Source organism: Papilio machaon, chromosome 4 (assembly GCF_912999745.1).
Source record: "Papilio machaon chromosome 4, ilPapMach1.1, whole genome shotgun sequence".
Classification (NCBI taxonomy): domain Eukaryota; kingdom Metazoa; phylum Arthropoda; class Insecta; order Lepidoptera; family Papilionidae; genus Papilio; species Papilio machaon.
The window spans coordinates 8,486,169-8,774,526 of NC_059989.1; the positions used below are offsets into that span (position 1 = coordinate 8,486,169).

At 34.7% G+C, this 288,358-nt stretch overlaps 25 protein-coding genes across 40 annotated transcripts; 12 read left to right on the plus strand and 13 right to left on the minus strand.

Moving 5' to 3' along the window:
* Window positions 1-11,250: 11,250 nt before the first annotated feature.
* LOC106720633 (guanine nucleotide-binding protein subunit alpha homolog) lies at window positions 11,251-33,855 on the minus strand. The gene is made up of 3 exons (XM_014515354.2): window positions 33,083-33,855; window positions 16,253-16,521; window positions 11,251-12,580 (listed from the first exon to the last, which is right to left on the minus strand). The coding sequence occupies exons 1-3, from the start codon at window positions 33,581-33,583 to the stop codon at window positions 12,223-12,225; spliced, it is 1,128 nt and encodes a 375-aa protein (XP_014370840.1). The 5' UTR covers window positions 33,584-33,855; the 3' UTR covers window positions 11,251-12,222.
* A 226-nt stretch (window positions 33,856-34,081) lies between these two features.
* On the plus strand, window positions 34,082-39,414 carry LOC106720629 (RNA polymerase I-specific transcription initiation factor RRN3). The gene is made up of 7 exons (XM_014515347.2): window positions 34,082-34,964; window positions 35,192-35,291; window positions 35,781-35,933; window positions 36,896-37,114; window positions 37,553-37,917; window positions 38,196-38,424; window positions 39,138-39,414. The coding sequence occupies exons 1-7, from the start codon at window positions 34,556-34,558 to the stop codon at window positions 39,343-39,345; spliced, it is 1,683 nt and encodes a 560-aa protein (XP_014370833.1). The 5' UTR covers window positions 34,082-34,555; the 3' UTR covers window positions 39,346-39,414.
* Window positions 39,415-40,982: 1,568 nt separating this feature from the next.
* On the minus strand, window positions 40,983-42,896 carry LOC106720707 (probable RNA-binding protein 18). The gene is made up of 4 exons (XM_045677813.1): window positions 42,695-42,896; window positions 42,162-42,247; window positions 41,666-41,876; window positions 40,983-41,382 (listed from the first exon to the last, which is right to left on the minus strand). Exons 1-4 carry the CDS (start codon window positions 42,707-42,709, stop codon window positions 41,110-41,112), a joined length of 585 nt encoding a protein of 194 aa, XP_045533769.1. The 5' UTR covers window positions 42,710-42,896; the 3' UTR covers window positions 40,983-41,109.
* A 306-nt stretch (window positions 42,897-43,202) lies between these two features.
* LOC106720680 (DNA-directed RNA polymerase II subunit GRINL1A) lies at window positions 43,203-44,264 on the plus strand. Its single transcript, XM_014515425.2, has one exon. It carries the CDS (start codon window positions 43,292-43,294, stop codon window positions 44,222-44,224), a length of 933 nt encoding a protein of 310 aa, XP_014370911.2. The 5' UTR covers window positions 43,203-43,291; the 3' UTR covers window positions 44,225-44,264.
* Window positions 44,265-44,833: 569 nt separating this feature from the next.
* On the plus strand, window positions 44,834-59,609 carry LOC106720776 (SEC14-like protein 2). The gene is made up of 10 exons (XM_014515562.2): window positions 44,834-45,028; window positions 55,015-55,084; window positions 56,803-56,846; window positions 57,102-57,222; window positions 57,399-57,550; window positions 57,855-57,993; window positions 58,132-58,331; window positions 58,631-58,776; window positions 58,965-59,113; window positions 59,399-59,609. Exons 1-10 carry the CDS (start codon window positions 44,966-44,968, stop codon window positions 59,560-59,562), a joined length of 1,248 nt encoding a protein of 415 aa, XP_014371048.2. The 5' UTR covers window positions 44,834-44,965; the 3' UTR covers window positions 59,563-59,609.
* LOC106720775 (armadillo repeat-containing protein gudu) lies at window positions 50,229-54,450 on the minus strand. The gene is made up of 6 exons (XM_014515561.2): window positions 53,760-54,450; window positions 53,358-53,664; window positions 52,945-53,290; window positions 52,494-52,877; window positions 51,438-51,652; window positions 50,229-50,360 (listed from the first exon to the last, which is right to left on the minus strand). Exons 1-6 carry the CDS (start codon window positions 54,356-54,358, stop codon window positions 50,229-50,231), a joined length of 1,983 nt encoding a protein of 660 aa, XP_014371047.1. The 5' UTR covers window positions 54,359-54,450.
* Window positions 59,610-61,398: 1,789 nt separating the features above from the next.
* Window positions 61,399-63,343, minus strand: LOC106720778 (thioredoxin domain-containing protein 17). Its single transcript, XM_014515563.2, has 3 exons — window positions 63,097-63,343; window positions 62,503-62,584; window positions 61,399-61,552 (listed from the first exon to the last, which is right to left on the minus strand). Exons 1-3 carry the CDS (start codon window positions 63,239-63,241, stop codon window positions 61,399-61,401), a joined length of 381 nt encoding a protein of 126 aa, XP_014371049.1. The 5' UTR covers window positions 63,242-63,343.
* Window positions 63,344-64,398: 1,055 nt separating this feature from the next.
* LOC106720611 lies at window positions 64,399-66,769 on the minus strand. Its single transcript, XM_045686854.1, has 5 exons — window positions 66,591-66,769; window positions 66,389-66,496; window positions 65,875-66,035; window positions 65,701-65,770; window positions 64,399-65,354 (listed from the first exon to the last, which is right to left on the minus strand). Exons 1-5 carry the CDS (start codon window positions 66,652-66,654, stop codon window positions 64,399-64,401), a joined length of 1,359 nt encoding a protein of 452 aa, XP_045542810.1. The 5' UTR covers window positions 66,655-66,769.
* A 505-nt stretch (window positions 66,770-67,274) lies between these two features.
* On the plus strand, window positions 67,275-69,670 carry LOC106720682 (peroxisomal membrane protein 2). Its single transcript, XM_014515427.2, has 4 exons — window positions 67,275-67,603; window positions 67,963-68,055; window positions 68,157-68,442; window positions 69,440-69,670. The coding sequence occupies exons 1-4, from the start codon at window positions 67,515-67,517 to the stop codon at window positions 69,536-69,538; spliced, it is 567 nt and encodes a 188-aa protein (XP_014370913.2). The 5' UTR covers window positions 67,275-67,514; the 3' UTR covers window positions 69,539-69,670.
* Window positions 69,671-74,588: 4,918 nt separating this feature from the next.
* On the minus strand, window positions 74,589-92,191 carry LOC106720738 (NK-tumor recognition protein). 9 transcript variants are annotated; one of them, XM_045677790.1, is made up of 11 exons: window positions 92,092-92,191; window positions 91,663-91,918; window positions 89,241-89,348; window positions 83,416-83,631; window positions 83,066-83,125; window positions 82,051-82,180; window positions 80,182-80,234; window positions 77,584-80,070; window positions 77,368-77,457; window positions 76,930-77,061; window positions 74,617-74,897 (listed from the first exon to the last, which is right to left on the minus strand). In XM_045677790.1, exons 2-11 carry the CDS (start codon window positions 91,899-91,901, stop codon window positions 74,774-74,776), a joined length of 3,639 nt encoding a protein of 1,212 aa, XP_045533746.1. In that variant the 5' UTR covers window positions 91,902-91,918; window positions 92,092-92,191; the 3' UTR covers window positions 74,617-74,773. The 9 variants fall into 9 exon arrangements, with proteins under 9 accessions (XP_045533747.1, XP_045533754.1, XP_045533753.1 ...); XM_045677792.1 differs by having other exon boundaries at window positions 74,618-74,897; window positions 76,930-77,028; XM_045677793.1 differs by lacking the exon at window positions 74,617-74,897 and adding an exon at window positions 75,406-75,578.
* Window positions 92,192-92,769: 578 nt separating this feature from the next.
* Window positions 92,770-94,550, plus strand: LOC106720694 (THO complex subunit 6). Its single transcript, XM_014515440.2, has 4 exons — window positions 92,770-92,945; window positions 93,016-93,405; window positions 93,600-93,762; window positions 94,230-94,550. Exons 1-4 carry the CDS (start codon window positions 92,842-92,844, stop codon window positions 94,548-94,550), a joined length of 978 nt encoding a protein of 325 aa, XP_014370926.2. The 5' UTR covers window positions 92,770-92,841.
* A 188-nt stretch (window positions 94,551-94,738) lies between these two features.
* On the minus strand, window positions 94,739-111,893 carry LOC106720674. 3 transcript variants are annotated; one of them, XM_014515416.2, is made up of 6 exons: window positions 111,706-111,893; window positions 111,203-111,310; window positions 102,353-102,441; window positions 100,416-100,928; window positions 95,600-95,820; window positions 94,739-95,213 (listed from the first exon to the last, which is right to left on the minus strand). In XM_014515416.2, exons 2-6 carry the CDS (start codon window positions 111,228-111,230, stop codon window positions 94,739-94,741), a joined length of 1,326 nt encoding a protein of 441 aa, XP_014370902.2. In that variant the 5' UTR covers window positions 111,231-111,310; window positions 111,706-111,893. The 3 variants fall into 3 exon arrangements, with proteins under 3 accessions (XP_014370902.2, XP_014370903.2, XP_014370901.2); XM_014515417.2 differs by lacking the exon at window positions 111,706-111,893 and having other exon boundaries at window positions 111,203-111,419; XM_014515415.2 differs by lacking the exons at window positions 111,203-111,310; window positions 111,706-111,893 and adding an exon at window positions 105,995-106,058.
* Window positions 111,894-112,803: 910 nt separating this feature from the next.
* LOC106720612 (dynein axonemal intermediate chain 4) lies at window positions 112,804-115,004 on the plus strand. Its single transcript, XM_014515330.2, has one exon. The coding sequence runs from the start codon at window positions 112,809-112,811 to the stop codon at window positions 115,002-115,004; it is 2,196 nt and encodes a 731-aa protein (XP_014370816.2). The 5' UTR covers window positions 112,804-112,808.
* A 317-nt stretch (window positions 115,005-115,321) lies between these two features.
* Window positions 115,322-119,308, minus strand: LOC106720671 (rabenosyn-5). Its single transcript, XM_014515412.2, has 6 exons — window positions 118,789-119,308; window positions 118,305-118,452; window positions 117,314-117,534; window positions 116,635-116,829; window positions 115,905-116,165; window positions 115,322-115,431 (listed from the first exon to the last, which is right to left on the minus strand). The coding sequence occupies exons 1-6, from the start codon at window positions 119,209-119,211 to the stop codon at window positions 115,357-115,359; spliced, it is 1,323 nt and encodes a 440-aa protein (XP_014370898.2). The 5' UTR covers window positions 119,212-119,308; the 3' UTR covers window positions 115,322-115,356.
* Window positions 119,309-125,098: 5,790 nt separating this feature from the next.
* LOC106720613 (tetratricopeptide repeat protein 27) lies at window positions 125,099-130,134 on the minus strand. The gene is made up of 12 exons (XM_045686879.1): window positions 130,061-130,134; window positions 129,573-129,955; window positions 129,075-129,333; window positions 128,498-128,732; window positions 127,980-128,204; window positions 127,518-127,689; window positions 127,331-127,406; window positions 127,076-127,250; window positions 126,641-126,827; window positions 125,829-126,007; window positions 125,450-125,597; window positions 125,099-125,370 (listed from the first exon to the last, which is right to left on the minus strand). Exons 1-12 carry the CDS (start codon window positions 130,119-130,121, stop codon window positions 125,104-125,106), a joined length of 2,367 nt encoding a protein of 788 aa, XP_045542835.1. The 5' UTR covers window positions 130,122-130,134; the 3' UTR covers window positions 125,099-125,103.
* A 558-nt stretch (window positions 130,135-130,692) lies between these two features.
* On the plus strand, window positions 130,693-134,256 carry LOC106720630. 2 transcript variants are annotated; one of them, XM_014515349.2, is made up of 5 exons: window positions 130,693-130,725; window positions 130,953-131,070; window positions 131,275-131,468; window positions 132,207-132,831; window positions 132,919-134,256. In XM_014515349.2, exons 3-5 carry the CDS (start codon window positions 131,335-131,337, stop codon window positions 133,945-133,947), a joined length of 1,788 nt encoding a protein of 595 aa, XP_014370835.2. In that variant the 5' UTR covers window positions 130,693-130,725; window positions 130,953-131,070; window positions 131,275-131,334; the 3' UTR covers window positions 133,948-134,256. The 2 variants fall into 2 exon arrangements, with proteins under 2 accessions (XP_014370835.2, XP_014370834.2); XM_014515348.2 differs by lacking the exon at window positions 130,693-130,725 and adding an exon at window positions 130,739-130,871 and having other exon boundaries at window positions 132,919-134,255.
* Window positions 134,257-134,275: 19 nt separating this feature from the next.
* Window positions 134,276-137,797, minus strand: LOC106720631. Its single transcript, XM_014515350.2, has 5 exons — window positions 137,698-137,797; window positions 135,313-135,452; window positions 134,901-135,074; window positions 134,568-134,722; window positions 134,276-134,355 (listed from the first exon to the last, which is right to left on the minus strand). The coding sequence occupies exons 1-5, from the start codon at window positions 137,795-137,797 to the stop codon at window positions 134,298-134,300; spliced, it is 627 nt and encodes a 208-aa protein (XP_014370836.2). The 3' UTR covers window positions 134,276-134,297.
* Window positions 137,798-138,251: 454 nt separating this feature from the next.
* On the minus strand, window positions 138,252-138,943 carry LOC123720953. Its single transcript, XM_045677786.1, has 2 exons — window positions 138,777-138,943; window positions 138,252-138,401 (listed from the first exon to the last, which is right to left on the minus strand). Exons 1-2 carry the CDS (start codon window positions 138,873-138,875, stop codon window positions 138,252-138,254), a joined length of 249 nt encoding a protein of 82 aa, XP_045533742.1. The 5' UTR covers window positions 138,876-138,943.
* A 516-nt stretch (window positions 138,944-139,459) lies between these two features.
* Window positions 139,460-225,810, plus strand: LOC106720732 (E3 ubiquitin-protein ligase HECW2). Of its 3 annotated transcripts, XM_045677787.1 has the most exons (16): window positions 139,460-139,519; window positions 140,694-141,148; window positions 178,495-178,596; window positions 178,675-180,786; window positions 180,874-181,018; window positions 181,232-181,451; window positions 181,665-181,850; window positions 182,534-182,674; window positions 184,011-184,103; window positions 184,610-184,767; window positions 219,561-219,773; window positions 220,057-220,323; window positions 222,260-222,425; window positions 222,698-222,910; window positions 224,066-224,232; window positions 225,337-225,810. In XM_045677787.1, exons 2-16 carry the CDS (start codon window positions 140,827-140,829, stop codon window positions 225,593-225,595), a joined length of 4,764 nt encoding a protein of 1,587 aa, XP_045533743.1. In that variant the 5' UTR covers window positions 139,460-139,519; window positions 140,694-140,826; the 3' UTR covers window positions 225,596-225,810. The 3 variants fall into 3 exon arrangements, with proteins under 3 accessions (XP_045533743.1, XP_045533744.1, XP_045533745.1); XM_045677788.1 differs by lacking the exons at window positions 139,460-139,519; window positions 140,694-141,148; window positions 178,495-178,596; ... (1 more) ...; window positions 180,874-181,018; window positions 182,534-182,674 and having other exon boundaries at window positions 181,379-181,451; XM_045677789.1 differs by lacking the exons at window positions 139,460-139,519; window positions 140,694-141,148; window positions 178,495-178,596; ... (5 more) ...; window positions 184,011-184,103; window positions 184,610-184,767 and adding an exon at window positions 204,064-204,257.
* LOC106720735 lies at window positions 170,587-172,434 on the minus strand. Its single transcript, XM_014515488.2, has 2 exons — window positions 172,264-172,434; window positions 170,587-171,814 (listed from the first exon to the last, which is right to left on the minus strand). Exons 1-2 carry the CDS (start codon window positions 172,394-172,396, stop codon window positions 171,222-171,224), a joined length of 726 nt encoding a protein of 241 aa, XP_014370974.2. The 5' UTR covers window positions 172,397-172,434; the 3' UTR covers window positions 170,587-171,221.
* A 1,317-nt stretch (window positions 225,811-227,127) lies between the features above and the next one.
* LOC106720734 (plasminogen activator inhibitor 1 RNA-binding protein) lies at window positions 227,128-229,210 on the minus strand. The gene has a single exon (XM_014515487.2). The coding sequence runs from the start codon at window positions 229,008-229,010 to the stop codon at window positions 227,856-227,858; it is 1,155 nt and encodes a 384-aa protein (XP_014370973.1). The 5' UTR covers window positions 229,011-229,210; the 3' UTR covers window positions 227,128-227,855.
* Window positions 229,211-229,743: 533 nt separating this feature from the next.
* LOC106720614 (glutamine synthetase nodule isozyme) lies at window positions 229,744-231,012 on the plus strand. Its single transcript, XM_014515332.2, has one exon. The coding sequence runs from the start codon at window positions 229,744-229,746 to the stop codon at window positions 230,935-230,937; it is 1,194 nt and encodes a 397-aa protein (XP_014370818.2). The 3' UTR covers window positions 230,938-231,012.
* A 163-nt stretch (window positions 231,013-231,175) lies between these two features.
* On the plus strand, window positions 231,176-232,466 carry LOC106720692 (glutamine synthetase 1, mitochondrial-like). Its single transcript, XM_014515438.2, has one exon. It carries the CDS (start codon window positions 231,199-231,201, stop codon window positions 232,390-232,392), a length of 1,194 nt encoding a protein of 397 aa, XP_014370924.1. The 5' UTR covers window positions 231,176-231,198; the 3' UTR covers window positions 232,393-232,466.
* A 452-nt stretch (window positions 232,467-232,918) lies between these two features.
* Window positions 232,919-235,837, plus strand: LOC106720653 (DNA-directed RNA polymerase III subunit RPC9). Its single transcript, XM_014515381.2, has 4 exons — window positions 232,919-233,202; window positions 233,905-234,025; window positions 234,327-234,479; window positions 235,689-235,837. The coding sequence occupies exons 1-4, from the start codon at window positions 233,195-233,197 to the stop codon at window positions 235,779-235,781; spliced, it is 375 nt and encodes a 124-aa protein (XP_014370867.2). The 5' UTR covers window positions 232,919-233,194; the 3' UTR covers window positions 235,782-235,837.
* A 401-nt stretch (window positions 235,838-236,238) lies between these two features.
* Window positions 236,239-240,481, plus strand: LOC106720615 (glutathione S-transferase 1-like). Of its 3 annotated transcripts, none has more exons than XM_045686825.1 (7): window positions 236,239-236,393; window positions 237,145-237,213; window positions 237,595-237,746; window positions 238,024-238,082; window positions 238,900-239,047; window positions 239,831-240,021; window positions 240,321-240,481. In XM_045686825.1, exons 2-7 carry the CDS (start codon window positions 237,204-237,206, stop codon window positions 240,442-240,444), a joined length of 684 nt encoding a protein of 227 aa, XP_045542781.1. In that variant the 5' UTR covers window positions 236,239-236,393; window positions 237,145-237,203; the 3' UTR covers window positions 240,445-240,481. The 3 variants fall into 3 exon arrangements, with proteins under 3 accessions (XP_045542781.1, XP_045542779.1, XP_045542780.1); XM_045686823.1 differs by lacking the exon at window positions 236,239-236,393 and adding an exon at window positions 236,599-236,704; XM_045686824.1 differs by lacking the exon at window positions 236,239-236,393 and adding an exon at window positions 237,038-237,056.
* The last annotated feature ends 47,877 nt before the right edge of the window (window positions 240,482-288,358 follow it).

Sequence of the window (288,358 nt, forward strand, 5' to 3'; positions counted from 1 at the left end):
TGTGTTTCTCACTTACGTATGAACTATACTATTTTCATTCCATTGTCTTCCACGAATGGTTTTGGCCGTGTTATTAAATTCTCGATTTTCCCGAAGAGTTAGAGAAATATAATTGAAAAATGAAAAATGAAAAAAAGTTATGTAATCTAATTTATATTAAGTTGTGTTTAGATAAGATTTAAATGAAACATATAATTTTTCTATTTATGTATTATTATTACAGTAGTGCGTACTACGTAAGAAAGCTTAGTACTTAACCCTTACGAGTACCTACGAGAAACGGAAATTAAATGTACGTGAGAGTTCTGGCCAATTCACATCGGATAAGCGCTATCAATAAAAAGATCAAGCAAATACTACACGCCGATACTTAGAAAGAAAAAAGGAGTAATATTTACTTTTATCTGCGGCTCGAAATTAAAAAGAACATATTATATATCATTATCTGCTGTGAACAGCAGTCACTTCGACATTTCGAGTATTACTGGTGGCCGCTTGCTCGTTTGACACCTTATAAGATAAAAAAAGAAAATCTTCTTATAATATAAAAATCGAAACGCGATTATTTTTTTAAAGCAAAAGGAACGCACTGAAAGAAAATATTTCTCTTTCCTATTAACACAACCTCTATTACCACCTCCTCTATTATCACATTATTTTCGCGTTAGCATTCGCGTACGAAAGATATGTTTAATTTTTGGCTATTCTTTTAAAGGTATGACTATAGTTAGTAAGAAATATCAATAAGGAAGATTTGATCTGTTTAGATATGCCGATATACGTAATAGATGGATGTTGCGAAAGCGTTAACGTCCCGTAAAGCGTGACATACGAGGACGTGCAAAGAGCTTGTAACTTAGCTGCTACGACACGAATTTATTATCAGTACTAGTACTTTACGACATAATTTATGTTGTCAAGATACATTTGTCAAATATAAGTGTTGTGACATTTCTATTTTTATTGATTCCTTGCTGTTGCCCGCGACTCCGTCCGCGCGGAATCAAAAAAGATGTAATAAGTAGTCTATGTGTTCTTTCAGACTATGTTCTACATCTTTGTCAAATTTCATCAAGATCCAATGAGCCGTTCTGGAGATATCTTCAAACGAACATCCATACATCCACCTAAACTTTCGCATTTATAATATAAGTAAGATATTTATTGTTTTATTACATGGTACAGAAAGTTACTTAAGTATTCGTAAATGATTCTTTTAGATATTGATTTTAAATCGTAATAATATAAATTCGGCACACACGCTGGCTCCTTGAAGTAGAAAGAATTTAAGTAGTAAGAAGAATTACTCTTTACTCAAAATACATAGAAATATTTACTCTAAAAATGCTCCGTGTAACATAATTGTTTAACGTTCAAAACTACGTACAACGATTTCCAAATGTTTACTGCACAAGGTAGCGCGATAGGCTGCCACAGAAGAACAATAAATTACTGCAAATTGTGAAATAAATGCAATACTACCTTTATCAATGGCCGGCAGCGGGTGATTTAAAGCTTTTTACGACTTGATCCTGTGCGCCACTGTCGCTTTGATGTTAATAAAATATTCAGAAATAAGAACACTATTAATATTCTAAAACATCGATGAAAAATTCTGTTTTTATCCAAAATTCAAACAAAATTACTTATCCAATCTACATTTTCCATTTTTTATATAGTTTTAGTATACATTATATATAACCACTTACAATATCATGTAGTAAGTGGATTATTTGGTTCATTGAACAATTCTAAATCGATTCTCGCATTCGTAACGCCTTTTCAACCTCTTAGAACGTAGTCTCTGGTGTGGAAAGTATCTGACAAGAATAAAATGCTCATTGTTATAAGATTTAAATAGTAAACCAACTAACCAGCAAACCAACATAGTAACTTCTTGTATTTTAATAAGTACCTTTAATATATGAATACAGTCGAACCTGGACAAGCGATAATTCAAAGGACTAGGACATTGTTCTCGTTTATAGAGGTTCCTCTGTTACCGGAGTTTCTTGCTTATCCAGGTTCGACTGTACACGTATTAGAATGAGTAAACGGACAATCTAAAGAATGTAAGAAAAATAGAAGGCAATGAAAACATTATGAAAATATTAACTTAATTTATAATACTTGTTATTCCTTATAATTATCACAGCTTATAATCTGAGGACAATCTTATTACAACCTTTTATTACGCTTCGGTGCGTAATTTTCAACATAATTAGCTTAAAGAAGTTTTAATTGAAGTAAAACTAGTTTCCGTTCGCATTACACAAAAAGTCTTTAATTGGTTACCAAGTTACACAAGTAGAGCAAGAAATTGGCAGTAGCACAGGCCGGCGTTAAAGTTTTGTGATTACACAGCGCTGCCGCTAATTTTAGAGGAGACATTTTTTGACTTGCTTCAACGAGGTTAGAATTTAAAATTCCTTCTAATGAAATTAAAATTAACTTTCTTGTTTTCCTGTTTAGAAAAGTACAAGAGGAACCTAGATCCTAAATACAATAAGTAGGTATGTACTACTCATGTACCTCAACCACTTCGTTGAGTTATGTTACTTGAGATCATGGTTTTTTTTTTAATCAAGTGGTTTTTAATTTTATTCTATCAAGTGGGAAACAAAATTTTATTATAATGTTATTTAAACGTATATAAATTTCTAAACTCTAATAGTTTTAGATCACAACTAAATTAACAGGCCTGAACACAAAAAATATTTCGTCGAAAAAAAAAAATCAGTCGAATTGATAACCTCCTTCTTTTTGAAGTCGGCTAAAAAGAGACATCATTGATTACAAACCAAGGGCATCTGACCCCGTATAGAAACGAGGTTTTGTTACATTTTACAAAAGAGAAGTTGGAATAGAGTTTCCTTCTGTTATAAGTTTTCTCCGTGTTAATCGAATTGAGACAGTCGTGTGCAGTATAGTATCTTGCTAGACAAAACGTAAGAAGTTTTATAAACTGTAGAATAAGCGAACTTTCTTTGTACTTCAATTTTCTTTTAAATTTATTTTATAACATAGTATTTCATTTATGATTCGAAGTAGTTTTTTTCTTGAGAAATAAAAAAAGAAAAAGTATTGGTTCGTGGAAAATTTAAATTTACTAAACCACAGCCTACCCAAATCAAAACCCAAAAAATAGGATTAACTAGGCAGTAGTCAAACTGGTTGAATTCACGCTTATATTTGAATTTCTTCGAAAAATGTGCAACCTACATCACGATTTATTACTTCACCGTAAGATCGTAAAATAGACATAAAATATCAAATTACAAAAATCGAAAAACACATTGGTACATGACAAGGATCGTACCTGGACGTGTAGATTATTATCGATTCAGTCAAGCGCTTAAAAACTGTACCGTCGATGTTTGTTTGAAATTATGTCTGAAACGGGTCAACGGATATTGATGAAATTTGGCACAGATGTAGAGCATAGTCTGGAAGAACATATAGGCTACTTATTACGTTTTTTTTAATTCCGCGATGAAGTCGCGGTCGACAGCTAGTGTTTATATAAATATAACATAAATTACACCGTGTATTGAATTCTGAAAACAAATTGATGAAAAAACATTGAATCAAAACCTTTCCCCACATTTGGCAGATAAACAAAATTCTTACCTATTTTCCCGAAAGTCTAAATAAATAAAATATCAATTTAGATATGAATTCTATTTAATTTGGCTTGTAATGAGCAAGTTGATTGTCTGTTCCGACAATTCAAATTCTACCAATTTATTTTCCCTTCTTGATGAAGCAGTAAATTTATTGTATACAAAATTAATTGTACGCTTCACTGAAAATCACAATTGCGAATTGAATTTCGTATATTTTTTTGCACTAAAAATAGACATAAATAAATAATTTAATCATAGAAAATTTCTTTGTTATGTTCTATATTTTTTTACAAATTGAGAAAGTTACCAATTTATTGCTAAGTTTGAAAAGAACGGGTTGGTTTCTTTAGCTTCGTATGTTTTCATACTTTGAAAATTTCGGTGGTCACAATCGGACGTAAATTAGAAAAGAAAGTAGCGTTCCTATTTAGCTAACAGCTTTATAATATTGCTAATCAAAATTTAACTTGTATTCAAAGTTATTTACCATGTCATTAAGAGTCGTTCAGTTCCAAAAGCGCCCTCTAGTAATCCAACAACAAAGTAGAAGTGTTTTATCGCCTCTGAGAATACAAACACAATACAGCTGCGTAGAGTAACTAACTGCAGAGATGTCAGAGATGTGGGCGGATGATAAATTCACTGGTTTGTTGCAAATATCCCATCTTGTTTGCGGTTTAATTATCTACATGTTATGTTATAGTGAGATTTAAAATCATAAGATCTTAATTTCCTTCTGTCCTAGTTTCTTTCGTATCCTGCATTTGTAGCCTTATGTCCCTGATATTAGCTTAATACAATTTTTTTAATTCAAAATGTTCTTAAGTCATACTTTATACTGTGCTAGTTGAAGTAGATTTTACCTAAGATTAAATAAACTATTGAACAAAGAGAGTCAACAATTTATTGGAATTTTATTCATTGGACAGAATAAACAATTCTAGTTGGAACTATCACGCGACTTGGTATGATAAGGTAAATTTTATAACTGTAATAAATTGTTGTAAGTTAAGTTTTATAAAATCTCTTAAACAATACATTTTGAACTCTTTATTGTACGGAGTGAAGTTGCAATAGAGCACTCTAGTATTACTCGTTTATGTAAAAATCAGAACTCAGATTTTTAATAAAACTGTTTTTAAATGGCTACCATTAATCAATAGACCTTTTATATTCTAAGAATTAGAAAATATCTGTTTGCCTTAACAGGTCTCCTGCAATCTGTGATGATACGCTTCCTTAAGTTACGATATGTCAAACACTTAAACAAGTTTTTCTTTATCTATTTTCAAATTGTTGTGTTTATAAAAACTAATGATACTTGTTATTTTGATGAAGAATCGATTGTTGGAACAACGAAAATATCTTACCTTCGTATCTCTGGAACGACTGAACGGATCTTTATGAAATTTGGTACCGATGTAGAACATAGTCTGGTTAATTTTTTAAAATTCCGTGAGGACGGAGACGCAGGACATCTAGTTAAATAATACACTTAGAAGCGAATAGTCCAACTTTTTGTCTAAAGTGATAATCGTTTAACGTCTATTAAAATTAGTAAAATTCTTGTAAGATTGTTCGTAACATTGAGGTCACATCCCTTTGTCTGCGAAACTCATGAAGATGATAACTTTGCCCGAATTGTGATTTATGATCTAACTTTGTACAATACAGCTATCATTAATCAGGGCCCCTTTAATTCTCACAGAGTATAAATTAATGTATCCCACGTTACGCTACTTACTAACATATCTTGAACTAACAAATGTCTGTGACATCGCTTTGTTATTGTCGCCGACCAATGCCTCCTGTTTGCAATTTGCCTATACAAATTGTTAATAGGCAAACTGCTTATAGAACGGAATAATTAACAAAGTGACGTGTGATATTTTGACTCTTTGTAATGTCAACTCTATATTTACCTAGGCAAATTATAAACTGGCGGCATTCTCGATAAGTCTTTGACGATAAAGTCTTCACAAAACAATTTCGATGAAATCACGAAATATTAAAATCAATGTGATTTCTTTTTACCTCTAAAAATAAAGTTGCTAAGCACATTGTTAAGGCCTTTATTGTCACTCGACACGGTATCGGTTTTAGATAACCACTTACTCAAGATCTCTGGGTGCTTTTTATTCTATTCAGTTAAACCTTCTCTACCAAAAAGGTAAATTAAATTGAAGGATCAATATAAATTGGTCATTTTTTGAGGGTACGTGATTTTGGTAATTCTAGACAGGTGGTAACAATGTCTGAAACATAGGGTACTTAAATATAATTTTATTTAAGAAAGCGATTCATTTTATAAATTAAAAATTCATAAACTTACTTCTTTTGTTAGTAATTCAGTATTCTTTTCTCGGTTTCGCCGCTGTTGACGACATAGAGCCAAAATCGTAGTAGGTGCAAATATTTTTCCTTAGGTCGTTCTTTTTCACACTGTGTGTTCCAACATGAAATTAAATTTGTACTTTGATGCTGACCCGATGCAGACTTAACATTAGTTTGGTTGCTGTAACATTCAAACATAACACGACAAGACTCTCACAGTGGTAGATCCCGCAACAACAATTTTTGTTGGGTGCACGAATGGGCCGAGTCGACCGGTGCACCACGACCACACAGAAGACAGGCGTGAAGTGGAAGCAATTCGGCGTTTCGTCTGAGTGTGGTGCCGGAGGCCTAATTTTAGTGCACGTTCCCTTCCCACTTTTTTCTTATAAGAAAAGGATGAGACGGGGAAGTGGACTTGACAGAGAAGGGGATATATGGGATGGGAAGAGGATGTATCCTCTCAGTGCGTCCCCTCCTCTTTCGATTAAAGGCATCTGCAATTGCGGATAGACATCCGGGCATCATGGGCAGCGGTCGCTTCGCTATTTAGGCGGATTCAGGTGACCGCTTGCTCTTTTGCCACTTTACGATATAAAAAAACACTAATAAAGACTTGTTGGAAAGACATGCTGTCAAGAGACTTATCCATGCACGAGACAAAGATGTAATCTATTCATTATCACTTATAAAATTAATTTGAAATAGTCAAGGTTCCTCTTTCGGATTGTTTTCTTAAAAATCTGTTGCATATTGCTTAGTTAAAAAAAACTTTTGAATCGCGCGTTCTGAATACAAACACGGAGCATCTGCAAACTGTTTTGCGAACTGAACGTTAATAAACCGGCGCCGACTGTGATAACGAATTGCCGTGAATTCTCCTCGGCTCAAGGACTTCTCGAGAATTAAGACATTATTTCACTTGTCTTCGCGAATATAATTGTTCTATAAATCTCGCGTCATGAAAAATCGGCTCTTGAAATAAAACCCTTCTCGATGGTTCATTAAATTTACTTGAAACTTGGCGTATTTATTTAGGTCCACAAAAATGAAAATTTAGCTTTTACTGACATTTGTATAATTTGAGACGATGAAAAATGTTAAAAGTAACAAGTGTAGCTATCCATTCATATATAATATATTTATAAAATGGGCATATTAGCAATGTACGAAAAAAAATTATAGTTCAGTAGAAATTGTGTATCAATTATGTTTATTATTAGCAGTTGAACGTAACTTCGTTTGGGCGGAATTAAAAAAAATCTAGTAATAAATATAGCCTATGTCACCAACAGTGAAATAATATTTCGAAACGGTTTAGTAATTTCGAAATATTTAATGCAAACAATCAATTTTTTCCTTTTTATAAAATTAGTTTAGTTAAACAACGTTTTAGCGTTTGGACAGAACAAGATATCGCTGGTTTCCTGCACGTCGTTTGAAAAAGTTTACCCGTAATATAGTCAGTAACCTAATCCTAATATTTCTCCCATTTGTATAGACTACAGAATGCTATAGAATACTTTTGGTTTTAACATATTTTACTATAATATAAAGTCAGAATTAATGGGAGAAAGTTCACTTAGCCTTGTTGTAATTGTATGACATTGTCTTATAAATATTAATTGTAATTATTCTCGCCATTTCTCTAGACGCTTCACGGATAATTCAAAATCTGTGGATAATTCGGATAGGTAAATAAAACAAGACACATGCATGACGTTTTATTACACTGTACAATAAATATAGAGCTGTATATAAAATATAGAGGAATTTCAAAAGATATTATCGACACTCTGGCATACAACATGAGTGTGCGACTAACGTACCTATTTTTCTAATTACAAATAAAAATAATCCACCTTACAAGTTTTGACATAGAAAACTTGTGCTATATTGCTGAGAAATCCACACATTCATTCTAGTAAGTGATCAAACCTCGACAATTTATCAACATACAAAAAAATCAAGCGTTTGTACATACTATGTACATTGGCACTCTAAAGCTTTACAATTACCTCGGTTCCATGGAATATGCTCATATATTTTAAATCACATTTTATAATCTTAATTATACTATATATATATATATACCTTAACATGGCAAAATTACCAAAGGTTTACTACAGGGAATAACACGAAAATTTATAACAAACATTCGTAACGTTCAAGATAAAGTGTAACGAAAAATCGTTAATAACGTTACGAAAACGTATGTTACAAAAATTCGTATAGACCCCATGAATGTGTCAAAATACATATTCTGAATGTGTGTGTATGTATGATATTCAATGTTATGACCTGTAAAAAGATTTCATTTTACGTGTCTTCCGTATGTTATATTATAATTATAAAAAATGTATAAAATGTTAATCAATTCCAATTCAAAAATCAGGCACATTTAAGGCACATGAATTAAAAAAAGTTCAGATATATCAATTTAAATGCATCATTTATCCAATTTCACAATCTGTCATAAAAGCGCTTATAATCAAATATTTTTTTATTGATCAACAATTTGACATTTAAACGTTGGTATTGCCAATGCCAACAAAAATTACCAAATCGTGACAGGTGTCAAATAAATACGAAATTTCAGACTTTAACACCATTTATTGGAATGTAGCTGCCGATCAAACGTACAAAAAGGCTATATAAATATGCAAAAAAAATATTTTTTAGTATATTCCACGTAACCGACGCATAACAGCGGTCTATCACATTGCCCGACTTAGTCGCTACGTTGAGACCAATATTGCTCACTATATCCTAAACTACTCACTCCTGCTGTTCCACGTTCCTACATCACATCGCCCAACAATTCATCCTACACAATTGAGATAATATTGATAATCGCTCATTTTTTATATAATATTATTTTTTCATATTTTGTATGGGATTTTATGGAAACAAATTAGAAATACGAATAAATGCAGATCATTTTTTTTTATTAAAGAGGCTGTGTCGCAATGCGACCACACCCCATAAGTCTTCTAATTACAGATCAATTTTAATGCTTATTGTCAAAAGTAGTTCTTTTATAAAAAATAACCTCAAAATGTAGTATTGTCTGAAATCAATTTTTATTTATCTGCCGACTATATTACATTTACATTTGTCGAAAAATGAAAACCGTAAACGAACCAGTCTCAAGATGGTAATGGTAGATTTCGGTAGATTTAAGATGTTATAAATGTTTACATAAAATCTCATATAAAATTAAACAAGGTACAGATCTACAGACGAAGAATATTAAATAATAATTATACTTTACATATAACAAAAAAAAATGTACAACAAAAATTAAAATCAATTTTATTGCATTATAGAGTATTACAATTTTTTTGCTTGAGTTTATTATTGCATAACATTTAATTCTTGCAAATTACAGCAATGAAATATATGAAAATAAACTTCAAACAACGCTTTTTAATTCCTAGAACCATAGACAAAGTAGTAAAAAGTTTAAAACGCCGGCTTTTGTTTATTCGTAAATTTAATTAAAATTTTCTATCGGGAATTCAGATAAATAATATATAATAAAACAGTAAAAATTAAGATGCATAAAAAGTTTTCAATAAACATTTCATTTTTATTATAATTTGTACTAAAAATTACACAGATAATTAATAAATGTTATTTATAATGGACAAGCATTTTAGAGCCAGACCATAAAAAAACTTAAGACAGTGTTCCAATTTAACTTAAACATACATCAACCCTTTTATCGCAAGCTGATATTAGACATTATCTGAAATCATAAATATTTGAAATGATTATACGTTTTGGTTCAAAAATATTGACAAATAAATAACAAAGTACTTAGACCAGAAACAATTTTTTCAATTTTTAATTTCTTTTTTTTTTTAAACTGTTGACGTACATAATATCAGTCAACAGTCAAAGGGTTAAAACATATGTTTAAATGAAGTGTCTTACTTAATTTTTGGAGTAATACAATAATACTTTTTGTCCATTATACAGTTAAAAAGATAAACATGAAATATTGACCAGTAAATTTTAAATCTAAAAAAAATGCTACCGACTGTACAAATCCTTTTTCACACTCTAATACATTAGAGAGAGACCACAAACAAAATCATTCAACGCACTCACCAGAAAAATTATACAAACTTTATGACAATGGAAATATAAAGTAATGTAAAACAGTAAGAATATTTATTTTAAAATCAATAAAAAGTTCAAAATCCTCATTTATGAAATTTATAAAATATATTACATAAAATAGTGTTGAGCATAGTACATGAAATTAGCGAATCTAGTGCAAAATAAAGACAGTATTGCTATTAATGAGCGAAAATATATTTTTGAGTCCAAATTTTTTTTGTTGGCAACATCGTTTCATAATGTACCATTATTTGATGGCACTACTAAATGCAATAAATATATCACTGTTCCAGAATAAACAAAATCAAAAACGTCACCGTACTCAATCTTACTCCCTACAGGAGAAGTAAAAAAAGAAAAAAATCAAAATATAGTGGGGGATGGTGTTAAAATGTTCAATCATACCAAAATTGATACTTTCATGTCACACTTAAACAATAAACTATACACAGATAATAAAAAAATCTAAAAAAAAAACACCATGAAATTATATTTTCTTTTAAATTAAGAGGTATTTACAAATGATAGCCTCTAATAAACCCTTTATAAAATGTACAAATAATAAATAGAATAATCTATCTTAAAAAACTTATTCATAAAAAGATTCTAACCATTTCATATTTTTTTTTATAAATAAATATACTAAAGCTTATTCCACTTATAATTCTAAATGAGTATAATTATTATTATGAAAATTATGCACTATTTAAATTAAAAAAAAATACATTTTTTTATTTCAGACCGTTGCATTATAGATCTGAGTTATAGGAAAAATACAGTAATACAAAAATTTTGATCGTAAAGAAAAAATTTGTGCCCAATTTATAAAGAGAAAAAATTAAAAAAACTTTATATCCAACAGATGAAGTCGTGTGAACATGCCTTAAACATTGTCGTACAAAATGACGCATTACTTTCAAGTGAACGGGTACTTTTTTATTTTTATTAAATACTAATGAGTGGTTTACTGAGAAGTATGCCAAGGGACGGAATTCCGCAGATACAAACATGATATGTTTGACAACGGAAATTATTTTATAATTACAATTTAGCACATCGAGTGTTTGGTTGCGAGTTACCTAAGAAAAAATTTAAAGCTCTTAAGAAAAATATTTCAATTTTTTAAACTGGCAGTGGAGAAAAATGGTAGTATTTTTTTTTTTGTATATTTGTTAAACCACGATATTTTTGTCATAGAATTGGTGACATTTCTAACAAATTTTTGCATCTTTTTCGTATAATTCACGATATGTCATAAAGTGACTTTAATGCAAATTATCGTTATTAATAATTTTAAAAAATCACAGTATACGATATCAATATGTACACTTTTACTCCCTAAAGGGATTACTTTAATCTGTACTTATTTTTGAGTATCTGAGCAAGTCCATATATTCACTATGAACGGTTCCTTGTTAACATCAGATCAAACTTGGCACTTTAAGTCAAACAAGCAAAAATCAACACTGAGCTCAACAGATTAGAGCTTAATTTTGAGAGCTAAATCAAATATTCGTTGGTACTGAATTCCCTCTAAACAAACTACGATTATAAATCGATTACATGACAACTTATATTCCTACAAGAGTATGTACTGCATCACCGAATTACTCCAATTCCTTGTCCATATCAAACGCGATCAAACATCGTCCGTACACAAATAAAACTATCAAAAAGAAAGTGATTTCTAATTATATAATTTAAGTGCAAAATCTACATTTTTTTGGTCATAAATATACTGATATATAAAAATGTTCTCATTACAATATGACTACGTATACGTCTCCGAACGCAACGTTCGGCGGACGAATGCAATTCCCCACGTAATAGGCCGCATTGAAGGCCATACAAACATCACATTACTGTCTTTTAATACGCACCCCTTTGTCCATACAAAGATTTAAATATAACAATCCTTGGAAGGCTTCAAATTCATAAACAAACGTTTTGTGTAAACGGCCATTTAACTCTAATGGGTGGGGATGACATAAATTGTACTTTCATTGAAAATGTGCCATAGATCCGTTGGATCGTTGTATTTAAATCGCTGTGCATATAATATCAATATTGCGAACTTACAACTCAATATTGCCCAAGACGTATCACAATCAATGTATCGAGTCCATGTATACCGTCACTGCAACATCAGGGATTCAAGATTACGGTTGAGGATCGTGTCCTTGACAGAGTTGAAGACGACCTCGATGTTGTGCGTATCGATGGCGGTGGTGAAGTGGTGGTAAAGGGTTGTCTTCGGTTCGCGTCTGACATTGGCGAACATGTTGAGTATGAACATCTGAACATCCTGTAGATTGTGAGGGTCGCCGGTGAATTGGGGATAGTACCAGCGTATATCCGTCTCCTTACTGGCGACTTTCTTCGCGAGTAGATCAGACTTGTTCAAAAAGAGAATGATCGATATCCCTTTGAAGTTGACGTTGTTGACGATTGTGTCAAATATGTTGAGGGCCTCGGCGAGCCGGTTCGTCTTCCTGGAATAACAACGATTTAGTTTGTTAGCGCAACGCTAATAAGCTCGTACCGGTTTTAGCTTCGTGACTCACATTTCGGTGTAGGTAAAGGTATTGAGAATTAATTTAGTTTAACTCGACGATTTATAAACTAGAAATATCCAAAAAAAAGTATCTATAGATTTTCAATAAGGAAAATTAAGTAAAAATCGGTTACATTTAATGCGAATAATTCGAGTTGTTGATGTTATTACAGGTTGAAAGAATTAAAAAAATGTTTAATCATTTTTACGTAAACAGGGGGGGGGGGGAAGTGCTCGGCTTCGGCTTCGGTCACATATTTATAACTAGATTACTAACTATAGCTAAAAAAATAAGTGTGTCGAATCCAAACTTCGTATCGGTAATATTAAACCGGCTAAATAATTAGCTCTCCTTTTTGAAGTTAACAACATCATAACTTAATCATAAAATATATCGTAACCTCATTTCAATTAACTAAGCATTTCTCATCTACGATTAAAAATTTATGACAGTAATAATTTTTTGATTGAAAATTACTTATAATGTGACATGGATATGAGATATAATGTGGGCGACCATTACTGCATTTGATGCGTGTACGTGGGTGACGGAAATGTGTGTAAATGACTCTCATTATAAAATTTCGTGAGTGAATGACTCAATGAGTGAGTGACAAGTGACTGAAAGATCGGATCTGATCTGTGTACACATTGTGTGTTTTTGTGTAAACAAATAGGAATAGTTACAACTGATTCATTGTGATATCGTTTGTTTCATACGAGTGCTTTATCACGCTTATACATATCTTGGCGGTGATAAAACCCGAGATAAAATAATGGAAATAATCAAGTGTTTCTAATTACACAATTTTAAATTACATCACTTTTAATTTTGCGCAAACGGTAATTTTTAATGTACATTGTAAAATGAATAAGTAGAACGACGAATGATTACCAGAATTACATGTAACTTTTTGGTGGTGTTTTGTTCGTATAAATTCACTTATTGCAATTTTTTTTAAAACAATCAAAAGCTATTTGTCGATACGAGTATGCAAGGAAGAGGCTGTAGTAGACTACTTTTTTCTTCATCATCAGCTCACTATACGTCCCCACAGAGGGGTTCGGAGCCTACCCTCAAATGCTGGTTGGTTGATTTCACACATATCATTAAATTTCTTCCCAGATATGTGCAGCATCACGATGTTTTCCTTCACCGTAAGAACGTCGCATAAATGTACATATGTAAATCGAAAATCAAATCAGTACATGGCGGGATTCGAATCCAGTACCTGCAGATTGTAAGTCAAATGCTTAACCCCTGAGCCACCGATGCTCGACTTTTTCCTTACGATGTTAACATTTGTATAAGTTATATGATGATCTTATTTAATCAAGCACATAGAGCTATGTAGCAACAGCTTTATGTATTAATGAGAGTTGAAATAAAAAGCCAATTGATTAATAACATTTACGTAAACTTTATCTATATTAACTTGTATATATAACTTGTAACATGTTAATTATTTATGTATAAACATACGACAAACGTAAACATTATAATAAACGATTAATTGCATTTGTTTATAAAGATTCCACATTAACAATAACGTATTATACTAATATTACCACTTAACTGTATCGACCTCTAACCGCGACGTATCTTTTGTCTTAACACCGCTTTGTAAGCAAACTGTTCCTGAATTTAAATTACAATTTCGTGACTTTATAATTACGAAGAATAATTTAATAAAGCGACTCCGGACTTATCAAGGCAAATGAATAGATTTTTTTTAAGTTTGTACGTGCAAGAATTTCCTTAATACAGTAAACAGGAAAAGTGTAAATTACAGGCCACAAGAATAAAAAATAAAAACTAATCTTATTTAATTGACGTAAAACCGATGAAATCCTAGGGTATACTTGTAGGACGTAAGGTAAGGATTTATACAAGTCTAAATTATCTTGTTTAGTAGAATAATAAACAGACCTTTGGATATGTTTTTAATATTTTCACTGAACATACTATTTTTTATTAACTACAGTCAAAATCTGTTATAACGACATCGAAGGGACTACTCATATTGAGTCGTAAAAACCGATAGTTGTAACAACCGGTGACAGGTATTAATAGGAAAGATATGTATATAACATTCAGCCAGGACCTTTGATTTTGGTCAATTTAACCGGTATCTTGTTCTAAACGATGTCGCCATAAACGGTTTTGACTGTAATACATTTTATGAAAAAAAAAAAAAGTTAGAACTTACATTGCTTCTTATATTCTTGTATATTACAAAAACCTTCGTGTTATTCAACCAGTAAATAACTAGGATATCAAAACGTCATTTGAATTTTTTCTAATTAAAAATGTTGTAGTTACATCGGGTATAATTATAACTGTGTAGATTTATATAAACTGCTCTTTATACTATCAAATGTAGAGCAACATGTCTGAGGCGTCTGACTCGCTGATGGGCCCTTTACAGCTCTCTCGAGTTAAATAGCCTGCGGGAATTGATTGCCCCTTTGTCCTTGAATTATCTTAAGTGTTTTGTAATAACACTTTTAAATATGATGAGATTTATGAACGTTTAATTTACCATTTACGAAAAATGCTAAACGATCATAAACATAGTAATCACGAGTTAAAATTGTCGATGCAAATGCATTCTTTTCTTAAAAAAAAATCTGTCGAATCTTGTAAAATATCAGTTTCGTAATTAATTAATTTTTTTTTTCTTTGATAATGTTTTTCAATATTTTTAATTATCTACATTCGTATTTAAATAGGATAAGTGATCTATATATATGAAGATTTCTTTACACATCGGCCTCGAAAATCGTAAGTTGGAGGACAATGACAAAGATGCAAGTTTCGGGATTGTTTATCTCGATTACATTTCGATGAAAATTCTAGGTCTTAAGACCCTTAGTGTAAAAAACGTTTGTTTTTTGTCATTCGTCCAAAAAAAATGTATCAAACCACGTCATATAAACGGGAACATACTTCGTATCTGATGAAGCGGATCTATCGTGTTATCGTTTTACGACGCCATAACGTATTCGAATAGTGACCCAATAAAATCATATTTACATCTGCGGCTTACTTTTACAACTTTAGTGTGCGTGTGTAAACTTAATATAGACTGAGATTCAATGTTTACGCTTAGTTTTTTATGGTAACACCTTTAAGGTGTTGCCATACATCGTTCTACTCATCATTCATATATTCTGTTGCCAAAGTTGTGTGTTTATGTATTGATTCGATTACGACTTTATAACCCTTTTCTTATAACTGGCTGTTAAGATTAAGACAGATATCATTTTATTAAACGAGTAAAAAAACTACGAAATAAAAAACAAAACCGGAAATGGTCCTTGACAAGTCTTCGCAATCGTGTGTTGAAATTCTTTCTATTATTCCGAAGTCAGTCTAAGTCCTTCATATAATTTCAAAATTATTTTCCTTTGATAACAGCAACTGATGAAAAATGTCGTACATTAACTTCAGATACAAGTCTCTCATACTAAAGCGAACACATACTAAGGGGACCACTCAGCGAGGTAAGTGTAGCAATAAGTTACTTGAGGAAAATGAGCCGCTACCCAATATGCATAGCAATAGAAGTTATAGCGGTGTACTTTAACCATAACATATAGGTCTCACCTGTCTTCCGACAGCACCTGATCGAACTCCGACGATGACACGAGGAAGAGTATGGAGGTGACGGAGTCGAAACACTGCGTCCATTTCTGGCGCTGCGTCCTCTGCCCTCCCACGTCGACGAACACGAAAGGCACATTGTTGATGTTGATGGTGCACTCCGTGATGCCTTTGGTGGCCTTCCGACAGTGCAGGATGTCCTGATGCGAGGGCACATAGTCAGGCCGTGCGATACGCTCCAACTCACCGAAGAAATAACTCACAGAGTCACTCTGGAACATTAAATGAAGTACAATTAATATGCAAATCAATGTATTGGATATTTTTTTTCATAGTAAGAAGATGGCAAACGAGCGAGCGGACACCTGAAGTCACTAAAATAGCCAAGACTGTTCTTATACATCTGTATTCCATTCACAAAAGTTTATTGTTTGGGATAAATGTACCAAATAAATTGTTTATTACACAGAAAGACCCAAACCATTGAATTATTGCAAGTATATTGCAATATATTTCATTTTACAGACACAAGCACAAGTGTTAATATTAGGTCCTTACATATGAAATTGGCGTTTTGTATGGGAGGAACAAAAAGTCGAATATTTTTTAATATAATATATTTAATTAATCAAAGTATGAACCATTATTTTCTATGCACTTTTGCCATCTCATAGGTAGTTCATTGATCCCTTTACTAAAAAAACCAGTCGGACGGGAATCAATAAAATCTTTGAAGGCGATTTGGACTGCCCCATCGGAGTTGAATTTTTTCCCTTGTAAGAAGTTATCCAAATTTCGAAAAAAATGGTAATCTGTTGGAGCAAGGTCCGGGCAGTACGGAGGATGTCTTAGACTTTCCAATTGAAGCTCTTCTAATTTAGTAGCCGTCTGTTGCGCAGTGTGTGGTCTAGCGTTGTCGTGAAGCAGCAGTGGCGTGGAGCGATTGACCAGCCTAGGTTGTTTAGCCGCTAGCTTTTCCATCATGGTTTGCAATTGCTGACAATAGACATCAGCCGTAATAGTCTGGCCAGATTTGAGAAAACTGTAATGAACAATACCGGCACTAGTCCACCAAACGCTTACAAGTAACTTTTTTGGGGTTAATTTTCGCTTGGGGCAGGATTTGGCTGGCTGGCCAGGATCCAACCATTGCGCTGAGCGCTTCCGATTATCGTAAAGAACCCATTTTTCATCACAGGTAATGATTCGGTTTAAAATACCTTCATTATTGTGCCGGTTTAGAATTGTAACGCAACAGTCGACGCGCGTTTGCCGGCTTGCTTCAGTCAATTCGTGAGGTACCCACCTTTCAAGCTTTTTAATCTTCCCAATTTGCTTCAAGTGAATTAAAACAGTTTTATTACTAACATCGCAGCCTGCAGCTAACTCGGACGTGGTTTGCGATGGATCCGCTTCGACAATAGCCTTCAACTCTTCATTATCAACTTGAGTCTCAGGCCGTCCACGGAGCTTGTTCTACAGATCGATATTTCCAGAACGAAAACGTTGGAACCAAAAACGAACTGTGTTTTCTTTTGCAACACGACCGCCATACACATCATTCACCCTTCGAGTCGTTTCCGCAGCACTATTGCCACGGCGGAACTCGTACTCGTAAATAATGCGATATTTTAAGTTTTCCATTTTGTAAAATGAGTGACGCAAACAGAAAAAAACAGAAGAAAAAAAACAAATGAATGACGGTCATCGAACCACAAATACATGAGTCTATAGCTGTACAAATTTGAATTTGGAATTCCTTACCAAAGAGGAGAAATTCGTGATTAAAGTGGCCAGTACGAAAAACGCCAATTTCATATGTAAGGACCTAATATCTCAGTTCTTTGTTCAACTGTTACACTTGGAAACTAAGCCTTCCTACATTAAAAACGCGTCTGAAGTCAATTTATCATTTTTAATGTAAATTAGGCAATAGTTAATTTGCCTTCACAGCGCAAGTAAAAAACGTCATTATATTATTACGAATGCATATCCAAAATTACGTGCAAGGCCTCCTCTATAAAAACAAACTCGGACGACTATTTTACATTTAACATTACATATAAATTTACATAAAGAAGTACATATTTGGTTCCTGATTTCTGACTTTATGTATCTGTTTGTACAGATCTGCAAGTTCACTCCTGTGTATCCAACGTTGCATACGTTTGCACTTAACATGTTTACAAGTAAGATCCGTCTTACGATTGCTCAGTAAATAACCAATTTGAAGCGCACCAAGCAGTAATTCCATATAGTTACTCATTATTACCCAACGTAAAATCACATGATACCTACGTATAATTAAGTGTTTGTGAATGTCCCTAAGAATATTAGAAACCATATAGGAAATAGTAAAAGATTAGAAGAATATTCATTTTCAATTTGATCAAATTACATCATATTATAATTTAGAATATCAGGTTTTTCAATCGCTGATTTTTTTTCATCTCATAAAATTACAGTGTAAACTCTTTATAACGAAACTCAGGGGCTGAGCATTTTTGTCGTTATAGAGAGTTATCGTTATATGGAGTGAACAAAAAACAATCAAATTAACAAGATAACATAACATAAACAATAATACCGATAATAAATATTTACTGTCATAATAGAGAAAGGCGTATCGCTATAAAGAGTTTTTCAATATGTGGGTTTTAACGCAAACCAACCAAGTTGGGCTCACTTCAACGTTACAGGGAATTTATTGTTATAAAGGATAACGTTATAAAGAGTTTACACTGTATTACTAGAGGGTATTATATGTGGTACAAGAGCTTTCTATATCATACATGTACGTTGTAAAGTCGCGCGGAAGCGGCCGGCGCCGACTTCACTTAGCGCTAATGCTGGCACGTGCACTTGTGTCCGCACTATATCATTGCTTTATAATTTACCAACTTTATACTAGTAAAATAAGGATCGTATAAACGATGTACTAAATCTGGAAGCCAGGATCATCATAATGTGAACCCAATGTGTGTGCTAATATAACAGCAATAGAGTTAATTTTAAGATCTAGTAAACAAAGTTTATTTATTTAATTTCATATGACTCATTATTAATGATTCAATTGTTTAAGTCAATTACTAACTTATCAAACTGCACTACCTAAATTAAAAATATAATATACTAGCATCTTTATAATCTAATATATAAAATTCTCGTGTCACAGTTTTCGTCACCGTACTCCTCCGAAACGGCTTGACCGATTCTCATGACATTTTGTGAGCATATTCAGTAGGTCTGAGAATCGGCCATCATCTATTTTTCATTTTTTTTAACTGCGCACGGACGGAGTCGCGGGCGACAGCTAGTATCATTATAGATAACTAGATTATAATCTTATACCGCTATAGGTAGAAAAAAATACCTATAAATGATCATAAACTAATAACTAATTCAAAATCACTTTATCCTTATCAGTTAGCAGCCAGTTCCTTGTACAGAGATTTGCCATTCTGGATATTATTTATTTTGACATACGATAAATAATAATTGCAAATTGATTTTTGTATTATAACTTACATTATTAATTTTATTATAGCCGCAGAAAACTAGACTTTCAAAAAACTTTGGTAACTAACACAAAATATTTTTTTAATAAATATAGAACGACGGAAAAGGCCTAATTTAAAATTACATTTTAACATCCTACAGCATAAACGACTGAACTCATTTATTATGTGTCATGTCAATTCGTATATCCCTTTGTGTCACACAATCCGTTGGGGTTTTGTTTTTTTGACAGTTTGAACCGTTACTGTTACCTTTTAATTGAGGCCTTCAAAATCACGACATCTGACCACATTAACCAATCACGAAGGTCCTCGGTCTAATCAGAAAAGCAAAGCGAACATGGATCAATCGACCTAGATATTCAACTGCCGACCAATTGTTCACGTGCGTCAAACATACCTACTCTGTACTTTATTCTTTTGTCAAAAAAAGATACCGTTGTACAATACATAAAGACAAAAAAAAAACATTTTATAAACATAAAATACACTACATTTCGGCATATACTGAAAATGTCGTTTGTCGTCTATTTTATAAAAAAAGGTAATTAATTAATTAAATCATATCGCCAGCACAGCGAAACGGATCTCAATTAAATTTGGTATTGATGTGGAACACAGGTTGGAAGAACACATAGGCTTCCTATGATACCGGAAATCCACTGTATACTGTTCCCGTGATATACGTTTGATTAACATAATATTATTTACTAGATAACTCTACAATGGTTCAACTTATTCAAATTTGGAACATATTTAGAAATAGCCTTAAATAACACTATTATTTATCCTGTTTTTTATTATATTTCCACGCGAACGAAATCGCAGTCAAAAGCGTTATTTATGAGGTTCAGTGTTACAGCAGAAAACAAGTCAGTGACTGGGGCATAGTGAGTCCGTTACTCGCCTTACATATTAAATATACATTTAAGACATTAAGTTCGCTTTTTCAATGATAAATTTCATTTGCAAAGTATACAGCTCTTGTTCACATTACAGTAAAGCAACTGAGAACTCTTCGAATTCTAGCAGGCAAATTTAAACGATTTGTGCGAATTGAACTCATTAATTCGACCAACATAATTTGCAAAGAAAAAAACTTGAGAGGTGTCAAGGGACACCCGGATGGAACGAAGTTCCTTTCAATTAATTAGTGAAGGAACCAATGTTTATTCTATGCATAAAAAACTTAAGTCTTCACAAGAAGTACATTTTATTTCTATGAATTTTCGTTATATATTGTCGCGTCGTTGCCATGGTGACATAGCAAAAAGTGTCGTGACAACTTTTCGTAAGAATTTTTTCCGTCTAGCCCCCTTTCACAACGCGCGATAAGGAACTTCGTTCCAAAAAATTGACATTTTCATGCTTCTCTATTTTACGATTCTGTCACGTCGCAGAACGGGACACAATATATTTGGAGTTGAAGCATTATGTATAACATAGAGATGGCGTATTGCTGTGAGATTACACACATACACACATAGAGTGCTAAATACATAGATACACAGGTAACCGCAGCGTGCACAATCATACGGTTGTAGTACCGACACCATTTGTAAGGCGCTGTTCACACCTGTGCCTCAAGAGTACACTCTACTCGCAATGAAAGCATACTTGTAACTCAGCTTCAATAGAATGTACTGAGTATTTTTAATCATGTAGATCCTTTTTATTGAACAAAGATGGGCCTTGTATTAGTGCACTTATAATTTTAATAAACGTGACTTTGCTCTACAATTATAAGATTGCGAATCATACTAATATCTTCTAATATATAAAATTCTCATGTCACAGTTTTCGTTCCCGTACTCCTCCGAAACGGCTTGACCGATTCTCATGAAATTTTGTGAGCATATTCAGTAGGTCTGAGAATCGGCCAACATCTATTTTTCATTTTTTTTTTTATCTTTTTTTATCTCCAGGATGTCTCAATGGATCTTGCTGAAATTTGAAATAGATGTATAACACATAGGCAACTAATTAAGTTTTTTTTTTTAATTCAGCGTGGACGTAGTCGCTGGCGACAGCTAGTAAAATAAACAGAAATGTTTATCTTTGTTTTAGCTATATATCGATAAAATTAAAAACAGTTTCAGTAAAAAAAAAGGATAGTAATTGCTCTAACATAGTATGAATATACAAGACTAATTTAGAATGTCGATTTTCTCTCACCATAATATAATTACTAACAAGTAAGGTAGAGAAGAAATCAATCAGGAGTACCCACATACGTCAACAGCATAGTAATATAAATATATACAGGATCAACGCCGGTGGCGAGTTCCTTCACCCCGCCTTACAAATATGGTGTAAGAACTACGTACAGTGCACCTGCTATCCTCTCGCCTCTTCAACTATAAAAGACAAGGTTTGAACCGCTTTAAAATCGTATTTGGATGTCTTATTTAATCATACCATATGAGTGTGTAGTCGCAAGTTGATCCCGAATTACATTTTTTTTTATTTATACAAAGACGCAAACTGTTTCCTTATAAATATGATACGATATAAACACGTTGTTTTGTTTTTGTATTGAACTTGTTCAATTATTTTTCGTACCTGATATAAAACAAAAAAAGATCGGTAGACAGGATTTCGATTTTTACTGCATGCTGATTGTGTACTGTCGTAATCTAAAGGTGAATATACACTAGAGTCTAGAGCATTTTCTCACGTATTTCGATACAAATGGGTTAAAATAGGTGAAAGCACAGTTTTAAAAACACGTCTGGTTCGTGAAAAGGTGATACTAGAACATATCATAGAGAGGCTCGTTGTTCTGTTATAAGTAAATGCTCTATTCTATACTCAACAATATTGCGCTTTTATTATTCACCTTTTTTTTAATATCATAATACTTGGTCTATTAAATAATCTTTAATCTTCGAATCACAATGATATATGAGTCATAGTTCTTTCTAGTTTCTAGTTGTATTTCAAATATTCAACAGCGAAAACATTAAGAATTGAATTATATACAATAAAGCCCATTGACGCCATAAATATATTTTATCGCGAAAGCATTCTCAATGAGGCATTGTCTTCCCTACGATATATAGGATTATAAACAATGGGCCAGCTGATGGGGTCAGCAGAGAACAGTAGCTCTGTCTGCATGAAAGATGCCGGTATAACCTTATGTATTTAAGTAGAAAGAGATAACGTACGTCCTGAGTTGAATATTGATTATTACCAAACTGACAAGAGGGTAATTTTCACGGGTTTGTAAGTTTTTATGTATGTAAGTTTGCACGTATGTTTTAATTCCATTGCGAACGCCTATAGCCTACGAACGGCTGATCCGATTTCAACGAGGGTAACGTTCAATTTGCACAGTCATACAGTTTTAATTAAAAAATATGGTTTTATTATTACACTAGCGTATGCTTTCGAATTTGTCCTCGCGGATTAAAAAAACTTAATAAGAAGCTTCTGCACTATTTTAACCTGCAATAAATACGTTAGGCGTTTTGGAGTTTGCTAACAAACATCTATACTTCCATCCCATCCATCTAAACTTTCGCATTTATTGCATTAGTAAAAAAATAAGAAGTAACAAGTGCACGACATGTGTACAGAAAAAGTTGGCAAAGAGTGACGCGGATATTCAACATATTACCGCGAATAAGTAAATTACAGAAATTTCCACATTCCGACTATATTACTGTCACCTTGTGATAACGTACGCACAACGTGTTAATTTAATGCAACCTGTCACAAAGCGGAAATGTCTTATTTACTATATTTACCACAAAGATAAAGTAGAAACCTCTCTTTTTATATAACCGGGAAGGTTATATTACGTAGATTTTAATTATTACATCACAAAAAAAGAATATTCTGCCGTATTCTGTGATTTCAATGTGATTATTTAGAATTTTAAAATCGTACTATCTTATTTTTTCGGGTATTTCTTTGCACCTATTTCTATCTAGACCAGTACATCTCATTACAAGCTCTATCATCTCTATAAAGTCATTTTTTTATACTTCAAAAGACAAGCTTATTACGACGGGTAGCAGAATTCCGAGTGCAGTGCAAATTAAAGCGGGCGTTGTTAACATCTGTTCGTGATGAACATCGGGTGTAGGTGTCGATGACGTCACGCTACATCTAAATCCACCAAAGATCTAAGTGGAGCACCGTTCTAAAATCTTAATTACTGTCTAACGACCTATCCTAACAAATTACTCGTCTGGCGTATTTAAGGTTAATCCACTTTGTTTTTGCAGGCATTTTCTTTATAAAATTAGCAACGGGAATAATTAAATCCGCAGGACATTAAATGGGATAGACAGAAGCACTAAACAACTTACAATCAACAGTGTACGCGGCAACTTTGAATGTCACAAATTATTCACATAAAGCCGAAAACCACTCACTTATTTTTGGCTGATTAAAATTTAATACTTATGCTTTGATCATCTATGTATTAAAAAGACAAAACACATGCAATACCTCACTATCCTCGCCTAGCCCTAGTACTCTGTTAGATGTATCTCTGTACATAATTGGACTATTTCCAGACGCAACACATTAACAACTCAATCAGTACGGAAATAAACAAAGCGATAAATAAATAACTGACTTTAAATAGTAATAGACACTGGCAATCGCTCACAATCACTATGAGCCAAGTTTAATTTATTTTTTTCTAATACAAAAAGCTAGATCATCTAGTCCACACCATAACATTTACCTATTGGTAGACCACCGCATGGAAATATAAAAACAAAAAAAGATTATCTCTGTTTTGGATCTTACTACCCCGATTCTCTATGGTGTGTATGCCTAAGACAGTCAGCAATCGACTGCAAAATAAATAAAATTTTAGGTAAACAACAATACTGCGAGATAAACAGTCAGCATTCGCTATGTAGTACCGTAAATCGGTGTGCGTAAACTCACGCAAATACAGAAGTGATAAACATCTACAATGCCATTGTTAGGAAATGGGAACGCTCCAGTTTGCACCAGCAGTGCCACGCCACCTCTCCGCACACCGCGCCCAGCCCGCTGAGTGTTAATAGCCCGCTCTAATTGAACCCTAACAACGGCTAAGGTTTCGGATCGCTTCGAACACAATATCCACTTAACCAACCAATATTGGATACGTTAATGAGTAAAGTTGGTAATACACTAAGCAATACAACGTAAAGTTAAGCTGGTTGTAGTTAAACTAGAAATTTATAACGATAGCGAAATCTAAGACAATATCATCCCAGTAGAGTTTAGTTTTAACTTTACATTGTCTGTCTGCCCAGCATAAAAGAATATCATAACTACGGAAGGTTTATCAGTACTACAGTTATGCATGTGACCTCGCAAACATCGTAAAAAAGCTATATTACTACGTTTCACAGTAGTAAATGCAAACGGAGACATTAAACAAAAAGAAAAATACCAAAAATACTTTTACAATTACAAAAGAATCCGTCATTCGTTGACATTGATCGCTTAATTTTATCGCCTTTAACAACCCTTATCCCTATCACGTATTATCCCGTATAAAGTTGGATTAGAGTGTTATCGGGTAGAATTAAGTGCATTATAACACCATGGCAGACGTACCGGGGCAAGGCGTGCACTAATTCAATCAACATCCCAGAGAGAACACTCAAACAGGACCGTCGGTCGGACCGTATCGTTAGCACCATCGTCTTCTATATGACTCACACATGGATTTACGCCGGATTAAGATATTTTCTAAGTTCAACAATCGTAATATTTTTAGTTATTTAAAAAAAAAAAGAATAATCTATCGCTTGACCTCAATATCACCACATATACATCTTTTACCGTGGGTTTCTGAGACTTAAATCTCCGTTAATGTTACACAATATAAGAGATAGTAATTGTGTGTATGTATGTATATCTTAACATTAAAATAATTGAACTGTTTCTCAAGGACAAGCAAGGTCGAAAATCCTTTGATGAATTTAAACGAAAGAGATCGTCGATTGTAACTGCCAATCAGACAGATACGAAGTCACGCGAGTGCTTCGAGGAAGGCACGAACAAATTAATTGGTTGCCTTACTTTCCGACAACGGACCATTTCGCATTTTTAGCGTAAGACGTGTCTATACAAATGACAGAAAAATTTATTAGATTATTAGCGGTCGCCCGCGAATTTGTCAGCTAGATTTTTTTTTTAAAAGTAGATTACAATATTCCCGCGCACATCAGTGTACAGTAGTAGTACTTTCCAGTCAAAGTCCCGTCAAGAAAGGCTCAGCCGTTCCGGAGTGTAAGCCTTTGTACCTGACAAAGGCGGCTTGCAGATAGACAGACAGACAAAAATATAAAAAGTTAATTTTTCGCTATATGTCAATCAAATACATCACATTCACGGAATGTGATTTTTTTTCGAAATAACATACAGACACGCTAATTTTATTATTATACTAAATTAAGAACAAACGAAGAAGAATTAAAAACAAACGTAATAAGTAGCCTATGTGTTCTTCTAGACTATGTTCTACATCTGTGCCAAATTTCATCAAGATCCGTTGAGTCGTTCCGGAGATACCTTCAAATAAACATGTATCCATTCATCAAAAAATTCGCATTTATAACATTAGTTTGATTAAGTAAGATGTACAGAAGATATAAAGAAAGGACTATTACACTCGCCTGTTACCTTAGCAATAGACTGCGAATTCATACGATACTTTAGTACACAATCGTATTATACTTCTTGTGGTACAACACTCATTGAATCTGATTAATAATTTTAAAAAAATACCGTATACTTCAATACAAAGTCGTTTTTCAATTAAGGTCACAGTCATGATGATTTAAAAAAAAAACATCTCCAAGCGCTTATTGTAATTCAATCCGACCAAACACAATTAGTGTTAATGAGTCACAACAAAAAAAAAACCCCGCCTACCCAACCTTTTCGTTTTCGCTTCAGAAACCGGTCCCAGGTCTCGTTCACCTATGACGCGTTACGACCTAGGCATTTTAATAGTGCACCGATGTAGCGTATTTTTAAAAGTCGCCAGTTTATACAAATTTAACGATCGAGCACTTCTCGCGAATAGTGATGTATCTTTTCAAATGCATGATAATGTCGATAACTATCATATCATTAATTGACAGCAATTGTCAATGCTTAACTACTGAAAACCAGCTAGCTGATTACTTTTTATATTAATACTAGCTGTCGCTTGCGATTCCGAGCTCGCGGAATTCAACAACTTAATAAGTACACTATGTGTTTTCCAGACTATGTTCTACATCTGTGCAAAGTTTTATCAAGATTTATTGAGCCGTTACGGAGATACCTTGTAACAAACATCCATCCACATAAACTTTCGCATTTATAATATTAGTAAGATAGTCAAGTTGTAAATAAAAGTTTATCTTCAGCGTATTATTTGTCATTTCAATGTTTCATATCATTTTAATGTCATTTATTAAATAACATAACAATCGATATCTAAATATGAATGTTTATAAGGCCACAGAACATCCCTAACACTGAATCACTTTCAACGCAATCTGCTGCAAGATCTGTGAGCCAGGCCATTCATATTACGAGGCGGTACATCCGCGTTAGTACACTTCGCGCAGTTACGTACAATTTTTAATAGCAACGCTCATTTGAAGTTACCTTTCATCTTATATGATCTTATTCATAATTGCTCAAACTATTTAATGAAAACGAAGGATACAGTATTTATTAAAGCAGTTATTTATTTATTTATTTATTCTTATCTCTGGTTTGTCAAAGTTCATGACAGCAATGACGATATGTTTTACACAAAGATTGTTCTCAAAAACTAAGGGTAAATAATCAAAAATAATTAGAAAACCTTCGAATTTTGAATGAATGATAAAAAAAACGCGAATCAGTAATATATTTAAAAAACTTAAAATGTACCATCTATTCCAAAACATACTTCAATTTAATTTAGATTTCATGTTATACAAACTTATGTCATACAAATGTGAACATTTATGGTTCGACGTCGTCGTAGTAAGAATTTTGATATTGTTGTTACGAGACGTTAAGTTACAACTGGATGGTCAGACGGCTCGGATCGTCAATTTGTTCACTTAACAAAGGGCAAACATAGTCCACAATAAAGGAAAAATTCACGATGCATGGAAGATGTAAATATATTCAATTTGATAAATAATTTTTCTTTAGTTTCTTAAAAAAAAAATCGAAACATAGTTTTTTTCACAATAAACCTCTTATGTATAGATTTCTTCAATTCATGACAACTTTACCCGTTCTTAACTATAAAGTCGTATAAATTACACAAGTTGTCTCCTACGCATAAAGTAATATGTTCTTAACAAAGAAAATTACTTACTCTGTATATGACTAAGGAATACGTTAAAAATGACAAAGGACAGACGAGCTAAAATCGTTGCTACCTGATCAATGAAACTACATATATAATAAAAAAAAACATTAGGTTTAATTATCTATTGCCAACATCATACGAATATTATAATATTTTTTGTGTATCTGTCTTTGTGTTTCTTCTTATTATAAGCCATTTAAAAAGTCATATGCGAACCTTTCTTCATTCTGGATCGAAATCAGATTATTACGAAACCATGCTGTTATCCCAAATAACCTTAATCGGCACACCAATGCCAGCGGCGTAAAGAATTGGTCCAATTAAATATCTCTTTGGTTTTTTTTTTTCTCTTAAAATCGGCGCAAACATGAGTGCGTGGACACTTAATTGCGTGCAGGTACCGCTAATGGTTCGAACACAACGCCACGGTTCAAGATAATCTCGCATAAACCTCTTTTTTTTAAAACAAATTCACGGAAGCTACACCTTGTCTAATAGCGAAACGGTCGGCCGCTTCGTTCCTGGAAACCTGCACACCTATATTTGAGCTTAATTAAGATAAAAATATACGGTCTAGGCATTCGAGACGTAAACTGTCTGACGCAATTTCGCATCCGTTCCGATGTTGCTGCGAGTATATACTTTCATTTTTCAAATCATAGATTACGTAATCCCCATGCTTTCTGTTCAAAGAAATATAAGCATTTTTTTGTTTGAAATGAAAGGGGAAACGAATTAAGATGTTGTAAACGCAATATTTTTATCTCGGAAAGATACAGAGGCAGTGTAGTCGAAGAAATAACTTTAGTTAATCTTTGCTACGAGCATATTTATAAAGTACTATTTTTTTGCAAAACAGTTTAGAAGTAGGTATCTTTTATAAACAAAATCGAATGGATAATTAATTAATAGCTATTAATCATTATTCCTTAAAGACAAACTGAAGAATTATAAATAAAGAAATCAGATTTAGAAAAACACGAAGAAGTATCATTAAAAAATTGTTTTAAAGGAAGAAGGGTAGAATATTCGGGAAATAAAACACAGAACCTCCCCACTTTATGAAGTGAAGAAGCAATAGAAGTTATGATATAAAATTGTACCGCACAATTTCGTCTGTAAATTATTTTTACTTTATGTAATCAATAAAAGTAGAGATTAAGATGTTTTAAGTATCATTAATACTCCATTCAGTATTAAACTTTTAAATGTTAACATTCCTTAACGTTCAAACTTGTACCCGCCTACAATGACGGTAATTGCTATAAATTTCCGGTCCTTTCGACCTGTAGGTAGTTTGCAGTCAGCTGCATTATAACTGGAGTCGAGTCGATTCAAAATTGCCCAAGGCACGCAATTAAATACCTTAAATGCCAGCATAAAATCACCGTAGCAAGATCGAGAGCGCGAAGTAAACTATGGCGGATACCTAGGTATTATATAACGTGCGTGTGGCCCGATGAACACATCTTGTGGCCACACATAAAATTTTTGATATAATGCTAGTCACTACGGTTGCCAATTTAATGTATGGCACGTCTTATTATCTAAATATCGAGGATCGAATCCCGGAAAATGTCTATTATTGTGTACTTGAAGAATAAGAGTAAAAACTGATAAAACCACGATAACTTAATAACATATATTAAATACATTCATTTAGTTAAAGTGTTTTCTAACAAAGTATTCGAAATGTCATATGATAAATAGCGGTTTACTAACAGCCAAACAACGAATGGATCGCGTCCAAGTCTAATCTCTATATCTATTATCAAAACATGTTCGCATATGGATTTCACACCATTGCAATAGGCATGTAGTCTTCATACAAATAGGGTTATCAACGTGTATGTATTGCGAAAAAGTCCTATGTTAAATTAACATAAAAAATTTAACATCGAAAACCTAATTATATAGCCCATAAAGATAGAGACATGACACAATCTAATCATAATTGGACCCTCTTAAGCAGAAAAGAAAATCCTAAGATCGACATATATAGTAATTTCATCATCAGCTCACTATACGTCCCCACTGAGGGACTCGTAGCCTACCCTAAGTTAGGGGTGATATTTAGTAATAAACTACTAATCGAATTTTATATAGGCACAAACTTAAATAACCTCTAAATTTCAAATCGTATTTACTCAAAAGCAGCTTAATGTTCGTTAGATCTTGTATGCTTTACAGGGTCCAATTAATATCCCAATTTCTGGACTTATGAAGGACAATAATCTTACTAATATTATAAATGCGAATGTTTAGATGGATGGGTGGATATTTGTTTGAAGGTATCTCCAGAACGTAATAATCTGGAAGAAAACATAGACTATTTATTAGGTTATTTTAATTCCGCGCGGACGGAGTCGCAGGCGACAACTAGTGCTTAATAAATATTGAATAAGATATTATATACGCTTATTCATTATTTATAGTCAGATTGCGCAAAACTTTTTCAATGACTTACTGATTTTCATTATAACTAAAAAATTACCAACCCTGACCACACTATTATGTTATGCTGACGTAGTATTTCTTTGTCCACAAATATGCTATGCAAAATCATGTCATCGCGTCGAGCAATGCAATTAGCATTCGTGCTGTACGCACGTTACCACATACAAGTCACCACACCACGGCTTTACCATACATGTAACCGTGTACCAGTTTTGGCTCGAGATCCGGAAAAATGTTGTCAACATCGGGAGAACGAGCGTACTAACGTGATTTCTAACACATAAAAGAGGTCACATAGTTGAAAGACGATAAAGATTTTTTTTTTTGTAATAGACGACCGTAAGGATAAATCTAATATAAGAACGAAGTAATCCTTATTTTATAAATAAAATCGCTAAAAGATTTTATATAAAATGCTACCAAATTACGGATTACATTCAAACACTAACTCAATTGTGTAATTTATTGGAATATAGTACAAAAAAAACATTAATATAAAACAGACAGTAATTTACTATTATTTAAAAAATAACCAGAACAAGCATAAACAAATATAAGCAACAATAAATGAGTAAGAATGTATAACGTGACTATAATACATTGCACAATATTAGGTACAAAGTACACACATTTACTGAACTTAGAGAGAAAAGAGATTAGATACATTAAAAATCGTAACCGAACTTATTCTTGTATTAAAGACTACCGACTCAAGAAAAAAAATGATTACTTGTAGACGTGTAGTTTAAACTTTTAGATATGTGTTCTTGGTTAAAAATCTTGTGTCACACAAGACCAACGACGAATCTGTTTTAACCACCATGGTCGGCGAAAAATTATTGACACCTAATATGAAAACAAAACTCTATTTCTTAACGTTTTGTTTACATCATTCATCCGTCCAACAAAACAAGTGTCCAACTCATACCCAATTAGTATAGCAAACAATTTTTAAATTGACGTAATAAATAGCTATGAATGGACGAAATGGCGTCACTAATAAACTTCCGTTTTCGAAGGAAGTCTCACAAATACCGTACAGAATAACAACGGCGTGTCGGTGTATGCTACAACAAAGCTAATGAGTGCACGACCCGTAATAATTAGAATAAAATAAATCAATGAGCTCTAACGACCATATCTACATAGTGGGTTAAGACATATATTTCACGCAATTTAATGTTTGTCATTTTATAATCTGTCGAAACACTTAAACGAAACTTATATTGACATCCCTCTCAGTGTCTTTAAAAAAATTAAACATAACATTATGCTTATACAGACGTTTCGACAATGAAAACTCGTCGTAAACCAAATTTACAAATGGTGTTATTACACAAGTATTATTTCTGATTAAGTGGTACATTTGTAATATTCATTCATCTTGAGGTGCCTGTAGTGAAGGTTATTTTCTGTCTCTTACGAGGCAAGTTGGGTGGAAACACTAGGGTGCGATTCACCATTTATAATAAGCTAAAACGAAAATTGTGGATATCGAAAATCACAGTTTACATTTAATTGCATCAAAAAAATTGTATATACAACACACCATATGGTTATTATATCTTTGCTAACCAATTGAGGTTACAGTCCTTTGTTGATTTATTTTAGTTGTAAAAAACAGTTGCAATAATGACCACATGTGTGTCCTTAGAATCAACATCTAACTCAGTCTGTGAAGCGTGTCGCAACGCGAAATGAAACTATGACTAATGCTATAAGATAAGAAATAATATCAATTATTTCATTTACAACCTTAGAATTACAACTGATACATCATTAGTTCTAAATACATTGTGAAATGGTTTTATTCAGCTTGTTTTAATCAGGTTCAATTCGCTATTTTCATTGCATATAACTGAAAAAATTGACAATCAAATAGTATCGGATAGTCACCAAACTAATTACAGGCAAAAAATATAGATAATAAATCTGCAAAAAAGAAAATTTGTGTTGTGATATTGATATTCGCTGTTTTTATAAATTAAAAACAATTGACTAGCAATTTCTAACATTACATAAATAGTATTCAAAAAATATAATTTTTTCTTTAAAAAAAAAGTTTTCTTTTAAACAAAAAAATAAATGATCTACATGTAACAAAAACTGAAAGTTGAATTTACAATGCATATAAAATCAAGAATCGATATGTACCAGTAAAAAATTTAAAGTTACTGATAAAAAAATCTTAGTATTGGTACACAAAATATTTACTTTTTAATAAAATAAATAAAGACTATATAAAAAATTATTCAGACAAACAAATTTTATTCAAGAATTTTATCCAAATATATGGCAATAAAATAAAGTTATTAAATGTTTGTTATACAAACTTCACTCTTTTGTATTAGTGTTTAAGTTAAAGCAACAATAGTATGTAAAAGTAACAACCCGTCTATATAAAATCATCAATAATGTTGTGTATGTAAATAATGCTTATCAAAAACAAACTCAGACAAATATTGGAACAGATAAAACAAAGAAAAGTGTTACTGAAGCATTGTTTACTTTGCAAACATGAGAGGCACTCACCAGTTGGAACTCTCTCCGCCTGTCGTACGCCCTTTTTATGGCTCTGTCCAGCCACAGGGAGTGTATGTGTGGCGCGTAGTGCATGAACAGCAGGCTGTCGAGTGACGCACTGCTGTTGAAGTGCAACGCTTGCTGCCCGATGTCGAGGTTCCTCGGATTTTCCCACGGGATCGCGAGCTTGTCTCGCGCGTCCACTAACACTTGTATACCCTTCACAATGTTCTGATATATCACATGTTGGTATTCGCGCACTAGTTCCGGCTCAAACTTGACTCTGTGTATTATTCTCATCTGTTTCAGGAATGTTGATTTTCCGCTTTCACCTGCACCGAGTAGCAAAAGTTTGACCTGTCGCCGTAAGGTCTGCTTGTCCTTCTCCAATATTCTATCGATCTCTTTACTTCTGTAACGTTGCTCTATCTCTTCAGGTGATAGTTTTAAGCGTAACCAACATGTCAGTGCTTCTGTACAACAGTAACATGACCACAAATCGTTGGCCATTTTGCATGATTATTGCAAATACTGGAGAGAAACTGAGTATGTGACCTTACACGCTATTAAAGCAAGTTAACACATTTTCACAATAACACATCGTACACGCTGACAATAATAAAATAAAATAAACGATTAATCCGGAATTAGTTGTACACACGCACCGTACCCCTCCCAAACTCATTGAGAAAAATAAAATGAGAAATTGTGAAACGCCACAGATAAGATATTAAATAATAAGTGTTGTTCTTTGGTAAATCGATTTATTCGATTGAGTGATGGGTGGCAGCAAAATATCGATTTGCTGAAATAATCTTTCTTAGTAGACTTAAAATAACTAAATAGATTTAATTCGGTATTTAAGTAATCTACAAATGAACTATGTAACAGATACAAACCTTAAAAATGAGCAACAATTCTCAAGAAAGGCAAGATTGGTCCATATAGCCATTCTTTCGTCTGACACTTAATGAAAGCTGTCAAACTGTCAGATTAGACAATTTTTCTCAAAGTTGTCAATTGTCTCAAAGTTCCGCGCACAATAAGTTGTGCACGTGTTGTTTTCAAGTAATTTTCAAAATTGTGATTAACTTTCAATTTGCTCATTAAAGATTGTGAGATTATTGCCCATCTTTTAATTAGTTGGCTTTTTGGCATATATAACTGAAACACGATGTAAATTTATTGTTGTGCCATGTCCAAAGAAGGTTATACTACAGAGAAGAAAGAAGGTGATAGTAAAGTTGTTCTGGAGAGGTTACAATCGTATTTAAAAGATAAAAGAAGCGCAGAAACAGCGGAGTCTAGCATAAGTTACCCTAAACCTAGTACGAGTTTTGAAAAGAGCTCACAAGGTACTTCAACCCTTGAAGACAGCAGTACTGTTTTACGGGAGGTTTTAAATCACAAGAAGGCTGAACTGCTACGTCAGCCAGAAATTATTGCATATTTGAAGGACGTATCTGCGGCTCTTAAGAAATAATGGAAATGATAACTCAGAAAAATGTCGCCGCTTTGATGCGGAAAACACTAGACCGGCAAAATGCGCAGGCTCGAATGAAACTATCGTTTAAAAAAGGTCAAATAGAGCAAGTTCTAGTAAATTATACGAGGAACAGTAATGTCGGACCATACCATGATCTTGTCAAAGTATTAGAAGAATACCCTATAAATGATGATAATTATCAGGTACTACTAGAAGATTGTTTGGCATGCGTCGTTCTTCTTGGAAGGGAATTGAAGCATTTTGTTGACGTTTTGTGCAATGTGGAGTGGGCTGGTAGAGGAGAAAAGTTTGTTGAAATGTACAGCAGATTTGTACTTAATCTAGTTACTGCTCATACATACCATTGCCCTAGAGTTATGACAAACTTAGTAAAATTATTTAAAGGTATGAACTTTGTTTAATAATTCTGCATAAACTTTACATTAAAATTAGTTGTGCAATGTTAATTTTTTTTCATATGGTGTATAATGGGTACTTTTTTATCTTTTAAAGTAAGACATGTTCAAAAGTTGGACTAAAACAATATAAAAATTTAATTTATTTATTTTCATATATAAAGTCATTCTGTAACTTTAAGAATTTTTGCAACATATTTGTTAATTAATTTACAGTTGATGGCAATAACTGGGATGATCAACCTCCAGAGGAACTGATGGCTAAATGGTCCAACATTCACACAATTATTGCACAAATTGTTGCAGTGATGCCTATGTAAGTAAATAAAATATGCAATATGATAGACCTTACAATAACATGTTGCTTTACTTGTTTTATTAGAATGTGTTTGAGGTATATTTAACAGTTACTAAGGTTTAGTGGTTCAGAGACAGAAGTTTATAATGACAACATATTAAACAAATCTGAAAATATCACCCAATAATGTCAACACCCACCTCATATAGGGTTCAGCACACCAAGTTTTGATCCAGGTTCATATTGATCTATGTTCCAGTGATTTCAATCCACAATAATTCTCTACCATTTATATTTTAATAGAGAATCAGTTAAATAAAAGTGTTGCACAATTATGAAATATGTTATGTAGAATTCAAATAATCCATATCTTATCTATGTAAATAATCATGTTCCGACAAGATTTTTGCTAGTTAGAAGTTTTCTTGATGTGCTATTACCAACAAATGTCTAGATTTATGGATTAGGTTTTAAATTTATTGACCAATGTTCATTTTTTTTTTTCAGGACAACTGATCTACTTATGCAGACAGTAATTGACCAGTTCCCATATTACAAGGCAGGATGTTTTTCAAACAGAGCTTATGTACATAATTTAATATGGATGAGCAAATATTTACCATTGCTGAAGGAACAACTTGTTATGGCTGTTATTAACAGGTACATAGCTATATATACTTTGATTACATAGATCAGGGATCCCCAAACTATTTTTGACAAGTGACCCCCTTTTCCAAAATGAACTGTTACCACAGACCCCCATGGCCAAATTACCTACTTTTAAGATCAATTATTATTATTATTAATTCTGACTTAGGTCAATAGAAGAAGACAGAGTGAGAATCAGCAATGCTTTAAGTTCAATATTCTCTTATAGAGATTCCCAAAGGGGTCAACCCTTTGGGAATCTCTGACATAGACTTTCTACAAAACAACAAATAATACTTAGGAGTATGACCTTCAAAAGGATTTCATGAAAAAAAATCTATAATTCATACAAAAAAAAAATTGATTGAAATTTAAAGACACAATTAATTATACCAAGACTCTAAAATATTTTTTTCCACTATCAAATCTGATCTTTATATAAATTGATCAAAATATATAAATTTCTTTAGGTCAAGGAATATTACTGTCTTTTGCCTTCAGATAAGATAAAATTATGTAGATATCTCATATGCATATTTTTATGACTACAAAATCGAAATGTTTTTTATTGATATTGAAAACACACAATCATGTCTATACTTTGTAGGAAAGGCCTATATTTTGTTGAAAATGTTTTTAATGAAACATAATATTATAACACTAACCGTGGGTTACTGAGACCAAAATCCCTGTCTAAAATATATTTTTATCTGTATTTTGTCAAAGATAATGACAGGGATGATATGTTTTATACAATTTGTGGTCTCGGAAACCAACGGTAAACACGATATTTCGTACTTAATAAATTAAAATGAAGGCCATCACACAAGGACTGTTGAAACTAGTCAATAGCAACAGTTTGAAGGGTCATTATCATTGTTAGCTTGTATATATCAGTCCTAGGCTACAGTACCAGGTGTTGTGGTTGGTTGAATTATCAACAATATATTTTAATTCAACTGCCTTTACTTTAGAATGGTTACAATGGATGTCAATATAGAAGATCAAGCTAAGAACATGACGCAAATAGACACAATGTTTGAAATGGATGCAGAGGAACAAGATACTGTTTCAGAGACACTAGATTACTGTATGATAGAAGTATTGAAATGGTTGGAAGATGAGAGAGAGCCTGCTCTGGTTATTATGTGCAATGTCTTTGAAAGAGTAATATTACCAACACATGGTATAAGGTAAGGTTAAACATTTTTTAAATTATATAATACTAGCTTTTACCCGCGACTCCGTCCGCGCGGAATAAAAAAAAAAAGAATAGAAAACGGGGTAAAAATTATCCTATGTCCTATTCCTGGTTCTAAGCTACCTGCCCACCAATTTTCAGTCAAATCGATTCAGCCGTTCTTGAGTTATAAATGGTGTAACTAACACAACTTTCTTTTATATATATAGATATATTTATATGATAAGAATTTTCACATTGGTATATCACATAAGTAGAAAAGTGTATTTTAAGGCACAAAAGTAGTCAAGAGATTCCAATTGTTATGTTTATGTAACAAATTATTACCGGAAGAATAGAATTAATTACAGTAATTACCTACAAAGTTATTTTCCATAGAGATTACCCATGAAAAAACTTCAAATTCACTTATTTTCATATTTTTTTTCAGACATGTCCAATTCCTAATACTCTATACAATATCAATAAGCCAACAATGTGCTGATCGTATATTTTCCAATCTATGGATGATTGCTGCCGGTTTGCACGGGTCCGGACCTGGGGCATTAGCCACAAGACGGACAGCAACCAGTCATCTAGCTGGCTTACTCGCTCGCTGTGTTCGTATATCAAACAGTAGACTTATACATTACCTGAAGAGCATGGCAGAATGGTGTCATTCATATATCACCGCTACTCAAGAGTCAACCGCAGTCAGTGATAATACTAAAGTGCATGGTGTCTTCCATTCTATATGTCATGCTATTTTTTATCTGGTTGCGTTTAAAAATCATCAACTGTTTGTTAGTAAAGAAAGTAAGTATTACATCTTTTATATTCTATTCGCTTTTGCCCTCGATGTTGTCCGCACAAAAAACGTTGTTGTTAAATAGTCTATGTGTTCTTCCAGATAATGGTTTACATTGATACCAAATTTCATCCTTATCCATGCTGCCGTTCTACAAATATCCAAACTTTGGCAGAGGGGGAAGTAAAATGGGAGGGATGGCACTTCAGCCACAGCCTATATGACCTTTTTAGACTGCGTACAGAAATAATTTAACAATTCTACTTAATAATTTGCTTCTTTCCAGGTCTTAACTTCGTAGAATCATTAAACTTGCCTCGTCTGGTGACGTGTTCGTTAAACCCGCTCAGAACATGTCCACCACAGGTGACACGAGCGTTCTCATCTGTGACTCGAGCACATCAAGTGGTCTACTGCCAGGCCATCATAGAGAAGAACACGCGACACTCGCTACAGTACAATACCGAGGAGTGTTACAATGAATGGTTCCCTTATGACCCCTATACGTTGCCAAAGTAAGTTAATACAAGGAAATTTAAAAAAACTTACAAAACACTATTTGTTAATGAAAAACAAATCGAGTGACACTTCACTTATATAGTTTTGATACACAAACTATTTTCACAAGATATATTTAACAGACGCCAGCAACAACATCTGTTGCACGAATTGGCCTCGCTCAGTGAAATACCAAGACCACTCAGACAGACGTGAAGTGGAAGTAATTCCGCGTTTCGTCTGATGAGTGTGGTGCCGGAGGCCTAATTTTAGTCCTCTTTCCCTTCCCACTCCTTTTTTATAAGGAAAGGATGGGAAGGGGAGGTGGATTTGATGGAGGAGATGCATAGGAAGGTTGAATATTCTCTTTTTGTGCATCTCCTCCATCGATTGAGAGTAGGCAAAGCATCTGCAATTGCGAATGTCTATGGGCAGCGTTCGCTTCGCCATTTCGGCGAATTCATGTGGTCGCTTGATCGTTTGCTCCTTGTAATATATAAAAAAAGTATTATTTGTCAGTTAATTTATTTAATAGTTATCCAACACTTTAATTGGACATTGTGAAACATGCCCTTAATGATATAAAACAACTTTCTTAAAGTCTGGTAGCTATGAGACATTTCAGTATGCTTTATAATTTAAAAAAAAACTATTAATATCAAATCTTGATACAAAAAAATGTACTCTTGTTTTGAAAATTGTTTGAATTGTTTTTTTTTTTTTTTTGCAGATCCGGTCAAATAATATGGCCGTTGTGCATAGAATATAAAGACTGGGCTAAAGATGGTGATGATGAAACACAATATTCCAGTATAAAGAAGAAATTAGTCGCAGAAGATGATGATTATTTAGTTGTAAGTCCGAACCAGAAATTGGCAAGTTCCCTATCAAATAACATTTTACCGGGCTTCAAAACTAGTGAGACTATTTTAATGTAGTAAATACATATATCTATATGTTATATGTCTGTTATAACAAGAGAAGTGATATGTAGTTGTAAAATACTTGTGTATATTTTATATTTATAGTGAACCTTATAAACTAAAATCTTATTCTATTTTATTACAGAATATCTCTATGATTTAAGAAAAAATGTACAGTACAACCAGTTATATTAAAATATAAGTATTGCTGTATAATTTTATTCAAGTATTGTGTCTTTTTATTTATAAATTGCGTCACCATGATTCATTGATAATAGTAATTTTACGTAAAATACTTATTTGATGCATGCACATTAAAAAACAAGTCAATATATACCTTATTTCAATTTATCAGCTCTAATATTTTTATTCGAGATACAGCTGTTTTATAATTAATCCAATATCAATGACAAAACTTCCGTCCAAAATGAAGTTTTCAGAATGATGATGAACTCCATATTTCAAGATTTTAATTCAACATAAAAATATGCTAAAAGGAGATACAATTTGTGAAGCCACTAAAAACCTTTTTGTACACAAAATTGCATAACAATACGAATTTTTAATTTAATATTACATTTACATTAAGCTGTAGTATGTTATCTCCGCCTAATTCCATTTCTCATTAAAATTGTAGAAGAATTATATGCATTTAAAAATATTCACTTTAATTACTAACATTCTACATTTGTAAACCTAATATAAATATTACAGCGGCTTTTTAAAATAGTAACATTTCCACTAGAATATTCAAGTTGTAATGTAAGTCTTGCTGAGGCAGATTTGAAAAGTTGCAATGTGTTTAAATTTCGCTTTTAGGGATCATCTCCATTTTCCCATCTTTAAGGTACTTTGTAATGTGAAGTCTGGAGCCGCTGAATTGAGCCTATTTGGCAAAATCAGACCATTTAATAGCTTATGTATTTGTCTATGTATTGTTTTGAACTGATTTTATTGTAACTGCTAAAATTGCAGGTCTGATTTTTGGCTTTATTTTAAGTAGGAAATATATTATTTATGTGAACAATTAACATTTTATATGTTAAGGAAATTTGTTAAAATAAAACACTTTATTATATTATATTATTTTATTTTACTTAAGATAAAATATCAATTTGGACTCAAGCACATTTTCAAGTAAAAGTACAATCTCGATTTTAATAATAATAAAAAAAAAACATTTCAAGAAACATTGTCGTTTGCTTCCTTATAAATTGTCAACTAAATCGCGAAACCGTCAAAAAATACATTTAGTTTGCACTAAAGTAATAACAGTCATTGTAGATTCTTGTAACTGTTAAGACAGTGCTTGAGCCCATAAATCACACAAATTCAATACTATCTTTGTTGAAGACAAATTTCGAATCTAATGAACACACTCATGGTTGATAATTTGTAACATTAAAAGGCAAAACCTACTTCTAAAGTTAAATAAGTAATTGTTTTTAAAGAATCTTACTATTCCTAGACTCCAACACACTTCTTACTCAATTCACAGTAATATAAGTTAAAATTTTCATCAAATAAAAGCAAAAATTGTAGAAACATTTGGTAATAATAATGTTAATTAACAAATTACTACAGATATAATATTAAATAGCTTATGAGAATGTTTTTACAATATTTTTTTAAACATGAAATTACTGCACAAGTGGTAACATTAAGAACAATTCCAGTCTATAATCTAAAGACTAATTTAAAAAATATTTTGAACAGTAAACTTAACTTCTAATATCGAATAATACCATAAAGAGATTTACACCCTCAAGAAAAATGCAGCTATCTTTTTTTATGATATGGATGTCTTCGTTTAAATGTACTGATTGTTTTGTTCGGTGGCTGATGTTGTTTCGTTTGGTACTGAGCTATCACCGGTGCCTCGTTTGCTGCCAATTTGTTAATTACGAAATCATCACCTGCATTCATATTCTCCATCATCTTAAGTTTAGCTTCAATTGATTGGATAGCAGTCTTCTTACTTAGTTTCATTTCTGGCTTAGCACCGGCCAGTGCTGGTATGCCCAATTCTGGCTTCGGTTTATCTTGATCATCCTGAAATATATAAAATGTTTATTTTGTGATTACTTCCTAAATTGCTCCAAAGTTGCTAAATGCTTTTTCACAACATTTTTCTGCTTTTGATAATTCAATTGAGGAGTTTAGTTTTCCGATTTGTGTTGGAGTCTCTTGTATAATTAAAACTACTCTTTTTCTAATATTTTAAAATGAATAAATCACTTAATTCTTAATTTGGTTAACATTATCCTACCAGTTCACAAAAAACTATCAAACATTGAAATATTACATCAACTTTAAAAAAAAATATGTTACATACGGAAGTTGTTTTGGCAAACTTCACACATATTCTTTTGCAGCCCAATAATTGGCCACTGAGCGAGTTCATTGCAGTGATGGCATCCTTCCTCAGCTTGTAGGTGACAAATGCAAAGCCTCGTGGCTGGCCTGCGTTAGGCCCACTCCGGTGGAAAAGCATGTCAAACTTCTCGATGTTTCCATACACGCGGACCATTTTCAATAATTGATACCGGTAAAGTGAAAAGGGTATAGGTTACTGGAGTGACCATCAAACTAGTACTAATAGTAATATATTTAACAAATTAAGTAGAGGTTTTTATATCATATCTCTGGAACATTAGGAGACATTTGATGAATAAATCTATTTTAAAAGTTTTAGCCATAGCTGCTTTCTTATAAATTGTTATTAGAACTTGAAACCATTTATCATTAAAAAGGTTGCTTGCATAATAATAGTAATTGCAGATTGATTGCAAATTGGTTGGTTAGAGGTATAACAAAATAAATATTCATACTCATTAACTCTGAGATCAAGATTTCCAATCCATAATCTCCTGTCGCTCACTCCATTCTGCTGCATGGGCTCCAAATTCAAAGGTACCTGGAAAGTGTTAACTAAAACTTAAAAAGAAACTAATGGTTTGTCAGTTGGTTAAGGTTTTGAATGGTCATCTTGTCTTATGATAAGACGAATAAAGAAACCACCAACAAAAATTATGTATGTTTTTTTCTATCAAATTACCAAAGCTCTTAGGCGCTGGGGTAGACATAAAGTAGAAAAATAAACATCGACGTGACGTGTTGGTAAGAGGAAGAGCATCAGAATTAGTACTCCAGCACGCACACTCATCAGACGAATCACGGAACTGCTTTCCGCTTCATGCCCGCCTTTTGTTTGGTTTGGATTTCACAGGTCGAGCCGGCCAATGCGTGTAACAGATATTGTTGTTACTAGCTCTACCACTCTTGAATTTGCATTTAATGGAAAATAACTATTTATTGCAGCTTTTGTTCTATCTAAAAAGCCATAATGAGAAACAATACATACCGTTACGTCGTCCATCTTTATCACTAAATGTTTACTATCGTATGTTTACCACATATATTTAAAGATCATCATTTTTGTACCTTGTGGAAAATTATACATTATAAATCATAACCGTAAACATCATTTCAATATTTTGCGATATTTTTATAATTGCAGTTACACCATATTTTTGACATATTGTAACTGTCATTGCTGTCACCGTTTCGGCAGACCAAAGAGCAAATTAGGTAATGAACAAGAAACTTTCAGAACAGTCATAAAATTTTTAAAACATTATTTGGTTTTAATATTGTTATTGTAGCGGAGTCAATCAGTAACATTGTAATAAAAAAGAATTTCAGGAAATAATCGTGAATTACTGTATGAGTTATTACATTTAAGATTTTTAGGAGGGAATTAGTTACAAAAAAAGTCTCAAAAGGGCAAAATTCTAGTGCAGGAAAAATTATTTCAAACAATGCCAAAATAAAAATAAAATTATACTCTACGTCAAACTTCAAAATCAAAATGCAAAACAAAATATGAAAACAAGGTTAAATTTGATTTTGTTCCTATTTTATTTACTTTTTTACTTGATCATATTACACTGTTAGAGGAATGAAGAAAGTTATTTTGAAGAAAATACCTGGAGCTCTACCGCCACTACCAAAATGTGAAATCGATGGTAAAATCACAGATCTATCGTCTAAAACAATTGCGGAACTTTTTGAGCTTAGAGATAGACAATTAAAATTACTAAATAACAAGGGGTTTATTAATAGATTATCCGATAAAGGTGCAAAAATACAAGAGTTGTATGATAAAGTAGTCAAGGAAATAAAACTGAAACAAGAAGAGGAGAGTACATGCAAATTATTGAAAAATTTAAATCTCAACAACGATAGCGTTCAAAATGTTGAGTGGGAAGGTAAAATCGTGAATAAGGAGAATACTTATCTTGATTCCGACGATGACAGTGATCCGGAAGATGTTCTACATATACTTAGCCAGCGAACAGCTCAAGAGAAAAAAATTAAAGTGATAGAACAAGAAAAACCTTTGGTTACACCTGAAGATTTAGTCAAAATTGGTGAAATTCCACATATCAAATATTTGGTAGAGAAAGCTGAACAAAAAGTGAAACCAAAACCTACCGGTCATTACAAACCATTTAAAACAACAAAATCAGATGTGCATAATCCTGAAAAAGAGATTCAAAGAAAGAAGCACAAACATTGGGAAGTAACAGCTGCAACACCACCTCCTATTGTTCATGGTCCTGCAAAGGTACTATCTTTAGAGGAGTCTTTGAAACTTCAGAAGGAATATAATGTGCACTTAAAAGAAATTGAAGTACAACATGCAGCCGAAAAATTGTTGTCACGGACAGGAATAAAAATGGCATCAATTTCAGATGTATCAAAGTTTGGTAAATATAGAGAAGCAGGGAGTGATAACTCCGCAGAATCATCTGATAGTGAAGGTAGTGATAAAGAAATCCATGATGAAGAACCAGAGAGAGGAGGAGTAGTTTTTACAGTTATGAAATAACATCAAAAATAGTGTGTAAGATAAAGTTAAAATATGTTAAAAATGTGTTATTGTATAAAACTAAAATATAATTTTGCTAATTATCTTTTTATTTATGACGTTTTTATTGATCAACCTTAAAATATATTAAAAATAGGACACAAAAACCTTAAGAAATACATAAGAACACACTGTACATGTAAAATATTAGATTTTATAGATCTTTTAATTTATTCAAAAAACTTGCTTCACAACTTTCCATGAACTCCAACATTCTACTTCCCTACTTTTAACATTGTTATCACAAGTTTGGTCATGTAGCATAGAACAGAATGCCAATAAGTTCACTACATTGTTAATAAAATTGTGCAAACAAGAGTAATACTTTCACCAAATAATAAATTCTTAGTAAAAATATTTGCCCTTTATCCAATCAAATCCTATTGAATGACGAAAGAGTTAATTTGTATTTTATTTATCAAACCAGTTTAATGTCTTTGTGTACAAACAATTGAAACATGATGCTTCCGTATGTTTATTTAACATCACGTACGACTTGGCCCCATTGCCCTACCATTCAATACTCCGCTCTGCACGGCTCCATTATTTGACAGCTAACTTAGTTTGACAGTTAAGTTAGGCATTGTAGATGTCAAGTTGTCATATAAGAATTCGCGTCCGCGCTGTGTGCACGCGTTAAGAGCGCCGACAACCAAGTGTTAACCTCGAATTAAAATAAAAACAATTGTAAATTTTGTGATAATGGCCCCAATGTCGAACGCAGTGGTAGGCATTGATGATGACCAACGTTTTGCATTAATGAAGGTAAGATTGTTAGACTTAACAGTGTTTTTTTGTTACTATTATTTTGTTTACGTTACAAATGTTAACCACATTTGACACCGTTTGCAAGGTTCGGATTTTATTAAAGTCCTGTATCAATCAATGGACATAATAATAATATGGTAGACCATCGGACGATGATTGCTTAATTAACTTTATTACTATCTAAGAATACATACTTTAATTATTCTATGTACCTAGGTAATATTTTTGTCTTAACAAAAAAATATAACAATAGAAGTAAATGTTCACACAAGTATAACAAGCATATTTTTGATGGAAATAAAGGTACCTAATTAATATTCTTAATGATTTTGAAAACAATAAGACAGTCAACCAAGGGAAAGTTTTGGGTTGAATGTGCGGTCCTGTTTTTTAATGAATAAAATTATATAGCAACTAACGCTTAATAAGTAATAAATAAAAGAAGGCGCTGCCTCCCGAAACACAGTTTTAACTAGTTCGGGAGACAGAGTCCCACCAATTTTTATGACAAAATGGGTTTCAGTTAAATAAAGAATATTTTTATTTTTTATTGTTTTTAAATAAATATCCGTATCTTAAGTTTTACGCAAAAAGTATCGACTGATAAACTTGCAAGTTAATTTTACATTGTTTGTTTTGTTTGCGAAATTTTCCAATTATTCTTACGAACGTTCACAACTTAAGAAAATTTTCAATGCCACCAGGTTTACGCAGATAGTACCAAAAAGTATACCTAAAAAGTACATATTTTGTTATCCACAGACTATACGATATTAAACATATTGCAGAGCATGATATTTCAAGGTCACGTTATTCAATTAAGCCCCTTTAATGCTCCGAAGATTATGAAGGTAATAAAGTACCTATCCTATGCACAATTTATAAAACGTGTACCGTATACATTTAAAACGTATACGTATATATGTAACTTTTCATGAACTTTTTGTACAATACAAAAAAGTATTAAATAGAAAACAATTCTGCTGTAGAATTGAGGAAAATTTGTCAAAAAAAACCACAAAACTGTTGTTTCTTTTGATATTATTTAAATACAAAGTATCTACGTTGTTATGGGTGCAGCTAAAAGTAATTATGATAACGGGATTACATGAACTGCTGTTCAGTTGATAAACATTAATGATGACGTCCAATAATTTAATAGTAGCGGTTACCCGCGACTTTGTCCGCGCGGAATTAAAAAGAAGTAGTAAATGTAACCTAATAGCTGTCGACCGCGACTCCGTCCGCGCGAAATTAAAAAAAACTTAATAAGTAGCCTATGTGTTCTTCCAGACTATGTTCTATATCTGTGCCAAATTCCTTGAGCCGTTCCGGAGATACCTTCAAACAAACATCCATTCATTTAAACATTCGCATTTATAATATAAGTAAGATGTCAACTGGGGATTATGTTGCTTCCCAACAATGCATGCAATGCAAACAAACAAACTATCAAATCTTGCCTCTTTATAATAGATAATAGATAGATAATATATAATATTGATTAATCGAGTATTTGTAAGATATATATGATAATAGATGTCTTCGTCAAAATAGGTATTCTGCTTAAAACTAGCCGACTATCCGGAACACTGCCGATCGTAAGCTGCGACGATCATACCGTAACTACTTATCCTTTTGCGGCTAGTCTCTATATCCGTGAGTTTTCACTGCTGAGTCATCTGTAAATAATCATATTATTATTGAAAAACCTTAAATAATAATGTGTTTTCATACAAGTGTCTAAGGAGTGAAAACTCACTGATTGCTCTTCAGATGTGCTGTTAACCGAATAGTTAACAATCAACCGCATTAGCGTCTTTTTTTGAAAATTATAAGCTTATATCTCGTAAATTACTTGTTGAAATAACAAATATTATCCGTCTAAATTATGTAACAAAGTAAACGTTAAATATAACAAGTATGTATGGAAGTGTTTTGAAAGTGTAACGATGCTAATTAAAACAAGATTCATCGTTGCAGCGCGAATTACTGCGAAATTATCGCTCCTAGACGAGTGCCCAATGCTCATCAACAAATATATTATGTAATGAGAAATTTAGAATTAAAAAAAATTCTCTCTCTAATTTGCAAGCTATTCTAAGCTATTTGATATACGCGCACCTGCTAATTAGCTGTAAAAAATAACAAGGTGAGTATGATTTCTAATCATTGTGCGAAATATACGTCCAAATTAATCTGAATATTTTACTGTGTACATTTTTTTTTGCATTTTTTATATTAACGTCGTTAAAGTTTTTGAACGTTGTTGAAATTTTAAAAATATATTACGTAAAAAACTTATTAACAAGTTATGTTCGTGAAAGCTATAAATTACAGGGTATTGAACGTTTCGAAAGACTTACGGAGAACAAGAAAAGGTTACGAAGGATTAACACTTTGAACTTAATAAAGCTTAAAATATCGTCGTAAGTAATTGGATTCAAACTCTACCCTTTTTATTATATTTTTAAGTTATTTACTGCTGCTAGTTATTTCAGTTGAGCTTCCAGTTTATGAAATTACGTGTATTACCGTTTATATATAACAAATATATAATTGAAAATATTTAAGTTATGAAAATTTTATTCACGGTTCACGGAGCAAAAGAACAGACCTTGATTTCAATACGGATTTTGATTAATAATTCGTAATAGCATTTGAATAGCTTATATAATAATATGTTTAATTTTTATGCATATCAGTGGAACGAGACACGACCGTAGTTATTCTTACTTTGATGAATCTATTTTGAAACCTTACTCAGAGTTATTTACTTAAACAGTAGCGAGGATTTCGCATGTTAAATCCACATTAATCTGCTCCCTTCTTTTAAAACTATCTCTTCTCGTTTCAACACAATAAAATCATCTAATGACGGATGAAATAATGACAAAAGCTGTTCAATTCCAAACGCATATTTCCCACCAAGTATTATCAAAATCTACTAGTCTTCTAGTTATTTAAAAAAAAAAACAAAAAAATGGGACCCACCTGCAAGCACTTCCTTTCGATTAAAATAATTTTTATCAAAATCGGACCACTAGGGACGGAGATTCGCGGTAACACACATAAAAAAAAAAAAAATTCAGTCGAATTGATAACCTCCTTCTTTTTGAAGTCGGCTAAAAATGTAATATAATATATATATTATTTCGTAAAGATGAATGACAAATCAACATAGATCTTATTGTAATGGACAATTTAAAATTATTAAAATGATGACGTATACGGAAGGTAAAACGATAAAGCCCGACTAATTTATAAGTCTCATTTTACTTGTGTAAAAGTTACGAGTGATGTGAAGTGTTAGATATATCTTGGCCACTTTCTTCCGTATAATGTTATGCATTAACTTTTTCTATCTAACGACACTAGTAATATTGTTCCGTTCAGATGTGTAATGTATTTTTGATTGCGACTATACAAATGTTCTTAAACTTCCTAAACGTTTCTATAATTATTACTAAGCATCGTTATGTTTTATGTCTTGGTATATTACACAATTGATGCAATATTCAAGTCTTTTCACGGAAGAGGCGAGATATTTTATTATACTTTAGAAATATGAGATAACAAGCTGCATTTGTACAGTATTCTAACTCAAGGTCATTGTTGAGTCAGTGGCTATTATTAGACTTTTAAAGTATTGTATAACTAGCTCTCGCCCGCGACTCCGTCCGTGCGGAATTAAAAAAACGTAATAAATAGCCTATGTGTTCTTCCGGACTATGTTCTACATCTGTGCCAAATTTCATCAAGATCTGTTGAGCCTTCTGTTCCGGAGATACCTTCAAACAAACATCCATCCATCTAAACATACGCATTTATAATATTAGTAAGATGTTATTTAAATAATATGGTAACTAAATTACTTTTTGAAATACTCTTTAGAAGAAATAGCATTAAGAGTTATCTATCCAAATATCTAAGAGTAAGTTTTTAGTATCGCTTTATTGGGTGAAATAACTAAAGGTTATTGACCAAAGACTTTCACTAAATGATAGATACATCGTGTACCATTTTTGTTTAAAAAAATTGATTAGAAACAAGTTGTTGGTGTCAAACCAAGCTTTGCACAATAGTTACAAATTGTATAGGGTTAAAATGGTTGTCTTATGAAGTCGGCTAAAAACAAATGATAGTTAAGAGTTGTGTCACGTTTGCTAAGGTGACATTAGTGTGATATGATTGTTAATGAATAACACAGCCCGTATTGTCGTTACGAAAAGGGTTATGATGTCTTAAATATGAATTATTATAGATTATAGATTAGATGTTGCACACGCATGTATATTATATAATATTTATGTACATACATACTTTGCTTTTTTATCTTTTTTATTTTCTTTTGAAGCCGCAGCTACATTATTCCAAGGATTACAGCAAATATTCTTTGCTTTACTGATCTAAAATCCAGACTGCCTTCAATACGGTAACAGAGGAATGAAATCCATAATTATTAATGATCGCTATTATTATAATTTTAAAATCAAACGGGAATAACTTTCCCTTAAGTAGAACATTATACTTAAAAAAAAAGGATAAAAGCTTAGCATGATAAATGTACTATTTAATTGACCATAAACAAAAGATCGCGGTACTGATATTTCATTTCTTACAACAATTTCAAAATTAAAATCAAAACATAATTGTAAGTGCTTTATCATTGTAAATAAGTTGCGAACTGCAAGTCGCGATTGCTGGTTGCGCTCGCCTCATGCCTTGGCCTTGGTACCCGCTGTCGCAACACCCTGTATGTAAGAATCATTAGCACTTAGTGTTTGTGCAACGTGCACTTAGGTGCCGTCTAATAAACTTTTATTACTAGAAATATAACGTAACATGTATCTAACGATAAACGTCAGTTTCAACTATCTAAAATCCTTTATAAAATATATAATCTGTATTGTTTCTTGTTTTTCGGCTTTAGACTCACGATTTTTTGTATCCTTTAGGTTATAACCTATTTATTTCTACTTATCGGGTCTGTATTTGTAACTCAGAAGTCGTATTCATAACAAGAGAGAGAAATTTCTTATAACATTTACGTAAGTTTTGTTACAACACAGATAAAGAATTAACAGTTTAATAATGCTATATTAAATCATTCTTAACCGTTTTGTTTCTCGGAGAGTAGAAGTTGGACAATTTCTACCGTCAAATTAATTAAAGTTAATAATAAAAACACAATTGTTTATTGTTTTAATTTAATTTTCTCGGTGGCCAGAGCGAGTTTACGTATATTGCAGAGACAACCTGCAGATGCTTCCTGAAGTATAGGGTCTTTCGAGCCAATCGTTTCTAAGAGAAACTGCACGACGCCAGCCTGTGAAAATAATGAAATTTATATTTAATTTATAGAAAAACTTCTTAAATATATATTAAACTAACTTGTTTCCAATTATAAGTTTGAATTTGCTTCACAAAAGCTTCGCAATGCAGTATTAAGAAAATTAATATTAGCACTTCTCACATAGATACCAACTTCTGATGTGCTAACATCAAAATTTAATAATGTTTTATTTACAAAATAAGCAGTTTCGTAAACATTGCAAGACGACAGTATTAACATTAGTCTATGATTATAAATAAGATTTACGAGATGAAAAAAACACATAAAATCTTATACAATGTATTTAAAGTACAGCCAAAAATTTTTTGCCCCGTGAATTCATATATTTTACGCTTGTTGATGACAGTTCTTGACGTTATGTTGTGTTTGTTTCGCTTTTGGGAAATTCAATAATTTTTATACCAACATTGGTTTTGATTATTATTATGCCGTGATTACAATGAAACACGATAAACCAAAGGTTAAAGGGGTCGTCTGTCCAATGTTGGGAACCTCATTAAATACACAGCACCTACTACTTAAATTTATATGTACAGTTACAATGCTCATAAATTATTATTAATAATATATAAGACATTAGTCCAGAATAACAGTAATTTAAAATATCACTATATAAATAAAGTAAGTGTATAAATATACTAGCTGTCGCCCGCGATTCCGTCCGCGCAATATTAAAAGAAAAAAACATAATAAGTAGCCTATATGTTCTTCGAGACTATGATCATCTATGTCAAATTTCATCGAGATCCGTTGAGTCGTTCTAGAGCTACATTCAAACAACTTCCATCCATCGAAACATTTGCATTTATAATATTAGTAACATGTACGTGCGATAAAAATTATACTGCATGTTTTATAACTATGGCAACAAACTAATTAAAATAAATGACTATACTATAGATATATACAATAATGATAGTGATGTAAACTTTGTATTCTAGTCATTAACTGACTGTTACGTGCTATTATTCTTATAATATTTCATGAAAAGTGCTCTTAATGTCCGCTCTATAATTATTAACTACTATAAAATTTGTATAGATTACTTACAGCATGCATGGTGACACAATTGATGGAATAGAAGGATAGATGGTATAGAGCGAGTGCGGTTGCGCGGTGCACGTTGGGGTCGCGTGACGTCATATAGTTGACTAAGGGGGTGATAGCACCGCGCTTGCCGAACTCCTGCCGGTTCTGTGCCCAATCACAGCAGTACGCGATCGCCACGCCCAGATTAGCGCGCAGGTGATCATCGGTGGTACTCACTGAAATAATGGTCGATAGTATTTAGTGACACTAAGACTAGTGGAAATAGAGTTTAAGAGTAGTCGTAATAAAAGCACCATTCCCAAGTAACCGGAGTAGTCAAGCGCTCAGTGTCACCTGTCTACTCGTGGTAATAGAAAGTAAATCGCAGCTAGCTGGTCTTAATGCTTTGATTTATTTTTTGCGCATTGTTTATTTTTAAATTTAGTACCAACATGACAAACTTTAGCAACAGTCATCGACCACAAGTACCTCGAAGGCCAACAACGATTGTGTAACGGTTAAACAAATAAACTTTGAAGTCATGGCCAACGCAAGAGATGTCCGCTCATTGAAATTCAAGTTCCGTTAAACTCACAATTTTTTTACGCACTATCATCGTTTAAGGTCTTTCGAATACTTACAATAACCATTGAACATTCATTTAAAACTTTCACGTTATCGCAATTCAACTCTATCAGTGTTTATGCAACTTTTACGATAAAATTATATCTAAATTGGCTGTCGCACGCGACTTTGTCCGCGCGGAATAAAAATAATTAACTTGTAGCCTATGTGATCTTCCAGACATCAAACAAACATCCATCCATCCATCCAAACATTCGCATTTATTGGATTTTATATTTTAGAAAGTGACAAGTAAGATTATCGAATTATGGTTAGGATACGAATATGTACATAAATAGAAATCCAAGCTCATGTTCTAGATATTCCACTTGTTAAGCATCTCTGCCTATCTTCTATTATATGAATGAATCAAATAAACTCGTTTATAAACTCACGACGTTGATACGATGTCCTGGAATACTTCGTTCAAGAACTCAATAAAACAATACATACCCAACTTGGACAATTTAGCCACGACACCATGATCAGAAATCACAGCTAGATTCTCATTGTCTTTAGCGATCGTAGCAATTGCAGCACACACGGCGGATAGTACATTATGATCATCAGAGTCCAGTAAATCCACTGTCAGTTCCAAAGCACCCACAAACGACCGGACCATCTCTCCGGAATCCGGGGCGTTTTGCACACAGGGACTCAATGCTAGTGCTGCATTCGTCTGCACCTTTTTAGAGTCATTCTTCAGCAAGGACCAAATCAACCTCACTCCATCAAGTTCATCTATTTGCATCATACAATTATGTTCCTTTGCACATTCCATCAAAACCAAAGGTACGTTCTCCAATAACGGTTTATATGTATTGTTCAGATGATGTACTGTAAACAGAAAGACATTTGGCAATGCTTTCAGTAAGTGGTAAATAAATATTTTTTTGATTCTTACTTAACATTGGAATGCCACCAGAGGCGCGTATCTTCTCTCGATTCGGTGGGTATTTAGCACATTCTGCCAACGCACCAGCGACGTTTGTTAGGACACCATCATTTTCATCATCGAGTAGTCGAACCAATATCGGAACTGCACCAAGGAAGTCTAGTTTTTTAACACTAGCTTCACTGTTGGCACATTTCCATAGTGCTCCGGTCACCGCAGCCATTAAAGGCTTATTTGCTCTATTTGTGGTATCTTTTGCGGCATCTATTAGAAGTTCTAATCCCCCCGCTTCTCTTATCATGTCTCTTGTTATTGGATCACTTGCACATTTATATATGGCCAAACTACAATAAGTCTGTAATAGAAAAAAAACACAATTTAGTTTATGAATAAGCGAAGAAATATATTACAGGATCACATACCTTTAAGTCTTTATCTTCGTTTGCCAAATGTGTGATCAAATCATTGACCATTTTTTCTGTTTGTATCGCCAACTGGAAGGAGGTTTCGTTGGCACACATTTGTAGAAGACCGACTGCGGGCACGGCGACGTCGAGATGTACCGTCTTAAGCAAACGAGCTATCAAAGGTATCATGCCAAATTTTCTCATAGCCTCACGGTTTCTCTGCGAGGCAGACATTGACCATAGTGCTTTAGCCCCAGCTCGAGCGATATCTAGAAACTGAGTCTCCTCTAGATTCAACTCTTCCCTTGGCGTCACCAGATATCTATGTGAAACAATCCAAATGTGAAAGTTATTATTGCTTAAAGTTTTTAATAACTTGAAAACACTCATAATTTAATACCATTTAATGCAAATTACCTTTCTTTAATATCCAATAAATCAATTAATTTTGGCAAACCACCAAACTTTCTACAGAATTTCCTTGTCTTCCGAATTCTTCCTAAATTTGCAATCGTCTCAGCTGCTAATATTTGAACATCCTTCGCAGGATCTGACAGTAGTCCGACCAATAAAGGGATAGCCCCCAGGTCTGTAACCTTTTTTCTTATTTCAATGTTTGGTGAGATATCTTTGAGAACTGCCAAGCTTCCAAGAATACAGCAAAGGTCTCTTGTTTCTAATAAATTAACAAGTAATTCCAAGCCGCCAATTTCTTGTATAGCTCTTTGATTAACTTCAATGGTTAAATCGTGATCCTTTAGGCAGGATAGTGCGACCATTGTAGCCGTTTGATTTCCAGCCTTCATGTACTTGACAAGCTTTTGTATATGCCAGTACTCTGGTGGTATCTCTGACGACTTGATAAGATCTGCCCAGTTGTCCTCAGAGGGCGTAGTCGAGGATGCTGAGGAGGCTGACGTGTCAGATCCCTCTGTGACCATTACAATTCTCGGCAGTCCGACCGCATCCTGCCCTCCTTCCATACTGAACGCCGAAACGTTATCGCCTTCCGCCATGATTTATCTAATAATTACGTTCACAAATAAATAATTAACTTGATAAATAAAATATAGTATTCTAAAAGCGCGGTATGAACATTGAGGTTTCAGTATTTTATTGACTAGTGATATGTCAATACGGTTGCTAGGCAACGCTGCCTGCTCGGCGAAATAGAATGACAACAAAATAACAACATAGCAGCGAAAACACATGCCTGCAGCTAGCACTTGCCTGTCACAGACATGCCAGCTTCTGTTCCATTTTACACACATATGTATTCGCACCATAAAGTCCGCATAATTCTGAGATATGATATTAAGCCAGTAACGCAACGGGGTTGGTAAGGAATACTGAGTTGTATTTGGCACAAATGCTCTTATCTTCCTAATATTATAAATGTGAATGCTTAGATGGAGCTGAAAGAAATGATATATGTATGAATAGGAGAATGTGATAGCTTAGGTCACGAGCAACATCGAGTAAGGCATAAAACATAATTTACTTTGTCTTTAACCACTTCGCAGCTATAAATGCATGGCATGTTAGAATACAAATTTATAATCGTGAACGTTACAGCAACAGATTTGTTTCTAGGTTAGGATAAAACGCAGTAAACTTAGTTACGCGTACATGATAATAATTGATGGGCAATTAACTCTTGTTTTTGTTTCAGTTTCGTCGGAGTGTTCGCGATGTTCTTAAGCCGGAACACAACGACCACTACCTTCTTAGATGGCTCCGGGGTAATTATAATTTTCAACATTTTATTACATTCCCATTTCGATGAAATGTCATCAGCACAATAGATCATTTTATCTAATATATAAAATTCTCGTGTCAGTTTTCGTTCCCGTACTCCTCCGAAACGGCTTGACCGATTCTCATGAAATTTTGTGAGCATATTCAGTAGGTCTGAGAATCGGCCAACATCTATTTTTCATTTTTTTTTACTGCGCGCGGACGGAGTCTCGGGCGACAGCTAGTATTTATATAAATCTGTGCATCCTACCTGCTATCATTTACGGGGCGGAGACCTGAACATTGACAGTTTGGCTGGCTTATAAGTTAAGAGTTGCACAGCGGGCGATTGCGCACAGCGGAGTTCATTATACGATATTCGATCCTTAGTTATAACTGAATTTAATTCCAATCCAAAAAACAAATTTAGAACTTTCATAAATACTTTTATGCACTTCGAAATGTGTTACTGAGTAATTTGGGTATCACCAAGTTAATTAACACAGATGTGATTATAAATAATGCTCGAGTGACATGAGAGTAATTATGCACTATTAAAAGACGGTAACTCATATTTAATGATTATTAACATTATGGTCTTATTGTCAGTATAATGAAAAACCGTAATTAATATTACTGTGAGTGAGGTCAGAGGTTATCGCAACCTTAAATGTTTTTTCCTCATGTTGGATGGGGTTTTTAAAACCTGTGTAGTCTAACAGGTTCTTATAAAATTAATTGATGTCACTAAAATACTGACGTAAAAAATGTGTTAGTTAATCCCATTTTTCACTAGCCTGAATGTGGCCATGCGCTTCCTTTTTTTGAGCATTGCTCTATGTCCACTGCCTAGTTCGCTAGTACCGTAGAAATAGCGTTCTCGCATCGTCTTATCAGGAGTAAGAATCTTTGCGTTTTATACATGTACATATATAAAGGATTAAATAAAAGTTTCTTAGAATGGTGCATCCTGTCCAGTCCAGTCAATCTTATGAAATGCTTCTTAACCACAACAAGAATAAATCAAGGTTAAAAAAATAACGCAAAAACTTTACGTTACTTACTTACGTCTTGGATATAATAATTCTGTAAGATTTAGGTTTACTTTATAATTTAGCATATTTATTACTTATTTAGCTTCTTTGCATGATAATAAAAAATAACAAAAAGTCGCACAAATTTCTACTGATGCTTCTGGTTGTTTTATAAATATTCCTCTTGTTATACCAAGCCCCGTTCAAACGCATCACGTAAACCGATTTTTCAACAAACTTGACCTTGACACAGCAACCATCAAAGTACAGTTATTTGAAGAATATATTATATTACTTTTGGTAGGCTTACATAAAAAAACAAACAAACCTTGAATATTTACATTTATGTTAATTTCAAAGTAACGAACTCATTGCTCTTAAAAAAGGTTAAGATGAATCAATATTACATATTATGCAATTTAGAAAGGATCTTGTTCATAAAAGCCTTGAAGTGTATTTTGAGAAAGGTAAAAATAACAAGATTTCAATAAAACAAATTGCAATAATTACGTGTTAAGTAATTCCCCAAATGGGCAAAACGATTTCACAAAATGTATTTGAACACAATCCACAAAATAACGAGTCATATTTTAAGAATAACAAGTTATAAAAACGACAATTTATTCCATAGATTTAACAAAACATTTTTGTTATCGCATTGCTTTATTAGTTTTCTTGTATTCTTGTAGCGCGACAATGGAATCCGGAAGCCGCAGAGAAAATGTTACGAGACGTAAGTGTTCTTTTAAAAATACATAGTTCTTCAGTATATTATGTTACTCGTATTGTTTTCTTATATGTTTTAATATACATATGTCGAAAATGCAATTTGAAAGATATTTGAAAGAATTTTGTTTTCTGTTAGTCCATACTGCTTACCAAGTATAAGAGACTCTCACTTAGGATACGACAGTTGCATGGAGTGAGGCTAGTAACGAAACTAGCGCTGAGTGCATGTAGCCCTTAGTTTCATAATATTTTGTGACAGTCGGTAGTTTGGCGCGAGAAATGGGGCATTGACACCACACTAGATACATGGAAAGCGCCTGAAGCACTTGAAAAACACTTCCCCAGCGGCACTACGGGCTTCGACAAAGAAGGATCGCCTGGTATGTTAAATAATAATTTCTCATGTGTTTTCTAACACAAGTAATATAGATATTATATTATTAATGAGAATTATAAACACATAAATTAATACAAAGATCCAAGTATTGTAAGAAATTACAAACACCTTTGTCTTGTGCGAAAACACCTAATAAGTATATTTTTTTAAATGTTCCAGTCATAATTGTCCCGTTCGTGGGTTTAGACGTGTGGGGTCTGTTGCACTCTGTGACCAGGACTGACGTCATCCGCATGATCCTGCGTCACCTTGAGCACTACCTCGCTAGTGCAAGGAAACAGTCGCTCGTACACGGACCCAATGCACTCAAGGTATTAATTCCGAAACACTGGTATAAACAAGCAATCCTTAATTTAAAAAAAACAATAAATCTCAATGACAGCATGACATTCTGGAGACCAATATGAATCTAATGAAACCTTACTCTTCGAAAACGGTTTAGCCATTTTAGCTACAGAGAGTCACATTCATTTGTGTGGAAAACAATGTCGAATGTAGGTTAAAAATTGTGCAACTACTTATTCAAAAAGTCGATAGACCATAATGACGACCTTTTAGATTGTAAATGATCTTTACTAGCTTTTCGTTATATTAATAAGACAATTTTGTCACCAGGTGACAGTGTTATTTGATCTCGAAGGGTTCAACATTCGTCAGTACGCGTGGAAACCTGCCGCTGAGATGGTGTTCACACTTTTACAAATATATGAGGCTAATTATCCGGAAATTTTGAAGACCTGTTTTATAATTAACGGTTTGTAAATTATTTGATTCTCAGTCTGAATTATATAGAGCTTACTGTTGGCTTAAAAATTTGTGTTGGAAGCCTTACCATTATTTGGTTAGAATTGGAACAATTATGTTTTATTTTCTCTTTCCTTTTTCTTTATAGCTCCAAAGGTATTCTCGCTGGCGTTCTCAGTAATAAAGAAGTTTATGCACGAGTATACGATATCTAAGATCAAGATTTATGGTACTGATGAACGCAAATGGCAGGCGGCCGTTCTCGAAATGATCGATAGAGAGCAGCTTCCCGCGCACTATGGCGGCACCTTGGTGGATGAGAACGGAGACCCGAGATGCAGTCTCATGGTAAACAAGCACTAGTAGTTCCTCTGGTGTTATGGATGTCATGGCCGTGGCATCTACTAATATTAAGCGATGCGCTGCTCTTTTTAGGAAATCCTTTTATGTCTGTTTAACGAAGACCGGTTAGCAATACATCTACTTGGATTTTTAATCTTCGTGAAACTATGTTTTTTTGCTGTCGCGCGGACGAAGTCGCGGTCAACAAAAAAAACATACTAGCTGTATTCGAAAAAGCTATTATTATGTCAATTTTATTTACAATACTTAAGCTTAATTTCTCAATACTCACTTTTGTGTCGTAGGTGAAACCTGGCGGCAAAGTTCCAAAAAGTTATTACTCAAAGAACGCCCCCAGCGAGCAGAGCAAGGAGTACAAACGAGTCACAGTCAAGACCGGGGAGAAACATTCTATTGATCTGCTCTGTATGGAAGAAGAGAGCGTTTTGAAGTATGTAATATTTATTAACAGGACAAATATTTACAGAATAAAATTATGATTTTTAGAACTAATTTAATACTTATGTTATCCATAAATCTTTCTTTTATATTTCCTAGTATTCTTGTTGGTTAGAATTCTTTATTAATCTCCTATAATTAGTTTTGTCCTCCATATGTAATGTATTATTGCATTTTCAGATGGGAATTTGGTGTGGACAGTCACGACATAAAGTTCCTGATCAAGCGTAAGGATGAGGAGGGCAACGAGAGTTTGGTGCACGGACCTCGCAAGGTCGCAGAGGGACCTGTCGATATTGGCTTCCTGCCCGTCACTGGACCTGCTACTTGTGAGTTCAACTCTGGTATTATTTTGCCCGACCGACTGTAGGGTAATTTTACGTATTTGTTCCATTACAACGGAATTGCTTTGCCGATTTCAATGTCTTCTTTTTTTCTTCTTTCTAATCTATTTAGTTTTTTTTACAGTAAAAACTAATACAGGTTCCTCCAAATTAGTTCATGTTGATCAAACATATGGGATATTTGCAATTTTTTCATTATTTCCCCCATTTTTTTTTGCCATTATTTTTTGATACTTCAAGATTTTTAATATTGCCCTACTTTATTTACAGATTCTGTGATATTTGACAATAAAAGTGCTTATTTACGTAACAAGAAGGTGTTTTACGATGTACTGATCTCCGTCCCTGAGAGAGATCTCAACATGTCGGATGAACCTGAAGACACGCTGGAGACAACCCAGACCCGTGGAAGTACAGAGAGCGCTCAACTTTAAATTGTTGAAAATGAACTAAAACACGTAAACACAAGCCAAGGGCGTCGCGAGCCGTTGGTAAGGGGGGGGAGGGGGGGCTAGTATTTACATTTATTTTTTATTCCAAAGAAAATTCTTTCTATCAACATGTGGTTCAATATTTTAATGAAAAACCGATGTAATTTACATATGTATCTATTTTACATTTTTCGATGCTCTGAGGGGGAAAGCAGTGTACTCGTAGATTAGGGGTTCTGAAAAAAATATTGAAAAATCACGAAGGCGTTTAAAAATCGGGTATCAAGTGTTTTTTTCTGCCTGATATTTAAAATTAAATTAATATTTTGATAATTTCAATATTACTGTATACCTGCTAAATAAAATACCCGTATTTTTTATGGGAATGAAGTAGTACTAAAACCTCATTACAAATCACTAGAGGGAGGATGGAGGGTCACAAAATGTTACAAAAAAAATATCAGGTGATTATAATGGACGACTCCTTATGCACTTTTATTCTTTAAGATACTCAAGTGAAGTTTACTTTTTTTAGTGTAGATACTAATTTTTTTTAATTACATTGTTTTTAATGTGCTAAGATGAATTATAACATTTCCTAGTTAAGGAAGTTAATTTTTTTTTCTAATTTAGTAATTTTTACGTATGTACAAAGTAAAAAGGTAGTTTTCGCGTATAGTTTAATTTTTAAATTTACTTTCATTATAACGTGGTGTTAAAATTTTGTTAATACAATTTAAACTCTTAAAAACACACACAATTTTATAATGAAATTGCTGTATTATATATTTTGCTCAATGAGATACGAGATATTTTTTAAGTGAATTAGTTATTATAAATAATGTAGAGCGTAGTCTGTGATAAATTTCTTATAACATCGACAAGCGAGAAACTCGGGTAATAGAGAAATGTTACAGTAAATGTTTTTTTTTTTGACTGAGTAGTCACTGTTTGCCTTAAAGAGGCATTTACAGTTTCACCGGGCTTGAGATGGCCGGGCGCAGATGGCGCTTTGCCTAAACCTCGTTTAAGAGTAACTAGACTCGAGGGCTCCCTCAGGAGCCTCGTCTCGGGCTGTTACTTCGTTATTATTACCGGATAGGGAGTAAATGTTATCCATTTCTTCTTGTATCAAAGTTTCACACGTGAATTTAGTTTCGTGATGTAATTGTTTTCTTTTTCAACTTCCCAATGCTCTCTAAAAGAGTAGAAACTGTAGTATATATAGTGTGAATAATTATTTTTAAGTTTAATATAAAAATTTACTATGGTTTTTGTATTTGCTTTTTAAATAAAATGAATTGAAAAAATTAATTTACATTTACTAAATAATTCATTAATTTTCAGATTTCTTCAAATACATAATTGACGAGTATGTATGAGTTGATGTATGGATGTAAATGTGAAACAATAGAGCCAAAATTAAAACACATAACCTGTCTGTCACAAGTTTTGTATAAATAATCAATTTTTGAAGTTTCTTATTCCTCCCAATTCAAAAAACTATTATTGACGAAGATAAAGTAATAAAACAAATTATACATTTTGATTTTTAAAAAGTATTTACTTAAGTATACATATACATTTATATAGACAAAATATATTGACCTACTGCATATAGAGCTGGAATATAAACATTAGTTAGAAATATATTATACAACAAAACAGGTAATTGTCACACTCCGTAAATACATAAAACCAGCCTTAATCTAATACCGATATATTTTCAACAGTTAATTATTTCACAAAAATGCACTAAAATGAATTGGTTTTATAAAATTTCCTCAAGTATGCATAAATGGAGTTCTTAAATTAGATTTTTCATATATGAAGTATACTTCAGTCATCTTCCTCAAACAGCATTTGCAAAAGATCTCTCTTTGTACACTGACTTCCTTCAAGTCGCTGCACTCCTTTCCATTTAATTATTGTTGGAATTACCAAGAGCTTTGTACGACTGTCTGTCCTGAATGGACAGGCTTTGTCTTTCCAGCTGAAAATAATAAATATACATTTAGTAAAAAGTCATAATAGATGTATAAAAGTTTTTATGTAATACATGACTATTATATGAAATTACTAGCTTTTGACCATGATTACATCCACACAGAATTTTAAAAAAAAACTTGATAAATAGCCTATGTGTTCTTCCAGACTATTTTCTACATCTGTGCCAAATTTAATTGTGATCCATTGAACCGTTCTGAAGATACTTTCTAAAAAAACATCCATCTAACTATCTTAACTCTCACATTTATGGTACTAGTTAGATAGTAAGATAAATCTGTATAATATATAATCTGTAATCTTTTTTCAATATCAAATTACAAATTAACATGTGCAATGCCACCCACTCATTATTAAGAGTTCATTATTATTCATAAATTATAAAGTGGCATGGAATATGTTAAAAATAAAATAATAAATCACTATACATAGGATTTAGTATAAAAATAACATAGATAACAAACTAGGCCATGTATTGCCTAGACATTTGATTCTTTGATAATAGTTCACAATCAACATTCCTTCCATTGTTAACACAATGAACAATATTAATGAAATATTTTATGTCTTTGAGATCTAATACCTTTCAAAACTATGTTATTGGTAAACTATAGTTTTTATAAAGGTCAATGAAAGGTTGGATAATATATCTGTAAAAAATACCCTCTATAACTATAGTGTAGTTCTATTGCCATAACTGTAAATTAAAATTTAACTTAGTCATAATCCACATCTATATATATAAAAGAAAGTCGTGTTAGTTACACTATTTATAACTCAAGAACGGCTGAATCGATTTGACTGAAAATTGGTGGGCAGGTAGCTTAGAGCCAGGAAACGGACATAGGATAATTTTTACCCCGTTTTCTATTTTTTATTCCGTGCGGACGACGTCGCGGGTAAAAGCTAGTATGAGATAATTGGGCAAATACTTACTAATCCCTGTCACCAACATCAACATAAGCAAAGATGACATTCCTTTTTAATTCATCTAAAAATGCTTTGACAACCGGTTCAGCTGAAAAACATAGACTAATGATTAAAAACAGAATATATGATAAGTATCATAAAAGCTATCATAATAAAAAACTATGTCAAGACTTTATGCATGTTTGATACCCATTTGACAATAAATACACCAGCTCCTTCCATTTTCTTTTTTACTTCCCGAAAAAAGGAAATAAACATTGGGACCATCTTGAGGCAGTTTACTGACGAAACTAGAAAATTCTTCATGATTTTTCAAAAATTCTTCTTTCACTTTAGGTTTAGACATCATTTCAAGCAATGTCAAAAAAATTATAAGAAGAATTTTGTGACATTTTATGAAATTATGTCTAATATAACTTGTGTTGACAACAATAATTTAAAAAGAGTCTTAATGCTCGTAATGACCAAGGAGATTTAAAAAACAAAGAATTGAACCTTAAAACATTGTTGATGAAACACGAACTGTCAAGATTCTTAACAAGTCTTTTAATAACATTAAAAATTGTCTAAGATATGTTAATAAAATTACCAGAAAATTACCTTCAACGCAGTCCGGACACCAGCTTCTACCTTCGGCGTTTTTCGATCCGCTAAAGTACATCAAAACAGGCGGACCTTTTGGATCAATAGAAGCGGTGTAGTTGGAAAATTCTTCAAAATCTTTGAGGTTAACAAAAGTAACCATTTTAACCAATTATCGCGCACAGTACCTCAACACAACTTTTATCAATGCTACGATATTTTATTACCACGTTAATTAAAAAAACCACCGATAAATAATTTGACATATAAGTTGAAGTTGACATAACAATATTGTAATCATGACATTTGAATTTTAATGCCACAGAATAAATCATAATATTAGTATTCCATAATTCATTGGGCATAAAATAATTTTAACGTAAACATTTTCACGTTAGACTAATTTTAATTGAAATTAGTAACTAATTGTGTGTCAGGTAGTGGCACACCAAGCAAAGAAGCAAAGAATACACAGTAAGGAATTCTATATATAATAGGAACAAACATAATAGTAAATAACATAAATAAGTGTATATAACACAGACGACACGAAAAATTATTTAAAGTTATGTGACTCTTTGTCTAAATATTTTTCTCTAATAGGCATTCAAACTCATGTCATACCATAAAAAGTTAGCACTGAAGAGATTCCATCTCTTTGACAGTAACCAAACCACTAATAGAAAGCTAAGAAAAACTAACAACAAAATATCGCTGCTAAGTAAACGTCGCCACAACGCCGTTATAAGGATATCTAATTTTGGCACAATCCAAACTATTTCTTCCCATTTTAGACCAAAAAAAAATCAACAATGAAATACGCAAAGTCGATAAAACTATTTATTCAAAAGTAAAACAAAAACTATGCTAGTGTTAAAAATAAATTATGAATAATGTACAAAAAATTCTTCTATTATATATATATATTTTTTAATCAAATTAATTTAGCTATTTATATTTACCATAACGTTTATGGCATATGTAATTAAACTGAACATTTTCAAAATAAAGATACTTAACTCAATTTTTTCTCAAGACATATACTTTTATATTAATTAAAATTTAGTCTTCTTTCTTATAAATTTATTTATTGAATTTGTACTTCACTATTGCATTTCAGTAAAGCGCTTCTTATTTTTTACAATTATAAACACAATTAAAATTCATATTTTACAGATAAACCAGTACTTTAAAGTGTTAATTTCAATATAGATTTGGTTAGAATTAATCTAGTTTTAATTTAATAATACATCTTCTTGTTTCTGATAAATCCAAAAAAACTAATTTTGTTCTGTTCTTATGTTTCTGTATGTTTTATTCCTACGAACAATTATACAATTTGTCTAACTGCATTTGTAGATTTTGTGACGTAACAGCGGGTGTGTTTTGTGCTTCTACATTATTGGATTTAATAGGTGTATTTAAAAAAATCATTTGCTCTTTCATTTTCATATAAATAGAGAGAGCTTTGTTGTCGGTCTCTTTGTTCGGTGATTGGGTACCGTTGGATATATTAGGCATAGATTTGTGGAATACCTTTTTTCTTAAACACAAATTCTTTCTAGGTATCTTATATGTTGGTGATTTCGAAGGAGATTTGATAACTGAACAAGGTATTGCCGCAGCAATGTTCTTAGTAACCAATTCTGAATTATCTAATTTATTTTCATTGTTCTCACATTTTGTATTTATGTTAATCATTTTCTCTGTGACGATTTCGTCAATATATTTTTGTTGTTCTTTCACAATTTTTGTATATTGATCCATCATTTTGAGTTTAACTTCATTTTGTTCTTTTAGTGTCAATAAATGATTAATTTGCATACTATTTAAGTGACTTTGGTTTACAATATCAAAACATATTATTGAACTATACAATGGTACTTTTTCTGTATTATTATTGTTGAATATAAAATCTTCATGTGTGCTACATTCCTTTGGAGGTGTAGATAATATTGGGGATACTTCTTCTATGTCCTCTAATGTAGGACCTGATGCTTTAAAAGGCTTAGCCTCAGTTTTACTTATTAAATCTTGTATCTTCTTTTCAGTTTGTAAAAAACTTGTGTCACAACTAGATGTCGAGGATATATTGGATAATGGTGCATCAGGAATAGCTTCTAAAGGTTTCCGGAAATTACTTTCTATTCTCTTAACTTTTTTTACATCATTTTCTTTATTAAAAAGAGTCTTTCTGTTCTTATATACTGAATTGCTTTTGTTTGTTGGTGTCTCTGGTATTCTATAGACACCACTGATGCGGACACCATTTTTATCTGAAACATTTGTGCAATTTCAAAGTAAATGTACAAAATTTTATGAGTTTGTTACATATGAGAATTTAAATTTTTGGCTTAAAAAATTATCAAATCTATGTGCTAGGCTACTGAATAAATATAAGTATTTAATCTAATATATAAAATTCTCGTGTCACAATGTTCGTTCCCGTACTCCTCCGAAACGGCTTGACCGATTCTCATGAAATTTTGTGAGCATATTCAGTAGGTCTGAGAATCAGCCAACATCTATTTTTCATACCCCTATTAAGTTTTTTTTTAACTGCGCGCGGACGGAGTCGTGGGCGACAGCTAGTATTATATATTTAATATAACAACTACATACCTGGTACAATGCTCTTTTTCCCATTGCAAATTGGTTTAGGAACTCTTGGTGTTACAGGATTTCCAAAAGTCTGAAAATATTACAATAAATAACATTAAACTCAAACTTATTACCTTAAATACCTTTGGGGCTTTATTAATTTTCAAAACTTAAAATCATCAACAGATTTCTCACCATTGGTTTCGGTTGTAATTTTGGGGTTTTTCTGACAGAGCTCTCTTTGCTTGTGGCAGGTTTCGGCTCAGTTTTTGGTACTTTAACAGAATAGTTCCATCTACTCTTCCTATTTTGGTTGACTGCTGGAGTACATTTTACTGTTGTCTCATCTTTTAATTCTGGAAAATTGAATACCAAGCTGTTGAAAACAAAATACATTTTTTTTCCCTAATTAGGACTGTTATGAAAAATGTTTCCAGAAATATTGCAAATTGAATTAAATTTAAAATAAATTTGCATTTTGTTCTTTGTGCCAACCATTAAGCTTTGATTCAGATTAAGGAATATATTATTATAGTACACATCAATTGTTAAAGAAATGTATTGCATAAAATATCATACGGGACACCTTTGAAACTTCCCAAGCTTTGAAACTTCTTAAAAAGTGGATAGCAATTGTTCAGACTACAATATGAGTAGCTGTCTTTATTATTTTTATTTATTGGAATAGAGAGAAAGTTAATACATTTACCCATTAAAACACTTCTCATTTCAGTAAATGAAAGCGGTTTGAGATCTACTCTCCTAGGGGTCGGTTGTGCTGCCATTAGGGTTCTCATACAATCCTTTGATATTATGCCTTAAAAAAATTAAAAAATTTAAGAAACATTGTATCTATTACTCATGTTTTGGACACTGATGATGTTATTGTTATTTATATTATGTATACGAACCTTTGAGCTCTGGTAACAATTCTCGAATTGGCTTAGCTTTGTTTGATATTTGAATGTTATCCATGGTATATATTTTTCACTTTATAATATCCATGTAACTTTGATAACGTTTTGATTATCATTTAACAAACCTGTTTTAAAATACCTAGTAGTCAAAATCTGAAGCAATTTTTATTTGTGAGCTAGATATTTAATCGACTCAATAACATGTCTCCCGACCACGAAGTAAATTGATGGTCAATATAGCTCAAAAATCTCCAGTTATTTATAAAGAACAACGAGCATTAATAAAACTGCAGAAAAAACCAAATCCAAAATGCTAAACAAAACTTTTTACAGAGATCATCAAACAATCAAAAAATTCAAATTATCAAATTCAGTTAACTGTCAATTGTGTCAAACAGAAGGAATTTTGATCCTTTCCACGCCTGAAAATTTATAGGTTTTGTGAGAGTGATTTAATGCAAATAGTTTGTGTGAAAAAAAAAACTACAAAAATTCTTACTGAAAAATAGCAATACAATTTGTAACTGAAATTATTTTGTTCTGTTCCGTGAAAGTCCTGCCTTTTTATTATGGATTGTTTAAACGTCAATCAATTTATCTTGTAATCAATATCAAAACATGACAACACCACAGTCCACAGCCACAGGACAACGAAATAATTCTTAATCTGAGGAAACCAATCACAAAATCCTGTTAAAGTTTGTTTTGCTTTTGTCAGTTTTGCTCGCACAGTAGTTGATAAGTTATGACAATTAATGATAACGCACTTATCATTGTAAACTTTGATCTATTGATACCTTTGATAGAAGACCAAGGCCTCCTTCCGTCACCGAATTGTATTGTAGTCAATAATTTTTAAACCTAAAAGTGTTCATAACTTATTATTTTGAACATTGGTAGTAAGAAAAACTACACAAAATGTCTCTATCGAAGCCAATAATGAATCTGGTAGCATCCTATTTACAAAACTTATACCTACACCCTATTAAAACGAAATCAATAACAAGGTAGGTTGTTTAAACTTTTTATTGAGATAATAAAGTATGAGTTTTGATTTCAAGTAATGAATTCACTTTTGATTGTTCAAAGTCCATGACTTGTCAGAAAACTTATTATCATATGAGAATAATATACCTACCGTACATTCATATATTCATATTCTGAATAATATTTTAACAAAATGTTCATTATTTCATTTGTTTGGTAGTCATTAAAACAAAGACTTAACTGCTAGATTCATTTCCATTTTAGTATTATATTGTAAACACATTCCACTGAAAAGTTGCACTCAACTTAAATTTCTCCACTTAATAATTAACTTCACCAGGCAGTCAAAGCTCTAAATGTGATTTCTGTTACTTCACAGTTGTGTCTTGGGATCAGCTGGTAGCATTGCTTCACAGCTTGTGGCTGGACAATCATTGAGATTAGATCCTGTATTAGCTTTTGGATTGTATGGGTAAGTTTGATAAGTTTTATTGGGAAACATACATGTTCTACAATAAATTAAACAAGATATAAAAGTAATGTTTGTTTCTTAAAATTTTCATATTATTCCAGGTTATTATTTGGAGGTACCATACCACATTATTTCTATGAAATTTTAGAAAGATTATTCCCTGAAGATGTTGTAGCTTTTCCATTGGCTAAAAAGTTAATATTTGAAAGAGCAATCTTTGCACCAATTATGCAGGCATTCTCTTTATACACATTATCAAGGTTTGAGGGAAAGAATCATAAGGCCGCAGTGAAACAGCTGTTTTCTCTGTATTATTCAGTGCTTGAAGCTAATTGGAAATGGCTTACTCTGTTCCAAATCATAAACCTAGCATTTATTCCACCAATGGTAAGTTATAAACCATATATTATATAATACTATCTTTTACCCGCGACTGCGTCCGCGCGGAATAAAAAATAGAAAACGGGGTAAAAATTATCCTATGTCCGTTTCCTGGTTCTAAGCTACCTGCCCACCAATTTTCAGTCAAATCCATTTAGCCGTTCTTGAGTTATAAATAATGTAACTAACACGACTTTCTTTTATATATATAGATGAACCATATTATATATGTGTTAAAAACCTATCATCATTATGTCATCTTTGAAAATAACAATATGTTGGGTCACAATAAGGTGTAACCCACAGTTAGACTGCTAAAGTTTGAATTCTCATACATAGATAAATATTTCCTTAGTCAATCTCATCCATTACTAGCACAACAGGTTTTGTTAAGTTATTTAAGTTTCCTTAATGTAATTAATTAAGAGTATTGTAAACTAACAAATAAATTTTCCTCATATTGTTATTAACTTGTAATTTAAAAATACATTGCATAATACAATCAGTTGCAATGCAGAATAAACTCTTAATCAGGCATACACAAAAAACTATGCCATTATGGAAATGTCGCAAATTAACATAATTTAACTGTCTTTTTTCTATTATTTTGCATAATATAACAACCTTAATAACCTCTCTTCATATAATGGTTAGCTGTAAGAGAACTCTTTTAGAGTTAAGCTCTCCAGTACAACACTGCATTTATGTAATGTCGCAAAAATTATATGTGTACTAGCGTTCGCCCGCGACTCCGTCCGCGAGCAGTCAAAAAAAAAATGAAAAATAGATGTTGGCCGATTCTCAGACCTACTGAATATGCTCACCAAAATTTCATGAGAATCGGTCAAGCCGTTTCAGAGGAGTATGGGAACGAAAACTATGACACAAGAATTTTAAATATTAGATGTACAAAGTTTAAATAAATAAATAAAAATATATAGTGATCTAAGAGGTAATATTTGATTTACTGCTAGTATATTATACATGTGTTTTTTATTTTCAGCTGAGAGTACTGTTTATGAATCTCGTTGGATTCGGTTGGGCAATGTTCATTGCAACTAAACGTCGCGAACAAAGTCAAAAGAAGGATGCTGTAAATTAAGACTTTGATTTGAAGACATCCAGCTCATTGAATATATATTAACAAAATATAGTAACATGGAATATGTGAAGGTTGTTGGGATGGAAGGTGGGGGTAATTTTTTACATGTTTAAAGGGAAAGTAATAGCTTGTTATAATCAGAGCTGGGCATTAACTCGTTAATCCGTTAATCGTTAATTAACGAAGTTAACATTTTCCTTAACGGATTAACTTTTAAGTTAAATTCAAAAAGTGTTAACGCTCTTGTTAACTTCCGTTAAATTCTACTTCCGTTAATTTAGTCCGTTAATTGTTACAATAGACACTTATTGACGTGTTGTCATTTTATGTAATTATACATTCGTAAGTTCGGCTAAGTTCGGCGACCGTCGGCGAGTCGAATGGTGAACGAGAACGAGAGAGAACGAGAACGAGCGAGTGTGATGCATGTTATACAATACACCGAGCGGCCGGGATAGACGTGATCAAAAGAGTACCACAGAATCCTTGTTAGAAAATAGTGACGATTTAAACAAACTTACCTCTAATAATTTTAATTCAAATATTGCGAAGTTTAGGCGCTAGACACCTTCAAAGTTTAATAATTATTTCACATTTACACAAATATCTCTAAAAGTCTTTATTACATTTTATTCACATTAAAACTGGTTTTCATTTATTTAACATCACTTTTTTTAGAACAAGACTTTGTTATAAAATCAACATAAGGTTCGAAAACACTTTACTCTTAATGCAATAATTGTTATACGTGAGACGCAAAATCTATTAAAAAAGATAAACTCTGCGTTGAATTGCAATCAAAATAATCGAGAGTGAATTACTCTTCAACGTCGTACCTAAAATACAACTAAACTTTGTTGCAGACAAAATGTTTATTTTAATTTTGGAGTTTAAAGACAACAAAAAATATTTAAAAAAAATAGTTTATGGTTCATTTGAAAAAGCGTACAAATAGGATTTTTTTGTCATTGCGTAGATAGGAAACAAACAATGAAAAATAAATTTAAAAATTCGAAAGACGAAATGTGCACGCAATAAACGTTCCTCAAAAACAAAAGGGATTTAGGTGTTTATTACCGTCGTTTGTTTTTTTGGGGCTTCTTCATAGTCAACGAAAAATAATTTTACATTTAAAAAATATGAACAAAGATTCAAATGGACAGCCGCACAGAGAATGCGATAACGAACCCGATGGATTTATGGCCCCAACCCTTCTAATGGTCGGGGATGCACGTGCGCTGCGCAAAGACAATAGCGAAGATAATTTGTTTGTTTACAAAAAAAAGTATACGACAAAACGAGAAAGAATAAGGAAAAAAAAATAAAATAATTATGTTAGTGAAATAATGTTAAACTGTGTTATACTAAATTTAATATATGAAATGTCGCCACAATGGACCTTTTCAAAAAGACATCGATTTTTTTACGTATATCGAAAGTTTATTTTAAAGTTAATCGAATGTCGTTGAAAATAATTCAAAACATATTCTTACTAATTAACTATAACGATTTTATAGGTGATAAGAAAGAGAGAAGACATCACCCGCGATCGGTTGTTTTCGTTATGTCGTGTAACTTATGCTCTATACACTGAGAGTAATTTAACTTGATTTAACATATAACAATAGATCGGACGCTAGATCATTAGATGATAGAAGTTATCGAAGGCATCTCAGTTGTATAGTTTGATGTGTTGAGATGTATCACTGGATTGGTTATATAGTTTATTTTATCAATGTTATAATAAGTTTCCTCTGATGTTAGAAGTTTTATTAATAAATAAAAAGTACGTAAAAAATGATAAGTCTGTTCGTGGGTCCTTAGCTAAAATAAAAAAATATATTACCAAATTATGCATAAAATTAAATTTTCAGTTGTTGGAATATGAGCAAATGAATATCCGGGAGTAAATAGTAACAGATAAATGTAAATACTGCACAAAAGTTTTGATTGTTTTTTTTTAATATTATCACATGTCTTAACTGTTTAATAGAAAATTTGTGTTGTCTAAATTTAGTTAGCTATCTAATTCCGTGACGTCGGATTGTCGATAAAAAAAATTGACTGAAAAAGTCAATTGTCCATCATTGTCAGTGTAGTATATAAGTGTGTGTAACTAGTGCATGCTATGTCATTATTATGGTACAGGCATTAGTACATCGCTCCTATTGTCTAAATTATATTTTAGTATATTATACTAGCTGTCGCCCGCGACTCCGTCCGCGCGCAGTTAATAAAAACTTAATAGGGTTATGAAAAATAGATGTTGGCCGATTCTCAGACCTACTGAATATGCTCACAAAATTTCCTGAGAATCGGTCAAGCCGTTTCGGAGGAGTACGGGAACGAAAACTGTGACACGAGAATTTTATATATTAGATAACTAAACTATAGATAGGATTAGCGATCGCCCGAGATTTCATAAGCGCAGTAAAAAAATAGCCTAAGTTCTATTGAAAGTCTCGACAAAATCGGTCCATACGATTCGGAGATTATTCATATGGCCATTTCCCGCTTGCGCCTTATACTCGTAATATAAACAAAAATTAACTTTAACTGTTAACTTTAACTTGCGTTAAATTTTCGTAAATTAAACGCTTTAACGATTAACGAAGTTAAATTTTTATTTAACGAATTAACGATTAACGAAGTTAACTTTTTGATTAACTGTGCCCACCTATGGTTATAATTGTATCCTTGTTGTGTTATTTAATGTTAAGATTTATATGCCATTGTTTTGTTTGAAAAACAAAACATTTCAATATGATTGGAAATGCTGTGAAGCAAAAAATCACTGAAGATCAATTTTAATATGTCTGAAATGTCTATTTTTTTGTGTATATAAACTAAAAAAACTTAATCTGCAGTTAAAAAAAGTAATATAGAGGATGAAAACTGTTCATGAATAGTCTAAAGCTATGCTAGATTATTTGTTACGATTGCAATAGCAACAGTTTATTTTCAGAATATTTAATGATATAAAATTGTTAATCATTTATTTCTTATTTAACATTCCGTGATTTTTTTGATATAGCATTCATTATAACTAATTAGTGGTTCTATTTTATATACCTAATAAAATTATATTATGTTTTATTTAATAAAATTATTTGTCATAACTTTTGTATTAAAATATTTTCTATCCATTCGATAACAAAATCAGAGAAAGTTTATAAGTGTCTCTTTAAAAATGACCATTTGACACTTGAGCTTTTGTTTGCTTGTTGGGGGGAAAAAAGAAAAGATCGGAATAAGCGTTCTACAAGTGATTAAGGATTTGTGCTTGACACAACAGGTAAGAGAGGAAAAATCAATAGGGAAGTTATATCAATGAAATTACTAAATTATATCATGTTATTTTATTTTGATAAGAGCAATGGTATGGTGTACGTGTGGGATTTATCTACTTATTAGACTATACGTTCTAAATTATTAACAATTACTACGGTAAAACGGAACGTAAAATTACATTTGGTGTTTTCTACATTGACGGTAATTACAAATTCTTTAAGCAGATTGTGAGTCTGTACTTCTTCACATCCAATTTATTGCTTATTAGAATGAAATTCGTATTATAAAGAATTTTTATTTACATATTTTTTTTGTGAAAACAGTATTACATCAATAATTCCCATAGTTTAAATTACTATAGAAAAAAATGCATTTAAAACATAAAAAATCGTAAATATGAAAACAATGCGGTGGTTGGTACAATAAATAAATTTGACTAGATTGGAAAAAAATTTGTAAATCGACTAGATTTCCCTTTTTAAATTGGGATCTTAGTTTCTATTAAAAACATCATCAACAAAAAATTATGTTTGCAATTTTTTTTAATAAATATAAAAAAAGCTGTAAATGACTATGTTAATTTGTATAATTAATATAAATATGAGTTTTCAATAAATATATTGCACTATAATCTAAAATATATTGAATTAAATTCTAAGTTACTTTTACGACTAGAGTATTTTTGGTACACTTAAATGTCTAAATATGAGATTCGTTTAAATAAAATTATCAACAAAATATTATATTTTTAACAAAATAAGAGTGTAAACAGAGATCAAAACAACATTTTTTTATGATTTCGAGTATTACTGAGTACTATCGCATAACATCATTCTACAGATGTTTTTATATATGTCTTTACAAGTTGGTTTTAGAGAAAATAAATAATCTTTGGCAAGTTTTTTATTACATCTTAAATATACGTTGGAATGCTTTTTTTTTATAATTAAATGTTAAAAGCATTAGCGCTATATATAAATAACGAATATTATAACTCCCGTAGGTGTGTATAACTACATCGAAAATCGTTAAAAAGGTAAATTAATAATTAAATAATGTTTTTTTAGTAAAACGTAGACATTATTTTCGTTTATTTGCATTAATTCATGTTCAATTATTCATACGTATTTTTATTACGTAAATATATTTGAAATTTATTATATTTTTCCTATATTTCTTGATTTCTATAATTGAGATTATTTTTACATACCAGTATGTCACCATTTGTTTGACCCGTTTTAACAACAAAGAAATAAGCTTAATTTTAAACTATATTATTTTAAGGCAAATTGCCTTATCATCCATCCTCGAAATACGACCGATTATTCCATCAAAATTATAACTAAATAAGATAATTACCAAACGGAACTAATATCGTAGGTAATTATAATAAATTCATGATACAAACAGGTACATATTATATTGAAAAATAGAAAATCTTTGCTTTATGTACTTTGCAATCAGATTGAATCTCATGTAAAACCAATGCGACGTTTTCCTAATAAGAAAGCTTTTTGTTCAATTTTAAAGCATAATTTCCGATAAACCTACTTCAGCTTTAAGAAAAAATCGGCCACCATTAATTACGTCAAATTACGAAACAGACGGGAATGGGAGCGATACTATATTAATTCGGTGAACAGATAAAAATTAATCCGATCCTAATCTCTCATGTTTTTCTATAAAATATTTTCATAACTTTTTATAATCTGGATATTCTTTAGTATCTTGATTGAAATAATGTGTTTAGATTAAAATGGTCTAGAACTATTTAAAAATCAAATAAGACCAAAATTTGAACGAAATATTTTAACACCAACAATTGGCGTTTCGGATTCCGGTCTCTACCCATAAATAAATAGGATTGTCAACCTAAAAAAAGAGTAACGTAATTTATGGTTGGCCCCAAACCAATTTTGTCATCATTGTTGGTTAGATGCTGCCTCAATCGTGTTCAGGTCTTGGAGATCGAGTCCAGCTCCTCTGCGAGGATCTGCTGCTATAGTAGCTCTGTGTGCTGGGCGACGATGGCGTCGGTCTTCTGTACGGTATCGGACGTTTCCTTGCGCTGGTCAAATTGTTAATTTGTTAGCGAACATGCATAAGTTAGTACAGTGTTAAAATGAACAAAATTAAATTGTAACATGCAATTTTTAATTTAAATGTGAAGTTAAAACAGGCATTAGTATGATTTCTAACTCGATATATTCGAACTTATTTAAATATATTTCTCACTCGTCACGACGCATAAAACCAAAATTCAATAACTCAATTGGTTAATGTTAGTTACTAAGAGAACTTATATCGAGAAAGAATACCTTACTTTTTATAAAAATATGCAAATATGGCTTACCTCCATAACTTGTAGTGATAATGCCAAACTAGCTTTATAGAAAATTGAAAGAAAAAAAATATAAAGTTATTTCATTTAAGTGTGTTCTACAACGTCTCTGTACAAATGCATCACATTACTTTACCAATCTAGCATGCAAAAAAAAACTAATAAAAAAAAACAAACATAATTTCACAATAAACTTTAATGTAGAGAAACAAATCAGATTAATAATAAAATAGAAACAAACACTTGAAATAAATGTCCATTGAAATATAGCAACACTTTCTACATCTGGCTGTCAGTTTGAAGTTATTTCCTTAACGATTAAAATTCAAACATTGGATTCCATTCGTTCACCTTCTTCTTCGATATTTGTATCTGTTCGATTCGTATGTAAGATCTATTATGGGTGCGCTACGGAGGAAAACATAGTTATATTAATAAATTACAAAAACTAGAAGATAGTTAGTGTAAGACTTTGTTGATTTAAATTACGTTATTTAAAAACACGTTAAGTAGCACACCCTTGTTAGTAACGAATGTCGCATGTTAAAATTATTCAATATGGAAATGATGTTATTATTTATGTGTGGGAATCAACAAATTTTCAAGGGAATATTGAATTAATAGGAAGTATTGAATTATCTTGTTTCAGTTATGACAAAATTTTTACTATTTTGATATCGAATGCTTTGAATACAATTTCAATTTGAGTATTACAATTAATGGGAAATCTTTTGACTAATAAACTACTGAAACAAATTATACAACTTAGGAAATCCGAAAACAAAAAAAATGGAATAAAGAAAAAGTATAATGCCAACAAAAAAAAATGAGCATGTCTACCACAGGTTAAGTAAATGCAAATATAAACACCATGTGAAATATTCAGCAATATATTAAAAAAACATAAGTCTTATATATAGTGAACAATTAATACATATTATAACTTAAAAACTATTCTATCTGCAGTCACTTCACTAATCGGAGCTACTGCTCGTGTCTTCAGAACTCGTGCTAGATTTTCGTGACTTTTTTCTACAAAAAAACAAAATGAAAAATGTTCGATAAAACAAAAAAAAAAACAACCATACTATGAGGTGATTTCCAAATGGCGCGTTTGTTGCAAAGAAAAAAATTAAAGCTAAAATAAATACTAAATTAGCCATACGAAGCGACACACGGATAATGTTAAAGTACTACAAAACCACTTGAGACAATAATGATAAAATGTCAATATTTTTGCACAGAAAAAAAAATCATTATTATTTCAACACAATCCCTACTTTGCCCTATACAGTGCTTTAAGTATGAATAAATGATACGATGCATATCATTTTGCAAATCATTGTTTCGTTAAATATAAAAAAAACTCAATATACTTTCTTTTTGGAACGAAGTTCCTTATCGCGCGTTGTGAAAGGGGGCTAGACGGAAAAAATTCTTACGAAAAGTTGTCACGACACTTTTTGCTATATCACCATGACAACGACGTGACAATATATAACGAAAATTCATAGAAATAAAATGTACTTCTTGTGAAGACTTAAGTTTTTTATTCATAGAATAAACATTGGTTCCTTCACTAATTAATCGAAAGGAACTTCGTTCCATCCGGGTGTCCCAACACACCTCTCAAGTTTTTTTTTTCTTAGTGAATCTATTTCAAAAGTTTTATAAGTATACCTCAATAAGAGCTATAAGAAGTGTAGGTACCTAAAGCACTGTATGTGTGGGGGGTGGGGTGTGGGGGGTAGGGCGGTACCTCGTGATGCGCCTCCTGTCGAGGAAGCTGGGCGAGCCCGCGCGCCGCGGTATGGAGAGCGAGCGCGAGCGCGTGCGCGTTCTCCGCGCAAAGCTCGATCTACGGTAATCGGCGTACACGCCCGTCATTGTTCTGTACGTTATAGCGTCGCGCACGTTGCATGCATTCACAGTTCAATTGGTCCGTTTCATTGTGGTTTTTTTAATATATTTATTCGCATTTGTATTTTGTTTCGATAGCGGAAAACAGAATTTGAGTTAGTTTTGATTTAGTAGATTGTTTGACTTGATGAGCTTTTTCAATACGGTGTTGTTTTTTTTTATCACATCAAATCATCAACAATTTTGTGAAAATGTATATGATTTCTTGATATATTTAAGATTTTTTTTTTTTTATTGATAAAACTCACCAATGATCAAATACTTAAAATTACTTTACCTGGAGGAGCGAGTAGACCTGGAAGAACTGCGGGAGGATCTTGAAGTACTTCTGCTGCTGTAAGAACTGGAACGACTGGAGCGTGACCGCCTGCAGTTAAATTAATACATATAAAGTATTATAATCTTCATTAAAATTTTTTTTTAATTAATATGAAATAAAAATACAATACACAATTCACAGACTGCATATTATATCCAAAAAATTAAATATTACCTTGACGAGGAGTAAGAACGAGACCTCGAACGCGATGACCTGGAGCGAGAGCGTGACCTTGACCGTGATCGAGATTTCCCTCTTGAATTGTCACGGGAGCGAGATTTTTCTCGAGAGCGTGACTTGTCCCGGGAACGTGACTTGTCACGTGATCGTGATTTTTCCCGGGATCGTGATTTCACTCGCGATGGAGATTTCGAGCGAGACCGCGAGCGTCGGGAGGACGAGCGCGACCAACTGCGAGATTTACTCCTCACACGTTTGACTTCTGGTGAACTTTCAACATTAACCGGACTCTTCTCCTTTGGCGGATTGGACTTATCCGTAATTTTATTTTCTTCTTGTGGGGATTTGTTCGTTTTATCCGGTTTTGGGCTAACTTTACTAGTTTGTTCTTCTACTACGCTAGAGTTAGGTTGGGATGTGGAAGCATTAGCTTCATCTGTGGCCTTTCCCAAAGTAGCTTTAGCCATGCGAGCTAATTTCTCTTTTAACCAAGTTATTTCTTTAATATCCAATTCCTCCTGTCTGTCCCTCGTGTCCAGTGATAAGAAATCATCTTCGGAATCGGCGTTTTCACTGGATGAACTTCTTATACACAAAGTTTTAGGTTTGTAGTTTGCGACGTCTTTCTTTTTAGGGTGTAGGTCAGATGGAGATTTAATGTATTTACGCTTATCTTTTTCGGGTAATTTTTCAATAATGTCCTTGTAGCGTTCGGGGCTACGTCTTGCTGGAGAATAGCTGAGGCTCGATGTGCTTCTGCTTCTTTGATTAGAATGAGATCTTGATCTACAACTACGACGTTCCCTACGATCATTGTTTTTCTCTTTATCGTTTTTGTCTTTAGGTGACGAAGAACGTCTTCCTTGTCGTTTCTTCGATTTACGATTTGGAGTTTCACTTTTCTCTTTTTTGCCTCTTTTCTTGGGAATGGAAGATGATCTTGATCGGCTTCGTCTATGGTTACTTCTGTTGTCAGGTGTTGCAGATTTTCTAACAGCCCTGCTTTCACGTTTTTCGACATCTTTGAGCGATATTTTGATTTTGTCTTCTTTTTTTCTGAGCGGTGATAAGTCTTGCTTCTTTAAAGGCGAACCTTTAGGCGAAGGCCTCTGATAGTTTCTCGACTGTGGTGAATCGCGACTTCTTACTGGTGAATCACGTCTTCTCGAGACTGATGAATTGCGTTTTCTTGACGGTGAAGATGCTCCCCTTCTTGGAGATGAAGAGTCAACGAGTATTGGTGGTGACGAATCACGTCTCTTTGACAACAATGAGTCCCTGTTTCTTGATGGTGATTTATCACGTTTAGGTGGAGAAATGTTTCGTTTTCTTGGTGACAATTCCCGTTTCTTAGGCGGAGTTGAATCTCGTCGTCGCCGCGGCGCTGGTGAATCTCGCCTTGTTGGCGGCGAAGGATCACGTTTCTTTGGATTAGCTTCTCGATGTTTAGGTGACGGGACACGTCGCGAGGGCGATGGAGAACTTCGTCTCTTAGCCAAAGATGCATCACGCTGTCTCCGACTTGGTGATGGACTCTTTCTGTTTTGTTCCTTTGCCGGAGGAGACGCATCTCTGTCTTTATAATATCGGCTTTTGCTTTTTATTTCTTTATCACGTCTGTCATTGCGAGGCCTTTCCTCTTCAGAGTCTGATGAGACTGATCGATCAGGTTTTGAAACTTTGTAATATCTTTCGGGTTCTTTATATGTTGACTTGTTTCTATTATCTTTGCATTGGTATTCTGTAGATGAATCCCGATGTCCTCTTGCGCTGGATCTACTTATTTTATTTCTCGTTTCTTTCTCATAACTGTCTCTACGATCAAGTCTTTGTCGATCGTTGTATTTTTTACTGTCGTATCTTTCATCTTTATCTTTCCTAAGAGTGCTCTCTCGTCCTCTATCATTCCTATATTCGTACGACCTGCTTCTTCGGCGAGTTCTTCTTTCTTCACGGTAAGAACCTTCTCTTCTATTCCTATCCACATCTCGATCTATATCGTTATTATATGAATCATTTCTACGATATTCGACAGAAATACTGCGTTTCCTCTTCACCGGAGGAGCAGAGTCACTCTTTTCTCGATCATTTCGTTTTTTTTCTGCCTTGTATTCTTTATTTCTTGAAGGCGGTTCTTCGTCAGATGCAGATACAGATCGTGCCCTTTGACGTTTTCCTGACCGTGACTTTTCTAAATTGTCTTCTAAAGACTCACGGTTTTTGTTTACAATTTTGGTGACATAAGATCTTTGTCTATACTCCGGCGACTCTCTTCTGTCATCTTTGGATGAGCTTCGATCTTCACGTCGTCTCAGATCAGATCTAGAGTTCCTCGTGTGCTCGTCACGACGTTCACTAACGCTTCTATTGCGACGTCGCAAATCATCGCGTTCGTTCTCTTTCCTCTTGCTTCGTACGACATCTGGTACAGGTTCACATTCGCGTTCTGATCTTTTATCTTTTGTCGTTTTTACTGGAGAACTGTAACAAAGATTTTTTTTTATATCTGTGTTAAAATTCTATCGATAAGGTCTTAATAAAACTTCATTTTAGGTAAAAAAATGTATTGAAAGTACATAAATATAGACAAACCTCTCGCGGCTGGATGCTTCACTGCTTGCACGGTGTCTGGCACTCGACTTTTTCTGTCAAAATTTAAGTTAATATTAATACTATCATTAATAGAGCTCAATTCGAACACCAGTGCCAAGAAAGAAACTAAGTGTTTACGCCATTTTTTATATTTTTTTACTAGAATCGATGAAATCCTTCAATCCATTGAAATCTGAAAGAATGGCAAGAAGAATTTCAACATAATAAAATAATGTCATATCTGCACATGCACGTCTATATTTTTAAACATTGAAACAAATTAATCAGAGGCAATTAAATTAATGAATCACGATAAATAATAATTAGAAGCTACTCACAAAAGCATTTAATATAAAAATCACAATGACGAAATTGTGCTTATTTAAAAGGATGTCACACTCATCATCCATAACATTCTCAACTATTTGAGAGAATACAATGTTGACTGGCACCAGTGCTTTTTAATCAATTACTATACTAAAGTACACAATATAACGTTAAAACTGTTCGAATGTTAATAAATACATATATACAAGTATTACACAAAATCAAATGTAAAATAACACTTCTGGGACGTACCTTATATAACAAACGGTGGTGGTATTTTCTACCATTTAAACATGTGGAGCATCCTTAACAAGTTTTGAGTAAACGAGAAGAGGGAGAATGTTATGGATTAGTCACATTTTTATTGACACTAACACTAAAAATTGGAAAAATGAGCCGATATCATGCTCGAAGGACCATATCATGTTAAAAAATCAAAATAGTAATATTGTTGCTAAGCATTTTAATACCGAGCACATTTTTCCAATAAATAAAGGTAACGCGTTTTAATAAACAATGCAAAACCACCATCTTTTGTAAGGACTACGAAACACCATGCAAGTAAATAACTGTGCTCACGTAAGAACCTGACAATAGCCCATTGAATGAGTTACACTATTTGCACGATCTCAGTTAGTCGCTTGTGTTAAACTTCAATGATGCAACTTAAAAAGTTTAACACCGACATTTTAGTATTCACCTAACATAGTATTTATACTGAGTGTTATTGTTTTGTGACATACTTACAGTATACGTTATTTCTTCAGATAAAGATGGCTATCCTATGAAATGATGCACAGTTAAACAGATCATTTTTACTGGCTATTTCTTGTATTTACAGAAAAATAAAATAAAACAAAACAAACTAAATGTAATAATAAATTTTCAACACTGAGACATTGGTTATACCCCACATAGAAAGTTATTAATGAGTAGGAATTATACTTGTAGCAAAAAAAATGGACAAAATTATTTTTTACTTCAACTATCAAGCGATGAATCTAAGGAAAATTCGATTTTTTTGTGTGAGTCTGTTTTATTTTAATATGTAGTCAAACCCTTAATCGTATCGTGAATATTGGGGAAGTGGTGAGAAGTATAAACCTTGTATATCAGGCCAATGTGTTGTTTATATAACAGAAATAAAGAAAGCGAGTGCTATACCGTCTAGTATTACTATCCCCTCTAAACTATTGAAGACTCACTCAAATAGTAAGGAAGGAATGCAAAGGGTTAGTGTTGTTTAAAACATCCCATGTTCATTTGAAAGTAAAAAATTGTGTAAACTGTGAAAGTCCCGTTTTCTCTTATTTAATTGCAAAAAGATATACAACTGATAATTTCTGTTTAATAGACATTTAAGGGTAAATATAAAGGCTGTAGAAAACCCAAGTTATTGAAAAAAGTTCGTAATTATGGAAAATAAATACAAAATTTTTAAATCTCTGGTCGTTTTTAAATTCTCTTTCGTTACGTAATCAGACATCTACGTCATCTTGATGTGTTAACAATGAAGATTGGTAAAGATAAAGTTTGAAATACCTTTTTTTTCTTCTTCTGCTTTTCATCCTCGGAGCTGGCGGAGTCGCTCTCGTGCGCTGCATCTGAACTGCTAGAACTATCCGTGTTCGGTGATTTGGAGCGCTTCTTCTTTTTCTTGTTGCTTTCTTGTCTATTGAAGCAAAAGTAACAATGACTTTTTTATTATTTTTTATTTATAGGTTATCGGAGAACAATTGGAGGTTATATAATGTTGGGTAGAAAAACAAAATTCAGTATGTCGTTTTTCCTTTTGCTTCAGGTTAAAAAAAAAAAACTGAAAATATGGATCGTTACTTTTAATTAGAGTCAAACTGTATTATAACTTTCTGGACTGGAATTTAAATTTGCACATTTCTAATTATCGATTCTCAGACTGCAATTTTTAATTTTTGAGTGTACATAATATTTAGTTTATTAAAAATTAGATGTAAATAAAAAAGAATCTTTCGTTAGTTTACACATTAATGTATATATGTCGATACCAGTCAGTATTCGTATGTTATTACAGGTGGTAGTCCAAACCAAATATTGAATAACTATGCTCTACTTTCTACCACATAATTGAATGGATAAAAACAAGATCATGGTCAGAAGTAAAACCCTTCTTCCACTAAACCATTACTACTCGCGGTAGTGCCAATGGAAATGGACAATTCCGGTAGATATTTCAACAAATAAGAATTATGTTTTCATTTAAAATATAAAGAAGGTAATGAAAATTTTAGAATAAAAAAAGTCGGCTTAAATTTAGAGAGGTTGCCATTAAATAAATAAATAAAAAATTAGATGTTGCCATACCTACGCATGCATTTCCATAACATTTTTCTTTGACTGTAATAAGTAATTAAAAAAAATGAATTCAATCATTTTTATTGCAATCTATACAAGACTTTATTATTATACTTGCCTCTTTGTCAACTCAAGTGTCACCTGTCTGGATGTAAATTATATTTTATAGAATCGTAAAAAAAAACTCAAATGACATAAACCATTAATAAAAAAAAATAATACCCACTTGTCTTTCTTATTTTTCTTAGACTTCTTCTTCTTAGACTTCTTAGACTCTGGTGATGCACTGAAAACATGTTTTTGAACATTCAGAACAATATATCTTATACAGAGATTTTGGTTTCAGGAACCAATGGTTAATAAGCCATAAAAAATCTAAGAAAAAGATCATAAATTACTTGTGAAGGTTTTTAAATATATTAGCTTACCAATCCATTTTATTATTTATTTGATTTTCATTAGATTCTGGTTAAAAATAATTTTGAATTAACTAAAGTTACAAATTGTTTCTCTTCAGTAAAATTTATGCAAAAAAAAATTCAACTTTTTAATTGCATACAGATTTACGCTTTATACCTTCTTTTCTTTTTCTTCTTTATGAGCTGTGTATCGCGCTCCTCTCGCTCATGACTGGGTGTCCTCACGAGCGGGTACCGGCGGGCTTCCTCGCGCGCGCGTCTCTCAGGGTCCAGACTGGTGCCCTCCACGAACCTCGGCGATATTCCGAACGCATCCCGAAGACGCGCGTTCTTCTCCTGTTGCGCTTCTGCGACCGCGTGCGTCTCACGTACGCTGTTAAACAACATCTAAATTCAAGATGGCGCTGAATTGGTTAACGTTTGTTTGTTAAACATTGACTTTAGGTTTTTGGGTATTAATATTTCTTTCTTTGTATACAGATATCATCATCTCAATGTATAATCTAATTGGAATTGAAAGTATCTTTACTTTTAATTGAGACATAGTTAGTGTAACTATCTATGAGACATTTAAAAGTAACAATAAATATTTTAATTGTCGTTTTACAAACGAATATTTACCTGTTTTGCACCTAAGTGCGCTAAAAATATGAAACAAAAGTTTAGAATACTAAATTGTGTAGGGCCAATTTAAGTATCGATCGCTTTATGTGTTGCCAGTACCAATCAATGTTAGCGGAAAACGAGCGTGAAATTGTTTATATTAAAGAGAATTATCGTACGCTTAACGATTCATATTAAATTAGCAAGTTTCCTGTAACAATAGCAAGCGACCTACATATATCGGCTCCACGGCCGATCGATCGAACAAACCTATGCCCACCTTATAACGGACCGCATGGACTTCCTCTCCTCCTCGTTGGAGAGACAGACCTGCAAATTGTTGTTAACATTGTTGCTCATTGCGCAGTTACACCGGCAACAGCACGAGCTCCTGAGGCCGGCGAGGAGCGTGCGCAGGGCGGGCTCCAGAGAGTCTGCGACGTGTGACGGCCCTTGGTGTGCCATGGCGGCGGGCATTTCTATGGCCTCGGGGTTAGGGTCATGTGAGGATGCGCGGGGCCTTCTCTGCGGGCCCGCCACGACGGCCCTAAAGGTGCCTCGCCAGAGTCTCTCGAAGACGAGCCTATCGTTGCGTTCGCGACGCGACGCTCCGCCCCTCTGCATCTTATCTTAATACTTAAAATCTCTTAACTACTTAAAATCTAATGGAAGACTTAGTTACTTAAGGCTAAAATATTCTTAAGGCGGTTGTGGAAGACTGATCATAGAGAGGTGGAGCGTGGCTACATGGCGGCGGCCGGCGGCGGGCCGGCGGCGCTACTGCGGCTGGCGAGCGGGGCGGGGGCGGGGGTGGCGTCAGGAAGCACGCAGACGCGCGCAGCTTGCGCAAACAACTCATCTCCGTTCTACGACGCCCTCGCCCTTTGAGCATTAAAACCTTTGTGTCGCAATGAGAGCAATTTCGCAATACTCTTCATTTTTTTTAAAATCACTCTGCAAATGGTATTCTTGAAATAATTGTTTTCGTAAGTCTGGTAAATTGTTTGCAATTTTTTCCAGTCCTATGCCATAACTATGATTAAGCTAAGCTATTACTTAAAGTAGGTACCTATTTAAAACTAATAGATGGAATTTTTCGATATAAACAGCAAACAAACCTCATTCTTTGATACCAAGGTAGGTAAGAAAGCTATCAACTAATAATTTGAATTTTATGCGTCGCAGTAAAAATGACATCGTTGGTTAACACACGAGTCTTCTGCCGTGTACGTGTAAAACGTTAAAACGTAAAAACTATTTTTATATGGCATTTCTCGATCACGACTCGCGTACAATAGCGGACGTGGCGTGCTAAGGACGCAATGCCGGGGGCTTAGCTCTGCGTGTGTTTACTGTTTTTATAGCTGGCTCGCGCACTGTAATTATCATAATAAAATTATGACGCCCTAGATTTATATTGTTCGCTCGTAAGTGTTGCTTTACCTATAATGCTTAATGGCAACCAATTTCATGAAATTCTTATAATTTATGGAATAAATAAATAGTCCAAAGCATTAAAAATATCACTTTACTAGTGTCTTATTAGTATTATAAATGCGACTGTTTGGATAGATTATGTTTGTTTGTAGGTATCTCCAGAACGGCTGCATGAATCTAGTTGAAATTTAGCATGGTCTCACATAGGTCACAAATTTAGTAAGTTTTTTTAATTCCTTTTATAAAAACGTCGTGTTCAATTTACAAAAAAACAATTAAGTGAAGACCTACGATGGCAATCTCATTACTCGTACTAGCTTGACACATATTCGTAATACCGAGCCAAGTCGATCGTCGTATGTGATTATATTTTATCCAATCAACTAATACTGATCGGATAATCTACTGCTTTTAAAAGAAATACATGAAAAAAAAATCGCGTCGGTGTTTCACAAACTTCTACCTCATAACCCCACGATTTCAGCAATAGATGTGTCTTTAATAAGGTGGTGGAGGCTATTTGTTGAGAGCTACTACTACACTTTAATTTAATTTTAGCGTATTACAAACAGCGTATCATATTTTCCGAAGGATTCAATTAGAACCATCTCCTATATTTTCATATCCCTATTGCATAAAAACCATTCGATTTTACGCCTTGTCTTTAGTGACATACGATTTGAAATGCTTAGCCATAACTCTTCGTTCGCCTCATTTGCAAGTGACAAATCAAATCGCAGTACTTCATTTCCTTTTCTTAATGAGCCAAGCCGTAAACAGTATATAATGAAGTTTCAGTTTGAATTTGTCCTTTAATAACTGCGTAGCATATTTGTTAACAAATATTTTAATGAAATAAGCTAAATTCAACCATGACAATCGTGCAGACATCCACAAACATATCTGTTATCTATTTATATTTAGATACATTTGGGACTTATTTCTTGGAGGATTTAACACACAATTCTTTTACAAAAAGTGTGGCAAAAGAAAAACTGATCGTGGGTCGTTCCTGATGTATTAACCCTTCTTACAAATAGGTCTGCATATCGTGATTTCAGATTAAATCATTGGCATAAGTTGATTATATTATCGTTTGGTTTCATAATCAATACAAGCGTAAAATGCAGCATGATATTGGATTCTATTTAATTATTTTACCCACTGAAGTATGAATTAAGGCATTAATAGTTGCAAACCACAATGATATGTGTGACAGCCAATGACAAAATTCTTTGCACGAAAAATATATTAACTGATTTCATTTCATTGCGTGACTTTTAAGTCACGTTTACTTTGAATGCGTGGGTGTGGTTTTGTACATTTCGTGCAACATCACAAATGTAAAATATAATTTCCGTTTGTAATAAATAGTTACACTTATTTCTATTAAATAAGTCACATCTTGATAAATTTAGTGAACCAAAGTTACTAGTATCTAGAATTACAATAGTTGGTTCCATTTAAAAAATAAAACTCGACTATCTAAATTTTTAAAGATTCCAATTTGTTTGTGTTGAAGCTGTGGCTTGCAGCTAGTGCCACTAAATCGTTTATTTTATTATTCTATAAAAGTCAGTGGCTCATTATTTTCGTCTCGCCCGATTTCAGTTAGATCACAGACTACTTACTGTATTCATAGTGTCGTAAATATGAAAAGATTGCAGCTGTTGTTCATAATACCAAAATACAATCATTAGTTTAGACAGATTTTTTTGCAATAAGTAAAGTGTAACAAATAAAAATATATTTCATAGTGTCTAGAGTTTTAAAAATTTACTTACGTAGGTTAAAATACAGGCCAAAATAATTTTAAGATGTGCGTTTATAATTTCAATTTGCTTAAATTTAAATATCATTAACAACTAAGTCTAATGTTTTATCAAAATAACAACGACATCAGTTTTAAATGCTAACTTTATATCATATGCCTTTGTATTCTATTCGCAAAGGTAAATTAAAAAAAAAATCAGCACTAGGTGTGAAAACGTGCAAAGAAACCGCAAGTAGCAGTGGAAATTAGGTCGAGCTTTTATTTATTTTTCCACATGCATATTTAGAACAAAAGCACTTGACACGGCAGATTGTAGCGCTCTATCACGAAACCGCATTTCGCACCTGGCTCTTGCAAGATATGCAAAAACCAACTTCAATAAACGAACACGACATATTATGTTACTCGTTCAAAAATCTTTAAGAAAATAAAAGAACCCAATGAAATGGTAGATGGTCACATTATTGTATGTTGGTCATAGCACTTAATTTGTGTGCTTTATTGTATTGAGGATAATTTCATCTTTCTTGCCATTTGAAAAGAAGGGGAGGGGCATTGTATCGCTTCCTAACAAAACTGTATAAAATCACTAGCTTTTGTCCGCGACTCCGTCCGCGCGGAATTATAAAATTACTACTAAAAAAATTGCTACTTATTGTGTATAAGTAGCCTACGTGTTCTTCAGACAATTTTCTACATCTGTGCCAAATTTCATCAAGCCGTTCAGCCGTTCCGAAGATACCTTCAAAATCTATCCATCTCAACTTTCGCATTTAAAACATTAGTCAGAAGTAAGATAACTAATATTTATCCTACGATAATGTGATCACTTTTTAAATATGTCTAAAAGAAGGGGGAAAATAAAATAAAATTGCAGAGTTATAAGACCGAATCAAACAAGCAAAATAATTTTCTTCAATATAAAATCAAACGTTATACTGAAATATAAATTATAATTAACCCTTCAATATAAGATAAACATCAAGGTAGCTGTAAGAGTTGGGGTGGCGCATGGATATTTCAAATCGCCACCCCCGGCTCCCGAGCGAGGGTGCGGACTGGCCCCTTCATGCCGATCGATAGGAAAGGACCCTAGCTGGATTACGTTGCGTTTAGTACACAGTTCATTGACTCGTACACTCCACGATGATTCAAGGGACAATACATTACAATCTATGGATATGGCAGATCAGATATGATTTGTATTATTATATTTTCGACAAGAAAGAAAATATTATACTTCCAAAAACTTGGAATAACATCAACCTTTCAGACGGTGCAATCTAATATATAAAATTCTCGTGTCGCGGTGTTTAAACACGGTGTTTAAACTCCTCCGAAACGGCTTGACCGATTCTCATGAAATTTTGTATATTCAGTAAGTCTGAGAATCGGACATCTATTTTTCATACCGCTATTAAGTTTTTTTTTTTAACTGCGCGCGGACGGAGTCGTGGGCGACAGCTAGTATCTATATAATATTTAAGAACATAGAACTATGTTAAAAAATATATTTTGAAGGTGTCAAAAGTTAGATTTTTATTTGAATTAGGACGTACAGTAATGTACTATAGATTAGTATCACATATAGTGTCTTGAAAGTAAAATTAATACTATAGTGTAAAAAACGTATCTAGTTATTGGAAGAATTCGAAGCTTTTAACATCGAATTGGTATAAACAACAGGTAGATATATTAATAGATTTCACTTTGATTCCTCGGTATGTTTACCCACATTGTCCGCGGTCGGGTTGCGGCTCCAATCGATTACTCGATTTATAATTGCCAGAGAAATTAATTGCGTTTGGCAGATCGTTCGGCCGACGTCATTGGCTGTGACCTGAAGTGCCATTTTTCCAATTATTTTATTTCAATAAACGACAAAAAGGAAAAGTTTTCACATGTTAATAAGGATCTACAAACACGAAATACGGTTAACGAACATCGTTTGTAGAAAGTAGAAAATTCACATGAAAAAATACTACAATTTTTTTATCAGGATCAGTTTTTTTTCTTTCATTTTTACGATTCTACGAGATATCCGCAATACTCGCGTGCAATTTCCTTTTTAAAGTTCTTTTCGAAAGATGAAATCAAATATCGTTTATTATTTTATAGCGTGGCGCGATCGGTAGCGACTTGTGGAATAAAAATATTGTAATACTCACGCGACTCTTCCGAATTCGTCTTTGGGCACGTCCTTGTCTCCACTGCTGGACTCTGACAGCTTCGCTCTGAAGGCAGCCACGCGCGCCGCTATCTCCTCCCTCGGCAACCTGCGCAGCCACACCAATGACACGCTCATTATTAAAAAAAATCTCGTTTTAAATTAAGAACAAGTTAAAAAAATATGTTGCCACATCCGAAATTCAAATTAGCAAACGAATAACGTTGCGAATGACTTGCGGCAGACACCGCGTCTTACGGGGAAATGAAATGTAGTAAAATTCTGAAAATTATTTCTCGATTAGGCCGTCACCTGAACGTACCAATGCATGTTACGCAGCGCTGTTGTAATCGCGGAATTACTTTCCGAAAAACAATAAAAACGATAACGACTCCACGTTACTCGGCGCGACTTGTTCGACTGCGGCGGTCAAAATGAATATTACATGACATGGGGTTGCCTAGTCCCGCTCTGTTGCATTATTGATTTGACTCGTGCGCAACTGGGGCTGTTGCCCTTACAAGGGTGGATCGACTGATACAGCAGTAGGCCATTCATTGACATACCCTATTATTGATTACTACGAAAGACCTATTATCTACCTATTATCTATTTTATTATTATTAAAAAATCCCATTTGTCGAAGTCAACATTCGATTCATAAAACAGGTTGCAAGCGCGTGGAGACAATTGCAATAATTTAAGTCTTTATCTCTTGATAAATTTAATTTATACAGCAGTAACGAGTAACGCGTGCAAACAGTAAAAATTAATTACAGTGGCAAGCTTTGAACACAACCAGGTGTTAATCTGGCCAACCATATCTCATTCCTCTAGTACCTTAAAACACGAAGGTTTTTTTGTTACACTCATAAAATATATTTTCTAGGTACATAAACATTCAAGTACTTCCTTTTATAAATCAGTTGCTAAAAATAGGTTTCGGAAATTGTTTTTAGTTTTATCATAGATTTATACTTTTAATTTTTTTTTTATATCATAAGGTGTCAAACGAGCGAGCCTTAACTCGTCGAAGTAGCGAAGCGACCGCTGCCCATAGACATCTGCAATTCCAGAAGCATTTCATATCTCTAATCAACAGAGGATGAGGACGGTGAACGCACACAAATATAATATTTCCCCTTCCTATGCATTTTCACCAGAATTTTACATATATATTGCTATGCCCTTACAGGGTGTTACGTGTAAGTTCTTAACATTACAATTGTAAACATCAATATAAGTACCGTAACATGCAATAAAGGAATGAGTATGAAAAAAAAAGATAGCAACAAAAAAAGTAGCAAGTAAACTACTGGATAAAGCTAATACATATAACACAACTAAAATGAACTATGCCTTATATAAGGTACAGAACATAGAATATAAAATGAACCAACATTCTGACTAGTCTAGAGATAACTTAGTGAAATTAAAATTTTAAAGCTTATTTGCCTTTCACATAGAATTGTATGATTAACAAAACAACAGAAAATCAGCAACATGATTAAACTTTCAACCATGAGAAATAAATTAAAAAAAATATCATTAATGCAATTGAACTTCCAATCAAAAATAATTGAATGTTAATTTCTCAATTAATCCATGAAATTTCATTAACAACTATAGTAAAAAGTTTGATAAATAAGTGAATCTACTATAATTAACATTAATATCTCATTTAACAAACAACCTGCAAGCATCATTTATAGATAACACCCTAATCACAATGTAGAATAAATACCCTAAACCCAAATCACCATTTAGTATATTTTAACAATCACTTTTTCAATTCACAATATCTTAGGTCAGGGATAGCAAACCACATATAAATATGCCATATTTAAAATAAATGTTTAATGAATCATAGATATGCCATAAAATAATTTTCTCTTAAGATTACTGGAACATTCTCTACTCTTTACACTTTTTTTCTTATTGCATAATGTGATAATACAATATTTTGTGATACATGATGTGAACAAAATATTGTCATATGCCTTTGGTTCACCATCCCTGCTTAAGTTCAGTCAATTTAATCATATTACTCTACCTAGAGAATTGATATTATAGAAACAAATCTAGACATCTGTGACTTAAATGAAAAAGGTTTGGTTATGTATAGGTTAAGTATGATTAAAATATTTTCATTAAAAAAGATATGGTATTCTTGTAGTGCATAAAAGTGATGTGCTCTTCTGTATTTAATTTGTTAAATTAATCAATGTTATGTCAGTCGCATTACACAATATTAGCACACTACGGAAAGCCTTAACATAACCACTAAATCAAATTTCATGTAAATATAGAAAGGTTTCTAATGTGTTATGAGGAAATATAACATATTTGAACTTTTACTGCATGGTGTTAATCATAATAACCTATAGTTTGAATATAATAAGAAAATCATGGCAAAAACTCACCCCTGTTCTTCCAAGCTATCTTCAAGTTCTGCACATTTTACTTCTATTTTTCTTTTCCTTTCGTGATCAAGTATTTCACGATTAGGTTGCTTGTTCGACGCCGAATCCAACTTAGCAATCTCCTCTTCGGTGCGATAATTCACAGAATCTTTGGTTTTTCGAACCGAGGCCCAATTCCTTTGAACGTAGCCATTAGTTCCTGATCCTCTCGGAGTCGTCAATCCAATACCATTGTACATTGTGTTGTTTTATTTACCTAAATTGATATATAAGTCAATTAACAAAATTAACTCCATAAAACGAAGCGCAATTTGATACGTCGACTAAAAGAGAACTTGATGGAATTACAGTACGCACTATAACTTTAGTTATTACATTAAGCACAAATACTCGAAATGTTTATTTGGGTCAAAGTTATAAATATCTCACCAATATTTTTTATACAGCTCAAGAATTTTTATTCGTAAATCGCACGTCCATCTTGGCTGAAAGGCTATGAATTTATTGTCTGTATTTTTGTCAATGTGACCAGATTTAAATTGAACATTCTGCTAACTACCCATCTTTTCAGCTAATTTTTCCTGTTTTTATCCTAACATTTTGTTCGTAAAAGATTTTTTAATTTTGAAAAATCTCTTTTTATTACTTAAAAAACGCTAAGATAAGTTTTAAGCAAATTATTAACATTTTAAAACTGACCGTGTTTAATAGAGCCTAAGTTCTGTTTTTGAAGTAAGTAGTATGCGTGACGATTTTTGTCATGTTTTGTTCCAACTCTGCGAAAATTTCAGAATAATACTAAAACTGGTCACACTATTTTCTGTCGTTTTTGCATTTGTCTATGGCAATCTATGGTTCTATGTTCTTGTTTATGAAATTTTTTGCCAAAAGTAAAAAAAAATATAAAACTAGGATTTCTTCTTCTTAAGAACTTTGTCTGATAAATAATATTAAGTAGGTACAAAAATAAATATGTAATTGGTCGCTTTTCAAAAAAAACTTTAATTACATAAAATAACCTTTTACTGTAGAACTCCATAGTTGTATGTTTAACTGTCATGTCTTTTTTTGTGCTGTTTGGTCATGTCAATGTCAATAAAAACAGTTTAAGGTTAAGATTGTTTATGTTTGACTTGTGAAGTTATTGAGTAAAAACTTAAATTATAAAAAAACTCTAAAATGCTGGATAAAATATTATACAACACTGTTTTGTGTCAAACATATTCACCATGTGGTAAATATTTAATTGCTGGTAATATTTACGGACATATCGCAGTCTTTGAGTAAGCGTTTGTTTTGTTAATAAATTTATATCATTTATGTTATAAAAACTAATTAAACTTTTTTTTACAGTCTTGATACAATACTTCATCCAGTTATTGAGTTACTGACGCCTGATTATAACAAACCAAAACATTTGCATCTTTTAGAAAACAAAACCCAGATTTGTAGTTTGCTTAGTACTGAAAATTTCCTTATTGTCGGTACAGTCAATGAAATATGTGGTTGGGATTGGAAGGCCATTGTTCAATCAAAATTAAGTAAACCTGCTTGGATTATTAAAATTTCCTTTCATTCAAAAATTGATGAAACCGATGTAAACAGTTTATGGTTCAATGAAGAAGAAAATAAGATTTATGCTGGCTGTGGTGATAATAAAGTATATGTTTATAATTTAGAGGATGGAAGACATTTAAATACATTTGATGGACATAAAGATTTCATACACAGTATCCATGGAAGGTATTTAATAAGTAATTTTTAGTATCTCATTGTTATATTATTATTAAAACCTTATTTTTTAGAAAAGGATGAAAAATTATAAAAACTCAACACTGACTAATTAACCTATCTAATGAAGAGTTAGCTATAAAATCTATTAAGACATGAATTCTTTTTGTCAAGTTAATTGAAATATTATATATTTAATGTTCCAGAGGGAAGCAGTTAATATCAGCCGGTGAAGATGGTTTGGTAATGCTGTGGGACACAAGGATGGGAAAGTCACACAACAAACTGGAACCACATAAAAAGGCTAACATCTCAAGACCTGAAATTGGTAAATGGATTGGATCTGTGGCTTTAGATGAAGACTGGATAGTAAGCATTAACATTTATTTTATAGAATTTTTTATAACTCATTTATTGTTCAATATTAGCTAAGTATAATGTAGCTGAAAGATTTACAGAAAAATATTATTGTGAGTTTTGATTTGATGCTTTTCATTAACTAATTTGTGGTTGCAATTTGTTGTTAATAAGCAAATAATGTGTCAGCCAGGTTTGTGTGATCAGATGGCATTCATGTAAATATAATTCATATTACATATATTATAAATGCGAATGTTTAGATAGATGGATGGATAGATGTTTGTTTGAAGGTATATTTGGAATAGCTCAACGGAACTTTGTGATATTTGGCACAGATGTAGAACACAGTCTGGTAGAACAAATAGACTTATTATTGCTTTTTATTCAATCCCATGCGGACGTAGACACGGGCGGCAGCTAGTTCATCCTATGTAACAAAGTAATTTTAATCACATATATTTATTTGTATTCCAAAGGTGTGTGGTGGTGGTCCTCGGCTATCACTCTGGCATCAGCGTTCATTAGACGCTGTGATGGTGTTTGACATCCCAGACCGTGGTATCCATGTGTCATTCTTCCATGACGACTGCGTGTTTGCCGGCGGGGCTGCTAAGCATCTGTACCAACTGAGTTACTCAGGAGAAGTCAAAGTAGAACTGCCCGTGTCGGCTACAACCGTATACTCTGCGGCGTTAAGAACTAGCCCAAATAAGTTGCTAGCTATCGCCGGATCCAGCCCAGAAATCGACATCTGCACCAGTTTTAAATACAGAGATCAAGTTTTACATTTTAGATAAGATGTGTTCTTAATAACTCGTAATAAGATTTTTTTAAAAATTGATTTGACTTTCATTTCATTTAACTAAATAGCTATACTGATTGCACAATTTTGATGTCAATGACTACAGGAATTTAGTTTTTTTTGATAGCATAATGGATATGTTGGATGGTTAGGGTAGGAAAAAAAATAGTAAATTTTTTTTAATTAAATATATCCATGACCAGCTACAACCGCAGGTATGAAACCCTGACTTCCATCTTTTTTCTTAACATAAAACCACTCAGAATCAACGTCGCTTTCACCGACACCTTGCATTAGCATCACAACGTCCCCTTTGTTCACAGATAATGTCTTATTCAATGCATTCCCGCCATAATCACTATTGACAACTAACAAAGTCTGGCGTCTTACAACACTTTTAATTTGTACGTTTTCTTTATCATGAAGTTTATCAATATTTGAACAAATAGATTTAGTTTTTAAATATAACGTATCAAAGTCTTTCTCGGCGCAGGATGTTTGAGATTTTATAGATCTGTCGACGCGCGGTCGACTCCGTGTTTCGGAACGCGTGCGCCCGCGCAGTTGTTCCTTTTCCGTGTCCGTGAGATTGCCGCACGGTCGCGGGTAGATGTCAGTGCTGCTTTCCCAACAAGGAGTCTTCTTTTGTACTGATGTCCTATAATATGCAATATAACAATTTTATGATTCAATATAATACCATTATTGTGGAACTTATAACTTTACTTCATAATATTCAAGTCTACGTTACGTTAAATTATGAAATAATAAAGTAAAAAATCTCGGTATTTTTTATAGTACAATGATGCAAATTTCACCTCTGTCGGACATATCTATATTTAAAAAATACCTAGATTATTAACATAATGCCAGTATAGTACGACAGTAGCGCTCAAAATCGGCGTTGTCATACATCTGGCATAATCTAAACATTAAGTGACGCCAGTGAACCCATACAGTCCATTCCAGGCCAGCGCTAATGTCTTACTGAAGTAGCATAATGTAAAAACGATATAAAATTGGGTATATATTTGATAACTTTACCTATTCGGTAGTATCCCTAGCGGTAGACAAGCAGTATATAATAAGTATCCCTCGTGACCGTGTGGAGTCTGTGCATACACCCACTGCTGGTTCTTAAACACCGCGTTGACGACCGTACCCAGCGGCAGGGTCAGCTCCTGCTGACAGTCTTTCTGGGTCTGGTACAGTATGGTCGGGAACGCTATCACTACCGGAATATTCCCCGGATGATCTATAGATGCCTGACAAATATAATGCACAATTTACTTAACAATATTTGTCACTGATTAATTTGAAGATTATTCATACAAATTAATTTGAGTGTGGGTGGTGGCTCAGGGGTTAGGCTTGTCTTGTAATCTGCAGGTCCTTGGTTAGAATCCTGCCATGTACCATGTGTTTTTCGGTTAATTTTAATTTTTACATTTTTATATTTACATTTATTCGACGTACTTACTGTGAAGGTAAACATCGTGAGGCAACCTGCACATTATTTGCGAAGAAAGTAAACATGATTAAATCAATAAATGATTATTCAAATTAGCAAAATGCCCTATTGATTTAATTTTTTTTATTCTTGACAGCTTATTTATATAATTGTTAATATTATAATTGTTAACAAAAAAAAGAACGGAAAATAAACGTCTAATATTAAGACAAACCGTTTAATACAATTATATAAATATAAATATAAAATAACTCCAGATAAAATATAAATTATAGATTTAAATCAGTAACAATTACAAATAGCCATTCTTCTAAAACAACAGCATATCATTCGGAGTACTATAACCTATAAAAACATTTTTAATTTATGAGGTAGGCAAAGGTCGAGAGACAAATCAACGGAACATTATATAGCAATTTTTTAACGTCCATCGCAATATCATATTACACGCGATACGAACTGGCGCAATTAACTTACTAGCGTTTAACCTCTACAAGATATATCGTTGTTTTAAATTAAGAGCGCTGATGAATGGTGCACTTCAGGCCCGCACTCGGTAATTCAAAATTAAAAAAAATATATCTCTGTCAATGTGTGCTAAAATTTTTACCTTTTGTCATGTCACAGAAGTGCAGTAAAAAATATTTAAACAGATTTGATACAGTTTTGCAGAGGAATTGGCAACTTTAGTTTTGTACGTGATAGGTAACGATAAGGTATACGTCATTCTTATTCTGTTACCTACTTATTTAGATGAATTCCCATAATGGCGATGACCTAAAAACTATGGCGAAGTTTTTTTTTTACTTTCTAATACATCTACATGGCTGTTAACAAACATAAATACTTACATAAAGTCTTGTTTTTTTAATGATATTTAATGAACAAAAAACAATAGCATCGTTAGTTTGTTTTAACAAGCAATGTGCTAGCAGTAGCAGGTGTACTAACGTTTTCCCTTTCTTGTTGCTACGGAAATAAAGGGTACGCGAGTGTTCTAACCGACAAATTAGCCATGACAGAGCGCTTCCTTTAAAAAAAAAAGTAACAATCTAAATGACCGCGGCAGATTGCGGTCCAAGTCAGTCCCTGGTTCTGTTTTCTTTTTATATATTTACAATCGAAAAGAGCGTTCAATTTTCAATACGGAGAGACGATAATTGCGTGAAATCGCAGTGTAATTTTTTTGAAAATCGGTAATGTCTAAAGGCCGAAACGAAGTCCGTATTTAATGTTGCCAAAATACCGTATTTCAAAGATGCAGTTTATGCCGCGAACAATTTTGAACCAATTTCGCGGTTAACAAATTTCCGTCATCTTTTTTTAAGTTTAAATATTTTTGTAAACTGTACAATAATGTAGTAAGGTGTAATTTTCTTACACAGCCGGACCTTTAATTTAATTATATTAAAGAAGAATTATCTAAGTTTTTTCTTATGAACCTTAAAATTAGAGTCAATTTAATATTTCTACAAAATAGAGCTGAAATTAGGAAAAATAAATAAAATAAATAGCTAAAATTAGGATTAAATGCCTCATCAAATACTGGAGGTATGGGGCGGTATGGTCGCCTCTTGAAATAAAAAAAATACTGGAGGTAGTTTATTATTCGTAAAGCCTCACTTGTATTATTAAAGCGACAACTTGACCTTTAAATAATTCATTCAAAATGTATCGAACGCAAAAACCAATACAATTTTCTACCGTTAAAGTTTTCTCATTTGGTAAATAATTTCTTCTAGGATGTAGGAATTTTGATGAAATCGTCTCCGCATTGCATATGTTGTAAAAACAAAAATTACGAGCGCCACAATTGTCACATAAATTATAGACAGGTAAAAGCTAATATGAATCTTAATCCATTGGAATAGAGATGATAATCGTGAAGGAGTATACGCAGTTTAGTTCGATAGCGTTGTTGCCGCACTATCCTACATTACGTTGTCACAATAATATTGCAGAAATGAGTAATGACCGAGGTTCTCGAATCGCGACTAACTTCAAAATGTTTCTAAGCAATTGCAATAAAGTATGCTTGTAAATGCATACAAATGAATTATGTTACAGTTATTTTACGCTGTGATAAGATTTGATTATAAATTATAATCGTGCAATTAAAATTATAGAGCATAGATACTTTTAATAAAAAATCTGAGCATCTTTACTTTTTTATTCCACTACAACTTTTAAATGTGTAAATTTGTTTATAGAAAGAAAGAAGCTAACGAACAGGAAAGGAAAGTAATAGGATAAGTTTCTGCAAGATGTCACCAGTTAATTGATTTCGGAATCTTTCAAATAACGCAAGACACATCATCATTAACACAGATAAACAGACAGACTAGGAAGTGAACCTGATTGTTTACACCGCACGTTGACACACTGACACAATCTAACATCGATTTGCGAAGTAATTAAAAATGAATTAAACGATCATCTTCATTTCAAACTCGGTATGTAGCGGCTTTAAATATAGTTTTAATCAGAGCTGGGCATTAACTCGTTAATCCGTTAATCGTTAATTAACGAAGTTAACATTTTGCTTAACGGTTTAACTTTTAAGTTAACTTCAAAAAGTGTTAACCCTTTTGTTAACTTCCGTTAAACTCAACTTCCGTTAATAAAAGTCCGTTAATCGTTAAATTAGAAACTTGGAGACGTGCTGTCATTTTGTTTAAATTACGCGCCACGGCACACTCGTAAGTTCAACTATGTTGGGCGACTGTCGGCGACTCGAATAGTGAACGAACGAGTTGATAATTGATATATATATGAAGTTCGCGTGCAAGTGTGATGCATCAGAGCATCTGGAAAAGACGTGGCCAACAGGACAAAATCAAAAGAAGGTTCGAAATAGTATATTTCATTACGAGTATATAAAAGCACGAGTATGTCGAGTATGCCCACATTCCGAACGCTCTTCGTAATAAAACACTTTTTTACTCGTGCTTTTTCTTTAGCTTTTCCAAACTCGTGCGTTCTCTTTCCCAATTGTCAAAATAATGTCTGTTAAAAAGAAAAACCAACCGCGAAGTTTTTACAAAAAAATAAATAATTGTAGTTTTTATGATTCATGCAAATATTTCTAAAAAGAAGCTCCTAATTTGTTACAATATCAGATTTAATGATTTGATTCAATGGTTAGGTTAGGTTTCAATTTATTTTATCTCATTAAATTTCATTTTCATTTCATATCAATAAAAATTACCTACTGAAGACTTGGCTGTTAGGGCATAGTTCCCTTTGCCTACCCAGAATGGGTGAAGAAAACAAAAAAAAATTCTGTTTGTTTTCTTTTACAGTTGGCGCCATTTTTCAAACATTTTAGTTAGTTGAGTTTATTGTGTTTTTATTATTCTATTAAATTGCTTCATTTTTTCGCAACTGTATCAAAAATAGTTGTTTAGTACACGTGTGAAACTGTCATTACAACTTGTTCCAACTGTCAACCCTCACCTTCGGCTGCGCCTCGGCTCGGGTAGACATTTGTCGGAACTCTTTGCAATGACAGGTATTCCGCATTCGTAATGAAATATACTATACTGCATTCATACTTGTCTCAATACTTATGTGTTATAGAATGTACAGTCAAATTACTATTTTAAACAAGTGTCGCCACATAAGTGTGAAATTAGTATGTATAATTTTGGTATGGTTAACTGTTAACGATTAACTTTAACTTGCGTTAAATTTTCGAGAATTTAACGCTTTAACGATTAACGAAGTTAATTTTTTAATTAACGAATTAACGATTAACGAAGTTAACTTTTCGATTAACTGTGCCCACCTGTGGTTTTAATTTATGTTGGCATTGACTTAACGTATTTTTAAATGGCAGAAAACCACGGTTAGAGGTTTAACGTCTTAATTCGATAAATAAATATGTACCTACATTACTGAGGAAACTAGTGTAGGTAGTAGTACAGGTGTATTCACCAATAGTCATACCGCCAAAATCCTAGAATTAATTTTATTCGATTAAGTTATAAGTACAACTACTCATTTCTGTTCTTTTTTTAATAACATTGTAACAATATTTATATTTTATAACTTTTGTGCTGAAATAAATTGGTAACATATTTGTGGGTTAATAGTTATTTTAACATATTCTGCGGTAATCTGTTCCCACGCGATCGCGTTTGTATGGTTTCGTTGTTAACGAAACCTACTGGTCAGTTGGTCAGATTCTCCGACATAATAATGGTCTGTAACATGTGGCTAATTGCTTTGTATTCGTTACCAGTAACAGCTGGCGGAATTAATCAATACATTGTCTGTTGTGTTTTAAATGTTCATAAGAATTTAATGTATTGTAGAGATGTTTATTCTTAAATTTATAAAATGGAATTAATATAAATATAATTAGTGTACTGCAAAAATGATACATACTGCGCTTAAGAAGCTATCCAAGTCCCTGATGTCGTAACCAAACTTGCCATTTTGCCTTTTTTTTCTCCTGTGTCGATGTCGGTGTTTCCTCCGCACATACTCTTCAGTGCCAACACTAGAGTCCGAGTAAGATTCCTGACCGTTGAATTCCTCACAGGCGTTTCTAAACTTTAAATTATGATAGCTCTCGTTACGACCAACAACTCGATTCACTTGGCCCTTATACTTTGTAACAAGTCGTTCATTTTCGTTTAATTGGTTACAATTCTTGCCCAAATAACCTAATTTGTTTTTAATTATGTCATCTTGTTTTACTTTAACATTTTCGAGGTTATCTTTCAGCACCCATGTTAGAGAGATCTTGGATTTATGCCGATGCTGCAGAGGCGAGGAGTGCCAAAGACCCATTTCTTCGATTTCTACGTAATCGTCCGAATGCAAGTTTTCATCGGACTCTGAGGTTATTTTGCAGTTCGCCAGTAAGTCTAGCACTTCGCACATCGGTGTGTTATCCTGAAATTTATTGTTGATTAAAAAGTTATTTTTAATATTAAGCGCTACCTTTGATAAAGTATATTTTGAGATTTTAAATGAGTCTAGGCGCTGTACGCCCATAAATATTAGGTACACAATATATGTATAAGAAAGACATTACAATAAAACATTTAACAGCGAATCTTTATATTAGAATGTAATGATTGGTATTTTATTTATGATAACTAGCTGTCGGCCGCGATTCCGTCTGCGCGAACTTAAGAAAAACTTAGTAGCGTATAATGTTCTTCCAGGCTATGTTCTACATCTATGCCAAATTTCAGCGAGATCCATGACGCCGTTCTAGAGATTCAAACAAACATGTATCCGTCCATCCATACAAACGTTCGCATTGTTGATATTAGTAAGATAAATAATTTGTTTTATAGTTTTGTGTTTGTAGAATATGGATTGTTATAATTTATAGCATGTAATCAGAATTAGCTTGTGCGAGATTGTAGACAGCTCTATCATTATGTTATTTAGCAGTTGATTTAATATGCCTACAGCACATTATTACATCTAATCCTGTTTTCCATTAGAGTTCGCGAGAAAATTAATTTAAAGACTGGCATACAAATCAATAAAAAAATGTTTTTCGATCGTAACCTTTACAAGAAATTACGTGAAGAATCAAAAAAATTATCTTATTTAACGTTCATATTTTTAATAATAATAAATATTATTGTTATAAAAATTATGTATTAACTATAAAGGAAACCTAAAAACAGTGTTAACTATCTTTATTGGAAACACTCGGTGGATTTTTTTTTTTAGTATACATTCTAATTCTCCTTTTGATGTGAAACATCTATAGGATCACTTGTAAACCGAATCGTTGGCGTGGCGACGGGTCGCCACGCTATACTGAGGTATACATTATTATTATCATTTTTATCATTACTTTATCATTATTGTCATTATTATTTATTTAATTATAATATTTAATATTTTATGCATTTTACTTGTACACACACGATGTTTCACATCTGGCAGGCGTCCCATGACGGCTCACAAGTTTTTTTAATAACGAACGTTAGGTACACATTTTTAACTTCATTTACATAATACTAAGTTCAGTAACATATTTATGTATTTATGTTTAGTAGTATACATACATACATCTAATGACAGGAATGAACGTTATCGGACACAACTTTCCGGCGACGCGACGCGACGTAAGAATATTTTTTACCATGTTACATCACCAAATTAAAATGCAAACGAGTAATTTACTTAAGAAATTCACTTCCATAGAATGCACCCGGGCTTTAATTAATACATTTTACTATCTCTGACGGTAAATAACTTTCTAAATTGTTGCCGCAAGATTTTTTTTTATTTTTTTTTTATAAACGAACAAGTGGCCAGACCAATGTAGTGCCAGTTTGTGTGTAACGTACCGTAACCTGTGACTGTGATGTCCCCTGCACATCTTCGAATTGATTCGTTGCATTTTCTTGGTACGGCGGTGGTGGATCTTTTGTTATTTCTGTGAACAATTTAAAAAAAAACAACTTCGTTTACTTACATGTATAAATAGTTGGTAGCTGTCTTGTTACGAGTTAAACTGTCCGCCTTCTATCCTGAATAAATTAAGAAGTAAGTTGCACGAATTGGCCGGCTCGATCGGTGAAATACCACGACCACATAGAAGACAGGACAGGTGTGTAGTGGAAGCAATTCCACGTTCTGCTGATGAGTGTGCGTGTCGGGGGTCTAATTTTAGTCCTCTTTACCTTCCAAACTTTTTCTTATAACGAAATAATGGGTAGGAAAAGAGGATTTGACGAAGGAGGGAACGCCTAGGAAAGAATCCTATTTCTGTGAGCCTCCTTCGTCTATTAAAGGTCTGCAATTGCACATCTGCAATTGAGGATGTCGGCGAATTCAGGTGGCCGCTGACTCATTTGCCATCTTATGATGTATAAAAAAAAAGAAAAAGTTAAATTAAACATTTTAAGACACTAAAGCAAAGATTACATTTTCAAAATTGTCTGAATGTTTAGTTTACTACCTTGTGCGATTTTAATTCATGGTTTTTAAAATGAATAGAAAAAAACTCGGTCCCATTGACTCGTCAAATTATTATATGTAGTGTATACTAATAAGTATACTTTGAAAGAATCGTATGATGGTCGTGATGAAATGGGTTGACTTATAACCAGACCTAGACCATATAAGCACTAAAAAAAATCGAGAGTATTAACATTTGGTCCAAAACACAGTCTAAAAAATATATTCACATATAGGTTTATTAAATATAAAAATGTAATTAGCAATCACTGTTCACTTTGCACTAAACATCACTCTTAGACTAGGTTTGATTCTTGCGAATAAATTCTGCATATTTAGAACGTGAATACATATTTTTTTAAGAAAATTATAACAATAATTAAAAAATAAATTGAATACATTATAAAAATTAATTACCGTTGTCAATTTGATGTGTTATTAAAATTAAAAACACAAGTTGAAACTTTACGTATTTACAAAAGTGCGTGTGCGCAAGACATGACTTAACCGACAACCGTCGTTGGCGAGTTCGCGCCAAACACTGTTTGAATGTTGAAGCTTCGAGTGGACTTCGATTCGATACGCGCTAGAATAGATGCACCTCATTGATTGTTCCATTATTATTTACATTCCTACTAGCTGTCGCCCGCGACTACGTTCGCGTCGAATTAGAAAAAAACACTTATTAAGTAGCCTACGTGTTCTTCCAGGTTATGTTCCACATCTATGCCAAATTTCAGCGAGATCTATGCAGCCTATCTGAACATACCTTCTAACAAACATCTATCCATCCATTTAAACTTTCGCAATTAGAATATTCGTAGTGTAGTTAATTAAAATGAAGTAGTAAGTGAAAATGTAGTCAAGCTTTACATAACAGATAAGTAAAAAATAATGTACATTTTATAGTCAGTTTTTGTTAGACAACAGTTATTAAACGAATAACTTCCGGTTAGAACAATGTATCACTGCAAACTGGGGGACGGGTTTCTTGCAAATGACCCCTTTTTCTTATTTATAGCGAAAAACAAATTGATATAAACTATTCGATTATTATACATCGATTTGATTTTCTAAAGTACACCGAAAAAACAAGGATTCGATCGATAAGGTAACAACGCTGAGGCAAGAAGTAAAAGGATGAACTATTTGGTCACGTTGAATAGAAATGAATAGATCCTGAAGCTATCAAAAGACACAGATGATAATGATGATGTAATGTTTTTTTTTTGTCACATATGTTACGCACAATCTTAGACCTAACATAGTGATCACAAATTGCGTAACGATAAACAAATTAACCCTAACGACTCACAACATTCTCACGGGCTTGGGCCTCGGACGCATCGCCGCGCCCGCCCCGGGCCACGATCCGCGGTACACACCAACGGCACTAGTTTTACCATAAATCATGCATAATGCAGGACAAATCCCAATTATGACAAACACACAAAGATTGACTCGTCCCTTTGTTACATCGCTAGAGAGGCCTATTCGGGTAACAGCTAATGCTGCTAACTTTAGTCATTTGCAGGTACCAATAGCGAAATCATCCCCTAAAACATTCTAATTTTTGCTATTAGCTGACTGACTACATATTGCCCCTTCCCTTCTTCTATAGCTTTACCCTTTTCCCTCACGAGAAGAATGTTCTTGAAATCAATTATTAGGACATAAAAGTAAAATTCCGCATTTATAATACAAAGTTGTGGTAACCTTATTCTGTGGTCACGAGAGTTTCATTATCCCTACGTTTGTAGCTCGCCTAATTTAGACGGACGAGTGTTTCGGAGCCATTACCATGGCGGGATCGCACGCTCCGAACTGTTACCATTCATCTCTGTATCCCGGGTCCTGTTGCACGCTCTCCTTACAGATTCATAATAATTACAATTTATTGACAACCATAAATTTAAGGAAAAATATTGGTTATGATTTCCAAAAATGACCAATACGTTCACATATTTTCCCACGAAATCGCACTCATGTTGTATGATTTCATAAAATGTCAATTACATGAAATAAGAAGTTAATGATTTTAGTACATAGACCGGATTAAAATTACACACATCATCCAGTCTTCTATATGTCTATACTAGCTGTCACCCGCAACTCAGTCCGCACGGAATTAAAAAAAACGTATAAAGTAGCCTATGTGTTCTTCCAGATTACATCTGTGCCAAATTTCATCAAGATTCGTTGAGCTGTTCCGAAGATACCTTTAAACAAACATCCATGCATCTAAACATTCGCATTTATAATATTAGTAAGATTTTTGATCTTTAAATAAGCTGGTCAGCTATGTTAAGGGCTAAGACACGCTTTTGTGTATTCATACTTCATAGTAACACGTTCGTGCTAGCACTTCTTGTATATAAAGGAATCACGAAAACAAATTGTCAGGCGCTAAATACAATTAGGAGACTAAACATCGCCTTTGTTTTTTGAAAGCTTTAGCACATTTGCCGCCTCTGAATTAGAACTCCACGTCGCGGGGCGCGTTCCGACACCTGTGTTTATTTTCCATTACGTTTTGCTCCCGTTTGTTTGTTTTTGTTCGAAATAAATCCAACATTCATATAAGAATTCATCCCTAAAGAATGATTTGAATCAATATAACCTCAGAACTCAATTGCACTGACAGTTTTTATTATACATATTGTCATCCCTTAAATTAGCTTTGATAAAACAGAGACAACAATATATATTGAAACAGAGTGTCACTACTCTCGAAACCCACAGTTGTGATTACGTTTTTTTTGACCAGTCTGTTTTTTAAATTAAAAAAAATTAAGCTAAAACATCAAGGTTGAGGAACATGCCGACCACTCGTAAGTGGAATAAGGCCAAGGATGTGATGATTATGATATCCATAATTTGTACAATATAAGTATGAAGATGCGATGATGAAGAAATTTTACGCGCCCAAATACTTCTCGAGAAGGACGTCAAAAAATTTCATTGTGAATGAAAGCCCATAAAGATTAAAAGGCAAAAGAATGTCTTATTTATTACGTTGCGTTCCTTACCTTTTGACGCGTGAAAATAAAGGACAATATGGTAAAGGGGCACGAGCATATCGCTATGGCGGGAATGTGTCCGGCGCGGCGGGAACGCGGGCCACGCGCGGAAGAGGGGGATCACGATCGCCCAAAACGTGCGTACGCGCACCCGACATCAATACTCACTGAAATGCGGACATAAAGCTAGCCTTTGCTTTTTATTTACATATTTGTTGTTGTACGCGTACTTTATCGTTTCTTTAATGGCTGCTTTGAGGTGAAAATCTGACTGAACGTTCACATTATAAAAATTAGTCAATCGCAGCTCTTATAACTAAGCAGCAAATACCCAATAACTATCACCACTTTCTTCTTCTTCTTTCACAGATTCTTTCGATTGAACATAATATGGAAGGAACATAAAATTTTAGGTTAAAAAACAATTTTTGTAACAAATTCCACATTTCATTGTACCTAAGTATCTTCACACTTCTATGAATAAGTTCACGGTTTTTATTTATCTATTTCCATCAGATTACTATAATTATCAGAAAAGTGTGTGAATTCGAATTAGTTTGCCTTTAAAACGATGAGCAACAATTCAGCCCACGCGTTGATAAGCGATCATTATCAAAAAATTACTATAGCCGAGCCTATCGAATATTTGTAGGGAACGCCTTCGATAAATATAATAATTAACAATCATTCAAAACTTGTGATCTTCTAAAAGATTTTCGTGATTTATAATTTTAGTTTGGGTACTTACCTTCTTTATGCTAATGACGTTGCAGTCAAAAGAATTTTGACGTAATTTTTTTTTAACATAAAACAATGTTTATCCTCTATCGAATTTTCAAATTCTTATTATTTGCCCCTCTTAGTGATACAATCAGTAATCAGCTTATTTTCCAAGAAGTGATTTCCGATAGGATACCTTTCGTCATAAATCACTAGTCAATTTCTAAATGTATTATTTTATTAATGGCAACTTTCTACTTTCCAAAGACAAAGCAATATTTTTCTGAATTAAAACGCTACGGAAATCGTGTTATTTGGTGCTATGTTGATTAGTAATATATACTACGCTACCTTGAGATATAATAGCAAAAATAAGTGAAGATTATAATAAGATATATAATTTTGACAATACACGCGAATTTAACCTCGTCTACAATAAGCGGTTACACATTGTGTTGATAAAATCGTCTGAAAATATACGACTTTCGACGATTACTTACAATATACAGGACTAAAAAAAATCGAATAATAATAAAATGCATTAAAAATAGTTGGTGATTTACTTTAAAGTAACGATGCTCAAAATAAATTACTGGCACGTAGTTGAAACAAAACCGAGCACGATCGTCAGCAGGCAAGGGCAGTCGATGTCTCGACATATGGTAAGCAGACAGAGGGGCGGTGGGGAAATTAAGGGTAAGTGTGGTAACCGATAATTGCAGCGTGAGAAAGAACAGCTTACGATCGATGGCAAAAAAAGTTGCCATTTTTGTAAATCGATAACTTTCACCTTTTGATACATTAACTTCCAAAAACCATTCCACCTATTTTTACTAACAAAACTAAATATATATTAAAGTGTTTGTTTTCTATACTTGTATTATAAAAATCAAACATTTAAATGTGTGTTTGCCTGTTTGTATTGAATAGGCTCCCAAACTACTATACCGAATCTTCTATCTCCAGGTGACATAAGCTATGTTTATTAAGTACTAGATTTTTTTGAAATCACGGGCAGTTGCTAGTAGGAAATAAACATAAGTAGATGATATAAATATATTAACAAACAAAATGCGTTTGCTGACGCTACATTCCCTACTTGCCAACAATACAACGCACGCAACAAAAATTGCACGCACATTTGTTAACCAGTCCAGTCCAAATGTACTACATACATACCTTTGTGGTAGACAGATGATACAATACTATACCTACTTCTTACTTCTACATAAATAAGCAACAAAAAAAAATACTAGAACATATAAATAAAAGTAGAATTTTATTTGTTCGAGCTGGCCAAAACTTTTTTAACTCAGCTGAGTCGTTTCACTACTACCAGTGAATTTGTTTTTCTATTTTCGCAGTAAGAAATGAAAGTAGCTTCACGCGCAAAATAAAAACAAAGTACAATACACTTTTCTATCTAAAATTGCTAGCGTTAAGAAACGAGTCTTTGATGAGTTCTACTTTTTCTAGACAGTTGCAACTTTGGATCTATTGAAAGCGAAATTTCGTCGAGGTTAGTGGAACGCTTTCATAACAACGCAAAACATGGCGTCTGTGTCGAATAGAAAATGACAGGCTGACGGGCACCTGGCCGACGATTCGACGCGGTCGTCCGGCGCCGTGACGTTCCATGGAAATAGTTGTGCCTCAAATAGCCCATAGACATCACAGAACAAGAATGCGCTTTTTTTGTTTTTTTTTTCTTAATTTTTGATATATCTCATAGTTTCGAAAATCTGATCTATAACGTAATCATTGATGTTTTTTAATTGAAGGTGTGAATTTTTGTATTGGAGATTGATTTTGAGGGAAGACTGATTTGGTTTCTTTTATCTAACAAGTACTTAAGATAGGAAGAGATTTAGCTTAGACTTAACCTAATTTTAGTCCATGTCCACGAAGTTTATTTGACGGAGGAGAGGACATATCCTCTTTCTGTGCACCCCCTTCTTTGTCGTTTAAAGGTAGGCAACGCATCTGCAATTGCGGATGTCTATGAGCAGCGGTCGCTTCGCTTTTTAAGCGGACTCAGGTGACTGCTTGCAAGTTTGTCACCTTATACTATAAAAAAACCGTTGAATTTCTTGAACAGTAAATAACATCCTATTCCTTATTTAACAACTAAATATTAAATGTAGTATTTTTACACTCTTGTACTATTTACATCTATCTATATATATATAAAAGAAAGTCGTGTTAGTTACACTATTTATAACTCAAGAACGGCTGAATCGATTTGACTGAAAATTGGTGGGCAGGTAGCTTAGAACCAGGAAAAGGACATAGGATAATTTTTACCCCGTTTTCTATTTTTTATTCCGCGCGGACGGAGTCGCGGGTAAAAGCTAGTATATATATATAAAAGAAAGTCGTGTTAGTTACACTATTTATAACTCAAGAACGGCTGAATCGATTTGACTGAAAATTGGTGGGCAGGTAGCTTAGAACCAGGAAACGGACATAAGATAATTTTTACCCCCTTTTCTATTTTTTATGCCGCGCGGACGGAGTTGCGAGTAAAAGCTAGTTATTCAATAAAGTATTATCCTATTAATCTCTTTATCAAGGTTTTATAATTCAACGTAATATTCGTCGGTCATGGCTGGTAATGTTCGATATTATCAATTGTTATTTACATTGAACGGCGACTCTCAGACTTATAGAAATACGTAGGAAATATTGCATTGTCAATGTAATAGGCCCACAATTCAATTCGGTAAAGATAATAGATATATATTATATATTTATATACAGTTGAAAATTTTATCTGATATATCCAAGACATCTTCCATTTATTTACGTTCCGTTTCAGCAATGATTTGTTCCCGACGTGCTTTGCAAAATATTCCGCGGCCTGATGGGCTCTTACTTCATCTTATACGATGGGCAATTTGAAAAGAATGTTGTCGGATAGTCGGCGGGCACGGACAATGCTCTATGTTTCTTTATTATAGATGTATTGTAACTAGCGGAAATCAAATACATGTGTGCAATTGAGACTTGCGTAATTTAATGTCAATTTTAGAATTGCATAATCTCGACTTTTCTTTTTTGTGATTAGCAGATAGTTTTTTGGTAATGTAGCAAAACATATGAAGGAAACATAAGATTTTTTCAATATTTTTAATTATAAAACCATTAATAGATAAAATAAATGAGCATATTTTAAATTATGGACGATAAAATTCGTATTTATAAGTGAGCACGAAAGGTATTGTAATTATTACATCTGATCTGTGCCGAGTTTGGAACGTATCATTAACAATTCGACGTAGCGATGCTATCATAAAAGCGGAATCATCGTTCTGCGTCTCGTTTTTGGGCATCCGCGAGGAATTCACACCGCACGCCGAACATCGGGGTAACCGATTATAATTTCACAAAAAAAAAGTTTCACGCGCGGCAATTTGAGGTCAAGAGGGAGCGTGATCTCGGCACGGTGGATAAAAATTATTTATTTGCGTGGGGCGCGGCAATTAGGGGGGCGGGGCGCGTCTGTGCGCGCGACCTCTCGACCCCGGTCCGCTCGCGCCTCCACCCCGCACTCAAGACGCGCGCTTCTCCTGTGACACTGACAGCCCGCCAAAACAATATGTTTCCTTTTCAAATTTTCTATGCCTAATGCTATTCAGTTTTACAAAATTAATTTCACCATTCACCATTATCAATATGTTCGTATTCCTACAAAGTTTTAAAAATGAATCCGATATGGTAGTGGATCGTAGGTGCTTGTCAAGATAAATTATTTATTTCAGCCCATAAGGTAAAAACAAGATATTTATAACCTGTTACACATTATATTACAAGACTTTTTAAACTGATTGTTTTTAATAAAGTTGACCAAAATCGATAAGATATTCCTGGAATTCATATATCACGGTGCGTCACAGAGCTCATTATATTTAACGTTGCGTTGTGCAAAAGACGATGGCAATTACCGATACTTGTGTACGATTCACCGCGGCGCGCACACGTGTGCCTCAGTACTCGTCGAAAGGTGGGCGTTGCTCAGTGAAATTAAGTCTAAGATAACGTCTGCATCGATGTCGCCTTTTTTAATCTTTTTATGTGAAGCCTTGAAGTGTACGAACAGCTAGGAAATACCACGACAAGGTTATGTTTACACCGGCTAACAACAAGAAACTTGTTCAAATTTCTCCTGAAATTTTCTTTATTTCTAAGGCCAGTTGGTTGAAAAAGAGAAAATTGGCAGTTTAAAGAGTTGGTTTCAGGTGTATCGAACAGATTATCAACATTTAAAATTGAAGCCATACATATTTTATGATTGACAACTACTGTTCTTTAAACACACCTATAGTGGTCACTTCGATATCAGGTGCCCTTTAGCAACCTTATATTATTTTAAAAAAAACAATGCGCAATGGGCCAGCATGGTTGACTAAAAACTTAACAACTTAGAGTAGGCACCGAGCCACTCGATGGGGACGTGACTTTTGAGCCGACGACGAACTATATAAAAATAGGACTTACTCTTTAATCTGGAGATGATCCTTTTCATGTTGGGGTGATCTGACTAGACAGGTGTATCCTGGCGCGTGCCCGATGCACAAATGTTCGCTCAGCCGGCGACACGGTCGGCTGCACATGCACCAGCGGCCAACGAAGGGCGATGCCGTCATGCGAATAACAAATCCACAAATGATTCACTAAAGCTTGTAATATTTGGCTGTACCTCACCATAATTGGTATAGGTCGGATATAAGATGTCAAAAATAAAAATGCGAATCTGCAATAAGAATGTTGAAACAACGGAGAGTAAATATTACCTGCGTTTTGGTAAAAGTCTTTATTAAATTTTAGTAACGCGTTTCCTCTTATTTTAGCTAGTAGTGTACTCCTGTGTAAACATAAAAGTTGGATAGTTTTTGTAATATCTGAAGTTATCATGATACTTAAGTTTTCTATAGTCCTGGTTTGCTATAAATATGTTGTGAATTTAAAAACAGTGATTTATAAAATAATTCGTAATGTACCTTATTTTTCTGCTGCAATTTTCTCGCTCTGAATGCTTGTCAAGTCTAATGTAGATTTAAACACTAAATTGCAGGGAAATTGTTTGTCGTCCATACATTATGTTGTTCGGCTTCGACGCGCCCACGTCGCTGTGAGCTGAGACAAATATGGAGAGGCTCATCCGACCACTTGGAATTAAATAAAACCCACATTCGATAAGTAAACTGTATATCAATAAAATCGAAAAAGTTGTAATTGTAGCAATATGTTTGCAATTTTTATCTTGGTATTTAATTTTTCTCAAAATCACGAAAAGCTTTTGTAAAGAAGATCGTTTACACTCTTTTGAAGCATGAAGTGTATTTTTTTAATTGGTAATAGGTTCACTCAGTTTGGCTGCCTAGGTAATAACTAAGTAAAGTATGTACAAAAAGCAGGTTGTGCTTGTAAGGTCTTCTACCTCACATTAATACGTAGACCAACTGTAGCATATCGCACGGCGTCACGCTTTACGAACCCTGTCGGTTCTATTATTCTAAAGAGAACATAGTAATAATGATAATCAGTTATAAGCCTTGCGCTGAGTTCGCACTGACGATACATTCACATGAAAACATCTTCTGATCTCAATTTCTCCTTAATGATCTATGATTAAATTATCAAAAATGTTTTATTTTATGGTTATGTTTGGACATTCAAATCTTTTCTTCATATTCCTTTGATTTTATATCACACTAGCTGTCGCTAGCGACTCCGCGCGGAATTAAAAAAGTAACAAGTAGCCTATGCGTTCTTCCAGACTATGTTCTACATCTGTACCAAATGTCATCAAGATCCGTTGAGTCGTTCGGGAGATACGTTCAACCAAACATCCATCCATACAGCCATCTATCTAAACATTCGAATTTATAATATTAGTAAGAAGTACGATAAGATTAACTACAATATACAAAAAAAGAGAATATACAAACTTATCCGAATAAGTTGTCATATCTTAAAACATAAATTTGACAGTTTGACAACACAAAAATATCGTAGTATAGAGACGAGATTACTATAATTACTCGCATTAACATATACTTTGTTTTATACATAAAAATCGTACAAAATGTCTGTTAACGAAATGTCTGAAACACAAGATATGTCTGAAAAAATGCCAACGTCGGATCAAAAGCTCACCCTGAGCGAATCTAGTCAGACTACATTATGTAAAATGAGCAAAGGGACAATATCTTTAATGGAAAAAAGACAAATGTATCGGGTGATCGATGACGGAGTTGACGTGACCCCGGATAACATCGTAGACCCGGAATACGTGCTGATGGAGGAAACACACACGCACGCCGCATTCGGAGGAAGAACCGACAAAGCAATCAAAAGCGACATTGGTCTTAAAGTGAGCAAATCAAAGTCAAAAACTACAGTAGAGGTGGCTATGAAAGTGTACACGACAACCATATCCCTTGACGATATTCATATCGATCACACAAAAGATACCGGCGAGAGCTTTACCGGGGACGAGATAGATTTAGAAATAGCACCATCGGCGTTTTACATGCCGGTTAAAAAACCAATGATGGAGTACCCAGAAGAAATTTTTGTCGTCCTCAAAGAAACGGAGACGGAATTCCTCTTTGAATTACCTTGCTTTTCATACGAAAGAGGGACAATGGAAGCGAATATTGTCGAAGAACAGAACAATTACTACCAATACATTACCGTCGGAAAGGGAAGGAATCGCAAAATGGTGACAGAAGAGACGCAAACGAAGGAATGCGTGTCGCAATCACGACACACGATCGCAACGAGGCCAAAGAAAAAAAATGCGATATCATTCGCCTCAATGTGGGACATGCACGATACGTACGCTCAACTGGCAAAGGTGGCAAAGGCAGAGGAACCGGACGAAATGGTAATGTATCAATCCGTGGAGCCTAAACTGCTGCGAAAGAAGAAAAAGGTTGCAAGCGAAGTTACCGAGCTCAGGGGTAAAAGCTACAAGGATATTTGCAACACTCAAGCGTTTTTGGATGCCGTCCTGCTGACGGAGCGCGTTCTCGCAACGATGCAGTTTGCCAATGCTCAGAAAAAATTCAGAGGACTCGTACAGTTTAATCCACTAGCTCTTGATCTCCGGTACGTTTACACATTGAAACCTCTTTGGACATTAGAATGTAACGAAACGGCCGGGCGACCGATCACCGGCATATCGTTCAATCCGAGAAACTCTAATATCGTGGCCGTGGCGCACGGAAAATTTACTTACGCTGAAACTTTCGATGGCTTAATCAGTATTTGGTGCACAAAGAACCCGTGCGTGCCCGAAAGATTGTACCGCTTCGAGCATCCCCTCACAGCGGTCGCATTCTCAGAGAAGAACCCTAACTGGCTCGCGTGCGGCTTCCACAACGGGGACGTCCTCATCCTGGACATCACGTCCTACTCCATCAAGACCGTGGCCAAAAGCAAACGCGACACCAATCCCTGTTTCGAGCCAATATGGCACATCAATTGGCACTTTATTGATTCGATTCAATACGTCATAACGACCTGCCAGGATGGCAGGATAAACCGATTCAGGAGTACGAAGACGCACGATTTTATCTGCTCGCCGATTATGCGCATGGCGACAGTGGAGGGGCAGCTGAAGGGTCTGGAGACCGCCAAGGCGTGCGTCAACGTGGACGTGCCGATCATCCGGCACCCGGCGGTGCTCTGTATGAAGTGGCACAGTGAAATCGATCACATATATTTCGTGGGTACCGATGAGGGTTGCATTTACAAATGCTCGACTCACTACTCGAATCAGCACATAGAAGTGATTCGGGCGCACGCGGGGCCGGTGTTCAACATGACGTTCTCGCCGTTTCTCGAGCGGCTGCTGGTGACGTGCGGCGCGGACAACGCGATCCGGCTGTGGCTGGAGGAGCTGGACGACGTCATCATGACGCTGAACTGTCCCGCCGCCGTGTACGATGTCGCCTTTTGCCCCGTCAACTCCACCGTGCTCATCTCGGTGAGCGGTAACGTGCTCTCCATATGGGATCTTCGTCGGAAAAATCACATTCCTTGTGCCGAGTACAAGTTCCCGGGTAACGTTGTACTGAACTTTGTCAAGTTTTCTAAGTCCGGTGACAACGTGTTCGTAGGCGACACGTCAGGTCGCGTGCACACATTCCACTTGGAGGACACTCCCATACCGCCATTCTATCAGCACAAAATATTAGATGAGGTGATAAAAAAGGCGCTCTGTACGAGACCTCAGTTATTGAAGCAGTTGCAAAAAATTGAGAAATATAAACAACGTCACTATAAGTAATACTATTGTTTCATCTTATTTTCGTTTTTAAGCTGTTCAAAACAACATTATAAAATAAGTATTAAGTTGTCAGAATATTAACTCAGTCAGAAAAACTCTGTTGCCATTTAAAAATAAAACTGCTATTTTATTTTTAGGTAAAAGTTATTATATAACAAAATAGGTTATTCTTTTTTGTTATTATTTATGTACAAAAATCAAGTCTAATGAAATATCGTAAACACAAGGTAAAGTTTATCAATTTTATTTATTCTTAATCTTAAGAACTTAGGAATTATATTTAAATTATAAATTACATTTAGTCTTGTAAAGAAACAGATTAAATATTAAGCTTATATTGAATAAGGAATGACTAGGGTTTGTTTGAGAGCATTTGCAGTTGATATTCTTTCTTCAGTTCTTTTAAATTAGCTTCCAAAATGGCCACCTAGAAAAAATTTACATATTTAATAGAATAATATTACATACAAAGGTGAGCATTAACTCGTTAATTAATAATAAAAGATAGAATTAATGTGTTAGAGAATGTATAGTGAAATTAATATGTGAAACAAGTGTCGCCACAATAAGTGTGAAATTGTAAATTCAATTTACAAATTTACAATTCGTGCATATTATCAAGTCATCAAAACATCTTCTTTTCACTTGTTTTACCTATTTCTTTCAACCCCAAAAGCAGTTTAATTTTGGTATGGTTTACTTTTAACGATTAACTTTAACTTGCTTTAATTTTTTATTAGAATAGAATTAAATTAGACAGAATTTAACGCTTTAATGATTAACGAAGTTAACATTTTAATTAACGAAGTTAAGTTTTCTATTAACTGTGCCCACATCTGATGACATAGCATATGAAATACATTGTTTTGTCAATGACTCAAAGTTCCAATATTTGATTACCTCTTCAAATCTCAGTTCCTTTCTTGCATCTTTTATGTAACCTCTGATGATATTCATTTGCTCAATGAGAGGGTTATTTTCATCAACATCTGCGTGCTCCACCCGACTCCCGCTCGCTGCAGCTTCTTCTCTCCAGTCTCTTTCTCTTTCCCTCCGTTCTCTTTCTAACTGGATCTGCTTCTGCGCTCGCTCGTAACGTTCCCTGCGCACTTCCTCGATCTGCGCCTCAGTTGGTAACTTGCGCAGTGACAGGAGATCTTCCTACAATGGGACTTAAATGTGACATGTCGCATTGCCATACTCCGATTTGAAAATTGGAACTAAGGGAGACACTGAGTGTACATTTAGTATTCCATTGGCTGATCGGCTCAACGATAAACAACCAACAATTAAAAAATCTCTTACTTTACTGAACCTTTTAAAGTAAACAGAAGAAAATAAGGAACAAATGCATTGGTTATATTCATTTTGAACAGAGGAGAGGATCAAATATGTTGGTTCCCCTCACTTTTCTATATTCTTCTCCTTCTTTTAGTGAATAACTAGCTGTCGCCCGCGACTCCGTCCGCGCAGAATTAAAAAAAACTTAATAGCCTATGTGTTCTTCCAGACTATGTTCTATATCTATGCCAAATTTCAGGGAGATCCATGCAGCCGTTCTAGAGATTCAAACAAACATCCATCCATCCAAATATTCGCATTTATAATAATAGTAAGATTTACAATTTACCTTAATATAATGTGCTGCGGCCTGCCGTATAGAGTTTTGCAGCCGTGCCTGCCGGGTGCCGGGCTCTGCGGGGTGAGCAACAATTTGCTTACTCAGCAAGTCAATACCCTCCGCCAACTTGCCTATTTTACCCCGCATTGCATTCACATCTGCCAAGTTGTATGTTGTTTCACCGTCAAACAAGCTCTGACACATCTAAAAATTAAAGAAAGTTATTAGAAAAATAGCGCCATTGTCTCCAATATTGAAAAAAGGATTGGATTTCCTAGTGATTTTCTACCATTAAAATAATAATTGTATAACTTCTGAAATGAATTGGTTACTGTCAAAACAAGGCAAGTTTTTTTGATGTGAAACATCTATAGGATCACTTGTAAACCGAATAGTTGGCATGGCGACGCTTGCCGTGGCGACGGGTCGCCACGCTATACTGAGGTATACATATATTATATATTATTATTATTTATTATTTTCATTATTATCACTATTTTCCTTATTAACATTATTATCATTATCGTTATTATTATTATTATTTATTTATTTAATTATAATATTTTATGCATATTACTTGTACACACACAATCTGCCAGGCGTCCCATGACGGCTCACATTTTTTTCTTAAACTCTGCATACAAAGACTTTACAACCATCAAGTCTACTGTATAAATATTTTTTTTACCTTTTCGTACATAGCTACAGCGGGCCTCGCTTGATCCATTAAACTTCTCATTTGCTCATATGCAGTCACAAAAGCTGTCTTTGCATTACGTCTCTCTTGGATCTGCTTACGCAATTCTATCAAGTTATAGCAATGCTCACAAAGTCTTAATCCATTTTTCTCGGTAACTTCTTGATCAGGCTGTGTTGATGTTTGAGGTATGGACGGATCAACAATTGATTCTGGAAATGTGTATTATCAATTCAATACCTGAATACTTTAAGGATTATTGACAGATAGAGTTGATTTATGTACACAGTCTTATTTGCAACACATTGTATGATGTATATCCATACATATTTTTACTTTGTGTCATGTCTATAATCTACTTAAACTATATCCAATTATTACCTTTTTCATGGTATGCACAATGAATACTAAATAGCTGTGGCCACAACTTCGTATGCGTAAAATACTGTCTTTGGTTAGCATTTTTATTTAGGCTAATTATTTTAATTAACCAACATACTATGTGTAGATTTAGAAGAAGAGAGGTGTATCAGAACCGCACTAAATGGAGGTCCATGGTCTTTGGCCTACCCCTCTAAATTACGGGTGTGAGCTATTGTTGTATTTTACTTAAACTTATATAACACTAGCTGTCGCCCGCGACTCCATCCGCGCGGGATAAAAATAAACTTGTTCAGTTACCTATGTGTTCAACATGTGTGTCAAATTTCAATGAGATTCGTTGAAATTTGACACACACACCTTCACACAAACATCTATCCATCCATCTAAACATTTGCCTTTACAATTTAAGTAAGAAGTAAGATTACAACAAAACATATTAAAGTTACGAAACATTCACATAAACCTTACATATTCCCATTCTAACTTTCATCCTCTATTCCCTATTGTTGTTTTGAGGTTAAAACTTTTAAAAACTATATAAGAAATAAAGGAATAAGGTAACTCTATAACTAAAAGGAATATAAACATAAATACATACTTGCTACAGTTAAATCAAGAAAGACAGAGCAATCATGACAGAGTAGAGATCCACAGAGGCGACAGTGATGCTTCCGTCTAGTCAGGTTAAAGGCTTTAGCACAATTGGGGCACAGTTTCACCGAGGAACCATCTAGCCATGGCACAACCTGCAATGATTAATAATTTTCATCTGTTTTATTTTCTGTCATATATTTTTAAAAACTTACTTGTTTTTTTTAATGAAATGGTGAATAGTATCATATATACTGTTAAGGACAGTAATCAATATGATTCAAACTAAATTGTAATTTATGAATTAACAGATCTCATTGATATTACTTAATACTATTATTTTTCAAATACATAGGTGGCTTGTAACATTGTAGCTGACTCCGTACAACTCAATCTTAGGCCTGCGCTGGTGTAATGGAATACTGGAGGAGGGCACTACACAGCTTAAAATCTACTGCCATAAAGTTTGAAACACTCTGTATTAATCTTACCTCTTGTTCAAAAGCCTTCCTTTGATTTGGTTCACTGGGCATATTACAGACAAGCTTGTCTAAGCGAATAAGCAGTTTATTAGTTTCAGTTGCATATCTTTCTAGTCGTGCTGACCTTACGCCTCTAAAATAATCTGTAGAGCTGCGCGACACACCTAATGATTGTTCTTCATTTGGATAATAATATTCTTGCGAATTAAATTTTAAGGCCCGATCAAAAGTTTCTTTCAACTCTGTTTCATCGTTATTTAAAATTATTTTCTTCGCTTTACCGAATATCTCCTTCAGAGATTTAAGAACGTCCTGTTCTTCCTGGTGTAAACTCTCAAAGTGATTCGTTAGCTGAGTAGCAGATTTCAAGTCTGCTTTGCATATAGGGCACAAAAAACCTTCTAATATTTCGTCTTCGTTTGCAGCAGCCATTATTCAATTGTAGTATCAATTCCACATATTGAAGAAACACTTTTGTTTAAAAATTAAATTAATAACAAAAGTACTCCCATTTCCTGACGCTTTTGTCATATCGAAAATCCATCTGTCAAAATCATTTTTTTTTTTTTTTTTTTTTTTTTTCGCCCATGGCGCAGGCTATAGTCTTTCGACCATACTGCCTAGTCTTCCGTAGATTTTTTTCCCTTTAATTATATTTTAAGTTCATTTATGTCTTTCGTAAAACAGTAAAGTAATCAATTAGTTAATTTCAATTTCTTTTCAAATCCATTTTTTAAGTTATGTCAAATCGTTGTCAAGTCGTGTCAGATGTATTATCACCTGTTTTGTTAGTAGTCGAATCCTTGCAAATATCCATTGTACATAAATATAGACCTAAATTATAACATATAATAAAATTACAACTAATTATTACAAGTATTAAATATTAATAAGTCTTAAATTAAACAATTATATGTCCTTTACAGTCTCCAAAATGTATCTATACAAAGATAAATAAGTTGAGGCATTCATAAGTAACTCCTGTATGTTCAGCGGGACCTTTTCAGGCTTCTCATAAATTTTTAAAAGTTCACCCGACAACACAAGGCGCTGAATGTTGAAGGACGAACATTCGAAGAAGAGATGATGTAAAGATTGTACACTTGTTGTTTGACAATAATCACAGCATGGCGAACTAACCATTTTGAGACGATGAAGATGGTAATTTAAACGACAATGACCAAAGCGCATACGACAAATAATTGAATAGAATTTTTTATTTATGAAGTCACCTTTTTTGCAGAACCAAGGTACAGAGTTAATTTGAACATCCAAACTATTATACCAAGCACCCTTGTTTTCATTTTCTAAGCAGTGATAGGAATATCTCTCCCATGCTTCACACATACGCCGTTTTAAAAGACTAACTGCGTCTGTGTGGGGCACAGACCTATCAATATCAGAACAAGGTATTAGGTTTTCCATTTCAACAATTTTTTTGGCAAGATAATCTGCTTTTTCATTACCTACTACACCAATATGCGATGGTACCCAAACAAAACGAACTACTATGTTTAACTGTGACAATTCAACCCATAGTTCTTTTATCTGATAAATGATATAATTAGTATTAGCATTTAATGTATTATTAGCCAAGTTTTTTAAAACACTCATACTATCACTTATTATGATCCAATGTTTATGTTCTGAATAACAATTTTTTATATATCTCATAGCGTTTAAAATAGCGACAGCTTCAGCTGTAAAAATGCTAGCAGTATTAGAAATTCTCCTACCAATACCTATATTTGAAGAGGGCTCATAAAAAGCAAAAGACACAGCTGAATCATTCTTGGAACCATCTGTATACATCAATTTGTGATCTGACCACTGTGACAACATTGTATACACCTCCTTTTTTGAGGGCAAATCATTTTTATTGTTTATAATTATGTCCATTGCTGGAAACTTACTATCAAAAGTTCCTTCATAGCATGGTAAAATGTGTTTAGATTGATAAATATTAATACTTTGAATAAAATCTATAAAACTTGAAAGATCTTGCAATATATATAAAGGTTTTAAACTTATGTGAGTAGGTGAGTGCAAAAAACTAATCAAAAGACTATTACTAGATGTACTATATAATTTCAAAAGAAACCTTTCTTTCAAGTAATTGAACCGAACAGCTAGTGGTGGAACATTACATTCAATCTGTAATGCATTTACAGGAGTACTTCTGAATGCCCCAGTTATTACACGGAGACACTTATTTTGCAAAATATTTAGACTATTTACAAGTTTTGAATCTGCAGCAAAACAGTAAAAACCATATTCAAAGTTACTACGAACTAGAGATTTATACAACAATAACAAAATTTTAGGGTCTGCACCCCAGTATGTACCACTCAAAGATTTTAATATATTGTAGGCTTTATTAGCCTTACCAATTAGGTGTTTTATATAAATATTCCAGGACAAATTATATGAAAAAATAACTCCTAAAAATTTTACCTCAAATGTAATAGGTAACATGCAATTGTTATACATCACAGCAGGAATATTATTTTTCTGTTTACCAAATATAACAACTTTACTTTTAAGAGGATTAACACAAAGATCAAGGCAACAGAAATATTTATACAAATTCGCTAAGGCAGCATTAACTGATTCAACAACCTGAGAAACATTCTTTCCAGATGCATAGACAACTAAATCATCTGCAAACTGTAGGTTTTTAACCTGAGACCCTAAAATTAAATTTAAACGACGAATATACAATATGAACATTAAAGGCGATAAAATACCACCTTGACAAACTCCTTTTGACGACATTCTAGGGCCATAGAGGTGCTTGTTAAATTTAATGAATACTTCCCTGCTATTGAGAAAGTTTTTAACCCAGTTTATAATTTTGCCAGGAATACCTATCAGTGACATCTCATTACACAAAACATCTATATTTACACTATTAAAAGCTCCTGCAATATCAAAAAATACAGCAACCAAATTTTCATTTTTGGACAAGGAGTTATGTATATCAAACTGTAATTGGCAAATACTTTCCCTAGCAGAACGATTCCTACGAAAACCAAACTGATTTGATGGCAAAATACTATATTTTTCTATGTAGAACTCTAAACGTTGTTTTAAGAGTAGTTCAAATAACTTCCCAACACAAGAAGTAAGAGCTATAGGACGATAAGAATCAGGATACATTTTAGGCTTATCAGGTTTTAAGACAGGCACAAGACAGTCTATCTTCCAGTTATGAGGTATAATATCGTTTTCCCATAGTAAATTCAATATATGTAAAAATATTTCTAAACTAGTAGTACTAAGTTTTTTGAAAAGTATATAAGGCAAGCCATCAAGACCATAGGCAGTATCTCTTCTGGAAGTTAAGGCTGATAGCAATTCTTGTAAAGAAAAAGGGTTTAAAAGAAAATTATTGCTAGGATTGGTGTTATTATTGTAGGTTTTTGTGTCATCCGATACAAAGTCAGGTGTATATTTCTTAAGAAAATCTAAGACCCAGCTATCATCACTCTCAGCATTAAAATGGTAAGTTCTATTATACTTGCGCATGAATTTCCATATGACAGATAATGGTGTACATCTGTTAAATGTTTCACAAAGAGAAAACCAACTTTTTTGTCTTTCTGTTTTTAAAATAAGCTTTTTACATGCACGTAGTCTTTTAAATTGCAAGTAATTTTCTTCCGATGGATTAGCTTTAAAACTAAGATATGCATTTTTAAAATTTAAAACAGCTTCTGTACATTTTTGATTCCACCAAGGAAGCGAATACTTTTTAAGACCTTTATGACATGAGCGGCTAACAATATCAATACTGTCAGTAGATTGATTAGAATTTGGTATAGAATTTGCAGCGACTGAGCGCAAAATTGTGCAAAACTGAAGATATGCATCAAGAGGACTTAAATTATCAACTTTAAAATCAAGTAATAATTCATCGGCACAACTTCTGTACCTTTGCCAATCTACCAGTCTATAGTTCGGATAAATGGGCAAATGTGCAGCATTACAACAATAGTTATATTCCTCAATGTTATGACTATTACTAATATTTACTCTTATGATTAAAGGAATGTGATAACTAGTACCAAGAGGACTATCGTGTACACCCCATTCACAATTAAGTGCTAAGGATGAAGAAACCAGGGTTAAATCCAGGGCATTAGGACGCCAAGTTAAAGATCCAACTGTTGTTGCTTGACCATTATTAAGCAGAACTAGATTATTATCATCAATAACATCCAAAACGTCACGACCACGTATTGAGTCTGAGCCACAACCCCAAGATGTATGATGAGCATTAAAGTCACCAGCAAATATGAAAGGTTCAGGGATAGATTTAATTAATAAATCAAATTTATGTTTTTTGAATTCTGGATTACATTTTAAAGGACTATAAAAACTAACTATACTAATTTCTTTGTTATCAATTTTTATTCTTATACAGATGTTTTGCAATGAGCTGTCAAAGTAGGTATTGACTTTATTGTAGGCAATACTGTTGTGAATTATTATTGCAACTCCGTTATGTTTGTTACCAGTATCATTTCTTTCAATATTATAATGTTTTATTTTAAAATTTTGTTCAGGTTTTAACCATGTTTCACTGATAATTGCTATGTGAATATTTTGATTGTAAAGAAAATCCATAAATATATGCCTATTACTATTTAAACTTTGAGCATTCCATTGTACTATCTTTAATTCAGAGAGATCCATTAGGAGGTTAAGGAAAATTTATTGTTAAAGGACGTTTTCAATGTTTCTTTTATTGATGCAAAATTAATAGGTGTCTCTTTATTATTCACTATTTGAATAATTGTATTAACTAAACTATTAACAAACCTATCAGATTTCATGAGATTATTTACTTGAGTATCTAAATTACGTGCTGTTAGAACTGGGAAAGCATTAGTATCAAATAAATCTGAATATGTGGCATTCCTAGCTTTTATTTTATTTTCCTCTACTTTTCCCTTTTTTTTGGGGCATTTAGGAGAAATAGCGATATGGTTACCCTCACAGTTTGCACATTTAGCATCCTTGGGGGCAACCTGGCAAGATTTAAAATTGTGTTTCTCTGCACAAATTGAACACACTTCCGAATTACGACAAAATTTAGCAATATGTCCGAAACGCATACATTTCAAACATTGTTTAACAGGAGGGATATATATATTTACTTTATGACGCCAAGAGTCTAAATAAACGTATTCTGGTAAGATGGTTGAAGCAAATGTGACAGCAACTGCCTGTGTAGGTATGAACGAAAAACTACCACTATCACTTCTGACACGTCGCATGAAGCGCCTGACTTGTATAACATTCTTAGAACTACCAATCAAAGAGAATATTTGTTTATTAGACATATCTATTGGAACAGATGTGAGAACTCCAGTGACTTCCGTGTCCTTAGCAGGTATTGAAGCTTTAAAAGATAATTGATCAAGCAGTTTTTTGTTTTGCAAAAACATATTTGCATTGTTAGGCAAATCAAATGTTACACCAACTTTATATTTATTAACAGTGCGCAAATGCATAACTCCAGATACCCCATGTTCTCTTATGCCCTTGGAAAGAGCTAAGCGGTCTTTATCGCTGAATACGGTATTATCATCCAAATTGGTGAGAAAAACAATTAATCCGGTCTGTTTGGAGTCCTCCGCGTATTTACGCGTATATCCCTTGACTCTGTAAATATTATATTTATTTTGGGTTTCCTTTACCGCATCCTTGAATTTAAAATCTGAGCGCGCCGAAGCCATGGATTCCGCTGAGTCGGAGTCCGTGGAGTCTAGCGGCTGCTGGCTTGATGGACCGGGACCATCCCTCTTCCGTTTCTTCTTAGGCATTTCGATATCCGATAATGTTAAAACACTACTACACACTTATAGCAACTATTTGAAATATATGAAATCAACTTAGGAAGATTTTATGGATTTTTTTTAAAAAAACGCGCCTTTCCACTTTAACAGCTTCCCGCCTTTTTCCTGTCAAAATCAATCAACAGTCATCAAAACTGTCAAAAATATGTCAACCTCAACGTTTCGTTTCGCGGAAATTAGACCAAGTTATATTAAAGACATTATTCCAAGTCTAATTTAGCAAACTTAATATTTTGTTAGAAAGAGCTCTTCTAATTTAAGTTTAGTAATTTAATTTTTAAACGGCAATAGTTACTGAAGAATTAATTTCATGTCTTGCATGGCAAAAGGATTTTCGAAGTGCTTTACCACGATCCCGTCGTGGTTCCAACAAAGAAATAAATAGTTACTTTAAGATATTGTCAAAACACACAAAAAGGTCAAATAAAAAAGGATCTTTTAAAGTCAAAGCAGTGTTTATTTACATTATCGATTTCATATAATCTGTTACAGTATTAAAAAGATTTTTTAATTCTTCTAATAGTGTTTTAGTTTCAGGCCAGTCCTGTCTCTCCACCGCACGTATGACTGCCTGTCCGGTCAGGCGAGCAGATGATAGTTGCTGGTCCGCTTGTTGTTTTTCATTGTCTACTGCGTCTTGTCTCGCCTTTAAACTGTGTTCTAAAAGAAGTTGTGTTAACTCCATTACTTTCATACAAGTATCCGGGTTGTTTGGCCAACTACCGCTCTGAAAACAAAGAAAATAATTAACGAAACATAGTCCAAACAAATTATTTAGATTTTTATTTTTAACGTAAACAACTCACTTGTGTGTAACCTTTGTAAGCTTTTTGAAGTCTTTGGGCTTTAAGCAAGTAAGTTGTGCTTAAATCGGAATACAACTGCCATATTTCTGGTTTGTTCTGATGTATAGAAGTTATTCTTCCAAATAGTTCGAGTGTGCGTTTTCGTAATCTGAAACAAACGACTGCTTTCAGGAGTGCATATCTGAGGAATAAATACTTTTTGAAACAAGTACTGAATTACAATTGGCAATTGGCTTTTAAATTAACTAGCGCAACTAGCGCCATATATCTTAAATAACTAAACCAACACATAGCTAACTGTTTTTAAAGATTCCAGCCATCATTTTATTGCCTAGTTTTGATAGAAAATAAACATTTAATTTAAGAATTATTAGTCTACCTAGCAGCACTATCCGCGTCCCCCAGCCCCTCCTGTCGGTCAACAATGGCGCGCACGAGCAGCGTCAGCACTTCGAGGTCGTCGTATTTGTCGCGCAGGTCCAGCAGGCGATGTACACCGCGCACCACATCCTCCACGTGCCCCGTGTCCATACTCACCAACACTATGTTCTCCCACACCTTCACATTACGTATTTATATTACATATATACACATATATAATATTTATAATGTAATATTGTAAAATTAGAGACATTTTAAATACGTATAGACCGACGAGGATATCTGAGCCGGTGACAGAAGTCAAAATAAATAAATAAAATAAAAATTGTATTTATTTCAAGTAAATCTTTACGATTAAGTTGCCGGGGCTTCCCAAAAAGTAGTCAAGAGACACTTGTGTAGGGAATGCCTCGCTCTTCCAGTGTACATAGCAGTTTCGATTTATATTTTAACATAAAGAGTAAATAATTTTTAAACATTTCTTTGTGAGATTTATGCGTGTGTATGCAAATTAAACTTTAACTCACTAGCGCCCCTTGTCAACATCAGAAAATATCACATAAGGGGATCACCCTTTGTATTGTAGCTGACATATTATTTTTTCTTTTATAGCATTATCTATGTCTAAGAAGGTTTTATTTATATTTTGACAGAACCAAACTTCTTGTTGAACTTGAAATTTGTAACGGCCGCTACGTTGTGATCCTTTTTTTATTTGTGAAAGAATAGATTTAAAATTTACGAATTATGACAACTGTATAATCATTTTGGATTTTGGATTGGAACGAAAATTTGTATAGATAAATATACCTTCCAGTTGTCGTAGTTAAAGCGCAGAGATTCCATAAGAGCTCTGTACGCTCTCTGCTTGTCCCCTTGTTTGACATAAACCTTGGCCAGATTGTTCCACGCCTCGAATGTGTTGGGATGTAAGTATGTGTAGCGACGATAAGCTTTGGCTGAGAGCTCCCACTTCTCAGTCAAAAGAGCGGCGTAACTAAAATAATAAACTTGTCTTTGGTATTTCTTTTTCTTTGTTAATTATTATCTTTCTCTGATTGAGGAAAATATAATGATTTTCCTTTCAAAATCCAAAGACTATAAGTCCTAAAAGTACGAATTATGTCAATTCTGACATCTATATTTCTTGTCTATGGTCCAAAACATACTAAGTTATTGTTTCTTTATGAATATTTTTTATTGGTTGTGGATGCAATACGAATCAAAAAGTTTAAAATGGCTCACCCTAATCTCGCCCAAACACTCTCCTGTATAGAGTTGATTTCGACTGACTTTTCATAATGCGGGATACACTCTTCATATTTCTTGTGACTAAAAAGGTAATTACCCCAATGTCTTTGCGCGCGACTGCTTTTATAATTAGAAAACTCCCAAGCCTTTTCATAACAAGATACATCATCTGTAGAATAATTGTTAAATTACTATAAAATACAAACTAGTATTTTTAATTTCAAAGCTATGAAAAAAATTCGAACATACCAGTCGCGTCACCTAATAGACAATACAGTTTAACAGTTGGTTTTATGTTAATTTGTTGCTGGATTACTTCTGCGGCCTGTGAAAAAGAATCATGAACAATTTGTCTTAACTGTATTCATGGAGTCTATGGTCCACTATTTTTTTTAATAAGTAAACTAAATATGTAATAGTGTCAGTGGATACTGACTTTGTGCCGCAGCTGCAGCATGGTGTAGCAGACGACGACATCCTCCCAGAGCTGCAGCAGCTGGAACTGCTCCAACGCCGCCTTCACCAGCCCTGCGCTTAGGTACAACTCGCCTAACTGTTGACGCCAAGTCCACGCACACGACACACCGCTCGCCCACAAATATGACATTCTGAGAAAAATACAATCCTACAAGTTTGTAATGATCGTACTTTCAAAACGCTCCAAAGAAAAAAAATTACACACACCGGACAGTATAAGGTGCTTCTAAAACGGTTACAAACAAAATCCTTACATTTTCTAGTAAAATAAATATAAAAACAATACAATAGAATCAGTTCTATTTTAAACTAACTGATTCTCAACATCTGAAATATCTAATCACAATACTATCAGTATTTTTTCTAAAAGAAATAGAGGGATATGTTTTTGTACAAGCTTTTCGTCAGTGGGAACACATACCTAGTTGTAGCCGCTACTTCAGTTTTATCATTGACTATAGTCTCACATTGCATCATGGCTCGCTCTATTGTGCGCTTGTGATTGGCTTCCAGTTTACATCTTATAAGCAATGCAGCTACATGAGTGGACCACGGACCTTTCTGCTGTGTGAGTACTGCTTCTATATACGGCTGCAGCTCCTCTATCATTAAGTCATCTTTAGGTTGTGACTTCTGTATGTACTGGCTGAAAATAAAAAAAACACTATATATAAAACTTAAAAGTAAAAAGTTGACAAATATAGTTAGGACAATTATTTTTGTAAGTTGAATACAAAAAGGTCAGGATTCTCGTGTCTTTACAATAAACTTTTACTCCCATATTCGAGTTATTTATTTTACTAAAATCAAACTAAAGGTTGCAACACTGAGTGCTAAGATAAATATCAAAAAGATAAACCTTCAATTTGAAAATTTTTAGATTTCTTTGTTCAAACAATAAATAAAAGCTGTGTTAACTATTTTTTTTTAAATACTTACACAGTAAGTAAACATAAAGTCTGCTCTAAGCTCGGTAATTCACTTTGATTGACCTTTTCAACAAACTGTATCTTATTCAATCTCAAATCATCCTGTAATTCAATATCAGGTGGAAGTTCTGTATCACCGTGGCTCAGTTCTGCTGAATCCCGCTCTTTATTTGTATCTAATTCACTTGTTAGCGCTAACTGGGGCAATAAATTCTGCTGATATTTGGTACGTTTTCCCAGGACACCTGATAACAAAAATACAGCAATGAAAATTAGGCTAAGGGCTTTAATGAAGGGCTAAGGGTTGTCTGACTTGAGTCTTCAGGATTTTTTTTTTGCTTTACAAGGTGACAAATGAGCAAGTGGCCACATGAATTCGGCGAAATGGCGAAACGAACGCTGCTCATAGACATTTGCAATTGCAGATGCGTTACCTACCCCCAATCTATGAATGACTACAACAACTACAGGTGTCTTCAATCATGAGCTGACCAATTCAATGATACAAGTACATGTTGGTATATTTTTCCATAGCCTATAGTTTTGTATTAGAATAATTGAAAATAAATTAAAAGCTAGGTTCTCACCTGTTAATTCTAATTTTAATCCCGCAAGCTCTTTAGCTTTGATTAAATATTCTTCAACCTTTTGTACTCTACCATAAATAAGATATGCCTGTGCTATTTCTATGAACAGCAATACTTTCAACCGATCAATATCTATTTTTTGTGATTCGTTGTATAACTTTGCCATAATAATTTCTAAATCATTGAATAGACTAGCACTGGTTTCTTCAAGAGCTCTTTGATGCATTACTTTACTGCGGAACATCCACCAAAGGTATACCTAAAAAGTAATTTAGTAATAAAGATTGATAAATAATAAATTTTATCACAGAGCTGTTTCATTTATTATTTTTAAAAATTAATAATGGACATTTTTAAATGGGTATAAATTTAAGATAAGTTTTATGCATTTAGAGTGGACCACTTACCATCAGATGGATATTAGTTTAAGTCTTAATGTAGTTCTTAGGTCTCTCTTAAATCTAATAGAATGAGTTTATATAAATTTTTGTTTCTTACTAGGTCTTGATCCATTGAATAGAGGGTGTTGAATATTTGTGATGAAAAATATAACAATTCTGGATGCGATATATTTGAACACAATGGTTCTGAGTCACGCTGAAGTGTTGAATAAACATCAACATCTTTAGGCCACTCTGTTCCAAAATATTCTTCCAGTTTTATATTTTCAGAAACAGTACTCCAGTTAATATTACAGTAAGTAAGAAATGCACTGATCGCTATGTCCAATATTTTTTCTGTAAAATCATTGTCCTTGGAATGTTTTTGTAATATTTCTAATAAGGCATCGTTATTTAGTTTACACGAAAATAATTGTTTACAAAGTTCAGTATCTTCTATATGCCATTTTCCAGTCCACAACTTTTTTAATGTTTCATTATCTGGAAAAATTTGATAACGTAAGATTTATTTCTTTTATGTAATGTAAGGTAACTAATTTAAAAACTTGCTTAAAGATGAATGTAAACAAATAACCTTAAACATACCAAAATTTACATGACGCGTATCAAAATTGCAAAGATACATATTGTTTAAATTCGTAGACATATTTGAAAAATGTAAGGAATAATTTTTATTTAAATTAAATACATAAAGAGTGGACTTTTGTTGAAAGGATTAAAACCAAGTATACGGATCCAACATGTGATTGTGACAGTGATTTAACTTTGACTTTGACAGCTTATCGTTTTTTTATTTCTTCTTTCCGCCCATGGCGCAGGCTATAGTCTTTCGACCATACTGTCTAGTCTTTCGTAAAATTGACAGATTTTCGTGTGGAATGGCAATGTTTTTTAATTAATATTTTCTGGCCTTGATACTAGTTTGGATTGGAAATTTAAGTTCTGAGTCGACATCTTTCACAATTTAAATAAAATGTCTTTGAATAAAATTTAATATGTTTACAGCAAAAAGTTATAACAAAAATTCGACTTACAAACGAACATTTCAGCGCAATAAACATGATGTACTCTCCTTTAAGTAATCGTACTACTTTGGTTTTAATCGCTGAAAGAAAATGCGACTAGTTTTTTTTTTGTACAATTTATTCAAAAGTTGAAAAAGAATACCGATTCACTACTATAATCTTTAGTCGTTTCACATTATCTGTGACTGTCTGTTGAGTGATGGTGGGTGGGCGATAAGTTTTTAGGTTAGTGATTAAAATTTAGGATTTTATAATTTAAATGACAAGCCAACAGCAAAAATGAAGTTTCATTATAAAATGGAATCAGTGCTCATAGGTATAACTGCCTTATTTTGTACAATATTATTTTTGAAACTCCTTCACAACTTGCGGTAAGTACGCGTGACATCGGTATAGGTTACATACTTTCCCGCCTGATAAGATATGTTAATTCTCTTAAATTCTGTACACAGATCAGCGTTTCCCTGGCGAGTTAATTGTTGGTTTTGCAACATTAACACTTGGGTAAAATTCCCTGCCCGCAATAGCTGGTTTTGTCCAAAATGTGAACAGTACAACGGTTTTACGAAGGTGATTTCATTTTGACTTTTTTTTAAAGATAATACAGATTAGCTATGAAAATCATCCGCAGTTTTAGTAATTACATATAATTTATAATTATTTTTATTTCCATTATTCGTTGTTTCTAAACTACAAGTAAAATTTGTATATCAAATTATACCATTTTTTCTCGATTATCTCGAAAATTATCATATCAATATCCTTTTTAAACAGGATGGTGACTATAATAGGGTGCTCAATTTACCTGTGGAGGAGGCATGCAAGACCCCCAATATGTTTAAAAAGAGTCCTCCAAAGAATGGCCTTTGTAAAATGTGTAATATAAACCAGCAACTCAAGGTGACACAGTTGGCTAATTTTGTTCCTATGAATGAGAAGAATTTCGATGATGAAATAGAATCATATAAGTGAGTATAAAATTGTTAAAGTTAGGAAAAAACAGTTTTGAATTCAATAAAACATACAATATTAACTTCCTCCAGTATTTAATAACAGCTTATATTTAATAACAAGTCAAAGTCTTCAAGTTTTTTAGACAAGTCTTTTGGCACCATTTCTTGTCATCATTCCAAATAACAATGAAAAATGATATTTTGTCCTCATACTCTCAAACAAAATTGTAGTTGTCAGCTTATATTTGAATGTTACAAGTTATGTTGTAAAATGATCAGAAATATATAATATTTGATATTTTTATCATATTATGTAAAATTATGAAAAAGTATTGTTCATTGAGAGAAGAGTAAAGCCTTATCAATGTATTGAATTTAACTAATGTAGTGAAAAATTATCTAATTGTATTTTTGTATATGTCTTAAGACATTTGCTTTGGTTATCTGGACAACAATTAACATTTATATCATGTGATTATTTTCTTATCAAAAACCAAATATATACACATTTATAAATGGTTTATGCATTGAAATTATCAAAACTATGTTATTAGCAGTCGCCCGCGACTCCGTCCGCGCGTAATTTAAAAAACTTCATAAGTAGTCTATGTGTGGTTCCAAAGTATGTTCTATATCTATGCCAAATTTCAACAAGATTTTTTTATCATCCATCCATCCATCTAAACAATCGCATTTATAATATTAGTATGATAAGATAATTTGTATTAATAATAATTTACAATATAATTGCAGGTTACAATTAGAAAAGGCATACAAATTGTGCAGTCCTTGTAAAAGAGTGCTACAACACAAGTTGAATAAAGAAAAAGAAACCTTCTTAGGTTCAAAACTGTTGGAAACTAGGACACCTGAAAAGAAACTAGAGAAAAAGCAACAAAATAATAATCAAATTTTGAGTAATCTTATAAATGGTTCTTCCGAATTGTTAGCAGTAATATTATTTGTACTCGTAGCAATTGATGTCATAGATAATATAAAAAAACACAAAAGTTTATTGACAACAATGCACTATATTAAGAATATAATATTTACCCTATTTGAGAGAGTATTTAATATTATCAAAATGAAGGCATTTATGACATTCCCGATTCTAGAAAATAGTTTATACGACATGGATCAAGTAGAAAGTATTGACATGTTACAATATTTTAAAATAGAAAGTATATATTATTTTAATGATTTGACTCAGAAGATATTAAGTTGTTTTGTATGTTTCATACAAATTGTTGGTGTCATTTTGAAAACGAGTAAAGCAAACTATAGTATGATGATTGATTTGCTTTGGTTAGTTTTTACAATTACGTCAATAAGTCATAAGTCTATTAAGTTGGATCCTATTTACAAGAGTTGTTTCAATGTAAGTATATATAAAATTAACATAAATTTACATAGAGGTTGTTTATTTATTTAAAAAATATTTATTTTAAAAAATGCTATGTTTCAGTTGCTGATCATCTCTGGACTTATTTTGTTGTATAGAAAAATGAAATCAACGAATAATAAAACATCCTTAAAGTTGAAAATGAGTCCACAAAAAGTGAAAAAACCTACGATGGGAACATTGAATTGTTTTTTGAACGATGATAGCATGTCTCTCGATACAGACGATGATGTATCACTCAGTAAATTCGGATTAAACAACTTGGCAGATTCCTCAAATGAATCTATAACTTTAAACAACAGTGTAAATAATGGAAGATCATTCAGTCCACGGACAGAAAGCGTTTGGAGCAAGACGAAATTAAACTCAACATTTTGTGTCAATCCCGTGTTAAATAAAAGTATGAGTTCCGTTACCGATAATGTGTTCATAAAGCCATCTTTTAATAAATACCATAATCCGGTTAAAAGTGATTCGGATGTTGAATTAGATGAGAGCATCAGTTCTTTATCTATCGGTCCCAAAAATGGTAACACGAAAAGTAATCCAGTTTTTGGTTTGCGCAAGTTAAATGCTACGCCATTCGTGGCTCCGACGCCGATAGCTAGGTCTCGCCCTCTTATATCTCCTAGTAAATTAGGATACAGTACTTCCTGGGTCGCCGGCGGATACTGGGGTAACGAGGGTCAGATATTTAACATAAACGGTAGTCGATCTTCCAGTCAAAGCTCCGGGTTCGAATCTCAGACATCGAGTATGAACCAGCGCAATCTGTTTTCGCAGCCTCCATCTCGGGAGGAATCAATTTGCGGTGAACTAGACAGACAACCGATACATTTAGATCGTTTGCAGAACTGTAACACGAATTATTTCCAAAACTCTTCAAGTTTCACTCCGATCTGTGGACCCGTCTTCCCACAAATGCAGTATAATAGTCATGTACAAATACCTCAGCCGAGAATGTCTCAGCAGACCATGTCCCAGAACGTATTTGCCCGACGGGCGGGCTGCCCTACCAACGATATGTTCAAAGTGCCCGGCGGCTCGGGTCTCATTAGATTACCTCAAGAGAACTCGTTCGCGTCGCGCTGATGTCAACAATAGTCGACATGTTATATTTAAATTAAGTTGTTTTGTTTTATCACTACGATCGACTTTAACTTAACTTCATAAACTGCCATTAATTTAAGAATCTTATTAAGTTATATCACGTGCATTAGTATGTAAGCGGTTACTAGATGTATGTTTGAAGGTAAACTTAGAGGTAAGGTCATGCTGATCTCGTGTCTGGAGCCGGCGGTGGAATGTGAAAGCATTAAGAATTATTGTATTGTTACAATTTTTATATGGACGTCACTTGTCCTCTTCTTGAACAAAATGTGATATGTAAAGACTAATAATTTTTTTTTTCAGAAATGTGAAAATGATTCTTGATGTTATCATTATTTCTTTTTCTCTATTGGTTTTGTCATCTTGTAACGAAACGTTTTTGTGAAGCTCCTGCAATAAAATTGTGTAAAAAGAACTTGCATTATGTTTTATTTAACTTTCTAATAATATTTAGTCCCCAAAAGCAAAATGCACAACTATATTTTTGCAATTCTAGCATAACTAAATTGAATCGTTAGTTTTCGCCTAGAAAACGATGCAGGGAACCTTTGAAAGTGATTTCAACAAGACTATTATCTATAGTCATACTTTAGGATACTCACGAGTTTCGAGCTTTTCGTTCCGGTCCTTGGAGATATTGTGAAGGAAGCGGTGGTATGTACGTATCTTCATACAGGGTCGAGAAATAGTCCGATATACCGGAGCATGCCCACTCCTGTTCCATATATTTTTTAAGGCCCCATTCTGTGATATTACCCTATAAAATGTATAAGACTTAAACTATCTTCAGCGATAAATCAACAAATCTGTGTTAATTCAAACAAATAATTCATTAGGCCAGCTATTATCTTATCTCTCAGTAACTCTAAAATTTCTTATGAAATTAGAAAAACTATTATTAACATTTTTCATCGACTTATGAACTAAATACGTACAAAGCATTTTAATAAATCCGGCTGGGGATAGTATTGGTGCGCGCTTCTCCTGTAATACCGTTGATTGGGACCGCAAAGAGGCTTGGGGAGGTGGTTGTAGACGAGATCGTTTATTGTCGCATAGTTACCACATTTCTCGTGACTGCTGTGACGTACTACTGTTGACACATTACCCTGATAATATCGTAAGGTAATTTAAATCACTACACTTCATTGGTTTATTTTCAAATATTGAGTAAAGAAAGAAATTTGTCCTCAACAGTATTTCTAAGTAATTACGACTTAGGGTTCTTAAAGAAAAGAGCGTACTCCTTCCTAAAAGTTGCAATTCCACTGGTTTTGTGGGTGCTACGATTTACGGAGCACTAAACATAAGGCGACATCGACAACTGCTCCTTTATATAAAACATACCTGTACGCTATTAAGCCTGTTGAGGCGGAAGTCGTCATTTCTTGATTCTCTTTTTAATTTATCGTAATCGATATCATCTTTAGGCGGAAAATACAGCGTCCCACTATTGGGACATTCAGTTCTGTCTTCAACCCAATTTCCTAAGTCATCAAAAAGATTTTACCGTTACATTTGAATTACAAATTATGTCGGTTAAATGTGTTCATGTCGACGGGGAATACCAACATTATGGGACTAACCATCTGTTATTATGCACTTGAGTATTGTTAACATGTCAAGGTAAACAGAGGAAGTTCTTATACAGTCAGCTTCATAAATATAGTGGCAGTCAAGATATCCAAATATATAGGAACACCTAAAGTGATCAATTATATAAGTACAACCAAAGTTATCAAATTAATTGAAGCATCCACTCTGCTCAAAAACACCGGAGCGTTCACATCGTCATATATATGAGTACATTCAAAGTGCTCATAATTATAGTTACAGACATAGCGTCAATAGTAACGAAGCATCGAAAGTATGCAAAAATATCGTAACATTTGACAAAATTGAACTCTATCTCTATTAACTTAAGATACACTTTGAAATATACTACTTCTGTTAAATTCATTTGACATTTTATATCAAAACATTTTTTTGCTATTTACTTCAAGTTTACGTCCCGCATGACAGATAGGTACGAGATAGATAAGCAATATCAAATTTTAATTTGTCACCATATATGCCAGTTTGGCCTTACGGTTTAACTGCTCGCTGTAATACGCAGTTTTGGCGATTCGAATCCCAAACTTATTTTTACATTTTTAAGGTTTTTAATTTTATTATCAAAGCGTTATATAAAATTGAACTTTTTCGCAACAATTATTGGTTACTATACGACATCTTTAAAAATTAAGGAACCACAATATTCCTTGTCCCCTTTTTTAACCGAGACGTCATTAGCATGTTTTTTTATTGTTCACGTTTATTATTGTAAGTTTCATCATTAAATTCCGCGCGGACTGTCACTGGCGACATCGAATACGTGTAATAAATCTATGCTTGGAAAATTCTACTGCAACCGGACTGAAGATACCTAGCAGGAAGAGAAAAATATTTTGATACAAATTGTCAATTAATTTAACAGAAGTTGTATAGATGGCCGAACCTAACCGTTATTAATTTTATTTAAATATTTAATACCCCAAAAATAAAAATTTTAATTTGTTTTAGTTAAGAAAAAAACATATTCTAAGTACATTACCAGATTTTTCCTTTTCATTAAAAAAAATCAAGCTCTATATGTGATCGATAATATTGAAAAATAAAAACCTTGTAAGCCTGGGATTCGAACCATTAAACTTACGTACTGCGGCGAAAATAGTAAAACACTGAAACTAGCACATACTGTGACAGAGTAAAATTTGATATTACTTACTAGCTTTTACCCGCGACTTCGTCCGCGCGGAATAAAAAAAATGCTTACAAGATAAAAAGTACCTATGTCCGTCTCTTAGTTCTAAGCTACCTCCTCCCCATCAATTTTCAGCTAAATCAATTCGACCGAACTTGAGTTATAAACAGTGTAACTAACACGACTTTCTTTTATATATATAGATTAGGTATCTGTCATGTATCGTAAATTTATAAATTTTAAGCGTTATTATAATAATAAGAAGAAAAATGTTGGGTTGTCCGATAAGTTCGTGCCCATTTTTAAAGGAAATTTTAAAGGCCCTTAAGTTTTGGCATACGTCTTTTAAATTATATTTGTTCGATTTTATAGCAAAACGTCTTATTTATTTCGACAAAAATTAAGTCAATCAGTTTTTATAAAACTAATAGAAAAGAACGAATCGTGTCCTACCATTTGTCAAAATATGGCTGAAGTTATCCTCTTTTAGTATGTATGTGTTATGTAAACATGTCATATGTTTTCAATAATTGTAATATATTCGAGTCTATTCTAAAATACCTATTGAAAATCGGAACGAACTTACTGGACAACCTATTATGTTAATACAAAGCGTCAAATGAATTTAACAGATGTAGTATATTTCAAAGTGTATCTTAAGTAAATAGAGATAGAGTTCAATTTTGTCTAATGTTACGATATTTTTGCATACTTTCGATGCTTCGTTACTATTGACGCTATGTCTGTTACTATAATTATGGGCACTTTGAATGTACTCATAAATATGACGATGTGAATGCTCCGATGTTTTTGAGCAGAGTGGATGCTTCAATTAATTTGATGACTTTGGTTGTACTTATATAATTGATCACTTTAGGTGTTCCTTTATATTTGGATATCTTGACTGCCACTATATTTATGAAGCTGACTGTACAAGACATACAAGTAGTGAGATTCTATCAGACTTTTCTTATACAATTATATTTTACCTACTAATACCCCCGGTCCGTAATCGCGGACAGGCTTCAGAGCTTTAGCTATAGCTTCTGCGCGAGTTGGTGATTTGGCTCTCGTACTTATTGTAGCCATTTCGTAAATTTACTGTTTTTAAATTTTATACAAAGTAAAGATTTCCTTAAAAATGACAAACTAAAACGTCATTAAATCGAATGTCAGTCAAAAAAGGACAGCAAATTATTTTAAAAATTTCTGAATAAGTCACAGTCAACCTAGTACATGCAGACAAGATTTGAATTAAATGTCGATATGATTTGGTAAATGTAGTATTTTGTCTAAAGATTTAAGAAAGAATATCTTCTATCTATATTCTTTTTGGATTTGATATATTATTATACAATATGATATATGTTTTCTCTAAATAATACAAAAGTAATAATGAACACAAAATATATAATACACACATGATTTTTTTATTTTTTATTAAGAAAGCTAATTACATTTGTTTATTTATTTATTGTAACTTATTTATTATTCATATATTACGCATATAATAGTATTTACAAATGAATATAGTTATATACATTTAATCTGTCTCCATAGAAATGCTGAAGTTAGGTTTTGGTAAAGATTGTAGCAATGTGGCTAATTGAGCCTCCATTGGACCCGCTTTGTTTATAAGATTTTTTAAATTTTTTTCAACTTCAAGGATATCTTGATTAATTAATTCCATTTTCTGAAAACAAAAAAAAAACCTGAGAATAAGTGTATTATAAAATGTATAGATGTTATATAGTTTTTTAATAACACATTCAAGTGTCAAGAAAGTTATCAAGTCTATTTAGTAACCTATTCTAATATTAATAAAGAGGAAAGATTTGTATGTTACAAATGAACTCAAAAACTACGGGAACAATTTAAACAAAAAAATGTTTTGTGATTAGAAAGCCTATATTTATTACTAGATTTTCTTTAAATTCCGTGAGACTAAGTTGTGGGCAAAAGCTAGTAATTGATATCCAGGACTATGTCCACAAGTGGACTAACACACTGATGAAATAGTGAAATAGAAAGTCGTTATTGATACTGACAAACTAAATAATAAATATACCTGTATTATAGACATATACAAAGGTTTGAATTCCTTTTCGCTGTAGCGCATAAAACCGCTTAGATTTGATTCAGTATCCGACGGCGGCGGTGAAGTCATTTTGGTGTTATTCCGGTTGCGGGTTATTTTATCAATAAAAAACAATAATTTTGGATCAAACAATGAAACAATTTAATTAAAACTGGTTGTAAATTTTTTTATTATATAACCTATAAAACAACATAACATTACAATAAAAATAAATAACGGATATCGTTTTTAAAAACCTCTTTGACAGTTTGAATCAAAAGCATTTAAAAAACACCATAGACTTTTAAGATCATAGTTTGACATTATGAAAGAATGAAAGTTCGAGCAAAACTAGTTTAATTAAATTAATTTAACTAGTTTTGCTTGCTGTTTACATAAATAAATATATTTTCTTTATTTTTCATGTCCTAATCGTCTGATAACATATTTATCGATTACACATTTTTAGTCTTTTTAAGTACAAGTAAAGTTTTAGAACGAATAACTTCAAAAATGACATTATGGTGCTGTCAGAAAGTGTCAATATTCCTTAGTTTTGTTTTGCGCAGCGTAATGCATTTTAAACCTTTTTTACCACCAATAGAATCGTAGCTCCGAAACTGTACTTTAACGTGATTGGTTGAAATAAGAAATGAACCAAATCTGGACGTCATCGAAAACTAAATTTCGTAGTCGCAAAGTCGCAAATAGTATTTCTGTTATATTATCGAACGGTATAAATTTAATTAAATCTAAATAATATAATAAGTGAAACCTTTAAAGATTTTAACAGTTATATTTTTAAGAAGTGTGTGTTTTGTAGATTTAACCATTAGGTCAAACATTGTTTTTATTTTACAGTAATTTATTGATTGTAACAAAAGTGAAGCTTTATTAATGTTATAGCTGTATTGTAATGAAATAAATTAATATTTTTTGTTTCTTTTATTTTTCATTAATCGAGAAAATAAGTTTTTATGTTGCATTCTTTTGCTAGTGACTGATCCCTACTATTCCTGTACCTTCCATCTAACCTGATCATTCATTATTTCATTGTGTAATATAGCCTAACCTTTTCATTATTTAGAGAAATTTATTAAATAAATAAGTTGTAGAACACTCATTATTATGCTAGTCCCAGATTGCTGCTTGAACCATAGAAATAGAAAAATAGTCACAATGCTAGTTTTATTTTCTACAAAAATCTTAAAATAGATTTAAATATTTTATTATACATAAAGTAGTCTTGCATCTTTTGAGAACTCTTTTTTATTTTTTTTAGCAACAAATACTAGTAAAAAGGTAAACCCTAGTTGTCCGCTGGTATAAAAAGCTTTCTATTGTAAAATTTTTATTCTTAGTCTGAATTTATTTAAAAAAAAAATTATAAAATATTTTTTCTTTATATTTTTTTCTTTAAATGTACAATTATTATTTGTGTGCATTTAATTTTGACAATCCCGGCAATCATTTCTTTTCATTTTTTATAGAAAGAGGCCACTTATCAAGTTCATATTTTCTAATATCAGCAGTTATAATAATTGGAGTAATAAATATATTCGTTTTAACTTTAGAACAATTAAAACATAGTTTATACATTCAACATATGACCTGCTTAACTCTAATTGTAAGTTATATTTATCTACACATAACAGCAAATAGACAGAATATGTTTTCTAAATAATTTTTCTGAGGCATCAAAGAATAGCTTATGGGTAGGGGATTAGTGAATAAGCGAAATAAGTGTAGGAGGCCGACGTCGCGGCGCCGGTCGGGCTGGCGTCGCGACGTCGCGTCTCCCCCTCTCGTACCCCGCCACCCTCCACTTGTGCATCCAGTCGCCCTCCCTTACCCTTACACCAAACAACCCTCGGGCAATCATTCTTCTCAACTTTCATGGCAATGCAGACGATTTTCATTTACGTGCTTACACTCGTTTTTATCAAACATGAAGTGATGTAATTGAAAATACAGTGTAAAGTTTAGTGTTTTTATAATGTCAGTGTTAGGAATAATGTTTTAATAGACTTTCGGGAGAGTCATGTCAGAAGAACATGACAAAGACTGTACTAATAGTGATAAAACAAACGAGGAACACTGCAATACGAACGAAAAAGTTGAAAAGGTGACAGAAGATATTGAATCGACAGAAGAATCAAAAAGTGCCAATATTAGCGAGGCCCGAACCAGTGCCATAGAAACTAGTCAAAGTGATTTAAATGAAAATGAAGATTTGTGTCATAAAGATGTTGAGGCGGAGCAAGCAATCAGTTGGACTGTTGAAGGCATGGAGTTCAAGATATCGTGGAAGCTGCCTGAAGGATCCACTACTACGGAAGACTATATTGGACTCTGTTATAAAGGTCAGTAACTGCTTTATTTGTGATTTTATATTTTTGTTCAAGTATTCTTTCAAGTCCTTTCCTTAGAGAACCAAAAAAGTTGAAAATTAGGTATTTAAGTTACCCGATAAACCGAAAGTCGTGTGTTGTGTTGTAATTTCAAAACTCGGACATAATATTGGGTTTTAAAATTGCAAGTTATCTAAGTTATCTAATGAACAATTTATTTTTGATTGGCTAACACCATAGCTAACAGTTTCTTTATATAACTGATATCAATGTTGACATAAGCTGCAATGCAGTCGCGGTCTAGTTTTTGCGTCTTCCGCGGCGTTTCCTCAACCGGAGTATAACTGCACCCGACACCGCTCGCTGCATTAATTGACCACAGGAAACATGTCAATGCCCACCCCGGCTCGTAACATGTCACTTTATCAGCCCGAATGTCGTAACACTGCAATCAGATGCATCGCTTCTCAACTTTTTATAATTGCACACGCGAGGGACTGGATTTCATGTTTGTTGACGGAACATATTTGTGATTTTTGTCTATATCTTACTAATATTGTAAATGCGAAAGTTTAGATGGATGGATGGATGTTTGTTATAAGGTATGTCCGAAACGGCTCCACGGATCATGATGAAATTTGGCATAGATGTAGATCACAGTTTGGAAAAACATAGAGGCTACTTTTTTATTAAGCGGCAGGCAAAAGTTAATCTTCTATGAAAGTATAGTTAAATATTTGTCCGTAATACAATGGGCCACTTGTTAAGAACCCCTGGATCTTCTCATTACCATCAAGTATTGGCGAATTTAAATATGGAAGCAGAGTGCAATCACGTCCCGCCCACGCCGACGTGCGCCCGCGCACTCGGGGCACACCGCGCACCGCAAATCGATTAGCTCTCTATTGCTTAACACGATTCTTCATTAGTAATAAATTTTAACAATCTTGTTAACTCGACAATAAAGATTTCCATGTGTATAATATTTAAAAACGAAGGACCACCTTGCGAGTCTAATTAGATCTTTTTATGCATGTTCGAAATAATCGAGAGATTGTAATGCCAATAAAAAAGAAAAGAATAAATCCTTTTGAAAGGACTCTGTTTTCTTAATTAGATAAGAGGTGACCATAGTTTAAACGATATTGATCTATATAATCAGTATTATCTAAATATCTATATGTGATTCAATAAGAAAAATTGATGTACTGGATGTTTTTCACTTGAACATTCAAATTGTGTATTCACGACAATCATGCAGAAGGTTGTGTCAGAAGACTGTCTGTCACAAGATTTACGCGACCTTATGGTTGACGAATTCTTTCATCGTTAGTCAATGAATATGAATGAGCAATTACAAAGATTGTGAGATTGCTGTGTGACTGCGAAATCCGAGGCGAGGCATCGTAGGGCGCGTGCTATGCTGAGGGAGGTTATATAAGAACATGTAATTGCAAACAGTTGTGTAAGATGCCCTTTTTATATGTATGACTTCGATTGCGAAGAGATTCTTAGTTTATAGGTATACTTCTACAGTACCTACATAGTGAATCGAACACTAGAATCAGCAAGAGTAGGTAACTTTATTATTTTTTCATACTTAGCTGTATAAAAACAAGTTTAAATAAGTTTCCTTGACAACTATCCTGCGTGGCTACCGTATATCGTGGATGCTTATTTATTGATTTAACTGCACAATCTTATTTTAAGTTAGTTTTGTTTGCGATGTAAAAATTTTCCATACAATTATCAAAACATTTAATAAACAGAATCGTAATCGTTCTAGATTTATTGTTTACTATTTAGTGTCAATTCCATAATATTGTTGGATCGATGACGTCCGTCTGTGTGGAAGCGTCGCTCGAATTTCACTCGACTTTCGCCGGTCACAATCGTGTCAGCCAAGTCGGTCGGGCGGCTCGTGCGGCTTGTACGGGGACCGGTTCAAAATGTCATTGTTGTCATGCCTGCAGCTTCAGATAGCGTAATGAGGATAATAAGACCAAGTAAATAACCAAAACTAAAAGATGAGAGTAGAGGAACCGGCCTCGCTTCTTCCGCATACAATTAAAACAACTTTCAAATTACAACGCTGCATAACTTTATTTCTGATTAACTCAATACTGTTTAAACATAATATGCTAATCAACTATATTGTTTACCACATTTTGTTGTGATAGGTTTGCTCATTGGACAAGCACTTCCATGTCAATAATTATGTTCTTTCTTAGGGTTTCTACGTCTAAGCCTTTAGAATTCTTCATAACTTGAGAGTAGGAAGTTACGACACTTGCACGATCGAGATAATAAATGGCTTAGTATTTAAAGGTTAAGATGAATAAGGTGTTTTCCTACTTGGTAATATATTATACCTGTGATAACTGTGGCGTCTGTTTTCTATATTATTCTCATTTAACGCTTAAATTAATGACATGTATGCAGTTATATTGCAATAAGACAAGATCTGGAAAACTTTATCCTTTTAAGGTGTTAACTGACATTATCTATATGAGGGGCTTTTATTGAGGAAAAACATATTGTTAAAACATTGTAGTTACTAAATCAATTTTTAAAAATTCATTTTTCTTACATAAGGGACACGGTGCGTACGCGAAGTTAGTCTGCCTATTACATTTGAATGGAAAGATCTAACAAAGTAGCCGCTATAAAGTTTAAATTGGGCCATTTTCAAAGTGATCAGCTGATTGAATTAACACCGAACTTGCAGTAATTGGAGGATGGAACATTCGGCTTGTTCGCGGCGCCTCGGCCGAGCGAGAGCATGAATGGGCCGGCCGCCCCTGTACTTCGCCCCGCCCCGCTCCGCCGCTCGTTTGTGAATGAAGGCGCGCGTGCCGGCCGCCGGCGCACGCTCAGCGGTCGTTCAGTCGCGCCGACGACGACGCACCGGCACGCGGACGCATGAATACTCCGCCACTTTTACTCCGGACGTTCTTAATTTAAAAAAATCGCGCGTTCTGTGAAGTTTAACGTTCCGATTCACGTACCCCTAAAGTTATATTTGTGACTATTTACTGTTTGTAATTATTATATTGTTTAAATTGCGATTGGTTCCGCTACCGGGGAAGCCGTTAGTGGATTAGACGATCAGGCGTATACGGTGAGTAATAATATTTTTCGCAATGGTTATTCGCGTTTATGACAGTACTAGTTGTCGTCTGCGACTTCGTTCGTGCGGAATTAAAAACTTCATTAGTAATCTTTGTGTTCTTCCAGACTATGTTCTACATCTATACCAAATTTCATAGAGATTTGTGGTATCGTTCTGGAGACCCTTCTTCTACCTTCTAACAAACATTCGCATGTACGCGTAATATTACTAGGATTTTATAGCGTTCCGTCTTGCAGGCAAGGCTCATAGAACATTGACAGTGGGTAGCCACTAGCCTCCTACAGCCGGCCCACTGTATTTTACAATTCTTTAGAGCTTGTTTTATATGGATGACTGCTGTAGGTGTAGACCTGTATCACTTTCACATATAAAGATATTACACAATTTCACCAACATTATTATGAGAGGATAATGTCCGAAGGATTCGGTAGGAGAAAAGACCAAATTTATTATGTATACTGTGATCTGAGTGAAAGTATAAAATTATTCCGATTAAATAATACATATTGTCTTAATTCTAATCAAAAATTATTATTATTTACATTTGTCAACCATCACTTATTATTGTGTATATATTTAAGTGGTGATGACAAAACTGGATTTCATTCATACGCGCTTTTACTCTAACAATAGTGTGGAATTATGCGTACAGAATAAATGCGCCTATCGGTCGGACTCAGAGTCTTTAAGTAAGTAAGGAAATCTACACTAAGGGGCTGCTGCCAATTATAAGTATGTGCAATAGATTCATAATAAAATCCCGCGTCTGTGGCCGCTTGGCGCCGAGACGAGGGTACATTCTCGTTATAAGATTCTACCTGGATTACTATTGTTCTCTATGTTTTTGACACCACTTGAATTGTAAAAGATCTCGTAAATTGATGTTAACGATTTCGGATTCTATTGGCTACAAATGCTGTTTATCACTTCCGTTATAATGGTTTTATCTCTAGTGTAGTTTATATCTAAATGTATGCCTTGACACTTAGTGTGTAAATTATTGTAGCCATTTAAATATAATTTATTAAACTTTTTTTTAAGAGCGTCGTCGTGTTTTTTTATATATATAGCTATTTTATTGTGCACATTCAGACTTAATGCAAATTTTAATGCTTATAATGTACATTAAGTATGTCACAGCAGTTGTTTAAAGTGTACTTCGAACTGTATTAGATCATGTTGTATTTTGCCGTTTTGAAAATTACAATCTAAGAATTTCTTTGTTATATAGTAAATGACTATAGAAATTGAATATTTTATACCTTTGTTATAGATATTTACATTGTACCTGAAACGTAGTCAAATTAAATCGGATATATTGCTGTAATGTTTTTGCAATTTGAGATTATTATCTCAAAGTAAAAAATAGCTATGAGCTTTAGCTAAACTTTAATTTGTAATTCACGTATAGGAAAGTATTGTGAGTATATTTGAAGTGTAAGATTTGTCAATGATCGCGCTGGCTGTCTCTCGTACCTCGTGTCGAGTCGTAAACGCAGCGCACGTCCGGTTATATAGGGTTAATAAAACCGCCATCCATCATGGCAGCCCACCGGCGGATATTAAATGGACGCGCCTCACTCCGAACATTACGTTTCATTCCATTATGATAATATAATATAATGTTGTTAACTTCCCATGTTACTAAAGCTTTTTACATTCCTAATCAACGTACAACGAGGTAGCTGTTTTTTTTTAACATCAATCACTTCCTACTTTACCTCTCTTGTCATTAAAGTTTTTATAATGATTGTATCAAGTTTCTCTGCTTTATAATACTTTCTTACCATAGTGGGATAAATATCTGGCCAGTGATAAAGGTGTAAAATCTTTATAAGACAGGTACAATCAGAAAAAAGAACTTTTATTACTTTTTTCATATTGATTAGTGCTGCTAATAAGCTAATGTAATTTAATTTCACTTATATCGGGTCAGGAAAGTTTATCGTACTATACAAAGTCTCAAGTTGTGTGACATTCGCTGTCGTTCTTTGGAAATCGATTCGAGTAATGTGAGCATTGTTGTACCGCATATGGCGTGTCCGTGGGCGTGTGTCGGCCAGTCCCAAATAGTTAACAGTATGTCACAGAGCGGAAGTAACAGCCTACTTGAGCTCGTCCGAAATCATAACGATATTAACTGCGATAAAAATGCTGCTCAAAATAATTGCTCCCGCCCGAAACTTACGTTGAGTGCCTACTTACAATAATTTTATTGTGTGCAATGAGGACGAACAACGGTTATTGTTATATTTTACTGCTTACAATTTACTCTGTCTCTGTCTGATCTCAGTCTATTTATCTGCCGCACACTAATTTGTTTTATGGTACCTTAAGCGATCCGTTCACTAAGCCAAAGTAACTCATCGTGTTTATAAGAGTAGCTTCTTTCAACAGATGTCTACGTTGTAACAATCATCTGCAAATGATCTTGTTGCGACTCGCTTGTGGTTTGAATGCAGTCATAAAGTTTATATTTTTTTACCTAATAATACACACTTGTGTTCTAACATACGCATAAGATATAAAACACATTATTACGTACATTATTAAAGTTTTCTTCTTAAATCTTTTAGTTAACAGTTAAGCAGAGAGGGTTGTTCTGCTATGTAGTATAGGATTAACTTCATTTTTTTAATTCTAAATTGTTAAAAAATTACTATTATTGAATGTCAGTAAGTTATAAGGTCATTGGTGAGTTGGTTGTTTACGATTACGCGGTGAATTCCGTTCTTCGCTAGCTTCCGGAATGTACACGGAAGTGTGACCGGACCGGACTTTACGTCATTATTCGCAAACAATACACACCCACCCTTCACTTTAACGTTAAATGCTAATTAGAAATATTCTGGCTAGAATTAATATTTTTGCAACTGAATAAAAATTCAAAAATCGCTTGAAAGAAATGTAATATTGATGCATTTGAATTTTATAAAGCCCGTTATGTTATTTATTTTTGGAATAAGTTTACGATTTTTTATTTCAATTACATGCAATCTTGAAAAATGATGACTATTCCATCGTTTTGTAAATTTTACAGTATCCATATGAAATAACACCATGAATAATAATTGTTATCTTATAATAATTAATTAATTAAAGAGATTAATTAATAAACTATTGATTTTTGTAACTGGCACACTTCTTTTGTTTCTTCTACATTCATAATATCCTAACATACTATGTATTTAATAGTGGGGAAATGCATTACGTATTAGCGCTCTTCCCTTGTTGGAACAAGGATGGATTATGACGGTCTTGCATCTACTTACTTGTCGATTAGTAAACTAGACTCTTATATTCTCTTAATATCTTTCCTTGGTATGTTACTAATTTGTTTTATACATTAAAATATCGGCGGTAGATAAAGAATGTTATATAGTGTTAGGTTAGCAACATCGATTGACCTCACGCGAGTCTACCGGATGCGGGGTCGCCACGCCCTCTGCCGCCCAGCGTGCCCTGCAGCTTGCATTGTCTCGCTGCACTGCAATGCTGCAAACTGCACGGCTAACTGCAAAGCTTAATGTAGCGACTGTCAATCATGATGATATTAAACTCTTTCCTAATTTATTTCAGTGCTTTACTTTGCCTTGAATAATTATTGGACGAAAGGTACTTGCGGATTAGATCAATTACAATATTGTTGTAGATAAATTTATTTATTTATTGTATTACAAATAAGGTTAAAATATACTTTAATACAATGCAAATATGCATTTTTTATTTATTCTGTCATTTGAGTTAAATAGGCTGTATTTTGATGAACAAAGTTGTTTATTACACGCTTTTGAATATATGCACGAAATAAAATTTATTCATTTTGAAAGTTTTTCAACAATGGTCGGAGTGGAACTATAACTAACCCAAGATATTTTACATAAAAGAATTGTCTTGAATTGACCCAAGAACGCAAACAAAAGAAAGTCAGCCTTTACAAATATGCAGTTTAATCTTAAGATAAAAAAAATATCGTGGTCTATTTTATATGTATTTTAACATATTTTACTGTATTTGAAACTTTTTTTTCATACAATTACATACATCAAATACACAAACGTATCAAAATTAACTAACGGACATAATGACCTAATTATGTAATTGTGGTGATAACAATTTTAACTGTAACTTAATAATTGACAACTCTTAATTTGTTTGTTTTACTTTAGGTTTTTTTATTCATTTGATTTCGGTATGATAAGTTAATCATCACCCGACGTTCTTACGATGAAGGAAAACATCGTGTTGCAACCTGCACATATCTGAGAAGAAATTCAATGATATGTGTTAAGTCAACCAACCCACAATGGAGCGGTGTGGTTGACTATGGCCTAGTCACCTCTAACATAAGGTAGGCTTCGAGCCCTTCGGTGGGGACGTATAGTGAGCTGATGGTGATGAAGTTAATCACAAGTGACAAGTGACAGAATAATATTCAATACTGTAGTTAAGTACGCATGGGTTTCGCACACAGTTAGAACCAGACACAGAAAAAGAATCCAGTATATACCAATTACACGAAATGGTAATAAATCAAATTAACGTCTACAGGAATCGATAAAATTCTTGTTTTATTTCTATATTCGAAGTCTCAATATCCGTTTTCAATTAAACGGGGCATGGATTTCCTTCGGTTTGCTTACACCGCGCACCTCCGGTCGCGTAGACTTATTCTGGTTACATTTTAGACAGAAACTGTTACGTACAGGTTATAGTTATGCTAACGCCAATGCTGGCTGGATTCCGTGCCTGATTTTCGGATGCAGACTTCCTATAACGACAGTAATCATACCACCTGCTGCCATAAATTTTTAATATTTTTACGCTCAACGCTAGTATGTTCTATAAATTATAATGTATGAGCTTATTTGGAATAGCATTGGACTGTTATTGTTATCTTACTATTATTATAAATGCTAAAGTTTAGATGGATGGATGTTCGAAGGTATCTCCGGAACGGTTCAACGGATCTTGATAAAATTCGGCACAGATATGGAATATAGTCTAGAAGAGTACATAGGTTACTTATTAAGTGTTTTTCAATTACGTCCACGCGGACAGAGTCGCGGGCGCCAGCTAGTCCTGTAATATTATATATTCGAAGTTATTCGAGATCTTTAATCTCTGTACCGAAGTAAGCGCATTTTGTGTTTTAGGTAAATAAGTTTGCTAACGAGCAAGTAAGATAATTAACGTTGTTGGTCGATTTGAAACGAACTTGTGACAATATCTATCCATTGTTATATACCAGTAAACCTAAATTCACACAATTGTGTGGAACAAAAGAAGGCAGCGTACTGAATCTCAAAAAACTAACTGCACACGATTTCAAGACATTGTTTGTTTGGGACACGCTCCGATCGCTGTATGAAATTACGCTTTCTTGCTAAATAATACGCGGTGATTCTTTGAACGCTTTATTGTTGCCTTTGTACGTTCACACGAGGTTTCATCAGAGACTCCGCAGCCATTAGGCGACCGCTATGCGATAACTGAAAGAAACTGCCATTCCCACGACTTGAGGTGCAGCACTCTACGATTCAGTTCAGCTAATGTGACTACATACAAACAATAGCACTCCATATTAGCCCTTAAAATTTATAGTCACATGGACTATCTTTCCATGCGTGAATAAAACTCCCTTTTCCATCAAACTCGGTTCCCCGCTGTTCCTTTTGATACTTACTGTTTATTAAATAGCCGACGGGTTCGTTAAGACATTGCTTCGTCGGCGTATTTTTTAAAACCCGCTGAGTCCTCGTCGGTTTCAATTCAGTTTCCTTTTTCTGGAAATAACTCAAGTGTTCTCTTGAAAAATTCTAATTAATCAGAATTGTTTTATACCGATTAAAGGCTACAGTGGTCACCGATTTCTGCCGAATTAATATCCCGCTGGCGGGAACTGAGATGAAGAAATTCTCATTCAGTGAGGACGATATGTGTGTACAAATCAGTTTGTGCATTTTCAAATGGGTTAAGCTTTGGGTTCCTTGATAGGATAGTGTCACGTTAACTTTGTTTATAGACGTAGTTCTCCTGTCTCCGGACTCGTTCCAGCAAATTACTCGTCGACACGTCGTAAAAGCATTAAGCCGGCACTCGAAGAGACGAGCATTGTTGCCGAGTGAAAAACACTGAGAGGAAGCGATAAATAATGTTCGAGGTTTATACGATCCGTCGGTAATGGCCACGGCCGCGGTACACAGCGCTCACACCGCACAGAGCACACCCTCTCGTGCATTCCGACCTGCTATTTATTGTTGCCCTCGATCGATAATCTTTTGTTTTTATATATTTAAAACATTTTAATTGAAGAAATGAAGAGTTACGAGATACTCATTATGGTAAAGTCGCTGATTCCGTAGATATCAATATAGTACTTGCACAAAGTTGGCATCAAATTATTCAAATTTTCAGAACTTTATATTATTTATCTTTAATTCACTAAAGAAATTCTGTTTTCACGTATGAGTTGTAATTTAATAATGAGTCCTTGACACTTGAGAATTAATACAACTGAAAAGTTAAAAAAACTTCTCTTTAACAAAAAACCGAACGAAAAATGGAGCGGAAATACGCACTGTGAACAAAGATGCGGTTGACTTTTTAAACTCTTATTAATATTCGTCCCTTCCGGAAGCAGCCCTTCGCGAAGGGTAGAATCCGCTCAGGCGAAAACGGAAGTAGCATACGCCGTTGTACCCCGCTTCCGTAATTGGTGGCACGGGCTGCGTTTCCGGTCGCCTATAGTGCTCTAATAATAGTTTAAAAATGTTTTCAGTTACTGAATAGTCACTACAAACAATGCACAAATATTTTTATGACCTTCCACGTCTCTTCCACTTCCATCTTCACTCCGACGTAGTTTTAGTACGTTGGAAGTACAAATAGAAATTTTATAAGAACATTGTGTTGAATATAAATTGTAATAAAATTACCCTTGACCTATATCTGTAAATGCCGGCACTGTGTAGCGCAATGTCCTTTTTATAGGTACAATCGTGTTAGGTACACTTAAATAAATTGCGTTATCCTTCGTGCACCATAATTGACACTATTGAGACGTGTCCCCTGTAAATGAGACGCTCTTTGAATACACATTTATGTGTTCGTTATGTTTCTTTCAATTTTAATGTCGTGCACGTCAGAGTCGCAGTAGTAATTCCACATCGAGGACGATTTAATGCGGTCATGGAAGTCATAACATTATTTGATCGAACATCGACTGTGTTAATTCCAAATTTGCCGAAGTGTGGATTTTCCCAAGCCGATCCTTTGTTCGCGCCTGTAGAGATTAAAGAAGGACGGAGGTGCTAATGCGTATACGTAGGCACATCCGGTCCATCGGTATCCGTTAATTGGTCCGCGTAAAAGGGATCTCGTGTAACTCGCCCCCTGCGCCGCCGCGACATCCTCTGAGCTACAAGGGCGGCACGGCGGCGGCTTCGATGTGCGGACGCTTTACTCAAAACGCTCCTTAAAAGGTTCGTCGACCAATTAAATGCGGGGACATCACCGCCCGCTGAGTTTTGTCTTTTCCGCCGGTCACGAATCTTTTTAAATGCTGGAATCAAAAAGTTTCGCTTGTAAAGGGCTCCGACACGCTTTAAATATTGATATTTTTCGTGACTATGTAATCGTTGAAACGATAATAGCTGTCATCGGGCATGGAGCGGCGCGACGCCTGTGCTCGTTTCCCGGACGAGGCGAGCGAGACGGACTTTGCAATAAGAGCGCGCGCAATGCGATCAAATCAAAAATCCTACTTTTTCTTTTGAAATAATTGGTCGTACTACATAAAGCTTAGACCACATGTTGAATGGACTAAGACGTAAAAAGACGTGGATGTTCGTTAGCTGTTATTAAATTCTAACATGATTAGTATTTGTTCGCTGGAAATTGAATATGTTTATAAGATTAAAATGTATAATGTTGTTTATATCTTACCATGTACTTCAATCATATCTTAAATTAAAATTTTATATTCTTCTGTCTTTTGTTAATTTTTTCGCATACGCAGTAGATTTCCCACGATTGCTCATTTTTTTATAAGCAGGGATTCATTGCCCGTGGCGCCGCAGGTCATATATATTTCTATACGAAGCCTAATCAGAACAGCAAGCTCCCATGACGGCTTCTTAGACTGGAACGAACTTATTCCCTCATAATTAACAATTCCCACATTACCATTTATATTATTTGTATGTCTTTCATTTGCAGACACAGGTCTTTTGTAATGGTTGCATCTGCTTTTATATCTCAACCATTTTCTGAAAATTTAAACTTTTTACAATACTAAACATTTCTCGAAGCGATGATTCATCGCTTGCAATAACAATTTCCTTAGTCTTAATAACTTTAGCTAGAATCTTATAAAGCGCAAATATATGAAAATGTGACACGATTTTAACCTAGTTTAGATAACGTAAATCATTCTGTCGGATGCGGTGTAGTGGGAGTGAATTCTACGAATACAAAATAAATAATAAAGCCTGAGCAGATGCCGCTGGTAGCGGATACGTCACGGGGCCGAAGCCAGAAGGATATCATAATTCGTGGTTCATTATAATGTACACCTAAATCCAAATTTCAACGCGAACGATTCTAACTTTAGATTAATCCAGTAAACAATATCGAATCTTTGCGAAAGGCATGTTGCAGCAAAGACGTCAAACGTCGTTTCCTCAATTTTAGGGATTGTAAATATTTCACCACGTAATTTCGCTGAAGTGGGCAGATTCTTATTGGTTTGGCCAAAGGTGCCGTCCTGGGAACTTGCCTATTGTAGTCGTTCCTAGAAACGCGCTATGGGAATATTAGGCTCGGTGAATGGAAGACCATACGGAGCGGCGGAAACAATAGGTGTTAACTTCTCCCGTATTGCTTCCATTGCTTTTAAATTCAGATGTGAGCTGATTACTGACAGCGTTTTATCTTTTTAAAGTGCAATTGTTTGGTGATTTATATTGAATTAGTTTTATTAGAATGTCTATTGTGAGAATAAAACTGAGATAATATTTTTCATAAATATCGGGCTCGTAAACAACCTGATCGATGGATTATTTTTCTTAATATTACATTGTGCGTCGTCGTGTTCTTCTAATTTTATAAAATGAGCCGAAGTACTGTAAGAAGGTATTTTAGATGTGTATTAATATTTGTTTAAATCTTTAGTTTTGTATGTAAACATGTGAGCGTTTGTGAACACTAACACTAAACAGTTTGTTTTTGTTATTAGAGGCGTTGATATCTTTGTGATTCGCAGCGTAGATAACAATGTATGTAAGTATGAATAATTAATTGTGCTCGTACAATTCAATGAAGTGTACATTTAGTACAACGCTACAATTTAAAAGTGTATCTTTTTCAGTTATTTGAACCATTTTTTTACGACGATGTGAAGAAAATGTTTAGCAAAAATAATAGAGTGATTATTTGGTTTAGTTATTTACCATTATGTACTTGTTTATATGTGTTAATTTGCGACCTTTAAAGATACGACCTCAAAAATTAAAAAATATATAATTATTCAAGGAATTCACTATTAGGTGTTCATTTAGCAGGTCACTAAAGTGACAGTTACTTTGCCATTAGCTTTGGCAGTAGCTTCGGGCAGCAGTAATAAACTTGCTAAGCTGACAGTCGAATTTAAATCTGGGATTAAAATGCTGTAGACGGTTTTTTTACAATTCTAGAGTACAACAAATGTGATTTAAATCTGTTTCGAAGATACCCATCCTATTATAATTTTGGATATGTTTTATTTAAAATTTTATCATCTTGGTTCGTACTTATGTTTTATTTAACAGTTTATGAAATTTTAATGCCTGTACAAAGGATCAGTATGGATCGGCAAATACATTTACCTGTTCTAGTTGTTACTATGGCATTTCAATAGAATGAATGGGGCATGAACAATCGTTGCTTTAAGAATGAACTGTGAGTATAAAGTTTTGCTAACTCTAGATTAGATTCATCTTCTTTTAATATTTATAGAGTTTCAATATATTGGAAGACCGGTTTATAAAATTTACTTCTTGTCTATTTTTATAGTTATTTATTATTATAAACCTTTTTGTAATCTCGTTATACCTACGGACGTATCCTTAATGCTGATATTTTTCACGTTTTGCAACAAAGTCCTTAAACATTAATGACGTTGAAATCATACAAAATGTTGTGCTCATTTCATTAATTACGTAGTGATAGGTTCATGAATAGCGATTCTATAATAAATTGTGTCCTAATCATTATTTTAAATTTCGATAAAGATTTGAGATCGATTCCTTAAAATGTAAATTTTATGGAGGTCAATCTAAATATTTCAAATATGTCCGGAGTTAATTTAGAAGTCGTTTGAACTCTAACTCATTGATTTACTTTAGACGTTTTTCGATGAACATTCGGCGGAAATCATTATGCGCTTTCCGCCGCCTGACGTACTCCTGCCCTGTAAAAATATATTCATTAAATCAGCGATCAATACTTGATTTAGTTGGATCTTTCCCGGCACATCCTTAACTGATATTCTCACGATCTCGTTTTTAGACATATCTTGAACTCCTAATCAGTGAATTAAATTTCACCATAAGAACTAAGTGTTTGTTGTGGGCATCAAATAAATTTCCTTGACTATATAAAATTGTATAGTGAGTTTTCAAGACAAATTTTGCAGTATCTATGTGGAAAATGTCTTCAGGGCGGGCTCTTGCAATATCGGCGGGGGCCGTGTCACACATATTGACACAGTAAATATTTGAGGTGTAACACGAGCTCAAGACGAGTCTCGTGGGCCCACTTTCGTGTAGGTGTCACTCGGATAAAGGCTTGCCGTAAACCATAGAGATAACGACAGTGTTTGCACAGAACAAATCAAGTTTGCTCACTTATAGCCGTGGATCATTCGTCTATCCGATATAAGACCTCATTTACACAAGTATCCGAGCTATAAGCTTTTACGGCCGCGCCAGAAAAAATAGTGCACAGTACAACCTCACGTTATATTTGCGTTGGTCGTATTTGGTGTCACAACTATTAATATGTGTAAGTATTATCACTTGGATGTAAATGACGATGTATTGATGTAGGTTTATTAGTATCAATTGAATATGAAAATACAGTATCGAGTGTGTTGAGCCACATGACGTTAGAGATCATTAGAAAATAGTAATTATACATATAATCTATTCACTATTCGTTATTTCTTAGTTTAAGCCTCATGTTTATTGGAACGAAGTTTCTTATCGCGCGTTGTGCAAGGGGGCTAGACGGAAAAAATTCTTACGAAAAGTTGTCACGACACTTTTTGCTATAGTAAGTATGTTAACGACGAATGAGCGCTACTTCACCATGGCAACGACGTGACAATATATAACGACAATTCATAGAAATAAAATGTACTTCTTGTGAAGACTTAAGTTTTTTATTCATAGAATAAACATTGGTTCCTTCACTAATTAATTGAAAGGAGCTTCGTTCCATCCGGGTGTCCCTTGACACCTCTCAAGTTTTTTGAATTACACTATGTATTTGTTAGAAATCTATTTATTCAGCAAATAACATTTGTATCAAAATTTCTAGTTTTATCTCCTGTTAAATGATTCAGATTAAAATTTGTCATCTCGTCTTTATAGTAGATTTTTATATTTTACTCAACGTCAACAGTTAGCAAGGCAAACATCAGTATCCGTAAACAATCCTACCGTCAAGGTCGGTAGTATTTACTGAGCTCCTAACGCTAATGCACAAACAAAACGACTCGAGTGAATTGCAGGCACGTCTCAATGATGTCCCTCTCAATGCATTATATTAATTCAACTCTCGATAACAGAATATGAACGAATTAATAAAGCTTCATTCACATTGTATGTCACAGTTATATTCCCTATTGTTGCGTTATTAATAGATATGATTGTTTTATATTAAAGTACAAAAGTGGCTGATAGTCAGTATGAAAGCATATCATATTCTATTACAATATATCGCTTCATTAATCGTAGTATAATTGATTCGAAGCAAAACAGATCAGTGTGTACAGGACCTAAGATCGCTGATTATGTAATAGGCGTGCGGACAGCTCAATAAAGCGGCGGTTGGACGCGTGTTATAAATCGCCAGCGGAAACGAGTGCCAGTAATGAGCTTCGGATGTCGCTCAGCTATTGTGCCGGGCGAATAGGTATCGACTTCCTCACTTCAGTTATCGGTAACAACGCAACGCTATAATGAGGCATTGTTTCTGCGTAAGGAAGTCTTCGCATCTTATTCCGTTTTCAGGACGCAGATTCCTGCTGTGATCTGATTGTAAAATAACGGCGAGTTATAGAGCAGATCAGTAATGCAATCATTTGTACATTAAAATGTCCTTACGCGGATACAGCGATAGCGGCCGCAGTTCAACAGCTGTTCGGTTAAACTTCGTATCTTATATCACACAAATAAATCAGTAACAATTCCTTTCCACAGATTTCAATGCGAAACTGTAGAAATTTATTTGAATTAATCCATATATCCGTTCGTCTGTGCGACTGAGAACCGGCGCGCTTCGCCAATCCAACGGAAACTCTGCTCATATTTACTTGACCACTTCTTTACTCGGCTCGTCCGATCTCCATTTTTATTTACATTACGTGGGACGCACGGATCCGCTGCGGATGGAGCTGCGTATTGTCAACAGAAGTCTTGACTCTGTGTAATGGAGCGTCACAATAACAGCCTCCGGGTTGTTTACTCTACGGATTTAAGAGGTTAGAAATTGATCGCAATAACAAATAGGCGTAAAATGTATAGGCATATTTTAACTCAAAATTTTTAAGATAGGGTTCATATGTTAGAGTTAAAGCTTGATTTTTCATCCGTGAATGAATAGGTGACGCTGAGGAATAGTAAAAATATTATTTTCTAGTTTAGGCTTTAATCTTTTGCGAGCACGCGGTGTGAATTTAGGTTAATGTGTCGGTCAGCTTCCCCAAGGTCGTAATGCTAAATTTTAGTGTGTCTGTTTTACATAATAATTAATGAAGAATTCTTTATGTTATGTTCGACATCGTTATAACGTATTTCCGTTGAGTGGGCGGGGGATTTGGACGTTCTCATTTGTTATTCTAATCTCGTTAGGATCCACTTATTTGATGGTTTTTTTTTCTTATTATTCTAGAATTGTATTCTATGCTTTCAATGAAATACGTAATTTGTGTAATTTAAAACTACATCTGCTATTTTAATCTTTACGAAGATAATTTAAATCAGGTTTTCTTTATTTCTTTTTTCAATTATTTTCTGGACCTAATGACCAAATACTCTACTATATTTAATATAGGAAAATGTTTTACGTTACATTCAATTAAAAATGTATTACTAATTGAATTGTGTTAACTGCAACGTTCTATAATATCGTAATTCAAGTCCAGTTTCAATATTAACGTCCTTGGTGTGGACCCGTTTCACTTCCTGTTACGCTTCGAATTGTGTACTCGTATAACGTCATTCATTCAGTCTCAATCAAAGGATCGTGAATGAGATGTTTGCCGCGTACGACGTACATAGGTGTATGTACACTTATAATGCAACAACTCGCCCGTTTCCTGTTATGTGGAGCATCGATACGTGTTGTACGGTGTCACAGTCTGTAAGACCAGCAGAAGCAAGGTGAATCTCAAAGGAATGTCACGCTTATATCAGTATAGCAAGGTCCATGATGTGTTGACCGTGGCGAGAATACTACAATTTGTTTAGCGTCTTAATTGTGTTATTACGTGATATACTTATTAGATATATATTTTCCTTAAATTTGTAAGAGAAAGAAAAATAACGAGATGAGTAGCAAGGTCGAATATTGAAAAATATTTTTTCGGTTATCAATAATAATTGTGGAATCTACCCTTTATCGTGTCTGGTCTAAATTATTATTTTTTGGTAAACTCGCGGTGGTTCAGTATTTTGGGATGGTCTAACAATTTCAGTTATGAAACCTAAGTTACGGCAAGCAATAATCAATGCTTAATTTTCTATTTCAGATTTTCATAATAGTCTCTTGACTCATTAAATGTGTAATGTTCTGTACAACGCATGTAATATGTTATATATACCTTTTTATGCAAATGTTGTTTAAATTTCATTCACTTGGAATGCAATGTATCGGATTCGTTAATACTGTAGACATTTCTAGTCGCGGAGCGGCGGGAGGTTCGGAGGGCTGTCCCTCCAAGGCCAGCGGGTTCGTTAAGGCCATTCATGGAGCGTATAGCCCTCTCCTTCGTGTGTCCCTCTGCCCCGGGACAGGATACTCTCTCTTGCTGTGTGCTATGCTGGCCGTTCGATTTCTTTTTTTTTAATTCGGACCTGGGCAAAAAGGCGAGGCACAATTGTAATGCACCGGATGCACTAACGAGTGTTATTTTTTAAGGCTTTGAGTAGGATTAGTTCGTTTTTGTTTGTTGTTGTTTCCGTTTTGTCTTTATTCTTCGTTCGAACATGTAGATATAGTGGCCACATTGTTAGTGTCGGTCTAATTGTGTCCAGTATCGTATTGTTTACTTGTTTATATACGAGTAAGTGACGTGTGTCGTCAGAATGAAAGACTGTTTACTTGTGACATTTCGAGCGCACATTTCTATTACCGTCCATGAATAGTATTAAATAAACACAACGAAGCCGAAGCTGATTTGATCTTTGAACAAGTAAACTAAGGACATGATTATCATTATATTTATTGCTAGTTCAATGAAAAGTAGTATTACCAAAAACTATCTCCTGCTATCAATATTAATGAACATTCCAATCTTCGGCGGTATACAACTTAATAATAATGGCGTATATCACATATACCTATATGTACATACGATACGAGCGAATTTGATCTTTACGTAACGTGAAATAGGCAGCAAGGCCGACTGTGTGCCGAAATTGGAGGAGCATATTTCGGACGTGCATTGTGGGCAATTCGTCATGATTTGCGTATGTAAATCGATGGAATTTAGTCGTGCGGTGTAACGGTATTTTCGTCGATATACGGCAGGAAAGCGGATGCTATAAACGCGGCTGCAGCGGTACGCCAAAACCAACGTATCCTATTGCCGGCGTTCCACAGCTACGTCGACATCCACCGATGAGTAACATCTATCTTATGGAAACGTTCTTTTTTCAAATAATGTAGAAGCCAGCGCTAGGGCATGTGATTGAGAACTCTTTACCTCCTATCGACTTCGTGTCCGGACACACTCGCTGGGGATTAACATTTCGCACCCGTATTCTAAAGAAGCGCTAATGTTCGCACACCCACGCCGCCGCGCCGCACCGAAAGCCCCTCTTATTTGAATTCCGTCTCTCAACTGTGAACAATTAATTCAATTATAATCTTCCGTTAACGACGGCTCAGCTTAAAATTAACAATTCGCAAAACTTTTTATTTCATCAAACAAAAAGTAAATGTGTTTTTATTCTCGCTATTCGTTACTGGCAGTTTAATTTAAATACACATAAATTATTCGTTGGGCCGTATTAAAAAAAAAAACCTTCCCAGCTTACAATTTGTTTTCGCGAAATGACTTTGATAAAACGAAAAGAACAAAACCGATCTTCCTGTTTGCGAGAACCGGTCTCGGTGTTTATTTCGGCGATGTTTATGACGGAGATCATAAAACTAAGTGAAATCTACTGACTTTTCGATTCATAACCGTATTGATGAATGAACCTTCCGCGAATTCTACAGTTTTAGCCCAACATTCTAAGATCCGTTTCCCTTCCATTCTTGATATCAAATGTTGACCATATCGAGTGTTTTAGCTTTGTAGACTGGAAGTTGTAGAAATGTTAAATGGTGTCAAGTCCGGCTTTTGTATCCGTTTTGGGTGAATACAATAACTTAAAGTATTTATAATGTGAACTGTTTTAGCGTGGGGTACGGCCTCATGCGTTGTCTAACAAATATGGTGGTCGGTGAAAGTAACAGCGGTTGCTTGCGGTCGAAGCCATGTTTCACCTTCTCCGGGCATTGGCGCGCCTTTTCTACGTACCATTCATGCAAACAATATCTACTTATTAAGACTAACTTATATTTATATTTAATATCTTTCACTCCATCTGATGGTGGTTATCCTATGAAAGGGTGTGCTACTGGAGAATATGTACTTACAACATAATTGTTGGGATCGCTACAAGAGAGATTCTGATCTGCATATCTACTATTCTGACTGCTTATCTAAACGATAAGGTACGTACTTATCTTATTTATAAATTTATGTCGAAGCTCTCAAGTCGTTTATCTCAATCACGATAACGTTATCTTTGTTGATCCTTTATCACTGCCGCTTACTTCTAAAAGCTCAGAATCTTAAAATCTAAAGTGCGTCTTTTATAAAAAAAAATATTTTTTTAAATATTTTAGTTTCAAACATATTTCGTAGTACATAACTATCTTGGACAGTTAATTACCTACACACTAAACCGACTAAGGACACTCCTTAATTATTAAATCTTAATGACTTCGTTGTCCCTAAGTCAAACCTAAAGTTAACATATACGTACATAAAATTAAAATACTTGTTTTGTCCTTATGAGTTTCTAGAAACGATGTTGAAACAAGTTTTCTGAGGACGCATCACAGTATTTTGTGATCAGCTCTGTGCTAGTATTATCTGTTCACAATAGAAATATTAAAGCATTTTGTATGGGCGGGGAACAAACGACATCTCTAAAGAGAGCTCTATCACCGACCCCCACGGCTAATCCTACGCACTGAGCACTTCACACATCGCACCTTGCCTCACATCTGTTTTTATTATAGTGCTAGAAGGTTTAGTGCTACAATTTGTACGGGCGACTGTCTATGTACGGCGCTCCACCGCACCCACGGCCCATTATCAATCACCAAGGATCGATCGAACGGGATCAATGAGAGCCGGTGCGCTGCCGTGGGCGCCCGGTCGACGAACTGCGCGGGCGCCGCCTCACGGTCTACTCTAATTCAATTTAACGACAATTCCACGCACATACCACGTACGACCGCTGTCGCCACCTCCCCGCCCGGTGTTACAAGTAACGTCGCGAGATTAACTCCTACATGCCTCTCAAATTTAAATCTTAATTATAATAACGGGCGACGCGCGCTAAGCTTGAGTTATTACGTAAAGCTCTCGTGGAAAGAGCTTCGTGTAATATTTTACGGAATTAATTTTTCCTCTGTTAAGTTGGGCCCGGGCCCCCGAACGTCGGCCTCGACATGGGAAATTGTTCAGTGAAGTAGATTTCCTTTTCTCGCGATGGGTCCATTGTTTCGCTGATAAGTCGTCCAGCGCGGACCGGATCCGCAAGGATGGGCGGTGTCACCTTGAGTGCCGGATGCCGGCGCGCTCGCGGTGAGCTATCGGCAGTCGATCGTGCGAGCGTCTCGCCGCGTTATGGCCGTTTGTCTGTTTGTCTCTGCGAGAGACGAATTTATTTTACGAGCATCGACGTCCGCTGACGAGACCTCGACCAAGGTCGGCTCCCGCGACCGATCGGGCGATGCATCGATCGGCATTTAATTTGTTACGTTCATCTGCGTCTGTGAACAAGTCTACCCGACCGGGTGATAACTAGTCGAAGGGCGATCTTCAGGCGGCGTAATCGGCTGGCGGCTGGAGCGTGGGTGAAGTTTCCGTGTCCGATGACCGCCGAGAGGCGCCCTGTCCGCACTCACACCGCCTGACAAATTTAAATTTTGTCGTCTATTTCTGTATTCCGTAGCCGCCCAGAATTTATCTTCGCGCTTTAAGTAAAAGCCGCTAATGGTGAGTCGGAATAACCACAGACCATTCTGTTAAATCGGTATAAGCCATGAGTAATGCTCTCATCTCTAATTTTTGTTAATAGACGCTCGCCTGGCCATAAATAGATTAATAAATTTTATGTTTTGTATCGTACATGTATATAGCCAACATTTATGAATTGATTATAATAATAATGTACAGATTTATATCACCTTGTGGTGAAATTTTACAAAATATAACTTTTACAATTAGGGGTAATGTTTTACAATTTGAATTTTAAGTCTTGTAGGATTGTGAAACTCAATTTATACTGTGTAGCACTTTATATATATCTTACAAATATTATAAATGCGAAAGTTTAGATGAATGGAACGGCTCAAAGGATCTTGATAATATTTGGCACAGATGTAGAACATAGTCTGGAAGAACTAATAGGCTACTTTTTAGATTTTTTTAATGCCGCGCGGACAAAGTCGTGGGCGGCAGCTAGTTTGATTATAAATTTAATATCAATATGCTTTTTCTTTTTGTTTTATTGATGATAATCTGCTGTACTCGAATCAAGTCGTCCTCTTTACATCTATATTCAATAATAAAATAGTTACACCACTTTACTATCCGAAGACGTCCGTCGTTCAGCAGTCGGGGGTTGTAGGTACCACTTGTAACATAGCATCCTATTGTTCCGCAAACGTCATCATCACAATTTGTAACGCCGCCGTTTATTTCCGTATCCGTTATTGTAGTGCCGTCCACTGCAATTTAAACATATCTTCGACTGACGAGATATATTAGGGCAATTTTACGATTTATAATTTCAAATATAAATATCATCTTTCATTCGCACATGTTAAAGTTGAAAATTGAACGGTATCATAATCTCCCTTTGATGTAGAACTGGAATATGGACAAAGACGGATGTCCGGTGCCGGTCAGGATTTGTTTCACACGAAGCGAACTCGGAATTCGAAGCGTTATACCTCTGCATTAGGGACATATTTCGATAAGCCTATTTAAATAAAATACTCTAAAATAGTCACGTACGGTTCGTGGTAGAGTTTACAAGGTATATATCATTTTGCGTGTAGACATTGATGTTTGGTTAGGCCAATGTAGTCTTTTATGCAATGTTGTTACGTAGGGTGGATGAGGTCGAAAGAAACCTTCCGGTTCTTTAGACATGAGCCGCAGTGCACCGGAGAGCTTTTGAAATGCCCGTCGTTGTGCGTCGTTGGCTGTATAAACAACAATTGTTGTACGGGTGTGTGATTTCAGCTTTTTGTCCGCTCTGCGCCGTAAAGGGACCGAGCTAATAGTATTACTGTGAATCCGGAAGTTAGTTCTGCATATACAATACAAACGGAAATCAATTTTTGGACAATGAATTCATATAAAAATAATTTTGCTATAATATTTCGACAAATCACAAAGATAGTCTTTTTAAGATTTAGCTTAGGTTAATAGGTGTTAGTATCGCCAAAAAATTTGAAAAAGTTTTTCATAAAGCAAATTAGCTGGTTGCGTTTTGAGCACGTGATTTTTTCTGTTCGTTTTCCTTAAAGCTTGTTTCAATGACAATAAAGTTCTTATTGTCCATGTCCTGTCTGTTGCGAATTGCTTACTAAGTTAATATGGAGGTTTAAAAATGTATTAATAAGTTAAAAGTTTTAAAATTTAGTGTCACATTAGAATTTTTAGACTTCCAAGACCCATGCGACCACTTCTTTATACAATTTATTATTCTTAATATATAATGTATAATATCCTGGTTGTATAAGTATGTGCTAAACTTAGCTTTGACATACCGTTAATACCGTTTTTTATTTCGGCACTGGCGTTTTGCATACAATACCTATAGCGGACTGCGACAGTCCACCGGATGTGACGTAGCCGTGGCGGCTGTCCACGGCCGATTGTAACAGAGTAACACAGGCATAACCTAAACTATGACCTAACGTAACTCTTTAGATATAAAGTTATTCATTCAATAGCAAGGGCATAAATTAATTAGTATTACAAAGTTCATCTCATCTCTGTACTGATTCAGTGGCGTAGATCGTTAATCTTTTTTTTTTAAATAATATCAGTAACTGTATTTGATGACGAAAAAAACTTACATTGATACCTACTTAATATAATCTTATACATAAAACTGTCGCCCGCGACTTCGTCCGCGCGCACTTAAAAAAAACTTAACAGGGGTATGAAAAATAGATGTTGGCCGATTCTCAGACCTACTCAATATGCTCACAAAATTTCATGAGAATCGGTCAAGCCGTTTCGGAGGAGTACCGGAACGAACATTGTGACACGAGAATTTTATATATAAGATTCTCATGTAACAATGTTAGTTACCGTACTCCTGCGAAAAGGCTTGACCGATTCTCATGAAATTTTATATTCATATTCAATAGGTCTGAGAATCGGCTACTATCTAATTTTCATACCGCTATTAAGTTTTTTTTAATGCGCGCGGATGGAGTCGCGGGCGACAGCTAGTTATTATATATGAAGATATAAGATATAGATAAAAAAATATTCCACCCCATGACGCGATATTGCATCGAGACAATCAAATTAGTCGATGTATCGAATAGCGAAATAATTTGTTAATGGATCACCGTTCAAATGAAGGTAATTGATAGTGGCTAAACCAACAAGGTAATATAAAGTACGAATATTTTTTGTTTGTTTTTTTGCGGTCTTTGACAAATTAAAACATTGAATGTAAGGCTAGTCAACTAACAGATCTGCGTGTGATATTCCATCCTTACGATACGTGTAAATATTAAGTATATTAAAAAAAAAACTTGAGAGGTGTCAAGGGACACCCGGATGGAACGAAGTTCCTTTCGATTAATTAGTGAAGGAACCAATGTTTATTCTATGAATAAAAAACTTAAGTCTTCACAAGAAGTACATTTTATTTCTATGAATTTTCGTTATATATTGTCACGTCGTTGCCATGGTGAAGTAGCGCTCATTCGTCGTTAACATACTTACTATAGCAAAAAGTGTCGTGACAACTTTTCGTAAGAATTTTTTCCGTCTAGCCCCCTTTCACAACGCGCGATAAGGAACTTCGTTCCAATACTTATAGGTACAAACAACATTGTAAACAACAAATGTTTATGTTCAGTCAAAGGACTACTGATTAAAATTCTCTCCACGTCGTATGAAACTTAACTCGAATATGCGGATCTATGAAAGTATGATCGCACGTCGATCGTTAAGATTGTGCACAAAACATTGGATGTATGTGGACCTCATGATTATAAAGTGACTAATGAGCGGCGTTGTAAAACATTCATATTGGTTGTTTCACACAAGGGCAGAACAGTGGACAGTGTAGTGTGATATCGTTTGCAAGCACACTCTCTGTCAAAACAGTACTGACCCGGTAGAAAGTCAAAATGTATAGGAATGAATATGTGACAAGCACGTTACTGTACCGTAAATTTTTGTCTTTTCGATTAGCAATATCGATAATTACAAGTCATTTTATTTACGGGGTTGTTCTTGTTGTGCGTTCGACTGCACTGCACTGTCTTTCCTGTATCACTGTGCCCTCGTGTGAAACTGCCTTAATTCGATCGACGGCGGGTGTTCTCAAAGGGTCTGTCAGTGGGTGGTCTGCTTGCAAGGTCGGCCTTGAAACATTCATAGGTTGCGGCGACGTGAGGAACATATCGAGAGCACAGTCTCCACAGCCACTATGATAATGAGCCCCCCGCCGGGTGCACATCGGTACGGCTGAATTAATTCACGCCGCGATTGGATGTCACAATCATTACACATTATGACAGCCATACACGGACAGCTTTGCAGTCAACAGCAGCCTCTTGAAGTCAGCGCTACTGGCAGCTTTAGTTTTTAGTGACAACAATTCTGCTTGAAGTTGTCGGTATACGGTGGCCCTTATTAAGCTTTCCTTCTTTGTAACTCGAGCCAATAACGATTAATTAATTACCTTTGCAACTAAGTTTTAATAATAAGTAAAGCGTTTATACAGCGTAATATATAAGGTAGAGTATACAAATTGTATTTTTAATTATGATTGGCATTTAATACAAATAAAAATATAACTACAATCAAAGAATTACATGCGTTGTTTTTAAAGCAAAGTTTCATTGATAATTATATCACTCACGGTTGTTTCCGACATTATGAATTTGTTTACTTTAATGAAAAAAAAAAACATTTCCTTGAAGTGGATGCTGTAAAATATTATGAGCTATATTAACCGGTTTTAGTCAACATAAGAACTATTTGGCTACTTGTTAATAGTCGCAAATATACAGTTAAATTATTAACCGTGAGTTTCTGAGACAAAAAACCCCTGTTTAAAACATATTGTTATCTCTGTTTTGTTAAAAATAATGACAGAGATGACGATATCTATATATATATATATATATATATATATATATATATATAAAAGAAAGTCGTGTTAGTTACACTATTTATAACTCAAGAACGGCTGAATCGATTGGACTGAAAATTGGTGGGCAGGTAGCTTAGAACCAGGAAAAGGACATAGGATAATTTTTACCCCGTTTTCTAATTTTTTTTCCGCGCGGACGGAGTCGCGGGTAAAAGCTAGTGTTTTATATAGAGATTTTGGTCTGAGAAACAAATGGTTAAAACTGATTTGTATTATGGATAGTTCCATGTTTTGTAACAAAAACAAGTGTGAAATTTTGTATATATGTAACTTAGTTGAAACGATTCTTGCATCACCGTTCAATTGGACTTTGATTGTGCAATTTTGTAACACAAATTTTTATGTAGGCTTATTTCCGGTACTTCCGGAATACGCTAACTGTGCACACTGTCGAAATAATAATTACTTTGCATATAACAAATGACACATTTGAACTAATTACGTACATTAAACATGTATTTTGCGTTTTTTCAGTTTGAAATTATTCTATACTTTTCAAAAATTTTCAACTATACGCAAACATGACGTAATTGTATCTTAGAAGAGTGACATATACAGCTTGTTTGTCTGAAAGTCGTTAGTGTGATGTGAGGACAATTCGGACACTTAATTAAGTGTCGCGATAGTGTAAGTAAAGGAGCGGCATAAGGTTTCCGTAATATTAGCCGACTGGCGGTTGCTAATGGCGAGGTCTGTGTGTGTATTTACACCAAAGCCTTTTAAAAAATGTTTTTCGAAAATTTGATGTTGATAGCGAATCCCTTTCACATTACTACTACCACCGCGTTCTTTAATAATCAACTATGAGATTATAGCCTTTCTATTAAGTAATGCTACAAAACAGCATTTAATCCAAACTAAAATATTCCTAAATCCGTTAAAAGACATTGTTTTATACGTGGCATTATCGCATAAGCGGAAGTAAATTGCGAGATAGAACCCGCGGTAGATGTCTTTTGTGAGAATGCAACGCTCCAGTTACGACCAAAGCCGTTACTTGAGACTTTACGCTCACTTGTGCAAGAGAAGTAACACTGGCAGCAGTCATACATGTAATAATTTTGTTCTTTGCATTAACAACTGCCGCATTATGAGACATTTAATGGTGATTTACACGTTCACCTTATGTATTTTTCTCTAACTAAAGCCTGGGTTGCTTTATGCCAGTACAGTAGGATAGTACCACTGGCTTTACATAGACTGTATGGGTACACTGACGCCAATTAGTGTTAACACTATGCCAGTTGCATGCCAGTACTGATTTTAAAAGATAGTACTACTGTACTGGCATAATGTAAACCAGGCACAAATCTACATTATGTTGCTTAGTAACCATCAAACGGCTGATGCTCGTTTGCTCCATTATCATATAAAAAATAACCTCGAAAACATTTCCCAATATAAACAAGCTATTGTTCTTTTTTAATGCAACGCAATTCTCGGTGGTTACAGCTGAGAGCTAACGTATAGGAATCTTTTATTGTACGACATTCTCACAGTGTTAATTAAAACTTAAGCTCGATCATTGTTTAAAATTTTTTGTCATTGTTACTTTGTAGAGACGAGTTGTAAACTATTTCTCACATACACACAGGATTGCTTCTTCGTTTGAGTTTTAAAAAAAATACCGTTCTATTCTTATTAGAATAAGGCGGAAATCCTTTTCGATGACTCTTGACATTTGTAAAAGCATTACGGTTAAAGGCAACAAGACTATTTTATAAACTTTGGCGTTTATCGATTGTTTTTCATTGGACAGGAAGTGCGTGAGAGAATTCGACCCAACGTCCTTATATTCAAACGACGGTGTGACTGCTGATTGCATTTTGTTTATGGGAAATCGGTTTGTTAACACATTTGGTTATAATCTGTTAAATTATATTACATTTTATCCATCGATTCCTTTATAATATTGGTTTTATTACCGGAATTAACACTTCTGGGCGGACAAATGCCATATCTATTTTGAAGCCTAGAAATACATTTTGAACAGTTGTAGTTTTTTTTCGGATGGTACTATTTTTTGTTAGTCAAATAGTCACCCGTCTAGTTTGCGTAAAGCTGTCTAATTTAACCGTCAGAGGTCGAGCATACGGCCGTACGTTTGGAGCGTTTTGTATTCATTTCGCGGAGGTAGAGGTCGTTCGACCCGGCTCTAGTCCCATGCTCGTTACGCTTTTGCATGCCGTCCGCCGCCGCCGGAATCCCCCATTCCTGGAGCGTTTCGTTATTGGCAAAACGAAAGCATCGCGCCCATGAATTTTTATAGCGCGCCAGGTTATTTCTGACGTAGTGTGTTACTTCCGTATCTAAATATATTTTTCATTGAAATTATTTTTTTTTGAATGTTCATGAAGGTTTAGTTGTTATTATGTTTTTCAAGAGTTAAAACTTTAAGTTAGTTTACTATACTTTGTATTCATTCAATAACCGGTCGATGTCAAACGAGATGTCGCAGGTGATGTTTCCATAAAATATGCGGATTTCTTGGTCCGACAACCTAATCGCTTTATTATATTATATATTACAAGCGATTATAATCTATACGTCCTTGTAATAAGTTAAAAAGTCGTTTGAAGGTATGATGTTGGAAGGTATGATGTTGGAAGGTATGGGTTTTGCTAGCGGTTGTTAGAATCTGTAATGGCAGCGGTGTAACGGTGGGCCGGCCGTGCAGACGTGACTCGCGACTTCGATTCTCCAGAGGTGCGAAATTTTGATGTTATCGAATGACATTGTGACGTATCTTAATGTTAATTTTCGGGCCTGCTTTTTACAATCTTTTATAACGTGCTACCAAAACACAATCAGGTTTTATTCAAGAATTGTAGCGATAAAGAAATTTTATAATATACGTTTAAATTTATGTAGATTGTGATAGTGTTAGCTTGCACTTGTAACTAACTCTACTAATTCAATAACTTCAAATACAAAATACTAGGTATTATTGTAGGTAGGTATTAACATATTATGTTTGTCTATTAGCTTAAAACACAAATATTTTCTATACCCTTGACCTTTCCACACGAAGTGCCTCCTCGCTGAGTAGAGTGCAACTCGATGCAGTACAAGCATATTTGCACAAACGCAGTTGCACAATTGTGCCGAACGGAACTGCTGTGTCCTGATAATTACACACATTTGCATAACTATGTAGGACTGCATTCGTTACTAAAATTCGATATTTCGCTTTATAGATCTGTTTACAACACACATACATACGTATGTATGAAAGTAATTTGATATTCGATATATGAATGGTCGCTTTGCTCTCTGGTAAGCGGATTTAAAGGTACGATTTCACTGCTGGCTAGAGCGGAAACAAAACACTAACACTTGTTGAATTACTTTACTATTGCAACCTGTTTTCTTATTATTCTTGATCATAAGTTCAATGCTTATACTGGTCTTAACATTATATTGAATTTGTACGTAACAAGTGCGGAACTTACCCGACATTTTATTTTGGATAGAGATTACTGAGAACTACGATGCCAGCAATGAAGAATTCTTTATTCCACATATTGACAACAAGTTGCAGGTTAAAACAGAATCTCATCGACATTTTAAAAATGCATCGTTTAAAATTCTCATTTATGTGTCTCTGAGTTTCGTGGGTGCTTGTGGAGCCAGTCTGCTCGTTTCGGAGCTCCGTTTGTCGCGCGACAGGTTGGCGGATGTAGGTGTCGGCAAATATTAGCAGTTACCTAATTCCGTACCGGTAGACGTGTTTACTTTATTGGCTAACTGTCGTTGTTATAGTCTTACCTGTACTCGACGACCGGGTGGGTAGATTTTATTGAAATTTTATTGTTAGTCTCACTCAAAGTGTGTCGCGAAATTGTTATTGGTAGCAGATATGAATAAATTTGGTATATATTGATTTTTACTTACGTAATACATGTAGTGTTTGTCTTATGAAGTTTTCTTAATTCGGCAAGAGCGACTGTTATAGTTTACGTATGTCATTTACAGTGCTCCAAATAAGTTCTTATTGAGTGTGGGTTGAGACGATTATGTTGTTTCTCCTATACACAAGTCAATTAAAGTAAGGTTGTACCAATTAGCATTTTGTGATATCACATTTTAAATTCGAAAAACTTACAAATGTATGACGACAGAATTGTTTAATTCAAAACTTGAAATCTCAAATAGCATATGTTAAAATTCCCTTTCTCCTGTTTTAACCTCTTCAAGTTCAATTTAAAATTTGCTATTAGCTCCTGCACACCGTCTTAATGAGCTTAGGTGTTTACTTGTCCCGATGACAGGCTGACAACTCACCGTATTACCTGTAACACTTGGTCGGTTTTCTTAACAATGCATTCTTCTCGGTTCATCGACACCGAGTGACGATATTCAAATACTAGCCGATGACGTCACAACGCGGCCGAGAGTTCCGCCGTAGCGCAAGGTCGGCCGCCCGCGCCGATCAATGGAACCTCTCCCTTCCCCCCGCCACCACTACCACCACACAACTATCAAATCGATCAATGGAGTACACGTGGCGATCGATACTATGTAAATTCGAATGCACACACACTATCGAGATGCTTTCGAGTATGTAATTTCAATAAAATTAGATCGCTCAATTGGTTTTTGTAAATTCATATTAGGTACACTCGTGAAGGAATGGTTAAAACAATCTGATACAATTGGCAAATGTTACAACTTAATAACGCATAAGGAAAGAATCATAAAAATTGTTGTCCGCAAAGTTACATTTAATATTTCTACTTAGAAAAAAAAATAACTGGAAAGATCAATTACTTGTGGACGGCCTGCTCAGTATTTCTAATTCCAAATTCGAGACTACTTCAAATATTTTGGCTTTTGCTATAACTCTGTCTTTTGGTGGAAAAGATCGCACAGTGCTGACAATCCCAGCCATAAATTGTTCAATATCATCGAGCGGTGGAGAATTTTTCATAAAGTCTATTAAATACTTCATTGGTAAAGCGCTAGGTATATCATCAGGTCTTTCGTCTCCTTTAGGCTTTGTCTGAGGGTATTGAGTTGGCGACGGTGATGATGCTGGCAGTGTACCATCAGATTGTTGAGTAACCTCTGGTGTAGATAGCAGCGTATCACTTTCTTCCCAAAGTTCCACTTTCAGTGTATTAGCAATATCCCCTTCTTCGTAAACGTTGTCAACACAATCAAAAGATGGTGCTTCTGAAATTTGACATGAAGTAGGCCTTTCCTTCATGTGTGGTAACAAAAAAGACATTTTATCTTCATACTTCCATTTCTTTTTGGGAACACTAGCCATCCCACTTTCACTATCTCTCCTTTTCCTTACAGAACGCCTGTAAGCATCCCGCAGCAGTGCCCATGCTTTTTTACATTCTCTTGCTGAAACAAAGAATTCAAGACCATACTTAATTAAAATAATTCTTTAATGTCCGGATGATTCAGTATCAATATAATATTTTACAGTTTATAATTATATTAAATAACAAAAAAGCTTGTAGAAAGTGTATATCGATGGCTCCTACGAATAAGGGCCAATGTGAAAATTGACAACTTTACAGGAGAGGTTCTCAAAGTTTCAACCATATAAGAAAATAGGCCGCATACGGTCTTTAACTTCAGCAAAAAAATAACATTTACACCTGTAAATGTTTATTTTGTTTAGAGCATGTTGTTAACTAAACTAAGAGGTAGCTTTTAATACAAAAAAAAGTAAAATACACCAATTTGTTACTTTGGCGCTTAAATATTATATTGCCGACTCGTTCAGATATGAACCGCACAGAAACTATAGTTGTTCTGTAAATGCGTAAAATAAAATAATCATTTACCGTTCCTTTGAAGTTTTATTCCTATTTCGTTCCACGCCTGTTCCTTTTTCTGATTGTCACTGTAATTCTTATTATTTAAATCATAAAGGTATTTGTATTTTTTCACGATTTGTATGAGCTTTTCATTATCCATAACAATAGAAAACAAAATACGTCAGCGCGGTCCCGATACTTTATTCACATTGCGCAGGGACTACTAGCTGCAAGCTACAGACACGTACAGACATTGATCGCACAGATTAAAAATATACCTTCTGTGCGGCTGACGTCCGGCCACGACGCACGTCTGTCCGCGTCTGCGCGGCCGTATTGAGATACGTTACACGCTGTATAGATTAATATTATTTTGTCTGCCACGATACGTGTCTGTCACGCTCGTTGTCTCTCTGTATTTTACAATACGAAAGGTTAGGCGAGGACTATCCATCAATCGGTGGACAATGTCGGGCCGATTGTTTATCGGTGTCGCCTCATGTCGCCTCATGCGTGCCGGTCACTGATAATGGACAGTTAAATGCCCTATTAGAGATGATGCAATTGAGTGGCACTCACGGTACATATGGCCCAGTTCGGTCCGACGCCTACGCCCCCTAGCGTCAATCTATGGTCTTATCTTCGCCTATTCACTTTTCTAACCCTTGAAATCTATAAATAAACCCTTGATATCGCGCTGCTTGGAAATTATAGCTTTTGCTTTGTTTCGTTTCAAAAGTGCAAGTTGAAGTTACAGTCAGCTAATGCTGTCTGCCTTTGCAGTCTTTGCCTGTCTCGTTCTGCGAAGCCACATCTTAATAGCACGATAAAATGTTTTGTATACAATTTATATCTATTAAAATAAGCCAATATTGTATTAAACCTTCGTTCATTCATAAAAAATAAAAGATAAATAATACCTAGACGCAAAAGTAAGTTTCTCTTGTTCATAGGTTTAAAGTTATAGGTATACCATAACAGACCGTAGCTATAGATGGTCATAACGGGTGTCTGTGCTTCTCTGTGCCCTTACTAGGCAAGTGGTTCTCGTTCACGCCGACAGCTAGGTCGTTAAGTCTATAATTAGCCCTTATGATGAACCGTACAATGGCCAAAGGTTGAATAACGAAGGCTTCGACGCCGGAGACACTGATGAATCACTAGATTAGACCTTGTTACGTCTAAATATGTGGATATCACCATCTTGTCGGTTATATAGTCTATGCAGCTGTACTTTGTTTAAATTGAATTTTTAAGGCAAACAATATTTTGTCTTTGACGGAGGGTGGCAAGTTAATATGACATTGCACGATCCATTACGATATTTTAATCAAGCTATTTCATACATCTCTATCAACCGTCATATTTTGAATTCACTCCCTTCTTACGCATGTCCTCTTTCACACAATCCATCCATACTTTCTTTATTATTATTTATTTATAATACAGTGTTAACCTTGGAAATACAACTATGTCCCACAAAATTATTTAAATATAATTTAACTGTAGGATCAAAAATTATTTTTAAATTTAAACTAATCTTATATATATAAAAGAAAGTCGTGTTAGTTACACTATTTATAACTCAAGAACGGCTGAATCGATTTGACTGAAAATTGGTGGGCAGGTTAGAACCAGGAAACGGACATAGGATATTTTTTACCCCGTTTTCTATTTTTTATTCCGCGCGGACGGAGTCGCGGGTAAAAGCTAGTATAGAATAAAAGTAAATAAGTTAACTTAATTAAAATTAAAATAAATTTAAGGAAAGTATAAATTAAATGAGTAATGAGTATTTGGTTTTTCTTTACCTTTGTAGCCATCCACATTCAATGTTGTTACTATTTTGTTTGTGTGTATTAATTCAAGCTGTATGTAATACACACATATATAGAACTGTTTCACACTGAATTATTTCGCTGTACGCATTGCTTTGCATGATATACGATCATCACGCTGAGTCACGCTGGATTTTAATAAGCAATCCGCGGAAAAATATCCAAGGACTTGAGCCGCTTCGTTTGTCTTCTAAGAAATTTCGTCACCGCTTCTGTGGAAGCCTTCCTTTCGGTCTCCTCTCTAGTGTCCAATACTGCTGTTATCCTGGTGTATATAAAGTTTTCCTGTCTTTTGAGATGTATCACTTTAAAAATAATTTATTACCCTTTGTTTCGCACGTATCACAAGGTGGTAATGTTATTCGCGGCCATGTAATCTATATATATAAAAGAAAGTTTTGTTAGTTACACCATTTATAACTCAAGAACGGCTGAATTGATTTGACTGAAAATTGGTGGACAGGTAGCTTAGAACCAGGAAACGGACATAGGATAATTTTTACCCCGTTTTCTATTTTTAATTCCGCGCGGACGGAGTCGCGGGTAAAAGCTAGTTTATATTAATTCAATTTCGACCACTTTTTCTTTTAATACGTTGTACTGTGTGAATATGTGGAGAAGTGCGCAGCATCGTTCTACGCGCGTCGTTGTTTTATCTCGTAGGTGTTAAATGGACAATGTCGTCAAAGCGACGTTTTAAATTCCAATATCCGGTGCGATTTGTGCTGCTGCTGCGCCCTCAGGAATGTTAAGTGCTCGACGATCGTAAAATTAACCGGTCCTTAATGGTCCGCAAATGAATCAGGAGGTATTCGAAAAAAGCGTTTAACTTCGACCGATGATTAGTATGTGTTATTGATTGAGGATGTCCTTTATCTTCGCAAATGGAGTTATAGCTTACCTTTTTTTAGTTTTGTAGGTACGGGAAAAACTTTATTATTTTAACGATTCATTTGTGGTTTATGTGCTATAAAAATAATGTTGAAAACCTTAATCTTTTAAATATAATTGAACTTTAAGACAGTTAAAATTAATTATTTTTTGTTTTTATTTTGTGTCTAGTCAGAATGCAAATTTTGAATTCCTACGTAGCCTAGACTTCAGTATACCTAATCAGAAATTCTTAATCGACAAGTAAAATCGGAGCTAATCCCTCGTTGCACAAAGCGAAAATCTTTTTTCATTATAAAAAACTGTATGCAAGTCACGTGAAAGTTTGTAACTTGTAACAGAGTAAGCCCTCGCGTCATCGTCTCCTAATGACGTATCGAAATCGTCAAATCGTCACTTCGTTAATGGAGGTCTGTCATCGAGGCGACCCCTTTAAGCTCTCGCTTCCTCGCCTCCATATGTCACTGGGAGACAGATAACCGTGGCCCGTCATTGTGGATAAAATTACCCTCTGCTTGTCCCCTTCCGCGACAGATGGCTAACAAAAAACGTTCACGTAGAATCGATAGTGAGACGTTATACGTCAAGAGTGTAGATTACTCTTGACGTATGTGTAACGAAATCATTAAAGTATTGATGCCGTCTTAAATGGATCGAGCGGTCGACCGGACGCGTAACAATGCACTTTCACTATCTAAAGGAGATAAACAATTGAACTAGTTAATATTTAAAGAGCTGTTTATTTGTGAAAATATATAATTATTTCATAAGTTAGGTCGCATTCCGAAGACCACTATATGGGATAGTAGGATCTTAAGATCAGTTCTATTAAGTCTAGAATGAAATGAACTAGTAGTTATTATATCCAATAGCTTCTTTAACAGATAATCTTTGGTTTAAGTGGAATATAGGACTTCTAACTTAGACACTCAGTTTCAATGATTCTTACATAATATCAACATGTGAGGTGTCATACTGGCGTGTGAATTAGAAGGGGACCGTCACTTAAAAAGATATTAGAGTGCATAAAAAAGCTCGGTTATAACATTAGAAGCGTAGCGTAGGCGTAGCCGTGGCACTGGAGGGGTCGGCAGGCAGATGACCGCGCTTCGGGCTTCGGTTTAACTACTCGCTTCCGCCAAATGAACGATCACCAGTCGACTTCGCGTGACACATTGTTCGACGAACCGGCAACGTTTTTCGGAAACGCCCTTCCCGTGAATATTGACTGTCGAAAAATCTCTAATAAAAAAACATTATTTTTTAAGGAGTTCCGGAAGAGGATGCTCCTCCATGTTATGTAAGATAGCACACTAAAAGCTTCTTGGTTATTGGAGGTGGTAACATCTCGTTTTGTACTATTTTTCTTATCATGTTTTTTAAGCGATTCAGTGTGTGAAATTACACGTCCCTACGTCACAATTACGATAAAATGCATAAAACATCATTTCGTACATGTAAAAGAAAATCGCGAAGCAAAAAAGAATAGTGATTTTAAATAAGAAATGAAAAAAATTAGGCCATAAGTCATGATTAGATGAAGAATGTTAAAGTAAACTTTGATGCACGCTTCGGAGAAGTTCGCCGAATAACAGATGTTTCCTCTGCATTTTGTACGGCGCTTTGTCTTTTGCAAGGAGCACGGAGCATTCTACAAATAATGGAATCACTGTTATCTTGTTATATATTTTCTTTTCCAAGTCATTATTTCGTAACAGAGATGTTTGTTTGTAGCCTAATTTCGTTGATATTATTCATAAAGCTTCAAAACGCCTTAAGTTAACGGTTTAGCCTAATTTTAAGAACGTATATTGCTCTTTTTTTTACGAATACTTTTTAGAAACAATGTTTTTTTACTTACTAATTACAACTTTTACAGCTTTTGTGCTATTTTTGTGTACATTCTGATAGTTACGTACTAATAGAAGTCAACTTATTTTAATGGATATGTTGTACAGATAATCGATAATTATAATCGATTGTTTCATCTCCTATTTCCGTGTAATCGCCAACTAAATGCAAACGTAACGGAAAGGCGTAAGTGGATCTCTGGTATCCCCGCTGGCGGGCGGAAGTGCGCGGATGTTGCGTCAGCGCCGGAAGCAGACGCCCTCTGTGTCACCGCGCCGTCACCACGCGCACATCATCATGGGATCATTATCGTTGCGATTTTACACATAATCATTTAAATATGAATAACATGAAAGTAGATCTTAAAGCTTAATATTGTTGTTTATTGAATTCTCATACTATTCATATTGTATACTATATTCTTAAAGTTATCTACGAAATTTTATAAATTTTTATAACACGATGGGCACTATTTCTTCTATTATTTCTTCTTCTTCCGGTATTTTAAAGCAGATCTGAATCAATTTCTTTCCATTACTAAAATATATAAATTATTCTTAAATGTTTATTACCCACTTTGTCATCGAAACTGAGAACAACACGAAGCACACATTCATAACGAGCCGGCGGAAATGAGCGCCATTAAACAATATCCAAATCGCATTCATACTCAACAGTGAACGATGTCTCGAATCCGACAAAACGATGGAAAACAAATAATGTGCTACAAAAAAATAATGGTGGCAATCGATCACTCCCAACTCTGTGAGGTTGTAATTATTTCCGAACGGAAATGGATACGAGATAATTCTGCGATTTACTCCTACCCCTCCCTTCCCGCCGGGCGCCGAGTGCCATATAGACATAAATACATATTGTACCCTGGACCGCTTCAATGTTGCAGTGTAAACTTGTCGTTTGACGTCAGCGATTCCATCGAACACTTAATCAACTGCAATAACGTGCAGTTATATATTAATCCAATCAAAATATGTTAATAGCGGGCTCGGCTCCCGATGGCGCAGGAGTCGACTTCGCGGCGCGCAATTTATGATCATGTCTCTCCAATTAACTGGTGATTCGGCGGCTTTCATTATTTCGCGTAAAATGTGCGGGTTACTCCCGCATCCGGCGATTACGACTACAGTACCTACCTATAATTTGTGATGCGCTTGCGCCGAGCGCTGCCGACCGCCGATTTTTGTTAGATAAAAAACGGAAGGGTTCACCTTGCCCCGTTTCTGCGCGGTTTATTTGTTTGTTTTTGTTCGAGTCTTTTGCACCTGCCTTACGCTTTGTTTTTCCTCTTGCTCGTCCGCTTTAAATGAGATTTTGCCAGTCATATTTTTTACTAAGTTTTTACCCGTCGTTAATGCCGTACCCTCTTATTTATGCGCATTGCGTTTTATTGGTTTTCTTAGACTTATTTCGAAATTCGCTGACATTTTTATTCTGGTTAATGTTTTGAAATTAATTTACAGTTAATATACATGTTGTGTTTATGTATCCTCAATTATATTGTGAAGAAGATTATTCATGCAAAGAATTCGATCTTAATTGTATTAGAGCCACATTAGTGACGCACCAATAAATTTATCGTTTCGCATTTAATAACGGATAGTTTTTAATCGTTTTATCTTGTAACTGCGGTAATAATAAGTTTAAATGTTTGTTACAGAGTCGGCGGGCGTCGCAGGCGTGGTCGGGCGCGTGCCGGCGACCGGATGCGCCACCGGCGACATAATGTGGCTGCTTGATGAGCCCAATCAGCCCTATGAAGGTAATTATAGTGCCCTTACACATAGTGCCCTTGTTCACCTAACGTGTCATGTACTCATGTTTTATTAATATTTTTCAGATTGCGAGCAGCTCCTCTGCTTCCGGTATTACAATGGCGAGAGCGACGACTGCGTGGCGGAATCCTCAGCACTCCCGCCACGCTTCAAAGTCGACCTCAAGAAACTGCCTCTTCGTCTTAAAGAGGGTATTTCAAGGAAACGGAGCGGCGACCGCGTGTCGCCTTTCTCATATAACAATGAGAGCTTCGAGATGAACTCCGAGAACGTCCCCCAAGTGGAGCACGTGTCCGGCACCAACCAAGACATCAAGCATCTCAGCGACAATGTCAACAAATGCTCAATTAGCGCTTTAGCGAGTAGCGAGAACAAACTCGAACAATCAAAATGTGATCCTAGCAAATGTTTTATTAGTAACATAGGTAATGAATCTCAGTCTGTAAGTAGTGAATTTCATCGTGCTATAGAATGTAGGCCGACGTCTTCGGGGGTAAAGAAAAAGTATCCACCCCCCGTCGACACCGCCGGCTGTATGACTTTGAATGGCGTCAAAAAGAAATCGAAAACGAATAGCGGCTTTGATTCGCCCACTTCGCCCGAAACCGAGTATTATAAAATATGGTCGCCAAAGAATCCTTGCAAAATAATGAAATTCGTATATGACGTGGAAGGTGCTAACGTGCCAAATGATGCGGAAAAATCTCCGGTACCTCCCCTGCCGCCGAGACAATCGCACAAGCCGTTGGAGAGAATGCACGCATTGTCTCCGCCGCAGGTACCGAGACACAGAAAGCCGAAAAAACTCACAAAGCCCGAAGACGCGTTCACGTTCGAGTTGATAGACACAGATGAACAGTTTTTTACCGATAAAAATATTAATCATTCGTCTGTTCTACAAGGAGGAATTAATGATTTCAGACCGGGGGAGTTTTTTTCCGGTAAACAGGTAGCTATGTCCTCGACTACTAGTTTTTGGAGAGAGGGTCAGAATGTGGCTCCTCTGGCGACCCCGGAAACCGATGGCAGCTTATGCGAGTCGACTGTATCTTCCATGAAATTATCTAAGTTAAACGAAGATAGAAAAACAAACGATGTACCTGGTTCACCTAGTGTAAGTAGAAATAAAATTATGTTTATAAAAGATATTGGACCTGATAATTATATAACGACGACGTTTGCTCGAAAAGACAAGCCAAATGTCATCAGCGACGTCGTAGATGGATCAAATCCAACGCCAAATTACTCAAAGTCTGAAGAAAAAGCTCAGAATACTTTTATAAATGATATTAGTAATCATTCGGAATTCGAAGATGATAACAGAAACCAAATAGAAGAGAAGGAGATAACGGTTATGAAAGGACACAAGCCGCTGACGAGGCAAAGCTCCGGACGCGCAAACACGCCCACCATGATGACTGCTTTTTTAAATTCTTCACACATCGATGGGCCGAGTAGAGAAGTGGACAATAATAGTTCGAATGCTCCCAGTTCCTGCAACTCTTCACATTCGGGTTCACCTGTTGACGAAACTAGCAAGGCATTTCCTAGCGTGGGCACGATGATTATGAATCGCAAATACTCGTGCGACAGTTCAACGCCGAAACATTCTAGTCTACCTCGACATTTACTTAAGAACCTTGGCTGCGAAGGAACCCCTAAACATTCACCGCATAAAACAGCTAATGTTTCAAAAAATCTGGAGAGTCCGTCGAGGCCTCATCCGAGAGTATTATCAAGGGTTGCAGCGCTGGCGGGGTCAGCGACGCCCCAGTGCCCCCCGACGCCGACGCACCACGCGCGAAGACCTAGGCCTCTTCCGCCGCCAGATTTACATCCTCCTCCCATACAAAACGCGGAGAATTTCGAAATGGTAGAATTTACAAGCGAGCTAAGAACATCTGAGATTAGATCTCCAAATCTGGAGTTTGTGAATAGCAATCACTTCACGATCGTGCACGCTGGGCCCCCGGATGACGTGGTGCTGAGGAGGCCGCCGGCCGACGACAGCGACGACAACGACAACGCGCTCGCTTCGCCCACACCGCTGCGTCACATGGCGGGTATCAGGCTGCCCTCCATACCGGAGCGTGCCTCCCGACAGATGGCGCTCACTGGAGATTTTCCCGCCAATATGATTGGAGGGATTATCGAGTGTGAAGAACCTTTACCTGCAGGTGGGCAACACCTTAGATTTCACACTAATCGCCGTTTATTGTTTTAACCATACCAATTTAATAATGGATGTTATTTGCATATTGCAGGTTGGGAGGCGCGTATGGACAGCCACGGGCGCGTTTTCTACATCGACCACGTAAACCGTACGACGACGTGGTCGCGGCCCGGCGCTAACGGCAGCGCGCCTCGCTCGCCCGCCCCCGAGGTGCAGCGTCGACAACTCGATAGGAGGTTATTATTACACTTACAATAAAAAACCATATATTTAATAAAAAACAACAAAAAACTATACTTTACGTTTTTACATCAAAGTGCTGTGGATACATGAAAATATAAAACTATGGTGAGTTAATCAAAATTGACGGTTTAGGACATTTGTTGTTTGCAAAGCGCATTAATATAGTCTATAGAGTTAATTATTAACAAGGAGCGTATATCTTTCAGATACCAGTCAATCCGGCGGACGATGACGCGCACGCAGTTGGGCGACGAGGCGAGCACGCCGGCGGCGGCGGGTCCGTCGCGCGCGCCCCCTGCACTCCCTGCACCCCCCGCGCCCGTCGTACCCACCGCGCCCGCCGCGCCCACCGCACCCACCGCGCCGCACCCCGCCGCTGAGTTCCTCGCCAGACCGGACTTCTACTCCATATTACATATGAACCAGGTACGGAGTTAATATCTTAACAATGTAACAAAATATACTTAAAGTTTAAAATAAATTTTTTCGATGGCAACACTTAACACTCCAGTTCACTACAATGAACTTATAAAATTTCAAACCATTTTCTTTCCCAAACGATATTAATTAGTAAACATAAAGAATTTGCATGCATGTAAAACTTAGCAACTTTTTCAGAAAGATTATAACTGTTTCCAGGAAGCGTCCGCACTGTACAACGGCAACTCAACTCTGAAGCACATGATATCAAAGATCCGTCGCGACATCTTCTCCTTCGAGCGATATCAGCACAACCGCGACCTCGTGGCGCTCGTCAACATGTTCAGCGAGCAGGACCGCGACCTGCCGCTCGGCTGGGACACCAAGCTCGACCGCAATGGAAAGGTAACGCTATTGCACACTCTTAAAGTACATTATTGTATGACCATGGAGGAGACTAAAGTTAGAAAGGATAGGTTTAAGTACGTGGACATTTTCTGGCAAAAAATAGTCTATCCCTACATTATTACGTTACTTTATGTGTTCAGTTTGTTACAATCGATAAATGAGGCATATAAGAGAGATTATTTTAGTAAACCGTCCCAGATCGCCTTATACCATCCAGATTGATGAAATACTCAACACATGAGAAGTCCGTGGTCTCTGTCTACCCCTCTAGGCTGTGTTGTTGCTGTATTAATTTAGTACTACACATTCCGCGTGTAAGTAAGTGTCTTTAACACAGGAAACGGTTAAAACACTCACGTACATTTGTCCGGTGTCGGCACCAACTAGTTTCTAGCCCTTCGGTGGCCTTACATCAGGGTGAGTGGGACTGGTATTATTACGGCGGACTTGGCCCGTCATCTTGAGGGGACGGGATACCAAAGCGTCAATGGTGTTGTTCAAGTTTCAAGGACAAATGTACGTGAGTGTTTAGCCGTTTCCTATGTTAGTTAATGATAATGTCTCACGAAAGTTTCAATAGTGTAAGTGTCTGTTAGTACAGTTGTGTAATGTGTACAAAGATGTGTAATGTGTACAAAGATGTGTAACGTGTAGAAAGATGTGTAATGTGTAACGTGTAGCGTTTCTTCGTGGACCACGTGCTGCGGCGCACCACGTTCATGGACCCGCGAGTGCCGCGCGCCGCCCGCGCCCCCGCCCGCCCCGCGCGCCCCGCCGCCACCTACTCCCCGCTGCCGCAGCGACGTCGTCTGCACGAACAGGCACGATACCTCACAACACTCGCTCTACCACTACATTATGCTTTTATTCCTCTAAATTATGTAGCTTTTTTTACTGACTGCGAGATAGGCAAAGAAATTAGGCCGAAATTAAAACGGCTATTTCATATGTCTAAAAATATCCTGTCTCGAATGGTGTAATAGTTTAGGAGTCATTAAAGTTCTTCTCTCAAAAAAGTAAGATCTAATTATGTTTAAAATAGATATCGTCGATGACCAATGACATCGACTAGCAAATTAAAAATAGACCTTGATTTATAAGACTACTAGCGCCATCTGTTACAAAAAGTATGTTATAATTTTAGCATTTTCATAAACTATTTTATTTTATAAAAGCGTATTTTTCTAATGATTCAAAAGTATCTTCGTATTATAAATACAATTTAGAAAATGGAAATGATATCGGAAAGTATTTTAAAAACATTTTTGTTCAATGAGTGTTTTGTAAAAGAAAATAGTTGTTTTTATTTTAATATTTTCTGGCCTGGATATTAGTCCTTTTGGCCGGAAAATAGTTGTGTTATTTATATGTTGCCTGTTTAAATTGTAACTAATTTGTGTACTATTTTTGTGTCTGTGTTGTTTGTCTTTTACAATATTTATTTATTCATCTAATGTTAATTTTATTTGCTGTAAAACTAAAATATAAACGAGTTAATTATGGGATTCAATCCATTAAGCTGCCATACTTAATTTTTTTTTTCATATTAGTTGTAAAAACAATCTTCAAACTAAAATATTTTGTAGCGAAATGATATACTTAATTACCTTTATTTGTGTTCATATCCAACAGTAATGTTTTATAATATTCATAGCATGTTTATCAAGGCAAGACAACGCCATCTGTTGGCTTGCCTTGATAAACATATAATTTAAACTTTTTTTTAAAACTTGTTTTAACCTTATATGGCTTGATAATTTTCGAACTTTAAGTTCTTCTATAAGTTACTTAATTTTTCGTTTAATTTGGGCATATTACTTTTAAATTGATTTAATGTAAAATTAATTTTTCTATATAATGTTTTCTTTGAATTTGCTGTTCATTTTGTAGATAATAAATAATTTGGGATGTTATATGAATTAAATTTTTGTAAAATGTCTTTAGATTTTAGCATGTTTTGTACATTTGTCTTGTTGCTAGCTGATTTTGTTTTGTTAGCACGTTTGTATGATTTTTGTTTTGTGTTTTTTTTGCATGACTTTGCTAGTAATTAGCCAAAATAAATGTTTAGTTTGTGTCATTGTTATCTTGTTGTTTTCTAATAAAGATTTTTTAGCTTTATTTTTAAGACGTTGATCATGTTTTTTTTTTCATCAGGCTCCAACGCCGCCGCCGCGGCCTCCTATCACCTCATCAGATGCGTATGCGCACAATTCACATCAAGAAATACCAGTCGCGTACAATGATAAGGTAATATTAATCGTCGATTCAAACTAACCTTTTTTTATCAAATAAGATCCTAAAACTATTGTAAAAAAATACGTACAAACATACAAACTACGTACTACGTAAAAAAACTTAATCAAAGACATATATCCTCATCAGCTCACTATCCTTCCCCCCACTGAGGGGTTCGGAGTCTACTCCAAGTTAGGGGTGACTAGGTCATAGTCAACCACAGCCAAGTGCGGGTTGACTTCACACATATCATTGAATTTCTTCTCAGATATGTGCAGCATCACGATGTTTTCCTTCATCGTAATAACGTCAGATAAATGTACATATGTAAATTGAAAAACACATTAGTACATGTTGGGATTCGAACCCAGGACCTGCAGTTTGCAAGTCAAGTGCTTAACCCCTGAGCCACCGAGACTTCTGAGCCATCGACGTACGTTTATCAGCAAATAAAATATTTTGTTGGCTTCCGTTGAAATTTGAAACGAATAACTTCTAATTAAATCGTAAATGTTCAGGTTGTGGCGTTCCTCCGTCAGCCGAATATAATGTCAATAGTGCGGGAACGATGCGCGTGCAGCAGCGCGCTCAGGGACAAGATCAATGCGGTGCGTGTGGAGGGCGTGCACGCGCTCGCACGACACCAGAACGACGTGCAACTCACATGTCTACTCAGGTCAGTTAATTATTAGAAGAAAATACATAATTTTCAGTCCTAGCCTTCAAACGAGGCAATTTTGTATTTCGTCTGATGAGCGTGCCCGACGAAGACCTCATTTTAGTCCTCTTCCACTTCCCGTTCCTTTGAGTTGGACGAGTGGATGCATAGGAAGAGGAAATATTCCCCTTCTGTGCGTCCCTTCCCACTTCGATTAAAGGTAGGCAACGCATCTGCGATTACCGATGTATATGGGTGTTTCGCTATTTTGGTGAATGTAAGACCTTATCGTAAAAAAACTGGTAGAACGAACGTTTTGGAAGTTAGAAAGTATTTTTTTTATTCGGGACCAGAAAACAAAAAAGTAAAATGTAGTTACTGATTGTCCCATTCTTCTGTGACGCCTAGGAAGCGGATTTCACTTTATCCCAGTACTGGCTTTTATTGGAAGAAACTTATTTCATCGTAACATTTGTCACAACGCCGGTGCGAACTTTTAACATCATGTTTTCATACGAAAGTTTCTAAATCGTAAATAATTTTTTGAACATTCATAGATGATATTTTTGTTTAGTTATTGTTCACGGCAATGACATTATTTTCACAAAAACATTAATATTATTAAATTAAACAGCAGTCGCAGATTTAATTATTAAATGACACGAGCGTAATTATATAGTCGACGAGTCGCCATTTTGCGGATGTACTCGGCCTATAATCAAATACTGTACTATACAAAAACCACATCTCATACAGAGATAGTACGTATAAGTCTGGTTCAGCGTTAGCAACTTGAAGTGGACTGACTATCGTACCAGGGGCGTAAAATTATCGTACATGGATCGAAATTATCGTATTTTTTAGGATAATGTCTATTATAGATAAATTAATCATATAAATTGTAATATTGATATGCATGCAAGTACTTTATAGTTTATCTTTTTTAAACCACCGCTGTCAAATCAACAGAACACTGAAACCCAAATGTTTTACACGTGGTACAGATCTGAACTGATTCCCTTTCCACTTTAAGTTCAATAAACGCGCCAAACTTAAAATTCACTTAGACAAAATTTCACTGTTCTCATGCAAGTTGGGTATGAAACACGTCAAAATTTTGTATTTATAAAGAAGAAATGGATATGAATGGGTGGTGAAATAAAAAATCAAAGAATTTTTTTTATATATCAATATACACTTATATTCATAAAAACAGAAAATATAATTTTTATATTTTAATATAGTCTTTAAAAAATAATTTAATATAATTAAGGTATTCATAAAGATTAATTATTTGTGTTATCACTTAGAAATCGTTTGGCATTAAAATATTATTAAATTCCTTATTCTCCATATTCTCTTGTTCGCATTGGTAGATGCTATACTAACCAATAAGAAAGCGTGTACAGCAGGCGCTGGATAAAGTTACAGTATTGGCAGTGGTGAAACTTAGTAGAGCGCATCGTAAGGACCAATAGGAATAAAGAACTTGTATTTCCCGGTATTTTCTCAAGATTTTATTGGACAAAATAAAAACATGCTACTGCGGTTTAGACTATCAACGCATGAGTGAAATAATATAAATTCTCAAATTTTGCATCATGATAGAAATTATCGTACAATCTGCGTACGATAATAATATGCTATCGTACATCGTATGTAGGCACAAAATTATCGTATGTGTACGATAATTATCGTACGGTTCCGAACGCTGGTCTGGTTATGTTGTTTATACATACTGAGAGATAGATGTCGCTTATTTCAAAATGTATCAACGCATATATATCGTATTAAAAGTAAAAAAAAAAACTCCAAGATTCTAGAAGATTCTCTAAGAAACATTCTAAATTCAGTAGTAATGTAATGCCGTATTTAAACTATTGTTTTGATTCATATCAACTGAAGGAAAATTTTCTTTGATTTAAATTCTATATTATTTACAAGAAATATTACTGTCACGTAGTAACGGTGTCGAGATACTTATCTAGATTTGAATATCTCGTGTTTATATTCAAACGCCGGCGTAAACTCGACAAACAGTTATGCGTATACGCAACACGCAACGTTGTTTATTTTTGTTTTACATGACACGTAGATAGGGATAGAAAGCCCTATTCTAACATGTGCCTAATGTTAACATCTCTGTAATCAATATGTATTTTAAAAGTTAATATTTAAAATCCTCAGACGAAGGAGTTTACTAACTTGAAATACGATTGAAGTTGTAATACTAATTCTTTCTTTTTGTTTGTATTTTATAAGAACATTCATTATACATGTTCATGTATATTTTTATTTGAAAAATAACGACCAGATTAAATAAACCTGTCGATACATTTTTGTTCTTCAAAGTTATTTTAATCCATTTTTACTTCTTATACACAACTAAAATAATCTTCGGATCGATCTTTAGGATCGATTATTGCGTTCGTCCGTTAATCTATTAGAACTGTAGGTTTGTTTATCTTAAAAGATTCAAGGGAATCTTTATAAACTGTATAAACTGAACTAGTTATCGTGTATTCATCGTCTTAGATTCTAGTGGTCTTTTTGGATAGTTTTATAGCCAGTAGAGAAATGTCGAGGTTATCTTGACATGTTTACTTACCGCTTCCGTCGATAAACATTACCTAATTAGATTACTCGTTAACCCACATTTAAGACGTTAATTGTGTTGCTTCGTTGAATTCTTTCTGTAAGAATATATTGAAATGTTTGTTGTTATTTTGTTCTCTCTGCTTACAAATTAATAAACTATTCGTTATAATTTTGGAAGTTTAAATAAAACATGTAACTACAACTACCTACCTATAAAGTCAATTTAAAAGTATAAAATATAACGTGTTAAAATTTGTCAGTGTTAAAACTATATCAAATCTAATCAAACTGTTAATATCTTCACAATATTATTCAAGATTTTTTAAACAATTGCTTTTATAATAAACTTAAAAAAAAACAATAAGTGATTTATTTTGGTCAGTGCCGGTTAAAGCGCAATCAGCGTCCTGTGCGAGATTTATCCGATGCTTCCTTTTTTACCATGTTTGGGGGGGTGTATAGTTACGTGAAAATGTGACCTGTATCACCCCTTTCTATCCAACGCCCGGGACGGACTCCCAACTGCGTCCTTATAGGCAATAGTCATGCAACTACTGCTGTCGAAGTTATGGATAAAAATCGCGTCCGCTTATCACAATGTACACAGCCTGCTACTGGCTTAAGTTACATTTTATTTTAAAAAGTAAGGAATTTCCAAAGATAAGATTTACTGCACTTGACACACCTTCACTAAATACCTCTTAATGATTAGAGATAGCGTCCATAAAAACCTGCCCTGCCCTACTGAACATTCTAATATTTTGATTTTTTTTATTACTATTATTTTATGTTAATTTTCAAGCAAGCAACTTTTTTTTTTTATTAATGAAGTTTTTGAGATAGACCAATTTTATTCATAATTATATTCCTATAATTAAATGACAAATGAACTCTGCTTTTAAATTATCCTTAATTTCCAAAGACAATTGTTTTTTTCTTTGGAAATGAATGAGAACTCTATAATATGTTTTCTACAGTGAAAACCCTCTGTAAGACAATGACTAAGCGCCTTAATGCAACGATAATCCAGCTATGCTTAAACATCATTCCCATATTATCTGTGACAGGACTCTTGGTAAACAATCCCCCTAATGTATTCACCTATGTATAAAGATTATATAGTTTTACATAAAGGGTAATCACTTTAACCTATGACTAAGTAATCCAAACGCGTATTTAGCTTCATAATTTTATCTTTGTGTACTACCCTACCTTACCTTACCTTATACTATTAATTAAATTATAATTTTTGAGTTTTTTTTTATATATAAGATAAGAGGGCAAACGAGCAGCAAATCACTAACATTAATTAATACGCGCTCACCAGAGGAAACGTTGATGCGTAAGATGCGTTACCGACCTTTAAAAGTCTTCAGTAATTTTGATTTTTATATAGCAAAATTCTTTACTCGTAAGTCGTTATCTAAATGATGACGAAATAATCGTATATGAGATGCATGAAACGAATTCCACGCGCGCATAAACCAATGTTAATGGCAATTAACAATCACTAATGCCAAAAGAATTATCATAATTTTATATTATATTTATTTATTCATTATTTTTCTACAAATCTTCAACTGTTTAATGGAGTGAAAATGGTAATAATTTATTATTTAATTATAAATATTATTATTTATGAGTCTTATATAATTTTAACGATTTTAATTGGGAATTAACAAGGAAATAATTTTACTCCGACGGATATTAATTCAATGATACGATATAAAAATATTTTTTTGAATACTGTAACAAAAATAACAAGAAATATTTTAAGATCAGTCTTCTAATGGCATTCAATAGGTCTTTTTTTATTGTTAAAATAATTAAGTGTGAATAACACGCAAATATTTTGTATATTATGTTATTCACGAAGAATCTTGCTAATATTATAAATGTGAAAGTTTAGATGGATGGATGTTTGTTTGAACGTATCTCCTGAACTCAAATCCGGTTCAACGGATCAAAATGAAATTTGGCAAAGATGTAGAACATAGTCTGGAACACATGAGCTACTTACAAAGTTTTTTTTTTTTTAATTTTACGCGGATAGAATCGCGGGCAAAAGTTAGTAGCCTATGCGTTCTTCTAGACATTCTTCTAAATTTATAGCAAATTTCATCTAGATCCATGTAGCCGTTCTGGAGTTACCTTATTACAAATGTCCATCCATCCATCCAATCGAATTTTTAATATGAAAGTATGATGTGTGTTAACATTCATAACGATACAGATAAAGAGATATGAGTATAATTTATAACATAAACAAGCTTGTGCATACACTGCGTATGTTTTCTTAGAACTATTCTATTTTCTGTTTTACTGTAACTTACGGTTAAATTTTTATTAGAAGCGTTAAAACACAATTAATAGATCGAAAAAGGTTTTTTTATATCATAAGGTGGCAAACGAGCAAACGAACACCTTGATTCGTAATTTCAGATGCGTTGCCTACCTCTAATCGACAGAGGAAGCACAGAAAGAGAATATTCCCCTCTTCCTATCCATTCTCTTCTCCGTCAAATCTACTTCTTCCCATCCTATCATTACAAGAAAAAGGTGGGAAGGGAAAAAAGACTGAAATTAAGAATTAGGATTGTATTTTAAAGAATTCTCAAAACCAACAATTAAATAAGAATTATATATATACACTAGCTGTCGCCCGCGACTCCGTCCGCGCGCAGTAAAAAAAAAAAATGAAAAATAGATGTTGGCCGATTCTCAGACCTACTGAATATGCTCACAAAATTTCATGAGAATCGGTCAAGCCGTTTTGGAGGAGTACGGTGACGAAAACTATGACACGAGAATTTTATATATTAGATGTACGTCAAGATTGAACAGTTTTTCATTACTGTTTTTTTTTTTTAGTTTTAAAATTTAAATCTTTCACAAATAGAAGATGCTAGAAAATATATCGTTAGGATATAAACTGTGCGTGCGTTGTATAATACATGTAATTTGCAATGATAATGTACTTCCATAAAGAGCCGTTAATTTTCCTAAGATAATGTTCATGGTTTGTTTACTTATATGTCGTTTTTAATACGTATTGCATTTATTTGGATTTCCTATGTAGTATTCATACATTTCTTGTTATCGTATATGACTGATTAGTAAATTACCAAGAAAGTATTATGTATAATGGAAATCTTATAAATAATTGAACAAAGAATCAAAAATAATAGCATATCGTAATATTGTAACCGTTGGTTTCTGAGACCAAAATCTCTGTATAAAACATATCGTTATCCCTGTCATTATCTTTGATAAAATAGGGATAACAATATTATACGGGTTTTATGGTGTTAGAAATCGACGGTAAGCCATCTTGCATAAAACTTCACGTGTCGCTGTTTCGGCGTTATTTTGTGATTTCGGAGTTGGATTTAAACGAGATAAATTGTACGAAACGTAATATTTCCTAGTCATTATTGTAAATCTATTTCTACGCATAATTAAAACATAATTAACTCTTCTATCTGATGATTTATTTGTACAACGCAATGGAATATTATCTTCGCGTCTTCGCGCAAATCAATTGACAGTCTGATTTATTTATCAATCACTTCTTGTAGGTTTTAATTATTTATTTATCGTAAAAAATAAATGATTGGATGAATAGATAATTAAATATACTTATAATACCTTTATTTAAATAAATTATCTCAAATCGACTTAACTTTTACTAACTAACAAAAATAGTTTTTTAGCAAAAAATAAGAGAGTCAACAATTGAATTGAGTGTATGTTTCTTTAACGAATTTGTTAAACGTACATTTTTATTACAAAACTTATGTAGGTCGCAAAAGCTTGTGTGTCGGTGTCTCAGAGGTTTAGCACTTGACTTGGAATCTGCAGGTCTTGGGTTCGAATCCCGCCATGTACTCGATTTACATATGTACATTTATCCGAAGTTCTTACGGTGAAGGAAAACATCGTGATGCAACCTGCATGTATCTGGGCTAGTGATGCAACGGATGTCTGTTTCCGTTTCCGCAAGTGCGGAAGTTCCGCATGCTTTTCAACATCCGTTTCTGCTTCTGTTTCCGCAACTTTTATAACGGAGATAAAACGGAACTTTACGACGGCTGAGAGATCCAAATGCGCGGCGCGAGACGCGCAGGCCGTACGCGGCCTTTCGGCACTTGTCGCATTTGTTTGTTTACGTACTTTTTCGTGAATTTAAGCGCGTAATATTTTCTGCTGCTGTTTGAAACAATCAGTTTCTCTTGCTGGAGTAAACTGTCTAGTAGTTGTCCATATAAAATTTGACAACTGGCAAAATGTTCCTATTTCATACTTACGAGTTATTAAATGTACTTTTGAATAAGTGATAACCATGTAATATATCATCATCATTATTATCATCAGCTCACTATACATCCCCACTGAGGGGCTCGGAGCATACCCCAAATTAGGGGTGACTAGGCCATAGTCAACCACGCTGGCCCAGAGCGGGTTGACTTCACACATATCATTAAATTTTTTTCTCAGATATGTGCAGGCAGCATCACTATGTTTTCCTTCACCGTAGGAACGTCGGATAAATGTAAATATCTAAATCAAAAAACACATTGGTACATAGCGGGATTCGAACCCAGGCCCTGCAGATTGCAAGTCAAGTGCCTCATAATTATATCTTTTTCTAATCTATATTTGGTGTTTTTGATACTTAACACATTCACTGTTTACAAAATAAAAAATGTAACTGCTGGGAGCCAAAACTTTTTACGGTGAATTTTTATTTAGTATATCTGGGAGTGTTTGAACATATAGATAAATTAATAATGTTTTTTGTATTTGAGCGCTAGGGATGGCAATGGTTTAGTTCACTAATATGTAGATATTTGTTCCACGATTGCATTTCTGTTCATATGTTACAAGATTTTGACAAAGTCAAGTTTTTCATCAAATTCCAGAATATTGAGTAAAACATGTAAGGATACTAATCAAAACCAGCTTTTATCTTCTCGGTTCAAGATCTTGTAACATTTCATACACACCCACACATACACACACGTATACACACACACGTACACACACATACAGGACATACATATATTTAAAAAATATACATACATAACATAAAGTTCAGCCTTAGCTTCATGTGATACAAGATATTTGTATGTTTGCCTCCGTACGAACGTGGTCACTACAACACTGTAAGAATGAAACTAATACTCTTTTTCGTTAGTTGACTATATTGCCAGAGTGGCCACACAAAGCAACATGGACTCGCTTCAAACGCCGGCGGCTTACTGGCTACTACAAAGTGAAGGGGCCTCTCGCTCGGATCCGAGGGAGAGGCGCCGCTACTAATAGCTATGCCCACTCGGATCCGAGTGGTCAGCAGTGAATGTATTAATAAAGAAATATATTTGTCGTTTATCAACACGAGTTTTTTGGCGAACATTAATTTGTAAATAGTGTAATTTTGTTTCCTGAAAATAAATTTAAAAAAAAACGTATTTTAACTTATTGCAGCACAGTAAAAATACATATATTGAAGGCTAAAGGACACCGATATCCAATGCCTTAATAAATTAAAAACGAATACAAACTGTTCTTACCAAAAAAAAATTTTGTAAATATGTTTTTTTATTATTATTTACACTTCTGTTTCCGCTTCCGTTTCCGTTTCCGTTTCTGCTAAAATTTATTTTTGACATCTGTTTCCGTTTCTGGTTCCGGTAAGACACTTCCGTTGCATCACTAATCTGGGCCACTGGGCCAGCGTGGTTGATTATGGCCTAGTCACCCCTAAATTAGGTTAGGCTCCGAGCCCCTCGGTGAGGACGTATAGTGAGCTGATTATGATGAAAAGCTTGAATATCCTACGAATATCCACATCTATTCGTTCGCGTGCCAACAACTAACTGATCATTGTCTTAATTATATGCAATTCCATTGTAAATAGACAAAGCATGGCTTCATGCTCCGCTCAACATGCCGCTCAACCGATAAATTAAACTCCCAAATAGACACAAAATCGACCCATGCGATTTAAAGTTAGGAAAAAAGTTACATTTTTAAAAGATCTAATAAGACTGAAGAAATGTAACTGTATTCGTCGTATTGCGACGCCGAGTCCGTAATGCTCTCAACATTTCCACGGCCTGTTAATTTTCTCATACGCATGCCAGCATCTCGTAACGCTTGGCCCATTTTCATTCGAGTCAGGGATTGTCACGAATGCCATCATTATGAATCATTAGGGAAATAACTTATTTCTGTTTTAAATCTGCATGTATATAACCAACAAAAAAAAAAAAATCAGTCGAATTGATAACCTCCTTCTTTTTGAAGTCGGCTAAAAACAGCAGTAGATCCCGCAACAACAATATTTGTTGGGTGCACGAATGGGCCGGGTCGACCGATGTAATACCACGACCACATTTCTCTGTCTTCCGACAGGCGTGAAATGGAAGCAATTCCGCGTTGCGACTGATGAGTGTGGTGCTGGAGGCCTAATTCTAGTCCTCTTTCACTTCCCACCCCTTTTCTATTAGGAAAAGATGGAAAGGGGAAGTGGATATGGCGGAAGAGGGGACTCATAAGACGGGGAAATTTACTCTTTCTGTGCGTCCCCTTTACGACGACGGTCTTACGGACAAAAGATATTTGCACTCGACATTTTTGTTGCAGTGAGAGCTTTTCTGTGATGATACGTAGATGTGGTACATCTACGATAAATCATATTATCATTAATACTTACAAATAAAACTTTATCTTCTGTCATTAAGGTTTAAATTGCAATAGCACTTGAGATGAGTCATGGTGAGGTAATTGGGTATGTGCTGACGACTGTTTCAATGACGCCAGTGAATTATATCTTTCGCGCAATCCATCTCGTGTTTATGATTGTAAACAAACGAAGCTCAGCCGAGTGGCAAGCGGTGAGTGCTACCACTATGTATACCCTCTTAACTGAATTTCAATAACTCTAAACATCACTCATTGCTTACATAACACACCAGTTTGGTTTATATACAAAACAAAACAATGAAATTTCAATCTTATTATCTGGTGCTAATGGTATCTAATCCATTGTAACTGTTTAGTATTATCGTAACCATTCCTGAAGTCCTGAGTCATAATTGACATGGATTCAAGCACTCGGGAAATTTTCCGTGAAATCTTTAGGATTCGTCTTTACGAAAATACTAGGGTGTATTAACTTACATTTCTATTTATTTGAAACTAGCTATCGCTAGTGAATTAAAAAAAAAACTTAAAAAGCCTATGTGTTCTTCCAGACAATTTCCTACATCTGTACCAAATTTCATCAAGATCAGTCCAGCCGTTCCGGAGATACCTTCTAACAAACATCCATCCATCCATCTAAACTTTCTCGGTTATAATATGAGTAAGATCTAATGTAACATACGTTGGTGGTTCTACTTATATGATCTACAGAAACTTTATTACCGAGTTAATTTAGCTTATGTTTTGTCGTCGAATTCCTGCAATATTGAATAAATTTTTCTCACGTCCTCTAATTTCATACCTATCACTTGATATATAAGTTAGGTCTTATATGGGGGAACCACAATGTATCCTTCAATTAAGTGCAAGCTAGCACAAGGGCTTAGTAACTTAATTTCACTTAACAATAAAGTACAAGGAGGGCTTCGCAATTAGATTACGTTTTAATCGAGTGCCATCAGCCTGCCCTTGTTTATGTTGTTATGCGGGTATTTGCATGAAATCTCCCATCTCTTTATACTCATCAGAGCTACATTAAATGTGACGTAGATATTTCAAGAGCTTATGATGTTTCGTACTGATTTATTGTAATTTCAAACTATGCATGAGTTGGAATGCTTTGAATAAATTGATTAAAGCTACACCATTAAGAGAACTATGATAGTAGGAATGATATACTTCATTGAAATCACGGTCATAGTTTCTTATCTCTTCCACTCTGGCTTTAAGGCATCGTCTCCAGTCCTTTATTATTTAAAAGATCGACTATTAGCGAATAATCTATATGATTAAATTTAATAAAACTTTTTACACTTGAATGGGTATCCTTTGGTTTCTGAGACCAAAATCTCAGTATATAATAAATATCTTGGTAAAACAGAGGTAACAATATTATGTTTATAGCAGGGATTTTGGTCTCGGAAACTAACAGTAAGTCAAATATCTTTCCACTAATTTAATTAAAGTGTTGCTATATTTCTCGTAATTGGATTACAAAGTAATAACATTGTATAAAGAAGCTTTATGTCTTATCCGTTAGAACAAGATAATCATTATCTGGAATTATATTTGTACATATACATGTATGTAATGCTAAAATTATGATATGAATGTGACGAAATATAAAAACTTAAAAACTATAAGTCCCACTCACCCTATGAAGGGTCCCCGATATGCTCGAAACTAGTCGGTGCCGACACCGGATAACGTACGTGATTGTTTTAGCGGTTTTCTATATTAGTTAACTTAAAACCTGTTGCTATTTATCCTTTATTATTAGTGAATCATTGTATAACAGGAATGATGTCATTAGCAATATTCCCCGTTACTGCATCGTATTGCAACGTTTTGTTTTGTTTATGTGCAGTGAGGTTTGTTGGCGGTGTGCCAGTTTAAAGCAATAATCGTTTGAACGTATTGTATACTTCGAAATGATAAAAGTCGATCTAACAATAATTTATTTCGTATTATACAGTATTCAATGGTAGAGTGTACGTAATTACAACTGTTTTTTTATCCGATTTAAACACCGACATGCATAGTTGTAAGAAGCAAGACCTTTCTGTAAGTGCAATACCGCCAGCAGAGGTCACTGTACTTTAGGAATATCTTAAGTCTTTAGGCACTTGTTTTCAAATGGATTAATTATCGTTTGTACTTCGTTTCTTAGTTGAATGTGGTTTTCTATTGAATATAATGCTTCAAATTTTATTGTTTAAGCTTTGCTGATTTGTTACATGTGTCTCCAACATTTAGAAAGAAAATGTCATAGTTAGGTATATTAAAGTCATATTTCCAAGAATTTGCAAGAAACAAAGGATTCGTGTAGGCGCTTGTGCTAATTATAAACCGTGCGAAATTTATAAATAAAAGTTGTATTTAACATTTTCTTAAGATTATAAGTGTTTTTTTATTAATTTCCTGTCATAATATAAGGTTTTCGTAATAAGTAGCAGTGCAACAACTCCCGCAATATCCTTGTAATATCCGGCGCAGCTGCAACCGTTAATAATGACTTTAAAACGTTTCTATAATGTTTATGGTTCACTCTATACTGCGTTTGTTTATGCTCGGGAATTGGGTTATGCTAAAGCTTTTTCGTCATAGATTGCTTGCATCGATATTTTCTTGAATCGGATCGAATATCTTGAATCGGTCATTGAGTTGCTTTTGTTAATAAAATCCATATTTTTTCGACAGTTATAATTGTTAGCACAAGATAATTATGCGATGTTTTTCTTCAATTTAATATAATAGAAAAACACAATTAATGTTTTTATTAAGAACTTAAGTATAAAAATAGACTTTTTCCGTAAGATACCTTCGCGTTGGGAACTATTTTGGAATTGTGAAACGTGGATGCATGAACTACTTTCGACTATAAATAAACAAACTCAACAGCACCGTGGTATGGTTACATACAGAAATGTCATCATTTATTATAATTATATATATATATATATATATATATATATATATATATATATATATATTAATTCCATATTTTATTGTTACAGGTAAGATATTCCGTGGGGCATAAATCCATACATCGTAAGTAATATTGGACAACAGATGCACTATATTTTAAAAGTTTTCTGTGCTTTAGAAGTATCAAAAGTATATTTTTAAGGTTTTTAAACGAGTAATGAAAACTACTTAAACTTAAAATAATATACACTATAACTAACCATAACTGCGTAACATATATTCGGAGAAAAGCTCGCGCCGCACCGGATGCGTCCATATTGAGAACGCATTCGTTTAGAAACTGTGTATGACACGTCCTTTTCTTTTTTCGCCTTTCATTTGGTTCATTCAGTCGACATAAATATGAGTTAACACTACACAAAGACCAGTACAAAACATATATATAATAAATATAGTTATCTATGTTTTTTATTTAATGAAAATAAGAGAGAGACGATTCATCCTTTCCACATTTTAATCACCATTTAATCTAATATATAAAATTCTCGTGTCACAGTTTTCGTCACCGTACTCCTCCGAAACGGCTTGACCGATTCTCATGAAATTTTGTGAGCATATTCAGTAGGTCTGAGAATCGGCCACCATCTATTTTTCATAACACCCCCCCCCATTTAGTTTTTTTTTTTTAACTGCGCGCGGACGGTGTCACGAGCGACAGCTAGTAATATAACATAATAAAAATGATTAAGTTATTATATTACAAGCAAAACATCAAAGAAATCACCAACCTATTTCCCACACTCGTATTTCGGTATTCGGCGAAATATCTTATTGAATACTCCAAGATGCGCAGACGCAGGTGTTTTGAACATCTTGCAGCTAAACTTGTGGTTGTATCAAAATATGTCAATAGACAAAATGAACCTTAATTCAATCTAATCTTAGGTTTATATTCACTTGAAATGTTTTGCCACAAAGCCATCTGCGCGGAACGTTATTCGTTGCAAAGAAATAGTGCATTATTGATCGACGTCACTTGTTTGATCCTAACGGTCTTACCTTTTGAAGAAAGGATACATGTAGTTATACGCTTATAAACCCTGAAGAAGCAGGTAGTTTTTGATATAAACAGAATAGATTGTACGAGCACTTTTTAAAAATAGCTATTTCAAATAATAAATTTTAAATTAAAGAGTATGTCCGGTGCAGTCGGGTTATCTAAACTTCTCCTAAACAAACAATCTATAGCTCCTGTTATGTTAGATTTTATGTGCAGATATATCAAATTCTTTTTTGTATATTACTATTTTTACTTGAAATGTGTCCTTGATGTTTCTTCGGGTGGTACAGTTTTTTTAAGGTTATGTTTGGACATTCAGTTACTGTTTGAGGGTTAAGTAATAAAATTAATGATAGAATAATAAAATTGATATTTTTAAATCGAAATTAATAATTATTACTTACGGAAAAGTTGAGGTTTATAGTCCACTGTTACTTTTATTGTTGTGGAATTGTGTTTAAAAGGTAAATTTTGTAGTAAAAAGCGTACCGCGGAGGATTGTAAAGACGTGAGGCTTACACAATGGCAGTAGAACAACAACAAAACCAACAATTTATGCTAAACCTTTTCTCAAGATGTATCGCTTTTGAAGGACACTACACAAAGTTTTAGCCTTGAAAGATCAGTTAGCTTATAACCCTTTGTTTTGGAGAAAGTAAAAGTCCAAAAAGCGGCAACCAATTGACAAAACTTTTCGAATAATAAAACAATTTTGTATTTAATTATTTCACCAACCTTTTTTTTGTTTCTGTGTTAAGAGTTAGTCCTTTACAATTATTGTAAAAAGAAATTGTGACAGTTCGACAAAATCGTTTCAAAAATTTCATACAGTGGTTTAAAAGCTGTGATTACTTTGCGTAATTTTTTTATCTCAGTTTACTTTTTGTCCGACCTTATTTTACGTCATAATTATAAGATAAAATCCTGCAAAATACAAAACTTTAATTCATGAAACTTGAGCTGACCAAAAAATGTTGAAACTTGACCTTGCTATATGGGAACAGTGTGTACTCACAGACATTGTCAATCCTGTGACAAGAATGACAGTAGGCAGTTCGCAACAGTACCTGCTCGTTACGCTTCAGGTTTGTATGAATGTAGTCAGCGATGTAAATCCTTCCTTTACAGTTACTCTAACGATGGTATTAACGTGTGTCGCGCGTTTTTTTCAACTACCTCACTTCCTGATGGCGAACCATCAACGTTTACTAGATTTTTCAAGGTCTCGCGTTTATGTCGTTAAACTTACATTCTAGGAGTAATTTTACGATGTTAAAATAAATAACACGATTTTATATTAGCAAGTATATCAAAGTGCACGGTGTATAGTTTATCCTAGGTTTTAACAGATGAGAAATAGGTACATATATGGTATCTCATTTTTTTTAAAACTCATGAGAGAGATAGACAATATGTTTTAGTTTGAAATAGAAATCCTTAATAAAGAAACAAAAAATACGAAAGTTTAATTATTTTTGAAGAATTTATTGCTACAAAATGCAATTAAAAATGTGAGTCAAGATTAAGTATTAGTCAGTACTTACACATTATGTACTGTTATTCCCAACTTTGTATTACAAATTAAAACTTTGTATACATTAACTGAAACAAAAGAAGTAATTAATTGATATGACACCTGTACTAAAGCATATTAGGCGGGGGAGAGGGTAATATATAAACTACTGCAAAACTAAAATGCCTACAAACGCTATAATTCCTCATAGATAACATTAAAACTACTTGTCAGTATAGAGAGAATTGGACCATTTTGATAAGCGTTCTCTTTAAATTAAAAAAAAAATTACTACCCAACATCGAATTAAGCTCATCGCTTGGCAACGCCTTTATTGGTATCCATTTCTTTCAAATGGAATAAGATGAACGATGATAAGTTTTCTGCACATTTCGGGAGTGTAAACAGTGCCCTATCTGTTACAGCCCTAGCAATTGGTGCGTGACGGCATGACTCATGTGCTGTGTAAAACTGTTATAATAATCAAGGCCCAAAGCAAGGCGACATTGCATGTTTGCATTACGTGCATTCGAATTTGGACTGCTACTCACACCGTCGCAGCAAAATTTTAGATTTTTTTTTTGCAATAATTTTATTGTAAAAGTAAGTTATTGGCTGTTGCTCTTTTTACATTTACATACTGATACAGTTGCAACATAATAATAAAGTATTCAAGTAAACTAAGTAAACAAATCTATCAATAGGATTTAAAAATGGACGGGCCATTAAGCTATTCATTTCTAATTAGGGTTATTGTTAATTCATTTGAGTTCTTCTAAGGCATACAATATTATCTTTATGAATACAAACAAATAAAAATCACAATACGTACTTGATCGACCTCGGATATCGCTAGCCCAAACTACTAGTTCCATATTCGGCTTTCAGTAGTTATCAATTATTCTTGTCTACTTCATTAAGATTGTAAATGGGTTGACCTTATTGTGACAGACGAGCGCCAAACACTAGTTTACTAAATAGTGGATATATTGTCCATTTTGGTAGCTCCCACTTTCACTTTAACTTTTTATTTACATGTTTGTCAAAATATTACACTTCGGTGTAACATGTGGCCAATCAATGTGGTTAATAATATCAGTTATGACACATCGGGCGCTGTTTTAATAACAAAAAATATTAATTATTTAATTTTTTATATAATTTTATGCTTAGTTTTATTTAGTGTTTTTCGTATAACAATTAAATGTTGATTCAGTAAAATAACATATATATTTGGCGTTATCCAATCTTGTAGAGTTTTAATGTAGCCAAATAATGTGCATATTTTTCTCCTTTGTCTTTTGTGTCATTTGTCTTCTCCCCTTCGTCGTAACATGTTGCGATCATTTTTTATACACGTGTTTTTCTTAAATAAAATACAATTAGGCCATAGCCATAGGGGTCCCGTATCTGCGCAGTAGTCTCGAATCCTTTCAAGATTTAGGTCACGATATAACGCACGTGTGTACACGCCTTTATATCTAGTGTTTAGAAACGAATTTTGAATCATTATAAGCTATTTGTGTGTTCATGTAACTCTACCATCTGTTACATGAACCACTAAAATCAATCGCCTGAGGATACTGATATAATTTTACGAATATAAATACAAAAAATTAGATGCATGTATGAATGTTTGTTGCCATGTTACTAGAAAACTGCTAAACGGATCTTAATGAAACTTAGGACAAACATTAGATTATAATCCGGAAAAAGTTACTAACTCAGTTTTGATAATTCCACGGACGAAGTCGCGGGCGACAGCTAGTTTTACGCAGTCTTAGTATACAAACCTTGATGTTTACTAAAAATGCGACTATGAGAAGTGTACTGCAGTGATGGTTGTTCAAGCAGCATATAAATGAGCTGTTATTTAAGCTATTAGATACCACAGAGTACGTGCTATACTAGACACGGACATATAAGGCTGTGAAGTAATAAGGATGAAAAGGATAACCTTTATAGATGGTGCTGATAATGATAATTGTCTTCTAAACTGCTCTAATTTAAGGTCTTTCCTAAAACACAGACTGGCCACTTCATTAGTCTCGTCATTTTTAAAGATATTTCAGTTTTTTACGCATCAAGGCATTGTCAAAAATACTTCAAAACTTTACTATAAACTGAAAAGAATTTTACTGTAGACAAAGTTCTGACCTCTACGTAATATAGTAGGTTGCTTTTTATTATTTCTAGATAGTATCATATTTCTTTAGTATTCTTGGATGTTTTCGTGTTTTTGCATTGTTCATCATCCGCACGCGAGAATATCAAGCCTCGAATAATAGCCTATTGTTGGAATATAAGAATAAATACTTAAATTGGAGAGATTTAATTACGATGGTGTAATGATGTCTGTAATTGCTTTATTATTTAACACCTTAATTGTCTGATAGTTATAGGAAAACTCGGTAAGAAATCAAATTATGGATACGAACTAACAAATATATAAAAATATTCCAAGCTAGCTTTTACCCGCGACTCCGTCCGCGCGGAATAAAAAATAGAAAACGGGGTAAAAATTATCCTATGTCCGTTTCCTGGTTCTAAGCTACCTGCCCACCAATTTTCAGTCAAATCGATTCAGCTGTTCTTGAGTTATAAATAGTGTAACTAACACAACTTTCTTTTATATATATAGATTTTCTATAATAAAAATGAAAATCATATAATAAATAGATATTGAAATTATTTTTATTTAAATTAAGGTAGTCAACGCATCTGCAACTTTAGCATTTTGCTAAAGTGCATGGGTCGTTCTCACTTTACTATTCTAGCGATATTAGGTAGCTGCTTGCTCGTTTCCCACCTTCTATAAACTAAATAATTAACTAAATAGAGTGTCATATCAACCTATAAGTCCTTGGTCTCCGACGTTTTCGACCATCGTGGAGTGCTCTAATGGTAGAGATTCACTGGCAAGCCGACTGGACGTCAATACCTTCTACTATAAGAACAAAATTTAACGTCATGTTTGGTTGCTTATCTATAAGTATATACTAAAATTATAGTATTATCAAATGGTTTATGTAAAGATTAATATTTAGATAATAATGTGCATACAATTGTGTGTAGGTCACAGTGAGGCAGGTAAAGACTGTGAGTCACCGCGACGTCACTTGCCCCAGTCATTGTCACTGCACTACCTAATAAGTATTTATGTATGCAATAATTTGTGATGACTGCATCCTTTTCAAGCTATTAGATGCTTTGTTGTACTAATTATAGAGTGGATTATTTAATGTCACTGTTCGTGAGTTTTTTTTTTAATTAAAATGTCGGTTTAAAATTTTCCCTCCTAGATTATTATATCCATAAAAGATTTCTTTGTCGTATTTGTTTTGATTAAATAGGAAAATTATTATCCGAAAGGTGAGGTAAGAACTTACAATCACTTTATAGATTGTCCGTACCCTTAACCATTAAGCTATTCGATATATAACAATCCTTTAATTTTCTAGTCAATTTTGTTACAATACAATTCAATACTATTTTAGGTATTTTTGGTGGTGAATGTCTTCACAAATTAAGAACACATACATACGTAAACAGTTTTATAAGTTGTAATTTTTAAATGTAACCATTGAAGTCATTTGAGAACGAAGAGCGTTGACATCTGGCAGTGGTACAATGGCACCCTGACCATGCGGCACGCGATGCCCTCGGGGTCCAATCTCGACATGTAACACAATGCGAGATAATGTCGCATGCTACATGCGATTCCTTAAAGTTTTGAATTTATAATAAAATGATCAATCTCTAATATTATCAATTATATTGCTTCTTATAAAATCGGTTAAGGTTTTATAATTTGGAAAAAGTCACTCGCAAATATTGTAACATAAAAATGAATCCATAGATTGAGATCTAACGAAATTTACTTTTTTTGATTATTTATTTTCATATACATCAGCTGAACATCAGGAATATAACTCACACCCACAATCCAGAGGGGTAAGCCGAGAATCACGGTCCTCAATTTGACTCATTTGTAAGGCAAACCAATCTCGCTTCTTCTACATTCATATATCTACGCATAAATACTCGTCAGTCACCGGTGTCCGTAATACGGACGGTATTAATAATTAATATCATTTGATATAATAAATTTCATAATTTTAGTCCTTGTCTCGATCTCAAAATGTATCTGTCATAATAGTATCTAATTCCTTTGAATAATAACATTAAAAATATCTTTTAATTAAGTCCCGGAACACAGTGATGAGACGGATCACTGATTACAAATAGCCAATCTGTGACCGGAACGAGTGAACTGTGGTTGATTTTTGAATGCGAGCTTAAAGTTACGCCCACCCCCGTAGCGGCGTAGCTCTACGCGCGTCAGTGCCGATCGTGATGCGATAGCGGTTGGACGTATGCCGGCGAATTAGATATACGCGGGAATAATTACGATTTAAAATTCGACTTTTAAAACGAAATTAATTATTTGCAGTTAACAGTGACAATAAAAGTAAAAAATATTTATGTTATAAATATTTTCTTTTGTTTTTTTTTTCGTAACTTTACGTGTGTTTATTGAAAGTGATGAGTTTTACGAAATTTTGGAGGAATCTCCAAGATTAACTGTTACACGGAGTTCGAGGCCCGGCCGTCCCGTGGGGCGCGCCGGCGCCAGTTCATTAAGGGTTGGAAGAAGACCATGGGAGTTATATCGAAGACTTTCGGCGTCGTTTTCAGTCTGTAAGTTATTATAAAAATGTATATTCAACTTTTGTTAACCACGAAAAAATATTAAAAAGAATAGAAAGGGACAACAACAAGTCCCTGGTTCAAATCTACCGCGAAAACTAAAAAATGATTTGTTAATGTTTTTTTAGCACTTGAGTTACATATTGTAACTATATTCTATATCTTTTACTATATAAATATATCTAAAAACTCTTTTCATCCAGTCCCGAGCAATTCCAGGCAAATAAAATGAATGAACTCCTGACCTAGTAATTGTGGTACTTTAGTATATTGTACATTTTATCTTTCTTTAAAATATAAAAAAAAAGTTATACTTTGATTGTACTAATACGTTTCTTAACCAATAAATATACATTGTTTTTTGTTATCATTGTAATAATATAAGTATATAAAATTTTATTGTATCAATTTAATGAAGTATCAAGACTACAAATTGAAAATATTAAACGACAAAGATATTACTGTTGAGTAAAAATATATAATAAAAAAGTTACGATCGCATAAAAAATTATATTATTCAATCTATAAACAGTGATTAAAAATATACTTCATAAATAAATAACTAGCTTTTCCTTGGTGGTTATGCATTTTGTCTAATTAAAAAAAAAAATGGTATTATTAATTCTTATACGGAATTCTATTCTAACGTACAAGTTAATAATAATTCCAAACCGTTGACCTAGTTTGTGAAGTTCACCACACTTTGATAGTTAGGGGTCAATTATTAATAGAATTAAGCGAGTACTGTTCTTAAAATATTCAACTGATCAATACTAGTTACCTCTAATGTAGGCTCTAAACTTTTTAATCAAATTTTCTACCTGTGTCCGTCTGACTCAAATATAAACTAATTTAAGTCAGTATAACATTGCGTGATCAGGAAGGTGGAATAGCTTCCAAAAAAGTTTTTTACCATTTAATAAATAATGGGACGTTATAAATAACATGCGACGTCCTAAAATTGTTACATATTTTTAAATCAATTGAAGTAAGTGAAACTACAAATCATGTGTTCGTGTTAACACAGACGTATCAAAATCATGACTTTCTCTGCATTTAAAACGTGAGAGTGTTACATTAATTAAAACGTAAATTAAAGTCCGTTCCATTGTTACGAATTTGAAAACGAGACGAAAATGTATGGCTACAGAATGTGTTGTAATTTTTGCATAATCTCTTTGAAGACATTAGGCATGTGTGTGAGTCGGAAAGAGAGACGAAATAAATGGAGGTATTATAAGATTCAAACTTTACAGCAGCTCGTAATCAACTGCCACCGCATGATCGCGGCTGCCAAGTTCACTACCGGTGGAGGGAAGCGCTTGCAAGGATGTGCCCATCCCATTCCTTGTACCAGTTATACTTCTAATATTGTTCTGCACAACGTCTCTAAGAAATTACAAGCTTTAGTAAAGATTGAATGGCATTGTACTCAGATACAAATTGTGCCGTGATCGCGGACGATTAGGTTACGAGAGCGGTCGAAAGCCCGCACCGCACTACTGACGTGCGAATAGGAACGCTTGCGTAATGGCGCCAACCTCCGCGTGTGTACTTGTCAAAATGACATGCGAATCATAGACAATACTAATTCACTTTTTTATATACGGAATCAATTCACAATCTATGGATTTAATTTTATTTTAATGCGAGAAAAATAGACATTTGTTTATTATTAACTTTTCGTTTTGTTAAAAATAATTATATTTAACACGAGTAAACTTTATAAATAAAACCTTTTGATTATTAGTGTTATAAATCTCACTTTATTATTTTTAGTAATTGTATTCCAATTAAATTATTAAGAAAATAAACGATTGAGTGTTACACAAACGATTTCAATGAAACAGTCTAGATAATATTGTTTAAATTACTCTAAACTCTAAGATAGGAACTAACTGCGCTTTAAAGGCATAAATACGATACGCCGTTTATAATATTCGATAATTCAATAGCAATGGACATATAACAGTAACAAATCATGGCGGTAATGGTTTCTTGGCGTGGCGAAATATAGCCTTTAGTTACTATTGTAGAGATACTAGTATCTACATTTAGGCTACTACTTTACCTAGATTCTATATCCAGGTGGACGATTACAACTCGCGGTAAACACTATTTTGTAGACCGTATTATAAGTAATAGACAAAGATTTATATGATTGGAGCCAAATGGAAACTAAAAATTGTATAGTAATTTTTTGACATAATTTTTTTTTTCTTTAAATAGTAAACAATTCCTATAAATACAATGGAGCATCTAACAAAGACATAAGGTGGTCTATACACCCCAATGTTTTAATCCCTAAACGTGGGTTTCACTTGTGTAGGCGAAAGTAGAAGTTTCTTGGAAATATCAACCCTTTGTGCGCCCACCATTCGTCTGCCGGGAGCAGTCCCGTTGCAGTAAACGGATGCTTTGACATTTGACAACAAAATGGAAGCTATTTCTACAAAATAGAAGAATTTCAACGTAAAATGTCAAGTTATTAATGTTCTGTGTATGTTTTAAACACATGTATGTTTACAATCCAGCCATAAAAATACTTAATTGTCCTTCAATAAATGATATATGATATTTTTTCATTCTAAAAACAACAGTTCCGTTAAAACGACAAACGTCCTTGTAACTGATTCACCGTCTCCCTCATTCTTATAGTAAAAACTGAGATAGTTATATCTTTTAAGTACTGACTGTGTATTATATTTCAACGATTAAAAAATCGATACGATTGACATTCAAGTAACACGCTATCCATAAATCGATTTTGAAGTAATGGTGTTATATTTCAATGTTCATTTTACTACATAAAATGTTTTTGATGTGAAACATCTATAGGATCACTTGTAAACCGAATTGTTGGCGTGGCGACGCTTGCCGTGGCGACGGGTCGCCACGCTATACTAAGGTATACATATATATTATTTTTATTATAATCATTATCATCATTATTGTCATTATCATTATTTATTTAATTATAATATTTAATATTTTATGCATATTACTTGCACACACACGATGTTTCACATCTGCCAGGCGTCCCATGACGGCTCACATTTTTTTTTAAAGTAAAAGGTAAAGATAAATACTGGCTAGCTTCAAAAGTTTGATTTTATCCTAGTATGAATGGTCTGATTTCATTCAAATATGGAGTTGTGCGACGTGCGTACACAATCATTGCGCCCGCGCAGGCCCGTTGTCTTTAGATACGGTAATTTTGTACGCACTCACAGTTCCGTCTAATTTCACTTTACAAGCTTATTCAAAACTTTGGAGTTTAGTTATATAACATTCTGGAACATTTAAATTGTATCAAAACTATGTTATCTTTGTTAGGCCTAAAAATAATATATGAAATAACTAATTTTTCGAGTTTAGTTCATTACATCTTAATCGCCTAATAAACCATCAATTTTATCGTCAAGTTTGTTCGATTTCTTAAACAAAAACAAAACCTTCAAACTAATCGGAATATGTCAAACACAGCGCTAATGATAATCGGATATCGTTGAAATCACACTAACGCTCACTTCGTTACAATCTGGCATAACCAGGAGCTGGGAGCTTGTACTCGTATACCCCGTACGTTAAGAACCTCGGACAGGTCCTGTCACATTTATAGCATTTCAGACCGCAACAGCACGTTTAATTACATTCTACGTACTGCAAACCGCTTGCACTGACTTACACTGTCTTTGGTTACATCTACTTTTTTAATATCTAAATAAATTTTCCCACACGCAAAGGTATTTCTATTTTTGTTTCACTGTTCAATGAACTTTTTTTATAATAAAAAAGACTAGATCAGTGGGAAAAGGGAGTAGAGAATTTCTTGTTTTATTTTAAAAGGATTTAGTTGTTACTGGCCAGAAGACAGGAATGGATTTGTTTGAAAATGAAAGTAAACCTGCTGATAATAAGATTGAACTTTAATCTATATTTAATATTGTATTTCTACCATTAGCTGTAAAGCTTTGTTTATTAGCCAAATTACTTGTGTTTTAGCCTTTAATATTTTCGATATTTTGCTTCATTTCATGTTTGTTGCTATAGTATTTTTCTATAAGACAAGTGAATCATTCCTTGCTATCTTACGTAATCATAATGCATCATAAAACTCGTTATAATTGTACTTATCTAGTATTAGCTGTCGCCCGCGAGTCCGTCCGCGCGGCATTAAAAAACTTAATAATTAGCCTATGTGTTCTTACAGACTATGTTCTACATCTGTGCCAAATTTCATCAAGATCCGTTGAACCGTTCCGGAATTATCTAAATTGATCTGAATAACGGAAAGATTTAAATTCATCTGTCCTGGAGACACGTTATATGCAGTACAATATAACCATACTTAATAGCGGCTCGAAGTATCGTAAAGGTACGTTGTGGACAAACATGCGCGGAGCTTCCCTCAATCTCAGAGGCCTAACACCAGGTGTCAAAACGGTCTTCGCATTGCATTCATGGGACCTTTGAAAAAATATGTTTGTATCTAACGACGAGCTGCCATAATGTTTAATTCCTATAATATTTGAAAGCGTATGTATCACACAATGATAGTAAGTGACCAACACGGTATGGGCTTTAGTCATTCAATTGTTTTATGAGCGGGAGTGGTCGCAATCGGTCGTTGACCTTCCTCTATCTTTAACACTTCGATGTTATACTTCTTGTTTCTTCACTTATAAATTTCTTATAGTTTTTGCCATGTTTTTTTTTGTTTTATTTTCTTTTAATAGTACACTATAACCACTGAACAAATCAATAAACTATTTCGTGGAAGTTTGGTTTATTTTGTTTGAAGTAAAACAAGAACACTCTTAGAAATTAAAGTCGTAGATACTTTGATCTCATATCATAACAAAACATGACCTTTTGTTATCTCAGCGAACGAAGAATGTATTGAGAGTTTGGGAGATTATTTAATAATTTCTACTGACAGACATACTGACACGCTTAGTAATGCGATAAAGTAATTATTAAGACCATTTCGCATTTTAGTGAAGATGGCACATTTTTTATGTCACTATATTTTTTTTTTTTTTTACTTTTATATTATCTAAGTAAGGTTAAGGTTTAGAGAAGCTCTTACAAATATGTTAGGCCTTGCTTTATTAGTTACAAAATTAAATTGTAATAAAACAATCAACTTGAATATTATATCGTTCGTAATTTAGGGGGAATGGTGTAATTAACTGGTGTGTGTCAGTTGGGGTTTGCCGGCCCATGCCCTGTCATTGTGCCCTCGCACCATTGTCACCACTTCCTGTCAGACAGACGGCGTATGTAAAACGATCTTAATTAATGCTGTATTAACTACTATAGTAACATGGAGTCAACTTGTTTTTGTGTTGTTGTAATTGTAACTAGTTGTGGGAACATGTGCGTATAAAAGAACCAATCTATATTAATAAACAAGTTTATCCATGCGCTTTTAAAATATATTGCCTAAAAATATCATATATCACGACATTTAACAAATGTATTATTAGTAGCTGACGCCCGCGACTCCGTCCGCGCAGAATTAAATAAAAATTTAATAAGTAGCCTATGTGTTCTTCCAGACTATGTTCTACATCTGTGCCAAATTTCAACGAGTATGCAGCCGTTCTAGAGTTACATTGCAACAAACATCCATCCATCTAAACATTCGCATTTATATTAATAAGATTGTTAAAAATTGTATTTATTATTTCTAGACAAATCCACACAAACTTTCCGAACCTTTATCGCATGAGCATTGATTTGATATGTATTTCGAAAACATAACCTCAAATCTTCGTAAAAAAAAATCCATAGATGGCGTTAGTGTATTTGTGATTTTAATTACACGCAGTTGTATCACACAATTGAATTGCATACATAATAAGATCTGTCTGTTCCGCGGCCGCCGGAAATCCTTCGTAACATCCTAATTGGCATGACGTTTTGTTTCCATAGCCGTGGTGTTTGTTAACGTATGATAATTTACACGAACCTTGGCAGTAACTTCACGCCTATTATTTCATATTTTCGTAAAGAAAATTTTGTTTACTATGACCAAGTTAGAATGTAAATTCAGTAAAGCATGACTTATCTAAATTTTTACTTGTTAAAATCTTTAAATGGTAACTAAAGACAATTATTTCATAATAAATTGTTTAAAATCTTATTAATACAGTCAAAATCTGTTATAACGACATCGAAGGGACTACTCATATTGAGTCGTAAAAACCGATAGTTGTAACAACCGGTGACAGGTATTAATAGGAAAATTATGTATATTCATGTAGGAAATTAAACCGCATTTTGTTTACTTCAATACAAACGTATAAAATATAAAAGGACAATATCATTTTTCCATCATTTTTGTATGCATAAAATCTGTAATTTTAGTTTGTTTGAAACACTTCTGTCGTGCATACACATTTTGTAACTCACGTTGGATTTTAATCAGCGTATCGTCACAATTTCCCTGCATGTGGAAATCTTCATTAAAAAGAACAATCTTTCGTAATACACTAACAGCATTAAGACCGTCAATCAAAGTTGGCACTGTAAATTGTTCTTCCGAGTCTTCCTGTTCATTTTCGCACTAACAACAAACTGACTAAAGAGATATGACGAAGCGGGCCTTGAGGCTACGGCATGCATTTGCTTTGTTTCTAAGAATTACAAAAGACCCTAAACTTTGTTTACTTTTACGATAATAGCCATTGACTATTATACTGTGCCAGATGTGGATACTGTTACCTATTCAAATTGTTTACAATACAGCTGAGCCGGTCGTTCTACAGATATAATTCTCCGAAAACATTAACCAAATGTGGTCGCTTAATGCGGTATGTCGTAGTAAGCAATGTCGTAAAAACCAATGTTTTCGATAAAGCGGTCATATAACATTCAGCCAGGACCTTTGATTTTGGTCATTTTAACCGGTATGTTGTTCTAAACGATGTCGCCATAAACGGTTTTGACTGTATTATAAATGCGATAGTTTAGATGGATTTTGTTTTAAGTTTACAACGAAATTTAATTTTTTTGCGAGCTAATGTAATGGTTTAATTTAACGAACGCCTCAAACCAATGTTTATGATAAATGATGTATAATATAGTCCAAGCAGGCTATTCTTAAATTTCAATTTATAAAATACTACGAAAAGTTTAATTAATGGATCCATAATAGTAGAGTTTGAGACTAATGCAGTGTAAAATTAAGTAAGTTAAATGCTTAAAAAGATTAAGATAACCAACAGGTTTTATAAGATGCACGAGAGCAAGGTTATCCAATGTAAAAACTGCACAATGATAGCCGTTAGTAGAAATTTTCTTAGAATAGTAATAATGAAATAATGACATCATTTGCTATCGACAAACTATTGTTTTTTAAATCTTTACTTAAGATATTTATTTATAACTAGCTGTCGCCCGCGACTCCGTCCGCGCGCAATTAAAAAAAACTTAATAGGGGTATGAAAAATAGATGTTGGCCGATTCTCAGACCTACTCAATATGCTCACAAAATTTCATGAGAATCGGGCAAGCCGTTTCGGAGGAGTATGGTAACTGACATTGTGACATGGAAATTTTATATATAAAATAATATTAAACTTGAATTTTGTTATATTTATACGGAGAGAATTTTAGTTGGATTTTTTTTATCTATTTGAGTTTTGGCCAGTAATATTTCAAAAATTATTCAAAAAGTACAATGTTCCAGAAAATTCTGGTGGCGAAAAAAATTACGTTTTTATTTCCTTTTTACCAGACATTACATCTACTTTGTATAAACTATGTAGTTCAAAGATAATTGCAATTGTTTATTGTACAATATAGTGTTCTGTTAGTTAATTATTTAACTTGAAGGCCGACGCAAGTTTATTGAGACCTGCGGTTACAAGATAATGGAATTATTTTGTTATTTATTGTATTCCGCTTTGTTACTACATACACTAAATGATAAAATCCTATGGGATCGATAAGATTCGTATAATCACCTATTTTTGACTACTCTCTAACTCATAGAATCTTAGTAGATAATAGAGTAGGTATAGTCATAAAGCGTTAACACACATTTCTTTGTAACGCATGATAGTAGCAATCACGGCACATTTTTGTAATAAAAAGCCCTATACTTACGAAATGCTTTAGTATATTTTAACGCTATTAAACTTAGGAGGTGAGTAAATTGAAAAAAATTGTCGTGCAAGAAAAGGACAAATATTGCAAGCCAATGGCAAATTGCATTTGTTGTCATTCGAGCATTTGCAATTGACAGTTTCACGCAATGTAAACAATAAAATAAAGTTTTTCTGTGTAACAAAAATGAAAAGGAATTCCATACGAAGAAGCTGAACGGGAAGAGCTAATAGAAAAAATAAGACTATAAGTCAAAATAACCCTTTGAAGTTACTAAACGTTCTTTTTAATAGAACTTCCGGCAAATAATCGCTCATTTTTAACTATAAAACAAAATTAGAAATTATTATTCATGATTTCCTCTTTTAATATATATATTTTTTTGACTATAAAGACTTTAACGAATGGAGTTGAAACTCGTTCAAAATTGAACTGTCGTTTGGCGCCAAGGTGTATCAAATAACAATGCATGCTTTTGTTTTCTTGTAGTAGGTATAGTGCAGTCATTCATTTTAGGAAGTAATTTGGCGTTATATTGAACACGTACCGCGGCCATTACTGCTGAGGTCGGCCCAATGTCGTCTCCTTCGGGCAAACGATATGCACATTATTATAACAACAATCTATTCATTTCTAAACACCTGTATAGCTGGACAGAAACAACACACAATTACATTTTATTAATTACTATTATAATGTCAAAAAATTTCTAATATTCAACATTTTAATGGCAACGTGAATTTTTGACAAAATAATAATGTTCAAGATCATAGTTTAATTTGATTAGGTACTAGCTTTGCACGAGGCTCTGTCCGCGCGAAATAATAAAAAATTTAATAAATAGCCTACGTGTTTTTCCAGACTATGTTCTACATCTGTGCCAAATTTCATCAAGATCCGTTGAGCCGTTCTAGAGATACCTTCAAACAAACATCTATCCATCTAAACATTCGCATTTATAATATTAGTAAGATGTAATTATATTTTAATGTTTTATTTACAACGCAATTATAATTATTACCATAGAAATAAATCTAGGTGACGGTTACTTTACTATTATCTCTACCATAATTCAAGTATAAAATGGAGTAGAAATTCTATTGTTTACTAATGTTTTTGTCACTACGAATGTTTGACAATAGTTTTTTGTGGGCAGATGAACGATTCCACGAAGGAATACGATACTTTTCAAGGTCCCGGGACCTTAATAACGGTGTTGAAGGCAACTTGATATTAGTACCGTAAAATGGTTTCAAATTACTCGAATTGATTTTTTTTAAATAAATTCCATTATAAATCTTATCTTGCACACTTTGATAGAACACCCTTAGACTTTCCCTTAGCAATCATTAAATTTCGATGAATAGGTTACTATCTTTTGCCCGCGATTCCGTCCCGGGATTAAAAAAAGAAACGGGATAAAAAGCCACCACCAATTTTCAGACAAATCGGTTTAGCCATTCTTGAGTTATAAATAGTGTATCTAACACAACTCCTTTTTTTTATAGATTATTTATACCACAAATAGCTATAAGAAAGCGGCAGATAATCATAAAATCTTATAAAATAATTCTTACATAAAAATTCGTAAAACATAATATACCTAATGCTGGCTGGTTGGACACTTATTAAAACTACACCTCTTTTTGACTTTTTTTTTAAATATTTCTTAGCTAATGTTCAAATCCGCTTTCGTTGTGGATCCATTGACTTGCGCCCGAGGCAAGGCTGGCTCATTACCTTTGATTATGTTCACGTATCCTCTAATCATTGCTCACGGGAATATGTGATTGTTGCACATAAATCAGACATATTACAACATTCCTGATGTACGACTTTGATAATTGAAAGTATGTTAATTTTGGAACGAAGTTCCTTATCGCGCGTTGTGAAAGGGGGCTAGACGGAAAAAATTCTTACGAAAAGTTGTCACGACACTTTTTGCTATAGTAAGTATGTTAACGACGAATGAGCGTTACTTCACCATGGCAACGACGTGACAATATATAACGAAAATTCATAGAAATAAAATGTACTTCTTGTGAAGACTTAAGTTTTTTATTCATAGAATAAACATTGGTTCCTTCACTAATTAATCGAAAGGAACTTCGTTCCATCCGGGTGTCCCTTGACACCTCTCAAGTTGTTTTTTATCTACTATTTACTATTATATTATTCCAAATTATATGTGATACGTTCAGCTGAACAGTTTCCGTCTTAACTTTACATCTTAGCCACGGTGTGTTAAATCCAGTTTTACGAACTGGACTACGCTCTGATACTCTTTCATAATAGACCAAGTGTCATTACACTGTATGCATATAGCTGTGAATTTTCATTAAACATTATAACTTGAAGCACTGGCCGTTGCCTTCTTAGACATATGATCATTCCTGTCAATTATTTTTGACAAAACATAAATAAAAATATATTTTAAACGTGGATTTTGTGTCTCGGAAACCGAATGACAACTATACATTGCGATCATAGTAACTGATAAATGCACATTGTACATACCACAGAACAATTCTAGAATCTATATTCAAAATTAATTAATGAAAAGATATTTAAAAACATTTTTTGCTATTGTTTTATAACTTTTAATGTAAATAATTTGAACAAAAGACGTAAAATACATACTACACAGATATTGTAAGTAACTAAACAATAACTTCAGTCAATATTGTTATTAAGTTATCTTTACTCGTACATTTTATGAATTTGTTTTGTGATAAATGTATCTTTTATTTGTTCAAATGCTTTATATAAAATTAAGGATATAAAAATTTTGTTCGAAACATGTTTCATTTAAATACATCACGGATTCATGAAAGGAAATCTGTTAACAAAATAGAAATGTTATGTTCGAAGTGTTTACAAGAAAGATAGTCATCTCAAGTGTTTTTGTCATTATTAGTGACCTAAAAGTATATTACCTCTCTTTTTCAACTATTATCATGTGTACTCTTATTATTTATAATTAAGCGATTAACTAATAAACATGGAGTAACTCGGCCATTCAAGACTTTGAACTAATCGATATACAACAAACAAACAAACTGGGAGTATTAGATCTCTTGTTACGTTTGTTGACCTCATTTATTTAATTTTATCGTTTTTCTATTGTTTATGTGTAAATCTTTTAACAAAAATGAAGGTTACAGACATGCTTATGAAATATTAAGACTATTTTTGTTTATTCAACACTCAAACAACACTTAAATTTAACAGTTACTTTAACAGCTTAACCCGTTTAAGTAACCAGTAGAACATTTACGCAACATGCGTATATAGGACACATTATACGTTTTATATTTTAGCACATGTTATGGTAGGTTTTATTGTTCTGACACAAGATGACAGTGTCAACAGACAACACTGAGTAAAGGTTGTTATTATTCAGCGTTATCTTACCACCTATCAGATCAAGCGATGAGTTTCGGAGTTCGTTCGCACACCTGTTCTTAACCCAAAGTTAACCGTCTCTCAGGGCTGTCACGTCAGTTAATACAGACAATATTAATTAGTAATTTTATTATTTAACCAAAAAAACTTGTAATAAATATAGCCTATGTGACTCGGAGATATTGTAGCTTTTCTACAGTAAAAGAATTTATTGGTTCAGTAGTTTCGGAGAAAACAATCCATACAATCACATCTTTTTCTTTATAATATTACTATATATTAATTATTCTATTTAGGGAATTAAACATTCATATGTTTAACATTTTAGAGAAGACTATCTTGTATCATAAGGTGAAATAAAAATATTAATGGTTAAAGGATATAAAATCTGCGATAGTCATTATACATACAGGAATATTTTACGGATAGTTTTAATTTTTTGATTAAATTTGTGTTTGCGTGAACCCTGTATGGCAGGCAGGTGAGCGGAGCGCGTGCTCACGCCCCTAGGGAATGCCTCCGAGACCGACGTTCATTAAGTTCGGGCCTCGGCCTCGGCAGATGATGTATGCTGCAACAACGCCGGATGCCGTGTAATCACTGCCGAGAATGCCTACGGTATCATCTCGTTTTAGCTCTCTCTCTTTTAACGGCCTCTGCCGTTGGGCTTTAACACTACAGATCTAGCTATGATAAACACACATACATACCTTACAATATAAGATTGACGGGGGTTTTTTGTATGTGAAAATCTATTGCAAAATGCATTTTATCGTTTTTGTGAGTGACATGTGAGTGTCCCTAAAGTACCTTTTTCAATTTCTATTTTTGGAACCGTTTTACTTGATCATCTAATTGAACTGATGACCGTTATCATATTCTAGCTAACATATGATATCTTCATGTAATCTTAATCTATACAGACTCTGATGTTCTGAGAACTTATATCAAGTAAATTTTAAACATTAAAACTAACATAATAGCTATGTCTAACTGGGGGTCAATCCCACTGTGCCGGTCTTACGACGCGCGCCGCCACGCGCCGTGACCGATGACTTCCTCCCTCACTTTTGTCTAGCTTACGATTACAATACTGTTTGTAGTTTAAGATTGATTTATACGTAACGTAAACTTATTAAAATATGTAAAAAAATCTGCAAACTTGGACTAGTAATTTCATACTTTGATAATGTAATTTGAACAGATGTTGAACAATTAAAATAACCATGTATTGACTCATAATATTCAATGTGATTGTTTGAAATTTGATGATGTTATAAAAAATACCATTATATTCATAGAATATATCATCATCATCATCATCATCATCAGCTCACTATACGTCCCCACCGAGGGGCTCGGAGCCTACCCCAAGTTAGGGGTGACTAGGCCATAGTCAACCACGCTGGCCAAGTGCGGGTTGGTTGACTTCACACATATCATTGAATTTCTTCTCAGATATGTGCAGGTTGATAGAATATATGAATATTATCAATTATACCGATGATTACAAGGTGATGCTGATTCTTAATAATGTCATCGGAACTTCATACCACTAATAAAGTTACTCTGGACTTACATAATAGTGTTTTTGAATTTTCTCGTTGAAATTAAAAAATCGAACATTATTTATTGTTATACTCTTTCTGTGTACTCTCTTAAAAACCATAGACCTTAAAATACGAGTAATCCTAGAGCAGGCGGTCTCTTTATCAGCGTATACCGCACCCGCCTAGCATCCAGGTAAATGTTTAACGGTTTATTTTGTTGTGGCCGTTTTGCCATTATTACACTTCACTTTTTCTTCTTACACAAGATTGTAAAAAAATAACACGTGTAACTACAATTGTGGATACGTGTACTATCCGACTTTCTTCTATATCCGCGTGGAATTAACAAAAAATCTGGATAAGTAACCTGCGTAATAACCAAACTCCTCCAGCCGTTATGAAGTTGATAAAATAGATCCATATAATTTATACCAACTTTTGTCTACACGATAGATATAATAATCAATATGAAGCTTTAATTCAAATTACAAAACAATTGGCTTCCTCCGGCGCGTGCACTGTCCCAGTTCCCACATCTGTACAAGACATTACTCCGTCGCCGCCGCCGCTGCTGGTCTATAAATAACACTAATTACACGTCAAAATAAACATTTCACAAATCATTAAGATTCTATTAAATATTTTTTGTAGTAATATATGTGAAGTAAATCCTGTATTCACATTTTTAAACAGAAACTAGCTGTCGCCCGCGACTCCGTCCGCGCGCATTTAAAAAAAAAATGAAAAATAGATGTTGGCCGATTCTCAGACCTACTGAATATGCTCACAAAATTTCATGAGAATCGGTCAAGCCGTTTCGGAGGAGTACGGTGACGAAAACTGTGACACGAGAATTTTATATATTAGATATTACAGACCATAGAGAAATTGTATATTTTTATAAAATATTTCAGACTAGCTCTCCAAGGAATTGAACTGGAATATTGACTTTGTTATAATTTGGCGAGCTACAAAGCTTTTATGTTTTGAAATATTAAAAACTGTTATATCATTTAATTGAATGAATTCTTAATATTACAGTATTTATCTTCAATATCAAATAATGAATCTTAACATCGTCATTACGATGTAATTGGCATCTTATAAAAAAGTCGTGCGCAACAACACCCCATTCCAATTTCAATCGAGTAATAATCGATTAAATGTAATTAAAAGTAAATAACATTGATACAGTTACATTAATTATATAAATCGGTACAAAACCTCATTTGATCATGCTGGTCCATTTTGTTTTTAATAACCTTTAAACCGCGAATTTAAAATAAATCTACACAATAACATAATGTTTAAACATTTATTTTATAACATAGTTTTACACTACAAAAGAAATCAGATTAATTTTAAAAGCCCACGCTCTAGTAATTAGGGAACTTCACTTTTACACTCGGTTTTATTGGGCGTAAGGTTATCCGAAAAGAGGTTTTATTGCGAAATTAGATGCTGGCGATAAAAAAACATAAACAAATTTTAATCTTGATACCATTTCCTTCCTTCGTTATGGTATTATTGTTTTTAATTAGAGGACGTAGCAAGTACGTGGTAACTTCGAGAATTAAGTAAAAAAGTGCATAATGATAGAACTCAGTCGAAAAATTTAAGGTTTTTTCAAGTTTGTTTTGACTAGAATTGCCGTTGTGTAGCAGTTTTTCCGCGATACGAGTATTAAGTAGTAAACTAAGTGAATTGCATGATATTTTGTTGTTGGACTCATATGCATAAAAATAAAAAAGCGAGGGAATTACATAAGCATTAAATGATTAATTCCATTGTATTTATTTTTGCAAGACAATACTTACTTAAGGCATAAACAAAATTACGGGTTTGAACATAGCATGTTTTTTTTAACTATCGAATAAATGTCACGTAGCACAATCGAAACCATTTGAGTTAATTAAATCCATTCAGACCTCCAGACAGGTAGCCCTGAGTGAGTGATTATACATTCATTTCAATTTATTGATTTTGCTACGAATACGTGCTGTAAACTCATAGAAAATACTCTGTCTCGCGACGTCATAATTATACCTGTACAAAGATGATTTATGAGTGAACGTTTGCCACTAAATCATTGACTCCGCTCGTAAAAGTTGCCAATAAAGTTCAGGCCCAAATTTCTATGTAATTCAAAGTCCGAAATTGTCAGACAAAATCTTTAAAAGTTCATGCGCTGTTCTTGAAGTAGGCAATATTCTTGTTTCAGTCTGTTCGAGCAGGAGATAATGAGCTACGTGCCGGCGGGGGTTTGCGGGGGGTGCGGCGGGTGCGGGAGCTGCGGGTCGCCAGCAGCATCGCCGGCCGCAGCGCGCTGTACCCGCGCGCCCGCCCCGCAGCGCCGCGACTTTGAGGCCAAGTTGCGCGCCTTCTACCGCAAGTTGGAAACCAAAGGATACGGACAAGGGCCCGGAAAACTCAAGTAAGTCTCCTCTATCATCTATATGTATAACTTGCTAGTCTTTACAAGAATTAGAAACTATAATAAATGGAATAAAGTATGAATATAGGAAAATATTCAAAGCGCTTTTTATTGCAATATCAACGCATGTCAGACATTTACGTACATGCTCTAAAAATCCGTAACCCCATGTTGAATGAAGGGCGTACCCCTCTTCAAAGTACCCTTAGTAGCAATTTTCATGTCTGATGATCACCGATATAATCTTATGCTAAGTACAATATTTTCCATAACAAAATTCCAGGCTGCACATTCGTCGCGAGCATCTTTTAGAAGATGCGTTCCGGCGCATCATGTCGTGCGGCAAGAAGGAGTTGCAGAAAGGCAAGCTGTGCGTGCTGTGGGACGGCGAGGAAGGCCTCGACTACGGCGGACCCAGCCGGGAGTTCTTCTTCCTTCTGTCAAGAGAGCTTTTTAACCCCTACTACGGACTATTCGAGTACTCAGCAAACGACACATATACGGTCCACGTTTCGCCCATGTCTGCATTTGTTGACAATCATCAGGAGTGGTTAGTAATCATTTTTCACGCCTAAAAGTCTGTAATGTAATAAAACAATGTATATAAGCAAAAAATCAGTAATTAATGATAGTAAAGTGAAATATTTTGTAAAAAATTAGTTAACTTACAGTATGTTATAATAACGAAAAGAACGAGAAATGTTAACGTTATTAATGAAAGAAATACCATCCTAAATCTATAAAAATAACGTCCATGTCAGATTAATGTCAACGCGAAGTTATAAAAATGTCTATGGCATAAACTTCGTCCTCTAACATTAGAAAATTTTCACTCTATGCTCGAAGGTAGCTCACGAATGTTTTAAAATAAACACATATTATTTTTTAACAATGGCGTGTAATCAATGTGTTGCCGTGTTGCAATTAGTATTGATAGGGGAGGTCTGCAATGCAACACGGAAACGTGTCACATGCGAATGGCATACCGGCAGGCAAAATATGTCAGCTAAAAGTCATTAAAATAACATTCTGTGATAATTTCACGTACTAAACCCACGATAATTTGTAATGATTCTATTTTTGAAAACACCAATTATTCTCTCAAAAACTTGAATTATTAAACTAATAAATTTATTATATGTTTGTCCTGTATATTTTATGTTCTTTTTATTAATATAACCGAAAGTTTCAAAAGCAACGTTGAACTTTCGTTAAACAAATAAACTTTATGTTGCCAGTTACAATTAAATTGTTTAAACTTTCGTGAGACATCAAAATTAATTAATTAAGAAACGGCTTAACTCACGTTTTGATCGTCCGGTGGCGGCACCGACTAGTTTCGGACCCTTCGGGGGTCCATCTTCAGGGCGAGTGTTTAATCCGAAGACTTCGCGGTCGCGTCGCGTCTTGCACATGTTACAATGTTACCCTTCTTTTAATCAATGATACGGACATTCGTTTAGTTCGGTTGTACACATACATTAAATTGTCATTCCTAATGCATTTACTTCCGTCGATTGTGCGCCGTAATTGTATTGTATTCGATGTTCGAATATCGATTTGGGTTGAAAATATTTTTTATTGTCTATGGCACAATCGTAATCGAACTAATGGACGTATCCGCGCTAATGTAACTTCCGATACAATGTCAATAGAGAAACGTGCGATGAATTCAATTACAATGAAATTACGTTTACAGTAGGATTTCACTGTTGAAATATCTATAAAAAAATTAATAGCATTTGTTCAATTCGTGTAAATTGCTATTTAATTTATGAAAAATATTCGTAAAATTAAATACGTACTGAATTGCTAAGGTCCATTCCATCGCATAATTGTGATCATATGAAATAAAAAAGCAATCTATTTGTATTGTGAAATTTTTTTTTTCGTAACTAGTTCTTCAAAATTAAGTATTCGACATATTTGTGATATATGCGCTCCTCTCCTATCTGGTTTAAAATTGTAAACGAATATGCCAAGACTTTAAAACATACGAATAACCAAATCGAATAAAAGGAGAAAAAACTTTTTCATACTCTTCAAGTCAATCAAAGTCCCTTACTAGGTGCTCGTTTCTCGAATATCAAGTTACACAGATCGAGTTTCGTACAAAAGGTAACAACTCCCTCGCAACACAGTTGAAAGCATAGTTTTTTTGTCTTGTTTGTCATTTGTAATTATATATTGTTGCTACTCTGACGTGCGATACAACGCTATAGAATCTTCTTACATTACTATACCGATGTAAAATATTGTAATCCTCTTTTAATTTTGTAATATTCGTAAATTCGCAAGAATTGCAAGCCATCAGTAGATCCTAATACAGTAGCAAACATCATTACAGTAGCTGAAGCCTTTAAACTTTTGATTGTACAATGAAAAATTGTATACAGCAATAAATTTCAGTATTAATGAAGTGGTAATTCTACTTAGTACCTAAATTATTGTACGCCAATATTTATATTATGATGTCGTTGCTGTAGGTTCAGGTTCTCGGGGCGCGTGCTGGGTCTGGCGCTGGTACACGGCTATCTACTGGAGGCGTGGTTCACGCGCGCGCTGTACCGAGCGCTGCTGCGACTGCCGCCCGCGCTGGAAGACGTTGACGCATTGGACGCGCAGTTCGCCGCCTCATTGCGATGGTTACAGGTAAAGCTTGATTGATGCATTGCTAAATTTCAATATTAAAAAGGTTGAAATTGTAGTTCAAATTACAATAATAGTTTACTTTGTTAATATGGTTAAAAACTATGCACCGAGTCTCTTAATAATCCCGAAAAAAAATACTAATGATTTTGTTCATGTACTGTTTAGTTGATATTTATGCATATTCATGATCCTAAACTTGTTAGTGTTCTGTAATGTAAGGATATTGTCACTACGAGGGTGACATAAGTAGTGTATATGTTGGTGTGGGTCAGAGCGCTCGCTGTGTGTCGTCGTTGGAGCTGACGTTCGCGGTGTCTGAGCGGCTGGCGGACGGGCGAGTGCTGGAGCGAGAGCTGAAGCCGGGTGGTCGCGAGTTGCCGGTCACTGCGCGCAACAAGCACGAGTACCTCGAGCGCGTCGTGCGCTGGCGCGTGCAGCGAGGTGTCGCCGCGCAGACAGAGTGGCTCGTTAGAGGCTTCCACGAGGTACTAAATACACTTCTTACTTCTTTCTAATATTAATGCGAATGTTATTAAGCATAGGCAGAGAAGTTACCGTGATATTCTATTCGTATTACTTCTACAAGAACATAAAATCGGTTTTTTAAAGATATTGAAAGGAATATTGTAATGTGCGTTTGTACATGTGTTAATAATACTTCGGTTCAAAAGATAACTTTTTAATTAAACCTCACTTATAGCTGCAGAAGAAGCGATACCGAATACCTTCATTTACTATGCGTTTGTGATAAAAATTATAAATAGCCAGTATCGATTTTGTCACGTATGAATATTTCATCAGAAGTGTACGTGCAGCAAGCCAAGTAATTATTTTATTGACAAATCATTGTTATTGAACAATTTACTTCGTCACGCATTATTTTCTTCTTTACGACTAATTAAGAGCTTGTTTTGCATCGACAGTACACTCGTGTTAAAAATAAAGAGAAACCTTTCAAAGTGAGAAAACGTAAACATTGTAAAAAGACGCAACAATTTTTGGCACAAATGTGGGAATTTTACGAGACCTAGTTCGAACTAACGCTCATAAACACCGTGGGCGTCACATACTTAAAATGTATTTTACAATTTGTTGATATTTAATACTTCAGTACATATACTATTTCTACTCGATCTCAGAACTTGTGGAGCCGGCGTTTTTACGTTATGAACTCATCTTTGCTCTACATTAGGTATAATTAGTAGATACTACAGGAACTAATAACCACAGGAAAATAAAAGCGATAAAAAAGTATAATTTCAATGACACATTCGCGTAATAAAGTTATGTTCATTTAAATATTTAATCTTACTAATATTATAAATGCAAATGTTTAGATGGATGGATGGATAGATGTTTGCTTGAAGTTATCTACGGAACGGCTACACATCTTGATAAAATTTGGCACAGATGTAGAACATAGTCTGGAAGAACACATTGGCTGCTAATTAAGTTTTTTTTTAATTCCGCGCGGTCGGAGTCGCGGGCAAAAGCTAATTCCACATAAAAATAAGAAATAATTTTGTGAACCACAGGTTATAAAAAAAAGTTTTTATTTGCAGGATAATAAGAATCAATTTAGATCTACAACTGCTGTTAGATTTCTCAAGTCAGATTGTAAAGCGCAGGATCAATTCCAGGTGGTAGACCCTCGGCTGGTGGGAGCGTTCGACGCGCGGGAGTTGGAGCTGGTGATAGCGGGCGCGCCCGAGCTGGACGTGGCCGACTGGCGCGACAACACTGAATACCGCGGCGGTTACCATGACGACCATCCCGTCATCGTCTGGTTCTGGCAGGCCATCGACAGGTTAGCAAGATATCATATTGAACCTAGCTGAATTACGCATCGTTCCCCCAACAGTAGACAAGTCTACAATAGTAGACTGTATGTAAAACGTTTTTTTTTTAGTTTAGTATATCTTTAATTTAGTATATTCTTCCACCTAAAGACCTCAATACTAGAATTTAGTTCATTTTTGGTATCGACGGTAATTCAAGTAAATTGAAGAAAAGGGTTCATAATTTACTGGACTAAATAAGTTAAATTTCATGGAAACCCCGATATTTTTATGTTTCAAGAATCCCAAGTAGTATAAAATCCAAGCATATACTTATCCCAGTTGTATATTTACTTATATATAAAATTATGTTTTCAAATACCTAAGCTTTAAGTTTGCAAACAAACTGGGTAATTAACCGCTTTATAGTGCAATATATTTTACATTATCACTAAAGTCAACATATAAACAATTATCAATATAATAAAGTTTTACAACAAAGCAATATTCTCACAAGAGACAGTGAGAATGTTACATCTGATGCAAACACAATGCAATCATGTCTGATTACGAGATGAGTTAGTCTTTTAGAATTCACTTTTATTACTTAACCCGCAAAGCTCAATATTGATTGTCTATTCCATATTGCATTTTAAATTCATTTACTTTCAAAAGCTAATGATATTTCTATAAAACCGGTAACCCTTGGCCTGTCAAACTCCACGCATTTCTGCTACACTAGCAGCTTTTGTTATCTTTACATCTTTTACTAAATTAATAACTTAATTTAATTTATTAATAGAAATAATAACTATTTATAATAAAATATTTGTCCTAATTTTAAAAAACCTTCTCTAATACACTTTAAATGTTACTAATATTATAAATGTAAAATTTTTGGATGTATGGATGGACGGATAGATGTTTGATCGAAGGTATCTCCAGAACAACTACATAGATCTCGCTGAAATTTGTCATATGTAAACAGTCTGAAAGAACGCAAGGGCCACTATTTTTTTTTTAATTCTGCGCGGACAGTGTCGCGGGCAACAGCTAGTATTCATATATTCCACCTTATTGAAGATTGACGGTAGGAATTTTATGAAGTGTTCATATATTATTTTGTTGTACAGGTTCACAAACGAGCAGCGGCTACGGTTGGTGCAGTTCGTGACTGGAACGTCTTCGATCCCATACGAGGGGTTCTCTGCACTGCGCGGGTCTACTGGACCGCGGCGGTTCTGCATAGAGAGGTGGGGCCGCGTGGAGTCGCTGCCGAGAGCACACACCTGCTTCAACCGGCTTGACCTGCCGCCATACCCCACACCACAGCTGCTGTATGAGAAGCTCCTCCTTGCCGTTGAAGAGACCAACACTTTTGGCATCGAGTGAACTGCACTCTTACACTTTATGTTCCGCTTTAATGCAAACATTGTAAAAAAACTTTAACCTAATATTTGATATTTATTTGTTAACTTATTGTCGCTTAATTAGTTTTCGAGCATAGACTTACCAGTTGTAACATTTCAAGGGCTGAATGATTCCCCGTCTTGTTCTCTTCTATAGTTGTGTATTAACTATAATCCAAAATGATAAATTAATGTTGTAACTTGTAATTATATATGAAATTCATAGGATTTTTGTAAATAATAGTCAATTGATAGCATAGTCAACAGACAAAGATAGTTTAGTTGTAACATATGTTGTAGACTTATCAATATAACTAGCCACTTATGTAGTTATTCAGGTTTGTACTTTATTAATGCTTTTATTGTAATATAATGTGGCTGTGATGCGAGGCTCTAGCCTTGTTATTTAGGTGTTATGCTTTGACGTCACTAATTTAGTTATGCTGGACTCCAATATATAAATCGGAGAACATACAATTTGTGGCAAAACAAAGGTAGAACTAAAAATTTAAGTATTAAGTATCAAGTATTACAAAATTATCTTTATTGCTTGAAAGAGAAGCTACGAAAATATCCAATTTATAAATACTACCTAGTCAGCTATCTTATAAAATTCGCTCGAATAAACAGAATATCAGAAATGTCAACTGTAATGGACATCTTAAAACTTTAATTACATGAAATTTTCAATGTGAATGTTTATTTATTTACTGTAAAAATGTTCCTCACTCGTGTACCAGAGCTCGCCTCAAAGTTGCTTATATTAATTAAGATGTTCTTAGTTAAAAGGAATTTTGGTTGCAATTTGTAAATAATCATTATTTATTGTGCTTTTGTAAACAATCAAAATATGACTTTGTTTCTTTTTGTAAGTAAATACCTCTATTATGTTGAATATTTATCTAATTTGGATATTTTATTGTGTAAATTTTTAAGTTAATTGTTTTCGTGTGGATGTGATAAAATGTCAATATACAATATTACTTAACAAACTGTGGTTTCATTTACATCAACATTATGTGGTCTTACCACAAAAAAATATGTGGTGAGCAATAAATATGGCCCTCGCTATGCACCAAAAGTAATTCTCAAATAACACAAGTATCTGACAATCTAATTGTGGCCATGAGAAAAATTATTACTCTCCATTCTATTTAAATAAATATTTCTTGTCCATACTAAATATCGGCAAAGGTGATATTATATGTAATTATGTTCTCCCTGCATCTATAAATATGGTATATAATGTGATAAAATACGAAAATAGTTGTTGCAAAACTATTTCTACCTAAAAGCAAATATTTTTACTACATAAAGATAATGAAGTTTACTCCCCATATCTTTTTAAGATATTTTTATTTGGAGATTTTATCAAGTTTTTGTTTTATTTTAATCTTCATGTTATGTGACAGAACTGAACTTAACATTGAATGATTTTTTTGTAATTATGCAAAAACTTTTAAATATTAATGTTAAAACCTCAATTCCAGAGTAAATTGGTGTAAATGTAATCGTGTTAACGATGGGCACATTTATGGACAAATCTGATCTTTGCAACCTAAAGTGATCTCATACTTTTAAGAAAATGCAAGGGGGAGGAAGTATAAAAGGTTCAAATCGGACATGGAATTTTAATACTTCCAAACATACAAAAATAATTAATCAAACTCACACATACAAAATGTTTTATTTTTTTAAGTTTGTGTAACAACAAAATCAACCTTGTTTTTGACCTTATCTTTTAAAACATATATAACTATTTACAGAAAAGTCTGCATTCTTCAACACAAACTCATGATATAAAATGCAAAGGGTTATTTCATCACTTTCTACACTAACTTGTGACGGAGTTAATTTATTATAGTGTCACAGTCTGTAAGATTAAAATCCCTATTATTAACTGGCAAAAGTTAACTCACATAGCTGTGACTACAATGATAAAAGCTACTGTGATGATAGATTCATATGCGTTAATGTCAAGTCAGAATATCCTCCCCCCTTCATTACACCTTAATGAAAACATAAGCAACTTTTGATTTTCAACATTAAGTAACTTTCAAAATAGCAGGAATCAATCCTGGCATTGGCAGATGACACTCGGCATCACAACAAATAAAATTTGTAATATAATACACACTTGTGTAAATATTTTGTATATTTACTTCAAAAATAACGGTACATACAATATTAATTTGTATTTCTATAGTACTTTCAAAAGGGGTGAAGGAGGACTCACATCGAGTCTAGCTGAGAGAGGGGAAATCCTTGCTGTCGTCAACCTTGGGCGGAGCCACCTGCGAGCGCGGCGCCGGGCGCTCCTCCGGCGGAGGCTCTTCGCGCGGCACACCACGCCCGCGCCCGCGCCCTCGCCCACGGCCGCGCCCACCAGTGCCGCCGCGCCGCGCCGTGTCACTGAACGTGAACTCGATGCCTAGCACGCGCTTCTGGCGACCTACGCGTTGCGGGTAGTCGGCCATGTCGTATTCCTCGTCGGTGTCGTCGTCTTCCCCGCCCTCTTTCTTCTTCTCCAGCATCACGAGGTTCTTCCACTGACTCAAGTCCTCGCCCTCACCCGCCTTGCGCAAGTTGTACTGCGGAGCCATGCGCTGGGCGTTGCGCAGCGCCTTGTACTCGTCCAGCGTGAGCTCGCGCGGCTCTTCCTCGGCCGGCACCGTGCGCTCAGCGTCCGGTTGCTGTCCGTCGCCGGCGGCGGCTACGTCCGCGACCTTCTCCTCCACAGCCTCACCTTCGGAGCCAGTCTTCTGTAACTCATCCAAGTCGTCTTTGATGGTGCCCCAGTTGTGAGGTCCTCCGCCCTCGCGCTTGTCCACCGGCTTCACACCGGTCTTGTCGGAACCGGACCTTCTATCGAATTCGCGTTTGCCCCGACTATCGTAGGCAGGCCTCGGACCGCGTTGTCCTTCGCGGGGTTCACGTGGTGGTCTCGGTCCACGACGTTCGCCACCCTCGGGGTTGTCACTAAAGTTACGCCGTTCAAAGTTCGGTCGGCGGTCACTAAATTCGCGTCGAGGAGGCCTCGGTGCGACTTCTTTGCCGTCGATGGCACCGTTTTGCGGTCGTTCCTCGCGACGCCTCTGAGGCGGACGCTCTGCAGGACGCTCGCCAGTCCGTGCCGGGCCTTTGCTCTTTTGTTGATCGCCGCTCTTATTTTCTTGAGACTTCACATTTTGGGTTTCCTTAATGCCCTTCCGAGCGACCACACTGCCGCCCTTAGGCTTTATTTCAGGTTTCCCTTTGTTCTCCTTTTCGGCTTCTTTGGTTTTCTTTTTAAGCTCCTTGGCTTGCTCTTGCGCTTTTAACGCATCAAGAGGATCGGTCTCGTCGTCCAAAAAAAGAGCGTATCTATTAACAATCCCCACACCGTAGGAATTCTCCATTGTGATCCCCTTGATGATTTAATCACACAAAAACTGGATGTTGGTGGATAATTTTACACACTTAATAAGTCGACATTTTGTCTTATTTTATTGATTTCATTTAATATGGCCGACAAACGAACACACTAATACGCCATATGACGGCAGGAATAGAGAAAAGAATGAAAATGGCGGATTGTAACTTTTTAAACCTTGACTTTGTGTCTATGGTTCATTTACAGCGACCAACGATTATAAGGAGGGCAGGGTACCACAGACAAATTCAATAAAAATAAATTTCAAGATAGGGATTTGTGTTGTTTATAAAATTATTTTTTTGTTTACATACTTTACAAATAAGGAATTCTAGTAAGTGGAACGAGAGAGACGAGACGAGAGATTTTTCTTTTGCTGATGTCTGTCACATATTTCATTCCGGTGAACATAAACTTACCAATGTATGTATGATGTAGATTATAAATACGAATGTTTGGATATGCGGATGGGTGGATGTATCTCCAAACCGACTCCTTGGAGCTCGATAAAATTTGCCACCACGCATGGACATACATACAATGCCAATAATGCATAACATAAAATTAAACTCCCGTGTTCCTTTTCCAAATTAAAGCGTTGAAATAAAAAATCATAACCACCTTGTTTTCCATTTTGACTTCTAACTTTAGTTCCTAATATTTTATTTAAGTTGAGAGCCATAATTTATTTTGTTAAATTTTTAAGAGTAAAAAATAAAATGTTTTTAAAATACATAACTACATTGAAAGCATTTAAGTTAAATAATAAGTTGACGCGATGTTTCAGTCAAGAAAACTTTACAACAGGTTCATCAAAAGTGAGAAGTCCAATAAACGCTTATTATAATCACTTTAAGCACTTGCCTCTACCAAACGATAAAGTATTTGCGACGTACGTTTGGATTGACGGCAGTGGTATCAACTTACGATCTAAAGATCGCGTTTTGGATGAAGTTCCCTGTGACTTAAGTTCACTGCCAAGATGGTCATTTGACGGAAGTTCATGCGGACTAGCCAAAGGTGATGATTCTGACACAATATTAATACCAGCTGCGATCTACAAAGATCCGTTTCGTAAGAATCCCCACATAATAGTTCTCTGTGAAACCTATCTTCCTGATGGAACTCCGACTTCTACAAACTTCAGATCGAATTGTGCCAAAACACTTAGCGAAATAAATAATTTAGAACCATGGTTTGGCATTGAGCAAGAATATACAATATTTGACAGTGACTTATGGCCATTAGGTTGGCCGAAAGGTAGAGGTTTCGCAGTTATAAATCCTTTATATTCTTATTGTGGGAACGGGGAACATGTCGCAGGAAGAGAAATTGTCGAATGCCATGCCAGAGCATGCATTTATTCGGGTATAAATTATACGGGCTCAAATGCTGAAGTTATGAAGAGTTCATGGGAATATCAGATTGGTCCAACCTTAGGTATCAAAGCTGCAGATGACCTGTGGCTTAGTCGATATTTGTTGAATAGAATAGCAGAGCAATTTGGATCAATAATTAGTTATCACCCAAAACCGATGGGAAAATGCCATCCAGGAATAGGATGTCACCATAATTTTAGTACAAATAAAATGCGAGATAAAGATGGTATTGCTGTGATTCAGAGCTTTTGTAAAATTTTATGTGAAAGGCACAATGAATTCATAAAAAATTATGGCCTTGGGGATGGTGAAGAAAACAAGAAACGGTTAACAGGAAAATTTGAAACAGCTCCATATAATTCATGCACATGGGGAGTTGCAGATAGAGGCACTGCTATCAAATTAAAAAAATCAGTAGTTATAGAGGGCAAAGGTTTTTTAGAGGACAGAAGACCAGCGGGTGACTGCGATCCTTACCGAGTTTCGAAAATGCTTGCAGAAATATGCTTGCAGTATAATAAATTACCGTGTTAATAATTTTGAAAACATAAGTTCTTTTTGCATCTTACACTTTTAAATACTGACTTGTAAAGAGTTCTAAACTTAAGAAACCACTTTTTATCGAAAAACAAAATATTCTTTTTTCATTTCATTTAAATCATTTTTGTTCCATCGTCAAAACTTATAATTTCTCCGTAGAAGTCGCGAAATTCCACAAAATTTTACAAAATTTTAGTTTTAATATATATTATTTATTCATTATTCTCCAAAAAGTGCTGAAAATCAACCTTTAAAATGAATTATTTAACAACTTTTTTATCTACTATCAAAGTCGCTAATGCTTGCGTTATACCAAAAAGAAACATGCTAAAATGTTCAATAAATCATATATTGAATAAAAAAATTATGGACAGATACCTTCGGCTTCCAATGCCTTGTAATAAGGTTCTTGCCACATATGTATGGATCGATGGTTCCGGAATTCACTTGAGAAACAAGGATCGAATATTGTCATGCACCCCATATACGGCAGAAGCTGCACCAAATTGGGCATTTGATGGAAGTTCAACGGGTCAAGCCGCAACTGATAATTCAGACACGCTCCTCAAGCCTGCTGCAGTGTTTAGAGATCCATTCCGATTGGAACCACATGTTTTAGTGCTTTGTGACGTATACAGGGGCGACGGAAAAGCAGATCCGACAAATCACAGAAAATTTTGTAACGATTTATGTGAATTTCACAAAGCGGAAGAACCTTGGTTTGGTTTAGAGCAAGAATATACCATGTTGGACATTGATGGTTGGGGTCTGGGTTGGCCAAAGGGTGGTGGTTTTCCTGCTGTAAATTACGAGTTCTCTTATTGCGGAATCGGCGCGAAATATGTTGCAGGACGAGATATAATTGAAGCCCATACGCGGTCATGCCTTTATGCCGGTTGTGATTTTGAAGGCACCAACGCCGAAGTCATGTTTGCTTGTTGGGAATTCCAGATAGGAACTACAGTTGGTATTAAGGCTCCAGATGACTTGTGGATGGCACGATATTTAATGACTCGAATTGCTGAAGATTATGGCGTCGACATTACTTATCACCCTAAACCAATGGGACCTAAACATCCTGGCGTAGGCATGCATCATAACTTTAGCACAAAAACCATGCGTTCAGATGGTGGTTACAAATTCATCGAAGAATGTGTCAAAAAGCTAGAAGCTAATCACATGAAGCATATGAAAAGGTACAGTGTGGATGAACAAGGAAATCGTATGCGACTCTCCGGTAAATTTGAAACAGCACCATTCGAAAAGTTTTCTTGGGGTGTTGCCAATAGGAAATCATCTATTCGAATACAACGAAGTGTTAAAGCTAAAGGTAAAGGCTTTTTCGAAGATCGACGACCTGCCGGTGACTGTGATCCGTACCTGGTTTGTGGATTATTATTGGAAACGTGCTTGGGACCAGCCTCAGGTGGCGGCAGAACATGCAAGTAAAGTTCATTGTTAAGTACGGTTTTTGTAATATGTTTACCCGATATTTCTGTACCCTATGAGTTTTTATCCATAAAACATTGGCTAAAACAAGTATTTGTTTCCATTTTATTGTACTCAGTCATACTGTAACGACGCACCTGCTGGAAGTTGGGTGCTAATATGTCAGGTTTCATAAGAACACATTTGATTGTAACGGCACAATGAATAGTGCTATCAAAACCAAAGTTAAATAAGGATATTACCTGAACCGGTAAGAGGCGCTGCCGTCGCGGTTCTGACAGAAAATACATGTATATAAACCCTACTTAAAGAAAACTAGCTGTCGCGCGCTACTACGTCCGCACGGAACTAGACTATACTTACTATACTCTGGCGAGGAATTAAAAATAAACTTAACAAGTAGCCTGTGTTCTTCCGGACTATGTTCTACATCTGTATCAAATTTCACAAGATCCGTTGAGCCGTTACTGAGATACCTTCAAACATCCATCCATCCATCCATCTAAACTTTCGCATTTATATTAGTAAGATGGCATAAAACATAAAAGAAAAAATTACGACACCTACAAAGAGGATCTTGTGACATTTTTTGAGGTTGAGGTTGACAGAGGGGAGTTAGTAAGCTGTCATAATTTAGTTTGACTTATGCCTTGTCTGTTTAATGTCTATGATTCAAAAATAAATACTTGCTCGAAATAAGGTTTGGCCTATGTCTGCAAAACACTACGAGTGTTTTCAATAATTCAGCAGTGAACAAAACGTTCTGTAGTATTCTTTTTTCTTATTAGGACATCTTAGTACAATGGAAACGTAAGTATTCATAATATTAATAACTGGTATTTCGTAAATTCTTGCTAAAAGCGAAGATACCCTAATTTATTCTAAATCTTATATCTTACTAGCTGTCGCCCGCGACTCCGTCCGCGCGCAGTTAAAAAAAATAATGAAAAATAGATGTTGGCCGATTCTCAGACCTACTGAATATGCTCACAAAATTTCATGAGGATCGGTCAAGCCGTTTCGGAGGAGTATGGCAACGAAAACTGTGACACGAAAATTTTATATATTAAATATATAAATTTCTGGTGTCACAATGTTAGTTACCATACTCTGCCAAAGTGGCTTGACCGTTTTTTATGAAATTTTATATATATATTAGGTCGGGAGAATCGGCTATTGTCTATGTTTGATACCCCTAAGAAATAAGGGTTGTAAATCTGGCACAGATGTAGAACATAGTCTAGAAAAACACATAATTACTAAGCTACTTATTAAGTTTTTTTTTAGACTACATGAGGTCGGACTTGTGCGACAGCTATTTGAAATTATGTATTTTACATTAGATTTTCTTTTATATAAAGAAAATTCCTTATTTGTATGCTTGTGATCATTTGTCTTCTACCACAAGTGTTTCCCGTTGGGTCGATAAGCCGATTGAGGTCATAAAAATAGAATCAAAAAATATTCCTATTGTGTCGATATATGCTATGAATTTATTTTGTGTTATTTTAGAATAAATGCTCATGCTGCCTTTCTGTGCAATTATGAAGTGATGCAAATTCTTCAGCAACTAAAGGACAATACGCAGAAAAAACACAAAAGGGAAGCGTCGCTAGCGACGGTTACTTATGAGGTATAAATACATAGACGCTTGAATTACACTTTATTTATGATTTTTACTCTTTTCTATTGATTATAATGTGTAATTAGTAAGAAAAAAATTTGGAAAATGCATTGCCTATTGTTATTAGACAGAAGTCATAAGAGAAGACTAAAATTTGGTCTCTGGTATCAGCCTTACCTGACAAAATAAAGAAAAACTACCACTTGCAGCCTGTCTTCTGTATGGTATTGGCTTTGCCACATTGTTATTGTCCTACAATTTATGTTTCTTTACAAACTAAGTTTTTCCAATTATAAAATGAATTTTTTAGACAGTCCATTATCTACAAGATACTGAATGTAAAAATCAATCCGAAGAAATGATCCAGAAGTTTCTAGAAGGAATGAAAAAATTTAAATTAACAAAAATGGAAAAACTAATGATGGTAAATACTCCACCGAGAACAGAATTGGAAATACAATTGGTGAGCTCAGTTAAAAACATAACACACAACATATAGTTATCACTAGTCCCTCCCAGTCAATATAATCATTGTCTAATTAGAGTACTTGATCCAAGTGATTTAAAACTGCTTATTTAAAATAGTTCTACTATAGTGTGTCTATTCAAGGATTTTTAGTCTATAGTTTGTTAATTCATTTGACAATTCACTAGAGATGGGTTGAATAAAATAAATTGTGAATCATTTCGATTTTCAATAGTTTTTCTTATAGAACTTAATCTTGTTTTTCAATTACAATATAAATATAATAGTAAAGAGCTAGTTAATACAGGGGTCTAGGCTCCGAATATGAATTTGTCCTATCGGTGTCGAGACCCTTGGTCCGTGAGGTCCTAGCGTTAGAGGGCTTTTTGAGAAAATAGCAAAAAGGTTAGTCGACATCATAGGAGACCGAAGAGCTGGCAGCTACCTCGGACAAAGATGTCTAGTTATTCAAAGGTGTAACGCTGCCAGTATCTTCGGAACCTTGCCTAAGAGGACTCCTTTTAATAGTATATTTTAATTTTAATTTTATAATTTTTAAGGTTTTTAATTGTAGGTTCTAGCATAATTTATATTTGAGATTTCCAGATAATACTATTGTTGTAAATATATTTTAGTAATATACAATAAAATTGTTTCTTTATATTTCTACTTTATTTTTCAAAACGACAGAAATAAATAAAACATTAAACCAGTAATTGAGATGTTTACGAACAAAAAAGAAATTTAATTTAATTGTGTGATGTATAGCCAAATAATAAATTATAATAAATTGAAAAAGTAATAAAATGTTTTAATTATGGTACTTATTTGATTGATTATTTTTATTACAAGATAGATGCTCGATAGTTTATACTTGTTTGTTATGCAAGTACAGTCGACACTATGACAACCGTCTATTAAGTACAACAATAATCCTCATACAAAATTAATTCGATACTTCATATGCATCAGTTGCCAAAGTAATCATTTAATAGAAACACTGTACAGTAAAACCAGCTTAACATGATATCACATAAAATCACATATGTTTAAATGATATAAAACTGATATAAAATAAAAACAATATTTGTTGTAAAGAATAGAAAGTTTATTACAACTGAATTAAATATTCCAGGCCCTTCAATGTAGTCAAAACTTGTTTTACTGGCAACGAAAGTATAGCTTTTATATTAATTCATGTTGCAGATTGTTCAAGAAAGTGAGGAAAGACTCTCAGAGGAAGAGGTCCGTGCTATTATAGATTTGGTCAATGAAATCTTTCCGACCCCAGCGACTTGATGCTATTTACTTACAAAATACATTGTATTTCATGATTTACAATAAAATGAAGTAAGCCTGCATTTTATTTTTTACTTTGTTTGTTTATTATATTCCAAGGTTGTTTAGTCCCTAATTATCTATTTTTATATGAAATGCAGAAGTATGTTTATGAAAAATAGTATTTTTTAGTTCAAAACAGCTTCTTGTACACTTAGAAGTGTTAATTTGTAATTAGGGACAGAATTTAAATTCTGGAATCATGCGCAGGCAATAGCTTAATCGTGGTAAGAATCCCGTTTTAAATAAGAATACTGTGAATAAAAAACTCCTATATTAAGGAAGTCGAGTCCACTCAAACTAATTTAGAATTAGTTAAACATAGTTTTTAATTTATAAAAAGTAAGATTAATTAAGAATTAAGACTTATTCTAACAAAATTTAGATTCAAATAGCGCAAGGTCGAGTTTATACAAATGATTGTACGTTAGTAACGGAACATCTTTAGTGATTAGTTACGCGTCAAGTTTACAACACGATAAGATTATCTTTTTTTAGATTCGTTAGTGGGTTTGTGTGGCGATGAGCTAAAAGTTATATAAACATACTTGTTGAATCAATTCATTGGTGTTCGTAACATTTTATTATATCTGTCATCTTATTTGAAGGCCACAAACACAGATATTACGTAAGTTGTGGAAAATAACTGGAAGTAGTAGGATTTGGTTGGGCATTGGAATTTATTTGTACCACAGACTGACTATTTTTTTTGTTGGTTTTGTTTTCTTACAAGATATACATAAAGATAAGATAAAGTGAATTTTGTATTTACAATTAGGTTGCCAACCAGTTCTGATGTATTACTTTCCGATTCTTTTGACCTCAGTAAAATGTCATAAAGTCGACCATAAAAGTACAAAGATCAAATACTTTGCAATGCAAATGTACGTTTGAATTAATATTCCTTTTTTAAATGTACGTTTGAATTAATATTCCTTTTTTAACTTTAAGTATTACAGAATGACTAAATCAAACAAATCAAAATAAACGATCGATATTTTTTTAATTAACCTTTTTAATTTGGGGTTGGTATAATAGATACATATTAATAAAATTGGATTGTCTGTTAGTAATATCGAAAAAAACATCATATTTCGTTTATATAATACGTTGCTGATAGCGGAAAACCATTTTTTATTTATTTCTGTCTGTCTGTATGTCTGTCTGCGAGGCCGCGTTTGTTCCGGGTAATCAACGGAACGGTTAGACCGATTTTGATGGGTTTTTGACGAGAAGGTAGCTGCGGTATTTTTTTTGCGCGGGCGATCTCTAGTTTTTTATGTAACAAAACAATCTTATTTTACTATTTTATTTAATGTTTCAGATTTGGTTCCACAATAAAGACCTAGAAAAGAAATTAAAGACCTACAGAAAGCAAAAAAAATGACAAAAGGTGTGTAAAATAACTTCATTAAAATGAATTTTCACTGCTGTAATAATCCTACAAAAATATATATCCACTAGCAGGTGCCCGCGTCTTTGTCCGTGCGGAATTAAAAAAAAACAGTAATAAAAATAACTTATATCACCGGGAGATAATATAGTGGAAGAATTGGTTCATTCAGTAGTTTCAATGCTTATTCAATGCAAACAAACAAAACGTTCATAAATACTGACCATAAATAGTAACTTAATATCAAGTTTAATTATTCAGTGTTTAGTAAAAACTTTTCTTTCTTTCCCTCTTTATAATATTAAGATAGAAAATTCTTATTATCCTTGAAAATGACTAAGTTTAAGTACTGATGTTCACATTATGTGTAACATGTTCCAGTATCACAATTGCCTCGGCTGGTCCTGTACAAGGTGGATGCCAGCCCTCCTTCCTGCGCTGTCAGGATGCTGGGCCACATCCTCTCCCTGGACTTCCACTACAAGGACATCAAACTGCTACAACTTGAACACAAAACACCAGAATTTAAGAAGGTATCAAGTTAACACGTTAACTGCTGGAATGGTTTAAAGCTTACTTATTCTGAAGGACTACTTGCCTTGATTAACCTTTTAACTACTCAAACTGGAGTCTATTTACGTTATAAATTTTACAATATCTGCATTTCATTATGTATCTAAACAAAATTAGAGCATTTTTTTAAACATCTGATTTTTTTTAAAAATTGATTTTTTTTTATATTCATCTTTTTTACAAGTTCTCTTTATTTTTAGTTCAGTATTTAATAACTTTTTCGTGTTCTTCAATTAGATAAATCCAATGGGAACGGTACCCGTGCTGCAAGATGGTGATTTTATAGTTTCTGAGAGGTAATTACTACGTAATTTAATACTGGCAATATTTAAGTTCAACTCTCTTTTAAGCTTTTTTGGTTTGTTTGATTTGTGTTGGTATAATTCATACATAATATTAAAATTGGATTATCTGTATGTAATATCGAAAAAACGCTATATTTCGTTTATATAATACATTGCTGATAGCGGAAAACCATTTTTGATGTGAAACATCTATAGGATCACTTGTAAATCGAATTGTTGGCGTGGCGACGCTTGCCGTGGCGACGGGTCACCAAGCTATACTGAGGTATACATTATTATTATTATCATAATTATTATTATTTATTTAATTATAATATTTAATATTTTATGCATATTACTTGTACACACACGATGTTTCACATCTGCCAGGCGTCCCATGACAACTCACAATTTTTTTTTATTTCTGTCTGTCTGCGAGGCCGCGTTTGTTCCGGGTAATCTTCGGAAAGAGAGGACCGATTCTGATGGGACTTTTACTGGAAAGTAGCTGAAGGATGTTGGCATGTTTTAGGAATCTTTTTTTCGTTGTCAATTCGCGGGCCTGTTAATCTTACGAATAATTTAAATGCGAATATTTAGATGGATGTTTGTTAGAAGATATCTCCGGAACGGCTAAACGGATCTTGATGAAATTTGGTACAGAAGTAGAATAATATATAGGCTACTTAGCTAGTTAGTTAGGCTAGGCTAGTTTTTTTTTTCACTTTCGCGCGGAAAGAGTCGCGAGTGACAGCTTATTGATAATAAAAATTCAAAAAAATATTGTTCTTTTAGATTACTAAGATACGTTTTTAATTGTATTTCCCAGCCACGCTATAATGCAATACTTGACGCTTCAATATGGCGGCGAGCGCGGCGCACAACTTTACCCGCGAACAGCTCGCGAACGAGCTCAAGTCGACCAATGCATGTACTTTGACGCCGCTGTCATCTTCAACACTGTCAAATCTATTGCTGTAAGTTCACGTATTGACGTTTATTTAAAATTCAGTCGAATTGATAACCTCCTTCTTTTTGAAGTCGGCTAAAAACTGACATTCAACACATAATAGGGTATGTTCCGATATGCACTGCGAGCACTGCACAGTGCTATCACTGTAGAAAAATTCATTCCGTAACGGACTGCCAGTATACTGCCGCAGTACCCTAGGGAGATATATGACGTCATAAATCGCGGCCATATTCTACTGTGAGCACTGGCGTTTTCGAGGTAAGGTACGCGCAGTACCTTGATTACGTGATCAGTCAAAACCACTCGAGTGCCTAACGTCTTATAAACAAAGCTACAGTTTAATCAGAAAATTTTAAAGTTCTGTAATTGGTTTGGATTAATAAATAATACAATAAAACAATGGAAGAATTGCAAAAATTAACCTTATTAGACTGTGTTGAAAATTCAATTTACAATTAATATTAATTAAAATATTTTTAATTTGACAGTACTCCAAAACAGTTTTTTTAATGTACTAGAAAACTTGAATACACTCACTTGAATGCTGTGTCAAAAAATGCTGCTGACAGTATACGAGATTGCGTTCCGTTTTAAATCGTACCCAGTATAACTGGCTATAAAGGAACGGCTTCACAGTATACTGAATTGACGTCACACTGTACAGTGGTCGCAGTGCATATCGGAACACACCCATAATAATTTAAACGGCTGTCACTTGTCAAATGACTATAGCGGTTAACCTATAAATACAAAACTAAACATTTCTTACAAATTTCTTTATTTCTAGATGCCAACGTTATTGTACGGTATAAAAAGTGCGACAGAGAAACACTTGCAGAGCATTGAGGAATGTTATGATGTGACGGAGGCGTACCTCCACCGTCCATACATGGCGGCTGACCACCTCACCCTGGCAGACCTCTCTCTCAGCACCACCATCGCTGCCACACAGATTTTATATGAGCTAGATTCTAAAAGGTATTAGCCTTTTCAAATATCTTAGCGGCTCAAGCTATAGGCGAATTTAAGAACCGAAAAGATATCTGAAAACATTTATATACTATGTTTTATGTGGAAAGGGAAATATCTTTTTCCATCCTCTCCCCTGGTAATTAAAGGCAGCCATGCAACTGCAACCTTTTAGCTAAAGGTAAAAGTCACTTTGTTATGTTAGAAAAAAAAAGAAACTTTAGTCTATGATAGTTTTTTATTACTAAAATAGCTAGCAAGACCGTTAAATCAATTTGACTAGATTAAACTTACATTTTTTGTTTCAGATTTCCTCGCACTGCTGACTGGTTGAGCAGAATGTCACAGGAAGATTTCTATAGAGAAATAACTGAACCTGGAATAGCTTTACTAAAGAAATTGTTATATAAGCGCTGGGGAAAAAATACATAAATTTTATAACGGTTTTTGTAAAGAAACCGTAATCGTGGCACAGATAACTAATTTAATTTAGCTTAAGTTGTGATTTGTATTTTTATTTTATAGTAAAATATTTTCAATAAGTCAAACTCCTTTTCTTCAACCCCACTCCCCCCTTGATATACTTTTATGGTGAAAGCTATGGATAAATTTAACCCGGGCGAAATTATTACACAAAAAAATAAAGGCATAAACTATCGAGTATGCAAAACAATTCCAAGTCCAGGCGTTTCTCTGATTTTGTTATTCCGTTTATTTAAACTTTGGTAAGTTCTTTAGATCTTAGTAAGATTTATTTAACTTCTGAACGTATTATAGACCTTAAAATAATTTTTGTTTAACTAAAAAATATTATGTAATTTGATTTGACTTTAGTAAATACTAGTGCCAGAGCCATCTCTTGGTATATTATATCAACATCTTACAAAACGTAGGACATAAAAAGATTTCTTCATTATCTGTTACTAGATGACGTTACTTGTTAGTTTGAAAATCGAAGTAAGTCATAACTTGGAATTGTGAAGAACAATTTGTAATTTTTTTTTTGCAAAAATTTACTCAAATAATTTAGGTAATATTTACTTTACAAATCATATTATATTATTGTTAATTGAATCATGTATTTAAGGGTCCAAAACACGAAAAAACACAACTTGTTTTAACGCCATCTATACCAAAAATTGTGAAAAGCTGCTGGTATGACAAACAGTGTTGCCATTCAACTTTCGAACTTAGCGCTATAGAGAAGCAACATGCCCGATTCAGATTTTGAATTGTATCGGCTGGCGCGAGTGCGCTACAAGCTCGAGTGGCAGAAACGTGTACGGCGAAGTGCGGTCGACTCGTCGATGCGCAGCTGTCCAATCGCGCTTGTCAATTTTTAGTTTTTTTCGAATCGCGTGTGTAAATAAACAACTTATTACTTTTCATTGCAAATAATGATGAAGTGATACAAATGTTTGTTTAAAACGTGTTTATTTGCAGTGGAGCTGAAGCCTTCGAAACCGTAACCGCTTCTCGCAATGACAACGGAGAGCACTCAGTTACCTTTAGAAAAACCGGAGGCATTTAAAATGTTTTTTAATGCCTAATTGATGCCTCATTTTCGTATATAAGTGTTTTTGTAATAAGTAAGGACTACTGTGGTTTATATTGTGACATTAGTAAGGTTTTCGGTTCGGCTCGATAAGTCGTCTACACGTTTAAAAATGAGTGTTTTAAGTGGTTTGAGCAAGTCTGACTTCAAGACGGCGAGTGATGGACTGTTGGAGCTGTCCGAGGAGCGGCTCCGAAGCATCATGCGCACGGAGCCCATCACAGATGTGTACCACGTCGAGCAGACGCCGTTCGCAAGGTCAGCCACTTTGCCTTAACTCTACTTTACTCGTTATTTTCAAAAGTAGCACGTTCACCTTTCATAAGTTAACAGATAACGTTCGCTCTGGATCATTACGTTTTACAATTACTTTATAACATTAATTAAAATCACATATTTAGCAATAGTTTGTAGTCAAATTAAAAGATTTTCTAGTTACAAAAACAATCGTAATGTTGATAATTTACAAATACATTCAGTATCACAGTAGCAAGCAGTTTGTGTCATAGATATGTAGCACATAGTGTACACAGCTGATAGTAAGTACACAGGACAGGATTTGTAGAGGAATGTGTATTCTCTATGGCCGTGCTCTATGTGCTAGAATACATATGTTTATCTCAGTACTCCAGATAAAGATGACTGATGAGTGTCGAGTACCTTGATAATTATAGATAAGACAGATATTTTTGCTTTTTACTAAGACTATGGGCAAGTGGAATGTAATATTCCAGCAATATCTTACAGCAATACATTATTATAAATAATTAGATTTATGGAAAGTTTTGACAGAATTGTTTACTAAAAAATAATTCATGTCTCTACCTCGGTATTGTTTTGAATCATGGAAAATATAGTTATGAAACAAATTATTAAGCAGGAAAACATCTAAGGATAACAGTTAATAACTTGTTGAAATAACTTAATTTGTATTTTAGGTAAATTAGACAGCTAAACATAATTTAAAAAATTTTTTTGCTTTATATGTTTTAGTGTTTAAGTATATAAGTAATATTTTAAAGAGCCTAACTTACTAAGTAGTAGAGCTTTGCTGCCTAAAAGTTCTATTAAGTTGGTAAAAAGATTACATAATAATATATTTTAGCTGTTGTCGATATAACAAAAACTTACATATAAAAAAATGAACTTATTTACCAATATATATGTTTTACATCTATTGTAACTAAATTAACAATAATATACTTTTAAATGTTCAAAAGTCAAATTGATTATATATTCACCACAGATTAATTTATGTAAATAATTCATATTAATTGTGGTATTCCCAGATTCAATGAATGTAATGCTACATCTACATATCTGTAAAAATTCAATGATGTAAACCAATCCATACTGTTCTAATGTGGTTCTAAGACCTGGACACCACATAGGGTAGACTCTAGCTCCTCAGTTGACAATGACAATTGTTATAACAGTGAAAATCTATGGATATATAGATAGTTTACAGCCACAGTTTATAAATTTTCATTATTGTCAAATTATTAGAATATACACACTATAAATAAATGTTATTAAAAGAGAGTATCATCAATCTATTGATGTATTTCTAATTGTAAGTATGGATGGATTGTGTGAAAGAGGATATGTGTAAGAAGGGGGTAAATTCAGATATGATGGCTGATAGAGATGTATGGAGGAGTACATACTGTGCCGACCCTCCATAGGGATAAAGGGAGGTTGATAATGACGATATAAAGCTGATTTCTGATGCAATATTTATGTAATTATTTCTTTCTTTTAATTAAATTGTATTGTATTATTTTAAATTATAATTTCACTAAAATGGAAAAACCTTAACACATTTAGTACATTGTTAATTTGTTATCATTAGTGATAATTGATAATTTATTTTTAATGTGGTATGAACAAAGGAAATTTTAAATGGGTTTTTGTTTATTGATTTCGCCATAAAGAATAATTGAATTACAATAGTTTTTTTTCTTGATGTAATGAGAAATTGTATAATTATGCAATTTATTTTGCATAATATATTACTGTGAAAAAATAATTAATTAACTAATAAAAAATATTATGTTGAACTTAACAGCACTTTATTTATGCTCCTTAGTTTACATAAATGCTGGTTCAAATTTGATTTAATTCAATGATCCAGAAGTTGAAATCTTAGTCTTAAAAGCAATATATCTTGACAAAAAAACAAGTGTAAACATTATGCGGCATATATATATATTTTTTTACTTAAGACAAGCAACAAATGTGCAAAAGTTGCTCTAAATTGAATGATACATGCTTGTATGCATAAATTTATGATTGTCCCGTTTTTTTTGTTTTTAAATGCTATCCTATTTGATTTATTATCTTGTGAACTAGAATCCTCTTCCATTGCTATAAATTAGATGCGAACTGCAAAGTTTTTTTTCTACCGATCTAGAAATGATCGAGGTTGTGGCGCGCCGTAACGAAAGTGAAATCCTAGAAATGGTGTCGTTACCCGATAGTATCCGATAATCGATTCTCAGTCTGAACTAAACAATGAGCCAGTTTCAAAGTAAACCTCCGAGTTCGGGTGAGAGTTGATTCTCTGGTTTGCGGTGAACCCTAGTGTCGGACAAAGGTCTCGGCGGCTGCAGTGCGATGTAATTCGACCAGCTTACGTTGATCTCCCTTTGTATCGTGGTTTTCGCTTTCTGTTTTATTTATTAAAATAGAAACAATCTTTAAAGAATACGCGATAAGGTTATCGCGTTTAAACTTGTCCACGTAAGATTGTCGAGTGTAAAGTAGTTGTACGAAGTAGTGAATGTTTAAACAATTTTATATAACACATATAATGTTACGAATATTTTTGAATTTAAAAAAAAGTTTGTCAATTCTACAATAGTCGTTATTATCCTTTTCTTGTATTATGTTACAATTGAGACGACACTAAATTTTGTAATTAATCCTGTTATGAAATTATTGTAATAATGTTAATTTCTAGAAATTGCGTCACAATCTCACAATCTTCTTTATCTAGAAATCTAACTAATATTATAAATGAGAATGTTTGGATGGATGGATGGATGTTTGAAGGTATCTCCAGAACAGCTTCATTTCTGCAAGGATCTCTCTGAAATTTGGAATAGATGTAGAACATAGTCTGGAAGATTGTAGGCTACTAATTAAGTGTTTTTTTTTAATTCCTCGCGAACGGAGTCGTGGGCAACAGTTATTTAAATATAATATATACTGTGTGAAGTAAATACAAATGTATGTATTCTCAAGGTATATAAGTTTTATACATACATAATCACCGTTATTTTAAAGCAATCTTATCTTACCGTAGTTATCTAGAGGTGTTACTGATAAATGAACATTGCGATACATTTTTAATTAAATCGCACGCGATAAGGAAGACTCGCCTACGTTGAACATCGTTATACAACATGTTTTGTGAACTTTACACCAATGAATAATTTATTTATCACTTCAATAATTTTTTTAAGCAAGCAAATAGAATGAGGGGCGTTATCCCGAGTATGCAAAACCGACGTTCATTGTATGTTCAGACATCTTACTTTTTACTTAATATTATATATGCGTATGTTTGAATGGATGGATGTTTGTTACTAGGTATCTCCAGAACGGTACAACCGATCTCGCTGAAATTTGGTATAGATGTAGAACATAATCTGGCTTATTTAAGGCTTATTATTATTTTTTTTGTTTAATTTCGCGCGTAAGGAGTCGCGGGCAAAGGCTTTGATAATGTTTGCTGCTATTTTCTTTGTGGTGCTTTTTTTTCCATTTGCGTTTTTGTAATTTACTTTAGAAAATTATTGCCGATTCCATATAAGACACGTTATCTTATGCTAATGTTATTCCGGTACCATTTTTTTAATTTCACACTGTTCACTTTAGTATCTGTAAACCATTTGTTTTGCTTGTTACGGCTTAATTAAGGTTTTCTCAAGATGATAGTAAATTATGCTTTTATCCTTTGTAATTTTTTTATCGCTAACTTTAAATTTTTGTATTTTTGAAAGGCATCACATTGGAACGTAATGCAGATATGATTTTTCTAATGTGCATGGAAATATACTGATCAATTATGTTTGAAACAAAGCGTGGGTACTAGGTGTTATTATCCTTCGGTAAGTTGGGGACGTGGATGCAATTGACACGATTTAATTATGTAGCTGATATTCAAATTGGGTTAGCGCGTGCCGCCGACAGCGTCACAGTGCCCCGGCGCGGCGGCGATAGATAACTATTGTTCTAATATGTATATTGCAGCCCACTAGCTACAATAAAGTAAGCTGTGACATGCTTTTAATTAAATTTGTTTAAAGGACTGCGTCGTGTGATCATTCTTAAAAAAATATTATTGAATACTGTGTTGATGATCAATTCATATATCCCTTTTAGACCTGGTATATCAATTTTGAGTGAGACGACTTGAGTGAAATTTTGCATTTCAACGTGCGCATTGCGAAGGGTCCGCAGGTCCGCCGGCGCGGGTTCGGCCGCGGACGGTCACTGGTATTTTCTCGGCGTGGCGTCGCCCCGGGCAGCTTGTTTCCCGGGAGCGTGGTGTCGTGAGTTTTTACCCGTCCGCCGACGACACCACTGCTCAGATGCAATCGGTGACTTTCTACAGCTGACCGCCGGCCGGCCGGCGGTTTCACTTTCGAGCGGCACCGGAATGCGGCCGGACCTCCGACCCGCGTGTGCGTGTCACCTCCCCCCGGCTCCCCACACTCCCAGCCCTTCGTCGAGACGAGTGTCGCGACTATTTTGCACACCGACGGCTCTGCAGCGTACTAATTGCTCAACTAATCACAATGTGTCCGTTTACGGCGTGCACCGTAGTGCGCTCGGCTCGTCTCGTCTAAATACGACACAGGGTCGCTTGTTAAATTAGATTCGACATGCGGCCCGAATACCAGAGATGTATTCCGAAGCCGGCTATCCGCGCTAATATCTTATTCGTGTCATTAGTGCGAAATGCCAGCCGCTTGGCAGCGGCGGGCGCCCCGCGAGCCGCGTGCCGACCGGCCGATGCACCGCGAACCGGCTAAATTCGGGACTGTTGCATCACGCATCACTTTCAGTTTCGTTTGTCACTCGGCTATTTTAGATGAAGTGTCGATTATTAGAAGTCCGTTTTTAGAGGCGGCCGCTCGAGACGCCCTCGCACCTCCGTGACTAACGCCGCCGGCACGAGGAAACCACTACCGATCAATTTAGCTGACGACGTAACCTCGCCTTGTCTATTTAAATACTTCGAGGGTTAAAAGAGGATACAATAAGGCTAGATGCGAGATTTCAAAGTCAATGTACGAGTATGAATCGATGTATGGCGACATGCAGTTATCTCGAGTTTGCGGAACGCAACCCGATCCGTAGCGAGAGCTCGAGGGCGAGGCCGCCACCTCCGTCGCCGGCGCCTTACTCTGCATCTCACATATTTTGTGTTTCCTTTATGCTCACGTTTGTTTACCAATTTTTTATCTTCAGTGTAATCTAGTCTTTTTCCGGTTTGGATTTTTTCACGGCTCAAAACTGGGGCATATTACAAGTGGACGGGAATATAATTCCCCATAAGTCAAATTATGTTTTATGAATATCCTGCAACGGGATGTAATCCAAGGCGGAGGCGTCCTTCACGAACAAGGCCGTCTTTGGCGAATGTATTATCACCTACTTAAGTAATGTCGGGCGAGTTGTGCAACAGTCGCGATACGTGGGCGACGGCGACGGCAGAACAATCGTTTGCGCGCAGCGAACAGGAATGCAGTCCGCCGATATCGTTACAAAACCGCGTGTAACGGTGGGCCAATGTCACCGCGGCTTCTGTCCTAATATCTGATTGTCTCTATGGTAATATGCGGTGCGCTCGCATCGCGCATTCGTCGCACGGTCGTGTAGGCGACTGGTTTCCCTAGGCGGGTCGGCCTGCAAGCATTATGCGACGCCGCGTAGCGAAAGTCTAGCCGACCTTCGCTGTCAAGATATGTCCGTGTAATAGGTACCGCCAGCTTGACACACCCGACGCCGGATTCCAGTCGAGATACATACCAGATAGACATTGCTGTGTCGGATAAATATGTCGTGACACCGTGTCATCGACTAAGTACTCATAGCCTAGAGATCGCATTCATATTCTTGTTTCCGATTGCGTTTCGTTTTTCACTGGTTACCTAATACGAACTATAGTCCCAGAGCTTATTATCAAACGTCAACAAACAACTTTGCAATAGGTTCTCTCGGCATCGAGTGGAATAATCACTCGTTGAGAAATTATTGTTGCGATAATATCAACCGATGTTAATATTTTTAGAAGCGGCCATCTCGAGTACGCAGATCGAAGATTGTATCTTGTCAGTTGTTCGAGTGACTAATTTTAGAGTGAAACGGTATGCCAGCGAGTGCATTATGTCTTCATGTAATCGAGAGTTCTCTTTGAAACGTCGGTCGTGACATTATTGATGCATCAGCGGAATCTGCTTCGTCTTTATGAGTTATTATGTAAGCGGTGATAAAATCTTTTAAGGTTTATTGCATGTGTACCGGGACAGTGTGTTAGTGGATCTGTGGCAATGAGTGCGGCCGACCCGGAGTTTGATTAAGCATTAGCCTGATTCCAGCGCCTGAATCATCGGGTTATGCCAGTCGTTAATTATGTAACGCGGAGCCATGTGCCTTTCCGAACTCTGCGAAATACCGAGCTCGCAAATCGAGCAAGTAAAGTGTGTCATGATTCGCAACAGTGACGCCGATTGCGGTGAGATATTTTTAATCAGATCGCTTTGATGTTGCAGACTTTATTCATCCGTATCCACATTCTTCTCGTACGCGATGCCTTTAAAAGCATTCCGAGTACCTTTGTTGTCAATGTGCTATCTCGAATTGCACATTCTACACAATGGGAAGGCCCCGCGGCTGCGGCTGGCTCGCGCCAATATTGACATGTCTCGATTTCATTGTTTGCTCGCTTGATGGATGCGGTCCGCCGTCAAGACTGTTTGCACCCCTCTCTAACCTTGAGTTGAGTTCACTGCCTCGGCTCAGTCGTGAGCACCGCACCCGCCCTTTAATTGTACGCTTCCTGTAGATGTTTCTATGCGACCGAGGCCCTAGATATTGCACAATGAACCTGGACCAGAATAATGTATTTATATAAAGGCAAATGCACTTATGTTTTGGATTATTGCCATACTCTATCAATGTAAAACACAAAAACGTCTCATAAGTTCTGTTCCTGTAAATTACAGAATTTTTTCCCGGTTTCTAAATTATAAAAGTATGGTTACGTGAGATTATTTACTTATTAGATTTCTAAAACAAAACTAATAGTTATGACATATGTATCGGCAATAAACTGGTGCTTTATTATTGTACCATCGCTGGGGGAGGATTTATCTCGCGGCGAGTGGCGCTGCGTAAATATAATTAGAGGAGCTATTTATCAGCTGCGCTGTAAGGGCACTCACTATCGTCGCTAGTAAATCTAGACGCGCATCCGACGGCTCAATTCGCCCAACGAACGGAATGTCATAGACACAGCCGAGAAATTGCCGCGCGACGAGCAATGTGTCGCCACAAACAATTTTCCTTTATCCCGCACTGGTATATTTGATTACGACTGGCTTATTAGTCTACGGGATTACACTAATTTATTAGCCCGTCAAGTTATCCGCGGTATACTAAGATTAGGAAATCAGTTGGCTAGTTGCCTACGTGTTGTGCCTTCCATCGCAACAGTACTCCGAGCACAAGAGCCTGTAACTAGCCATTTGCGATTGCGGATTACATTTATCATAAATTTCAACCCAACGGTTGACAATCGCTGGCAAATGTTTGTACTTACCCATTATACCAGGTCACTCAGAAAGTATTGCGAAAAAAAGTTTTTATGTATGTGAGACTGGTCTGTTATATTTTATTTAAAAATATGATTAGTTATAAGTAAAAATAGGTACGTTCTAAATTCAAAACTACCCTACACATTTTCTGCGAGCTTATTAAAATTACCGCGTCTCATTGAAAAATGGATTTGCGTCGAGAACATTTTCGCGCTATGATTTTTTACGATTTTAAATGTCGCCTGAAACCGGACGAATCGTACGATAGACTTCAAATGGTATTATTGGATGAAGGCCCTTCTAAGGCAACCGTGTATCGTTGATATAATGAATTTAAGCGAGGTTGACTAACTTTGGGGGATGAAGAAAGAAGTGGTCGCCCTTTGACGGCTGTTACGGAAGGAGACGTGCTAGCACTGAAAAATTTGGTCCAAGATAATAGACGAATTACATATCAAGAGATTCAGCATATACTGCAGATTGGATCAGGAAGCCTTAACGGGTTTCTACACGTGCATCTACGGGTGCAGAGCATAGTTTCACGTAGGGTGCCGCACAACCTCACCGATGTTCAAAAGCAGGCAAGGGTGGATTGGTGCCATGATATGATAGACAAATTTGAAGCAGGCTAGTCTCGGCGTGTTTACGACATTGTTAAAGGTGATGAATCCTGTATTTATCAATTCGATCCAGAAACAAAGCGCCAGTCGACGGTTTGGGTGTTTCAAAACGAATCAATGCCTACCAAAGTAAAGCAAGCTAGAGGCGGGGGGAAGATTTTGATAGCGAACTTTTTCAATTTGACTGGCTACTTGGTGTCAATTCCTTTACGAAACCAAAGAACCATTTACGCCGAATTGTATACTACCAAATGCTTGGCAGAAGTTTTCTCTGTTGTGAGCAACAAGCGACCAAAAGCGGGCTACTGCTCCACCGCGATAATGTGCCCGCCCACACCTCAATCACAACGAGGGACTTCCTAGACAGCACACTGGTCAAACTCCTGGGTCACCCTCCTTACAACCCTAACCTAGCACCGTGTGACTTCTTCTTATTCCCAAAAATAAAAAATCAACTCAAAGGAATTCAATTTTCGTCGCCGGATGATGCGCTCTCAACGTTCGAGCAGGCTGTAAATGAGGTGTTTGCGGCGGACTGGAAAAAGTGTTTCGAAAACTGGTTCAGACGCATGAAACTTTGTATAGAGGCTGGTGAAGAGTACTTTGAAAAGATGTAATAAAAATATATTTACCTATAGAACATTTTTTTTTAGTGTCGCAAAACTTTCTGAGTGTCCCACGTATAGGTACTTATAATAAATCTATGTCAACTAATGGTCGCCAAATTATTAAAATAGTACACAGAATATTGATAAGTTTTCTACTTTTAAAATAGTTATTTATATCTATAATGAGTTCTATTTAAGAACGTAGACGTACATAGATTGAGACGAAGTACACGGAAAAGATAGGTCGTATTAATGCTTGAGTGTGTTAGTATCTAGACATGTTCGTAGACCTGGCGAGGGGTGGTCACGTATCATTAGCATAAACCGTGTACCAGCTGTCGCCCCCCGCACCGCCTTCTACCGCCCCCCATGAGGTCATAGTACCCAGTAATAACTGAGCGCATAGTTTTTAATGCGCTTATATCGTGAGAACTGTTTACCAAGCCCTATTATATTATATACTGAAGTATTAGAATTACAACAACGACTAGAAGACAAATACCTTGGTTAAAGTACTAGTGTATCTAATTTAGTATACCACTTTGTATGCTAATTTTTTTTTAATAATTCGTTTGTTAAATAATTTTAAAAGTTTCATCCAAATATCTATCTATCTATCTAGGTTGAGTGACAAAATCCATATTATTATTCGTTATTTATATTTCATTTTTAGGTTAATTAAATTTATACATGTATTTATGTCGAACATACAATATATCGATCTTATAAGTAAATAATTTTCTTTTATTAGCGGATTTATTTTGTAAGAGTTTTAAAGCGTTGTTATTAGTCGGTGTTATGTGTTTATATAATACGATAGCTATCTTGGCGACATGAGTCAGATGAAGAAATTTAAACGGTTCGTCTGTCACGATCTTTTATGTATAATTTAATAATGTATAATTTAGCAAGTTTTGATGAAATTCAAATGTGTTGACTCTTTTCCGGCAGTTCTACATTTTTATGTTCTTGACTAGTTGTCGCCCGACGCTCCGTCCGCGCGGAATAAAAAAAAACTTATTGAGTAGACTATGTGTTCTTCATCTGTGTTCAATCAAGATCCGTTGAGTTTTTCCGAAGATACCTTCAAACAAACATCCATCCATCTAAATATTGGCATTTATAATATTAGTAAGATTTTTTTTTTTATCTGTTTTTAAAGCGTTTTGAGAAAAAATATCTTTTAATAATTAACTAACAGCGATTGTTATAAGTTAAAATCATTAAATTACTCGTAATCAAACAGTGAAACTATACTGCTATATATTTTTTGTCTGTTTTTTATTGAATTTTGTTGTTGATCGATGTTATGTTAATTCAACAATGAAATACAATCAATGATTGATGTCTAATACGTAAATGCCGTGAGAAGATATAGACTGTAATAATCTTTGAAACAAAAGGAGTCATGCAAATATTTAAGCATTAACATCTTTATGACGTTTGCATGTGCATGAGTAAATGTATGATTACATAAAGAGGGTCAGAAAGAAACTCAGCAGGACTGAAAGCTGAAAGAAATTTTAATAAAAATATATTCGTATAAAGATGACCGCTATTTGACCCCTGTATCATATCCTACGAATGTCACCTTGTTATTTTATGGTCTTCGGTCGCTGAGAGCTTCTGACTTTATTGTGAAATCTAAACGATAAATGTTCTTTGTTGTGGTACGCGAACCAATGAATATTTAATGGTACCCCGCGCTGACCCTGACCTTTTTCTGGCCTTTCAGTCGATCCACACGTCTTTGTTGTTCACTTTAATTAATCCTTTTATATATTAAGATAAAAACCTTTGTCCAGATTTTGTATGAGTTTTAACAATGAATTTAATAAACTAAAATCTACCTCTATTGTTAAATATAATTCAAATAAATTAAAAGTTGATAATTTTATCTTTGCAGTGCTAAAATGTTACATGAATTTTAAGTATTTTGTAAATCTTATTAAATGCGAATGTTTGGATGGATGTATGGATGGACGTTTAAAGATATCTCCGGAACGGCTCAGCGTGTATTGATGAAATTTGGCATAGATGTAGAGCATAGTCTGAAACAAGTCATAGACAACTGAAACAGTTTTCTTTCCTCGGACGGAGTCGCGTGTGATAGCTTTATATACAAAGAAGTAGAAGCTTTATACTAGTTCGGCAGTAATATATTTCTAAGGTCTCACAAGTGTGTTAGTAAAGGTTTTTCCATTAAAATATAAATGCATTTAGCAATGATCTAAGCTTGTACCTATTGGCAATGAAAACTGTATCAATAATCGAAGATAAGTTTTTTGCGGTGAGCTATTGTCTGTCAGAGCTGGGGGACTTGGTTGTCAATGTGCCGTGCGGGCCGTCAGGAGCGCATTGTTTATCGACAAAAAAAGTCAACCATCTTCAAGTTGACGCAATCGACGATCGATCTAACCGTTTAGCCTGTCGTGAAGTGACTCATTGGTGTAGTAACCTCTTGCGTGATTGCTTGCACCATAACAACTTATTAATGCAGGACAAATATTTAAATCGTAATATTTTTAATTAATTTCGTATCTGTTTATATCACCAGGTCAATATAGATGTGATACATGTTCAAAAGTGAGTGATGTTTTAATTTCATCAAGCATTAACAATAATAATGATTTTTTAAATAATCTAAAAAAAGAATAGTGTCCACCGTAATAAATAGATTAAATTATGTGAACCTGTTAATTTTAAGTCGAAACGATTAATTAATTTGAAACTAATTCTTTTAAAGTGATTCATGTACTGGTACTTAATTAAAAAATAGATATATTTTAGTTTTAATTATTCCATCGAGTGATGACTAATCCGTAGCGTAATCCGCGTAGACATTCCTCGGGCAGGCCGCGGCTGAAGCGCTCAGGTCAACGGCCTTGAGACGCTCCGCGCTGAAAACTGCCCGCGCCTCCTTGCTCTATCGTCAACGTAAAAACTAGCGATGTTATACATAGAATTGAATAAATTGCGTTTGTAAACGGAAGGTGAACGGTGTAGTTTCCTATTTAAGTCATGCGAGCCGAAAGCACCTAATTGAGTTTACTTATTTCCTTAATGTGACATACAATCATATGTTTGCCGATAATTACAATAAAAACGAGAGTAAATGCATAAGAGTTACTTAGTTTTTCCCTCTAAGTTATGTGTAATTTACTCCTTTAGATCTTATCGTATACGACATTGTAGACGATGTTATTTAGCCACCCTATTCTATGGGATTCGTGTTAAGTCAAGCATACTGGAAGCTTCTTTGATTAATGAACGTAACGCGATATACGTCTGCGTCGCTCGCTGCGGCCCACGTGCATTAGTACCATTGTACAGTTCCATACAAACTTTTTGGCAGATCGCATATTTCGCTCGCAACACAAATCTTAGTATCGACGGAACGTAAAGGGTTGCGTCGGTGGAACATACTACACTAATTTTCTTGTATTAGCATTGACACAATGTCAACCTGGGAAAAGGTGTGTCAACGTATGTTCAGACTTCAGACAGAGATAAAGTTTGAATCTTATACTGTTTGAAATGAAACGGCCCAGCCGTTTCATTCAGACTTAGCCTAAACTGGCAAGAGCTTTATAAACTCGTATTGTTTACGTATTGAATAATGTTTTTGTGAATACTAATATTGTTTGCGTTGATGTCTAAAGAGCAGTCACCGCGTCGTTGGAGTAGTTTGTACAATTTTACGCATCTACGAACGAAAAATTTCTCATGCATTGAGGCATGAAATTAAATTTCCTCTTTGTATTTCGACAGATGGTATTGAATATTTGAATTCAAAGATTTTTTTTGGTAATCTGATGATTTTTTTTATTCCATTTTTGAAGTATAAATCTGTTATTATTAACATCTAATCCAAATAAGTAAACCACATTGATATGTTCGCTATAAATAAACCGTATTCTTTAATAATGTTTAATATAAAAGCTCGGTGCTTCACATGCATTTCATTTGTGACTTAACCGACAGTAAACGGTTACATGGCCGGAAATTACAGTTGAATGATTGCTACTGTTCAGTTAATGATGATGAGGCAAGCGGGGATTTCAATTATGTGTTGTTGAGTAACAACAAACGCGTAACCTTCTGATCTCCGATAGCGGCCGCTTATGATGTTTACCAAGAATGTAAAGAATAAACTTTAACGAGAAACATTATGAATATGGTAAACAATAAATGTATTTATTGCTCTCTTGATCCTATTAATATTGGTAAATGATCCCTATCGCTCATTTGTTTTTGGGTGCGCGTGTCTGACGTTGCAGCGTCACTTTCTACGTGCGCACGCGCAACGGTAGTGAAGTGTGTCGCGGTGCGGCTCGTGGCGGACAGATGCGATAGAATCGGCGCTTCGTTCGGCGCTCTAATGTGCACCGGAAGCCATCAATTGCGATGCGCCGGATTGCCGCCGCTAAGCTCGCGCCCGTAGGATGCAACTATTACACGGGAGGAAGCCCTGATTTACGACCTTCATTGTTTTGTGTCCGAGATATCTTGCATCCTCATTCAATTAAATTCTCCTTATCCACTTATTGAAGTCGGCTTAATATCTTTTAAATGTGAAAGTACTTTTATGTTCGGCTTAATGATCCGAATGATTTCAAGCGATAGTTGAAGTGGAACACTTCCATAAAATATTTAGAGTTGATATTGCAACCTCTGAATGTCCGCTACCGACATAATTCGTCAGGCGTACGTTTAGTTGTATTAGGGTCGGTTGTTATTATTCGATTTGCGCAATCTGATACGATCGTGTTATTGGATCTCAAGGGAGAGGAGAAATACAACATCTGCTGCTTCCCCTCGTTCTATTTAAGATACACCCCCAAGAATAGGCAACTCAATTAAATCCAGTGGTGTGGACAAATCGATTTTGGTTTCGTTTTTGTTTTTATCGGTGCAACACTTCATGTTTATTTGCCAAAATGGTAGTAAAACCATAACTATTATTTTTTCTAAACCATCGATAGTTTATCATTACGACAAATTAAATTTTGTGAAGAAACATCAATTATTGACTTACGATTTCGTTGAACGTTTGGTTGGTCAAATCAAACGTAGCCTTGCTTCGGACACTTTCTCGAGTCGAGGCGAGCGGTGCGGTTGCCGAAGTATTGTTTATGAAAAGCGGGTCAGAAGAAAGCGACGGGAGATATGCGGGGAGAGAGGGCAATAACGAGCGGCCGTCGCTGGTCATTTCGATATCTCCCGGTGAAGAGGTCACGGTCGTTACCAGAGAATCATCCAAGTACGGCTACGTTGTGAAGCCTGAAAGGATTCACTAACGTATACGTAGCAATCGTACTTAATGTTTTCTCTTTACTATTTTTACGTTGCTAATTGGTTCTGTTTAGGTACAGTTTTGTTGCATAGAGTCTCCGTTCGATATTTGCGAATTAATCAGCTGTGCAGATGTGTGCGGGCCGTGTAGACAGCAGGCTTGCGCGTGTGCGCCGGTAGGCATGGCGAATTTGGAATGCGCCTGCGCAGCACGCGCGGTTCCACCACTCGTGTCATGTCTGCTGTGAGCACTCCTTTGTCCGACCGCTACCGTTGTCAAGGCCGTTGCAAAAACATATTGCAAACGCTAGCGAAGTGATTACACGATGTGTTCTCACATTACTCTGAAGTAGTAATATTGCGGAATTTGTCGCCGTGGAAGGTCGTATTATAAAAGACTACGTACAGTAATTTGATTGAATTTATTTACGATTTTAATCTGTATAGTGCAAGTTTTTAAACTTAGCTGAAAAAAGTGTTTTTCACACGAATATTTTCAGTAGGTATCATCAAAATATTAAAATTCCAGTGTTAGTACCAGCTTCATTCCTATTTGGATTGCGTGGGGACATCGCACCCCCGGTGCATTGCGGCCACACGTGGAACTTCGTCATTGAATTGACCCTACGTTGAACGTAATGTATCGTGTGTTTAAGAGAAGGCCTCGTAATTGGTACTTATTCAGTAGCACGCCGGGTTCCGTGTCGTTGACGTTGTGACTGCAATGACAATTAATTGATGTTACGATCGGACTCTTTGTACTCAGAGATGTACACGTGACATTATAAATTATGTTTCGTTTATGTTTGTCCGTGTTTGTTGCTATTATTGAAGGAATATGTTTGACGATGTACACTTCTCGTTCCCGTACAAAAACATCTATCTGTTTGACACGATCTCACGTATTAATAATTTAAAAACTCCTGTTTGGAGTTACTCATTAGCAAGTATTATTTAGATGAAATTCTAACACTTTACGGTGAGTTCGCGCTTATTACCATTCTCCACGTACATCGGTCAGTTCGCGGAACACAATCGAATGTTTCATTGGAGAGCGACTGCGCCGTGCCCTCGACTGATTCATGTGTTAATAATCCTCAACATTTCGGCTAATTGTAGCTCTTAGCGTGAAACAACTTTATTTATTTTCTATTTCCTCTTTACGAGAGCCGTTGTTGATAAACATGAATCGTTGCAATTAAATCGTTTCTATTAATCTTGAAAACAAGTAATTAATACACAGTTTTGACGTTGTAAGATTGTTAGTTATTTGTTATACTAAATACAAAGAAGGAAGCTTTTTAATCATCGTGTTATGAAGATAAAAACATTATTAACTAGTCTGGAACTATACTTATAGAAATAGTGACTAACAATATTTTTTACTGTGGATCTTGACAGATGAGTTTATCATCATTAATCAACAACGAATCGTATTAGAAGCTTAATTTAATTAATATGCAAATGTGCACACGTAAACAAATAAAACACGCGCCCGGCGGAGTACTGAGCGCACGTGGGCCGCTCACCGCGCCCACACGCCGACCGGGTGATAAATCAGCGACGTTTTAGCGAACGCCATCCTCTCGGCGACTTCTCATCGTCCGGTATAAAACCCCTACCTCTCTCCGCCCCTCATGAAGGTGTTGGACTGCAAAAACTAGTCTCACTCATCTCAGTACGATGGCTAGAAAAACACAACTGTTGCGTGTATTGCTCTTACCGTTACACGATTCCAATGAAAGTACATTTAGCCTTTTACAGTCTTAGGTTTATTTATGGTGTTAAAACAGCTGTTATAATTGCAGAATAAACTAAGAACGTGGCACAAAGTTCTATTAAAGTTACGGAATATTTAATATTTTTCATTTAAACCATAGACTATATAAAAGATTTGATAAAAACCTGTGGCAGAGATTGTTACGTGAACAACGAAATCCTTGTTATTTATATATAATTTTCTTCAAGTTGTGTTACAGCATCTGTATTTATGTTTTTAGTTCATTAATATGCAAATGCTAAACAACTTGATTGTTACGAAATCCTTACGCACCTTGTAGTGTTATAATTGCACGGGAGTGGTGCCAAGTGGTCCGCTTGGTACCCGCGCGCTCTCAATAGGTATGCCGATTTGACAATGACTTACTACCATTGCACATGCGCACAACCACTCATGTAATATTCAACTGAACACCAACTATCTATCGATAGTTGTGAAAGGTTTGACAGAAAAAATATGTCGTTTGTTTCGTGATATTTCTCTACTGTTTGAATTAGTACAGTAACAGAGTTACTTTTTATATGAATTGCAAGATATTTTGATTGATGCATTGCTTTAGATAGAAATGTTTCGACCGTAAAACAAGTTTATGAGCATCTAGTTATTTAAAATTTGTTCCTTTACCTTTTTGGAACGAAGTTCCTTATCGCGCGTTGTGAAAGGGGGCTAGACGGAAAAAATTCTTACGAAAAGTTGTCACGACACTTTTTGCTATCGACGAATGAGCGCTACTTCACCATGGCAACGACGTGACAATATATAACAAAAATTTGTAGAAATAAAATGTACTTCTTGTGAAGACTTAAGTTTTTTATTCATAGAATAAACATTGGTTCCTTCACTAATTAATTGAAAGGAACTTCGTTTCATCCGGGTGTCCCTTGATACCTCTCAAGTTTTTTTTTTTACAATTACAGTTTCTCTGTCTACGTTTTAAATGAGTTTTGCGAAGCATGATTGTATGTTAGAAAGTGACCCATATTACATTGTGAAATGCATTGAAAAAGGATATGTTTGGCCATTACTTTAGCATGAACGATAAGCTAAACGGTGTCAACTCAAATGTTTATCTCTTCGTTGAATTTGCTTCCTACGCATTTAGATAATCTCTTAGCCAACTTTTTTGTTGTGATTTTAACTGTTCATTGTGTGCTTCTTTACGCATGTAATTACTTATTCATATTTAGTATAGTGCTATTCAAACTTTAAAGATGGCATAATTTCTCTAGAATAGAGTTTTAGATATCGCCGGAATTTACGACGTAGCTTTTCTTAACTTGTAATGGGTCTATTAAGTTTGAATCTCGTTATAAAGTATTTAATAAAGTGATATTTTGTTGACGTTGGTGTGACCATATTCGAGTTGTGTGAGCTCGTTGGCTCGCATAATGCGACACGTGTTATCCGCGCCTTATGGATGTCGCACCAAATGTTGCCAAATAAAAACTCGCAACTCTCAACGAGCCGTGTTGTTTTATATAAGATGATGTTAATATGAACACATGTTTGCACTTCAATTTGTTTTTCGAGTACTATTTTAAAATACGAAATAAGTTGTCTTAAATAGTTTCTTATAAACATTATCTTAAACATTGTTTTGTCAAAATATTATTGTATAGTTTATAGTTTAAATGGAATCGAACAGCTTTGATGAAGTTTGTTTTGCACTGTTTCACAGATCTCTAAAATATATTATACACACTTCAAAGGTTTTCATAAGAATAGCCCACACACAAAAGGCTCGTTTGTCGCAAGAACACGGGTATGATGTGTTGCCCATTGCTTTCACCGAGCCATCCGCTGTGTTGCGAAAGTGGGGCATTTTTCACATGATTTATTGGGAGAGACGTGCGCCTCAGTTGGTAAATGCCACTTTATATTTTGGAAAGGGTTTCGCTACGTAAGACGATTATGGTTTTGCAATGTAAGCTTTTTGATCTACGTTAACGATGTAACTGTCGAATAAAGCTGAAGTTAATTTCAAAGAATCCTTGAACTTTTCCAGAACGTGAGTAATCGGAGGTTTAAGGAAGTAGTAAAGTTATTTTTTTTTTCAAACAAGTTATGCAAAGTTTGGAATCATAATATTACGATAACATGAGTTGTTTAAAACTATACCTTTTTTCGGATTTTTTTTTACGACTTGTATTTAAATGTATACTCGTAAGGGTTACGAAATATGGTGTAATCTTAAATTACTTTTAGGAAAGTTTGTAACAATTAATATTTTATATATGGACACATTTAGATTATTTAACTAATATCATAAGTGCGAATGTTTAGGTGGATGGATGGATGTTTTTTGAAGGTATATAAAACGGCTCAAAGGATCTTGATGAAATTTGGCCTAGATGTAGAGCATAGTCTGGAAGGACACATATGTTCGTAGTAAAGTTTTTTTTAAATTCCGCGCGGACAAATTCGCGGGCGTCAACTAGTAACCGAATAAAATAACAGATTATTGTAACAACTAAGTATTTCTTTTCTATTCTTTTATTGTTACTTAGAAAACGCTTACATTCTTTGATTTTCTTGTTAATGATTTCGTAAATATTATGTAAATAGTAAAGAATGTTGTATGTCTGTATAATAATTAAATTATAGACGTTTCCGTATTCTTTGAACTGCCATCGATTACTAGGAGTGTTATTTTTCTTCATATTTTCCTGTTAATATTTCGCAAGTATTACATAAATAATAACATAATACCTCATCATTAAAATGTTATGTGTTTGGCATTATTTAATTATTTGTGATCAAAAATATTATACTGTAATGTTAAACATTTTAAAAACGTTTATATTTGTAAGCGTTTAACGAGTAGTAATCGGATGGTTGACGCCGTGTGGGTGGCGGTTGAACTCTGTGTTTTTTACGTTGGTGCAAACACTTGACTAAATCGAGCAATGTAGGACCTCCAGCGTTGAACTATTTTAGATAAAGGCGGGATAATTTAGCGCCAAGTACGTAACGGTATGCAAATGTGTTAAGTTTTTAATTGACATATTTTTAGTTTGTGTTAAACTTGTTGGATACAAATCATAAAAAAAGAACATTAATAGCATATTACTTAGTCACAGATTAAGACTTTAGAGAAGTACTAAGTCTTTCTAACCTGTGTTGTTATACAACTTTATACATTTTTAATTCTATTCATTTTTCTTGAGAAAGTTACTTGTATAAACTTTTTAAATGGAAAATAATAACAGTGAGACAGTATTGGGTCACGCAACCAAAACTCTTCACTTCTTCGTACCACTTACAAACATTGGATTCTATCTGACGGCGTCATATATCGTTGCGGTATCTAATCAATATTTGGAATAATCGAAACAGACGACGCGGAACTCTTTGATAAATCAATGGAAGGGAAACAAGGTTACACAATTTGGAATCGTAAGTCAAGGAAATAGAGTAGCAAATACGATGTGATAGTTTATAATACAACACGCATGTTTCACTGTCACAATTTATTCCTAATTATGAAATATATGATGGGTTACAACATACATTTTCTTAGTATTATTTAGGGAAATAAATATTATCGTTTGACCTGGTGCCTTAGTTATTAGTTGTATATCAACTTCCGACTTTAAATTCCGTTATTATATTTTTCTAAACCTATGATTATCTATATTTAAATTGACGTCTGTCTTGACTATGAAATGTCGTTTAGACGTTAATCGAGTTTGTTGTAAGTTGTTTTATGCAAATTAAGTAAGTGGCACGGAGTTCTTTTAGCCTTGGTTAAATATTTGTACAAAGGCAAGCGTTTTTGTTAATTTTTTTACCGAAAAACATACATCTTGTTTTTGATTTTAAAACTTCGCTTAAGTAACTTTGAATGCTGTGTTATAAATTATTACGAATGATTAAGAAGTTATTTTTAAAGTTCAATTTTCAGTTAAGTGGAATATGTTATATTATACATCTTTCGATATTCACGAAAAACTTGCAACAGTTTTTTTTAGCTTACCTTTGTTATAGACAATATAGAGTGTTTTATGATTAGTGATGTTCAGTTTATATACCGACGCTGGAAAGCGTAAACGCTGTAACCCCGAAAGTATGAACTTTACAGGAGAGCCAAAAAATCATAACTCGTGAGCTGATACGACTACAAGCATGCGGTATTTAGCAATGTTGTGTAGTTTGTGCTAACCTATAATAAAATCATTATCGTTTGATAATGGTTGAAATTATTAACATGTGAAAAACATATTCGCGTTTTCACGGGTTACAGCGTTTATGCTTTCCAGCGTCGATACATAGATCGTGTTATGTAACCATATTTATTGAGAGAAACTGCTTTAAGCATTTCAACAAATAAATAAAATCTCGAACTTTGACCTCACATATGGTCAATATATCAATAGCATTCAATGTAAATTTAAAGAAACAAATTCATAACTTTCTCGTAGTTTTATAGAACTAGTTGTCGCCAGCGATTTCTTCCGCGCAGAATTAGAAAAAAACTTAACAATAAGCTATTTGTTCTTCCAGACTATGTTCTACATCTGTGATAAATTTCATCGAGATGTGTTGAGCTTTTTCGGAGCTTACCAAACATCCATCCATACATCTAAACTTTCTCAGGTATAAAATTAGTAAGATGTTGATTGTTACAACTGACTGTAGAAGAGAATTGGCATCGGAAGCCACGCTGTTAATTAATTTACGTTGATATGCCTCTCGTGAAGTAGTGGAGTTATGGCTAGTTACCGCCGAATTAATGGCACAAGCGCGCCCTCTGTGCAAATCGCCACTTTCAATATGCTGGTAGTTTGTGGAAGATGAATGTTTGTATAGTTTTTGAGTTTTTAATCTTTGCTTATGTTTGTTTAGTAAATTCAGCTCCACTGTGGTTTTCAGTGATTAATTATAAGGTACGGTTAAATTAAAAAAAACTTTATGTAAATAATTTAACCGACGTTTATAAGATCCTGTTCTCAGCATTTATTTAACTTATTCTGTTATGGTCAGTTTTTATTTATAGGAGTTGCAATTGATGTTGTAAACATTAATAATTTAATGCTATTATTGAGTATGCCTTAATTAATAATTCGTTAAAGTTTTCTTGTATAGGAAATACAAGTTACCGAAATTGGGTAATCGTTTAACCGCTAAGGGTGTCTTGTAGAGATACTTATCCCATTACCGTATTTCGCTTTATTATTATTTTTTATTGTATCCATAAATGGCGTGAACGGATTGTGCTGTGGTGTGCAGTGTAAACGCGAGCACGCAGCTCCACACGTGCTCGTAGATCTGCGATAAAATACACTGACTCACATTCGATGTTTTTAAATTTTGCAAACATCGCCAATGTTTACTCAAACAGTTATGCGGCATACATTTCTCTGCGGTCGTTTTGGACGCGAACTAGCCGCGCCGTTCTCGACCCCCTCGACCTTTATTCAAAGTACCAGGGATAGATCATTACCGTTTCAAGTAGAGCCTTAAGTCTGACTGTATATTATGCGCTTAGAGGTTTCTCTAAATTGGTTAAGCTTGGTCGTGGGGTGCCCGTTAGCCTCGAGGTCATCGACAGGTGCCGATTCGCTATTGACGAGCATGGATTGCCCGTTTTGGTCGTGCATTGTTTGAGATAACAGACTTGCCCCGTTGCGGCCTGCGCTGACGCACCTATCAAACTTGATTGGCCGACAACGACGGACTGGAATACTTTACGTCACGATCCAATTACTTCTCGATAATAAACATATTTTTTTTTTAGTTTTAATCGCACATTAGCTTTTAATCCAATGCGATGTTTTGTTAATTATTTTACAGACAATATTTAACACCTTAAGAAAAGAATAAACCGCAGAAAAATGTCGTCGCCAGTGACACATCGGTATCTCGAAACGATGTCGATTATTTAACAAAGAGAAGTCCCGTGCGAGTCGAGTCAATATTTCAACGTGTTTCGATCGCACGAATAATTGCTTCGGCTGCGAACCTAAAAATATATCAGCTTTAATACCCTTTAAGTTTCTACAAAAGCTCAAATTGATTCTTAATAACTTATCCGTCAATGGAAAAGCCAAAAATGTCGAAGAAGCCGATTTGCATACAATTTCAGCGCGCAATTACTCGTCCGACTACAAGTATTGTACAGAACTGGTATTAAAAAATAAAACTCATTATAATAATATTCATCTTCGTATTAATAACGACGCGACGCATGAAGTTATAAAATTGCAAATTACATGCTTATGTCAGGAGGTAAAAATGTCTTACCGGTACATACAATTTGCATTGTGAAGGCTTCGCTTCGGGTAAAGCTGTGTTTGCGTAGACTTTATTTACTTTGAGATCATATTTCTTATTAAAATAAGCATACATCGGTCTTCTCGTGCTATTAATTAAAAGTAACATGCCGTGCTGTAGTGAATAAAGGCGACCACTATTGTGTTCGTAGTGAACTCATTACTGGCATCGCCCCGGCTTCTTTATGGCGCCTCTTTGTTTCGCGTTTTTGTTATAAAATGTTCGCGGCCTGTTACGCGACCCATTTTCTTAGTTGAGAGTTAATTTGCATCCGCTGGTTTAATTAAATGTGTTGGTCTAATTTCTATATAATAGTCTGCTTCCTATTATTAAAGCATAAATTCATATATAAATATAAAATTATATTTTACATTGCAAGTCCCTCTTAGTAGAGCTTAATGTAAGTTTCTCACAAAGGTAGGACAGTGCAGTATAACAATTGTTTAAATGCATACTTAATAGTTTTTATAATAGCAGTACTGTACTGTGTCACTGTTCTGCCCTCGTGTTTAACTAGCGTTTACAAGTTTGTGATGTTGGAGCAGTGCGATAAGGGTGTAATGGTCGTTCTCAACGGCTCATTGTGTCGCGTTCCTAGAGCTGCTTGTTATGAAAATGTCACTGCAACAATTAATAGCACTAGGCTTACCGACTAGCGACTGGTATAATTAATTGCCTACTGTGTGACGACTTGTTTTTTGTTATATAGGATGAATATACGATGCAGGTATATACTTATACTATGATTCACTATTGACTACCAAAAGGCTACAAAAATTGTCTTTATGCGAAATTGACTAACTAAACAACTTGTAGTAAAACATGTTAATTTCTTCTACTTGTATGCAAGTTATTTTAACTATAACCGGGCGAGTTCTAAAGGCGTTCTGAAAATTTTCTCAACAAATTATTCATGGGAGTTAAATCGGAGTATGAAATTGTAGAGTAACGTTATCAGTTTACGTTTAGAGCGTAGCGTTATCATTATATCTCAAACTGCGCTCGTGACTCGCTATCTCGATAATTTCACAGACGATTTATGATTTCGTTCAGCCAGCGAAAATGTTTCCGTCCTCCGCGTTAAAAACGCACGGCTGTTATTATAAGGTTGGAGGTTCCCACGAGTTTATTTTGTATTCTTGATATGTGAGGAAATGAGAAATGATGTGACGGCCCGTTAGCCACGGTCACCTTAAGGTTAATGATGCACAGAAAGCATAGCGAATTGTAGAGCGATAAAATAAATCACAATGTAATTAGGTGAAAATAAGTAAGGTACGGCGATAAGCACGAATGTATACATCAAGAAGAGTAACTCTTGATGTATACTTTCGTGCTTTTGTTCTTTTTACATCAGATTATAATTCTGTCAAGTCGTGAAGCGTTCTGATCTCTTTAACACCCAGAAGTAGCGTTCGCACGAGAATATTCCGTCTCCTAATTAAAACTGACATAGTTTTTCACCTTATTTATCTTTGGGTACTGTTAACTGATAAATATTGAATCTAGGCACTATGATTTCAATGAACGGTATGTACTAGGTATCGGCCGACCGATGCGCCTGTCGACTCGTCGATCAATCTACGTGAGGTATAATTGACACATCGCAGCAGCGGCAGCGGCAGCAGCGACCGAATTCGGCGCGTTACCGTTAATTCGGGTCGCGTTCGCCGCTCGCGATTTATTTGCGACGTAATCGGGTCCCTTACGGTAAACTCGATCGCTTCTCGTGATGCCAATGCGTATGAGTTAGCAGCGCTCTGTTTTGTTATAGTTACGTATGATTTATTTTTGTTGATTTATATTCTGATATTTGCTTAACCAAGCAATTTTTGACATTTCTAACGTTGATTACTGCCGTTTTCAACCGTTTCAATGTTACAAAGAAGTGAATATAGGTAACAGTGTGTGTGTGTGTATAAGTTAAGAGTTAAGTTAACTGCAGAGATTGCGCCGCAATCCATTTCCCCACTCGCTTTTCCCATCATCGTGTTTACCGTTTGAGAGGTAAAAATGCACTTAATGTCGCTAGTTAACCTTTAGAGTGCGCAGATGTTCCCCCGCGGCGCCGCCGGTGATTGCGGAAGTGTTGTGGCACGCCTCCCCACTCCCTCTGCGCCTGCTCACCGCTAGTCCGCCGCACTATCGCCGACATCTGCAGTCACAACTCTTTAAGGGCCGCACCGCACAGTCTTTGTCTCATGCCGTGTACACATGTGACATTTGCTGTGTTTGCCGTCATTTGCATACCGTTTATTGTGTTGATATCGCGACCATCTTAAGGCCTCGCTGACGGCGGCGCCGTAATGACATCATCCCATATTTGTTCCTGTTCGTTAAACCCGACACTCGATGTTGACACGTCCTGTATTCGTGCTTAATTTATTCTCGGCCGACACTACATTTGGCTTGATTGCTTTTAAATGTCCATGTTAAATGCGATCACAAAAGTTTAACGTTTTTAAAATGTTTCTCTTCCGTATTGTTTCTGACGGCAATGTGTTTATGTGATTGCGATTTACATTATTCAGTGACTTTGATGAGGGTGTTTTTTCTGTTTACAGATGAATCAGAATTGGCTTTTCACAGCTTTTATTTATTTTTTTATTTAAGAAAGAAATAACTTACTGGTCTGGTGGATATCAACTGGGCATTTATATTTGAGAATTTAACTTAGACGATTTACTAAATAAGTAAGCAATAGAACAATTAGGAACAAACATTCGATAAGCGATAACAATCTCAATCTGTATCAGTAGTCATGAGAGAACTACTGCCCTTAGTTCTAATACCTAATTTAACGAATGTTACTAAGCGTTTTAACTGCGGCCTAGTTTCTAGAACTTGGTAGTTATTAATTAATCGTATTCGTGTTAGGAATCAGTGGCAGCGATAACAATGTATACATTGGTTGTCACGGGCTTCGGTCGGTGTGGCGGCGGCGACTTGGCGGCGTATCGGCGACGTCTCGGCGGCGACCGGGCGCCGTCGTGCGCTTCCATTACCCAGATGCACTCCATCGACCCAATTCCTGTGTGTAATCGCGTACTTACGTACATATGCAATGCATCCTTCATTATTTTACATGCTTACTGTTGGAATAATAACTTGAAATTATTTTTGGTTGTATATTGCTTATAATGTATTTTTTGTGTGTGTGAGTTGACAACAAAATAGGAATAGTAATTTAAAATCTGACACAAATAATAGTCTGTCTAATTTGACAAACATGAATATTAATTTTAATTAAAATAGCTTCTGCCCGCGATTCCTTCCGCGCGGAATTAAAAAAAAACTTAATAAGTAGCCTGTGTTCTTCCTGACTATGTTCTACATCTGTGGCAAATTTTATCAAGATCTGTTCAGCCGTTACGGATTTACTTTCCAACAAACATCCACCCATCCATCCATCCATCTAACCATTCAAATTTATATTATTAGTAAGATTAATTAATTAATAAAAATGCATTAAATGTCTTAAATGTAGAATAATTGGGTCATATATATTAATGATGGATAAGATTATTCTTCACGTTTCTAGGCAACATAATTGTATCTTGTCATATTATAATTAGTGAATGTTGCACTTAGTGGCGTAGCCTTGTGCGGTGCGTGAACGCGACCCGAATCCGATACCGACACACGACAGCAGACAGTAGACACGAGGTGGTAAATACAGCGGGCGTCATGTTTGTAGGGCTGACGGTGAGCGGCTGCGAGGACGCGGTGGTCACGGCCCGTGTGACGGCTGTCGCACGAACTGCTGTCGGTTCGACACCCGTGCACGATCGTTGTGCAACGTTCAGATAAGCCAAGGTCGATCACGGTTAAGGAGGAAAGTGTCAACATCTGATTATATGTCAAACTATCAAGACTTTGGTCAAAATATAAATATTACAGAATAAAAGCAGCGTAGTCACAGTTAGTAAGGATGACAACGTCATAAGACAATTGTATACGTCATTTGTTAGTGAATTTCTTTGAATTAACACATGACACAATTGTAAATCTCTTTATTTCCATTCGATTGCTCGTAGTAAATAAATCATAGCATCTGACACATTTTTATTTATACCACGGTGACATGCAATTTAACAAGCGTCATAACTGACGATACGGAATGACTTCGCTCTTCTCTTTGCGACGCAAATTATCTTTTATTATCAATGTTCAAGTTTATTAAGCATTTAACTTGTAACTTGAGTGTTTAAACAGTTTATTTAGATTGTAATCGGTTTGTCTTATTTGACTTTTAATGAAGATTTATCTGATCTTTTTATTATTTTTCATTGTTTTTAAAATGGTTATAAATCCTTGAATATAATTTATTTGTAATATAAAACTAATTACTATAGCAACCGCAGAATACTAACATTTGTTGCACTATAGTTAAACTATTGTAAATTGTATTTTTAATATCACTGATACTGAACTACACAGAAATGTTAGTATTGGTTCTAATAGCGTTACAATGGTTCAATCTCACAGTGGACATATAATCTACTAGCTGTTGCCCACGACTCCGTCCGCGCGGAATTTAAAATAAACGTAATAAGTAGCCTATTTCTTCTTCCAAACTATGTTCTACATCTGTGCAAATCATTTCATAAAGATCCGTTAGGCCGTTCTGGAGATACCTTCAAACAAATCCATCCATCCATTAAACCATCCGTCTAAACTTTCGTATTTATAATATTAGTAAGATTTTCAGTTTATAAATATTCATATTGCACTGTATTAAAACAATTAAAGAATCTTTCAATGTATTTAAAAGAATGTGTAAAGTACATTGTTTGCAATGATACAGCAAAATTCATGTTATTGATTGTATTATTTTTTCAATTGACATTAATGTTAGAATTATTAAACAAGTCTATTTAATCTCGTTATTAATAGTAAATTAGTTTCGCTTTGGGCATCTGTCATGCAGTCGGGAAAACCGACCATTTGTGCGTCATTCAAACCAAGGATCATTAGTTGGAATCGGGGACGATTTTGTAATGGCGGCCGATTCAGTAGGCCTATTCTATCATGATTAAAAGGACCAACAAGCAGCGAGAATCAGTTTTATTTGTGCTACGTCGCGATCAATCAAAGCGCCTTAGGCAACGGTTGTGTACAATTATGATGAATTATTTGATACCAACCTAATTCACATTGCGAAGGGAACTCGACAACTTTCACTGTATTATAACCATGAACTTTACTTGAGCATTTAATATATATTCCCTCGAGTCTAAGCACAATCGAGATGTCAGTATCGATGTATCGGATCCTTGAACGTCATTAACTCGTATTGTGCAAGCGAGCGTTCTGCGCCGAATCGAATCGGTAACAATTCATCAGCGCCCTTTCCATCCTCTTACCTATCGATTGCGAAACTATTTTTAATAATTTCAAGGAGTTGATTGAAGGCTTTCATGTCTTATTGTTGTCACTTTAATTAAAAGGTTAAGTAAAACTTATTAATGAAATTAAGTTAACAATTAATTGAAATTGAATACGAAGATTTAGATTTTCTATTTAAAATTCTAGTTTTGACAATGACCTTTAGTTTTAGGAAATATAATTATAAAGTGATACACAGTTAGCGTTTATGTACGTTTTTACAAGAGAATTCTTTTTCGGCCATATATATTTCAGTTGATAAAATATTCATATGTCTTATAACGCATATTTAATTAAATTATTTCTTTTGAAACATCTAATGAATAAAACATTCTGATCAAACTTTAATAACATTCAAGGGCCAGTGAGATTGACCCAGTTGTTCCGTGGCACTATTAGTTGGTTTGTCCATCTGTCCCATCAAGGGCTAATTTGTGTTTATTAGCTGTGATTGGTCTGCGGGTCAGCGGCGCAATCGGTCGACCTATCCTCACGTTGTCTACGTCACGTATTATCTGCAATGAACACGTGCAGAGACGTGCATATTTTCAAATAGCGTGATCGATTTTCAAATAAAAAAATCGATTTTATTTACAATATTTTAATGTCGTGATTTAATTCAACGAATTAAAAAGAAAGTCGCTGTTCTTATTTTCAACTAATTTACGTATTTTACGATAAAATTAACTTTTCTGATAAATTATTCTTTGTTTTGTTACAGGTAATTGCCCGTACAACCATGCTTTGTTTATCGTTCAGAATCGACTTAATGATTTGTGAGATACTCGCATTGTAAGTAATAATTCTGTCAGAATAAGGTTTTGTTTTTTTATTTATAGTACAACAAAGTAAAAAAGTGTTGATAATGTAAGCGGAGCTATAAAATAGGAGGTTGAAATTAATGTTCATAAATCACATCAAGTATTTGAAAGTGACCGAAAAACGATTTGACATTGAAACTGTATCGGTGCAAGTTTTTTCTAATTCCAGTGTTAAAACGCCTTCAATTATAATCAGCCAGTTTTCGAATACGTTGGCATAATGAAGTATGACCTATCCCAATGATTTAGGAGTTCGATGTCCAACTGAAAAACATTTGTTTAGAATTTAAATAACCTGAAACAAGTGGATATTTACTCTGTGAACTTTTTGTACGAATGCTTAATTTTTTTTTTAATTTACTAGGGTATACATGTGTAATCTTTCTGGTGCAATAACTAAATGCCAGTGTGTTACACAATGATATCTTAATAGCATCTAGAGATGACAGTGGCAATTAAGGACGCGCTGATTTGACAAGTTGATGACCGCTTGACAACTAACCTAACTCCAAAATTATGACGTCTTAACTTCTCTTCATGACTTTGTTATAAATAGAGAAGAAATGTGTATTTGGAATAATAAAAATTTGGGCTAGTTATAAATCCAGAGAGATGAGAGCGTCGGTGGCTCAGGGGTTAAGCACTTGACTTGCAATCTGCAGGTCCTGGGTTCGAATCCCGCCATGTACCAATGTGTTTTTCGATTTTCGATTTACATATGTACATTTGTCCGACGTTCTTACGGTGAAGGAAAACATCGTGATGCAACCTGCACATATCTGAGAAGAAATTCAATGATATGTGTGAAGTCAACCAACCCGCACTTGGCCAGCGTGGTTGACTATGGCCTAGTCACCCCTAACTTGGGGTAGGCTCCGAGCCCCTCGGTGGGGACGTATAGTGAGCTGATGATGATAAATCCATCACTACAGATTTCTCTTGATCATGATTATGTTTAGAAAGTATCTACGAATATTTTAAAGAATTAACAAAGAACATAATTTTAGTATTATTTGCTAACCCACGATAATTTTTTATGATGCAATAAAATATTGTTCGCATGTTCGACGATAAAAAACTTGAGTAAATTGCAAAACTGATCATATGTACGCAGTGTGTTTTAAGATTCTTGTGCGAAAATATACAAGAAGGAATTCGCACGGTCCGAGTATTCTTAATTTATTAGTAGTACTAGGTTATTGAAATTTACTGTCTAATACAAAATGTCAGGTTTAATTAACTATTAAATGCGTGCAGGAATGTGCGTAAAATTTCTTACTTATCACATTTATCGAACTTGACACGTTCTGAATTTTTTTGCTTACTATTCCTATAACCTTTAGAATTGTAGACAGTAATATAGGTCTACTCTTACATATGGCGTTAAAACATTCTCAAAAATATTTGATTTTATTATTTGAAAAATTTCACTTTTAATTAAGTAATATTCAACGTAATAAGCGCCATTCAGTTTAACTAAAATAACAGCGTTGTTATTCCGTAACTGCTACATAACTGCTATGAATTAAAGTTATTAATGCTATAAAATATAATTGTTTACTTTTTAACAGTAATAATTGTGGTGTTGTTTGATGATTGTTACGAGTGTGGCGATGATCGTTAAACGCTGCGTGTGTAATGTGTAATTGAAAGTGATTCCGCTGCACAACTTTCACCAGTTACGTTTATCGAGCGCTTTAAGCGCTGCTTTAGTTATCGTTATAACAGTTTTAGAGTAAGAGCGATTGTTCTAATTAGTAGGCGCGGCCCGACGACCGCTGTTGCGTTAATTGTAACGATAACGGTTACACGTTATTGTCACTGTTGCGAGCAAATTATAACATTGCAACTGTTTATTTCTGTATTTGTTAAATGGATCGAATATTATTTTAGTTATTGTTCTATAATTAATTTTGTTGTACCAATCATTTTTAAATTGTAGTGAATATGTTATACAAATATGAACAAGTTTTTTTTTTATCAAATTGTATATTGAAAATTTATATAGTGTCAATAGTTTCGCGGAAGCATGACCATGTTTTGGCCTTCGGTGGCGTTAGAGGAATAAAAAGTGTGCGACCTCACATCGTATCGACTGAGTGGTTTGTGTCATATCCATAAAGAAAACATCGCATGTGACCATTGGCCGATCGCACGCCCTCGCGCATTGCTCCTTGACCAAACTAAAAAATGTTAATGTGTGTTTCGTCTTGAATATTGTACCTATTGATAATTACACCTATATTATTTCGTAGAGTTAAAAATTTAATATTCAGATATTGAATATGGCGCCTATAATTTCAGTTTAATTGCAATTAAAGGTTTGATATTATGCGTTAAATTATTGGCGCTAATGATCTGTAATAATTATTTTGCAGTATAATTAATGGCCACGCTATTTTACACTTCATGACGTTTTGCCGAAGGCCTTTTAAAATTATTAAAATCGTGGTTCTGCTTAGTGTACTTTAATATTTCTGCCCAACAATCAGACCAAATTATTTTCAAACTTAGCAAGATGTTTAACTTTAACATACTCGTTTATTTTTTAATGTAATATTAGACATAAATTATATTTAAGTGCATGTAATAAAGGAGTTAGTGGCTCCGGAAGGTTGTCAATAGCTCATATCGTGCTCTTAGCCGTCTCTAGTCATTGTGCTATTTCCCGCAGGAGTTTGACGATGCCCTCCTAGCCTGAATCCTTCGCGACAACATCCTGTTATTATCAATATAGACATGTCTAATATTGTGATCCGTAATTGAACTTGATTGGTTAATATCAGCTAGCAAAATACTTTTTTGTTTATATCTTGAAAATTGAAATTATCCATCATAAAGGATTAAATTGATTTGATTGTGCTGTAAAAGATTTTCCGTATTATCAAATGCAGTTTGAAGGGTTTACTAGAAAGAGATAACTGAAATAACTTACTACTAGAGCGAGAAACTATGATTTTTGGAATGTTTACACCTGATAGTTCTGTGCAAATACTAAATGTATATGACTTTAATTTAGTATAAGTAACTGAAGCCTATTGAAGCCAGCTGTATTAAATTCTCTGTCATCAGTTGGCGACCGGTAACTATTGCTAGGTTACGATTACCGCGCTCTCTGTGGAATTATCTGGATTTAGTGTGGGCTGCCGTGAGCCGCGGGCTTCTATGGACTGTTATTACAACGCTATACTTATTATCTTTTGTCATAGCAATAGGTAAAGCCTTGCGGTGCAGTGTCGCTTTCAATTGCAGTATATTAAAATTTATTATTCACTCTTGTGTACTGCAATGAACAGTCTAAAATCTTACTAATATTATAAATGCGAGTGTTTAGATGGATGGATGGATGTTTGTTTGAAGGTATCTCCAGAACGGTTCAACGGATCTTGATGAAATTTGGCAAGGTTGTAGAACATAGGCTACTTGTAAAGTTTTTTTTAATGCCGCGCGGACAGAGTCTCGGGCGACAGCTAGTCATTTACGAAGAATAATAATGTTAGACATTATAAGCGACTACGCAGAATATTTTCCAGTAGCGCAGGTTTCTTTGCAATGTTGTATTTATTAGCGGTTTCGCACAAAACTAAACATAAATAACAGCTTATATATATTCCTGGACTAGTATGAAAATATTTTTAGTAATACTTAACGTGGTTTGTTTAAATACCATAAATTTTACTTTAGTTTTAATAAATAGCAAGAAATGGTCAATATTTTGTTTTTAACTTGTTTAGCGATAAGGTAGTATGTTGCAGCCGGAGCCGGTCAGTATCACCTGCCCGCCTGACCGCCCGCCCCCCTGCCCGCTGGAGAGTTATGGGTCCGGGTTCGGTGCCGCGCCGGCCATTGTGTGGATTGAAAGTCGAGACAAGCGCGCCTTGCATATTCATGGCGGCCGGCCGGGCGCCCTACATGCACCGCGCTCTCCTCTCAGTTAATAATGCCCAGACGTTTTTCTAATTCAGTCTAGAAAGATTTAATAATAGCTCGTACGTAGTACATTCTATAAAACGAAAGTAATAATACTTTTTATAACATCATGGTATGATAATCGTATGAGAAAATTAAACATGTTGTTCAACTACTAATGGCCAGAACTCAAACAATTGTTTTGACACCGATGGACTCTCTCCAGTCTTTCTATAGACATATTTGGCGCGTAGCTTTCACGACATGACTTGATGTTTGCAGCGTATTGACTTCCAAACTTATTAGGATTATCCATGTTTGGTCTGCTAACAATGGACGTGGGTGATTAGTGCTAATTTCCACCGAAGCAGTATGTTAAATCACTTCCGTATTTATATGACGAGACCGTTTTATGTTAGTTAGAAACTCACAAATCGATTTTAATTCGAGTCTCTAATTACCCAACTGGTTATAGAGGAACCTTGTTTTTGGATAACTTTCGACTTGGTTGTTACGTTGTCTGTTGCCGGTCATAAGTCAGCGTTCACAAAACGTGACCACTTTTTCTTCGTCGAAAGTCGTGATCGTGAACTTGTGCGGCGATAAGGGCGAGCTCACACGAAGCGGGCACACGCGGACTCTTGTTGTAATTAAACGTGTTTTGACATGTCTGTTCTCTTTGTGTACGCCTATAATTAATTACAGAGATAGCCTTAATAAGATTTAATTAAATGAGGGGCGGGTGTGTGTTACTGCTAATAAAATAGGATATCAACGACGAAACAATTAATTGAGAGATAATTTATAATAATGTGAGATAAAACAGTTACCTTTGGAACGACTCGAATAGACTGTCTTTTGTTATCAGCACTTTATTTCGACGATAGATAATTTCGTTTCATTGGTTCGTAGGTGTTAAATTTTAAAGATAATTAGTGTGCTGAGTTATTTTATTTGTTTTTGCATCGTGTGTAATTCACCTTAATTTGCAACATGCCGAATCGAAATCGTCTGTCAATGGGCTGGGTAGGCAGCTTTCGCGCTAGCGGCCGGAAGCGACGCCGTCCGCCGCCCGCCGAGTAACGAATGTCAAGGTTCCACTCGTGTTGTGTTCTCACACTTTATTTACATAACCCCCGACAGTTAACTTGCAATTCTGTCTTATATAAAGTTTATATATATTGTAATTACAAAGGCATTTTTCAAATTTAGGCACCTATAGTTCTATTTTTTTTTTCGTATACTGTTTTAACTTAATCTTACTAATATAATAAATAAAAATTTTGGATGGATCTGAATGATATTCGTTATAGATATAGATCACTGTCTGGAAGAACACATATAGTACTATTTTTAATTTCGCGCGGATGAAGTCGCGGGCAGAAGCTAGTAGTAGAAAACTCGCACTGTCATTGCAATTCTATCTACGCTTGAATTAATATAAAAATAATAATAAAAAAGTGAATAATTTAAAGTCATACAATGTCGTGGGTTATCACACACACGTTATCTAGCGTTGGCAGTGATTTAAAATTTTCCTGATATCGGTTTTAATTGCAAGTGTAGTTTTACGATATTTATTTCTGTAATTTAAAAACGAAACGATTGAATGAAACGTTGCTCGCAAACTAATTTCTATGTTAAAGAATTTTGTAGTACACCTTACTATTATAAAAATCATATAGTGAACTGGTTCAGTTGTACAGCGGCAATGTTGAATGTAAACAAGTTAACAAATAACGCGGAACAAAGTGGTAGGGGGAACAATCAGCTCTCAGATTAATTGTGGTTCGGGTCATAATAGAAATGTTGCCGTGCTCTGGTTGCAATGCGAATTCGCGACTGTTTGCATTCTCCGGTCTGCCATTGTTGCTGTCGCTTATACGGCTTTTGTTACAGTTATTATTTACAAGGCATGTGTTCCAATACACCACCCTCCCCCCCATCTTGAGCCCTTAACACACAAAGGAATCGAATTATCGTGACCCTCAGCTCAGTACAATGTTACGAAGTACCTCTCGACTTGTACGTTCGTTTGGTTTCGTTGCTTTTTATCTGAGTTGCAAAAATTTTATAATTACTCGTAATATTGCAATAATTGGTCGATAACATTTTATTGAATCATGCAGATTCATAAAGTTGGAAAGGATATCCAAAATGCATATAGATATAAGTAAAACTGACTACGAGCATTGACCAAATCGAAAGACTTATAGTCAACAATTATTTCTACCAAATAATAGTATGATGTATTTCTTCCCACACTTTTATAGAGATCGTTTATATTTACAAAGTGTTAAGCTTTTAATGTATTAGAATCTAGCTTGCAGTATAATATGATGCGTTACGAGGGTTATTGTATTGGTTTAGTGGTTAGCTCATGTTGATCAAGATTAAGGTTGTAATGAAACGGGACCCTGCTGTGTCGGAGTCACTCTCCTGTTGACGCCAGTCACCAAGCTGATGTCCGCTTTCGATCGGCTTCTTGTGTAAAGACAGGCGCTATCTTACGCATATTCAGGGATGACTAATAGCTACTTTTGTTTCTAAAGTATGTAATTTTTCCAAATTCGGTACATCGAAAGGCTGATTGAGAACTACAATGGGGACAGAATAAGATTATTGTGATTATGTGTACAGAGTAGGTACGTTTGCTTGTCGTGGCTATGACTTCGGTACTTAATAACAAAGTTTATTATTTTAATTAAATCCCTCTATGGTCAAAACCTGTGTACGATAAAAATAAAAAGCAGACTTAGTCTTAAAGGTGATTTAAAATCGGCTACACACATAGATTTGACAACCCTAATACGGTCGAGAAACGACGGGTCGAGGTGAACCGTGTTAGTGAACGAGAAAAAGCGTGAATAAACTTTTGCAACTTGTATATATTATTTGCAGGTTTAGAAGCGGAGAGCGTGAGATATCCACCTCGCGATCGTTAGCCGAGGTTTAGCTCAAGCGAGTGTTATTGTAATCGCTTTGGCAACGATGTTTTTTAATGTTCTACATGAAAACAGCTATTTCACAATCAGGCTTCACGGTGAGTTTGTAGTGATTTATCCGTTGCAAGACATCGTTTATTGGACTTTCTGGAAATGGAATTTAAATGCAAGACAAAAAGTTCAAATAGTGAGGGATTTCATATTGCCATTATATTAGTCGTGTTCACATATTCATAATTTGCGTGTAGGTTTTAAATTTTCATGTAATTATGTAAAAGGTGTACTTTTCTCAACAATTCACTTTACTTAGCTGTCAAAGTTAATAAGAGAGTAATCAATTGGAAAGTGGACCGCAGCATGGCGTCGTGGCTGCGGCGCGGGAGACATGCGCGCGCTTTGTCTAATCTGCCGTTTATTACGGTCCGGCGTCGCTATTAAGTGGCCATAAGTTGCTTACATAACCGTGGAAAGTGTCCCACGATTATATTATTAATTTTCCCATAGCGTGTCGTGTTACTGTGTCATACTGCCTCGCGTTACCCTGTCGAGTTAGGTAATATGCATCTCGTGGAAAAATAACCGTATTCCAGATCTCTAGTAATCTGCTGAGAATGTCGGTTTGCTTAATTCTTTAAAATTCATTAGCATTAATTAGGACGATGGTTGTGGATATATTACCGCAATAGAACATATAAAGTTATTAAAACAGTTGTCTTTCATGTTTGTAGGAATTTAAATCAGATTAGAATATTTTGTACTTTTAAATCATCCGCTAATTTCATTTTGCAAACTGCATTCCTTCGATACTTATTGGGCGTGTTTTAAATATTGATGTGGTATCGTGATTATGTTTGGGGTGTTATTAAGTGATCACAATTATTGTGTTTGTATTACAGCCATCTATATAATAGAGGCCGGCTGCGATATTTGTCGCACGGGCCCTGACACGTTTCGCGGACATTTGCATATTCGCCGTTCACCGGTCGCCGATAAATATTGCCGTCTGTGACGAACCGTTTCATGTAATGTATACAAAAGCGCTTTTGATAAAGCAAATCAATGTTAGTTTTTGGTAACTTATCTCGGCAAATATTGTGTTTGCAAAATGTACCTTGAGTTACTTGTTGGCTTAAATTGACAGCAGTTGTATTGAACTAATTTGGAATGTTTAGCTTTGTAAACGGGGAGAGTAACTTAAACTGTATTTAAGTTATTGTTGGCGGTTCCTTTCATCTTACATCTCGGTTGTAAATTATTACTACTGTATTTACAATGTGGTATATTTAATATTTATTGTTTTAACTTCCCAATGCTATTCTCTTCAATAAATCAAACTACAATATATTGTACCTGATTTGTCACGGGTTTACAAACGGGGTTACAAACAATACTGATTCAGTTGCGGAAAATAATACGGACAATTGTTTGGAGGAAATAGATTGCAGTAAATAAGAATGTCAAGGATGTGTTATGGCGCTCATCCAAGTTTCACACTGCAAGTCGCGGCCCGTCTGTACTTTCATAAGATACGGCTTATAACCCCCGACCGCTTTGCCCCCTTATGACTTAATACACTCACGCAACCGTTGTACTTAATGAATGTTCAACGTATCATATTAAGTGAGACAATTATGATCTGCGTCAAGAGATAACAATTAACGACATTGTGATTTGTTTATATCGAGCAAGTAATTAAATTGTTTAATCTAGTTTAGAGATTAGGAATTTATTAACTTTACATTCCGCCTCAAAGATCAAAGTAAAGCGATAAACTTTGACATTGTTTATATTGTTTTATTAATTGTGCATTACGATGTTATGATGAACTGCATATGGTATAAACAGATGTCTTATTTTATGTTGATAGAAGATATGAATATTAGAAGTAGTAATAGCACTAATAGTTCAGGTTCTAGGCTATGATCGGTGAAAAATACGAATGTATTTATACTGTCCTAAAAATCACTACATTTATATACATATAAAATTATATTTAAAAATATTAAACCGTTTTCTCCTTCAAAATTGTTTAAATTTTCAAAAAAAGCAAAGTTACTAGACGTATGCAAATATGTTTGAGTAACCTTGTAAGATTATAACACCGTTTAGCAGCTGCAGGCTGTAACTACTTGACTTTTGCTCAGAGCCAGCAGAAGGCGCTATTTGGTGACCACCATATTACTTCCTACTCGCCTTGTCAGCTTGTAACAAAACTGTTGAGATATTACTATAGTGCTCGGATAATTCAAACTAATCATGTACCTAATAATAATAAAAATGATCGCTACGGTATTAAATATTCCTATATCTTAGTAATATTATAAATGCGAATGTTTATATGGATGGATGAATGTATGTTTGACGGTATCTCCGGAACAGCTCAACGGAACTTGATCAAATTTGGCACATATGTAGAACATCTAGACTATGTTCTACATATGTGCCAAATTTGATCAACAGGGAATCCCAAAGAGGTCGATATCGAACTTAATGCATTGCTAATTCTCACTCTGTCTTCTTCTATTGACCTAAGTCAATGAAAAATAATAAAAATAATTGATCTTAAAATTAGATAATTTGGCCATGTAGGGGTCTGTGGAAACGGTTCATTTTGGAAAAGTGACCCACTTGTCAAAAATAGTTTGGGGATCCCTGGTATATAAGAACACATAGACTGTACTTATTACGTTTTTTAAATTCTGCACGGACGAAGTCGCGAGCGATTGCTAGCGTTATTCATATAATAGTTTAATCTTAATACATAAATTTCAGAAAGTCTCGACAAATATATCCTAGAGCTAATTTACGCGCATTCCAGCATTCCAGCACGGTTATTCTGAGCTGAAATCTCACTAAAACTAATTCCACCATTACAGTATGATTAATTGAGATATATGTATATTAACACATGCGCTCCAAGATTTATGTTAACACTGTGATCATGTTTAATTGCAATTCTCTCAAGAGCGTGTTTGTGCATGTTAGTGGGTGTTGACGAATATTTCTGTTCTAACGATAGTATGTCCTGAAAACTGTTACTTTGCGTGCGACGAAAAGAGTTATATCTTTCAAAAGAACTCACAAAATGTGATTCTTTTTTCGCATGTATCGAATGCTAACATTCGAATACATATCGATTTTAAATACGATATATGTTAGTCGGTTATTTGTCTACGATGTTATCTTTGATACGTTATTTCCCTAAATACTTTTATGCTCATGTTTGAATTGTTTTTTATAAGTTTTAAGAAGAATTATGAAAGTGTAACTAACTGAATAATAACCTCTACAATACTATGATAGCATAAATACACAAGTATTGTCTGCGTCGTAAATTTGATAAGAAGTATTGCGAGATGTCGCGGCGAGAGCACATAATTATCACACACGGTCGCGCGCACTTATTATTTACGAGAGTAGAATCGCTTGTTTTACTGAGGAATGCAAGGTAGCAAATAGTAACACTGAATAGGCGATAAGCTATCATTTTAGCACCGAATATTATCTATTCTATAGGTTTAAGAATATGAAAGATTCCAAGGTTTGAATTTATAACTTTCATACAAGTGACGATGAATCGGTGTGATTATTTTTTTTATAAAAAAAAAACTGTAGGATAATGCCTTTGTAGAGTATCTTCTAGATTAACTTAATCTTATTTAATCTTACATCAAGAGCGAAGCTAGGAAGGGATTATAATGCAGCCGTACAATGCGCCGTTACCACCCAGCTGTCAATACGCTCTGATAACGAATAAATAATAACATTTAGCACGAGCCGCATTGTTAGGTCGTTACGTGAATGGTTCTGGTGAACGCGGGTTTACGGTGCCGTTAAATGATGCCGGCAACACGATACCCGAGGTGCGAACTCGACTCAGGGAATTATATTATTGTTATTACTTCTTCAAATTGCACTCTTCCTGGCTGGACGACTTGTTTTAAAACGACGAGATTTTGCCTCAACAACGAGAGAAAAAAATTACAAAAGGTTTTCAGTTGAAAGTTCTATTGACAAACTTGCATGAGTTTTATGTGGTCCTATTAAATGTGCATATTATGTCTACGTAACCCTTAGCCGGCAGTGAGGTCGTACCAAGGCGCACCACCGCTCCTGTATGGACATCGCCACCGTTTGTAGACGGCGCATTCTGCAATGTTAACCGGTTCAGCCTCGTTTACGTTTTTTTAGAGTTCTTTAACAAACGCTCTCTTACAAACCATTTATAGTATCTAATAGTAACCTTTGTTTCAATACATTATGAATTCAAATGTCTGTTCGAACGGCATCGTATCGTAGCATCTTTACAGCATTTGTTTGCAAACGTATGATTATAAAGTCCTTTGAATTGGTTTTGAGCGAGCGTGTTCAATGCTGCGGGCTATCGCTCGCGCCCGTCGCACGGCGCCCGCCACGCGCTGAACAATGCACGCGCGGCGCCAGACCAGCGTAGCCACCCGCCTGCAAGTATACCATGACTAAGATGTAAGCGAATTAATTTTTATACAAACTTGCATTTCAACTTTATGGAGACTAGCGCACTTACCCATGTAAAAATACGACGTAATAATAATTGAGTACATTCTTGAATATTTAGTTTCGTTTAATACGTTAGTTATAAAATTTTACGTTCAAAATCTTCGACTCAGTTTTTTTAATTTGAGCCCAAGTTTATAAACGATAGAAATATCTAACTCGTTTTTCAAGTTGCGGCGCAGATTAAATAGTTTAAAATCTTGTCGAATAATTTTGATGGCAGCTTTAGAATCGATTAGCGAAACGTGAGGGCTCGTGGAAGGGGCTCCCTGTGGCGGGCTGACGGCCACTGGCGGTGGCGCGGCGCCGGCTGCTCTAATAATAGTTGCATACCAGGGCTCCGCCCTCGCGCCGCGCACCTGTCGCACTTTCCTTTTTCATGCTCCACACGCTTTTGCCGTCCTGACTTGTCGCAAACATATATGTGTATTGTGCAGTCTACATATTTGTTCCTACGTACGTCTTACGTCCATGTCCAATCATCATCATCATAATCTTCCTGTCCTTATCCAACTCACGTAAGTTGCACACCAGGTTGTCGTCGTCCAGATCGATCTATCTTCACGTCGTTACTCTCTTCTTGATCATGTCAGCTTTCAAGCAATCCATGCACTTCTTCCTAGGCCTTACCACAGTGTACCTCACCATATTCATCATGAGTCATCAATATTAATATCAACGTCAATCCTGTCTTACTTGAGTAATGAAAGCCGCGCCTGGCACCCACCAGGCAGAAATTACCGACTGGACAGCGGTGGCTAGCATGCGTGGCGATGCGCCGGCGCATGACCGAAGGGCAAGCGACGCGCCGTGAGAACCAACTGCTTCTTTCCCTTTACGGGTCAGTGTGCTTACGAGACCGGATCGAATCACCTGACCCTCCGAACCCGCGGCGGTGGCAAGTAGAAAGAACGCCTGCCGTCACGAACGCCGGCCCCTGACTCATTTGTATTTACACACAATAACTTTTCTACGGACTAACGGTAGCGCAGGCCGTAACTACTGCGAAAAGTTTCTTGCACTTTGATGTTGCCTTACAAGACGCAGCTCAAGAATATCTTTTGCTATATTAGTTAGTAGAAATTTTACGCGCAACTTAAAATCATTTAGTTTAGTAAACGTTTCTGATATATGCATAAAAAGTCTCCTTGTGTCCGTTAAGATTAGATTTAAAATATTATTGGTTGAAAAAATTTTCGGCTACCTCGTTAACTATACAGTTTTCCAGTAAATATGTGAGTATGTGTTGTGTGGGACGGGAGCGCGTTAATTAGCGGGTCGTATGCGTAGCAGCCCCGGTCGCAGGAAGTCTTGCTTCCGTCGCTCTGCCGCCCGCCAGCCGCCCGACTCCGCCATCCCTCTGCGCAAACATTTCATATCAACTTTTATTTCTTTTTTCTCTTTATAATGAGATATCTATCACTGTCTTATATGGTACCTTCACTTTCACCTATAGCGTCATATCTCTTAGATATATATCGTGAAAGCTTTAGGCTATGCTCAATTGCCTTCTTCCAGACTATGTTTTACGTCTGTGCCGAATTTCATCATGATCGGTTGAGCCGTTCCGGAGAGACCTTCAAAGAAACATCCATCTATCTATCCATCCATCGAAATATTCGTATTTATAATATTAGTAAGATGGATCTAAAAAGAATCAGTATTAAGTTTTTAATATTAAGTTAAAAACTTCCTAACAGAGGAGGGCATTGGTTTACAAAAATCTCTACATTGGCACCGAGTAAAGCCATTGTGTTCCTAGTTGAGTGGTTACACTGATACGTGCTATGTAGGGAGTTGTTTGGACCGTTTAGTTCCAATGGCCGCTAGCAAGGCACGTATTGTCGAATCGCCGCACTGATCGAATATTAACGATGTGGTGTGCCGGCCGCCGCTGGAAAACTACTGCCCGTCTTAACATTGTCGTGCTTTGAATATTGCTATCTAGACTTTAGTGTCGAAAATTGGAAATTCATGAATCAATCATCCGTTTCAGCTTAAACTCGGTATATGATAGAAAGCATAATCTCTTGTCTTTTCCTGGGAAAGTATCGTATTTATTCTCCATTTTCTACAAACCAAAGTAACTGTCTCTTACTCATTAAGCCTCAATCAAGCAGATTGTCACGTTTTACGTGGATTGCGACAGATAGTGGGCAATTGAGATCGTGTTGCGAACGCGAACGGTGATCACAATCTCAATGCGGCGTTCGCTGCGCGCCGAGAGGCTCTGTTATCGCCTCCGACTCCTACACTTGTCCGTTATATGCTAATTTACAGACTCAATTGACAGCAGCGGCAAAGTCACCTCAAAGGTATCGTACGTTGCAAATGACGAATTTGAGATGGATCCAAAGCACTTTTTCCAGTTTTAGCCTAATTATTATTATTCAAAGATAACCAGAATAGTAATACAACTAATAGGCATAAATTTTTTACAACTTTACTTAATTTTTATATTCGCAAAATATTGCATAATAAATTGATTGAAGTCAAGGCGATCCGACACTGTTGAAGCGCGAGTTGTGACACCAATTTGGTAATCGTTAGAAATCAAAGTTTCTCTATATTGTTATGATAAAACCACGTTTCATTTTAGCAGCTTATGAATTAATCACTCGTCATTGGCGAAGGTCGGCCGTTTAAGGCGATATTTAATTAATGCGCACGAGGCGACGCGATGTCGATGCGACGTCGACGCGACGCGACGGTTTCCTCGACCGCTTTGATTTACGTATCCTTGGTCGATGTGTTAACGGCGACCTTCCGCAAAAGGCGAGGCGTCAGTGAATCATCTATGTTTTGATATGGTTGTTGTCTGCAAACAATAGATGTCGCCCCCTTGCGATGCTCGCGGGCGGATTCGTTGTGTTCCTCAGTCGACGACCGCGACGCTTCCCGGTGCATTCCAGCCTCCTTCGTCACAGGGAGATTCATGCGAACGATATTCAAATAAAGCTTAGTTAGGTGCGGAACATTTGGCCCTCACTTTGAGCTGTGTACATTTTAAGTTCAGCAGGCTTTATGCAGCCTATAACTTGGCATACATTTTCATTTAAAAAACCAAACTAGTAGTCCGATTTGTCTCGTTTAAATTTTGAAATTGCTCGGCGCGGTGCAACGACGCGACGGCCGTTTTTCATGTTTACAAATTAAGGTAATAACCGTAATACTCCTGTCACAACCTTTTAAGTTCAACGCTCGCATTACGTGAGCGATGTGGCGCACACTAATTTGTTCTTTGCTGTGTCGATTTAAAAGTGTCGTATAAATATTATGAATATCCGTGTGATTTATGCCTCGCACTTACGCCCTTGGCAATTCAGTTCCGGGGTGTTTAATGTCGTCGAAAAAAAATGCGGCTCGTTCGCGGACAGTTAATTGCGCGCGGCGAACCCGCAAATCACGACGCCCTTAGCACAATGTCGTCTCGAGTGTGAACTCGCCACAATTATTCTGTCATCAACACGTCAATAAAAGATGAAGTGCGCGGAATTTCGCATTTTCTGCATCCATTCCGACGAGGGAAATATTACTATAAATTGCTGTAACGACAAGCCTCAAGTAAGACGGGTCCCATATTTGAGCACGCTGCATTTTGTAAACGCCCGGAATATTTTCCGACGATGTTCCATGTTTATGGCTTCCGAAACCGTAAGGGGCGGTTAAATTACGGCTATTAAATATGAGTTATCTATAAGGAAAAGTGTCGCATCGATATGCGCAAAACGTATTTACGAGCAATGTAGCAACAGTTGTGGACTGCAAACGCCGTCTCACGAGACTGTGGCTACGCACAACCGCCTATATCATGGTCTCGACTATCACTGACTTTGCGATTCTATCTGAAACAACAAGCGAGCTAGTTCCCTATGTGCATGTCCAATGATCTTTTATGTGACGCGATTAAGTCGTATATCTCTTTGCCTAGATATGGTGCGGGCTGTACGGCTAACATCTGTTTTTATTGATATTATTCTAGTCGTAATGATATATTCTTGGGAAATGATGAATATAAAGTCTATTAATCTATTTGGTTATACTCTACATGCCTATTACTTTTGAAAAAGTCCTTTTTCTTAATTTTTATTTAGAGGTCATCTCAATCACGAATTCGTTAAAATATTATTCCATGAATTAATATGTAGTTACTGATATATTGGGAGTTGGATTATCAGCGTGACAGTGGCAGGCGAGGCCGCGGCATTCAGGTTCAGTCAGGCAACAAAGATGCTCGGCCCTGGCGGTCCGGCTGCGTGTCTCTGTGGTTTTATGTCACCTCGACTTCCTTTGTAATACATTCACGATTCACAAATACGACGTAGAGCCGCAATATAGAGAACCGAAAATTAGCGGAAAAATTTGAATATTTTGCTAAAATATCGTAAACCATTTATAATTTAGGATATGTTAGAACGGTTCTTGTTACTCCGTAATCCATTCGCCTCGGCGATTCCGTTACGATGATGATATGATGTTTCGGTTTGTAATTCTAGGTTGCGCAATAGAATTGGTGCATGTTATAAGAGTGCAGAGTGGTGGGTGTGAGGTCATTGTGTGTAACGGGCACTGTACCGGGTGCGCGATGTGGGATGAATTCTATTAGCCAGGTGCGCGCGAGACTACTGGTGACGCACTCTTGTTTACGACTATGTATGACCACTTACAGAATGACCCATTATTACGTGTTTTATATTCGTTTAAAATTGGTTTTATCTCTCTGTACCTTCCAGACTCTGATTCTTTTTTAGATATAAAGCAGTTAGTAATTGCGTTTCAATGAAGTACAGATAAATTGATATCGAACAATGTCGGATTTGTAAATGTAGAGCTGTGTACATATTTAACGCCTTCGAAAGTATTCGCCTTGACATAACACGTTACGCTCACGGCGAGGTCTTAAATATTGAAATCGATGTTCATATGTCCTGTATTTGTTGGTGCGACCTTATTGCACGCTCACGACTCGACGAAATGCTAATGCAAAGCCTCGCGGTAAAAGTTGTTTAGTTCTGAGGAATGCTGCGACGATTCATAAGAAGCGGTGCCATAATTGAATTGTTAATATTCTCAACGCGCGTCGCGCCCGTCATTTCGCCGGTCTCTTCCTAGAAAGCGAAGTGGCCCAGATGATGCCTGCCGACCTCCACCGGATATTGTTATAGCGTCACATTAAACCATTTTCACTTTTATTACGATCGTTGCGACGAAATTGAAATTTTCCAAACGACTAATTGGTGGTGGCAACGAACGCGAAAGTGCAATCCTATCACTTTCGACGTACGTAATCGTTACGCCCACACAATTCGTCATATCACGGGAATATTATTCAGTGGCGCCATCGAGAGATGAAACGTCAAAGATCTTAGAGTAAGTGGGTCTGGCAGTGCAGTGCTATCGAACTCATAAATACTGAGAGCACCCTCGAGCTGTCTTTTTATAATCAGATGAATGAATGTTTTACCTTCGTCTTATCGTTGGTCCTTGTCGTTGTTTTATTCTCGTCTAAATCATGTAAGTGTCTAAACTGAAGGAGCTTGTTGTTTTAATCTTACAGTTTCGATAATGAAAGCTTAGCTAACCTTAGTGATATTTACAACCATGTAAAGCTACTTAATAGCTTATTACAGAAAACCAAGCGGAAACATTTCAATACGTTTACAAAATTGTAAATCAATGTAAACAGCGACTGCGAACTATCTCCATCAAGCGCGCTATAAATTTGCAGCGATGGCGATCGAAGCCGGGCTGCGACTGATTAATGAATGGGCAATTTTTAATTACAGCTTCTAAACCGGAGGGATAAAGGAAGGGTTTCAAGGCACATTGCTTTCTCTGTCTTTCTATTATAAGGCCTGAATTGCGTGTTTACTGTTGACATTAACCGTGACTTTATCGTTTTCCAGTGCCCTATCTTTTGTTTCTCTATCCCTTCTCGCCCGTTTTGCTTGAGTAGTTCTAATTAGACGCTTTTTTTCTGATAAAGTAAGTAATTGGTGTATTATTACTAAGTACAGGTATGCTTGTCTTAGTGAAATTTGCAATCGCAACAGTTGAACTGAATTATCAATTTTTAAGGTCGACCCAAAAGTAATTTTTACTACTGTGTACATTAATAGTAGATAAACAATGTTAGGTAAAATGGTTCTAAAATGTTTATTGTGTTCAGCCGTAGTCAGATGTCATTGAACGATGTTGTGTTAAGTTAATGTTTCCTACCAAACTAACAGCCGTGAACTCTACCGACATTGGCCTGTATCCAAGGTTCTATTGGACACTAAGTTATGTTGTAACTTTGAGATAAGCTAATGTATGTTGACGTAATGTTATTGTGATGTACAAGAAATGTGTTGGTAGATCCGGAATCTACAGTTGTGCAGTTGAATCATTACGATCCTATGCGTGATTAATAGAATGAAATTTTGTTCAGTCGTAGCTAGTTAAAGAATAAAAAAATATGTCCGATGTCTACATCGTATTCACCATTAAGTTATATACCTTGTTTTTTATGTTTTCTAAAAACCTGTGGCCTGCGAGTCCATCCGCGCGGAATCAAAGAAAAATTTATAAGTAACCTGTTGAGTAACCTATGTTCTTCCAGACTATGTTCTACATCTGTGCTACATTTCGTTAAGATCCGTTGAGCCGCTCCAGAGATACCTTCTAACAAACATCCATCCATCCATCTAAATTCTAAACATTTGCATTTATAATATTGTGTATGCGACTACAGGGAACTGTTACCGAGGTAATCCCAACATATACAGTTATCTAGACATGTATATGT

What these genes read in the sequence shown, in the direction of transcription:
- LOC123720953 (XM_045677786.1), bottom strand. Translation starts at nt 138,875, where the DNA reads ATGACTTCACCGCCGCCGTCGGATACTGAATCAAATCTAAGCGGTTTT. An exon ending in TGTATATGTCTATAATACAG is followed by an intron (nt 138,402 to 138,776) that starts GTATATTTATTA and finishes TTTTGTTTTCAG; the next exon opens with AAAATGGAATTAATTAATCA.
- LOC106720738 (XM_045677790.1), bottom strand. Translation starts at nt 91,901, where the DNA reads ATGTACAATGGTATTGGATTGACGACTCCGAGAGGATCAGGAACTAAT. An exon ending in AAGAAGAAAAAGAAAAGAAG is followed by an intron (nt 83,126 to 83,415) that starts GTATAAAGCGTA and finishes ACATGTTTTCAG; the next exon opens with TGCATCACCAGAGTCTAAGA. An exon ending in CGTTCTTACTCCTCGTCAAG is followed by an intron (nt 77,458 to 77,583) that starts GTAATATTTAAT and finishes ATTTAACTGCAG; the next exon opens with GCGGTCACGCTCCAGTCGTT.
- LOC106720629 (XM_014515347.2), top strand. Translation starts at nt 34,556, where the DNA reads ATGGAAATGATAACTCAGAAAAATGTCGCCGCTTTGATGCGGAAAACA. An exon ending in CTTAGTAAAATTATTTAAAG is followed by an intron (nt 34,965 to 35,191) that starts GTATGAACTTTG and finishes ATTAATTTACAG; the next exon opens with TTGATGGCAATAACTGGGAT. An exon ending in ACTGTTTGTTAGTAAAGAAA is followed by an intron (nt 37,918 to 38,195) that starts GTAAGTATTACA and finishes GCTTCTTTCCAG; the next exon opens with GTCTTAACTTCGTAGAATCA.
- LOC106720674 (XM_014515415.2), bottom strand. Translation starts at nt 106,043, where the DNA reads ATGCTCGTGCCCCTTTACCATATTGTCCTTTATTTTCACGCGTCAAAA. An exon ending in TGGATAGCTTCTTAAGCGCA is followed by an intron (nt 95,821 to 100,415) that starts GTATGTATCATT and finishes TATATTTGTCAG; the next exon opens with GCATCTATAGATCATCCGGG. An exon ending in CTAGGGATACTACCGAATAG is followed by an intron (nt 95,214 to 95,599) that starts GTAAAGTTATCA and finishes TGCATATTATAG; the next exon opens with GACATCAGTACAAAAGAAGA.
- LOC106720778 (XM_014515563.2), bottom strand. Translation starts at nt 63,241, where the DNA reads ATGGTTACTTTTGTTAACCTCAAAGATTTTGAAGAATTTTCCAACTAC. An exon ending in GTGTCCGGACTGCGTTGAAG is followed by an intron (nt 62,585 to 63,096) that starts GTAATTTTCTGG and finishes TATGTTTTTCAG; the next exon opens with CTGAACCGGTTGTCAAAGCA. An exon ending in GATGTTGGTGACAGGGATTA is followed by an intron (nt 61,553 to 62,502) that starts GTAAGTATTTGC and finishes TATTATTTTCAG; the next exon opens with CTGGAAAGACAAAGCCTGTC.
- LOC106720630 (XM_014515348.2), top strand. Translation starts at nt 130,780, where the DNA reads ATGAAGTTTCATTATAAAATGGAATCAGTGCTCATAGGTATAACTGCC. An exon ending in AGTACAACGGTTTTACGAAG is followed by an intron (nt 131,071 to 131,274) that starts GTGATTTCATTT and finishes CTTTTTAAACAG; the next exon opens with GATGGTGACTATAATAGGGT. An exon ending in GATGAAATAGAATCATATAA is followed by an intron (nt 131,469 to 132,206) that starts GTGAGTATAAAA and finishes ATATAATTGCAG; the next exon opens with GTTACAATTAGAAAAGGCAT.
- LOC106720614 (XM_014515332.2), top strand. Translation starts at nt 229,744, where the DNA reads ATGTTTTTAAAATACATAACTACATTGAAAGCATTTAAGTTAAATAAT.
- LOC106720692 (XM_014515438.2), top strand. Translation starts at nt 231,199, where the DNA reads ATGAATTATTTAACAACTTTTTTATCTACTATCAAAGTCGCTAATGCT.
- LOC106720694 (XM_014515440.2), top strand. Translation starts at nt 92,842, where the DNA reads ATGCTGGATAAAATATTATACAACACTGTTTTGTGTCAAACATATTCA. An exon ending in ATACACAGTATCCATGGAAG is followed by an intron (nt 93,406 to 93,599) that starts GTATTTAATAAG and finishes TTAATGTTCCAG; the next exon opens with AGGGAAGCAGTTAATATCAG. An exon ending in CTTTAGATGAAGACTGGATA is followed by an intron (nt 93,763 to 94,229) that starts GTAAGCATTAAC and finishes TGTATTCCAAAG; the next exon opens with GTGTGTGGTGGTGGTCCTCG.
- LOC106720653 (XM_014515381.2), top strand. An exon ending in TAGCGACGGTTACTTATGAG is followed by an intron (nt 234,026 to 234,326) that starts GTATAAATACAT and finishes TGAATTTTTTAG; the next exon opens with ACAGTCCATTATCTACAAGA. An exon ending in CAGAATTGGAAATACAATTG is followed by an intron (nt 234,480 to 235,688) that starts GTGAGCTCAGTT and finishes TTCATGTTGCAG; the next exon opens with ATTGTTCAAGAAAGTGAGGA.
- LOC106720735 (XM_014515488.2), bottom strand. Translation starts at nt 172,396, where the DNA reads ATGGATAATGAAAAGCTCATACAAATCGTGAAAAAATACAAATACCTT. An exon ending in AATAAAACTTCAAAGGAACG is followed by an intron (nt 171,815 to 172,263) that starts GTAAATGATTAT and finishes TCTTTGTTTCAG; the next exon opens with CAAGAGAATGTAAAAAAGCA.
- LOC106720680 (XM_014515425.2), top strand. Translation starts at nt 43,292, where the DNA reads ATGAAGAAAGTTATTTTGAAGAAAATACCTGGAGCTCTACCGCCACTA.
- LOC106720611 (XM_045686854.1), bottom strand. Translation starts at nt 66,654, where the DNA reads ATGGATAACATTCAAATATCAAACAAAGCTAAGCCAATTCGAGAATTG. An exon ending in AATGAGAAGTGTTTTAATGG is followed by an intron (nt 66,036 to 66,388) that starts GTAAATGTATTA and finishes TCAATTTTCCAG; the next exon opens with AATTAAAAGATGAGACAACA. An exon ending in GAAAAAGAGCATTGTACCAG is followed by an intron (nt 65,355 to 65,700) that starts GTATGTAGTTGT and finishes CAAATGTTTCAG; the next exon opens with ATAAAAATGGTGTCCGCATC.
- LOC106720631 (XM_014515350.2), bottom strand. Translation starts at nt 137,797, where the DNA reads ATGGCTACAATAAGTACGAGAGCCAAATCACCAACTCGCGCAGAAGCT. An exon ending in CGGATTTATTAAAATGCTTT is followed by an intron (nt 134,723 to 134,900) that starts GTACGTATTTAG and finishes TACATTTTATAG; the next exon opens with GGTAATATCACAGAATGGGG. An exon ending in GAACGAAAAGCTCGAAACTC is followed by an intron (nt 134,356 to 134,567) that starts GTGAGTATCCTA and finishes ATTTTATTGCAG; the next exon opens with GAGCTTCACAAAAACGTTTC.
- LOC106720775 (XM_014515561.2), bottom strand. Translation starts at nt 54,358, where the DNA reads ATGGCGGAAGGCGATAACGTTTCGGCGTTCAGTATGGAAGGAGGGCAG. An exon ending in GGCTAAATTGTCCAAGTTGG is followed by an intron (nt 51,653 to 52,493) that starts GTATGTATTGTT and finishes CCATTATTTCAG; the next exon opens with TGAGTACCACCGATGATCAC. An exon ending in ATTGTGTCACCATGCATGCT is followed by an intron (nt 50,361 to 51,437) that starts GTAAGTAATCTA and finishes TTATTTTCACAG; the next exon opens with GCTGGCGTCGTGCAGTTTCT.
- LOC106720612 (XM_014515330.2), top strand. Translation starts at nt 112,809, where the DNA reads ATGTCTGAAACACAAGATATGTCTGAAAAAATGCCAACGTCGGATCAA.
- LOC106720613 (XM_045686879.1), bottom strand. Translation starts at nt 130,121, where the DNA reads ATGTCTACGAATTTAAACAATATGTATCTTTGCAATTTTGATACGCGT. An exon ending in ATTAAAATTAGAATTAACAG is followed by an intron (nt 128,733 to 129,074) that starts GTGAGAACCTAG and finishes TTTTGTTATCAG; the next exon opens with GTGTCCTGGGAAAACGTACC. An exon ending in TCTATTAGGTGACGCGACTG is followed by an intron (nt 127,251 to 127,330) that starts GTATGTTCGAAT and finishes ATTATTCTACAG; the next exon opens with ATGATGTATCTTGTTATGAA.
- LOC106720734 (XM_014515487.2), bottom strand. Translation starts at nt 229,010, where the DNA reads ATGGAGAATTCCTACGGTGTGGGGATTGTTAATAGATACGCTCTTTTT.
- LOC106720682 (XM_014515427.2), top strand. Translation starts at nt 67,515, where the DNA reads ATGTCTCTATCGAAGCCAATAATGAATCTGGTAGCATCCTATTTACAA. An exon ending in AAAACGAAATCAATAACAAG is followed by an intron (nt 67,604 to 67,962) that starts GTAGGTTGTTTA and finishes GTTACTTCACAG; the next exon opens with TTGTGTCTTGGGATCAGCTG. An exon ending in TAGCATTTATTCCACCAATG is followed by an intron (nt 68,443 to 69,439) that starts GTAAGTTATAAA and finishes TTTTATTTTCAG; the next exon opens with CTGAGAGTACTGTTTATGAA.
- LOC106720776 (XM_014515562.2), top strand. Translation starts at nt 44,966, where the DNA reads ATGGCCCCAATGTCGAACGCAGTGGTAGGCATTGATGATGACCAACGT. An exon ending in CCTTCTTAGATGGCTCCGGG is followed by an intron (nt 55,085 to 56,802) that starts GTAATTATAATT and finishes GTATTCTTGTAG; the next exon opens with CGCGACAATGGAATCCGGAA. An exon ending in ACCCGAGATGCAGTCTCATG is followed by an intron (nt 58,332 to 58,630) that starts GTAAACAAGCAC and finishes TTTGTGTCGTAG; the next exon opens with GTGAAACCTGGCGGCAAAGT.
- LOC106720671 (XM_014515412.2), bottom strand. Translation starts at nt 119,211, where the DNA reads ATGGCTGCTGCAAACGAAGACGAAATATTAGAAGGTTTTTTGTGCCCT. An exon ending in GGAAGGCTTTTGAACAAGAG is followed by an intron (nt 118,453 to 118,788) that starts GTAAGATTAATA and finishes TAATCATTGCAG; the next exon opens with GTTGTGCCATGGCTAGATGG. An exon ending in CCGCAGCACATTATATTAAG is followed by an intron (nt 116,166 to 116,634) that starts GTAAATTGTAAA and finishes GTCCCATTGTAG; the next exon opens with GAAGATCTCCTGTCACTGCG.
- LOC106720732 (XM_045677787.1), top strand. Translation starts at nt 140,827, where the DNA reads ATGTCAGAAGAACATGACAAAGACTGTACTAATAGTGATAAAACAAAC. An exon ending in GCCCAATCAGCCCTATGAAG is followed by an intron (nt 178,597 to 178,674) that starts GTAATTATAGTG and finishes AATATTTTTCAG; the next exon opens with ATTGCGAGCAGCTCCTCTGC. An exon ending in CAAGGGCCCGGAAAACTCAA is followed by an intron (nt 219,774 to 220,056) that starts GTAAGTCTCCTC and finishes ACAAAATTCCAG; the next exon opens with GCTGCACATTCGTCGCGAGC.
- LOC106720707 (XM_045677813.1), bottom strand. An exon ending in CTTGATCTCAGAGTTAATGA is followed by an intron (nt 41,877 to 42,161) that starts GTATGAATATTT and finishes TTCACTTTACCG; the next exon opens with GTATCAATTATTGAAAATGG. An exon ending in AGTTTGCCAAAACAACTTCC is followed by an intron (nt 41,383 to 41,665) that starts GTATGTAACATA and finishes TATATATTTCAG; the next exon opens with GATGATCAAGATAAACCGAA.
- LOC106720615 (XM_045686825.1), top strand. An exon ending in AAACACCAGAATTTAAGAAG is followed by an intron (nt 237,747 to 238,023) that starts GTATCAAGTTAA and finishes TTCTTCAATTAG; the next exon opens with ATAAATCCAATGGGAACGGT. An exon ending in GATTTTATAGTTTCTGAGAG is followed by an intron (nt 238,083 to 238,899) that starts GTAATTACTACG and finishes TGTATTTCCCAG; the next exon opens with CCACGCTATAATGCAATACT.
- LOC106720633 (XM_014515354.2), bottom strand. Translation starts at nt 33,583, where the DNA reads ATGGCCAACGATTTGTGGTCATGTTACTGTTGTACAGAAGCACTGACA. An exon ending in GGCGGAGAGAGTTCCAACTG is followed by an intron (nt 16,522 to 33,082) that starts GTGAGTGCCTCT and finishes TTAATGTTCCAG; the next exon opens with AGTGACTCTGTGAGTTATTT. An exon ending in CAGGTGCTGTCGGAAGACAG is followed by an intron (nt 12,581 to 16,252) that starts GTGAGACCTATA and finishes TTGTTATTCCAG; the next exon opens with GAAGACGAACCGGCTCGCCG.